At 41.1% G+C, this 279,774-nt stretch overlaps 4 protein-coding genes and 1 long non-coding RNA gene across 23 annotated transcripts in view; 4 read left to right on the top strand and 1 right to left on the bottom strand.

Moving 5' to 3' along the window:
* Positions 1-36,365: 36,365 nt before the first annotated feature.
* LOC124864127 (mucin-5AC-like) lies at positions 36,366-156,236 on the top strand. 7 transcript variants are annotated; one of them, XM_047358797.1, is made up of 13 exons: positions 36,366-36,499; positions 92,506-92,563; positions 97,908-97,973; positions 125,238-125,285; positions 125,406-125,501; positions 125,605-125,704; positions 131,261-131,275; positions 131,455-131,502; positions 133,415-134,467; positions 135,984-136,007; positions 136,226-136,243; positions 136,361-136,464; positions 152,819-156,236. In XM_047358797.1, exons 2-13 carry the CDS (start codon positions 92,534-92,536, stop codon positions 152,909-152,911), a joined length of 1,695 nt encoding a protein of 564 aa, XP_047214753.1. In that variant the 5' UTR covers positions 36,366-36,499; positions 92,506-92,533; the 3' UTR covers positions 152,912-156,236. The 7 variants fall into 7 exon arrangements, with proteins under 7 accessions (XP_047214753.1, XP_047214755.1, XP_047214754.1 ...); XM_047358796.1 differs by lacking the exon at positions 36,366-36,499 and adding an exon at positions 84,882-85,515; XM_047358799.1 differs by lacking the exon at positions 97,908-97,973.
* A 63,411-nt stretch (positions 156,237-219,647) lies between these two features.
* On the top strand, positions 219,648-238,935 carry LOC124863730 (PIH1 domain-containing protein 1-like). 2 transcript variants are annotated; one of them, XM_047358188.1, is made up of 11 exons: positions 219,648-219,791; positions 222,772-222,866; positions 229,493-229,550; positions 230,826-231,014; positions 234,083-234,144; positions 234,291-234,372; positions 234,454-234,550; positions 235,465-235,491; positions 235,578-235,656; positions 237,234-237,377; positions 238,820-238,935. In XM_047358188.1, exons 2-11 carry the CDS (start codon positions 222,789-222,791, stop codon positions 238,868-238,870), a joined length of 867 nt encoding a protein of 288 aa, XP_047214144.1. In that variant the 5' UTR covers positions 219,648-219,791; positions 222,772-222,788; the 3' UTR covers positions 238,871-238,935. The 2 variants fall into 2 exon arrangements, with proteins under 2 accessions (XP_047214144.1, XP_047214142.1); XM_047358186.1 differs by lacking the exons at positions 219,648-219,791; positions 222,772-222,866 and adding an exon at positions 225,582-225,726.
* A 1,922-nt stretch (positions 238,936-240,857) lies between these two features.
* On the top strand, positions 240,858-263,187 carry LOC124864069 (troponin T, slow skeletal muscle-like). 7 transcript variants are annotated; one of them, XM_047358689.1, is made up of 16 exons: positions 240,893-240,959; positions 248,056-248,165; positions 248,258-248,308; positions 250,864-250,891; positions 250,988-251,001; positions 251,084-251,158; positions 251,293-251,310; positions 254,672-254,693; positions 254,775-254,835; positions 259,044-259,160; positions 259,261-259,338; positions 259,980-260,093; positions 260,183-260,292; positions 261,254-261,344; positions 262,904-262,944; positions 263,036-263,187. In XM_047358689.1, exons 4-16 carry the CDS (start codon positions 250,866-250,868, stop codon positions 263,079-263,081), a joined length of 813 nt encoding a protein of 270 aa, XP_047214645.1. In that variant the 5' UTR covers positions 240,893-240,959; positions 248,056-248,165; positions 248,258-248,308; positions 250,864-250,865; the 3' UTR covers positions 263,082-263,187. The 7 variants fall into 7 exon arrangements, with proteins under 7 accessions (XP_047214647.1, XP_047214642.1, XP_047214648.1 ...); XM_047358690.1 differs by having other exon boundaries at positions 240,898-240,959; positions 248,051-248,165; positions 251,087-251,158; XM_047358688.1 differs by having other exon boundaries at positions 240,899-240,959; positions 248,051-248,165.
* A 5,750-nt stretch (positions 263,188-268,937) lies between these two features.
* Positions 268,938-271,295, top strand: LOC124864723. The gene is made up of 5 exons (XR_007037349.1): positions 268,938-269,151; positions 269,298-269,379; positions 269,461-269,531; positions 270,460-270,486; positions 270,573-271,295. It is a non-coding gene; the product is annotated as an uncharacterized LOC124864723 (long non-coding RNA).
* A 5,282-nt stretch (positions 271,296-276,577) lies between these two features.
* Positions 276,578-279,774, bottom strand: part of LOC124863871 (synaptotagmin-1-like) — a 23,050-nt gene continuing 19,853 nt past the window's right edge. For all 6 annotated transcript variants that reach the window (XM_047358403.1, XM_047358405.1, XM_047358404.1 and 3 more), the window contains 2 exons: positions 279,756-279,774; positions 276,578-277,858 (listed from right to left, as the gene is read on the bottom strand). The exon at positions 279,756-279,774 is cut by the window's right edge and continues 115 nt beyond it. In XM_047358403.1, the coding sequence (XP_047214359.1) occupies positions 277,649-277,858; positions 279,756-279,774 (229 nt within the window). In that variant the 3' untranslated portion in view covers positions 276,578-277,648. The remainder of the gene's footprint in view (positions 277,859-279,755) is intronic.

The following is a 279,774-nucleotide window of genomic DNA, read 5'->3' as shown; positions in this document are numbered from 1 at the left end:
AGTTGGTAAAACTGTGTAAAGTATGCAAACGGATATACGTTATTCCAATCAGTAAACCGAATAAACCCACACGTGTTAATGTAAAATGCAGTATTTGCGGTGAAAATGTACCTCCCAGCCTAGACATTACATGCGATGATCATAAGTGTTACATTTCTGCCTTGCAGTGCATTAATCAGCTTGATGATAAACTGATTTTTTATGATTTCGAATGCCTCGTCAAAGAGAGCGGCGTGCATACCCCCTTTCTGGTCTGTGCTAAAACGTTGAAAGGTGATAAATGGTACGCTTATGGACTGAATTGCACCCAAAAATCTCTCCTGCATTTCAGGAGGCCGAAGTACAGAGGCTTCACCTTAATAGCGCACAATGCGCGTGGGTACGACGGTTACCTGATTCTCAATGCAATGCTGCAGTTAGGCATTAAACCTCATCTCGTCATGGTAGGAAGTAAACTTCTCTGTTTAACCGACCCTGATTACAGGTTAAAATACATTGATAGCCTGTCCTTCATGTGCATAAAGCTTAGCGCCATGCCGAAAGCGTTAGGCTTTACCGATCAAAGCAAGGGTTTTTTTCCCCACCTATTTTCCTCTGAACAACGTCTCCAGTATGTGGGGCCTTTTCCTCCTCCATCCTGCTACGCTGTAGAACGCATGAGTCTTCAAGAACAACAGGTGTTTAGCAGCTGGTACAGAGAAGCGAGCAAAGAGGTCTTTGACTTTAAGAAAGAAGCTATTCGTTATTGTAAAAATGACGTTGAAATTCTTTCTCAAGGATGCTTAAAATTCAGAGACGAGTTCTTTAAGGAGACAAGTGTGGATTCGTTTAAAAGTATCACAATAGCATCAGCCTGCATGAAGGTTTTTGTAACCAATTTCCTTCCTCCTCAAACCTTAGCCATTCCATCACCTCTGGACTACAGACGTAGCAGTAAAACGTTCTCCAGCGCGTCCATTCAATGGCTCGGCTGGATTGCAGACAGCAGAGCCATATTTATCGAGCATGCATTAAATAGGGGTGAAAAGAAAATCAGCCCATATTCTGTGGATGGGTATGCAGAGATTAACGGTGTCAAAGTTGCGTTTGAATTTTACGGCTGTTTTTTCCACGGCTGTAAAAAGTGTTACATGCCTCATGACAAATGTCCGTTGAGAGGGGTCGCATTTGAACAGTTTTACGCTGCGACTGTTGAGAGAAGCAAGGTGTTACAAACTGTGTACGGCCTTCGTCTCGAAGTCATATGGGAGCATGAGTGGATTGAAATGAAAAAATCAGACCCAGGGGTGATCAGCTTTCTTGAGAAAGTTAATGCACCCGAACCGCTATCCCCCCGGGATGCGCTGTATGGTGGACGCACCTGTCCTATGAGGTTGAGGTACACAGCGGGAGCGGATGAAACTGTACACTATGTGGATTACACATCTCTGTACCCTTATGTAAACGCCAACTGCGTTTTTCCACTCGGACACCCCACCATCATTTACAAAGATTTTGATGACCCCAGCAGCTACTTCGGTATAATCAAAGCTGTGGTCTACCCACCACGTAACCTGTTGTTCCCTGTTTTACCTTACAGAACATCCCAAGGTAAACTTGTGTTCACTCTCTGCCGCACATGCGCTGAATTAAATAACCAGTCAGGTCCCTGCATGCATAATGATGAGGACAGAGCTCTGACGGGTGTATGGGTGAGTGTAGAGCTATGTAAAGCTTTGGAGTGTAGTTATCGTCTTGCTAAAATCACAGAGGTGTGGCATTTTGAAAAAAGAAGTGATACAATCTTTAAAGGTTACATTCATTGCTTTTTAAAGGGTAAGCAGGAGGCTTCAGGCTATCCGTCTGAAGCAGTGGATCAGGAGAGTAAGTCAAAGTATATAAGCGACTACAAACTGCATCAGGGCATCCAATTAGACCCTGAGAAAATCGAGGTGAATCCTGCCAAAAAGCAGGTTGCAAAATTGTGTTTAAACAGTTTTTGGGGGAAATTTGCACAAAGACGTGATCTGTCTCAGACCACAGTCATCACTAACCCTGAAGACTTTTTCAGCTTCATGTTCTCGAGTAAATACAGGGTTAACTATTTTCATTTTTTCAACCCTGAAATGTGTGTAGTGCAGTGGAACTACAGCAAACGTGTCATATATCCACCAAGTAAGACAAATAATGTGTTTATAGCAGCATTCACCACCGCTTATGCACGTTTAAAACTTCTCAGCAGCATGGAGAAGTTACAGGACAGATTGATTTATATTGACACGGACAGTTTGATTTATGTGACAAAAAGTGGTGAAACTCCTCTGGAATTGGGGAATTATCTGGGTGATCTTACTGATGAGTTAGATGGTGACAGCATTTCGGAGTTTGCATCGACAGGACCCAAGAGTTATGCATACCAAACTAAAAACCGTAAAAAAGTAGTGATACGTGCTAAAGGCATCACTCAGACGCATGAATGCAGCGAGAGGGTTAATTTTGACAGCATCAAAGGGCTGGTCGAGGGCTACTTACAGGGGTCAAGTGAGGGTGTCATTGAAATCCCTCAACACACTTTCCGTTTGACAAACGCGACATTTCTTAAAAAGTTTCGACTGGTGTATGATAAGAGACGTCTTTTTTCTGACGGGACAACTCTGCCTTTTGGTTATTAGAGTTGAAGAAGAAATAAAATAAAAAGTCACATGGATTTACAGGAGATTGATTTTGATCGTAGATTTAGAGCGCCTTTCTCATGTATGATAGTTGGACCCAGCGGCTGCGGGAAAACTTTCTTTGTAAAAAGTATTTTGCAAAACTGTAATCATGTCATGGATATTGTTCCAGAAAATATTGTATGGATTTACACATCTTTTCAACCCATGTATGCTGAATTGCAGAAGATGAATAAAAATATTACCTTTGTGGAAGGATTGCCTCATTCTTTTGAAGATGAAAACCTGTTTCCTCCTGATCAGAATCATCTGATTATTCTAGACGATGTTATTGCTCAAGCCTCAGATGATGAAAACGTGATGAAGGTCTTTACCCAGTTTCGTCACCATCGTAATATGAGTGTTATGATGTTGACTCAGAATGTTTTTCATCAGGGAAAGTTCAGTCGCACTATTAGTTTGAACTGTAATTATATGGTGTTGTTTAAGAACCCGAGAGATAAGCTGCAGCTGAATATACTGGCCCGTCAAATGTTTCCATCTCAAAAGGGTCTCTTCTTGGAGAGTTTTGAAGATGCAACGAGAGAAGCTCATGGATATTTAATCATCGATTTTATGCCTACCTGCCCAGAACATTTCAGACTGAGAACGGGGATACTTCCTCAGCAGTGGCCTGCTGTGTACGTACCCAGAACAAAGTAAGTCATCATGTCTGCGCGTATAAAAAGGAATTTACCATTATTCAGAGCATTGTACCAGGCTACTCCGCAGAAGCGCAAAGATATTCTCGCACACTGCTCTCCCGACTTTATTCAGGCTCTGTGCGAGATTGCACTGAATATCCTAAAAGGTAACATTAAACTATCACCCTCTCAACACCGACAATTGAAGAAACAAAGAAATATCATCAGATTGTTGGGTGATAAAAGAACCGGGATAAAAACTAAACAGTTGGCTCTCAAAAAGCAACGAGGTGGTTTTATCCTTCCCATCTTAACGGCTCTTGCTCCCTTGATTGGTGATCTAGTGGGTGGAATCATCAGGAGATAATGTCTCTCAGAACATCGCAGAAGATGTTTCTCATTTCACCTCATCAATTCAAGCGTCTGACCCAGTCAGACACGTCCATCAGACAGACGGCGGAGGAGAATTTGGATGCTGAAATGAGAGCGATATTAAACAAGCCGGGTTTGACTTCTTATGAAAAAATCAAGAGATACGATGCTCTTCTCCAGAGGTATCTGACTTTACTTAAGCAAGGTGTCAAAGAAGAAAAACAGCGGGTAAGTTTAACGCTGCAGCGTGACACAGAGGTTCCTGAACATGAGCGGTCCCAAGAAAACAAGGCCCAGGGCAGGACGAGGCCCCTAAGGATCAGGTTCTTACGGAAGTACTGAAAAGCCTACCTAAACACAACCGTAAAAATGCCGAGTACATTTTGAAGAAATTATCCGAAAGAAGTGAGAGTTGGACTTCGCAAGGTGAATTTGTATTTAAAGGAAATGTTATAAAAGGGTCCCACATGATTGACTTGTTGAAAAATCTCATGCTTCCGTTTAAAAAATCTGGAGCATCACAAACCCGAGGATGGTCCGACTTTCTACACACCTTGTCAGAGGTAAACATCCCTATATCGTCAGTCATTAACCCTTATGCTCGTGAAGAATATAGACGTTTCAAAACAGAGGGTACATCGATTGAAAATGGGGGTACACCCCCCAGCGTTAAGCAGAGTAGAAAAAGAAGAAGAAGGCAGATAACTCATTCTCCCTACTGGTCGAGATCTGAGCTGGAAGATCCAAAAAATGCTGATGGGAGATCAAAAAGGTCTCTTCGTAAGACGACACTACCACCCCGATGGATTACATTTTCACCATAAACCGTTATAAGAAAATGAAACATGTAGCCTATTTCTTTTATTCAATAAAATATTTATTGATTATATTTTTCAAGTCTAACTTCGTTCTCTACTTCACACACTAACATATGATATCATTACACAAATATTAAATCATAAGAAAAAAAAAAAAAACAAACAATGAAAAAAAAAATAAGACAATTTAAATTCCATAACAATCCATAAATATCTCCAAAGAGCATGTTCCGTGAGTATAAAATGTACAACTTTGATTAATGACACATTTCTGATATTTTTTCACAAAGTTAGATACCATTAAATCATTCTTAATCACATCTCCGGTGTATTTCGACAACACTTGCTGCATTGATAATCCGCACGCTCTATGACATAGATAAAAAATGCAATGGTGACCGCACACAGTGGACAGAGTGTTTTGAAGCTGATTATTATGATACAATATTTTTGAGGATCTGTCTTCTAAAAATGTTACGATGCTTGACGGGTAGAACTCGAAATCCGGAGAGAATCCATAAGAGTAAAAAAAAGCTGGATTGACCATTCTCATCCAATGTCAGAGCTAGCCAGTGTTCTCCCGGCATGTGTGAAGGATGTGTTCACAATAAAGTAGCCCGGCCCTGGGAATTTGTCAGCTAGCAGCGGCAGCTGGTCGCACGGCCACACACCGCAAAACAAATCTCCCAGCAGATGATGCATCAGGCTCTCAATTTCATGATTATTCATGTCTGATTAGATTAATAATATTCCACCAGCACACGCCTCTTTGAATCAATCTCTAAAATAGAGTCATAACAAGCGTAGATGATCAGCATGGTGGTATGAGGCAACGGGTTTCTGAAGCGCATTTCCAATCTTAAATTTCCACTGGAAACTGGAGATAGAGCATCTGTGTCCTCGACCGGGTTAAGATTAAATGTGAATAGAGAGTATCCTTGATTAAATTCCTGACGTGTTATACTCAGCGGAAGATCTTTTAGATGTCGTCCTGTAGCCGTAAACAAGTTGTAATACTCTCTCACTGAATTACCTTGGTTAAAATTTGGCTGGAAGGCTTTAGCAGGAATTTGTCTGCCATCCTTACACAAAGCTAAATATTCCATATCAAAATGATTAAAGTCAAACGGATTGAGATTGCGTGTTCCTGTAAAAGCGTCATGATCCAGTAACGCAATCACCACATACTTGGGAAAGATGCCTAAGAAAAGATTCTCTTGGTTGCACAGCCTTGAATTTTCAGGGATGGAATATGTTTTTACATTCACACGTGAAAGTGGATACAGAGCATTTGCCTTCATTAAAGCTGAAGCGTGCCCCAGTCGTACAGCTGGAGAGACAGTAACTTTTTTGATAAAAAGAGATGCTCCTAATATCCTGAGTTTGTAAGTGGAGTCTCTTGCTGCCATGAGACAAAAGGCATCGTTGGCTCTTGTAAGTTTAATTTTGAGGTCAACAGAGTTTAGAAGAAGTCTTTCACAGAAAAATATGTCTGCATGCAGGGGGCCTAGGAGATGTACCTCCCTGGAATTTGCTGTAAAGCCTGCTCTGCTGTTAAGACCTTGGTTAGGGCCGTTAGTTGTAACAATAGAGTTCAGAGCACCTGCAGTGTCTTTATAAAAAAGACCAGAGCTAAACTGGGTTTTTAAAGAATCCTCAGAAAAGTTTAACAATGTCTCAATCATGGCTCTATATGGATGTGTAGCGCTGGATTGTGAAATCAATGGATCTCCGAAAGTGACATCACACTGACTGAAGATGGTGTTTAACGGGTAGTTGATGAGCCCTACAGGTGCATCGTCTGGCAGGTTTGTTCCATCCTCGTTAGTAATTTTCACTCTGAGATGCAACAGCGTATCGTTGAGATCTAGATACTTTTCTCCATCTCCTGGAATGAAAAACTCGATCGGCCCTCCATCAGTGATTGCTGATAAAGGCTGGATCTCGGTGTAAATTTTATCTTCGATCGATAGCTGCGTCATCGGGGCAGAAAATAAGTCCAACTCTGCCAGCGTGCACTCTGATGATTTGTTATGTAAAAGAGCCATTATTTAAATATATCAAAACTTGCGGATGACTTCCTTCCTCTTCGTTTGTCTGCTCCGACTGATCTCCTTTTTCGCGTTTGTCGTTGTTTTTTAACCGTCCTTAAACGATCACCAGGGGGTCTTGTTCTGGGTCTTTTGGATAAAACCATAATTCCTGAACCTTCTTGACCGTCGGTGTGTGTAGAACCACTCATTTTACTCACGGCTCTACCGATGACATCCGAAGCGATATTTGATGCAGCCGTTTTAAGATGGGGTTTTGCAATTGCAAATCCTTTTTTAACCAGAGGGGATACGAAGCGGAATAATTTTGAAAATAATGATCCAATTCCGCATCCGTACATGACCGGGGCCCATAAAACCCTGGCAGATTACCGCCTGATTGACTTACATAGTAATTTACAAAGCGATTTGGATCACGTCTCAGACTTAGCTGTGCCATGTTCTCTCTTGCCTGCTTGATGCAGTGTTGAATGACCAGCGTAATATGAATGATAACCAATCAGTCTTAGAGGTTATATACATATCTCTGGAATAGTTTATACAAATAAAATTTATCTCAGGCTACGTTGTGATATCACCGGTCTGAAGTGTAGTCTTATGACGGTCTTTCCATAGACAAAATTTACAGGAACGTTTTGGTCCGATTTAATTTCTATAATGATATTTTCAATATGTCTTCTGGAGACTGGAAGGTAGTGGGCGGGGTTAAACGTCTGAGTAATCATATCACTGAATTTGCCTTGTACTTTGACGATCCGCAGTAAAGGTGCAAAAGTGTCGCCTACTATTTGTGGGCTGACCACGTCGCTGTAACAGTATAGGTGATAGAAACCAGCCTTTATATCTGCCGGAAAAGGAGCCAGTTTTGGTTCAGAAACATGAATCCATTCCCCTGGTTTCACGCCCATCATATAAGCTAGAGTGCTGAAGAAGCGTATTTCATACGGACTGTTTGCTTGAAATGCAAATCTCTTTTGAACTTTGCTGAATTTAATGCGTAAACCCGATTTCAATTTTTTGAAAAACATTTCCATCTCTGTCTCAAGTTGAATAACGCTCTAATAGTAGCCACTTCTGATCCTTTGCGTATTGATCTCCACATCACCAACCTTCCTCCATTCAAAGTAGGCATCATAATCCGGTAAATTATGCCATGTATGAGGGTATGAAATCTCTGCTAATGCAACCATCCATTGGCCTTCTAAATCAATATGTTGAGCTAAATTTACACGGAAACTTGAACTGGTATTATTTTTAAACACTTCCATGCTAGCATTAGATGGAAGAGTAACGTAAAAGCCATCATCCTCTACCTGATGGTTCATGATGCTGTGTCAACTGTGAGGTTTAGTGCAAACCTTTTTTATACGTTTCGAAGTTCATCAAACTTGATCCAACTGTTGAATTTCTCAGGCCAGTTTTTCCAGCTTACAAAAACCTGTTTGACTCCCTTGACCGTACGTCATTTTAATATTTTTTCCGCTTGATACATCTTGTCGTTAAATATTTTTACTTTTTGAAGTTCCTCAGCGCAAAAGGAACCCTCGATAGGTTCTCCATCCAAATTTTTGAGTTTGTATACAGGAGGAGATCGGGGTATCCGCTCATACACTGTAAACACTTCATCCGTAAAACTCTGTTCGTATTTTTTGTCAAACACTCCACGGATCTTGGATATTCTGACAAGATCCCCTTGTTTAAACGTTGTCACTGAGTCCTTGCAATATCTGTTGGACTTGACATCATACAGATTCTGAAACACTTGAAAGGCATTTTCTGGGGTCACTTCCATAGGGCTCATTTTAATGCTGGAGTGGTAGGAATGGTTGTAGCTTCTAGCTAGGTTTTGCAGTACATCAACGTACCGCCGGGTATTGTTAGCTGTAAAATAACTCCCCATCCTTGTTTTTAATGTGCGGTTAAATCTCTCGACCACTGAAGCTTTTGCTTCACTCGCTGTGGCAAAATGTTCAATACCGTGTTTCTCCATTAAAACCTTAAATTTCTTGTTAAAAAATTCTTTACCGGCATCAGTCTGAAGTTTTTTGGGGATCTGACTTTCTGTAAAAACTGATTCAAATGCCTTTACCACCTTAGCGGCTGTTTTCCTCTTCAAAACTCGTACATACGCCCTTTTTGAAAAGATGTTAATGACTGTTAATAAATAATTATAACCATCATTTTCCATGGCCAGAGCTTGCATGTCACAGAGATCAGCCTGGAACTGCCTCAATGGTCTGGTGACAAAAACTCTGTTTCTCGGGAACTTTATTCTTGCAGGTTTATGTAGAGTATAGGTATTTTCTCCTGATAAAAAATCTTTAACTTTTTCAACCGCAACCTTCTTTCGCGTTTCATCTTGCATAACCCTCCTCAGCCTATCTACACCCCCAAAACTTCCCGGATTTGAAGGGCTATAATATACTTTCTTCATCAGCCGTCTTCCTGCCATCTCTGCCTTATGCTCACTCTGCCGATTACTTGTTAAATAATGAGAAAAAACACACAGGAGGGTAGATTTATCCTTATTTTTTTTATTTTTGTATTTAATATAAAAAGAAACAACCAAAAAACAAAATCAGATAAAATGCAGATTAATGCAGATGAATTCAAACACTACTAGCTTTTAAACAACACTTTTGGGAAAGGTTACTATGTTCCTACTTTAATTGTATTTAATAGTAAAAAGAAAAAAGAAGAAAAATCATATAATGCAGATTAATTAAAGTACTGGAACACTAAAAAAAAAAATGATACAACAAGTCATCAAACATGTGAGATCAGTTTGTCAGTCCATAGCACTCTGAAACAGAGTTAAGTTGTTTGAGATGTTTCTCATCGACCATGCGATCATAAACGTGCGCTATTGCACTGTGGATGCCTTGTACCGATTTCAGTTCATATAAAACCGTCTTGGCAATCGTCTTCACTCTGAAGTCATCCGCTGCGTATGCGTCGAAGTACCAGAAGATTCTGAATAGCAGGAACGAGTTTGGGGGTTACGAGTCGTCGTACGATGCGTTGAAAGTTGACTTGGTAATAATCCTCCCCCAATACCTCCAGGCAATGGTGTTGACGCTGGCTCGGGTGGTTCGTTATACATCCATAGCAGGTTTCTCTGAGATAGTTCAAAGAGGTTATGTTGAATAAATGAAGTATCGCTGTTTTCACCGTATTGATGAGGGTGGTTGAGAACCAACCGTCAATTTCGTCCTCCTGGTTACTCTCATCCTCTGCTGAAGGCTGAGGGTCCTCCATCATTTCCAGGGTTTGTGTAGGGGCTTCGGTAGAGGGTGAGTAGCCGGTGGCTACCTCCTCCTCCACGACCACCTTCATGTCTTCAGTCAGGACATTCGCGTCTACAGACTCAGCCATGAATAGCGGTGATGATGAGCAGAGGTCTGGAGAAAGCGGTAGATATTTCATGTTGTTACCTGTAGGTGATGCAGGACTGAAGTGGTTCTCTGAAAATGAGGATGTTGAGGTGGATGGTGAGAAGAGGTCAGGGGAAGGTAGATGATATGGTCCAATGTTGAAGCTTTCATCGTGCTCAGGAGAGAAGTGGATCTCTGCTCGGTGGTTGTAGAGATCCCTGTATGGTGTCGGTCCACTCATTCTCATGATACGATTCTCAGTGTCTGTGAGCTTGCAGTTATCCCCCGTATATATATCATAGGAAGGGGCGTGTCCTCAGAAGAGGGTTCATTCTAAACGTAAAACAGGAAACGTCAGGGTTTTTTTCACTGACATGACATCGACCCAACTTCGTGACTTGTGGAAAAGGTCGGAAAGACGATGTCCAATTTCACTCATCTTCTCTGCCCAAGCTTCAAACGGCAGAGCCAGCATTGTCTTGAATACGCCGCAGTCCTGATTGAAAGCCTCCAACACAAACAGATCTGAGGGACTTGTCCGGTTGTTCCTGCGTCTGCTTGCCCGAAAAGACCAGCGGCCATTTGCTGTGGTTTTTGACCCCCACACTGCGCTAAAGAGAGGTTCTCTCTCAGCTATTTCAACATCGGATGGTATATGAAACATTTTCGCCCGTTTTACAGGTCGAGGAGACAGTTCATTTTCTTCTTCTTCTTCCTCCCTCTCCTGCTTTGAGTTTCAGGGCTATCATTAAGGTGCGGGATTGCAAGCCTTAACACAGCCCAGTCGCTGTGGGTGAGAGTACACAGAGCCAGTGATCCATTAAATACCTCATCTTGATCCAATTGATACAGGCAAAGCTCTCCTATTTCATACATGAAAATATAACCCCAGCTGCCAACCAGGCCATATGGCTCCAAAGACCATTCTTCCTGCAGAGTGTCGAACGGGGGTCTTTGTACCCTGCAGATGTAGTATGTTGATTTCTTAGGAGCATTCAATTCACGGGATGAATGCTGGTAGACGGTCACTGGGGTTTCGCACAGAACTGACATACCTCTTGGCCGACCCGAGGTCTGATTTTCAACCATGGTTGTTGAAGTTGATGTTGGATCCTCATCATCGGTAGAGTATGTCACGATGGGAATTCCGATAGATATCTCAGTTGAGGAAGTATATGATGCAGTTGCTTGTTCATCATCATCTTGGCACGCGTTGCGTTTCTCCTCCGCTTGACGATAAACTCTCTTAACTCTAGCCATTGTTGAACGGGTGTTCTTTTCCAACGAATGCTGCATGTAAAGTGCAGAGTTTTATCTCTGTATTTAAAGTAAACACTAAAGCACGCCCTATTGTTTTCATTGGATTATTCAAGGTTTAACGATGCATACAAAACACACCCCCTCTATTTTTAATTGGTGCTGATGCCAAACAGTTTCCGATAACACCATATTTGTCTTGTTCTATTTATAACAAACACACCCCTGTGTTTTAATTGACCCATTTAAGGTATCGCCCCTAATGACGACAACCAATCAGCATCCACGGTTACGCCCCCTTGGACACACCACCTGCTTGACCACGTGACCTCCCGCCCACATGGCGCCCACATGGCGCCAACCGGAAGTCCCGCCCTCACCGGAAGTCCCGCCCACCGGTCAAAAAGTTTGATGAAAGGGTGTACTTAAATTCTCTCTGCTGTAATTGATCAATTTTGTTATGACAATCTTCAGGATCCTTTTTAAGATGAGTGCACAAACTATTTAGAAGCACAGCAACAGTTTTCTCTTAAATGAATCCAAATTCACTGATGCTGAAACCTTTTGTTAATTCTTTGTACTGTAACTCTATAATAATAACTACAATCCCGAGAGTTTTTGTTATAATTCTCTTTTTGTTTGACTCAATTGATCGCAGCTGTATTGCAGAATTTCAGGTAAATGCAAAGAAGTATTTTTAATTTAATTCAATTCAAATTCAAAGATACTTTATTGATCCCTGAGGGGAAATTAGAAAAGTCGGCGTTGACATTTTTATGGTATACCCAAACTAAACAAAACTGCAGTGTTTAACTTAATCAGAAATTAAGATAAGAAGCTTCACTCCAAACTGGACTTTTTCCCACATAGTGTTTCAAAAAGAACAAACATCATTTTCTTTAATTTGGCTATTTAAATTTTGAGAGTTGGGAGAACTTATTACTAGAACCCCTCTTTTACAATCCAAATGCTGATAAATGTTCCAATATTTTATCTCTTAGTAATCTGAAATCACCTTGTGTACCTTTCTACTCCTATGTATTCTTTTAATCTTTAAACCTTAAGAAATCAAACAAGGAGACTGGAGTTTGAGCCGACCATCCTCTTTATTGTTGAGAGCCTTTATTTATTTTCTTTTCCTAAAATGAAGGATTTTACTTGTCTTGATTCTGTTATAAAAATCATAACCTTGGTTCCAAAACAAAACTCTTCAACCCCAATCTGTGTTCCCCAAAGTAGAAATTTTGAGTATTATTGCATTTCAAAGCCACCAAATGACTGGAACTCATCATTGGCTTAGATCTATTTTAATAGATAATCGGTCTACCTTTAATTAAATATTATAATTTTATGGACCCCAAAATCTATGGCTTACGGGCTTCAGGAGTAGAACCACAAGTTGAGTACTATTGCATTGAACAATGGTGTTAACTTTCTGCAGAGATTGAAGGATTGGCTAAATATATTATTTCTGCTTGGACAATAATCAGATTTAAAATTATTAGTTCACAGCTCCTAATTTACCTCAGATCATATTTGCTTCTAACACAGTTCATAAGAAGCGTCAGACAAACATTATGCTAAAAAGCCAAAAACAAAACAAACAAAAACACAGATCTGTTTTAAAATAAAGAAAAAGCATGCTTAAAAAACTTGTCACTGTGGTGGAAAATAACTCCATGGTTCTGAAGGCCTTTTCATGCAGAGTCTTTTAGGAAACATGAGATTAGTTTAATTTTTGTGTGGTACCACTGTCCAATCAGATTCTTTCTAAATAATCCCATTTTTCATTCTCATTTTAAAGGTTTGTTTTACCAAGGGAAATGTGTTTAACAAAACCAATTACTCTCAAAGTTTTAAAAGTTTTTAGCTGGTGATATCTTAGAACACAACAAGTGTTTTAATATTTCTATGCAACACAGAACTGATCAGGTGTCCTTTCCTTCTCCAAAGGGAGAAAAAAGAACCTGCAGAACCAAACCTTTCATAGTTTTTGTCAGGACCTAATATAAGGTACAGTGTAAATCAACACGCTGCACGAATCACAAGAGGGAAGAAAAAACCTAATATAACCTCATCCCAGCAGCTGCTGTGAAAAACAATGAATTTGTACTTTCCATAAGCGTCAGTTAACACTTGCGGACAAAAACTGCACCAAACTGTAAATACTGTGTCAGAGACTGTATGAAGACCATCTGCAGTAGAACTAAGCCTGTTTTAATGAGGTCTCTACCCATTAGATTTATGGGATACAAACTCTGACAACAGAAAATTATACCTGAAGGAGAAACCCATCAGGTTTTACGCATGAGGTGGGTTTTAAAAAAAATGCTCCTTCACGAGATCTGTCCTGAGAATAACATAGAAACACATGGTTACTGCTGAGTTTTGGAGATGTTGTAACTTCCTCTGCTTTTTAATAACTTTTAATAACTAGAATAATTGACCCTGAATATTCCACGACGAAAGAGAACTTGCTTCTCTAAAAGAATTAACCGGAAAGTATCAAATGAGCTAAGTTATCACCCTTTTAAAGATACTTTTCTAACCCTAAAATAATATTTTAACCCACTATATCTGTCAACGTCAAGCAAGCGTGTCACATGAGCAGCGGTTAATAAGCGTTCTTCGTTGCAGAAAATAGGAAAAGATTTATGCAAATGTGTGTGTGTTTGTACGTTACCCCCATCAGTTTCTAAATCGCTCCAGAGTCAGACTGTCATGGCACACAGTCCTCTATCAGTCCAAAAAAAACCCAGGCCCTTACCAGGTCTGTTGGTGAGACATTCAATCATTCTTTGTCCACTTTAACTTCTCCAGGAGGGAGAAAGAAGAAACTTTGCTCCAGCCTGTTTCTCTTCTGCCCGCATAAGATGCTTTCAATATAAATCCAGTGCATTCACTCTTCTGGCTCTTGCAAACAGCATGGATCTTTGTCCATCTCAGTGGGGCCAGACTTCTTCTGAGTTTCGTTTTTGGTGGAAACTCACACTGTGATTTTCAACAAGCAGGCAGACAGGAAGGCAGATCTCTCTCTTTCAGGCTGTGCTGGAGAAGCGTCTCTGGTGTAATAGCCATGGAGAAGGGCAGGTTTCTAAAATCCAGACTCAAAAACGCAGATGTTGAACTCAAATCCCATATACAGGGGTTGGACAATGAAACTGAAACACCTGTCATTTTAGTGTGGGAGGTTTCATGGCTAAATTGGACCAGCCTGGTAGCCATTATGCGTGACATACCAGAGTTCAAAAGAGGACAAATTGTTGGTGCACGTCTTGCTGGCGCATCTGTGACCAAGACAGCAAGTCTTTGTGATGTATCAAGAGCCATTGTATCCAGGGTAATGTCAGCATACAACCAAGAAGGACGAACCACATCCAACAATATTAACTGTGGACGCAAGAGGAAGCTGTCTGAAAGGGATGTTCGGGTGCTAACCCGGATTGTATCCAAAAAACATAAAACCACGGCAAGTCCACCTTTACTGTTTTCCCCACATCCGGGAGAGTTACGGTGTGGAGAAGCCCCAAAGAAGCGTACCACCCAGACTGTTGCATGCCCAGAGTGAAGCATGGGGGTGGATCAGCGATGGTTTGGGCTGCCATATCATGGCATTCCCTTGGCCCAATACTTGTGCTAGATGGGCGCGTGCGTCACTGCCAAGGACTACCGAACCATTCTTGAGAACCATGTGCATCCAATGGTTCAAACATTGTATCCTGAAGGCACCATGTATCAGGATGACAATGCACCAATGCACACAGCAAGACTGGTGAAAGATTGGTTTGATGAACATGAAAGTGAAGTTGAACATCTGCCATGGCCTGCACAGTCACCAGATCTAAATATTATTGAGCCACTTTGGGGTGTTTTGGAGGAGTGAGTCAGGAAACGTTTTCCTCCACCAGTATCATGTAGTGACCTGGCCACTATCCTGCAAGAAGAATGGCTTAAAATCCCTCTGACCACTGTGCAGGACTTGTATATGTCATTCCCAAGACGAATTGACGCTGTATTGGCCGCAAAAGGAGGCCCTACACCATACTAATAAATTACTGTGGTCTAAAACCAGGTGTTTCAGTTTCATTGTCCAACCCCTGTATATATATATATATATATATATATATATATATACACACCCACCACCAGAACATGACTACTGTATGCAGGCAAGTATAATATTATAGATGTGATTAATGTTTGAGGGGTATAACTAATTGTAATATTTTGTAAGCACCATCTTCTAATTCTGCATATTCCTGATTACATGTAAGTGATTACATCACTTACATGTAATCTAAGTGATTACACCACTGAAAGATTCTGTGCCGGTACGCAGTACCGGGGAAGAGGGAAGAACGGCTGTCTGCTATGATGCTGTCATCCAGAACCAGTTACAATTGCAAAAATTCACGAGCACACAAAGATCAGATCCGCTACCAAAAGCCAGTCTAAAACATAAATATAGTTATTTTCTCCTCATTCCTAATAGTTTTTGAACTGTTCTGCTATGCTGGAGCCTCAATGCTCCTGATTTGCTTCTCTCCCCTCTGAGCTCGAGGTTTTTGTGAACGGCCGGCCTTTAAAACGAGCACCGCTACGTTTAATGTCTGTCTGTTCGCTGCTAAATATCCCAGTTAAAAGCACATGGAGAGTAACTAGTTGTGTTTCATGTTATTTTGCAGAATTACAACAACACAGTACAGCTCGAAAACACCGCTTACGACCAGAGATTTCACATACACTACACGAGAGCACATGCGCACTTACCTCCTAACAGAGCGGTTGCCAAGGAGATCGGTGCGTTCGATTTAATGGACTGGGACATTTTACACAGGTGGTGCACAGACATAAAAAACCACCGCTTGCATTAAGACAGGACGAACAATAAATCACTTACCATCTACAGAATCCAACCGAACTGTCAAATTTTTTATTTAAATGAAATCAAAACTTGACCAAAAAGCAGAGAACAATAACTTCTTTGTTCAAAAGAAAAGACGGAAACTGAAGATGAAAATTTATGCATCAGAAAATGGTTTATCATTGTTTCATACATGGCAGTTCTTTAACAATTTATATATATATATATATATATATATATATATATATATATATATATATATATATGTATATTACATTGTCAAGTGATTCTAATTTCTGCCTTATACAGACAGCCTACAGTAAAGTAAAATATTGATACATTTTAATTTGTTTGAGTTTGGACTTTGCTGAGAGAGAGAGATCTCGAGGGGGGCACAGATGAGAGTAACAAAATAAATCACACGGAGACAGCTGTATGCTATTCAAATACCTGGACCCAGGGGAAGAGCTCACACCGAGATGTCTTGTGAGCTTCTCACTGGGCTCATTGCTTTTATTAAAACACACATGAAAATGGGCAGCGCCCTTGATTACAATATTTTCTCACATGTAGTCATGTACACACTTTTCCGGCTTTACCATATTTAGACAGTCATTGTCCTGCACCTGCACCCTGTTTTCTACTGATATGAGAAGGGAGTAAGTCAGTCAGTTGTATTATCTCTAATTTTCACACACTCCTGCAGTTCTTCAGTAATTTTCCACTTCACCTCTCCTGAGAGAAATACTTTTGCAGACCACACAATACACAATGTCTTATACTAACACATGTTACACATTTTATTTCCCACACTGGTTATGAACATAGTAATAATAATGATTCACACACATACTATATGTCCACAATTTCCCCCTTTTGAAGTCTCCTAAGACTTCACCATTACTTGAAGATGCTTCATAAAAGAGTTGAACAATCAATACAACCTGTGGAGCAGAAGGAAATGTTTGTCATCATGCTTTTTGACCCTGCCTCCAATGCCATGCCCTGTGCCCAGGCACTATTGCCTGTCCGGCCTTTGTAGTCCCAAGGATGCTTACAACCTTCTAAGTCTTGACAGGGAGTATTGACCCCTCTAACTGGAGGGTGTCTATCCGTGGTTTATTCCATAGTCTGTCCAAATATGCCAATGTAATATTCTACCATCCTTCTGCTCCCTAGACAGTAATACACATCAGACGCCCTGTCAATTAGTCTTACGGGTTAATCTTCGTCCTCCTCCTCGTTAGCATCAACCGCAAGCAAAGGCATCATATGGGAAGGAAGAGATGCGGTTTTCCCTTCAATGGTTGTAGTAATAAAGCGAACAATCAAAGATCTTATACATGGTACACAGCAACATCCATAGGTAACCATAATAGCTACAAAAACAGCAATGGATATAAACAATGACATCATCAACCCTTTCCAGTGTCCAAACATGCCCGTCATCCAGTCTTCTAACGGATTGTCTATTCCTGAGTGCTCATGCATGGTCGCGGAAAGTGTTTTTAACCCTTTTAAAGCTTTTGAGACGGAACCATCAGGTGCAGTGTTGTTGGGAATAAACGTGCAACACATATCCCCAAACATCGAACAGACGCCCCCTTTTTCTGCTAACAACATATCTAATGCCATTCGGTTGCACAGCCATGAGGGAGGTTGGTGCCAATTGTTCGGACAGGCCTTCTACTGCATCCCTGGTTAGGTTAGCTAGACGTAAAACATTGTAATGGATGTAGTTGATGCGGTCTACGTTTTTATTTGGGGTCACCGGAAAAAAGGCTGCAATTATTGGGATATTTTCAAAACCTGCTGAGATTTGATCCGCGATTTTATATTCATTTGGCACTCCCCGAGGTACTCCTATGGCATCAATGTAAGTGGGGGAGCCCTGACTCAGGTCAAAGGTTCCTGCGCTCCTTTTCATGACGTGCCTTCTTCTTCTACGTGTTAACGCCCTGGTCTTATCATGAGTGGTAGTGGCAGATGTTATATTAGGTCCTATCAGGACCAGTGGTGCCTGTAGCCTAACCATGGCACACAATCCTACAGTGTCTTGTGGGATATTAGTGAGCAGTCTATGGTCTCCGCAATAATAGTAGAGTCCTGATCTTGCCCAACGTCCAATGCCTGAAGTGGTCCTATTACACCAATCTAAGGGGATCTGTCCCAAATTGATTTTAGGGTTCTGAGCAGTAAAATTAAAACAAGTATAAGTACCACTCCCTTTTTGAGGGGTAAATGGTCCTGTTTTGGTGTTATTGGGAATGGGAGGAAAAATGCTGGCTAGTGTGGCGCAGTTAGCTGGTGTGGCCTCCTTAGTTAGTTGTATCATACAATTGTAACCCCACATGTCCTCTGGATACAGAGGGGCGGGATCGGTGGTAAGATGTGGTTGGGCCGAGGCACAGGCCACACACTCAGCTTTGCTTTGTTCTTTTGCTGTTTGTGTTATCCACTGAAGCCAAAGGTTATCTTCGGTATATCCTGTGGCCATTTGGATTACCTCTATAGGTTTCAATTTGGAGTAATCAAGTTCCATCACCTGGGGTTTATTTTTTGGCCTGACTGTCGGTGGGACGGTAATTGTGTTGTCCTGGTGCACAGACGGTGTTTGAAAATTAACTTTTATTGGTCCCCATGTGTCTGTTCCTGACTGCCATACTGCAAGAGTAAAATACTCTACAGAGGGTCGAGTGCAGTTAACATTCATGGAGAGCATAAGGGGGTTACGTCCGTTGGTAATGGCTCCACCTGGCGTGCCGCGCTGGATGCTGATAATTGTCAAATTACCGGGTACTGCCTTTTTATCAGGAGTCCATCCCGAGCCCGTCCAACTAGTCACCCCGCTCCAAGAGCCACATGGTAGGGGTATGGGCCAGGAGTCCCCCCATTGTTTACAGTGCCTAGACCATCTTTCGTCCATGCATAAATAAATGGCATAACCTTCCCACCCGGTTCCGCCATTCCCGCAATTCACTACCAGACAGAGGTCAAAAGAAAAGGTGGTGGTGGCCCCACAAACATAATTGAGCTCTATCCCCTCGTATTTAGCCAGGCACCAGTCCGCTTTTCCCTTATTGGTTGCGCGTTTGAACATTTGCTCAGTTTGGCAGCTGTCAGAGCATGTCTGGAATGGAAGTTCACAATACAAACCTAGAATCAATGTGACAATGAAAAATGCTAAAACACCTATACCTCCCGTGACCCAACCCTTAAGGGGCCTGGGTCCTAGATTTTTACCTCCCATTCTTTTCAAAGGTACCTGCAAAGGAAGATAAGGATTAACAATATGGTGAAACACAAAAGACCTCCTTTTTTTTTTTTTTTTTTTTTAAAGTTCAGTGTTCAGTTCAGTTCTTCGGTGGGAGAGCAGCTACGACCACCAGTGAAAGAGAGGAAAGCTCAATCACATCCGCCTCTTCTGTGTGATGTCCTGGTCTTCACTCACAGGTGTAGACTGACCTGGAGCTAAGTGGTCTCACCAGGGGATTATTCTGCCCCTATTGGTGGGACCACTGATCTGACGGTGCACCTAAGGTGTAGACTAACCTTTAGGTGTAAATGAACGCTTTCTCACCCTAGGGGATTATTCTGCCCCTTGAATTGGATGAGAAGGGTCTTCTGGTGTGCTGGTGTTGTCCCTCAGGTTCTGCTGGACCTCTGACAGCGATCTCTGTGGTGCCTCTGCTGCTGCACACTGGCTCCAATGATACCACGTGTCTCCTTTGCCCTTGACCCTCACCGCATGTGAGGTTCTCTCTGTGACCTGGAATGGACCCGTCCACCTGGGCTCTGACCACTTCTGTTTGATGACTTTCAGAAGGATCCACTCCGCGTCTGAGGTGGTGGCTCGAGCCTCGGATGGTTGGGCGGCCACCTGTTTTGAGAATGCTGCAACCAAGCTGTGGAGAGATCTATAGTAATCACGGTGAGACATAGATTGTTCACATTCAGTTAGAAATGGCAACCTGGTTTTTGGGCCTGGAAAAGGTCTTCCAGTCTGTAGTTCATGGGGCGTCAACCCATGTGTCTGGCTCACTGAGCTTCTTACTGACATCAAGGCTAAAGGTAATGCTGTGACCCAATTCATTTTGGTTTGTGCACAGATTTTAGCCAATTTAGTTTTGATTGTCTGGTTCATCCTTTCCACCTTCCCTTGGGATTGGGGATGGTACACTGTTCCAAAGGAATGTCTCAGTCCCAGGAACTTTTCAACCTCTCTAAGTTCTTCATTTTTGAAGTGTGTGCCGTTATCTGACCTGATTTTCGCAGGAAAACCGTGCCTGGGGATGTAGTGATTAATCAGACACTTCACCACTGTTTTGCTGTCTTCCTTTTTTGCTGGCCAGGCCTCTGGCCAACCGGTGAACGCATCCACGCACACCAAAAGATATCTGAACCCATTCACTCTTTCAGTCATGTCTGTGTAGTCTATGATGATTTCCTTACCTGCTACCGGGTCCACAGGGAACTTACCTGGTGCAGGCTTCAGAGTGGGTCCCACATTGAATTGTTGGCAGGTGCTACACGAGCTTATCCAATGACCTACCGTCTGTTTCAGGTATGGATGCCACCAGTGCTCAAGACTCTTCATCATTTGTGCAGTTCCTGCATGTCCCGGTCCATGTGCTTCTTCCAGCGCTGCTGTGGTCAACCCGGGGGGTAGGATGGGACGTCCGTCTGGACTTCTCCATAGTTCATCCTGGTCTTTTCTTCCCCCTCTTGCCTTCCAGACTGATTTCTCTTCCAGTGAGGCCCCCTTTTGCAGTCTACTCACCTCCTCCAGAGTCGGTTCTGGTGTCCATTCAACTTCAGAGTTCATCAAGATGTGTATGAGCAGATATCCAGCTTTGGTTTTGGCTGCTTGGTCTGCAGCTTGATTTCCTTGAGCCACCCTAGTGTAGCTGTTATCATGTCCTTTGCATTTTATGACCGCTACTTTTTGGGGAAGTAGTAGGGCCTCAGCTAATCTTCTCATTTCTTGCTCATGTTTAATGGGTTTTTGTCCTACTGTTCTAAACCCTGTTCTCATCCATTGCTTTCGTCTGTGTAGATGTTCACTTTTTGTCCTTCCCCTAGTTCTAGGGCTGCTATTACTGCTAGCACCTCTGCTCTCTGTGCTGATTGGGTGTCTGTCAGCCATTCTGCCTTAAGAGTCACAAAGTTCGTTCCTGTGTCTTCCACCACCGCATAGGCTGCTTTCAGAACCTCTGTGTCATGTCTAAAACAACAGCCATCTGCGTACAGGTTTCTTGCTTCTGTCAGTGGTTCTCCTTGTAGGTCTGGTCTGATTTTCTCACTTACCTCAACTTTTTCGGCGCATACATAGGGCTCTCCTTCTGTCATTCTGTCTGCCATGTTGATCCCTTCATGGCTGTAGATGATATTTGGCGCCTCCAGCACCTTACTCAATCTCTGTTGTCTCAATGGTGAGAGTGTGAAAGTTTTTGAATTGACAAATGCCACTACTCCATGTGATGTTAAAATGTGTAGTGGATGTCCCATCACCACATGTGCTGTTTTTCAAATTATTTTTGCCAACCCTGCTGCATGTCTGGTACATTCATGGTGTCTTTGTTCCATGTTGTCAAGCATCATGCTAATATTACTTACACAAAATCTTTGTATTAATTTTGTGGAGGTTTAGTTTTTTATTCGGTCGTAACTTGTGACGTCATTTCCTCCTTCAGTCCGTTCATGGCTGTTATGGAGGAAGGTGAGTTTTCCACAGAGCCTTTATTGATTTGTGGTCTAAACGTTGCTGTAGGAGATAAAATGCTCTAAAATCTTTTAGCTAACACGTTCGTAAGATGTTTTGTGTATGTAGTTCAGCAAAGAATGGAATAAGTTGTTGAAAATTAAGGCTTACTGTTGTAGCACATGTGTGAGCGTGCCGACTTTTTTCTTCCCACGTGGTGCTGCGTGGGGGGGGTTTGCTTATGTGGTTCCTTTGTCATGGGCAGGTGAACTGATGTTGGCTGGGTGTTTATTTCGTGCTACTGAACTGTCTGATTCCATTCTGTGCAGAATAAACATGCCACCAGTTAGGCTGATCCAGAACTCCTGAGTTGTCGTCATTACACAACGCAGCGTCTTATTGGTGATTTGAATGGTGTGACCTGGCAGCAGCAAAGCCGGTTACAAGAGCACCACAGCCGTGACCTCCAAGTATTCAAAAACAGTTAGTGTCGCCAAAAGAATGTCATCCACATATTGAATCAATGTGGTGTTCGGTGGGAGGGGCAGTTTTGGATGTAGTCCTTAAGGACCTGATTAAATATCCCGGGTGACAGAGCGAAACCCTGCGGCAAACGAGTGTAGCGGTACCTGTCTGACTTATAAGTGAATGCAAAAATATCTCTGCACTCCTCAGCTAGAGGCAGGCAGAAGAAAGCGTTGGCCAGATCGATGCAGGTGAACCATGCATGTTCGGGGTTTAGATTGGTAAGAGCAACATAAGGATTGGGCACTGGAACTGTAGGAGTGGAAAGTGCTGCATTTACAGCTCTCAAGTCGTGGGCCATTCTCCATTTCCCAGTGCCCTTCTTTTCTACTGGTAAGATGGGTGTGTTCCAAGAAGAGCCGTCAGCTGGTTCCAGCACCCCAGCGTTCCACAGCCCTTTTATGGTGTCAGAAAGTTTCGGCTGCTGGTTTGTGAGGGTACTGGGATTTCCAAATGGGTCGGTCAGTGTTAAGCTGGAAAGTGATGGGAGAACACTGAATGAGTCCCACGTCCGTGGGGCCCTCAGCCCAAAGTGAAGATGGCATGCTCTGAACTACAGCTGCAGCCATTGGATGATCTGTTTTTTCTCTCCCATGATGTCTTTCAAGTTGCACATGTTCCAAGGTGCCAACGTCTGTGAACATATTAGTAATGCGGTAGGTGTTACATGAGGGGGAATAAGATAGATTGGGTGTGGATGAAGAATGCCAGTCAGTGAGAGCTAGGGAGCGTTTTAACACTCCTCCCAGCTCGCGGGCTTCGTGAGCAGGGTGGAGCGCCAGTGAAACATGGGGTACACCATCAGACCACGTTTTAAACCAGTTCTCCTGTTCTGTAGACAGCTGCACAGAGGCTACGACACCTTCAGGGGCTACATAAATGTCTACGGTGGCGATCTCCCAGGAAGTCCCCTCCAGCTCCTCAGCAAAGCTTTCCTGATAACACTCACAGTTATTCCTGTCATAGAAGAGGGTGACATGTGGTGGGTCAGGGGGAGAGACGTAGGGCACCAGGGTCGAGATCCAGGATTTCCACCGAAGGAAGGACGAGAGGATGCCTCCGCCCGCTGTGGTTTCTGGATGCAGGAGGACCCAATATATGTCAGCCATAGGGTCAGCCAAGGGTTGTATGAGATACTGTCCATGAGAGAGGCGGGAATTGTTGCCACAGGCTAGTTAAGTTCCATTGGGCAGATGCGCAGACAGTCCATCAGGTCCACATAAAATGGTGGCACCCATTTTAATCAACATGTCTCTGCCCAATAAGTTGACAGGGGTGTCCGCTGACACCAAATAGCTGTGGTTCAAAGTCTGTCCCCCTATCTTGGTTTTTAGGGGTGTGGTGTAAGGTAGGACCTGTTTAGCCCCAGAAAACCCCATGACAGTGGTAGTCCCCTGGTTACAGGGTATGCTGTTCTCAATGCATCACCTAGCCAGTGGACATGCTGGGTGAAGAGGTCAGAATCCGGGGCTCCTGAGGTGAAAGCAGCAGTCTCAATCTCTCTACATGTGTGGTGTGGCATGCACCGTCCTGCCACTGCTCTATAATATCCCAATGCTAGCGTGGTGCCTGCTGTCAGGGTGTCTAAAGTTTGGAGCCACACTGCTTCTCCTTCAGTTATGGGGGGCAACTTGTCACAGAGAGCCGTAATGTCGCCCAGAGAGAAACGTTTATACCTACAGGGGGCTCCAGAGCCTTGTTGCTGTAAAAGGGGATAATTGGTTTTTGGGGCATAACTAAAGCCTTCTGGTTTAGCTGCAGCTTTGCGGGTTAAATGTTCGCTTAACTGTCCAACTGTCTGACTGCGTATTGGGGATCCGTCCTCAGGATGGTTATGCTGTGGATCTGCTCTGTCTTCTCCATCTTCCTATGGTATGCTGTGGCTGTTTTTCTGCACCTCTACAGCTGGGGTAGAGGTGTAACAAGGTGTGGGTGTGAGAAAAGAATTGGGACACAAAACCCTATCTGGCCTCCAGGATCCACTTAGCAGTAAAGCCAGTGATCCTTCCGGATCAGTCCCTGCTCCTTGTAAGCCAGAGCCTGGCCCCTGTGCCCCAGTCCCTGAAATTAGACATGATTCTCGTGGGGGTGAGCGAAAGGGATTGTCTTGCTCAGGCTTCTTTGATGTTGTTCTTGTCTTTCTCTTACCTCTCTGTCCTGAAAGGCTGCTTTTTCTGTGTCCAGAAATGATCCAGCAGATGCTGACATAGATAATCCGGAACTTCCACTGACAGATTCAGTCCCCCGTTCTGGAATCTCTAATCCATGCAGTACAAGTGTTCCATTTTCTACTTCCAATATGGGGTACAATCCACCAGGGGGCGGTGTGGTCGCACTAGTGAGGGAGCTGTACTTCGAGGAGGGTGCATACGGAGGAGGCATGTCTGGGCCCATCCCCTGAGCTGATTTTGACCCCTCCTTGTTGTCTCCTTTTCCAGTTTTTTTCCACTGCATTGTGTGAATTCCTCTTTGGTAAATCAAGAGTATGTCTCCCCAGAAACGCTCTTCTTTTTCATATTTATGTATGTTTGTGTTGTGCTTACTTTTGGACCAGACAGAAGCGTCATTCAACTTACCTTGTGCGTCCAGTCTGTTTTTCTTCGCTGTGTTCAGTTTGTTTCTAAACCAATCACCTAAATTCCACTTGTCCGTCAAATTAATTCCATCCGCCTTCATTGTTTGTCTTACCTTTTTTTCGATCTTATTTTTAATCTTATCAGCTTCCTCCTTACCTCTCATTTGGAGAACCAGTGCTTGCATATTATTAACTTGTGTGTTTAAATCTAACCATACTGGTTTTTCAAAAAATTCCTGTTCCATGTTGTTTAAAATCCTGTGAAATAAATGTTCAATTAACATTTCACAATATGCATATAAAATCCGCTTATCACTGTATTGTCCTTGTCAACCCGCCAGGTTGACCAGACAATACAGTGTATTTAATAAACAGCGATGGTGTGGCAGCTCTCTGCTGCTTAACTCAGTCTCACACACATTCAGTGCTTGTCACAGTCTCGTTTAATATCAACAAAAACAGTTAACATTCACATTTCTTCTATAATCCGCACCACAGATACTTATATCTAGTACTTTGTCTTTTATTTTACCCCTGAGATTTGCCTGTGTCCTTTGTTCTACCTATTGTTCTCATATAAGTGAGAACAATAGGTAGAGCTTTCACAACACTTGGCTAATTTTCAATTCAAAGTCCCATTCTCAAACCTAAGTGCTTAACTACATGAACTTCATCAAAACATCCAACAAAATCCAAAGAATTGATCTTTTGACTTCACCTGATATACTAGCAGTGACCATCAGCTAAATATTCTGAATATCAAAAATGTGACATGATGTTTGTGGAAGGTCTGATTACAGGTCAACATTTCATAGTTTCAGAAAACCCAAAAAGAATTTCAAAAATGGTCTAATCTGCAGAGATGTAAACTTTCACAAAACAATCAACACCATAATTTCAGAGAGGTTTTCAGAATGTGGTCTTAGGGAGCTATGCACCATTTATATAAACAAAGTACAATGTCTCTCTCGCATTGTCACTAAGTCCTCACTGGAGGTATGAGCTACCCTTTTTCCCATGAGTGCTAAAACTTTTGGAACCCCATATTACTTTATTCTGACATTCCCCTCTTCTGGCGCAGGGTCCAACTCATGCGACAATCCAGCAAAAAGTTTGAACAAAAATGTTCTAGTAACCAAGATCACATTACCTAGAACCAAAGAAATGAATTCTGACATAACTATGTGTCACTATGAATTTAATGAAAGCAACATAAAGAAAAGCCAGATGTTTTTAACTGCAATTCAGTTCCATTAACAACTAAACACAAACTTTAATTATTCAGTTCATCAATGTCTCACTTAGAAATTAGTCACATATCATCCTGATTTGTCTTGTATGAAGATGAGTATTAGATTAATATAAATCTAATGTAATTTTGATGCATACACTCTACAAATTTAATCTAATAAATAATTCCTGTCAAATATGAAATCATAACTCTGATTCTTTATCAAAAATACATTCCTTACTTTTGGCATATCTTGAACTGTCAGCTAGCTTAATGGCACCAGGGAAAACTTTCAATCTAATAAATCACCAATGATCCTGTATGTAAAACTAATTCTTCAAACTAGTTTAAACTATTTCATTAACCTTTTAATAGTAAAACACATAAATCTAAAAGTCATCCTACATAAAAAAAAAACATGTTTTTAAGGCAACAATCACTACAAGCATTTTGATTCTATTGTCTCTTAAACAGTGTTAAAACTCAGGAAGGGAGGTGCTGAGCGTCACCATGACAACAAAGGCATGAACCAACCTAGTAGGTGGGCGGAGTCAGGCAGAACTAACCTCTGATTGACAGCCTATGGGCGGAACCACAGTTTCTTCATTCCAACCCATCTTAGTGAACCTTAAACTGCAAAACTGTTAACATGCACCTACCTCAGAAACAAGCTGCTTCTTAACTCTCCTGAAAACTCAAAGTTTTATTCAATCTGGGATTTAGAAACATTATTCTAAACATGGATTATTGTTTCATGCAACATATAAACAAACATTCATTCCATCAAAACAAAGACAAAACATCAAAGACAGACAAATGGCCAAATTTGAAGCTTCAAGAATTAAAAGAAATTTTTAACAATCTCTTTTCAAAATATGTTTTCTCAGCCATATCTTTTAATGCTATAATTGATCAATTTTGTGATGACAATCTTCAGGATCCTTTTTTTAAAAATCAGTGCACATAGTCCAAAAAATCTCAAAGTATTTAGAAGCACAGCAACAGTTTTCTCTTAAATGAATCCAAATTCACTGATGCTGAACCCCTTTGCTAATTCTTTGTACTGTAACTCTATAATAATAACTACAATCCTGAGAGTTATTGTTATAATTTTCTTTTTGTTTGGCTCAATTTGATTGCAGCTGTATTGCAGAATTTCTCTGCTCAGGTTAAATGCAAAGAAGTATTTTAATTCAATTCAATTCAAATTCAAAGATACTTTATTGATCCCTGAGGGGAAAATAGAAAAGTGCAGTGTTTGACTTAATCAGAAATTAAGATAAGAAGCTTGACTCCAAACTGGACTTTTTCCCACATAGTGTTTCAAAAAGAACAAACATCATTTTCTTTAATTCGGCTATTTAAATTTTGAGAGTTGGGAGAACTTATTACTAGAACCCCTCTTTTACAATCCAAATGCTGATAAATGTTCCAATATTTTATCTCTTAGTAATCTGAAATCACCTTGTGTACCTTTCTACTCCTATGTATTCTTTTAATCTTTAAACCCTAAGAAATCAAACAAGGAGACTGGAGTTTGAGCCGACCATCCTCTTACTGTTAAGAGGGCCTTTATTTCTTTTCTTTTCCTAAAATGAAGGATTTTACTTGTCTTGATTCTGTTATAAAAATCATAACCTTGGTTCCAAAACTAAACTCTTCAACCCCAATCTGTGTTCCCCAGAGTAGACATTTTGAGTATTATTGCATTTCAAAGCCACCAAATGACTGGAACTCATCATTGGCTTAGATCTATTTTAATAAGTAATCGGTCTACCTTTAATTAAATATTATAATTTTATGGACCCCAAAATCTATGGCTTACGGGCTTCAGGAGTCCAGGAACCACAAGTTGAGTACTACTGCATTGAACAATGGTGTTAACTTTCTGCAGAGATTGAAGGATTGGCTAAATATATTATTTCTGCTTGGACAATAATCAGATTTAAAATCACTAGTTCATAGCTCCTAATTTACCTCAGATCATATTTGCTTCTAACACAGTTCATAAGAAGCGTCAGACAAACATTATGCTAAAAAGCCAAAAACAAAACAAACAAAAACCAGATGTTTTAAAATAAAGAAAAAGCATGCTTAAAAAACTTGGTACTGTGGTGGAAAATAACTACACGGTTCTGAAGGCCTTTTCATGCAGAGTCTTTTAGGAAACATGAGATTAGTTTAATTTTTGTGTGGTACCACTGTCCAATCAGATTCTTTCTAAATAATCCCATTTTTCATTCTCATTTTAAAGGTTTGTTTTACCAAGGGAAATGTGTTTAACAAAACCAATTACTCTCAAAAGTTTTAAAAGTTTTTAGCTGGTGATATCTTAGAAAACAACAAGTGTTTTAATATTTCTGTGCAGCACAGAACTGATTAGGTGTCCTTTCCTTCTCCAAAGGGAGAAAAAAGAACCTGCAGAACCAAACCTTTCATAGTTTTTGTCAGGACCTAATATAAGGTACAGTGTAAATCAACACGCTGCATGAATCAGAAGAGGGAAGAAAAAACCTAATATAACCTCTTCCCAGCAGCTGCTGTGAAAAACAATGAATTTGTACTTTCCATAAGCGTCAGTTAGCACTTGCGGACAAAAACTGCACCAAACTGTAAATACTGTGTCAGAGACTGTATGAAGACCATCTGCAGTAGAACTAAGCCTGTTTTAATGAGGTCTCTACCCATTAGATTTATGGGATACAAAATCTGACAACAGAAAATTATACCTGAAGGAGAAACCCATCAGGTTTTACGCATGCGCTGGGTTTTAAAAATACTCCTTCGTGAGATCTGTCCTGAGAATAACATAGAAACACTTGGTTACTGCTGAGTTTTGGAGATGTTGTAACTATCTCTGCTTTTTAATAACTTTTAATAACTATAATAATTGACCCTGAATATTCCACGACGAAAGCGAACTTGTTTCTCTAAAAGAATTAACTGGAAAGTATCAAATGAGTTAAGTTATCACCCTTTTAAAGATACTTTTCTAACCCTAAAATAATATTTTAAACCGCTATATCTGTCAACGTCAAGCAAGCGTCACATGAGCAGCGGTTAATAAGCGTTCTTCATTGCAGAAAATAGGAAAAGATTTATGCAAATGTATGTGTGTGTTGGACGTTACCCCCCTCAGTTTCTAAATCGCTCCAGAGTCAGACTGTCATGGCACACAGTCCTCTATCAGTCCAAAAAACAACCAGGCCCTTCCCCGGTCTGTTGGTGAGACATTCACTCATTCTTTGTCCACTTTAACTTCTCCAGGAGGGAGAAAGAAGAAACTTTGCTCCGGTTTCTCTTCTGCCCGCATAAGATGCTTTCAATATAAATCCAGTGTATCACTCTTCTGGCTCTTGCAAACAGCATGGATCGTTGTCCATCTCAGTGGGTCCAGACTTCTTCTGAGTTTTGTTTTTTTTTTCTTGTAGAAAGTCACACTGTGATTTTCAACAAGCAGGAAGGCAGATCTCTCTCTTTCAGGCCGTGCTGGAGAAGCGTCTCTGGTGGAGTAGCCATGGAGAAGGGCAGGTTTCTAAAATCCAGACTCAAAAACGCAGATGTTGAACTCAAATCCCATATATGTGTGTATTTGTGTGTGAGAGAGGCAGAAGAAAAGTTTAGTATAGGTTCAGATTTTGCACACAGAAATATTATCAGTCAGTCAGTCAGTTGTCCCCCTGCCTGTCACTTCCTTCCACAACATGAACTATACTCCTTACTAAAACAACTTTCTTTTCGCATCTCTAATGTCCCTTTTCACTTTTACCTTCTTTTCCGACTGATCGCAATATTTAAGACAAACGAAACTTCCTTCAGGAAAGTTTTAACTCTTTAACCCCTTAATTGATGCACTCTGTGCTTTTTAATCTTTTCCTTATGTTTTTTTTATTTTTCCATCAACTGTTTTACTTGAAACTATTTAAACTATTTAACTTATTTACACTCAAACTTCCACGCTGTGAAAAACCAAACTTATCTTCCAAATTAAAGCACATTTAACACAATCATCCCCACTTTTTCCTTTCATTATTTTATAAATCAGAGTCTGAAGAAGGAGACACCCCTGATGCCTCAAGGTTCCGGAACCATTTTTTTTTACCTGTTCAGCGGCACGTCTGCCCACTGGCTTTTCTCCTTTATGAGGTGTAGAAAATTGCTAAAAACCACCCGCAAAACCCTGTGTTTTGCTTTATCCCATTGTTACCAATGAGAACCTCCCTGCCATTCCTTTTGCAGGGTAACTGGGCCCTCAGCTGATGTCCTCCCTCTCGCAACTCTGGAACCTAATTAATTAGTTAGGAGATGATGGTTAATGTGTAATAAAAATAATAATATACATTATATCCTACAGAGCAACTTCTCACCCAGATATATTTGACGACAAATAGTTCGGATCTAATCAGCCAGAAGCCGCAGGCGGACACCCTCCCCCCTCCTGCGGTCTCCTCTGGCACGTTAGATCCTGTTCGTGACGCTAAAATTGTTGTGGAATTTTCTTATCAAAGTGGGTAGAAGTTGACTCATAACAAGAGAAAATCCGGACTTTGTCTTTATAAGTTTTATTCAAAGGCATTCAGCGTTTGAATGACTCTGTCACCAAGCAAGTCAGTTGAACAGAGCCCCGAATGCTATTTTCACACAGTATTTATACCAGAACAAGACAATGTTATCTCAACTGCAAAGAGTCCATGTTCATGACCCCAACCCTTCTTCAGTTCAACAGTGACAAGGTTATCTAGGAACAGACCTAACTGCCCTTCCTGACATTGTCCTAAAGATAGGTCTGAACCATCAAACTTCTGATAATGGCTTTTACAGCTTCTTCCTCTAACACAGATGTTCTGAGGAGTAAAAAAGGTTATACACTGTGAAATGCTTACTGCAAGAATTTCCATTACAGTCCTGTATGGGCTGCCCATGTGGGCTCCCCATGTGGGGACCATATAACTAAATCTATATGGGCCCCATATAATGTTACCCAGTTCTAGCCCATGCCTATTGAACCCATATAGGCTCCATGTAGGTCCTGTATGGGCTGCCCATGTGGGCTCCCCATGTGGGGACCATATAACTAAATCTATATGGGCCCCATATGATGTAACCCAGTTGTGGCCCTTGCCTATTGAACCCCCATAGGCTCCATGTAGGTCTTGTAGGGCTGCCCATGTGGGCTTCCCATGTGGGGCTCATATAACCAAACATATACGGGTCCTGTGTAATTCTGCCCAGTTGTAACATGTGCCCATACAACCTTGCACAGTAAAGTTTCAGTTTTGACATCCCCCCCCCAACACCACCACCATGCATTTTCCACATCTGTAAATCAAAGACAAAGTTTTGTTCTAATGATCTTTTAAAATCTTATTCAGATATATATACAACTTCATTATACATAGAATTTCTTGACTTTGGTGAAAATCATGTTTTCATTTTTTAATATTGTACTGGTCTAGAGGAGTTTAATTTATCACACTTACGCTTGATGATGGAAGGATCTACAGTTAGTTTTGTGACACCGAGGTATGAAGGGATCTGTACTGTGGCAGGTGTGGTCACAGGGGCTGTTAATGTTCCTGTCAGAGTCAGAGTCTGTATGTGTGTGTGTGTGTGTTTGGTGTACCTGTCTACATAACCATTCAGTGTTTCAGTTGGTGCTGGAGATCTCAGGTGCGCTGGATAACAGGTGTCTTCTATCTGCTGATTGCTCGGAGGAGTACTATAAGTGGGAGGCTGCCTGCACTTTGATGCCAGAGTGTTTGCCTTAGTGGTAACAAGCTCAGCCTCTACTGATCTTTTGCTTCTCCTCAACTACTGAGTTAAGGATCTATCTTCCTGTGGATTTCCTTCTTGTGCAGTTGGTGTTTCCAGTCCTCATCCCATTACTTTGCTGACAATAAAATCTGTAAAACTTTCTCTTCTGAGTGTTCTTTGTATGTGGGTCAGATCTATACCGAAAATAATAGTTCCTGAGGTCAGAGGAGTGAAGGGTGTTTCTGTGCTCCAAGAGGAGGTAGTCGTGGTGGTCAGTGGGGCGGTAGTTAAGTTTTGATTTTCGTGGCACTCTTGGTAGCTCTTCTGTGTAAACCCTAAGGTGATCAACATTGATTTTTGGTGTGATCCCACCTTGATTGTCTTGCAGATCCACACTCTTTCTACTACTGCTTATAATAGTGTAGTTTCCTAGGTGGTTTGGGTCTAACTTTCCCCGTTTCCTCTGCCGGCTTCTGACAATCAATCGCCACACTTTCATACCCACATGAAAATTAGCTGTTGCTTTTCCCTTGCTTTTGGTTGTCTTTTGTTGTTCGGAGGTGATTACAGACTGAATAGATTCATCATGCCGTATTGTCTTCAACAGTGCTGTCCACCTTTGAATTAAATTTAAGATTATTACTTAACATATTTGTTATAACAAAACAATACAAGTTAATTATTTCAACATGTTAAGAACTAAAACTCACATTGTAATCTTCAGGTATTTCAGTTGGATATCTCGCTTCTCTTCCAAACATCAGAAAATATGGTGAGAATTTAGTAGTTACTTGGCGTTTTGCCCTTAGGCCAAATAGTACAGCATCCAAATGTTTTGCACCAGTTTGGAAAGTGTTGTGGAAATATAGTTGACAAGCTGATCACAACCATATAATGAAAATTACGATCAGATGGAAGCACACCCTAAAACAACTAAATAAATTCTCATGTTAAAAACATACCTCTGTATGGTAGCATTCATTCGTTCTACCAAACCATTTGTCTGTGGGTGGTATGGGGCACAGAGATCCCCAGCATCTCACTGACTTTTTTTATTGATCTGTATAAAAAAGACGATAAAAAAACATTGTTTTACAAAGTATTTCAAAATGTATACATTGCTATACTATAGTTACTTATAAATATTGAACACATTATCCTGTTATATTTATGTCTGACATATAAACCAATATAATTTCCTATACGTACTTCATTGACGAACTCCCTTCCTTGATCAGTAAGAACTCGCTTTGGTGCTTCAAACTGATAGACAAACTTGAGAAGACATTGGGTCACCTCCTCTGCACTCTTTGTCTTTAAACCATAGGCTTATGGCCACTTTGTCAAGTACTCTATCATAACACATATATACTGATTGCCACTTGCAGTAGTTTTTAGTTTTCCAATCAAATCCATGCAAAGTAGCTCGAAAGGCTGGGTCACCTTTAGAAAAGTAGTAACAAATTGTAAATCAAAAAAATACTTCCATCCATTTATATTTTTCTTTGCTATTTCCTCTAAAATAGAAAGATTACATACTATTCACTAAAGTGTAAGGTTACCTTTATTGGTGTATACTCCACCTCCTGTTTTATGATTACCTTACTGGCCTGGCATGCCGCACACTGACTAACCTCACAAGAAAAATATGCACATTACTTTTAGTAAAAATGAAATTTCAAAGGCTGTGAAATTGACGCTAACTTATAATTTTTATTTAGTTGTATCATGGTGATATTAGTTATCTTTGCATAATGAAGCAACTAACAATTCCACATTTTTATGAATAAGCAAAATCTAAAACTGCATACTGACTGACAAATTGATGTCTGACATTCCTGGCCAGTAAAACCTTTAAGAGATTGCCTCTCTGTTATATTTTCTGTCCACAATGAGAACCTTGGCTTCTGGCATGGCAGTCCAGAAAAGCCTCATTAGCCTCTTTTTGGCCACATAAAACCTTTACCTGGAACGAATGAGGTGTGCCTCCATGTCGACAATAGAATAACTTGCCATCTGAGGTAGATGAGAGAAATTAATGATTTATTTCATTATCAGTGAGTGTGAGGTATTAATGAATTGTATAGTATTCAAAATTACTATGCATAACACAATAAGAAGCATATTTCATGCAGAGGTTGAAATGACTATTTATTTAAAACCTAATATTTGGAAAAACATGAACAACATAATTAATTATCAATCAATGTTTAATTTGGTGTGATCAGAAAGAGAAAAGACACAGTTGACACTGTTGAGGTAACATAATGCTATCACTGATATCCTTGCAGCCTCAGCCTCACCCAGTCCGGATGTCGTGAGAAAGAACAGATGAAGAGCAGGAAATTAAGATTAACACAAGTTTAATTCGGAAAATGAGTGCAATGATTTCCAATGCAAAATGAATACACAAAGAAAGAAAATTACGTAAGGCCTTACGGAGAGATCGTAGGTTTCAGCAAAGTATGGCTGTCTCTATCCAGATGTCTACCTCATTACAAATGGCAGCCCATCTTATACTCTCAACTTCAAAGCTTACTGACTGTGCCTTCCCCTTATGCAGTCTAGTGATGTAAATCAGCCAAGCTCCCTTGTAGTATCTATACCATGCCCAAAAGTTGACTGTGAGGTACCGAGCCGGTCAAGCATGAGGACACAGTAATAATTTTCAAAGAACATGGGTTTTATTTCCCCAAACTAACAAAATTCAAATAACTGTTACAGTGTCCTTAAAAGAGGTCCAATAAAGAAGTTAAACTCAAGACAAAAAAAAACAGGGTTAAACATAACAAAAAAACAGGGTTAAACATAACAAAACCTCAAACTAACTGCTCAAACAAACAAACTGACCTCCTACACAACAAACAAAGGGGACCTAAATACTGGCTGATCAGACCAGACTAACACACTGAGGAAAAGGGAAGGAAAACATATACAGAAATTTAACTAACAAAAATAACTAAACACAGTTAGCTTAAAAATGTACTTGAATGACTAATAACTAAACAAAATAAGCAAATCACAAAAACTAAGAGAACTTATGCAAAAAGTAGAATAAAGACTCCATGGTCTTCCCCCATGGTGGAACTCCAGATGGTATCACCCAATCAGTCAATCTGGAATTGGAGTGTGTCAGCCAGAGTCCATTGCTTCAGTTCAAGGTACTCCCCCACAGCACCAGCAAAGAAAACACAGAAAATGTTAAATATTTGACAAAATTAAATATACAAAAGTTAACCAAATGTGCGCGCTAGAATTAGAACTAATGTATTTCAATATTGTCAAATGAAAATATAAACAGAAACCCATGTATTTTTGCTGCAGTGAATGTGTATATGAAAACTCAAAATGAAAAAGTGTTTGTGTGTGGGGTTACCGACTGTGTGGCTGCAGGTGTGGCCATCACACACACCCCCCTCTTTGAAACTGCCACTAGGACAGCGAGAGAGAAAGTCAGCTGTCACATTCTCTTTCCCAGGGATGTGCTGGACCTTAAACCGATAAGGTTGCATAGCCAGGTACCACCGCGTGATTCTTCCATTAGTGTCTTTCATGCAGCTCAGCCATTGAAGTGCCTTGTGGTCAGTCTGCAAGATAAACTCTCTCCCAAGAAGGTAGTATTTGAAGGAATCGAGTGCCCATTTGATAGCCAAAGCTTCCTTCTCCACTGTGGCATAGCGCTCTTCTCGGGGTAGTAGCTTGCGACTGATGTAGGCTATGGGATGCTGGTCCTCTAGTGAGCCCTGTAGAAGTACTGCAGAAACAAAAGACAAAACAACCCCAAATCATAACATAGATTTCTGGCTATTTTAGCAATTTTATAAGTGCACAGGGAGCATTCAGAGAGTCAGAAATTACATTTGATTGGTCAGGACATATTGCCTATAATAATTGTTTTGCAGAGAAAAACACAGATTTTTGGCCAGTTGGGACTTCATGCCGTCAGTGAGATCTGTAAATATATTTCCTCTGAGTGAAATACAGTTTATAATTTTATAATTTATAAGTTTTCATTGGGCACTACCTGTTCTAATTTGTTTTTAAAAATAAATGAATAATAACCCCCTTGAAAAACAATATGTCAACAAACGTTTTACTTTTATTTTATTTTGTCATTTATTGAGTTACATACATCTCAGTACAGTTGCGTGACAGAATGCTTCTAAATCTAAGCAAGGTTAGTGCAGATTAATGATCAAAAGTTTCTTTTTACTGCTATAGTTAAAAATGTAAATTTGCTGATATTTATGACAAACGACGAAAGCGTGAAACCGACACTTTCACGGTGAGAACGTCGCAAGTTTTATAAGAAGAAAAGGATAAACGAGACACGCCTTTGCTGTAACATTGACCACACAGATATAACTGTTTTATTTGTCTGTTTTCAAGAGTTAAACCACCGAGAAAGAACTCTTTCACCGCTGGGTGCCTCCTGCAGCAAGCTGCTCCTCCTGTCGATGCTCGCTCCTCCTTCCCCGATCAGTTTTTTGGGAGACCATCACTTTATGGCACAACACTAACCCACTTCGGAAATTCCAGGATGAAATCAGCTCTTCAAAAGCAGGGGGTATTCACATCGAAACTGAAAGTAAATATTCTGTCATTATAGCGACGTAGACGCTAGGACAGGACGGCGCAGCACGGTAGGTTTAATGGATTTATTAACCTTTCTCTGAACTATAATTCGTCAGCAAATTTGAAACGAGTGAAACCCAGAGATTAAATATTTTCTTTCTTTGCGGTGGAAACTTTTTAGATTTTTGTTAGATGTTTGTTAGGCAGCGAGCAGAGTGGACCATAACTAAACATGTTTTTAGAAACTTCTATTTAAGATACGTATTGGTCATTTCCATCAACTTAATATGTCCTGTGAGCACGAAGTAGGTGACATTGTTGCCAGGCAGTTTTATGTAAAGGACGTGGCTGTGATCATTTGGAGGCTCTTATGCTTTTAAAAATGCAAATCATTGTTCATCATTCTACGCAGTTCGACCGTATGTTTTGGTTAGTGAAACAATAATTAGAAAACATTATAAAAACTAATGTATGTAAAAAAAAAAAGAAATACATCGTACTGACTCCCAATGTGCCGTGGACTAAACGGAAGGTTTGCCTTCATCTGCTCTGCACTTCGGTAAAGTTAGAAAGATATTCACAGATTCAGCTTTTCCGGCTCAATAACTCATTAGCGGAACATTGCCTCTAGAAAACTAACACCTCTCTGCAACCACAGCAAGGCAGACAGGGAGCTACAATCGTATTTTCCTCAAAACGAGCCTAACACCGAGCTGGGAGACTTGCATTGGCTTCTATGCAGAAATCGCTGCTCCTCAAATATTGCACGCCCCACTTTTCAGTTTTTTATTTGTTAAAATTTCATTCAACTTCACGATTGTGTCCCACTTGTTGATTCTTCACAAAAAATTAGAATGTTATATCTTTATGTTGGAAGGCTGAAATGTGGCAAGAGGTTGAAAAGTTCAAGGGGGGCAAATACTTTCGCAAGGCACAGTATCTGTTACTGCTTGTTTGCTCCTCAAAACATAACAAATAACACATTGTTAATTTATTTATTAATGTATTATGAATCTACTATGCATAAAATCATAGTAAAATATGTCATTCCAGTTAAACTTGTCTTTTGTCAGTGAGCAAGTTGAAGTGCAGTGGAGCCTGCAAGCAATTCCCACTGCAGTCTCCCTCATAATGCAAGAAACAAGACAAAAAATGGTTTTCAGGTGAACAGGATTTTGTGTGCAGCTGTAAGGGCTTCTTTAATATTGGGATTTTTATTATTCATCGTGATTTTATTTTATGTCATATTGCATGAACAAGACTTTTTTGTGTGTAATGGCGTCAGATCTCAGGTTGTGACACACTGCAAACAGTAAAGGAAATTTTAATATTATTTGGTTGTAATACAGAGTTATTATCAGTATAAGCAAGTCTGCATCAATAAAGGCAATGTTATGTTTATTCAAAAGATTCAAGATGAGGTACTCTATGTGTGCTATGAGTTTAATGGCACTACAATATGCTACAGTGACGTTATTGACCATTTTATACTTATTTTAATGGTAAAAAAATTTCAAAAAATATATTTAAGCACATTTTCTCCAAGTAAGAGTTGTAGTATGATCAGGATGAGGTGATCTATGTGTGCCATGAGTTTGATGGCACTACAACATGCTATAGTGAAGTTATTGACCATTTAATGCCTATTTTACTGAATATTTTGGCTATTTAGGCTATAGTCTTTGGGAAATTCCATTTTTTTAAGTATTAATTTCCAATCCAAGAAATGTAGTATGAAAAATGTGAAATCACATACACATACAATGATTTTAATGACAATACACCTCTCCTTCCGTGTCGGAGGGAAGTCGTCCATGTGGATGCTTCCTCCAAATATTTTGAAGCTCATTCAAAAGACGTGGAGCAAAACCGAAAAAAAAAGATTAAAAAAGTTTTTTTGCTAGAGCTGGTGTGGTAAATACTAATGTGATATGACAAAATGTTTGAAACGTGGTACCATGGTACAATGATGGGTCAATGACCAATATTTATTGAAGAGCTGTTGTCAGATTATTTATGCTGAGTGAATCGCTGCTTCTTAAAAAAACTAAATGATCTTAAGGCTTGGTACACTGAATGCAGATTAGGGTGCATAATTAGTTTAACACTGTTGAGGTAGGAAAACGTTACTGGCCGTCAGTTAATTCTTACATTACTCCTCACCTCTCCCCGACTCTTTTATTTGGCACCCAAAGGACAATCCTCAGTCAGAGATCAGTTGTACGTTTCCACAAGTTTATAAAAAACCAATCTGAATTCAGAGAGGGGACACACACTCCGTTTTGGAGGGGCTACAATACCTTTATATACCCCTCGCTGCTATGCAGTACACATACACAATCATCCTGTCTGTAAATATCTCCCCAGCAACCATATAACCTCATATCCAAATAAGGAGTACTTCTGGTTCTTCTCTTATAACAAATTTATCCTGCCTTGTCTCCTTCCCCAATTTATGACCTTGCCCTCTCTGTGCGCTGTTCTCCCCTGTCTTCTTCTGCCCCATCAGTGATTCCTTGTCCTTCACTAATTTATGACTTTGGACTCTCTACTTCCCTCCCCAAGGACCTTGCACTTTCTATGCTTCACTCCCTAAGCTTGACCCCCCCTATGCTCTATGTACACATGCCAGTTACACACAGAGATGGTTTACAGGTCCTTCTCAAAATATTAGCATATTGTGATAAAGTTCATTATTTTCCATAATGTCATGATGAAAATTTAACATTCATATATTTTAGATTCATTGCACACTAACTGAAATATTTCAGGTCTTTTATTGTCTTAATACAGATGATTTTGGCATACAGCTCATGAAAACCCAAAATTCCTATCTCACAAAATTAGCATATTTCATCCGACCAATAAAAGAAAAGTGTTTTTAATACAAAAAACGTCAACCTTCAAATAATCATGTACAGTTATGCACTCAATAGTTGGTCGGAAATCCTTTGGCAGAAATGACTGCTTCAATGCGGCGTGGCATGGAGGCAATCAGCCTGTGGCACTGCTGAGGTCTTATGGAGGCCCAGGATGCTTCGATAGCGGCCTTTAGCTCATCCAGAGTGTTGGGTCTTGAGTCTCTCAACGTTCTCTTCACAATATCCCACAGATTCTCTATGGGGTTCAGGTCAGGAGAGTTGGCAGGCCAATTGAGCACAGTGATACCATGGTCAGTAATTTTGGGTTTTCATGAGCTGTATGCCAAAATCATCCGTATTAAGACAATAAAAGACCTGAAATATTTCAGTTAGTGTGCAATGAATCTAAAATATATGAATGTTACATTTTCATCATGACATTATGGAAAATAATGAACTTTATCACAATATGCTAATATTTTCAGAAGGACCTGTATATTACACACATAAATAGTTTATATTCTACAACAGTCAACATGATCTGCCAAAAACTCCCCCTGTGGTTGGCCTGTGTTTATCTCTTCAGAATTTAGATCAGTGTCTTATAAATGTATACACAAATTTTCTTAATCTAGAAGTTTTGCCACTGTTCTAAGCTAATGTTCTATTCTACTTTTTTATTTTTTGCATTTATTTGTCTTTAGGGTTAATTGTGTGTGAGTCAGTATGTGACTAAAGAAATATTACGACTACTACTACTCATAATAATACTGATGTTGAAAGGAGTTATGGTGCAGGAACACTGATTCATGCTAATTTTAGCTCATTTTGATATTTTAAAATAGCAAAACCATGATATTGATAACCATGATGAATTTGAACATGATAATTATGACACAAACATTTCATACCCTAAGAAACAAATTTAGATTTTTGTGATAAAAAAAAAACAAAAAAAAACGTGTTAAAGAATAGTAAATGCTAATGCTGTTAGATAAGAAATTGCCTTTTAAGATAAAACTGAAAAAGATAATCACACAACTTGTGGTAATATGATTTATTCTTGTTCTCTCTAATGCAGTGGAATTATAAAGTTAAAGATAAAACCTTGTTTCATTTTCCGTTAGTACGACACTGAGTCAGGGAACCTGTCCTGCCATTAGAAATGACCAGATACATTCCTTTGGGGTGAATTCTCTAAACAGACACCATGCCATGTCAAGCCCAATTACACACAGTCGACTTCATCATACAATGAACTTCAATTGAAATGCATCATATTTAAACAAAATGTTGATTGGTTCTGCTACTTTATCACAGTTCTGAGTTACTATAAACAAACTCCAAACTAAAATGCAGTCAGTGCGTGGGATGCTTTGTCAATTCCATTGTTTTGGTAATTTGCAATTATTTGCTTCCTTCCTCTCAACTACCCTTTCCCTTCCTGACTAGGAATAGTGAAATTACAGAAAATGAAATTTCAAATTTTTAGGGCAACATACTGTATTTGTCAGTTTAAACTTAGCAGGGGCAGGTATGAATTTCTACATCTAAACCCTTCTTCAACATATATAGAATGTATATTTGTACTAGAAATTTCAACTCAGTTTGGCTAAACCAGGAAAATACTCGCCAAGGCTCCTGAGTGGAAAAGTAAACTTGGCCATGGAAATGGAGGAAACAAATGGCCTGGCATAAATATTAAATGCTCATGCTGGTGCTAATAATTTGTCTGAGAGATCAGAAGGTTGCACAGTGTTTTTCAGTCTATTAGGTGTTGTTTGTACAGGTCTTCGGAAAAGCTGGACCATTTTCTAGAAGCCAGCTGAATATCTTAATCCAATGTATGTGTTTGTGTCAAACACTGGTGAATCAAAGATCAATAGCCTACTCAGAAATAGAAAGGGAAAGAACCTTACCATTTATACCAGCATTTCTGTCAATGTTGCTTTCTGTTTCAAACTGAGATTTGATTTGATTTGATATATCTTTAGGAGACAGTTGTAGCAGACAGTCTCAGCTAGCGCTTACAAATTCTTTGTGTAGGAAGTGAAGCTGGAGGCCACAAAGGCCACAGAATCTCTGGCCCCTACGGATACAACACTAACGCCATTGTAATGTCGCCATTACACTTAAACGCGCCGGGTTTTTCACTCTCCCATTTTTCTTTCTGATTTTGTCGAATTTTTGGTTTATTAGATCACTTCAAAGTTCCAGTACTGACCTTTTCATCAGTGATGCTCATATATTTAGTTTATTTATGTAGAGCCAATTCACAACACATGTCGTCTCAAGGCACTTTACAAAGTCAATTCAATCAAATCATACAGATTTCAAGGCAAGTACAGAAATTCTAATTAATCCCAGTTATCAAACAATGCAGTCAAATTCAGTATGTTATTCAAATTGAATAAAGGTTTTTTTAAGGAAACCCAACAGATTGAACAGTCAGTCAGAGACTGTTCCTTTCATAGAGTGACTGCCAGTTTTTGTGTGAAAGTTGATCTCTGGTTTCCCCTTGAGTAAATCTTAGTCCACCAGATTCTAGTTTTGGAACTAAGAAACTTGCTAAGAACATGTGATAATAATTGTCATGGTTGTGTCACGGTACTGTCACGGTTTACTTGGAAATGGACCCAGAATGCAGACAAGCAGGCAGCGTGATGGTAAGTGAAAAAGATTTAATAACGAAAACCCACTCACTACAGGAGGCAGAAACAAAACAAACGGGCAGGCAAGACAGGCATGGCATGATCAAAAAATAAGACATGAGCATTGAACTTGACATGAGCATGAGAGTGAAATATGTTTCCGCGAAGACAAACAGAGCGGGTGTGAATATATCGAGTGAAAACCAGGTGGAGCAAGGGGACAGATTAATTTGGACAGGTGAGCCGAATAAACTTAATTGACAGAACAAAACGTGGCTGCGGCAAAAACAGAGACTCTAATAAACAAACTAGAAAAACATGAAGCTAAAGCATAACCAGATCCGAAAACCAAACTTGACAAAACATGAACAAGACGGCAAAACTAAAGCATGACCAGGAAAATAACAGAAGCATGATTCAAAATCTAAGAAGAATAATAACAAAAGAACGAGTCAAAAACTTAATTGTGAAAAACATAAGAAGAAACCCGAAACCAAAAACCAAACAACCCTACATCATGACAGGTTGTCTAGTTTCTTTTTTGAAGCATTGCGATAAAACAAAAGAAAGTGTAATATCCTTGCTGCACACCCCTGAAACTAATATTTTGTTTAAGCATTTCTTGATTCCATTTCAGTATTCTTTGGTTGGAGTCGTTCAGCATCCCACATCTTGATTTATATTCTCCCAATCTCCTTTGCATAACCTCTGTTAATCTTTCAGATTGTGAAGACATCTTATCCATAGTCCTCTTCAATTGAACCCAGAGATTTTCTGTTAGCTCTGGACTTGTGGACCAGCCCAAAACTTTAATTTCCCTCTCATAAAGTACTTCTTTGTTGATTTGAATATATGTTTGGATTCACTGCATTGCTGAAAAATGAATTCTTTCCTCACCGTCAGCTTTCTAGGTGACACCTAAAGGGTTGGACTCAAAACTGAGTAATATTTGAAACTGTTCATATTTTCATCCAACTTGACAAAAACCCCAGCTTCACCTGAAGAAGATCAACACCAGATCATGATGCTGCCACTACCATGTTTCACCGTTGGTATAGGTTCTTTTGGTGATGTGCAGCATTGTTTTTGTGCCAAACATATATCTTTTGAAACTGGAGATCTTAGCCTGGCATATTCTTTCAGATAAATATGTCTTCTTGGTCGTGACATATGAAGAAAACTTGTAGAAAACAGGCACTGCTTGGCAGAAATCCCTTTGAATACTTTGGTGTTGACATTTACCATTATCTGTCTTGTTTTTTCATCCATTTTGGAGAAACTTCAATTTTTAGCAATGTTGCGGTGGTCCAATATTTTCTGTAATTACTGAGTGTCTTTACTATGCCATGGTATGTATGTAATGCTGTGGAACTATTTGTATCCTTTTCCAAACTGATACCTTCGTATGGTGAGATCCACTGGACCCTTTGACACCTCTCTGCAAACCATATTTTTGGATAAAAGGTGTACATTTCCAAATGTTAGGAAGATTCTAGTTGGAAACTTTGGAACTTTATTCACAGTAATAAGATTTGTGATCAGGTATTTTAACAAAGTCATAGTTAAATGGGGTGCACATATTTGCAATTACATTGTTGCACCTTTTATAGTTTTTTACATTTCTTTTCAGTTGAATTGTATAGGATAAATTACTTTTCATGTTCTAAGTTTTGTGAGCTGTCTATTCTCAAGCTCATGGGGTTGAGATCAGAATTCATTTGGGGGTTGGGACTGTTTCAAGTGATTGTGTGTGCCTGTTTTTTGTGTCATGTTGGGTCTTGGGCTGCAACCTCTCCTGGATTAGTTTAGGCCCCCCTTAAAATGTGGGGCCTATTTCCTCCCCGCCACACTACCAGCAGGTGGTTCCTTTTTGCCCCACCTCTCTCTTTTGTGCTTCTTATATTTTTTCTATTTCATTTCCATCTCCGTAACAATTGAAATAATCCGAAAACAGTATAAATATCAAGCAGAGCATTACAGCCAGTAATGCTTTACTTGTGAAAGTAAATCTGTTGGGCTTCTTCTTGGCACTCAGACAACAGTTCTGAGTCCTACTCTGACAGACAGGACAGGGTTTAAAAAAAAAAACCAATCACAGGAAATAATTGATTAAAACTCTAACATTATTGATAGATTTGTGTTTTTCTTAAACAATTAAATTCCAAATTGAAGCTTATTAAAATGTTTCCTTGTCCTTTTCTTTATTTATAGGATTTAATATAATGTAGTTTCACCCTTTGCTGCACTGTTTGCATTGGCATGCAGTCATGTTGGAACAGTAAGGGGCCATTCCCAAGCTGCTCCCACAAAGTTTGGAGCATGGAACTGTGTAAAATGGCTTAGTTTACAAACAGCCCACAATTTGCAGCAAACTTCACACTGTACACAGCAATAGTCAGGGAAGTAGCATTTTCTGGGCAACTGCCAAACCTGAATCATGTATTTAGTGATCCGACAGAGGCCCTGTCCACACTGAGACGAGCTTAGGTCTACATAGGTATTGTCGTTTATGCTCACACAGATCCAGCGTTTTAGGAGACAATCATTTTTGAAATGAGTCCCAGAGTGGAAAGATTTAAAAATGTCGGTTGTGTTTACGTGTACTGTTGGGATTATGAATCTGAGAATATTATTTAATATTAATATTTTAATATTTTATCGAATAATATTTCGGTCTGTTAAGGGTTGTCCTGTGAATACCAGCCCAGTAAGGCGATGGTATTAGGACAAAATAGAAAGGTGTGAGACGAGCTCTGACATTATTGAACAGCATAAACTCTGCACATATATGGAATGAATTCACACAATTTCTTAAAATACAAGAATTTATTAACAAAAATAAGTCAACTTAAAGTCAAACATATTTCAATCCAACTAAATTACCAAGCAGAATTAAAGAATAACAAAGATTAATGGGCTATGTACAATATAAACAAGTTGATGAAAGATGATTGGAAATCATGACCAAAAGAGTGATGCAACATTACCATGCAATGTTTATGTTTGAGAACCAAGGATTATCTTGAAGAATCTGGAAGTGAAATTATGTTAGTCTTGGAACTAACTCAGAAAATGATCAGCAACATTTAGACAACCAATCACAATGCAAGATCAGATAAAATATTATTTTAATAAAATAATGTTTTAAATAATGATCTGCTGAATAAAACCAACCTTCTTGATGACCTTTTCTCAACGGTGTCTAATTAGCTGCCTTTACTTATTAAAATAATATTTAAAGAAATATTATTAAGGGAAATGGTAAAATATTTACGGAAATATTTAGGAAAAGAGCCAAATCTGGCTGGAGAAATGGGGCTTAATGGTGTTTACTTAGTTATCAAATTTAGTAAAATGATGTTAGTGACACATTATTTACTGGATTGAAAACTAAACCTTTCTGGGTAAATATTATTTAGCACCAAGCACATGTCCTTAGCTGTTAGCAGTTGAAGCTAACAAAATGGGCTGATAGCTTAGCACCAGATTCAAACACACACCTTTAAAATACCAGGGTTAATAAAAGAGTTAAAACGCATTAGCGCGGACGGCGCGTTATGATCAATCTTCTGTTTAAAATCACCTTTCAAGTAAAGTTTGTCTTAACTTTAAAAACATACAAACAAAGAACACAACCTGAGCACGTGTGCTGCAGATATTCTGCTAGTACCAAGATAGCTGAGTTCAACACAAACAAAACCAAACTTCATAAAATGAAAAACGTTTAGATCATTTCAATCTAAATCCTTCTATTTCTCTTCTGTTCTGTCCAAACCTAACCTTATGAACTGTGGTGAGGAACGTTGCACGGGTGACGACGAAGTTTGAAGAAAGTATTCACAGTGAACAATGGTTTGCTAAAGCTAACCTCCTTAGCTGTGGGGGGGTTGAAGGTGCGGTCGCTGTGTGGACAAAAGGGTTAGCTTCCAGCTAACCTCCGTAACTGTGGATGAAAGACGGCTCATTGTGTCCGCCAACCACACTGCACATTACCGTAACCACGGTGATGCGGTCTCTGCTGTCTTCCTTCCAGACTGGGAGACCGCTCTGCTCGGCTTCGTAGAGACCGCTTCTCTGTAGGGAACTTCTGTGGGACAGTTTGCTTCTGCAGGCCTCAGAGAGAAAGTAAGCAACTCTTACACCTTCATTTCCCCGTTCATGAATGAAAATACCAGATACACAGAAGGTATTTCATTCATACTTAACTTTGCATATAATCGATGATCATATGACATCCTTGGATCCAGTTGAAGAGTTTATGTCTGTTTGCCAGCAAAGAGACATCAGCGCGCTTGTCTCCCCTATCCGGTCCCTCTGTTTATGTTGTGTTTCTGTTGCAGTCTCATAGTGCCACCAATTGGCCCAGCTTACTACATGCTACAACGTTTTCAGTGGTGCTGGGTGCACTCGTGTGGAGGCACATATTTTCTAAATAGTTTTTGTTTTTGTGTGGACAGCGAGGCATGATTCGTCAGTGCAACACATTTCCACTAATCTGGACCCTAGTAGGGTATGCTTTACAACACACTTCATCCAACGCTTTGCATTGCGGTTGCTGATAAAAGGCGTGAATGCAGCTGCGCAGTCAAAAAAATCCAGTCCATGTAGCTGTCTAAACACCTTTTAAGAACTAAACTGTCTGAAGGTCACATTAAGCTATTTACACTAAAGAAAATGTACTACCTCTGTTCATTATGTGCCTCAGTATCCGCTGTACCTGAGCTGTGATTTTACGGGGGCTACCCGGGGTGGAGAACATTTATGTCTGAACGTTTTGGACAGTGTGCAAGTATAAGTCCATGAAGCACTGTCACAGAGGCCATTGTCCTTGATGGTTCGTTGGAATGTACATCAACCGGTGTCAAAACCTCCCAGTGTGTGTGGGCGCAAATCAAGCTATTCAGTCGTCTCTGGGTCATTGTTGATCTTAAATATATCTTGATACGAAGAAGGGACGACAAACATGTCTCAGCCCTGACAGTGGACTCAAGGATGCTGTAGAATAACTTTAACAGTTTGTGCTCCACTGGGAGTAGATTTTTTGTTAATTCACTGCCGACACTACTGAGCACTGAGGCTATTGTTGGGCCACCCTCAGTCCCAGAAGTCTGAATCATTCCCAGCTGCGCACGGAGAGTGTCACCGTCAAAATCACTCTTGTAGAGATCCATTATTAGAGAAGGAAAAGATGCAGTCTCCTTTTTAGCGGCGGAAATAATCATGTGCTCCAGAGCAGCTGCAACATGCAAGCCGCTCCTATTCACCATCAGGTCGACCCAGGACCTCAACGTATATTACCCTATAATAAGCTGCTGGGTTCTGGAATGTGTGTGCAGACTCTCTTCCTAAATCTAGTCTAACAAGGCATTTCTGTTGCCGGGTCAACACTGGGGCATCTGTGAGATCTCGCGAGTGTTCCAAAACGTTTTTGTAAAACTCCTCAAAAACGTGATCTGACGTCTTTCTCTGAATAAAGCTTCTTGTCAAAGCTACAGTCTTTTGTTCATCCTGTAATGATATGTTTACAGTCTGTAAGGTCCTAGACAGCTGCTCAGTTGGAGAAAAGCACATATGTGCCAGAGGCAGGCCAAAAAATTTGATAATTTATCCATTGCAGCCAAAATTCCCCCAGCTTTCCTACCAGCATTGCTGTATGATTCTTAATTTATTTCAGTCATCAGTGTGGAAAGTAAAGCATAGTTGTCAAGGACAGATTTCACTGCGCCTGTGTGCACTGTCCATCTCATTCGGCAAAGATTGCACTGGTTACTATTACCGGGGGCCATTTGATCTTTTAAGACTTGAAACTTGTTCTGTTTTGGGGATTGCTTCACAAAATGTGCAACTTCTTGCACAAAATCCAGTGCATCTCTTATAACTTTTTTCCCAGTTTCTTGCATTGTGCATTGCGTACAATGCGCAATGCACATAAATAGCTGCTGGATTGTCCCGTTTAAAGCTTGCTGCTACTCCATTCCAATGTCCACACATACCTGCTGCCACATCATATGCTTGTCCACGGCATATATTGGGCAAAATGTTGCAGCGGACAAGAACGTCGCTAAGCGCAGTGTTGATGGTGGAGGTGTCAGCCTGCGGCAAGTCGAATAGGCCAATAATGTCCGCGAGGGACTGCCGTCAACCTAGAGGAAAGGAACCACTAACTGCTCTTTGGTTCCAGTGTCTCTAGTTTCATCTGCTAATATCAATTCAGTTCAGTTCAATTCAATTCAGTTTTATTTATATAGCACCAATTCACAACACATGTTGTCTCAAGGCACTTCACAACAGTCAGGTACATACAGGTCCTTCTCAAAATATTAGCATATTGTGATAAAGTTAATTATTTTCCATAATGTAATGATGAAAATTTAACATTCATATATTTTAGATTCATTGCACACTAACTGAAATATTTCAGGTCTTTTATTGTCTTAATACGGATGATTTTGGCAAACAGCTCATGAAAACCCAAAATTCCTATCTCACAAAATTAGCATATTTCATCCGACCAAAAAAAGAAAAGTGTTTTTAATGCAAAAAACGTCAACCTTCAAATAATCATGTACAGTTATGCACTCAATACTTGGTCGGGAATCCTTTGGCAGAAATGACTGCTTCAATGCGGCGTGGCATGGAGGCAATCAGCCTGTGGCACTGCTGAGGTCTTATGGAGGCCCAGGATGCTTCGATAGCGGCCTTTAGCTCATCCAGAGTGTTGGGTCTTGAGTCTCTCAACGTTCTCTTCACAATATCCCACAGATTCTCTATGGGGTTCAGGTCAGGAGAGTTGGCAGGCCAATTGAGCACAGTGATACCATGGTCAGTAAACCATTTACCAGTGGTTTTGGCACTGTGAGCAGGTGCCAGGTCGGGCTGAAAAATGAAATCTTCATCTCCATAAAGCTTTTCAGCAGATGGAAGCATGAAGTGCTCCAAAATCTCCTGATAGCTAGCTGCATTGACCCTGCCCTTGATAAAACACAGTGGACCAACACCAGCAGCTGACACGGCACCCCAGACCATCACTGACTGTGGGTACTTGACACTGGACTTCTGGCATTTTGGCATTTCCTTCTCCCCAGTCTTCCTCCAGACTCTGGCACCTTGATTTCCGAATGACATGCAGAATTTGCTTTCATCCGAAAAAAGTACTTTGGACCACTGAGCAACAGTCCAGTGCTGCTTCTCTGTAGCCCAGGTCTGGGGAATGCGGCACCTGTAGCCCATTTCCTGCACACGCCTGTGCACGGTGGCTCTGGATGTTTCTACTCCAGACTCAGTTCACTGCTTCCGCAGGTCCCCCAAGGTCTGGAATCGGCCCTTCTCCACAATCTTCCTCAGGGTCCGGTCACCTCTTCTCGTTGTGCAGCGTTTTCTGCCACACTTTTTCTTTCCCACAGACTTCCCACTGAGGTGCCTTGATACAGCACTCTGGGAACAACCTATTTGTTCAGAAATTTCTTTCTGTGTCTTACCCTCTTGCTTGAGGGTGTCAATAGTGGCCTTCTGGACAGCAGTCAGGTCGGCAGTCTTACCCATGATTGGGGTTTTGAGTGATAAACCAGGCTGGGAGTTTTAAAGGCCTCAGGAATCTTTTGCAGGTGTTTAGAGTTAACTCGTTGATTCAGATGATTAGGTTCATAGCTCGTTTAGAGACCCTTTTAATAATATGCTAATTTTGTGAGATAGGAATTTTGGGTTTTCATGAGCTGTAGGACCTGTAGTGTCATGGCTGAAGTGAGTGGCACCATTGAGTGGGGGTGTTGAGTACAATGTATGCCACTGTTGTATTCTTTTGAGTTGGCACTACTTTGTAGAGTGGAAGGTTACACACTATTGTAAAAGGTAATAAAGGCGGAGCCTCCCCGCGTTCGAGTGTCAGTGCGTGTTCGAACCAGAATGGGGCAGTGTGGCTACCATTTCAACAACAGAAAATGTCTCCTGTGTCTTATGTATCGGAGTAAGTTAGACACCTGAGAAGATGTCTACACAAGCTGCAGATGATGGGGAAGACTCTGTAGCTCCAAGGGTGAATAATGAGAGACCCGCTGCAAGAGAGTCAACATTATGTCCTCCAGCAGCCTAAGCCTATAGCAGCATAACTACACAGATAGTTTCAGTTCAGATTATTTTGTTAAATGGCGCTTATTTACAACAATGTCGTCTCAAGGCACCCCACCAAGGGTCCCACTGATTGTCATTGTTATACTAACAATATCCAGTGACTGTTGCATGGATCGCATGACCCTCCCCACGAATTGTTGACATAATCTGGCACAATACTGAATGAGAAACTGAATTAATCAGTTCATTTATTATGTCATGGCTCATATAGATCTGTCTGCCAACCACTGGTAAATTTCAGGAGAATCCTGTGTAATTCCAATGGCTTGTAAAGGTTGTTTGTTGGATCATCTCCTTAGCTAGCATGTCGCATCTGTGCTGTTGTTTAACTGAGCTGGGCGTCAAGCTGGGACAAAATAGTCTGCTCTTAGGATAATAAATGTTGTAATAAGCGACTGTCTCTATGTTATTTTCTGCTTTCATGTTTTCGAAAAGAGCACACAGCTTTTTTCCAGTTTTGTAATCCAAGCACAGAGAAAGCGTTTTCATTAGTTTTGCTTGATCCTGAACCCAGTCCCTTAATTGTCCAAAGGCAACACTGAGGGCAGAATATTTGACACAGTTTTAGCCACAATGTTAGCCACTTGAAATCTTTAAACCACTGTGGTTGAAAAGACTGGCTTTTCTGTGTTACACCATGTACACATCTTGTCTCAGAGAGAATTGCTGGGTCGTCTGGTTGGTGAGACTTTGTCAGATCCATGCAACAGTTACTGGAGCAGTGAACTTCTGTCTGGCTTGTAGAAGAAGATGTGGAAGCGGGGAGCTCTGAAGCAATTGGTGATTCTACAGTTGGGCTAGAAGGCGGCAAACATTTTTCTGGAGGAGCAGCTATCACAGCGACAAAACAGAGTGACCAAATTAACAAAGGCAGATAGATTGACATGTGCTGTAGATTAAATTGCTCGCTAGATGACACCCACCAGATATATGGAAAGCTTAGCCACACCCAGGGTGATCCATGTCTGCTGTAGCGCCATACAAGCAAGGGGGAGCAGCAGACCCATCTGCTGAAGCATCCCCACAGGTTAAAGTACAGTCAGCCACAGGAGGACTATCTGCACCAGAAATTCTCTTCAATTTCGGTGGCATTGTGCCAAAAAAAATCTGTTATTTTACATTTCATCGTTGGTAAACAATAAAAGTGGCTGCTAACGAGGATATCATACTGATACCGATCAGAAGCACTGCCAGCTAGCTAGCGTTTGTATGGGAAAAGTTTTGTTTACATCACATGACACAAGCAGCCAATAAATGTTTACATAGAATTATTTATCACTCTCTCATTGCCTGATCTTTATTTTAAAAAGCCTATCTATTGAAGAGTTCCATTTTATTTATACAACTTTTTCTCTTTATTTTACATCTTTGATGACCAAAAGTCATCGGTTCCGCGGTCCTTGTCTCGAGTTGTTGTTAGGACATAATGCGGTATATAAACCAATTGATTTAACTAACTGTGAATCCATAAAAGCATCTGCAAACTCTTCAGCTGTAGCAGAGGTGAGGATGCGACATTGACAGGCCGCTTCTGGCTGGAGAGGGAGCTGCAAATTAAAAAATGATGGATAAATGATCTGAGAGAGCAGCCTCGGAGATTTCACAGCAAGTGATAGACAGTCCGTGTGTGAAAACAAGATCCAGGGTGTGCCCAAGATGATGATAGCGCCGAACAGAGGTGCCAACACCAAGTGTGGAGGAGGAGGTGTCTTAAAATGTCCATTAAGTCTGTGAGCTGGTAGTTTTTCTATTACCGCACGTATATTTAAATGGAACTGGTGATCACAAACCAGTAGAGATGACACATTCCAGATAAAACAAAAAAACAAAACAACATAATAAACAACAGTCTAAGCAGAAGTAGACGGCAAGGCATGCACAACGGCGCCATCTTGACCCGAGTCAAAAACGTTTATGGAAAAAGTTGGTATAAAATAGATAAAAGTCAGAGGTATTCAGAGAGGAGAGTTATGTTTCCTGGTGCTGTGGTGGAAATTAAACCTTCAAATAATCTGGTGAGACAAGCAGTTGGGTATAGTAAGAGATATTTATTGTTGCAGCAGAACAGTATCAGACCAGGCCAGGCTTTACAATGACCCTCTGAAGGGCAGCTAACATTAAGAGTTTTTTATACTCATTACAGGATTCCCCCCTCCGGCAACCCACACATACACAAAGTTACACACCATGGAAATGTGATAACTTTCTGAACTCCAGCATCTGTTTACTCAGGTCCTGTTTAACAGACTCACATTCCTGCTTAAAGGGGGCATATCATGCAAATTCTACCTTTTTAGGTCTTAAACACATTGTTTGTTTATTGGGAGTCTCTTAAAGTCTAGAAAGTTTGAATTTAGTCACTCCAGATCCTACAATGATATATTTAGATGCTTTTTGGGTTACATTTGGTCAGTCTGTTCAGATTTTTCCATTTTCTATTACGTTTTGCTCTCTATTACATCACAGTATTTTCTGTGGAACTTCTAGAGATGGTCGTGGACTTCCGGCTAACAAACCCAGCAAATCCACCATTTTGTTTCTCGTAGTGTTCTTGTAGTTCAAGTTGAAGGATGCCGAAGCAGCAAGCGGAAAAATCTAAATGTTCTGTTGTCGGCTGTATTAACTCCCACCAGTTATTACATTGTCCCCCAGGATCAGAACCTCTTTGGAGTGCCTGGGTAAATTTTATTCTTCATGGAAACATGCTGACATCAGTGGGGAAAATCCTCTTCGTTTGCGCGAAGCACTTCAGGGAGGGATGTTTCCGCAACCTCGGCCAGTATGAAGGAGGATTAGCCAAAAGACTCGTCTGTCTTAGGGGTCAGTTTCTGTCTATGGAAGCGACAGACAGAGCAAAGAGGTAGCTGCAGATAACAGTGAAATGACAGCAAGCTTGATTGTTGAGGGGTTGATATAACTTAGCTTCGTGCCTCCTGCTAATGTTAGCACTGTGCACTCCCTTTTAGCTCCTTAATGACATCACCTTATTGTGTATTTTGAATAACAATATTAAACAAACAGTTTTGCAATCTGTGTGGTTGCTCTTTTTGCCTTGGGAAATACATGATCCAAATGCATTCAGTGATGTTCTTGATGCTAGCGTTAGCTAACTCGTTAACTATGTTGGGGTCTTGTTTAAAAGAAGCAGGATTTTTAAAAGGAAATCCAGCTCTCACTCTCTTTGTCGTTTGCATTCTAAAAACATGTGCATCGGGAGAAAGTGAATACATCAACTCAAACTGTTAATCAGAGACTCTCAATGTTCAGACATTGTCCTTTATCCATGTGATGTGGTTCCTTCTTCAGATGTTTATTTAAACATTGGATTAACTATTAAAAGTACAAAGTACCAACATATACAGATAAAAAATAATAAAACTAAAATAAAAAGTTAAGGATTTATAGACCGTTGTGCAATTAGTAAAACACCAGGCGTGCAATCTAAGCATATTGTGCTTATTTTAAAATGTTCTATTTGTGCATAATGCTATTTGCACGGATACAGAAAGAATACAGGAAGATTATTGTAAAAGATGTCAAAAAAAGGGTGACTTTATTCATTTAGTTTGTTGGGAGGAGCAGCTGTTGCAAAGTCTTAAGAGCTGCTGGAAGGAACCACCTAAGACACTATTGCATTGTGCAGTACCTGCACGGTGGGAGAGATTATCTTGAAGATAATCCTGCTAGACAGGAAAGTGCTAGAATTCTGCCTCCACCTACACTGGTTGAAGGATCACACACCTGAAAGAGGAGAGATACTGAGTTATTTTATCTGGTGCTAAAATATTTATTTTGTTATCTTCAGATGACCATTCAGTGGCGCCGCATTCATTTTAGAGTTGGGGGGGCAACTGATAGTAATAATCCAGGGGGGGAGCGGGGCAACTGGATAGTAATAATCCAGAGGAGAAGAACAGAACAGAAGGAAAGAAATCAGCACCTGGATCTTGCATAATGAAGCAGCGCAGTTCTGATGGAGATGGAGCCAAACCTGAAGACGCACATCGGTGCAGAAGCGACCATACCTGCTATCTGTGCACAGTGCTGTTGAGATTCGCGGCTGTTTTTGGGACACGCAAAACACTGACAAACAATAAGGGTAGGGCAATGGCCCCTAAGCCACCCCTATCCTGGCACCATTATGTGCATTCCAGCATTTCCTCCAACCATTACTCAGGGAATTCAGCTCTCACCAGCTGTTGTTAATAAGATCACAAGACAAAGGTATAAAGCAGTAAGTGCAAGAAACTGTAACAATCACATATACTTTTAAAACACTGTATGAACAAGACGTTGATGAAGAAAATTAACCTAGCATTGAAATGTTGTTTGCAGGTTGGAATAAAGTTATCAAAACTCAAGCTCAGTTTTGCTTCAATCAAATCAAATCAAAAGTAAAAAATATATAAAAATACTGCCCTGCTACTCAGACAGGAGATAGACATAAACAAATAACGTTCTGAGATTAAATAATACAGGCAACACTGCGCAGTTTTTTAGAGTATTAGTGCAACTAACCAAACCAAATGCTCTGCCTCACAAAGTCTGAAAAACATTAGTGAAAACAAGCCTACATTTGTCTTTTTTTGCAACAAAGTATTTGACAAAATCGCAGAAGTTCACTTTTCACACTACAGACCCACATAAAGCTTCGCCTACATACATTTCATTTGGTAGAATCTTCAGAAAGCACTCCAGAGGGTGTTCTTCAGGTCACACACACAGTATCTTAGGTTGAATATGAATTAATTAACACTTGCAACATCTGGCTTAAAGTTAACAGGTATTTTGATGTTTTTTGGCCATTTTAACTTAACTTTAATTGAATATTTCAAATAAAACACAATCATCCATCAGTTGAATAAATTCTAATGTTTCAGAGGAAAGATATCAGAATCAGCTTTATTGGCAGGTTTGTTCACACAAACCAAGAATTTGACTCTGGTTCCCCTTGTCTCTCAGTGAAGATTTTGTTTTCAATTTAAATGGAAATAAGATTATGTGAGATTAGTTCAAATATGCATTGTGTTGTTCTGGATCTCTAACTGTCAAATATTCATCAGAGAAAGCCTGGGGAAAGAAACTGTCTCTGTGGCAGCAGGTTTTAGCAGACACCGCTCTGTAGCGCCACCTGAAGGTAAAAGCCTAAACAGCTTCTGTGCAGGGTGTGTGGGGTCTGCTGAGATTTTAGCTGCCCTTTTCCTGACCCTAGACTTGTAGAAGTCCTGCATTGAGGGAAGGTCAGCCCTGATGATTCTCTCTGCAGACCTGATTGTTCGTTGCAGTCTGGACCTGTCCTGTTTTGTGGATGAGCCAAACCACACTGAGATGGACAAAGACAGGACAGACTGAATTATGGCAGTGTAGAAGATGACCAGCAGCTCCTGTGGAAGGTTGTGCTTCTAGTTGCCTCAGGAAGTACAGTCTCTGCTGGGCCTTCTTCTGAACATTGTCTATGCGTGAGGACCATCTCAGGTTTCAAGAAATGGTGATTCCTAGGAATTGGAATTGGTCTACAGTAGATACAGTGTTGTTGAGTATGGTAAGGGGGGTATGTGGTGGTGGTGTTCTTCAAAAGTCCACCATCATCTCCACAGTCTTAAGTGGCTTAAGTTCCACGTGGTTATGACCACAGTAGCTGATCCACTTCCTGTCTGTATGCAGACTGATCACTGTCCAATAACAGGGGTGTCATCTGCAAACTTCAACAGTTTCACAGACAGGTACACTGAGGTGCAGTCATTTGTGTAGAGGGAGAAGAGGAGTGTAGAGAGAACACAACACTGGGGGGCGCCAGTGCTTATTGATCTTGTGTGGGAGAAGATGCTCCCCAGTCTTACCTGCTGCTACCGGTCCTTCAGGAAGCTGGTGATCCACTGACAGGTGGAGACTGGGACTTTGAGCTGGATCAGCATCTGGTGGAGGATGTCTCGGATGATGGTGTTGAAGGCCGAGCTGAAGTCCACAAACACACACAGTATATGAAGGTGTACGTTCAACTGCGTTGCAATTAAAGGTGGGTAGAGTGGCCAAAATCTGTACTCAAGTAAAAGTATCATTACTTTCACACATATTTACTCAAGTAGAATTAAAAAGTCATTCCAAAAAATGACTTAAGTAACAGCCAGTCTCCTCTCTGCCAAATACTCGACAAAAGACTCAACTCTTCTCAAACTTTAGCCCAACATACAAACTCAGATTCAGTTTGTTTTTGTAGTTCTGTGTCTATCCTTCCACCGGTGTAAGCAAGGCTAAAATTTTGAGAAGGGGAGAAGAACAATGATCCTGCTCCATGAGATAATTTTCTCATGGTCTTTCTAGTCTAAAACTGTGGTATCTTTTAAGGATGCCACAGTTTCAACATAGTCTTTGTAACATACTGACTTATACCCCTGCCTGTAGTTGGGGTTAGCCCCACCTGCATCTTTGTATCTAGCATGAGCAGGGTTGAACTCCCTCATGCTCTGGAGTTGTCGAGAGCCCTCGGAGGCCTGGGTGCACGTATTATTATAATTCTAGTTGAGTGCCTAAATGTTGGAACTGTTCGCATTAACAGAGTAGCTTGCATATTGTTGCCCCATGACAAAGGATCTAAGGGTCAGGCATTTTGTAATCAGGCAGAACAGTTTAGACTTAAAGTGTCTTTGGTGTCTCTAGGTGGTGTTTTGGATAAGATGCTTCCAGGGGGATTGATTGTTCTTCTAGAAGGCTTTAAAAGGATAGTTCACATTTTCCAAACATTGAGTGATCAAAGCACTTGTTTAACATTTTGCTGCACTCCTCTAAAGTTGCTTTGGTTAATCATTTCTTTGTTTGCAACGCTTTCATAGGATTTGACATGCAACAACAGGAAGGCATCTAAGCATTTCAGCCTCAGGCATTGAGAGGATGTCCTAAGATGAACCGTTTGTTCAGGTTGGCAGTTAAGCTATCAGTTTCCCACTTATGTCCACAAAAAAACAACACGTCTGACAACTGAAATGTTAAGGCCTTATCACGTTGCGAGAAAAGAGACAACAGTAAAAGACGATATACTTGATAGCTTGTGCACTGTAGCTTTCTTCTCAGTTTCATAGGCAAGTATAAACAAATATCAAAAGGATATTTAAGAAGTATTTAAGTAAGGTTCTGTGAAGTTATTGTCTGTAATAATGACATTACCAGGTAGCAGGTCGATGTGAAATTGTTCAGTTTGTCACTTTGTTTTCAGTCCACTAATAATGTAGTAACCTTTTTAGGTTTCAGGGCTGGTAGTCTTTTGTGCAACACATCAAAGTCATCAAAGACCTGTCCTGTATTTTTCCAGGTCACGTAGGTGTATGGAACCTACAGAATGACTGCCAGTTCTGCCGACACAACTTCACGTAGTAATATGGATGCCATTTGGCTATGGAAACAGCAGCTACATTAACAATGGCCTCTTGTGAAAATGTGCGAGGTTGTTATGGATTAAATTGTGTTGTATCGCATGGATTTGACAATTTTCAGTTCGAGTGGTTTTAAATAGCAAAACCAACTAAAGTGAAGTTTTTATGGCTACATTTTTACCACACTGAGAATTTCTATAGCTTTTTACAAACTCACTGAAAGATGACATCTCTCTGTTACAAGTAAGGGAACTATTGCTGATAATATCTTTACAAAATCTCACCCTGAAAAGTCTGAACTATAACCAGAAAAATATTGATGTCTGACTGACTCAGTGTCTGTTAACAATATTCATGTTTGATATATAAACCATTGCTATTTTTTAACTATTAATTAATTACCTGAAAGTTGTAAAGATGTATGCAGATGAAGCCATCATATACAGCATGTTGCTTCAAAGATTCCATAGCAGGCCAGAGTTGTTGAACAGGCGAATGATGGGAGTCTTGCAGTGGTTTTTCTGTCCTAAAACTACCAAAACTTGTCTCAACATGTCTCCCAATGTGGCAAAAAGTCAGTAATTGTATTGTGCTTATCAATAACAAAGAAATCCAAAAAGGTGATTTCAAAACTTTTGGTTTTGATTTGGATTGGGGACTTAAATTTGAAGCTCATATTTAGAAAGTTTCTAAAACTGTAAAAGATCATCTTATTCCGTACATGCTGATAAATTACATTTGCATGCTTTAATTTTGCCATACTTTTCTTTTGTTTAACTCTCTGGGGCCAAACTAGCCAATCAGCTTTAAAGCCTGTGATGTCCTTGTGCAAACAAGCATTGAAAGTTTTGGATCAAAAGCCAATGAAGTGGCATCATTGTAAAATCCACAGAAAGTATAATCTCTTAAATTTAATACATTTGTCTTTTATAAAACCAACTTTTAAATGTGTTACTTTGTCCCTCAAGGCCTAGTTATAGTTGCGTTTCAGGGTGGCGCGCAGGACTTCGCTGACGGTGCGCAAGCCTGAACAAGCGCTGATGTTGCTTCAGTATTCTCCGAAAACACAGGGGGCAGTATGATAGGTAACCAGTGGAAATAAGTAGTAAAAGACAGAAGACGTGCTTCACCTTACACCAAAAATGGCTGTGTGCACTATTGAAAGCGTTTCATATCAGAGTGATTCAATTTCTTGCAAAGTTTCAGATTCATGAGAGTAAAACAATGAAGAGGAAACCACTTTTTGACCTCTTGTAAAGGATCTAAAACTGTACCTCCATACAATTTCAAACTCTTAACAATAAGAAAGCTATAAAAACGTTAAACACGGCTTTTGCATAAAACCTAACATTGTATCTCGCATTTCTCTTGCCTTGCCTTGTTTTGTGTTTTGTTTTTCTGTCATGTTACTCTCTTCCTTCTGTTCATGAAAAGTGGTTTATTTTTGCGTAAAATGTTTGAACCTTCACCTTCACTCATTCTGAATGGACAGTGGCATGTGTGGTCCGCGCCAGGTTAGAAAAATCATGAGGTGCACGACCAGGCGTTGCAACAGCGTGCGGGACCCTCACACAGGAGCGGGGCTGTCGCAATTGGGTTACTTTTGATGCGCGCACCCTCGTGAAGTATAAACCTAACTTCAGGGAGCTGTAAATAGAGATTGCAAGTCTGTAAGTTGAAGAACATAGTTTGGAGAATCATCTTTCTAATTTAGAGGAACCCAGAATTGAAATAGTTTGCCACCAGTTTGCCAGCAGTTGACTAGCAATAGAACATTTACATCTCATGTGATGGAATGGCTCAAACAGAGAAAAATATGTGAACAAATAACTTAAACCTTGAAATAACTTACACTTTCACACCATAGCAGTAGGAAGTTCTGAGAAAACAGGACAGGAGGAACCAGCCAAGAACAATGAAAACCAGAGAGGTTATAAACAGAGGGAAGTGGAGTATGGACCAATGAGACTGAGAGGCAGGAAATCAGAGAAGATAGGAATCAGGTGTGGACCAGGCTGCAGAGAACTGAGGGAATATGAATAGTTGCTATGGTGACCAGACTAACATAACCAACAGGAAACTGACTATAAAAACAAACTATGAGTAAGGACTGAATAACAAAACTCAGGGAAACAGAACTAAACGAAACTATGGACAGAGATAAATAACTAAAAGAAACATAAGAACCTTGAATAATAATTAACTAAAGTAAACAGAGAAACTAGAGGGAACAAAAGAACACCACAACCAAAGAAACCATAAGGAAACCCTAAGTAGAAAAGTAAACAAAACTAAACCAAACTGATTGAAGTAACTGGAAAGGAAACAGAGAACGTGAGAACTAGAATATGTGCAAACCAAAAGTAAACAATAACTAAAGCTAACCTATAAGGGAGGCTGGAACTATAGAAACTAAACCGAGGAATTAAAGTGGAAAAGAGAACAAGTACCTAGCATAATAAAACACCGAGATACTAAGTGAGAAACTAAACAAGAGAATCCAGGGAAGACAAATAACTATAATTATAATAATAATAATAATAAGAAGAAGAAAACCACACAAAGTAATAAGAAAGCAACCACCAAGAAACTAAGAACGAGAGGAGAGAAAACAACACACACTAGGATGCAATAGAGAGAACAAAGTTGTCAGGGATAAAAGGAAATAAACAATGACTACGAAACCCAAACTAGATGGAAAAGTAAACAAACACAGAACCAAAAAAAAAGTCCAAAATGTCGCACCCCGACACATATTGCTTATCTTTAGCGTGTCACCGTGTGCTTCCATTTGCCTGTCAGTTTGTTGTTGATCCAAATAAGTGTTACTACTGAGGGACACCTAAAGGATTCTATACTTTTGACACGATTCTACCAAATCAACTACAAAACTTTTGTTGAATATACATCAACTAAGTTCCTCCTCCTGCTGTCTCGATATTTTACCCACAGCTTTCTTCAAGAAAGTTTTGCCTGTCATAGCATCTGCTTTGATTCAAATAGTAAACTCATCCCTTTTGTCAGGTGTCTTCTCCCAGGTCTTAAAAACAGCAAGTATTGCTATCACTGTTAAAAAAGAATAATCAGCACAAGCTGCAATTACAGGCCCATCTCAAATCTCTCATTCATCAGTGAGGTTATTGAAAAAGCTGTGTTTAACAGATAAATACAGTACAGACCAAAGGTTTGGACACACCTTCTCATTCAAAGAGTTTTCTTTATTTTCATGACTATGAATATTGTAGCTTCATGCTGAAGGCATCAAAACTATGAATTAACACATGTGGAATTATATACTGAACAGAAAAGTGTGAAACAACTGAAAATATGTCTTATATTCTAGGTTCTTCAAAGTAGCCACCTTTTGCTTTGATTACTGCTCCGTACACTCTTGGCATTCTGTTGATGAGCTTCAAGAGGTAGTCACCTGAAATGGTTTTCCAACAGTCTTGAAGGAGTTCCCAGAGATGCTTAGCACTTGTTGGCCCTTATGCCTTCACTCCGCGGTCCAGCTCACCCCAAACCATCTCGATTGGGTTCAGGTCCGGTGACTGTGGAGGCCAGGTCATCTGGCGCAGCACCCCATCACTCTCCTTCTTGGTCAAATAGCCCTTGAACAGCCTGGAGGTGTGTTTGGGGTCATTGTCCTGTTGAAAAATAAATGAAGGTCCAACTAATCGCAAACTGGATGGAATAGCATGCCGCTGCAAGATGCTGTGGTAGCCATGCTGGTTCAGTATGCCTTCAATTTTGAATAAATCCCCAACAGATTCACCAGCAAAGCACTCCCACACCATCACACCTCCTCCTCCATGCTTCACGGTGGGAACCAGGCATGTAGAGTCCATCCGTTCACCTCTTCTGCACCACACAAAGACACGGTGGTTGGAACCAAAGATCTCAAACTTGGACTCATCAGACCAAAGCACAGATTTCCACTGGTCAAATGTCCATTCCTTGTGTTCTTTAGCCCAAACAAGTCTCTTCCGCTTATTGGCTGTCCTCAGCAGTGGTTTCCTAGCAGCTATTTTACCATGAAGGCCTGATTCACACAGTCTCCTCTTAACAGTTGTTCTAGAGATGTGTCTGCTGCTAGAACTCTGTGCGGCATTGACTTGTTCTCTAATCTGAGCTGCTGTTAACCTGCGATTTCTGAGGCTGGTGACTCGGATGAACTTATTGTCCGCAGCAGAGGTGACTCTTGGTCTTCCTTTCCTGGGGCGGTCCTCATGTGAGCCAGTTTCTTTGTAGCACTTGATGGTTTTTGCGACTGCACTTGGGGACACTTTCAAAGTTTTCCCAATTGTTCGGACTGACTGACCTTCATTTCTTAAAGTAATGATGGCCACTCGTTTTTCTTTACTTAGCAGCTTTTTTCTTGCCATAATACAAATTCTAACAGTCTATTCAGTAGGACTATGAGCTGTGTACTGTATTCACCTCCTGCACAACACAACTGATGGTCCCAACCCCATTTATAAGACTTGAAATCCCACTTATTAAACCTGACAGGGCACACCTGTGAATTGAAAACCATTTCAGGTGACTACCTCTTGAGGCTCATCAACAGAATGCCAAGAGTGTGCGGAGCAGTAATCAAAGCAAAAGGTGGCTACTTTGAAGAACCTAGAATATAAGACATATTTTCAGTTGTTTCACACTTTTTTGTTCAGTATATAATTCCACATGTGCTAATTCATAGTTTTGATGCCTTCAGTGTGAAGCTGCAATATTCAGTCATGAAAATAAAGACAACTCTTTGAATGAGAAGGTGTGTCCAAACCTTTGGTCTGCACTGTACCTTTTTTGACAATGACCAGCTGCTTTGACGTCTTCCAGTCAGGTTTCCGTGCTCATCACTGTACCCAAACTTCTGCATAATTACAGACTGTGGAAGAACCACAGTTCTGGTATTATTGGACCTCAGCTCAGCATTCGACACTGTTGCCCAAGGTACTGTATATTACTGGAGTGACTGGAGAACTGGATCTGTCTTTCTGGTTCAGCAATTGGCTGGTTGGAGTCTTACTTGAAGGATAGGGCCCACTCTATTACAAACAAGCCTCACATTTTAAATAACTTGTGTGGAGCTACACTTTATGTTTACTATTAAACTATGTGGATCATCATTCTCAGAGACTTTAATATTCATGTCAAAGACTCATCAAATAGTACCACCAAGGAGTTACTCAGCATCATGGATTTTTTTTACTTTGCTCAGCATGTATCTGGCCTTACTAGATGATGTCCTACCCAGTCGAAACCCTTATCTATGCTGCCAGAGTATAAGTGCTGTCTAAAAGCGTACAATTCAGCCAGAGCAATTACAGAATCAGGGGTGAAAGGCACAATAACATCCATGATGCTTGTCCTATGCCTTAGACTGTGTCCCAGTACGATTTTGGCACAGGTCGAGCCTCCACCGAGAGATCGTCTCCACACTCCTTAAATTTTCCTCCACACAACTTCATGTGCATAGGTGTTGTATTCGTTATCATAGTGGGATTGGCATAATTCAGTCCAGCCTGTGAGCTCTTGGCAGGGTCTGTGGGCAAGGCCTATGGTGCACTGAGTATAGTCAGTGTTACATTCCATACGCCAGGGTCTTGGGTGAACAAATCTTTCCGGCCAATAGAAGGGTTGCAGCCAAATGTCTCGCTCTTTAGAGTAAATCGTTGCCAAATATTGGTATTGGACCCAGTAGTTATCAGTCTGAGACAAACAAGGAATAACCCATTCTTTAATTTCAGATTCCTGCAGTCCCCACCAGGTTCGGGACAAATCTCTGCTACATCCTTCCGCCCAGGCCTGCAGGAACATCTTTGCTGTTTTGATTGTAGTCAGGACGGAGCAGTCATATCGCCCATGTGGACATGACCGAAATGTCGGCTTGCCACAGATCACATCGAGGGGAAGCTCCATTGTTTGACCACACAGAGTTAAGACTGTCAAAAACTTGTTGTGCCACACACTGGTCAATCTTATGAAAATCTCCTGCTGTCACATTCAGTAGTTCATCTGGCTTAGGTAATTTCTGGACATACATATCCGCATAATAAGGTCCTTTCAAACCCTCATGTGTTCAGCTTACACCCTCTGGGAAGTCTCCTTTGAAGTGAGGAACACCATAAGCCTTCCAAACCCAGGGAAATGTTGTATTCAGCCATTCTTCATGTTCGGTCCAAATGGTTTTCGACCAGGAGGTTAAGAAGGAGAGGTAGACTCGATGAGTGTAAAGAGGGGCTAAGGGCAGATAGTTCTGAGTGCGGCATCGAGTGAATCTGTTCCAAAGACAGCTGCGCAGATGTCTGAGCTTGGTAGTAATACATTCCTGCAGAGATTTTCGATTCCGGAAAGCCAACGGGAAACTTGTATGGTTTCTGGTTGATGAAGTTTCTTCAGGCCGAGGAGTATTAGGAAGGCGGGTGCGATTCGGAGCTGTGGTGTTGGACCCTCTTGCGGGGATGGGAAGGCCCCAGTTGGTGTGGTTGCTGGTGTATTGGGTCGCGCCTGGTTTAGTGGACACATTCTCGTCACAACTCAACTGGTATTTTCCCCAAAATTCACAACGGGGAAACCAGGCTGGGCAGGTCACAGCTCTTGAAGGAGCCTTGTGGATAACTTCAGGCTCCCAGTAACCATGGCCTTTAAACTGTACTAAGGGCCAACAGGCCCAGTCGCAGTGCCACTCCGGGACCCCTCGATCAGGGTGAATCCAATTGCAGTGAATTGTACGGCGGATGAGTCGGTGCAGGATTCTCACCCATATTATTACCCCTTCATCAGTGAGTTCAAGGTTGGAGATTGACCAGGTGCGGTTGACAAGCTGTTGGGTCGTGGAGTCATTTATCCATGTTGGGTTTCTCTGTACAATCTTCTGTAGTCTGGTGAAATTGGTTCCTTTGCTTTCATGAAAGAACACTGACTGGTTCCTCAGGGGAGGGTATTCTGTCCAAGGCAAAAAGACGCTCAGAGAGGTTGTGTTCCAGCAAGTTTGGTTGGCATATTTTGAAGGACCATGAGCGACCTTGACATGGGTTAAGTTCCATGGTCCCACTCCAGCTTGGTAGAGTACAATCAACAAAAGAATGATGCCTATAAGCAAAGCAAAAAGCCTAAGAAAAGTCTTTAAACAAGACGCTTTATCCGTAATCCTTATCCGTTTCCATAGCTTGGGTCGAGTAGAGGGACTTGTGTGGTCAGGGTCGTCAGGAGGTTCTTTATTTTGGGAGTTAAAGGTAGCTGAATGACTGAGAGGAATCATGTTCGAATGAGTCTCTGGCATGATTGTCCTCGGGAATAGCCTGCTAATTCCAGTTGATCTGCTTCTTCAGTTCTGTCCACTCGTCCTTTGAGCAGGGTTTGATAAACAGATGATGGGTATGGCAATCCAGGTTCCAACCCCTTCCACACCCACGTCCACTGGTATACCATCCAGTAGTCAGGTTGTGCCTGTGGCCCTGCAAGGTTATATCCTTTTATGGCCCGCCTTTGTCTGTAGATGTCGTAAGCCAACCCTACTTCTGACAGGATACAGATAGACGTGTACAGCGGGTGGCTGTGTATCCTGAGTTCGACCCGACGGCTCGGCCGAGCCGGTATGGTACAGTGTGGATGTGGAGGGTTAGGGTAGACCGTACTTTCCCTCACCGAAATGGGTAATTGGGTGTTGTTGAAGACATATCTGCCAGGTTGGCGCTCTCTTCTTTTGACCTCTTCTGACATAGAAGGTGACGTGGCCCAAATTACAGCTCCGGCCATTGACACTTCGTAATACATGCCTTGTAATGGTTCTTGATAATGTGGTCCCCATCTTATTCCCAGCACAGCTCCCTTCACTTCAAGGTGGACTGTATTGAATATCCATGGCAGGTTTTCAGGCCCTTCTGGTGAGAGTATAACTTGAGTGTCAAGCGTGTAACGTCCTTTGTTGCCAGGCCAGGACATGGTACGATATGAGAGGAAAAAGTTACTGACATCCCATGGCAAGGTGTGGCCCTTTGTTGCATGCTTAGGCTTTTGCAGATCTGTTGCTTTATGGTACTCTACAGGTCCTTCTCAAAATATTAGCATATTGTGATAAAGTTCATTATTTTCCATAATGTCATGATGAAAATTTAACATTCATATATTTTAGATTCATTGCACACTAACTGAAATATTTCAGGTCTTTTATTGTCTTAATACGGATGATTTTGGCATACAGCTCATGAAAACCCAAAATTCCTATCTCACAAAATTAGCATATTTCATCCGACCAAAAAAAAAAAAGTGTTTTTAATAACAAAAACGTCAACCTTCAAATAATCATGTACAGTTATGCACTCAATACTTGGTCGGGAATCCTTTTGCAGAAATGACTGCTTCAATGCGGCGTGGCATGGAGGCAATCAGCCTGTGGCACTGCTGAGGTCTTATGGAGGCCCAGGATGCTTCGATAGCGGCCTTTAGCTCATCCAGAGTGTTGGGTCTTGAGTGTCTCAAAGTTCTCTTCACAATATCCCACAGATTCTCTATGGGGTTCAGGTCAGGAGAGTTGGCAAGCCATTTGAGCACAGTGATACCATGGTCAGTAAACCATTTACCAGTGGTTTTGGCACTGTGAGCAGGTGCCAGGTCGTGCTGAAAAATGAAATCTTCATCTCCATAAAGCTTTTCAGCAGATGGAAGCATGAAGTGCTCCAAAATCTCCTGATAGCTCGCTGCATTGACCCTGCCCTTGATAAAACACAGTGGACCAACACCAGCAGCTGACACGGCACCCCAGACCATCACTGACTGTGGGTACTTGACACCGGACTTCTGGCATTTTGGCATTTCCTTCTCCCACTTTATCCCACTTCTCGATCCCGACAAAGACAACTTTTCTCTGTTGAACATAGCGATCCACCTCATCGTTTCCACGCCAGTGAGACCCTTCTCGGGTATGAGCCCTCTGGTGTTCTACTTCCAGTTCCAGGCTCATTCTCAACTCGGCGATCTTCTTCCACAGGTCGTGATGGGCCACTAACTTTCCTTTCGCGCTTTGAAATCCATTCTCTTCCCAAATGGATAAGTCTTCGTTCAAGGCTTGAGCACAGTAGTGGCTGTATGTGATTATCTTTGCTGTCTTGATTCTTCTCTTCATCAACTCCAACATTCCTTCCAGCACTGCTGTTACTTCTCCCGTCTGTGCACTACTGGGAGTTTTACCTTTCTGTCTGCACCTCTCTTGACCGTGCTGTTTGAGAATAAACGCCCAATAGGCCATCTGATCCAGTCCTTTATTCGACCCATCAGTGTATAGGACCCATTCTGGCGGCCTTTCTGTCACGGACGGTTTTAAGGGTGTTTTCTTGTTGGCTGGCTGTGCTGGGCCAATCTCAAGGTCGGGATCCAGCAGGATGTCTTCCCATCTTCCCCACCTCGTATTGGTTGCTCTTGTGCTTTCCACCGTCCCTTTCCTGAGGTACTTGTGGACTTGGCTCTGAGTGTTGACTTTAATCTGCTGTCCTTGTGCTAGGTCTTTTAAGGTGCTCCAGTATCTAGCAAGCACTGCTAACTCTTTTTCTTCTTGGGGGAATTTCTTCTCTACAGATGACAAAGTGTAACTTCACAACGTTACTAACCCCCCATTTTCATTGCTTATTTTCAGCATGGAGTCCTCATCTTCACAGCTGATCTCGGCCACCAACTTTTCAGTCAAGCTCCTCGGTTGCAACCTGACGGCTTCTTGGATTGCTCTTTTGAGCTTATCCGGGTCGTTCTGGTTTGACGCAGTCCATGTCCAGTTTTTCAGTAATTTTTTCTTCTCCTTCTCGCTTCTTTAGACAGGTATATAATGGCTTAGCATATCTTTAATAATTGGGAACATGATCTCTTATATAATTGCAGAGTCTCAAAATCTTTTGTAAATTATTTTCAGATTCAGTTGGCTTGATTTGTGCCAGCTTTTCTCAATATCCTTCTGAGAGTCCCAAATCTGTTGTCACTTGGAACCCTAGGTAGTTCACCTGAAACTGTCCAAACTGGCATTTCTTGAGATTTAGCTTCAAACCTGCTGCTGTGATTCTCTCCACCACTGTTTGCAGTCTCTCTAGGTGCTCCTCTTCGGTTTCGTCTGCGATGAACACATCATCTATGTACACTGTTGCTCTAGGTCACCCCAAACTTCAATCACAGCTGACTGGAACACATTAGGGGAGTTCTTGTACCCTTGAGGTAATCTTTGCCACACATAACTCTTGCCTTTGTGTGTAAACGCTGTCTTGCCTTGTGATTGCTTTGCGAGCCTGAGGGAGAAAAATCCATTTGCTAAGTCAATGCAGGATTTATATTTCTTGACTCTTAGCGTCTTCAATGCTCCTTGGGGATTGATTAGGCTGGCTTGGTTTGCTATGGTTCTTCGATTGAGGGCTTTGAAGTTGATTACTGGCCTCCAACCTCCTCCTGCTGACTCTGGTTTGTTTACTGCTTGAATGGGACTGTTAGTGATTGGATTTAGCTCCTCTCTGATGATTCCTAGAGCACTTAATTCTTTTACTATTTTATCCATTTCTTCAACAGCACCTGGGTTCAGGGGGTACTGTTGAACAGGTGGATGCATTCCCCCTTCTATGAGGTGTACATACTTCGGTCCCAAATCTCCACAGTCGTTCTTGAACCGAGCCACATTAGCTGAGGTGATGATCTTCTGTAACTTGTCTTTCCCAGCCGGGGAGAAGTCGCTTTCTTTCAGCTTCTGTTCAGTTACTTCTGGAACATCTACTGCTTTGTACCACTCTGGAGCCCCGGTTCTACTCTGAGTCGATCCTACTTTTACTAACCTTGACCGTAGCTGGCTCAGCCTTTGAGATAGAGAGCTGCGCTTTCCCCATGGTTTGTTGAGTTCTTTCAAGTCTGTGACGGTAATGAGGTTGTATGGACCCTTTACCCCAAATGATTCCTTGCCAAGTTCCATACAGCATCTCTTCTACGGTCCCGTTAGCAAATTGGACCGTAAGGTATCCCATCGTCTTTAGGCCTCTGCGAGTCATGGATACCTCAGCCCCGGTGTCCACTAGATAGGGTTCTTTTCCCACTTCTGTGTAGATTTCTTCCCCCTTCCAGTAGGCATTTTCCAGGGTGACTCGCGGCCGTGTCATCATTACTTGGCAGGCCCTCCGGTCCCTGATCTACGGGACTCAAAGAGGGCTTTCTTTTCTTCAGAGGACAGCTTTTCGTACTCTTCCCTAGGGAGGAAGGTGTCTTTCTTTTGTGGTTCTTCTCTTCTCTGAAGCGGTGGTCTGTTAGGAGGGTTGGCAGGAGCTTTGACACTGGCCTTAGTTGGTGGTTTGGCCCCTTGTCCTGTCTCTTTTTTCCTTCTTTCTTCATAAAACTGCTGCTCTAGATCGTAAGAAACTACTGCCTGGTCCATTTGTGGAACTGTTGTACCCTGCATTGGCATCTTGGCAAAAGCGATCTCTCCTCTCCTCCCTTGGGTTACTTCTCGGAGGGCCTTCACATATCTGGCTGGTGAGATTGTTTGTTTAAGCACATGCCACACCGGTGCAAGGCGCTGACCTCCATCCATGCGCAGTCTAGCCCTTCTGATCTGGGAGTCTTCATCATCCATGTCTTCCAACACCAACCTCCTATAATGGCTTTCAGCTGTTCCTTGCTTGTCTAAGGGATGGGCTGTTACAACTTTTTAGCTTTGTCACTTTCAGTAGCATTAGTAATCATCGGCCACACATCTTTGATGTAATCTTCAATACTTTCTTCTGATCTTTTCTATCTAACTAAGGTCTTGATCTTTTTGTACTCACAAAAAACATCAGCTTCAGGGCCGGATGCCGTGTGTTGTTCAGACGTTTTCCTTGTAGACTGGTTTGTGGAGCGCGGTGCTGTTGGCAGTGGAGGTTCTTCTTCTTCTTCCTCAGTTGACAGCTCATCAACCTGTCGTTCGATCTCCTGTGCATACTTCTATGCTGCTTTCTTTAATCTTCTTAACATCACATCGTGCACAACTCCAACATAAGCAGATCTGAACTTGCTGGTCAGGGGCTGATGGGTTGCTAGGGTGTGGTAGGATGGCATCATTAGGATGTTGGCCCATTCTCCAATTGTTGCTTTCACCCTGAGTTCGACTATGTCTTCCAGCCGGTCAGCCCATACATGTGATAGTCTCTCTGTCCAGCTTCTGGTATGTACGCTCGACGGCCATCATTCACTTGAACCGGCCCCCATGTCAGGTCTCTGGCCATTCTCTCTGAGACCCGGTAGATGTGGAACACTTACACTGCTTTCTTTTCCCCTTTTCTCTGTCCTACTTTGAGTGGCTTGTGAGGGGTTACCGGCTGCACTGGGATTGAAAACATGCTTTCACTGTCATCACCTTCAGCCCCCGGGGTCTCTTGTTCCAACGGTTCCTCTTCCTCAGAGCCACTGACTTCACTGTCTTCTCTTTCTGGGTTCAAAGGCTCCATTCTAATTGGACTCAGGAACTCTTCTTGGGCTAGACTTTGTCTTATCTTCTTCTTTGCTTTTAAACCTTTTGTTGGAACTGGCTCTGCTTCCTCTAGATCTTCCAGGCTGCAACTGGCTAGACTTCGTTCCACAGCCAGCACGGAGGTCGAAGGGGCGGCTGCGTCCCTCTTTGCTGGTCTTGGTCTTTTCTCCAGGCGGGACTCTTGGTTGGTCTCACTCTTATGCAGGTAGCGGTTTCCATCGGGGTGTGGCTTGATTTCACTCCCTTGTTTAACTCTTACCATCTCTAATTGAGGAGGATCTTTCGGCCTCTTCTCATCCATCCTCTCTACTAACGCCTGCTCTCTCTTCCTCCGACTTTCATGCTGGTTAAGGGAAGTGACGATGATTATTTCGTTCAGTGAGGCACCTGTCAGCAGATTCTTGACTACATGGTGTGCTGTTGCAACGGCTACTTTTTCTGCCGACTCCCAGGGCAGGTTATGCGATCTCAGTCCATCTAGGCATATTGTTACCCTTCTGAGGCCGTGGTTGATGGCAGCATTCAGTCCTTCTTCCAGGGCTAACCACATTTTCTCTCTGTAGTCTTTCAAGTCTTCATCCTTTTTGTAAGCAGCAGTGGGAGAGTGGATTACAGCATAATAAGCGAGGTTGGCCCCACTAGTCAGATGCACTTTGGTTGCTTTGTTCTGGCTCACTTGTTTCCTCAGCTCTCGAACCTCTTGTTTGTAATCTTCCCCTGCCTGGGCTCTTAACCTCTTTCTGAATTTGGCATTGTGGATCTTAAAGTTATCATTTGTGAAAACTAACAGTCTGTCTCCCTCTATGCCCCAAGGGTCTCCGATAACTTGGTAGAGTCAAGTCCCGTTTTGCAGGGAAATTCGTTTTGCATCTGATGGCATCGGGTCTAGTACTTTCCTCATCATGACTCTGTCTGACTTCTGACTATGTCCTCTAGTCTTAAAACGGGTGTAAGGGACATTAAGAAGATTCTGATCCAATGACCTTAGCCTTCGAGAAGGGATATACGGACACAACAGGGCTCTAATGTATCGGGGAGCCTGACCATGGAGAGCTCTAAAAGTCAGAACCAGGATTTTGAAATTAAAGCGAAAAACCACTGGAAGCCAATGGAGAGATTTTAAAATTGGGGTAATATGAGCCTTCTGTTGGTGCGAGTCAGCACCCTAGCTGCCGTATTTTGGACCTGCTGCAGACGAGACAGCTCCTTTTTGTTAAGACAAGAAAAAAGGCTATTACAATAGTCTAAACGAGAAGACACAAAAGCATGAATGATCAGCTCAAGATTATCTTTGGAAATGTCACGGTTTACTCACGGTTAACTTGATATTGGACCTTAGAATGCAGACGAGTAGGCAGCGTGATGGTAAGTGAAGAAAAGGTTTAATTACAAAAACTCACTCAGCAGGAGGCAGGAACAAAACAAACAGGCAGGCAAGACAGGCATGGCATGATCAAAAAAAAGACAAGACTTGGTTAGAGAGCTAGACATGAGCATGAGAGTGAAAGATGTTTCCGCGAAGACTAACAGAACACGTGTCAATATATGGCATGAAAACCAGGTGGAGTAAGGAGACAGATTAACTTGAAGCAGGTGAACTGAATAAACTTAATTAACAGAACAAAACGTGACTGGAGCAAAACAGAGACTCTTGAACACAAACTAGAAAAACATGATGCAAAAGCATAACCAGATAGGAAAACCAAACTTGACAAAACATGAACAAGACGACAAAACAAAAGGATGACCAGGAAAATAAACAGAAACATGATTCAAAACTTGAACAGTGAAAAACATAAGGAAAAACCCCGAAACCAAAAACCAAACAACCCTACATCATGACAGAACCCCCCCATTAAGGGCAGATACCAGACGCCCACAACAGTCCAAACAAAAAGAAAACAATCCAACCAGGACGGACGGTGGGGGCCTTGGTAGGAGGGCCAAAAACAGAGTTCAGGCGGGCGACCAGGAGGTCGTCACGAGCAGGCACAGAGCTCAGGCGGGCGACCAGGAGGTCGTCCCGAGCAGGCACAGAGTTCAGGCGGGCGACCAGGAGGTCATCCCGAGCAGGCACAGAGTTCAGGCGGGCGACCAGGAGGTCGTCCCGAGCAGGCACAGAGTTCAGGCGGGTGACCAGGAGGTCGTCCCGAGCAGGCACAGAGTTCAGGCGGGCGACCAGGCCTGCACCAAAGACGTAGAGGCCGACTGAGCAGAGTAGAGGACTTCCTCTGTGGAACTCCAGAGGCGTGGAGCCTGGCGAACCCTCACAGGCTGAAGCAGAGCCTGGCGAACCCTCAGAGCCTGAAGCAGAGCCTGGCAAACCCTAAGCTCTGGGTTCAAAAGCCAGAACGAGGACAAAACGTTCCTTAAACTCCTGCAGACTAGGAACAAGAGCTGAGGCGTCGACCGGACCCTCCGTGACGTGAGCAGCAGCTGAGGCGTCGACCGGACTGTCCGTGATGTGAGCAGGAGCTGAGGCGTCGACCAGACCCTCCGTGATGTGAGCAGGAGCTGAGGCGTCGGCCGGACCCTGAGTGGCGTGAGCAGGAGCTGAGGCGTCGGCCGGACCCTGAGTGGCGTGAGCAGAGGCGTCGCCGGGGCCCCCGATGACTTGAGCCAGGGCGTCCCTCTTACGACGCCTTCTGCACCGTGTGGAGGGGGTTGTGGCTGACTTAGGGTCAGGCTGAGGCTGTGGTGTGTCTGGCCTGGAGTCAGGTTGAGGCTGTGGTGTGTCTGGCCTGGAGTCAGGCTGAGGCTGTGGTGTGTCAGGCTGAGGCTGTGGTGTGTCAGGCTGTGGACCTGACGTGGGCTGCTCTGCAGCAGCAGCAGCTCCCCGGAGTCCTGGCGTGGGCTGCTCTGCAGCAGCTTCCTGGAGACTTGACATGGATGATGGAGGATGGCGAGTAAAACAACCTTACTGCCACTTCATACTCCATCTCAGTCTGCCTTATCCTCTCCATCAGCTCAGAAGAGGAATAAAGGAGACCAGTCGTCCTGAGGATCTTTATTTGGCTTGCAGTGAACCTCAAGCGCTGCTCCAGCTCGGCAGGTGTTGCCCCAGAACACCGGGCTGGAGCGAGCGTAGACAGCATGGGCAGAGGAGCAGCGAGCCTGGGAGACAGTGCTGTGGCAGACGAAGATGCAGGCTCACTTGCTGCAGCGAGCCTGGCAGACAGTGCTGTGGCAGACGAAGATGCGGGCTCACTTGCTGCAGCCCTCACGTCAGCTGGCAGGGAAACCACCTCCTCGCCAGGCGACCGGCTGGGAATCCCTGCATGACGTGATTCTTGCGGCGGGAGGAAGACGACGGCTTTGTTGCCGGTATGGAAGCAGGTGAGGAACGTCAGAGCTGAGGCGGAGGGACAGAACAGCCCTCCCGAACTCTCTGGCGCTGGGCCGCCTCATGCTCCATCTGTTCCAGCAGCAGAGGAGACGGCAGAACCTCCAAATCAGTCGGCAGAAGTCTCATTGCCTCCTTCCTCTGCTGCTTAACCCAGCAATCCCTGCGCTCTCCTTCCTACTGTCCGCGAGGTCCATGTTTGGCGGAAACATACTGTCACGGTTTACTCACGTTTAACTTGATATTGGACCTCAGAATGCAGACGAGTAGGCAGCATGATGGTAAGTGAAGAAAAGGTTTAATTACAAAAACTCACTCAGCAGGAGGCAGGAACAAAACAAACGGGCAGGTAAGACAGGCATGGCATGATCAAAAAAAAGACAAAACTTAGTTAGAGAGCTAGACATGAGCATGAGAGTGAAAGATGTTTCCGCGAAGACTAACAGAACACGTGTCAATATATGGCATGAAAACCAGGTGGAGTAAGGAGACAGATTAACTTGAAGCAGGTGAACTGAATAAACTTAATTAACAGAACAAAACGTGACTGGAGCAAAACAGAGACTCTTGAACACAAACTAGAAAAACATGAAGCAAAAGCATAACCAGATCCGAAAACCAAACTTGACAAAACATGAACAAGACGACAAAACAAAAGGATGACCAGGAAAATAAACAGAAACATGATTCAAAACTTGAACAGTGAAAAACAAGAAAAAACCCCGAAACCAAAAACCAAACAACCCTACATCATGACAGGAAACAAATCCTCTTAGTTTCGAAATATTCCTGAGCTGGAAAAAACAGTTCCTAGTGAGCTGCTTTGAATGATGCTCAAGTGACAACTCTCTATCAAAAATCACGCCCAGATTTCTTAGTCTTGGTTTAGCAGACGAGCTCAAGTCACCCAAATACTGGTTGATTCCAGGAACGACATCGTCTGGAGCAATCACCAGCACCTGAGTCTTATCGGAGTTTAACTGCAGAGAGTTATCGCCAAGCCACTGTTTAATTTTCACAAGGCAGTTCTTTAAAGAGTCCAGTTTATGAATCTCAGTGGGCTTAAAGGAGCAATATAGCTGGATATCATCTGCATAAAGATGATAGGAGAAGAACATATAACAAAAATAGAATAGGTCCCAACACAGAACCCTGGGGCACTCCACACACCAAATTTAGTAGCTCGGCACGAGCCCCAAGGGCGCTGTTTTAACAAGCTTGACTAAGGCAACCTATAAAAACCTCCTAAAATATCTTAGAACCAGGCGACAAGACTTTTTACCACCAATGAAAAACCAACAATACGGTGACTCAAATAATTGAATGTCCACGAATTAACTAGAATTTTATATGCTTTCTTTAATTAGTAATGCTTTTGCAGGGGTCAGTAACAGCTTAAATTCGGCAACACAAAATAATTTTCAATAATAGACATAAATCAATCAACTCAACCTGTCTTTCCCTGATGCTGAAACCAGTGGGTTTGAAGAGGCTTTGAAGACGGAGGCTCATCCATGCACATGATGGAGAAGAATTCTTCTGGTAACAACGAGTGGTTTCTTGAAGGGAATACAACTTAATCTTCAGTCTTCTTCCTATAAGTGGAAGGCACTGATGCTCCAGGCTTTGATGGTTAAACAGGATGTTGGTTGTTATATGTCTCCGAAGACAGTAATTTCCAGAGGCTGAGAGTTGAAGGAAACTCGGAGGCATATATGAGGTTGATTCAGGACTTCCAGAAGCCTGAGACTTAGAGCAATCAGCTGTTCACCGATCAAGTTCACTTCTGTTGTCTGGATAAAAAGGCTTTAGATGAAATCGGATTCTCAATTTTGAGGCACAGTCCTTTCCAGGCTTATGGGTTGATCCTCTGTTAATGCAGTCGAGCAGTTGGGCTGTGTCTCTGTTCCTTTTTCATCCAAGCTTAGTTTCTCTGTCTGAACTTGTTTACTGGTCTTCTGCGAGAAAACAACCGCGGTTTCTGCTCTCATCGTTGTTTTTATAGTGCTCAATGCCTGCCCCGGTTTATGCCTTTATTAGGCTTCTTAGTTTTTGCTCAATATGTCAGTCATGGTACTGCTTCTCAGCCCTGGAGACACCCAAACATGGCCATGCTGGTCTGTAATCGCATCTTCCCGTTGTTATCAGCATGCAGCTGGCTCATCTCCCCGTTGTTATCAGCATGCAGCTGGCTCATCTTTCCGTTATTATCAGCACGCAGCTGGCTCATCTCCCTGTTGTTATCAGCATGCAGCTGGCTCTCGTCACTCCTTCTCATCCTCAGTTCTTTTCCCTAATCTGCTCAGTTCTAAACTTTATTTCATTCTCCAGCTTGCAGCATTCTCTTTAAAAACACTGTTGTAAAACTATCAGTGGTCATTATGTCCTCCAGTAGTCTAAGCCTAGAGCAGCATAACTACGGAGATAGCTGAGGATAACCTAAGCCACTGTAACTATGAGCTTTATCAAAAAGGAAAGTTTTAAGCCTAGCCTTAAAAGTAGACAGGGTGTCTGCCTCATGGACTAAAACTGGGAGCTGGTTCCACTGGAGAGGAGCCTGATAACTAAAGGATCACTTCATTCTTTTTATTCATGCTTTACAAATGATTGTTAAATTTCCTTCATATATAGCTGGCTGAGAATGTCAACCACATTTCAAACATACATCTTTTAACTTGCTAATCATAGACTTTTAATTTCATTTAATACCTGTAAAGGAAGGCTGCATGGTGGTGCAGTTGGTAGCACTGTTGCCTTGCAGCAAGAAGGTCCTGGGTTCAATTCCCAGCCAGGGGTCTTTCTGCATGGAGTTTGCATGTTCTCCCTGTGCATGTGTGGGTTCTCACCAGTTACACTGGCTTCCTCCCACAGTCCAAAGACATGCCTGTTAGGTTAATTGGTAACTCTAAATTGCCCTCAGGTGTATGAATGAGTGTGTGCATGGTTGTTTGTGTATTGCCCTGTGATGGGCTGGCAACCTATCCAGGGTGTACCCTGCCTCTTGCCCATAGACTGCTGTAGATAGGCACCAGCTTCCCCATGACCCACTATAGAATAAGCAGTAGAAAATGACTGACTGACCTATAAAGGAATATTAAATAATCATTTCATTGAATATTCTTGTTTATATTTCTACTATCGATAAGACAGATAACATGTGGCTTCCCACAGGCCTCTCCAGTCTCTCAGCTCCAGAATGAGATCATGCTTGTTTCACTCCTCACCGTCTCAACTGCGTGTTCTAATCATCATTGCCTGGGTTACACATAAGGATCTAAGGATATTTATTGTAACTGTTACGGAGTTAATTGTGAGCAGTTACTATAGGTTGCATGGATTACATGGAAAGATCTCACCTTATTTTGACAGGGTGCAGAAAAGTTGAATTTAGTCTCTCCAGGTGTTGCAGAGATATCTTTATATTCTTTTTTGGTTATATTTCAATCCGATTAGTTTTCTCTTTTCTTTATGACCTTTTTTAAATTATTACATCACAGTATTTGATGCGGAACTACTAAATAAGATCATGGACTTCTGTCTACGAATTTTGCGTATGCGCTTTTTTTCTTTCTGGCTAAGTCTAAATGTTTGGTTGTTGGGAGTATTAACCCACACAGTTCATTACACAGTTCCACACTTCGAAGTGGCTGATTAAATCTTTTTTTCATGGAAGTGTTCCCAAATCAGTGGGAAACTTCCTATTTTGCCACTTCAAGGACAAGTGCCTTCACCAACCTTCATCAATCAAGGATTTGCTGAAAGACTTAATCTGATAAGGGGGTCAGTTCCTTCTGTCAATGGAAACGACAGACACAGCAAAGCAGTAAGCTGCAAATAACACTAAAACAACAAACTTTATTTTAGACATGAATTTATTGTGTTTATATGAAGTACTGGCCATTATTTGAGAGCAGTAGCACCGTGCCTTCTGCTTATGTAAGTGCTGTGTGCTGTTTTTATTCCTTGAAGATATAACCGTACTGCGTGTTTTGAATAGTATTATTATATAAACAGTTTTGCCGTTTTTATCCTGTTTGTGCGCTGCAAGATAATTGTATCTCTGCTATCAAACTACAAAAATGGATGAACGGGTTAAAGCGTTATGCTCTTTGACCTTGAAGGGGTGTGAAGTACCTCTATAACATTTAAAGAGACTACTCTCAGACGCTCCTCAGAACAGGGGTAAAAGAAGAGCCAATTCAGACTAAATCATTGCAGTTCCACTTTATATAGATCACAACTGAATGATTTAGTGTTAAAAGGAGGGATTTAAAAGCATGATATGTCTACTTTAGTTAGTTGTCACTCATTCTTTTTCTCAAGTTTGTTTTAAGTGGCATTTAATACAGGCCCTTCATTGATGATTCTGTTATTTCCCAGTTTTCTGAGGAGTTTCTTCCCTTATGTCGATTATCCTTGGTGCCAGGAGTCACCTACTTGTTTTTCAACAATTACACTTAATGACCTGGGTACATTTATTGCCAAAATAAAACCCTCATAATGCTCCTTAAAAATGTTATGTCCTTCCCTCTTGTCTGGGAATCTCACTAGCAGTGGGCTTCATTGTTGTCAAACATTAACAGTTCACTGAGGCAAGAATGCATTCCATCCTATCTCAAACATGCTGAGGAAACTCAAATACTAAAGAAACTCAATCTTGATGGCAGCCTTTTTGGTAATTATCACCCAATTTCAAAACTGTCTTTTATTTGTAGATTTTTTAAAAATAAGTTGCAGAAAGTACGTTTAGAGCTCTACAGTGCAAGTTACAGATTTTTTACCCTTTTCAGTCTGGCTTTAAAAAACTGCACTCGAGTCTTTTTAAGGTCCATAATGATCTTTTTAATTCAATTCAATTCAGTTTTATTTATATAGCCCCAATTCACAACACATGTCGTCTCAAGGCTCTTCACATAGGGTTTGGAATGGTGCGGGGTTGTTTGGGAGGTTAGAATAAACTACTGAGTATTAGAGTTTGACTATTGTAGAATGGGGTATGTGTAGAGGAACTAAGTAAAATAATAAACTGATAAAGTTTGACCATCTAGGTGGGTAACTTTAAAATGGGCCACTTCAAGTCAATTCATTCGAATCATGCAAATTTCAAGTCAGGTACATGGCTTCCAATTAATCCTAACTATCGAACAGTGCAGTCAAATTCAGTTACTTATTCTAATTGGTTAAAAAGTTTTTTCTATCTAAGGAAACCCAGCAGATTGCATTGAGTCAGAGACTTGTAGCATTCACTCCTCCTGGATGAGCATGTATTGACAGTGGACAGTCACTGGTGGTGACGTTGCAGCAATCCCTCATACTGAGCATGTGTGTAGCGACAGTGGAGAGGAAAAACTCCCTGTTAACAGAAAGAAACCTCCAGCAGAGCCAGGCTCAGTGTGAGCGGCCATCTGCCACGACCAATTGGGGGTTTCAGCGAACAGAGCAGAGACAAAAAAAGAACACACAAGCACTGATCCAGGAGTACTTTCTCTGGGAAGGAAAAGTGAATGTAGCTCTTTTAGTTGTTTCATTTAGAAAGAAAAAGAGATCAATTCTAAGACCAGTTTTCAAGTTTAGAGTATGAGATAGAGCACATGCAGTTAGTCACAGTAAAAGCTTAGTCAGTAGCTATGTCTAGGAGAAAAATAGGGTTAAACACTGAAAGACAGGGCCAAGTGTATCATCAGTAGAAGGTGAGCTCTAAGTTGTTGGCAGCCGAAGCTTGGAGGATGCGCCCCTTCAAGAAGGTGTCACTGAAAGATATAGAGTCAGGCCAGGTGTAGCTTCTAGGAAGAGAAAATAGAGAGAGCATAAAGTTAAAAGCTGAAATAACAGCAAATAATGCAAAATTGGAGAGTAGTATGAGAATGTAGCAAAGAGAGTAAAAGTGGTCATTATGTCCTCCAGTAGTCTAAGCCTAGAGCAGCATAACTACGGAGATAGCTGAGGATAACCTAAGCCACTGTAACTATGAGCTTTATCAAAAAGGAAAGTTTTAAGCCTAGCCTTAAAAGTAGACAGGGTGTCTGCCTCATGGACTAAAACTGGGAGCTGGTTCCACTGGAGAGGAGCCTGATAACTAAAGGATCACTTCATTCTTTTTATTCATGCTTTACAAATGATTGTTAAATTTCCTTCATATATAGCTGGCTGAGAATGTCAACCACATTTCAATCATACATCTTTTAACTTGCTAATCATAGACTTTTAATTTCATTTAATACCTGTAAAGGAAGGCTGCATGGTGGCACAGTTGGTAGCACTGTTGCCTTGCAGCAAGAAGGTCCTGGGTTCAATTCCCAGCCAGGGGTCTTTCTGCATGGAGTTTGCATGTTCTCCCTGTGCATGTGTGGGTTCTCACCAGTTACTCCAGCTTCCTCCCACAGTCCAAAGACATGCCTGTTAGGTTAATTGGTAACTCTAAACTGCCCTCAGGTGTATGAATTAGTGTGTGCATGGTTGTTTGTGTATTGCCCTGTGATGGGCTGGCAACCTATCCAGGGTGTACCCTGCCTCTTGCCCATAGACTGCTGTAGATAGGCACCAGCTTCCCCATGACCCACTATAGAATAAGCAGTAGAAAATGACTGACTGACCTATAAAGGAATATTAAATAATCATTTCATTGAATATTCTTGTTTATATTTCTACTATCGATAAGACAGATAACATGTGGCTTCCCACAGGCCTCTCCAGTCTCTCAGCTCCAGAATGAGATCATGCTTGTTTCACTCCTCACCGTCTCAACTGCGTGTTCTAATCATCATTGCCTGGGTTACACATAAGGATCTAAGGATATTTATTGTAACTGTTACGGAGTTAATTGTGAGCAGTTACTATAGGTTGCATGGATTACATGGAAAGATCTCACCTTATTTTGACAGGGTGCAGAAAAGTTGAATTTAGTCTCTCCAGGTGTTGCAGAGATATCTTTATATTCTTTTTTGGTTATATTTCAATCCGATTAGTTTTCTCTTTTCTTTATGACCTTTTTTAAATTATTACATCACAGTATTTGATGCGGAACTACTAAATAAGATCATGGACTTCTGTCTACGAATTTTGCGTATGCGCTTTTTTTCTTTCTGGCTAAGTCTAAATGTTTGGTTGTTGGGAGTATTAACCCACACAGTTCATTACACAGTTCCACACTTCGAAGTGGCTGATTAAATCTTTTTTTCATGGAAGTGTTCCCAAATCAGTGGGAAACTTCCTATTTTGCCACTTCAAGGACAAGTGCCTTCACCAACCTTCATCAATCAAGGATTTGCTGAAAGACTTAATCTGATAAGGGGGTCAGTTCCTTCTGTCAATGGAAACGACAGACACAGCAAAGCAGTAAGCTGCAAATAACACTAAAACAACAAACTTTATTTTAGACATGAATTTATTGTGTTTATATGAAGTACTGGCCATTATTTGAGAGCAGTAGCACCGTGCCTTCTGCTTATGTAAGTGCTGTGTGCTGTTTTTATTCCTTGAAGATATAACCGTACTGCGTGTTTTGAATAGTATTATTATATAAACAGTTTTGCCGTTTTTATCCTGTTTGTGCGCTGCAAGATAATTGTATCTCTGCTATCAAACTACAAAAATGGATGAACGGGTTAAAGCGTTATGCTCTTTGACCTTGAAGGGGTGTGAAGTACCTCTATAACATTTAAAGAGACTACTCTCAGACGCTCCTCAGAACAGGGGTAAAAGAAGAGCCAATTCAGACTAAATCATTGCAGTTCCACTTTATATAGATCACAACTGAATGATTTAGTGTTAAAAGGAGGGATTTAAAAGCATGATATGTCTACTTTAGTTAGTTGTCACTCATTCTTTTTCTCAAGTTTGTTTTAAGTGGCATTTAATACAGGCCCTTCATTGATGATTCTGTTATTTCCCAGTTTTCTGAGGAGTTTCTTCCCTTATGTCGATTATCCTTGGTGCCAGGAGTCACCTACTTGTTTTTCAACAATTACACTTAATGACCTGGGTACATTTATTGCCAAAATAAAACCCTCATAATGCTCCTTAAAAATGTTATGTCCTTCCCTCTTGTCTGGGAATCTCACTAGCAGTGGGCTTCATTGTTGTCAAACATTAACAGTTCACTGAGGCAAGAATGCATTCCATCCTATCTCAAACATGCTGAGGAAACTCAAATACTAAAGAAACTCAATCTTGATGGCAGCCTTTTTGGTAATTATCACCCAATTTCAAAACTGTCTTTTCTTTGTAGATTTTAAAAAAATAAGTTGCAGAAAGTAAGTTTAGAGCTCTACAGTGCAAGTTACAGATTTTTTACCCTTTTCAGTCTGGCTTTAAAAAACTGCACTCGAGTCTTTTTAAGGTCCATAATGATCTTTTTAATTCAATTCAATTCAGTTTTATTTATATAGCCCCAATTCACAACACATGTCGTCTCAAGGCTCTTCACATAGGGTTTGGAATGGTGCGGGGTTGTTTGGGAGGTTAGAATAAACTACTGAGTTTTAGAGTTTGACTATTGTAGAATGGGGTATGTGTAGAGGAACTAAGTAAAATAATAAACTGATAAAGTTTGACCATCTAGGTGGGTAACTTTAAAATGGGCCACTTCAAGTTAATTCATTCGAATCATGCAAATTTCAAGTCAGGTACATGGCTTCCAATTAATCCTAACTATCGAACAGTGCAGTCAAATTCAGTTACTTATTCTAATTGGTTAAAAAGTTTTTTCTATCTAAGGAAACCCAGCAGATTGCATTGAGTCAGAGACTTGTAGCATTCACACCTCCTGGATGAGCATGTATTGACAGTGGACAGTCACTGGTGGTGACGTTGCAGCAATCCCTCATACTGAGCATGTGTGTAGCGACAGTGGAGAGGAAAAACTCCCTGTTAACAGAAAGAAACCTCCAGCAGAGCCAGGCTCAGTGTGAGCGGCCATCTGCCACGACCAATTGGGGGTTTCAGCGAACAGAGCAGAGACAAAAAAAGAACACACAAGCACTGATCCAGGAGTACTTTCTCTGGGAAGGAAAAGTGAATGTAGCTCTTTTAGTTGTTTCATTTAGAAAGAAAAAGAGATCAATTCTAAGACCAGTTTTCAAGTTTAGAGTATGAGATAGAGCACATGCAGTTAGTCACAGTAAAAGCTTAGTCAGTAGCTATGTCTAGGAGAAAAATAGGGTTAAACACTGAAAGACAGGGCCAAGTGTATCATCAGTAGAAGGTGAGCTCTAAGTTGTTGGCAGCCGAAGCTTGGAGGATGCGCCCCTTCAAGAAGGTGTCACTGAAAGATATAGAGTCAGGCCAGGTGTAGCTTCTAGGAAGAGAAAATAGAGAGAGCATAAAGTTAAAAGCTGAAATAACAGCAGATAATGCAAAATTGGAGAGTAGTATGAGAATGTAGCAAAGAGAGTAAAAGTGGTCATTATGTCCTCCAGTAGTCTAAGCCTAGAGCAGCATAACTACGGAGATAGCTGAGGATAACCTAAGCCACTCTAACTATGAGCTTTATCAAAAAGGAAAGTTTTAAGCCTAGCCTTAAAAGTAGTCTGCCTCATGGACTAAAACTGGGAGCTGGTTCCACTGGAGAAAGGATCTGCCTCCCATTCTACATTTAGAGACGCAAGGAACCGAAATTAAACCTGCAGTCTGAGAACGAAGTGTTCTGTTAGGAACATATGGAACAATCATATCTCTGATGTATGATGGAGCTAAATCATTAAGGGCTTTATATGTGAGGAGGAGAATTTTAATTTCTATTCTGGATTTAACAGGGAGACAATGAAGGGAAGCTAAAATAGGAGAAATATGATCTCTCTTTTTAATTTTCATCAGAACTCTTGCTGCAGCATTTTGAATCAGCTGAAGGCTTTTAACTGTATTTTGTGGACATCCTGATAGTGAAGAATTACAATGGTCCAGCCTTGAAGTAACAAATGCATGGACTAGTTTTTCAGCGTCACTCCTGGATAGGATATTTCTAATTTTGTCAATGTTCTGGAGATGAAAGAAGGAAATCCTAGAAACCTGTTTAATATGGGATTTAAATGACATGTCCTGGTCAAAAATAACACCAAGGTTTTTTACTTTATAATCAGAGGTCAATTTAATGCCATCCAACTAGAAGGCATTTGGCTTGTTTACGTGGGCAGCTGCAAATTACAGTCAGACCTGAAGGAGCTAATATTAGAGGACTGACTTCTTTCTTTGGTGTTTCCCTCTCAAAAACGTAAACGTAAAACGTACTTCTTGGTGGACAGTGACCCTCTATTCCAGCAGTTTTTCATTCATGGCAGGTTTCAACCTTACTGTTTCAGAGGTTGTTTCTGAAAAACCTTTGCATCTGAGGAGGATAGACTGAGTTGTTTGCCAGATGTTGGCCAAGAGATGAAAAATTTGAAAAACTTGTACTTACAATCATGCATTGAAACCTTTTTTTCCTAGAAAAGAGAAAATACTAGCTTAGTCAATGATGAATGGCAATAGGATGCTAATCCGTCCTAGGCAGAGGATTTCCAAGCAGCAGCTTATTTTGCTTCTGACTCAGGCTGGATCTGTCAAGGGATTCCTACACTAACAAAACTGAAGAATCTGAATAAAAGAATGTATAGTGTTTGTTTTGAAGAGAGGAAGGGGAAAAAGGTTAAAAAAACATAAGATAAAAGCACGCAAAGAAACCAGTTTCAATATCTTTGAAAAACCTTAATTGAGTGCTGATTGCAGTGGTTCTGGTGTTTGAGCTTACACAGGCAAGGCAAGAAATCCTCCCAGTACTTTCAAGCACAATGAAACTGTCCTAAACTGCAAATAAGTTTAATTAGTGTTTGTCACACATTCATGCATACTGTATGCAAAGACACCTTAAAAGCAACAGCGATATGTCAGGATGGCTGAGCGGTCTAAGGTGCTACATTCAGGTTGCTGTCTGCCCTTGAAGTGAGGTTTCGAATCCTTCTGACAGAAATTACTGTATTTAAGCGGATTGTGGAAGTGAAATATTTTAATACAGGCATACTACGCTTTAACAGATCATTATGAAATACAATTGGAAACTCTTTAAAAGCAGCACAAGAGACCTGCCAGCTCTGCCAACAAAATCCTTCGTAGACATTTCAGGGATGTTGGTAGTTGTAATAAAAAGTTTACCTGTACTTGAGCTTATATGCTTACACAAATGCTATAGTACCTCAACAAACCCGGATTAGCACACTTTCTTTGAAAATGAATGACTCGATTCTCTTTATCCAGGTGTTCAGGTCACAGTCTCCTTTAGAGGCTTAGGTTTGAATCCCACTTCTGATAACGTCCCATTGTTTTCCAGTACATACTGTACGATCTGAGTTGGCATTTCAGAACTTTCCAATATCTCTGTCATCAGAAATTAAGGCAGTTGAGGAAGAGGATTAATAGCTCAACCAAAAAACATTTGCAAAGCGTGTGACTGCAATCAGCCATCAGCATTCTGGTATGAGGCTGTCTTGACATCTTCTGGTGGATTTAAGAGCCACAATGTGTTAAGTGAGGCTTATTTTTAAAATTCCACTGAGCTCCTTCTCAGCATCTGGCTTCCCCGCCTTAGCAGCTTCAGCACCTCGGACAGGGAAGCTCTCTATAGGCTTGCAATCCAGCGGCGGGCCAATGACTGCAACGACGCGACTGTGCAGCAGCATCAGCAGTATCCAGGAAGCAGCCAATCAGAGACCGCCGCTTCCCGTCCCACATCCAACCCGAATAACTGCAGATGCCCGCAACCAAGCAACGACTGTCTGTCTTTGCTTCCACCTCTCTAGCTTCCACCTCTCTATCTCTCTCTTCCTCTGGCAGGTGCACTGAGATAATATCTGCCCTCTATTTTTGGATTTCGTCGAACCCCCTCAACCTTTTCAGCTTTTGTTGTGATTTAAGTTTTCAAATCCAAACCTGTTGTCTCGTTTATGTTTGATAACGGTCAAACAGCTCTTAGGCAACAGCCTCAACCGACCAGATTATCACTTCTTAATGGAAGACATTTTCTCTCTCGCTCCGGGGCGCTTTTTCGCATCTATTTTGGGTCCGTATTTCCATCGACGAAGGAGGGACCCTCAGTGAATGAAACGGGGGCAGAAAGCGCGTCAGGCTCTGTTTATATAGGTTATCAGCGGGAACGGAAGCCGCTTTAACCGCTTCTGGTGCCACAGTGGATGCCGATAGTGGGTAGTTTTTTTTAAATTCTGAATCAGCGATCCTTCAAGAAGGAAAGTCGATACATGGATACATGGATCCCAGAAGAATAGTGGATTAATTAGACGGTAGGAAAACACAGAGATGTATGTTTTTTTCTCCTGCAAGACAGTCCAAAAAGAGGGCTAAAGAACAGGCACTTAGTGGTTCAGTATGAGCTGGCGTAATCATTCTGATTAATTGCATAAAAAAACAGAACACAACTCAGCTTATTGTTTTTTTTAATATGTTTGTACACCATGGGTTGGAGCAGGCGCAACGCGCAGGGGCTGATGTCTGGTGGTGGGGGTAGATTCAAGGCTTCCATTTTGAAGCTAAGATGGATGCCTGCGCACATTTCTTTTTTACTGCCTCTGCATGTGGCCTTTTCTTGATTCTTATATAATGCCAATGATGCCAGCTGCCTGTGTCATGGCAACAAAAAGGGCAACGCGCCTCCAACCACAGTGGCTTGTTGACATGACCTGTGCAATGAAATGTGTATTTTCATTATTTATCACTCTAACATCTAGGCCTGCATTGCACAACATTTTCATTTACAGTAATGTGCTAATGTACATTACATTATTGAAACACGGTACTGCAAAAATCTGATTAAACACCCTTGTAACACCTTTCCTATTTTATAACTTTCAGCACTTATACATGATAAAGCCTACAGCTATTCAACCCTTCTTAATTCATATTTGCAGTTAATAACACTGTTCATTGGATGCCTCGCGAAGGTGTTCACACCCCTTGAATTTTTCCACATTTGGTCACATTACAACTGCAAACCTTGATGTATTTTATTGCAAATTTATGTGAAAGACCATTTTTACACAAAAGAAAAAAAAAATTGTAGATGGTTATCAAAAAATTGTAGATGGTTATCAAACAGTCAGTCAAACAGTCAGTCAGTCATTTTCTACCGCTGCTTCCATAGTGGGTTGCGGAGAAGCTGGTGCCTATCTCCAGCAGTCTATGAGCGGGAGGCGGGGTACACCCTGGACAGGTTGCCATTCCATCGCAGGGTTATCAAACATTTTATAAATAAATGAAAATCTTAAACTGTGGCATGCATTTGTATTCAGTGAATGGTTTGTTGAACAACCTTTTGACATTGCAGTTACCGTAGCAAGTATTGTATGTTTAGGGTGGTTTTCTTGCTGAAAGGTAAAGCTCCCCAGTCTCAAGTCTTCTAATAGGTTTCCTTTCAATATTACCCTATCTGTAGTCCTACCCATCTTCCCATTAGCTCTGACCAGCTTTCCTGCTCTGCTGAAAAAATTATAAACACACTATGATGCTGCCACCACCATGTTTCAAATGGTGGTGTTCAGAGTGCTGCACAGCGTTTGCTTTTCCACAAGTAATGTCTTGTACATAGGCAAAAAACTTGTGCTGTGTCTCCTACATGTTCTGTGGCAAACTACAGGTCCTTCTCAAAATATTAGCATATTGTGATAAAGTTCATTATTTTCCATAATGTCATGATAAAAATTTAACCTTCATATATTTTAGATTCATTGCACACTAACTGAAATATTTCAGGTCTTTTATTGTCTTAATACGGATGATTTTGGCATACAGCTCATGAAAACCCAAAATTCCTATCTCACAGTGGACCAACACCAGCAGCTGACACGACACCCCAGACCATCACTGACTGTGGGTACTTGACACTGGACTTCTGGCATTTTGGCATTTCCTTCTCCCCAGTCTTCCTCCAGACTCTGGCACCTTGATTTCCGAATGACATGCAGAATTTGCTTTCATCCGAAAAAAGTACTTTGGACCACTGAGCAACAGTGCAGTGCTGCTTCTCTGTAGCCCAGGTCAGGCGCTTCTGCCGCTGTTTCTGGTTCAAAAGTGGCTTGACCTGGGGAATGCGGCACCTGTAGCCCATTTCCTGCACACGCCTGTGCACGGTGGCTCTGGATGTTTCTACTCCAGACTCAGTCCACTGCTTCCGCAGGTCCCCCAAGGTCTGGAATCGGCCCTTCTCCACAATCTTCCTCAGGGTCCGGTCACCTCTTCTCGTTGTGCAGCGTTTTCTGCCACACTTTTTCCTTCCCACAGACTTCCCACTGAGGTGCCTTGATACAGCACTCTGGGAACAGCCTATTCGTTCAGAAATTTATTTCTGTGTCTTACCCTCTTGCTTGAGGGTGTCAATAGTGGCCTTCTGGACAGCAGTCAGGTCGGCAGTCTTACCCATGATTGAGGTTTTGAGTGATGAACCAGGCTGGGAGTTTTAAAGGCCTCAGGAATCTTTTGCAGGTGTTTAGAGTTAACTCGTTGATTCAGATGATTAGGTTCATAGCTCGTTTAGAGACCCTTTTAATGATATGCTAATTTTGTGAGATAGGAATTTTGGGTTTTCATGAGCTGTATGCCAAAATCATCCGTATTAAGACAATAAAAGACCTGAAATATTTCAGTTAGTGTGCAATGAATCTAAAATATATGAATGTTAAATTTTCATCATGACATTATGGAAAATAATGAACTTTATCTCAATATGCTAATATTTTGAGAAGGACCTGTACAGTACTTCCTAAGGTTTAAGGTTTTTTTTGTAAGGTAACTAATCGCACTGGATTTTATGTAGGGGTTTCAGAGTAAAGGAAGCTGAATACAAATGCATGCCCCATTTTCTTTCACTTGTGAAAATTTTAAAACCTTGTTTCAATTTTCTTTTATAACAATTAGACGCTTTGTGATGGTTCAGGAGAAAAATGGCCATATCATACAACCATAGATACAACAGACTTGTTTTGATCAAACCATATTCAGATGATACATTGGCCCAGTTCAAATCTAGAGCTAAATCAAATTTAAAATCTGTGGAAAGACTTTTATGTTGCTGTTTACAGATGTTTTTCATCCAATCAGACTGAGCTTGAGCCATCTTGTGAAGAAGAATGGGCAAACATTATTTAGACATGCAAAGCATATAGAGACAAACACCAAAGGATTTACAGCTGTAACTGCAGCAAAAGTTGGTTGTACAGTGTGTTGACTCGTGATAGACCTACATAAAGTCCCAATAAAATAAATTAATGTCCTTGTTTGTGATGTGGCAAATGTCAAAACATTCAAGGGACATGAAGGCTTTTGCAAGGCATTTTGCCTATTATAGTAGTCCCTGTTTCTGTGTTTTTTGACTTGGTTTTATGCCAGAACATCATCTTTTATTTTTCAAGACAATAAGTCATCAGAAAAGGTTCCCAGACATCTTCCAGGAAATGTCTAAAGACTCAAGTGTGAGGGTTTATCCTTAACTGTTGAGATTATAGTCACTATTGTGTACCAGTCTTTTTAGTAACACCAGAAGACACTGTCACAAGAAAAGCATGTTACTACATTCAATTCAATTTAGTTTGTTTATATAGTGCCAAATCACAAAACATGCCTTCTCAAAGCACTTTACAAAAAAGTCAATTCAGTCAAATTATACAGATTCCAAATCAAGTAGATCCATTCCAATTAACCCTAGTTAACAACAAATGCAGTCAAGTTTATTTTTTAATTAGGTTGAAAATATTTCTCTCTAAGGAAACCCAGCAGATTGAATCGAGTCAGTGAAGAAACCTCCAGTAGAACTAGACTCATCTGCTAGGGGGTTGGAGAAGACTCAGCACACACACACTAAAGCACAGATGATACAGGAATACTTTCTATGATAAAGAAAAGTAAAAAGTTAATTGCAATAGCAGTTCCTTTAGTGGCTTCATATACAGGTCCTTCTCAAAATATTAGCATATTGTGATAAAGTTCATTATTTTCCATAATGTCATGATGAAAATTTAACATTCATATATTTTAGATTCATTGCACACTAACTGAAATATTTCAGGTCTTTTATTGTCTTAATACGGATGATTTTGGCATACAGCTCATGAAAACCCAAAATTCCTATCTCACAAAATTAGCATATCATTAAAAGGGTCTCTAAACGAGCTATGAACCTAATCATCTGAATCAACGAGTTAACTCTAAACACCTGCAAAAGATTACTGAGGCCTTTAAAACTCCCAGCCTGGTTCATCACTCAAAACCCCAATCATGGGTAAGACTGCCGACCTGACTGCTGTCCAGAAGGCCACTATTGACACCCTCAAGCAAGAGGGTAAGACACAGAAAGACATTCTGAACGAATAGGCTGTTCCCAGAGTGCTGTATCAAGGCACCTCAGTGGGAAGTCTGTGGGAAGGAAAAAGTGTGGCAGAAAACGCTGCACAACGAGAAGAGGTGACCGGACCCTGAGGAAGATTGTGGAGAAGGGCCGATTCCAGACCTTGGGGGACCTGCGGAAGCAGTGGACTGAGTCTGGAGTAGAAACACCCAGAGCCACCGTGCACAGGCGTGTGCAGGAAATGGGCTACAGGTGCCGCATTCCCCAGGTCAAGCCACTTTTGAACCAGAAACAGCGGCAGAAGCGCCTGACCTGGGCTACATAGAAGCAGCACTGGACTGTTGCTCAGTGGTCCAAAGTACTTTTTTCGGATGAAAGCAAATTCTGCATGTCATTCGGAAATCAAGGTGCCAGAGTCTGGAGGAAGACTGGGGAGAAGGAAATGCCAAAATGCCAGAAGTCCAGTGTCAAGTACCCACAGTCAGTGATGGTCTGGGGTGCCGTGTCAGCTGCTGGTGTTGGTCCACTGTGTTTTATCAAGGGCAGGGTCAATGCAGCTAGCTATCAGGGGATTTTGGAGCACTTCATGCTTCCATCTGCTGAAAAGCTTTATGGAGATGAAGATTTCATTTTTCAGCACGACCTGGCACCTGCTCACAGTGCCAAAACCACTGGTAAATGGTTTACTGACCATGGTATCACTGTGCTCAATTGGCCTGCCAACTCTCCTGACCTGAACCCCATAGAGAATCTGTGGGATATTGTGAAGAGAACGTTGAGAGACTCAAGACCCAACACTCTGGATGAGCTAAAGGCCGCTATCGAAGCATCCTGGGCCTCCATAAGACCTCAGCAGTGCCACAAGCTGATTGCCTCCATGCCACGCCACATTGAAGCAGTCATTTCTGCAAAAGGATTCCCGACCAAGTATTGAGTGCATAACTGTACATGATTATTTGAAGGTTGACGTTTTTTGTATTAAAAACACTTTTTTTTTATTGGTCGGATTAAATATGCTAATTTTGTGAGATAGGAATTTTGGGTTTTCATGAGCTGTATGCCACAATCATCCGTATTAAGACAAAAAAAGACCTGAAATATTTCAGTTAGTGTGCAATGAATCTAAAATATATGAATGTTAAATTTTCATCATGACATTATGGAAAATAATGAACTTTATCACAATATGCTAATATTTTCAGAAGGACCTGTAATGTGATTTTACTACTTTCCATAATTGTTCACATTTTAATTCATTTTACTCACTCAAATACATCACATATACTATACACACATTCACACCTGCTCTGTTTGTCTTCGCGGAAACATCTTTCACTCTCATGCTCATGTCAAGTTCAATGCTCATGTCTTATTTTTTGATCATGCCATGCCTGCCTTGCCTGCCCGTTGGTTTTGTTTCTGCCTCCTGTAGTGAGTGGGTTTTCGTTATTAAATCTTTTTCACTTACCATCACGCTGCCTGCTCGTCTGCAGTCTGGGTCCATTTCCAAGTAAACCGTGACAGTACCGTGACACAACCATGACAATTATTATCACATGTTCTTAGCAAGTTTCTTAGTTCCAAAACTAGAATCTGGTGGCCAGGGGCCAAGATCCAAGGGAACCCAAGCGATCCCGAGAGAGGTGAAACGCCAGCCCCAGCACCAGGCAAGACCCGACCCCCAACCCCAGCCCAGAGGGCCCACTCCCTCTCCCGGCCCCCGACCACAGATGGGAAATAGAGAACGGGGGAGTGAAAACACCCCAAGCCTGCCTCCGTCAGCTCAAATGTGGTGTTGATGCGTGTTGTTGTAGTGTGCATTTAAAAAGAAAAAAACAGTGGGGAAGAGGGTCTGCTAGCCCCCCCGGTGGTGACCTGTGGGCTGGGATCCAGGACTATACTTTCTACGTACCGTCACCCAGCTGGCCTGAGGCCCCGGCTGCGCGGGCTCTGCTGAAGGACTGCTACAGGGAGCTACCCTTGGTGGCTCTGCGGTCACTAAGGGGCTTTGGCTATCTGCTGATTTTTCAACAGCGCAAAGCCAGGCCTCCAATTCCGACACCCGAATTGGAGTGTTATGACGTACCATTGTGACTAAAGGAGGCAGAGGAGTAACTGAACTTCTGACACAGGGAGCACGAAAGAGGAGGAGACTCAGAGAGAGAAACAGCAGAACGGGTAACCATGGTGGGGCTAACGCTAAGCTATCGCCCCTTACCACTATGAGAACAACTGTGTAGGACACGGAGGGTCCCCAAACATTAAATGCAGCAACAGAAAATATGTGTTTTAACGTGCTTATATATTAGAACAAGTCAGAGATATCACAGTAAAGACAGAGCCTTCACACACCAAACAATCCACCGAGTGCAACAGGGAAAACAGGAAGTGATGAATACGCCTCACGCGTAAAAGATTACAGTTGTCTTGGTCTCTCTTTTAATGGCTTCTGATGCAGGGAATTGTTCTATAAATATAATTGTTCTTGTTGCTGAAACGTGCTATATAATAAACTTGCCTTGCCTTGCATAATACGTGTTTACTATGTCAGATAAATCATCCCTTTCTTGCCTCCAAGCCATACAAAATGCTGCAGCCAGACTAATTACACACTCAAGGTTGTGAGCTCACTTTACCCCCATTTTATGCTCTTTACATTGGCTACCAATAGATTTTAGGATTTGTTTGAAAATTCTCACATTTTATTGGTTTTCTGTACAGCGCTTTGTGATAATGTTGCCTGTGAAAGGTGTTTAACAAATAAACTTTACATACTTACTGCTTCATTTTGTCTCACCCAAGAACTTCTCATCTCATCCTGTGCCACCCTACTCCACATTTCACAGTTCAAATTCCAAAGTAATATTTTTGTCATGATGGCTTCATATTGTTCCACTTTATAATTGCTTCTGATGTGTCTCATATTCTCTCATCACAGAGTAAACCTGGATTATCACTGTAACATAATGGCATCCCAAAGTCAGCTCTTTCTCCTTGTAAGTATTACTCAGTCACACAACCCGTATTATTTTTAAAGATGACCTGAGATGTATAGGTAAATTAAAGAAAGTGTGTCATTTTACCTTATCACAATTATTGGTTTTAAGTGTTTTTGATGGGCGATATCACAGTAAGGATTATAAATTGCTGATCTTTCAGAGCTATTGTAGCATTGTCCATACAGCGCAATCTGACCATTGCTGTTCTGCTGTTTCACTAATGTAACAGTTTTGCATTCCTCCTTTTCCTTAAGTTTTATTAGCTATATATTTGTATTTTGTAGTTTTTTTTCCCATCTGGGAAAACAGTCTCAGATGATTTTGTTTTAGGTGCAGATGCATGTCTGTTTCTTTGATGGCAGTGGTGCCGTTAACTGAATATTTTCCGTTTTTGACAAATTTTTTTCAACAGTGATGGAAAAACCTGAAGGCCATCTGTCATGTGTTGTGAATTGGCGCTATATAAATAAATTGAATTGAATTGAATTTTAACAGACTGCAATTCACACCACTGACCTCTTGGTGGCGAGTTAGCATATTAATTAGCTGTTTTCTCACTTAATGCATGACCTTGTATGCTTCACTCTGTAAAATGTCAGGGCAGCTGAGTGTGCAAAGTTTCTTCAAAAAGCTCAATAATGACGATGGTGTTGATAAAAGAGGCACTGTGGCATTGGAAGATGAAGAACGAACAAGTAATCAGCCATGGGCACCTACGGAGTGATGAAAGTAGCAGATAGGAGGTTAGGCTGGACTACAGAGTGCAGTGGGAGCAAGGGTTCTTCTGGCTGAGGTGGGAGGATGAAAAAATGTTCTACGATGTGTAAAAATGTCAATGGATTTGTCCAAGGATGCACGATCATGCAGAAATGTAAAAGAAAAAACAAAATGCTATTAAATGCTTAATTATTATCATTTTAAAATACTGTAACCTCAAGTGGGTCAATTCAATAATGACACTCTAAATTGAGCAATAGAACAAACTTTAATGCAACACAACAGAGGTCCATACAACAGCCTTCCATCTCACTCACAGTGCACCCAAGCTACAGATCCCACCTTTAAGCACCATGGGAAATACCCCGGAAGATCACTCCAGCAACCGCTACAATACATAAAAACAATGATGGGTAAAACTAGATTATGAATGGATTTTTTTTACCCTGTCATTCAAAATGACAGCAAAACAAGTCTAGCAATATCTGATTGACACGTTTAGTTGTTACTGTTTTACAAACAAATGCGAAATACCGTTTCCCATTGGTTAGGTGGTTCACCACGGTCATTTGGTTTGAATTTAACATCCTCCCGCACTGCAGCTTTTGCGTTCATCTTTAAAAGCAATTCTACCTCTGCTTTTCCAAAACTCAACTAGCATTTCTCGGGCTTGCTACTCCTGACGGGGCTCTCATGTTACACTTTGAGGTACGTAACGAGACAGTGCACCTGGCACGTACCTGACACAGGGGTTCTCCTCCCTATGTTAATAGAGAAGGGGAGTGTTGAATCAAGAAATAAGAACCTATCTGCCACACTGTTATACCCCCGTCACAAGCTGTTGATAGAAGGCAGGTTGGATGGATGCTTTCATCTTGGTTATGGCAAATACTGCGGTTGCAATCTGAATGTGGCAGCTGAAATTCAGACTTGTTGGACAAGGCAGCATTTTTCAATCTTCTATTCAAGTTTCATGGGGCTGTTTGAATTGTAGTGTCAGGTTTTTGTTGCTGGGGGACAGGTAGGCAAATATCTGGATAGTTTATTTCCAGACCATTCACTAAGAAATTATTGTGTCTGATAATTCAAGTAGGCCAGCATGCCTGGCACCAGCAACCATGTCGCATTTGAAGTCACTTGCATCCCCTTACCTACTCATTCTGCTGCCAGCTTTGAACATCCAGATGCAGTCACCCTGTTGATTAAGCATGTTGTTTTCACAAAGTCTAGAAACCTAAATGCATGAAGTTGCTGCTATGCTATTGGCTGATTCAGAATATGTGTTACCCAGGAAATGGACAGCTGTACCTAATAAAGTGGATGGTGAATGTATATAATGAAGGGTGGCAACTGGATGGAAAACATGTAATGGTTAAATGAGCTGCCAGTCATGTGGGAGCAGGAACTGAGGCACAGAAGGAAGTAATGGGGATTGAATGGCAAAACAAAATACATCTAATGAAAATAGACAGATCAGTGAAAATCCAAACACAAAAATACCTGAAATATAAAACCTGAAGTGATGTCAACGTCATGACAGAATAATCTTAGAGAGGTGTTGAGCATTAAAAAGAAGAAGAGGGTCGATGGTTATGCAACTCTTAATGATTTCAGGTTGCTTTTCGAACTGATTAAAAGGAAATGAACTTGCATAGCAACTGAAGAAATATTTTCAATAAGAACAAACTTATCTACATGTTGAGAATCTGAACAAAGATAAGGAGAATGCCTAGATTTCATGTCCACATCCATTACAACTAGGGATGGGTACCATTCACATTTGAACCGATATGGTACTGATACCCAGTACCTGGGAATTGGTACCGGTACTCAAAGGTACCAATTTTCGGTACTTTGTGTGTTTATGTCAAGTCAAGTCAAGTTTATTTATATAGTGCTTTTCAGCAACAAGGCACTCAAAACATAACAATGATACAAAAAATCAAACAACAAAGGTAATTAAAAAAAGAAAATTAAATAAAATAAAGAAATAGAATGATGGATAAGAAAATGAAAGGAAAATTGGACTGAAAATGTAACTAATAATGTTTAGATGGCACAGTCAAAGGCCATTCTAAACCAATAGGTTTTTAATCTCGATTTAAAGCAACTTAGGGTTTCAGTGCTTTTACAGTTTTCTGGGAGTTTATTCCAGATTAGTGGAGCATAAGAACTAAAAGTTGCTTCTCCATGTTTGGTTCTGGTTCTGGATATGCAGAGTAGATTTGCGCCAGAAGACCTGAGAGGTCTGGGTGGTTGATACACTGACAGCAGGTCTGTAATGAATTTTGGTACTAAGCCATTCAATGATTTATAGACTAACATAAGTATTTTAAACTCTATTCTCTGAGCTACAGGGAGCCAGTGTAGGGACTTTAGAACCGGGGTGATGTGCTCCACTTTCTTAGTTCTAGTGAGGACGCGAGCAGCAGCGTTCTGGATCAACTGCAGCTGTCTGATCGACTTTTTAGGCAGACCTGTGAAGACACTGTTGCAGTAATCAATTCTACTAAAGATGAACGCATGAATTAGTTTTTCAAGGTCCTGCTGAAACATAAGTCCTTTAATCCTGGAGATGTTCTTTAGGTGATAGAAGGCTGACCTTGTTACTGTCTTTATGTGCCTCTGAAGGATCAGGTCTGAGTCCATCACTACACCCAGGGTCCAAGCCTGACTGGTGGTTTCTAGCTTTATTAACTGAAGCTGTGTGCTAACTTTTAAACGCTCTTCCTTTGGTCCAAAGATTATTACTTCAGTTTTGTTTTGATTCAGCTGAAGAACATTTTGGCACATCCATGCTTTGATTTCTTCTAAGCATTTACCCAGCGCTTGAATGGGTTCATAGTCACCTGGTGACATCGTAACGTATAGCTGTGTGTCGTCTGCATAGTTATGATAACTTATGTTGTTGTTTTTTTAAAATCTGAGTTAGGGGGAGCATGTAGATGTTGAATAGGAGGGCCCTAAGATGGACCCTAGGGGAACGCCACATGTGATTTTTGTGGTCTCTGATATAAAGTTACCTACTGAAACAAAAATGTCCCTGTCCTTCAAGTAGGATTTAAACCAATTGAGTGCTGTACCAGAAAGACCGACCCAGTTTTCCAGGCGCTCTAATAAAATAGAGTGATCAACAGTGTCGAATTACAACTGTTGTGTATTATGTGGTAATAGATGTTAATTTGTTTAATAATAAAATAGCATTTATTTCTCAATAACAAATATATCAAAGCAACATTTAACTGTTAACTGTTTCAAACATTTCTTCTCCCATGTTGCTGGCTGCAGACGATGAGTCGCTAACGGATGCAGGCGTGCTAACGGTGCCAAATGCAGGAGTTGTAGCCATAGATTTGAGGATGAGGAAAATGGTGCACTCTTCAGCCTTGAGAAAAATCTGGTGCTTAAACAGGTGCTACCACAGATTAGAAGTATTTCCAATGCTGGCCTTGCACTTCATGTCACAAAAATTGTAGCGAGCGTAATCTGCATCGTATTTTGCGAAGTGGAGCTGTACTTTCGAGCGCTTTGTTGACAGTACCAGTAGCTACTGACATCATTATGCTGTTGTGCATGCAATGCTATGTACATGTCCGGCATGGAAAATCGCCCACTCTTTCACTCCCTCAGTGCCACAATGATTTGTTAAGGTACCGAAACATGGTACCATTTGATTTTATGTGAATTGGTACTCTGTAGTACAGATGAAATTGAATCGGTACCTATAAAAGTTCAGAATTCTGTACCCATCCCTAATTATAATGCTCATTGTATGCCATTAGGTGCATAAGCATGTTGCCAAAACAAAGAAGTACCAACTTGTTTACATGTTAGCATTATCGTGCATTTCTTTTGTACTTGGAAGTTGGAATTTCCGACCTCAAAGTAGGAAATTTCAACTGGAATGCCCCCAAAAGTCGGAATTACGAGCTGGAAAGTCGAGGTAACATGACCATACCCGACTTCCACACTCAAGATGGTTGCTACTCACATCACTAGTAGTAAAATGTTCTCACTTTGACTGTTTTTATCAGTTCTTTATTATTTACGTAACATTTGGTCAGTCGTACACATACTACTTTTAAGTGTTTATAAGACAAGATGATTCAACGCTGTTTATATGCACGGAAAACCACGTGGAACATTGTTTACCGTCATTCTTATTGTTGTAAGACTCCTGTAATAGTTGCTAGCAATACGTATAAATGAAAGGAGGAAACTGGAGCAGTACCACTCGGAGATGACGTAAACTCAGAGTTCCCAGTTCCGTCTTCCCAGGTTAATGGAATGCAGCATTAAATGATACGATGTGGTAAGGATTCTGACAGTGGGAAAATCAATATTAAGGCAAACAGAAATAAAAAGAAATACTATTTTGATGAGTGAGGTACAAAGGATGGTGGCCATCTTGAAAAATGGCAGCATTCTTGGATTGTTAATTGGCCAGTTAGGCAAATTTGAAAAGGATCTCAGAAAGGAATAACATGTCATATTTTGGGCTTATATCACAGTTATCAAATTTTTTTATTATTATTGTTTGACATTTTCCGGGAAATAAAAGAAACTAATAATGATAACAATGATAATGATATTAATAATGATAATGCGTTTACCTTTTTTCCAGGTTTTTTTAAGTCTCATTGACTTGTCAAAGCAGGGCTGTAAAGAATATTTCGAACCAAAGAAATGGGTATGTAAACATCAATTTAATTTTTTTACCCAAATGCCATCAATTGAAGCAAACATTGAGAATGTTTCCTTTATGTAATATGTATGTGAAGGTCTTGCCTTTGTACACGTGTAAAAGATGTTTTTTAAATGATTCAAATTGTCACGATGTGGTTTTGGATCGGACCAAAGTGCAGACAAGAGCTCGACAGGATCATCTTTGTAATTCAAGGATTTAGTTACAAGGTCAAAAAACTTTGCAAAATCACTGCAGGTTTCCCAAGGCAAGACATGGCAAAAAACAAAGCATAATCATGGACGAGAACGAGGAGTGACGAACACAAGGAACCAGCACTGAACAAAGAGACCAAACCAACTTATTTACTGTGAGATAACAAAGGCAGATAATCAACGGAACAGGGAACAGGTGTGACAAGGAGGCAGGGAAGCAGAAGGAACAGGTGAAACAAATACAAAGGCTGAGGATGGGCAAAGTAACTAATAAACAATAAACAGAAACACAGACATGCCAGTACATGTCTTTTCCACAGTTTTTTTTAATATAAAAACAGTCTCTGACCACAAGAGATTGTGGTCAGAGACTGTTTACTATAAAAACAATCTCTGGCCACAAATGTGGTGTTGATGTGGTTTTGGGTTGGACCAAAGTGCAGACAAGAGCTTTGCAGCAGCATCATAGTAATTCTTTGGTTTATTTTAAAAAAACGTAACAAAAACACTGCAGGAACGAACCAGAGACAAGATAAAAAATTTACATAAGCACTGCAGGTTCTCATGGAAAAAAGTAGCATAGTTTTCAAAAAGGAACCATAAACAAAGCAGTCATGTTAGGGAATGGGGTTGTGATGAAGAGGAACCAGCAACACACAATGACACAAAATCAACTAATATACTGAGGGATAACAAAGGGCAGGTAATCAAAGAAACAGGGAACAGGTGTGACAAGGAGGCAGGAACGCAGAAGGAACAGGTGAAACAAATACAAAGACTGAGCATGGGTGAAAAGACTAATAAACAATAAGCAGAAAACACTGACCAAGCAAAACTATAAGCAAGATAATTAATCAAATGAAGCATAAGGAAGCCCCTCCTTGAACCGTCACCTTAACGTGGTGGAGGCGTTTGAGTGCTCAAATGATCCTAGAGGCTATGTTGTCTGGGGCCTAAATGCCCCTGGTAGGGTCTCCCATGGCAAACAGGCTCTAGGTGATGGGTCAGACAAAGAATGGTTCAAGAACCCCTCATGAAGAACAAAATATCGAGGCACGTGACGTCGCCCGGTACGGCGGAGCCGGGGTCCCACCCTGGAGCCAGGCCTGGGGTCGGGACTCGTCGGAGAGCGCCTGGTGGCCGGGTTGCTCCTTGCGGGACCCGGCCGGGCCAAGCCCGAACGCGAGACGCGAGGCCATCCCCCAGTGGGCCCACCACCTGCAGGGGGAACCGTGAGGGACCGGTGCAAAGAGGATTGGGTGGCGGACGAAGGTGGAGACCTCAGCGGCCCGATCCCCGTAGGCTTAGGCTGGCTCTAGGGACGTGGAATGTCACCTCGCTGGGGGGGAAGGAGCCTGAGCTTGTGCGGGAGGTCGAGAGATATCGACTAGAAATAGTCGGGCTCGCCTCCACGCACAGCATGGGTTCTGGAACCCATCTCCTCGAGAGGGGCTGGACTCCTCTCTTCTACTCTGGAGTGGCCCACGGGGAGAGGCGGCGGGCTGGTGTGGGTTTGCTTGTTGCCCCCCAGCTCAGCCGTCTCGTGTTGGGGTTTACCCCAGTGGATGAGAGGGTCGTATCCCTGCACCTTCGGGTTGGGGACAGGTCTCTGACTATCATTTCAGCCTACGGGCCGAGTGGTAGTGCAGAGTACCCGGCCTTCTTGGCGTCCCTGTCGGGGGTGCTGGATAGTTCAACGCCCACGTGGGGAATGACAGTGACACCTGGAGAGGCGTGATCGGGAGGAATGGCCTCCCCGATCTGAATCCGAGTGGTGTTTTGTTATTGGACTTCTGTGCTAGTCACGGATTGTCCATAACGAACACCATGTTCAAACATAAGGGTGTCCATCAGTGCACTTGGCACCAGGACACCCTAGGCAGGAGGTCGATGATCGACTTTGTTGTCGTATCATCAGACCTTCGGCCGCATGTTTTGGACACTCGGGTGAAGAGAGGGGCTGAGCTGTCCACTGATCATCACCTGGTGGTGAGTTGGATCCGCTGGAGGAGGAGAAAGCCAGACAGACTTGGCAGGCCCAAGCGCATAGTGAGGGTCTGCTGGGAACGCCTGGCGGAGCCCTCGGCCAGGGATGTATTCAACTCCCACCTCCGGTAGAGCTTCGACCAGATCCCGGGGGATGTTGGAGACATAGAGTCCGAGTGGACCATGTTCTCCGCATCTATTGTCGATGCTGCTGCCCATAGCTGCGGCCGTAAGGTCTGCGGTGCCTGTCGTGGCGGCAATCCCAGAACCCGGTGGTGGACACCGGCAGTAAGGGATGCTGTTAAGCTGAAGAAGGAGTTCTATCGGCTGTGGTTGGCTTGTGGGACTCCTGAGGCGGCTGACGGGTATCGTGAGGCCAAGCGTGCTGCGGCCCGGGCTGTGGCAGAGGCAAAAACTCGGGCCTGGGAAGAGTTCGGTGAGGCCATGGAGAAGGACTACCGGTTGGCCTCGAAGCGATTCTGGCAAACCGTCTGGTGCCTCAGGAGGGGGAAACAGTGCTTTGCCAACACTGTTTATAGTGGGGGCAGGAGACTGCTGACCTCGACTGAGGACATATTATCGGGCGGTGGAAGGAGTACTTCGAGGATCTCCTCAATCCTGCCATCACGCATTCCATGGTGGAAACAGAGGCTGGGGACTTGGGGTTGGACTCTTTCATCACCCAGGCTGAAGTCACCAAGGTGGTTAAAAAGCTCCACGGTGGCAAGGCTTCGGGGGTGGATGAGATCCGCCCTGAGTACCTCAAGTCTCTGGATGTTGTAGGGCTGTCATGGTTGACACGCCTCTTCAACATTGCGTGGCGGTCTGGGACAGTGCCTCTGGACTGGCAAACTGGGGTGGTGGTCCCCCTTTATAAGAAGGGGGACCGGAGGGTGTGTTCCAACTACAGGGGGATCACACTCCTCAGCCTCCCTGGTAAGGCCTACGCCAGGGTATTGGAGAGGAGAATCCGACCGATAGTCGAACCTCGGCTTCAGGAGGAACAGTGTGGTTTTCGTCCCAGCCGTGGAACACTGGACCAGCTCTATACCCTCTACAGGGTGCTCGAGGGTTCATGGGAGTTTGCCCAACCGGTTCACATGTGTTTTTTGGACCTGGAGAAGGCATTCGACTGTGTCCCTCATGATGCCCTCCAGGAGTATGGAATCGGGGGCCCTTTATTAGGGGCCATCCGGTCCCTGTACGAGCGGAGCAGGAGTTTGGTCCGCATTGCCGGCACTAAGTCGGACCTGTTCCCGGTGCATGTTGGACTCCGGCAGGGCTGCCCTTTGTCGCCGGTCCTGTTCATAACTTTTATGGACAGGATTTCTAGACGCAGCCAAGGGCCGGAGGGGTTCTGGTTTGGGGACCAGTGGATTTCGTCTCTTCTTTTTGCGGATGACGTGGTCCTGCTGGCCCCCTCTAGCCAAGACCTACAGCATGCGCTGTGGCGGTTCGCAGCCGAGTGTGAAGCGGCTGGGATGAGGATCAGCTCCTCCAAGTCCGAGGCCATGGTACTCGACCGGAAAAGGGTGGCTTGTCCTCTTCAGGTTGGAGGGGAGTTCCTGCCTCAAGTGGAGGAGTTTAAGTATCTCAGGGTCTTGTTCACGAGTGAGGGAAGAATGGAGCGGGAGATCGACAGACGGATCGGTGCGGCTGCCACAGTAATGGGGGCGCTGTGCCGGTCCATTGTGGTGAAGAGAGAGCTGAGCCGAAAATCAAAGCTCTCAATTTACTGGTCGGTCTACGTTCCTACCCTCACCTATGGCCATGAACTTTGGGTCATGACCGAAAGAACGAGATCACGGATACAAGCGGCTGAAATGAGCTTCCTCCGTAGGGTGGCCGGGCACTCCCTTAGAGATAGGGTGAGGAGCTCGGCCATCCGGGAGGGGCTCGGAGTAGAGCCGCTGCTCCTCCACATCGAGAGGAGCCAGTTGAGGTGGCTCGGGCATCTATACCGGATGCCTCCTGGACGCCTTCCTCGGGAGGTGTTCCAGGCACGTCCCACCGGGAGGAGGCCCAGGGGACGGCCCAGGACACGCTGGAGGGACTATGTCTCTCGGCTGGCCTGGGAACGCCTTGGGCTCCCCCTGGAGGAACTGGAGGAGGTGTCTGGAGAGAGGGACGTCTGGGCGTCTCTGCTGAGTCTGCTGCCCCCGCGACCCGGTCCTGGATAAGCGGAAGACGACGAACGAACGAGCATAAGGAAACTAGAATAACCATGAAGTAAAGTAAACAGAGAAACTAGAGGGAAGCATAGGAACACCAACAACAACAACCTAAGAACAAACAAAGAGTCCATTAGGAGAACCTGATTTACAAAAGTAAACAATCCAAACATAAACAATAACTAAAGCTAAGGAAGACCTGGAAAGAGAACAAATACCTAACCATAAATAAACACAGAGATACTTAATGAGAATCCAAGGAAGACAAAGAACTATAATAATAATAATACCACGCAAAGTAATAAAAAAGCAACCACGAAAGGAACTAAGAAGAAAACAACACACACTAGGAGGCGGTAGAGGGAGGAAAATAACTAATAAACATGATACAAAAATAAAAATAGAAACATCTAAGAAAAAGTTAAAACACAAAGCCACAAAACAAAGTCCAAAATGTCACATCCTGACAAGGGGTGTCAAACTCATTTTCACCGAGGGCCACATCAGTATAACGGTTCCCCTCAAAGGGCCACATGTAAGACCATATAAATGTAACTAAAGATCAAACTCAGTCTTTAACCGGCTCAGTTTAGCAGCTAACTGAGCACATGAAAAAGGCCCGGGAAATGAGGCTGACACATCCACATCCAGCGCACATCCATAGGTCTAGTTTACGCTGGAAAGCCGTGATCATGTCGGACACCTGCGTAATGACTTGTTTGTGTTCCTGCAGCTTCTGATTCAGTTGGGCGCGATGCTTGGTTATGTCACACAACACAACAAAGTCACACAGCCACTCTGGATCTGACAGTTCAGACAAGTGTTTTCCTTTACTCTGCATAAAAAGAGCAATGTCTTCCCTGAGCTCAAAAAATCACTGGAGGACTTTGCTCCTACTCAGCCACCGCACTTCTGTATGGTATGGCAGATCCTTGTGCTCCGAGACCATCTCCTGCAAAAACAGCTGGAACTGATGGTGATTCAGGCCACGCGCCCGAATGAAGTTCACTGTTTTCATGACCGTGGTCACTATGTCATCCATCTCCAGCACCTTCCCACACAAAGCTTCTTGATGGATAATGCAATGATACGTTATTAGAGGCGTGTGACAGTTAATTTTTTGCATTTTCCCCTTCATTGGTCCAACCACCGTCTGTAGTTAATCCCACCAAGTTTTCCCAGGGCAATGCATTTTTACTCACGGATTTTTCCACCGCATCAAAAATGTCCTGTCCCGTTGTAGTTCCATGCATAGTGTGGGAGAAGAAAGTTACTAATTTAAAAATGATGAAGAGACAACTGGTTTCCTCTCAAGAGCCGAAGCAGGGGACCTTTTATTCAGAAAACATCTCTGAATACAGGTCCTTCTCAAAATATTAGCATATTGTGATAAAGTTCATTATTTTCCATAATGTCATGATGAAAATTTAACATTCATATATTTTAGATTCATTGCACACTAACTGAAATATTTCAGGTCTTTTATTGTCTTAATATGGATGATTTTGGCATACAGCTCATGAAAAGCCAAAATTCCTATCTCACAAAATTAGCATATCATTAAAAGGGTCTCTAAACGAGCTATGAACCTAATCATCTGAATCAACGAGTTAACTCTAAACACCTGCAAAAGATTCCTGAGGCCTTTAAAACTCCCAGCCTGGTTCATCACTCAAAACCTCAATCATGGGTAAGACTGCCGACCTGACTGCTGTCCAGAAGGCCACTATTGACACCCTCAAGCAAGAGGGTAAGACACAGAAATAAATTTCTGAACGAATAGGCTGTTCCCAGAGTGCTGTATCAAGGCACCTCAGTGGGAAGTCTGTGGGAAGGAAAAAGTGTGGCAGAAAACGCTGCACAACGAGAAGAGGTGACCGGACCCTGAGGAAGATTGTGGAGAAGGGCCTATTCCAGACCTTGGGGGACCTGCGGAAGCAGTGGACTGAGTCTGGAGTAGAAACATCCAGAGCCACCGTGCACAGGCGTGTGCAGGAAATGGGCTACAGGTGCCACATTCCCCAGGTCAAGCCACTTTTGAACCAGAAACAGCGGCAGAAGCGCCTGACCTGGGCTACAGAGAAGCAGCACTGGACTGTTGCTCAGTGGTCCAAAGTACTTTTTTCGGATGAAAGCAAATTCTGCATGTCATTCGGAAATCAAGGTGCCAGAGTCTGGAGGAAGACTGGGGAGAAGGAAATGCCAAAATGCCAGAAGTCCAGTGTCAAGTACCCACAGTCAGTGATGGTCTGGGGTGCCGTGTCAGCTGCTGGTGTTGGTCCACTGTGTTTTATCAAGGGCAGGGTCAATGCAGCTAGCTATCAGGAGATTTTGGAGCACTTCATGCTTCCATCTGCTGAAAAGCTTTATGGAGATGAAGATTTCATTTTTCAGCACGACCTGGCACCTGCTCACACTGCCAAAACCACTGGTAAATAGTTTACTGACCATGGTATCACTGTGCTCAATTGGCCTGGCAACTCTCCTGACCTGAACCCCATAGAGAATCTGTGGGATATTGTGAAGAAAGCGTTGAGAGACTCAAGACCCATCACTCTGGATGAGCTAAAGGCCGCTATCGAAGCATCCTGGGCCTCCATAAGACCTCAGCAGTGCCACAGGCTGATTGCCTCCATGCCGCATTGAAGCAGTCATTTCTGCAAAAGGATTCCCGACCAAGTATTGATTGCATAACTGTACATGATTATTTGAAGGTTGACGTTTTTTGTATTAAAAACACTTTTCTTTTATTGGTCGGATGAAATATGCTAATTTTGTGAGATAGGAATTTTGGGTTTTCATGAGCTGTAAGCCAAAATCATCCGTATTAAGACAATAAAAGACCTGAAATATTTCAGTTAGTGTGCAATGAATCTAAAATATATGAATGTTAAATTTTCATCATGACATTATGGAAAATAATGAACTTTATCACAATATGCTAATATTTTGAGAAGGACCTGTATATCTTCATTCAAAATCCCAAAGAATCCCAGCCCTCAGTTCCTACAGGTCGTTTGTTATACAGATACAAAACATTGATGTGTATTGGGGTCCTCTTGACCAATTGAAATCATCATACATTTTACGTAAAACTTCTTGACACCTATAACATTGCTTTTCTCTACTTTTCCGGGAATACACTCCTGCCAGACAACTGGAAAACATCAAGTTGTCTGGCAGTCTTCATTAACATTCTCATAATTTTGATCAACTCCTCATTCCTGAGCTAAACTGGACTGAATTGATGTCATGCTGACCTGGCAGAGGTCAGTGTATCACAAGATTTTCTGGCTGGACTGCAACAACAGACCCATTAATCATTTCTCACGCCAATAACTTTTCCCCAATGTAATCTATTATCAGAAGGCTTGCATGTTTACTCAGAGTGAACAATTCTTTACAGAATTCATCTTATAATGGTAAAAACAATAAAAAATTTTAATCTAATCAAACAAAGGTTTATGCCTCCACATTCCCCCCCTTTAATTAGGTTTTCAATCTAATTAACAGCTGAGAGTGGTTTTATATTCATATTGTAAATATGCTGTGAGTATATGTGATGTATTTGAGTGAGTAAAATGAATTAAAATGTGAACAATTATGGAAAGTAGTAAAATTACATTACAGGTCCTTCTCAAAATATTAGCATATTGTGATAAAGTTAATTATTTTCCATAATGTAATGATGAAAATTTAACATTCATATATTTTAGATTCATTGCACACTAACTGAAATATTTCAGGTCTTTTATTGTCTTAATACGGATGATTTTGGCATACAGCTCATGAAAACCCAAAATTCCTATCTCACAAAATTAGCATATTTCATCCGACCAATAAAAGAAAAGTGTTTTTAATACAAAAAACATCAACCTTCAAATAATCATGTACAGTTATGCACTCAATACATGGTCGGGAATCCCTTTGCAGAAATGACTGCTTCAATGCGGCGTGGCATGGAGGCAATCAGCCTGTGGCACTGCTGAGGTCTTATGGAGGCCCAGGATGCTTCGATAGCAGCCTTTAGCTCATCCAGTGTTGGGTCTTGAGTCTCTCAACGTTCTCTTCACAATATCCCACAGATTCTCTATGGGGTTCAGGTCAGGAGAGTTGGCAGGCCAATTGAGCACAGTGATACCATGGTCAGTAAACCATTTACCAGTGGTTTTGGCACTGTGAGCAGGTGCTAGGTCGTGCTGAAAAATGAAATCTTCATCTCCATAAAGCTTTTCAGCAGATGGAAGCATGACGTGCTCCAAAATCTCCTGATAGCTAGCTGCATTGACCCTGCCCTTGATAAAACACAGTGGACCAACACCAGCAGCTGACACAGCACCCCAGACCATCACTGATTGTGGGTACTTGACACTGGACTTCTGGCATTTTGGCATTTCCTTCTCCCCAGTCTTCCTCCAGACTCTGGCACCTTGATTTCCGAATGACATGCAAAATTTGCTTTCATCCGAAAAACAGTCCAGTGCTGCTTCTCTGTAGCTCAGGTCAGCCGCTTCTGCCGCTGTTTCTGGTTCAAAAGTGGCTTGACCTGGGGAATGCGGCACCTGTAGCCCATTTCCTGCACACGCCTGTGCACGGTGGCTCTGGATGTTTCTACTCCAGACTCAGTCCACTGCTTCCGCAGGTCCCCCAAGGTCTGGAATCGGCCCTTCTCCACAATCTTCCTCAGGGTCCGGTCACCTCTTCTCGTTGTGCAGCGTTTTCTGCCACACTTTTTCCTTCGCACAGACTTCCCACTGAGGTGCCTTGATACAGCACTCTGGGAACAGCCTATTTGTTCAGAAATGTCTTTCTGTGTCTTACCCTCTTGCTTGAGGGTGTCAATAGTGGCCTTCTGGACAGCAGTCAGGTCGGCAGTCTTACCCATGATTGGGGTTTTGAGTGATGAACCAGGCTGGGAGTTTTAAAGACCTCAGGAATCTTTTGCAGGTGTTTAGAGTTAACTCGTTGATTCAGATGATTAGGTTCATAGCTCGTTTAGAGACCCTTTTAATTATATGCTAATTTTGTGAGATAGGAATTTTGGCTTTTCATGAGCTGTATGCCAAAATCATCTGTATTAAGACAATAAAAGACCTGAAATATTTCAGTTAGTGTGCAATGAATCTAAAATATATGAATGTTAAATTTTCATCATTACATTATGGAAAATAATGAACTTTATCACAATATGCTAATATTTTGAGAAGGACCTGTATATACAAAATTAAGCAACCCTAAATGATTGCTGTTATTTAGGTCTGACATTTTGGGTTCAACTAATTACTTAAGATCCTATTTAGGGTTCCTATGTGCACATTATTTTATCTGTGTTAGACTATGATAAACTAAACCTATTCACTAATTAGATCAAATCTGTCTACTCTGTAGCTCTTCCCAAAAATCTCCTTCAGGAACACATCTCATCAACTCACCCATGGAAACATCCATGTCTGTCAAACTCACAAACTATGTGTCGATGAAGGGAACATTCAGGTCAGCTTAGGACCTCCAGTCGAAAAACCTACCCGTCCTAAAAGGCAGGAAAAAACATCTGGAGGCAATAGAGAAAACTCATTCTTGGCCAATCTGAACAAGAGATCTCTTTTGAATCTAATAACTATCATTATCATCTATTTTAAGGCCCTTCCATGCCAATCAGGTCCTGGTTCATTATTCCTATTCACCACAATATGTAACAGAAGACACTGACCATGTTGAAACTCTGGAGCTGAAAATCACAAGAATGGATGCTCCCATTCTATCAGAGTGCATAAACAGCTTGAATCAATTCAGAACATTAAAATGATATAAAGACAAGCTTGAAGTTATAACAGAAAATAGAAAAACATCAGTTAAATTCTCAGCAGCAAAACATTGTTGTTCAGTCTCAGTCCTTGGTCTTCCTGGAACATTCTTTAGTCTCTTAGATTGGTTCTTTTCAACTTTACTGTTCTGGCATCCCATTTATCCCGGCTCAGGGTCCCACGAAGTCTTCATGTGTCCATAGGTCTCTGAGTCCAATCCTCAAAAAGGTTACTTGTACAACCAGATTGGTGTCCTTCTGAGAAGACAGAGAATACTGACCAGTATCGTGTTAACCCATGACATTAAAGTACCACATGTCTAATTAAACATCCTTTCTTGATGTCTCCACAGTCCGATTACTGTTTGTCTACTTTCATGTCCATTTAACTGCTCTACATATTCCTCTCTAAACCATACAAAACTCTAAACAATTAAAGAATATGAAACCAACTAATGTATCTAGTATCAAAACTTAAGTTGTGCAAAAAGGAGATTGTTGTACCTTCAGGGTCAACTCAGGCCAAAATAACAATCAAAACAGATCTGCCTTTTATGGATAAAACTTAGCTGATAAAAGAAATTGAAACCAAATACATTCATCTTACCTTCCTAAATTAACAGAAACAGGAGAAAATGTTGTTCAACAAAAATGGCAGTTAAACCCTTACTAATCTCCTCTTAGTTACTACATCATACATGTTATCCAAGCATCAGACGTCAGGGAACTTGTTCAGATCATAGTTGTAACAGAAGTATAACATTTAAATTGGGTGTCGTTACATCGTTAGCATCACCTTTTCTGTATTTCCTCAGTGTCCTTTTTCCTGTATTTCCTCCACGTCCTCCTTTATCATAGTCCAATGCGATGATGACATGAAAAGGGGTGTGATGACTTTCACAGCAGTGCTCAAACTCCAGCCCCGAGTACATAGGAATCTCAGAAAACAAAATAATTATGAGCAGAAATGAACCTTTGAAACCAAATTTAACAATGAAAATCTTCTAGATTAGAATTGTGCTGCAGCAAATATACAATACATAAGGTTCTTAAGAAATAAAGTAAATGGTCAAACCATTTTCCATTCAAAAAGAACTTTCTTCTAAAAGGTCTCTGAACGACAACCCAGGTCCAGCCTCCACATCAACGAAGGGTAACGTTCTGTAGGTCAATTTGGTTCCCTCTCATCACCTGTAAAAAGGCTACTGATAGAGAGAAATGAAGTGCTCCTTTTAGCAGTGGTAATCAATTATATTCACTCAGGGTTTTCATGCAAAAGAAAGAAACAGAAGTTAACAAGGATAGTTTAAGCAATCACCATTTCCCCTGGAAGCATGCTTAGTGTCATTCTATCTCACCCTATCAGCACAGATATTGTTCTAAACTATGTATTTCTCAGACATTATCCTGAAAAGAGATAGATTGACATTGCTAACTACTGTGTTTTTGTACAGTAAGTCAAAATCAGGTGAACAGTCTTAAATTTTATCCAGTGCCTGAAAATAGCATGTCTGGTGTGCATTTTATTATCATTCAGAAATTAGTCATCTTATAAAACCTTTTGTGACCTCACCTCATGTGTTATTCTATTCTTAAATCGATCTTATAAACCTCTGACTTAACCCCCCTTTGATCAGAAAGATACATAAGAACATTTAGATGTGTTGCTCAGGCTTCACAGATAAGCTCAGGTTTCCCCTCTTATTTGACTTAAGTTATGAGCCTTGTCACTTTTGTACTTCAAATGGTCCTCTTCCTCACAGTTAAATAATTTTTCTTTTTTGATATTACATGCTGTTTTTTAAATGAAAGATGCATGTTTTAGATGATGCATCCCAGTTTAATCAATGGTGAAGAAGATCTGTAGTTTTCAACTATTTTCCACTAAACTGTCACTGTGGGGCTGCGGAATTAAATTTGGAGGATAGAGAATGGTGGCCGAAGTCAGTCTACCTCTATCTCACACCATATCTGTCTCCTCTCTCTCTAGTTCTTTAGGCAATTTAAGTTTGTTTCTTGTCTTTTTTCAGCTTTTAGTTGTGAATTGGGGCCTGCAATGCAAAGCATGCAGGCACCTATTGTTATTCACCTGATCAAAACCTATCCACTTTAATGCGGCCCGAACCGCAGCGCGCACCCCCACTATATATATCAAAACGTCCGGCTCGGTCCCGGGAGGTGTGCTATTACTTTTCTTGGCGTTTGGAGTTACCATGGCAACGTAATTAACGAAAAACCACCCCCCCAAAATCCCATAGGAATGAATGGAGTCAGGGGAGGAAGAAATCCTCAAAATTCACTGTTTTTGAGGCTTTGCTGTATCGCCATACTTTCACCTAGAAACACAGTTTAACTTTCAGTTTGTAGAGAAATCCGCCGGCTTTTCAGAAGTGAAAACGGTTTGTTAATAACTGCTATGGTTTCTCTACAATTACACTCCAAGCGACACAAAGTTTGAGAGAAAATCCCACTCCTACAGTGGAGATGGCAATTAACTAGTGTAGAAAGCAGGGTTTATTTGCAGGAAAAATTATTTTTAACTCGCCGTCACGGCCACAAATTTCGCTCTAAATTCACCATTTTCCGTCAGTTTGTAGGGCCGGGCCTCTGCTTTCACACAATATCTTTAAAATTGTTCTAGGTCTCACGGTTTTCTGTTGAACACCCCTCAATCGCCAAGAGTCAGTAGAATTCTGTAGGCTTTCTCCCATGTATTTTCTATGAGTTTGACCAGTAATTCATGAGTCACACCATTTCTTTCCATCCTCCTATTTTATATTGTGAATGACGTAGAGCTATGAAAATCTCCATGATTGGGGACGAGGGATAGCTGTCGCCCACAGTTTAAAAATTATTCAAATACCATGTACGATTTCCAAGATATTAGACTTTGTTCGGGGGCTTGTTCAGGCATTTTGGTCTTTTTCTCCATTTTTCCTCTCTTTTCACCTAGTGTTGTGCCTTTATTGTTATATTTTCAACAAAGACGTGTTAATATTCTCTTTCCCCTGTCCCTTCTGAGAAAAACGGTCCAAGAATGACTTCGATAGTTGTTAGGTATTATTTAGTCAACTCAGAGGTAAGAACGATACAGTCAGAGTTACTTGTGACAAGGGTAGCCCACTTTGCAGTGAAACTACAAAGTTTTGACACCCTATCTCTTTATTTATATACACAGTTCAACAGACAGTTCAGACAGGGTGTATGTGTGTGAGACGGAAAGGAGGCTGGTTCACACAGAGATAACAATGATCTCACACACACAGGGAGGAAGGCATAGTGCAGGTGCCTTGCAACCCAAGGTTTTTACATGAGTGATAACAAGTCCTCACACCCATCCAACAGTCCCTCCTTTTATCACAAGTAAAAACATTTAATATAAAAACGAGTAAGAAAAATACTTTGTATGAGCGAAAACCCACGGACGGTAAACAGATTATATTTTGTGGGAAATACTCATACGGCCCCGCCGCCCTCGGCGACCATTAAAAGTTAAATGTTGATTAATACTTGAAATCATAAAAATAAAATAATGATACTTGAAATCATAAAAATAAAATAATGATACTTGAAATCATAAAAATAAAAGAATGATACTTGAAATCATAAAAATAAAAGAATAATACTTGAAATCATAAAAATAAAAGAATAATACTTGAAATCATAAAAATAAAAGAATAATACTTGAAATCATAAAAATAAAAGAATAATACTTGAAATCATAAAAATAAAAGAATTAAAAAATCTGCCCTGTTTATGTCATCATTGTACTTTTTCTCATTTCACTTAAGCAACAACTTCTTCCGATTTTCTGCTGTAAGGTTATTTTATGAAATACAATGTATGAGTACACTCAGGCTTTTGATGTGATTTATTTACAACATGTCATCATAATCGTCCCCTTCATTTTCGTGCATTTCTACCTGGTTCAGTATTGCATATGCCACCATGAACAATACCAGAAATTCTGTAGGAATGGATGTGCGTCATGTTCTTCCGTCAGTGTTCTGAGATGGGTCCCGTCTGATGTCCATCTCTTCTGGTTCGGTATCACCTCCTGTGGATCCTGCTTTAGATAGAGAAAGAGTCCTGCTACCAGAATTAAGCTCAGGCTTATCAGTCCTGTCCACATGTTACAGAGAGCCATTTTATAATTGGGCGCAGATCAGCTGTTTTCTTCACCGGTTTGAGACGCTGGGCCATCTTTGAACCCGGACTTCCTCTGCTACCCCGTCGGTTGGTTTGGCTCCTGTAACGGCAAAACTGGCTTACAGTGGCTTTTATGGATCCAGGAAGGCCTCTCTGCTATTTTCAGAACTGTGGGCGTTGTCAGGAGTATTTGAAACGGCCCTTTCCACCAAGGAGTGCTCCAATCCTTCCGGTGGAGTGTCTTAATCAGGACCAGGTCTCCAGGCCTCATTCTGTGGGATAGGAGCAGAGATTATCGGCAGACCACTGGACATTTGTTCTTCTTTTGTCTGCAACATTTTATTCATCCACTCAGCTAATGAAGGTTCCTGTTGTGCTTTCTCTATTTCATTCATGTCAGAGGGCAGAGAAAACGGTCTGCCATGTACCATTTCTTTGAGAATACAAATTCACATCAGCAACTTGGTGTCATGTGATCTCAGGCTCAGAACACAGTGGGTGGAGTTATACAATGATGTACAGTAGGTGGCAAATGGAGTAAGACCAGTTTGATTTGGAGTTATTCTCATCCATAATTTAACCAGGGATAGGCATCCGGGCCATGGCCTCCCTGTTTCTTCCATTGTTTTCCTTAATCTTTAACTGAAACCCTAATGCATTAGAACTTAGATCTATTAATTTATTTACAAAATGAGTTCCATTATCTGACCTTATAATCTGTGGGATACCATATGTGGGGAAGAAATGTGTCACTAGGTTCATCTATTACAACTAGGCAATATTTCTTCCCCCGTGTTTGCAACAAATTATGCATGATCTGCAAAAATGATTTGCATAGTCAGAAATATTTATAGTGTAGCATTAATGCTTTACCAGATGTGACATATTCCCCCCTTGACACGTGGATCTTCCCAATGTGTCACTGTAGCCGCTGTGTTGTATAAATATTTTGGGAGGATTGGTTTATCTTCTATCTGATTGATGTCATCTTTTCTCTGTGCTCCTCTCTTTAGCCAGGCCTTTATTTCTGTCTTGGTTGCTGACTGTTGGGCGTCTTTCAGCACGTCTGTGTCTATAAATAGCAGATCTGACATTTTCTCTTTAATAGGTTGAAATGAGTTAGTTCTGTCCCTGATGATGTTTTAAAACCTCTATTTTGCCAAATCTTAGCATGGTGATGTACTGATCCGAAAACGTATTGGCTGTCTGTGTATATAGTAAGTATTTGTCCCTCATGTAATTCACATGCTCTTACTACAGCATATAATTCTGCTGTTTGGGCTGAGCATGTATTGGGTAGAGATTTAGCTTCTATTATCCTATCGGTGGTTGTTACTGCATAACCAACTCTATTCTTTCCATATTCATCTTTAGATGATGAGCCATCTACAAACACAACACATGAATCTGGTATAAGGGTTTGAGAAATGTCTTGTCTGGGTTTGGTGTCTTCTTCAACTTTTGCTTTATAAGAATGTGGTTTTCCATCTTCTGCAGTAGGTATTAGAGTACTTGGATTTAAAGGGCACATCTTTTAGAGTTATGTTTGGCTGTGATAATAATAGCGATGTCAGTGTGATATGTCTTGCATGTAGCGTCAGGTGCTTCTTTTAATATTCCTGACTTCAACATATCTTGTATTACTGGCTTAGTACCTTCTTCAGCTTCTGGCTTTAAGGGGTATTGACGGACTGATTGCCTTTTTTCAGATATTAGTTTAACCTTGTATGGTGGGAACCCCTTTATAAGCCCTACATCAGTTGATGATTGGGACCACAGTTCAGGTGGGACAGCAGCTAGGGCAGGATGCATGTTGCTCTCAGCTAAGCCCTGTATTTGTCCCTCTGCCTCATCTAAATGTGTCCTTGGATGGACTTTGACTGTCCACGCCAGAATGAGCTTCCAGATTCCTGTATTAGGATCTACCTTTGACAGTGTCAGTGCTGTTCCTGCAGAGGTTTAAAGCCTCTGTTTTTCCAAATTCTTATTATTCTTTTTATCATATATTATAAAGTAAGTCCTTATTACATTTAAAAATGAGATCACTATTTTGGTAATTGCTATTATTATAAATAATGCTTGGTTTAGTTCTTATTAAAAATAAAAATAAAAACTCACTCACTGATGAACACAAAAAATGAAGGGCATATTATATCTTATAATCTTAGTTTGTTTACCCTGTTTTATAGATACAACATACAGTTTCAGTCAGCTTTGTATTTAGTTCAAGTAACTAAAGTTTGTTTCAATTAACTCAAGTTTTCTCTATTTCAGTCCAGTTCAGTAATTCTGTTAAGGTTAATTTAATCTTATGTTAAGTTTGAGTCTAATTCAATCATTTTGAACCTGACTGGAAAAAGTCTAAACATCTGTTAAAATCTTTTTGTTTTACCATAGAGAACTGACCTAATATTATTATGGTAATGTTGAGGACTCTAATTTTTACATAACATGAAACAGACATTTATTTCACAAAAACAGAAAGTCAAACACAGACATTTGGCCACATGAAAGTTTAAATAACCTGTTTGTAAAAGAATTAGGAAAAATTCAAGACGGGTCTATGAACTTTCCTATGGTTATCAGTATTTTCAGTAGAGGTAGAACCTTTGCCATCTTTAAATGATTTTTTGAAAAATATTCTGGAAACCTTATTAAGATATAAATTTGGCAAAGATCATCAGAACATCAGACCTTTATTAGCGCTTTTAATGTCCCTCAAAGATGCATTACAATGAAATCAGTCATTCCCATTCACACACATTCACACACTACTTACTTATTTTTCTGTCAGAGTAATTTTTATTTGCAAAAATTTGAACATAATTTGACTTCTATTATTCTTAAAATGCACATTGTTTCCTCATAACCCCTTTTGTTTCCACAAGGTCTGTTTTGAACGCTTCAATTCTTTTTTTTATTCACCAAGAATCAATAAGGTGTTCTTAGTGGGTCCACCTTAAAGGTGTTATCTGTTGGGTGTCATGTTATTGTCAGGTCAGTGAGGTTCATAAGTCAGTCAGAACCTTGGTCATTTGTTCTGTGCACATAATGTTTCATAGATTCAGCCTATGATTAGTCAGCAAAACTTCCACCTATAGGAGAAAAATTGATTGTTAATGAATGAGCTGCATTTCCTAGGAACACTGTCTTCCTCCTGGATGAGCATCACCTGTTGAAAAACTTTCATCATTGTTTGTTTCACATATTCAATCAGATCTTTATATTATATCAGTAGGTGAAGTTGTTAGTATCTCATGTAGACTGACATATACTGTTGCATTTGGAGAAGATCTCAGATTAAATAAACTTAGTTAGAGCGTCAATCCAGGTTCATTTTGTGTCTGCAGACTTTAGCCAATTTTTCTTTTCTTTCTTTTTTTTTATACATAAAGAGCAAGATTCAAAACATTTTCAAAAGGCAGATTGTGGCAGAATGTAGACAAAACTGCTTATTGATTGACAAAATAACATTCAAGCACACAATCACCATATTAAAAGGCTCTACTTCTAGAGAATCACTAAACTTTTGGGGTCCGGTTTTGGCCCGCGGACCTTGAGTTTGACACATGCAGGGTAGAGTTACAATTTTTTTTTTTTTTTTTTCAGACCTTTCAGCAGAGACAGGCTTCTGCTGTTTGCAGAAGTTTTATCTTTGTTTTCAGGCAGCTGTATCTCTTTGTCAAGGTCGTTTCACAGAGCTGAAATTTAACTTCTCTCAAAGAGGAAAAATCAAGAATGCACACAATCTGAGCCAAATATGGAATTATTTCCCTGTAAAATGAATCTTTTGCATTTTATCATGATATTGTTGGTAGTATAACACCATAGAATGATTTTTAAAGCACCTGTTTCTCACTAATGCTTGCCTACAAAATCTTTTACTCTCAGATTACTTCTTTAACAACATTCTGTTCTCTCTTCTCTAGTCATTGTTCACTGGGTTGTCCAGTTGGACAGTTTCCATGTTGTCCACATTGTCACCTCCTCTTTTAACTTCTTTTACCACGTCCTCTAAAACCACCTCTTAGTCTTTATAATTTGGGGCTACCTTGGTATTCTAAACTGGGATGGGTGGCAGTCCGCCCCCCCCTTTATTTGTTTTCAGTTAAGCTGAAAGTTTTTTCCTGTGCTTTTCTTAAGGCCTCAGTATTATGGCTATGTCAGTTAAAAGCTGCTCTTATTGTTGTTCTTTTAATTAAACTTTTTGTTTTAATCTGTTTATCAACTGTGTGCACTCAGGGACTGAAAAGTCCCCTTTGAAATTATAACCTGGCAAGGTTTTTTATTGTCTCTTGAATCTTTTGAATGCATAATCTCCAGTTTAAGATCCCCGTGTAGTTTTAGGATTTCAGTGATAATTAAGTTACCTGAAAATCCGTATTTTTATGCCATCGTGCACATATTTCTGTTAAATCAGAGCTTTTTCTCTGTTCTTCCCCCATTGTTCTTTGTTATTTTTCTCTTTTTAGTTTTCATTATTGCTAATTTTAGATCCCCTTGTAATTTTAAGACATCCTTTGTATCTAATTTGCCCAAAAACCCATGTTTTTTATTTTTTATTCCATCTATGACAGATCATACCTGCTCCTTTTACATAGTTCTCCATAAACTTTACCTCCCCTTCTAAGTCAATTAGTTTACTTTGTTTCTTCCCCATTATGTTTTATGTTAGTTTAATTATAGTATAAATGTCCCAGATAAAAGGTCACTGGCATGAGACTTTAAGGAGAGGACATTAACACGCCCTTCTACTGCGACTAATTCGCAGCGGTGTTAATTTTCTGGAATGAAATCCGACCTGAATCTCCAAAGTCACCAGTACGTAGTTTTAATCTGGGCAAAAGAAAACACAGGACTAGCAGAATCCTGCTATGATTCTATTAAAATGCTTAGTCCTCCATACACACACAACACAGTCACACAGTTAGTTTCAGGTACCTTGTAATTTTTCTAAGTTAACTTGGTGTTATTTTATGAGCTCAATTTACTCCGTTCTTTTTACTTTTATAGCGCTTATTCTATTCCCTCGCAGGGGAATAACCCTTAGTCGTTTTATTTGGCCCCCTTCTTGGCGGGGCCCTACCTTAATTTGTCACTATTCCTTTCACGGTGGAATAAAACCATCCCAATGCAGCGTCTTTACCGGCGACGCACTACCAACGACTTTTAAGTACTTTTCTTCTTTTATTTATATAGCGCTTACTCTATTCCCTCTCAGGAGAATAATCCTCAGTCGTTTTCTTTAATCCCCTTCACGGCGGGATTGTACCAAATTTGTCACTATTCCTTTCACGGTGGAATAAAACCATCCTAATGCAGCGTCCTTACCGGCGACGCACTACCAACGACTGTTAAGTACTTTTCCTATGAACTGTATTTTAAAACTGTCTCACCTCGGAGTTGACTTCTTGGTGACTCTTTGGACCCTGTGACAGTCACCCCGCGCAGAGGAAGGCAATAACCCACTGGCCAGGTGTGAATTCACACACACCGGGACTTTCAGCCACTCCGGCTAAAGGAGGCTGTGCAGCGGTGCTTCGCTCGACGTCAGGCTTCCCCCACGGATCCCAGAGTCACTGTTAAAGCAAAGAGAAATAAGGTTATTGAATTAATCCGGCTTCGAAGGACCAATAAATGTTAGGTATTATTTAGTCAACTCAGAGGTAAGAACGATACAGTCAGAGTTACTTGTGACAAGGGTAGCCCACTTTGCAGTGAAACTACAAAGTTTTGACACCCTATCTCTTTATTTATATACACAGTTCAACAGACAGTTCAGACAGGGTGTATGTGTGTGAGACGGAAAGGAGGCTGGTTCACACAGAGATAACAATGATCTCACACACACAGGGAGGAAGGCATAGTGCAGGTGCCTTGCAACCCAAGGTTTTTACATGAGTGATAACAAGTCCTCACACCCATCCAACAATAGTCAACACGGTTTCCGAGTTATGGGCATTTGTTCGGGAGCATGTCTCACCATGTTATAATGCCTAGACCAGGGGAGACACAGAGTGAGGTGCTGCGTGAGTGAGAAACAGCAGGTGTCAAGTTACACTGACGCTCTTTGCTGATTGGCTGATTCATTCCTCACTGTTCTATTTATAGCTCTGTGTATCTCCTACTGTATATGTCTGGATGTGATTCTGTCTTTCTTTCTGCCTCTCTGTGTCTCACACACACACCCACACACACACACAGACACACACCCACACACACACACACACACACCCACACACACACCCACACACACACACACACACACACACACACACACCCCCACACACACACACACACACCCCCACACACACACACACACACACACCCACACACACATCCATGGATTACTATCTTTGTGAGGAATTCCCTTTATTCTCTTCATGTCTATGGCTTAAACATGACCCTACCACTAACTCATTTCCAGCGGGACACACACACACACCCACACACACACACACAGACAAGCACACACACCCACACACACACCCACACACACACACAGACACACACCCACACACACACACACACACACACCCACACACACACCCACACACACACACCCACACACACACACACACACACACACCCCCACACACACACACACACACACACCCACACACACATTCATGGATTACTATCTTTGTGAGGAATTCCCTTTATTCTCTTCATGTCTATGGCTTAAACATGACCCTACCACTAACTCATTTCCAGCGGGACACACACACACACCCACACACACACACACAGACAAGCACACACACACACACACACACCCACCCACACACACACAGACAAGCACACACACACACACATCCATCTATCTTTTTAAGGACTTTCATTGACTTCCATTGATTTTCATTCATTTCTATGGCTTAAACATGACCCGACCCCTAACCCTTTGACCATCTTCATAGAAGGCAACTACATGGCGGCCATTTTGTGCATCTACTGCTGTTTCAACACCCAGACAACTGTGATTAACCCTAAAGGTCAATTTCTTTCATCACCCTTCCATGCTTACTAATGATTTCTGAAAGCTGATAATAGCATACACAATGATTTCAGAAGAGCACTAAAACTTTCAAAATAAAAGCCTCAACCTTCCATAATTATTATTGATTTTTTTGAGCTGATAACAGTATACACAATGATTTTGGAATAGCAAGCAGGTTCTATATAACTAATAGAAATAACCCAGATCTGAAAGGACAACCATGCTTGATTTTCAAAATAAGACAAAACATGCTCTACAAAATAAAAGCCTTTAAACAATAGATGATTGCAGGAGTGGGCTTCACACTACTGTTGGAGCTCCCCCAGTGATGGGAATGGGACTATGCTGGTCCTTTGAAACAGGCTTACTGAAACTTCCAAAATAAAAGCACACACCTTCCATAGTTACTATGGATTTTGTGAGCTCACAAGTGCATAGAAAATGATTTTTAAATAGCAAGCGGGTTCTATTTAACTAATGGAACTAACCCAGACCTGGAGGGACAACCATGCTGGACTTTCAAAATAAGACAAAACATGCTCTACAAAATAAAAGCCCTTACATTTTAAACTATAGATTCATTGAAGGACTGGTCTTTACAGTATTTTTGAAGCTCATCAAGTGTTGGAAATGGGACTATGTTGGCCCTTTTAAAATAAGGCTTACTGAAACTTTCAAAATAAAAGCCTCAGTCTTCCAGAGTTACTGTGCAAGCGGGTTCTATTTAACTAATGGAACTAACCCAGACCTGAAAGTACAACCATGCTGGACTTTCAAAATAAGACAAAACATGCTCTACAAAATAAAAGCCTTTGCATTTTAAACAATAGATCATTTCAGGACTGGGTTTCACACTAATGTTGGAGCTCACCCAGTGTTGGCTTTTTAAAAGAAGGCTTACTGAAAATTTCAAAATAAAAGCCTCAGTCTTCCAGAGTTACTAGTAATTTTTAAAGCTGATAATAGCATAGACAATGAATTTCAATAAAAATAGCAAGCTCTGGTCCGAGAAGCAGGCACCAACAGGCAGGCCCCGTCTAAATTTCTTCCGAAATTTTCTAGTTCTTCCTTGTTGCTTTGCAATTCATGCCATTTTTATTTCAACAAATATTAGCTTCGACTTCAGCTTCTTTAGGTTATATTTTCTTCAGTTTGCTCCAGTATCATCTAGCTCAGCTGGTCGTCTTTTTATGTTTTGTCCGTACCTGCATTTCAATAACTGTTTCAACAAGTTATATTGAGGTAACTTCAGCTAGTTAAGCTATTTTCCACATAGTCAGGAGCTAATGTTTCTGCTATTTTGTTAATTTATCAGATTTCAGCTGATATTCTATAGTCAACTTCATCTTGTTTTTGCAAGCTTTCAGCTGGTGAAGTCGGCTTACAGCATTCAAAGTTTTCTAGTTTATTTGCATTCTGTGCCATTGGATGTTTGAATAATATTGTATCTTCAAGATACTAACTTAATTTAACCACTGATTCTATACTAATATTCAAATTCTATGATACTTCTTCTCTCCTACCTGTATTGTCAGTTTTCTTTCAGTTAACAGCTGGCATCCAGTACCAGAGATCAAAGCTCCGTTAGGTTTTGTTCCTCCACACATTCTCTTATCTGAAAGATTAGTTTTAACTTCTATGGCAAGTGTTTAGCCCTTATTCGTCTGTATTCGGGGTGCGAATACTTAATGGAGTCTGCAATTTTGTGCTTTGTGCATGGAATGTGATGTTTGGCGTTGGAGAGACAACGCCTGGAAATTCTCAAAACAGAAGATAACGAGTGACAAAGGAGGCAGTTCATTCCTCCCTCCTAGTTTGCTGACAGTTTGAGACTTTGTTTTATAGCCACCTCAAACACCGTTGTTGTTTTTCACTAACAAAGATTAAATTCATTTATAATTGTCCGTACACAGAGTCAAAGGGTTCACCATATAGCTATTGAGAGACATCCACATCACATTGTACTTTCTCTATTTGCGAAAGAGATGTCAAAGCTATATTCCAGATTTCTAGAAATATTGTTCTGTTGTCATTATGAAGCAAATAAGGTTGTTTCCTATGTAACAGTATTAAAGAGTTCTGATTCCTTGACATATTTCATGCTTCCTGTCCTACAACACATGATATTGAGCCAAATGCTGTCTGCTTCCAGTTGTTGTTGGACGACTTTTATCACAAGAATGTTCAGGATTCCTCAGAGTTCTGATTGTCTCTCTCTGTAGTTGGTATAACAGGGATCAATCTGCATAATAATCCCTGAATGCACCACGATTGCATCTCTGTTTTAACCTAACACCTTTGTAATGATCACTACCCTTGAAGAAGACTTATAATCACTAACCGTTTGTTTGATTTTGTGCATAAATCATCATTCGTTCAGCTTTTTCCCAGTTCATTCATTTCTCAAAATAAGTTGCATGTTAATCATATTGATTTTTGTCGAGGTAGGAAAACTTACAGGCCGTCCGTTAACTCTTACATTACTCCTCACCTCTCATCGACTCTTTTTATTTGGCACCCCAAAGGACAATCCTCAGTCAGAGATCAGTTGTAGTTTCCACAAGTTTATTAAAACCAATCTGAATTCAGAGATTGAGACGTCACACTTACACTGCTATACCTTGTAAACCCGTGTGTGTTGTCTAACTGGGGCTGTGTTTCATTACATTTTATACCCCACGCTGCTGTCCAGCAACTTTTTTCAGTTACATACACAATCATTCTGTCTGTGGATGTCTCCCCAGCAACAGTATCAAAGAAACAGAGATACATTTAATCATTTAATTAAAGAATTGTTTCCCACACATCTTCAGGAATCTTCAGGGAGAGGAGTACCATGCCTCCCTAATACACTGCCGGCTTCTCACGATAAAAACAGAAAACACCTGCAAGCTTTAACCTTGAATAATAAACACTCATTGTGTAAAAACTGGACTCTATAATACTAGAGGCTACTGTTATGTTTCCTCTAACTATCATAACTAAAAACTCCTAATAAAAATCAATCTATAAACATCGAAAGTCCCACATATATCTTAGTCTTAGCTACTAATAATAAGGCATTTATATTTCCACATTTTGCAGTTAGTTCCAGGTGGTGGTTTATAAGTAAAGGATTTGTTGTGAAAAATTATTTTTAATGCTCTGAACTTCCCGTACCTCTCTCCCCTCTGACCTCTGTGTTTTGTTACCCTGGAGGAGTTGGTCTGTAAAACCATTATCAGAAGTGTAATGGTTAAAACACATCCTGGAGGGTTGTGTCTCTGGAAGAGCAGATGGTGCGCTCATAAATGACTTTGTTATCTCTGACCCGAGGAGGGTCTAGGGCCATAAAGCACAAACTCTTTGAAGTTGAGGTAACACCCACATACTCTTTAAATACTGTGTGTAAATGTTGATCGGGGCTCTGCTTCACTGACTAAGCTCATTGAGAGGGTCTTCAAACGCTGAATGCCTTTGAATAAAACTTATAAAGACCAAGTCCGGATTTTCTCTTGTTGTGAGTCAACTTCTCTCCCACTTTGATAAGAAAATTCCACTACAGATTCTAAAATCCATTTACGCATTATATCTCAAAATACTCAGTCTCTTGAAGATCAAATTTCAAGGTTAAATTTGTGACAACGATAAAGAGCCAAATTCCTTTCCTAGCAATCCTCAACAAAAACAAATAAATGAATACTCCTTTGACCAAAGACTCAGAACTGCCAGATCTGTCGTTTGAAAAAAAAAATTTTTTATGTTGAATTTGATCCACTAAAACATAATTCTACGCAAGTCACCTCCAGTCTAACATCATAAACAACTATCTGAAGTTGTGAAATGTTGCTCAATTCTCTTCCTCATCATATTTTTTGATGCCTCTAATCCTTAGGAAAACTAATGTTTGCCAACACTGATGCCTTTCAGCAATTTTACATTCAGCACAAATACTTAAAAGGAAGAAAAAGGAAGAATATTCAAAAGTATAATTCTTTGAAGCAACTTAGTAAACTGCTTACAATAAGTCAAATATTTCAAGCGATCCATGCCTAGTTTGCTATTTAGTCTGCTTAGTGACTGAAAATAGTTTGTAAATGTCCCTTCATTCACTTGTTGTCCTAAGTATGTGAATGCTTTACTTTTCAAAGGTAGTCGACACATGGATTGTATTGTAGGAATGACTCACTGGTATCCCTATGGTCACCTCCAGTTTCAATTAGATAAATCATGAGCCAACATGGTGAATGTTTCTGTACCTTACCTTCCCCTATGTAACAGAGCATTTGATAACATTTGTCTTCCATCGGAACAAGGTGGGTAGAATGCGAGAGATTAGCAGCTTCTGAAAAAAGAGAAAACGTAAAGCAATACAGTAAGTTATTTGTTAGTCAGATTATAAATGCAACTCATGCGATCAAACCCTGGGCCTGTTTGTGTCACTTAATAGTGAGGCTGAATCTGTTCCACCATGAAACATCTCTGGTCCCATAATGTTCATCTGTGTCGCTGCACATAGTTCATAGTTGACAGTTTCAAAGAAGATCATGGTAACGTTGGACATGTACCTGTTTCTTATGCAGAAAGAACAAAGTAAAGAAATTAATTAACAACGAAGCTTTGCAGAAATTCACATTTTTTTTTATATTCAAATAAGATTCCCATAAATTTAAAAAAATTAAACAAAGGATTCAAATTTAAATGAAGATAGTAGTTTAAAATTGAATGCAAAGATATATATGAAAGTTCCAACCAACAGCTAATCTGTTTCTGATCCTGTATGGTTACTTCTTTGATTATTGTCACAGAGTTTCCCTAGTCTGATCACTAAATCTGCTTCTGAACTCATAGAGACTGTTCTAATATCAGTTCTTCAGCTTTTTAAGCATGTCTCCTCGGCCAGCTGTGTTGCAAAATTTTCTGTTAGTTCTTTAACTCGGTCTGCGATGGTGTTTCTTGATTAGCTGACATTTTTAAAAGTCTGTATCTGGTCGGGACACACCTGCTCACAGACCTTAAGCATGCACTGGTTCAAAAACGCTCCCTCTAAAAAGTATTTGAAGTGTGGGCGATTTCTTCAGCCACAATAAAGCTGGCTTTCACTGCCGCATTGTTTTTGCCTGTGACTTTCACAAACATATTCTGCTGCGACTGCAGTTTGCCTTTTAATTCTTGTACAATTTGTTGCTTTTCTTGAAGGCTAGCTCTGCCATACTTAGCTCCGTGTTTGGTGTCAAAATGCCAGCGTAGATTGTAGTCTTTGACCACCGACACCGCCTCATGACACAAGATATACCGGTCTTTCTTGAAGCACAAACATGTATTTGCCTTCCCATCTTTCTTGAAACAGCCTTCCATCTGCATCAACTTTTCTCTTCTTGGACATCTTTGGATCGTTATTTGTATTTCTCAATTCCACTTGTTGGCAGTCTGGAAACACTGGCGTGTAGTGGCGGCACACTGTCACTTCGCGGGTAACGCAATTGACATTTATTGTTGGAAATGTAGTTTTTGGTCAAAGCACCTTTTTAACCTATTTATTTTTGAACACTCAGAACTTTTAAGCTCTTGCCCCATTAAACGACGTGGCGGGCCACATTTGGCCCGCGGGCTTTGAGTTTGACACATATGGTCTAAAGGATTTGGGATGTTAAGGCCAGATGCAATGTCATCTGTGTTTTAAAAGAGAGGAAAAAACATCTGCTTATTAATATAGGTGTCTCTGTCTGGTCTTGAAGGAGGCAAAAATTCTTCATACTTTCAAAGGTTTTATCCCTGTCGTATATTTGCATCAATCCTTTTTATGAGAAAAATATTAACATTGTTGAAACTATCTGTATGCTTTTTTTGAACATAATAGCACATTGCTCACAGTTATTTTTATTATAATTTGTAATGTGTATGGAATGTCATAGAAAGGATTGACTGCAAATCTCTTCATTTTGTCATATTTTGTGCTTCATTTTGCAGGCAAACCTGACTGAGAATATAACCCTAATAAGTGCTGGCAGTCACAAGGTAAATTAGTTATGCAATAGTTAAGTTTGAGAATCTGGAAATAAACCTTCTATTTATTCCGATAAGTTGGACATTTACATGTATTTGAGAAAATGTGCATTAATATTTTCCTTTCTGCAGGATGACATATTATGCACTTTATGGAATCTGGGCCAAAACAACAACTGCAGTGATAAAAAACCTTTTTCTTGCATCCTCAATCACTGCCACAGCAAAGTAAATGAGTAAATGCCTTATGGCATGTCCAAATCTTACAGGCAGTGGTTTTCTTCCCTTGTTTTTCAACAGTTTGCAATAAAATGCTTCTCTTTGTTTTTAGACTGAGCTGGATGCAAGGTGTAGTCAGAAAACTAAAGGGAATGACACCATCTATTTGTTCCACTTCTGGTGTTTTCTGGCTCATCTGTCCAATAAAACAGGTAAGACAACGGTGATACATCCTGATTATGCCTTTTGTTTGAGGGACATATTGAAACTATGATAAAAACAGAGAATATTCAGTTTGTGACAATAACACATGTTCATGTGAATCACCTACAGTGGTAAGAATTTGATACACTGCCAATTTTGCATGTTTTCCCTCTTGCAAAGCATGTAGAAGTCTTTAATTTTTGTCATAGGTACTCTTCAACTGTGAGTGATAGAATCTAATACAAAAATCCAGAAAATCCCATTGTGTGAATTTTAACCCTCCTGTTATGTTATGGGTCAAATGGACCCATTTTAAAGTTTGAAGATCTAGGAAAAATAGTTAAAAGTATTTTTTCAGTATGAAACTTCTTCTGCTTGCCTTAATTAATGTAATCAACATATAATTTGAAAATGGTTAATCTCACATATTTGCAACCACTCCCTGCCTGTTTATATCGCATAAATACTATTCGGGTCAATTTGACCCAGCAGTCAAACTGGAGGTAATCAGAAATGTCAGAGTATTTCTTTCTTTGCAACGGTGAGAGATATTTCACACCAATCACACACACACACACACACACACACACACAAAGGTGCAGGTGTTATGAGTTTTGACGGAAACATTTATGTTCTCGCGAGAAAACTCCACCCACATTCAGTGGACACTCAACAGAGGAGGGCCGAAACATAACATTCTCTGCACAGGAATCCTACCAACTTTACATTACAATCCAGGAGACTCTGGAAGTCATCATTGATCATGACAGGGAAATACAGGTCCTTCTCAAAATATTAGCATATTGTGATAAAGTTCATTATTTTCCATAATGTCATGATGAAAATTTAACATTCATATATTTTAGATTCATTGCACATTAACTGAAATATTTCAGGTCTTTTAGTGTCTTAATACGGATGATTTTGGCATACAGCTCATGAAAACCCAAAATTCCTATCTCACAAAATTAGCATATTTCATCCGACCAATAAAAGAAAAGTGTTTTTAATACAAAAAACGTCAACCTTCAAATAATCATGTACAGTTATGCACTCAATACTTGGTCGGGAATCCTTTTGCAGAAATGACTGGTTCAATGCGGCGTGGCATGGAGGCAATCAGCCTGTGGCACTGCTGAGGTCTTATGGAGGCCCAGGATGCTTCGATAGCGGCCTTTAGCTCATCCAGAGTGTTGGGTCTTGAGTCTCTCAACGTTCTCTTCACAATATTCCACAGATTGTCTATGGGGTTCAGGTCAGGAGAGTTGGCAGGCCAATTGAGCACAGTGATACCATGGTCAGTAAACCATTTACCAGTGGTTTTGGCAGTGTGAGCAGGTGCCAGGTCGTGCTGAAAAATGAAATCTTCATCTCAATAAAGCTTTTCAGCAGATGGAAGCATGAAGTGCTCCAAAATCTCCTGATAGCTAGCTGCATTGACCCTGCCCTTGATAAAACACAGTGGACCAACACCAGCAGCTGACACGGCACCCCAGACCATCACTGACTGTGGGTACTTGACACTGGACTTCTGGCATTTTGGCATTTCCTTCTCCCCAGTCTTCCTCCAGACTCTGGCACCTTGATTTCCGAATGACATGCAGAATTTGCTTTTATCCGAAAAAAGTACTTTGGACCACTGAGCAACAGTCCAGTGCTGCTTCTCTGTAGCCCAGGTCAGGCGCTTCTGCTGCTGTTTCTGGTTCAAAAGTGGCTTGACCTGGGGAATGCGGCACCTGTAGCCCATTTCCTGCACACGCCTGCGCACGGTGGCTCTGGATGTTTCTACTCCAGACTCAGTCCACTGCTTCCGCAGGTCCCCCAAGGTCTGGAATCGGCCCTTCTCCACAATCTTCCTCAGGGTCCGGTCACCTCTTCTTGTTGTGCAGCGTTTTCTGCCACACTTTTTCCTTCCCACAGACTTCCCACTGAGGTGCCTTGATACAGCACTCTGGGAACAGCCTATTCGTTCAGAAATTTCTTTCTGTTTCTTACCCTCTTGCTTGAGGGTGTCAATAGTGGCCTTCTGGACAGCAGTCAGGTCGGCAGTCTTACCCATGATTGGGGTTTTGAGTGATGAACCAGGCTGGGAGTTTTAAAGGCCTCAGGAATCTTTTGCAGGTGTTTAGAGTTAACTCGTTAATTCAGATGATTAGGTTCATAGCTCGTTTAGAGACCCTTTTAAAGATATGCTAATTTTGTGAGATAGGAATTTTGGGTTTTCATGAGCTGTATGCCAAAATCATCTGTATTAAGACAATAAAAGACCTGAAATATTTCAGTTAGTGTGCAATGAATCTAAAATATATGAATGTTACATTTTCATCATGACATTATGGAAAATAATGAACTTTATCACAATATGCTAATATTTTGAGATGAACCTGTAGAGGATGTGTCTGAAGACAAACTATCTTGAACTAAATTCTGATTCTAATGATTATGATTTTAAACCAGATGAGGGAATTGCTATTCCTATTCCACCAAGCAAGACATTCTGTCATAATGTTGATGGCCGACTTGTCCCACATGCAGAAAAATACGAAGAAACAGAGAAACGTTTAGTAAAACTTTTATTAGGAAATCTGGTGCAGGAAACCACAGTAGCAGGGAGACTGAAAAAGAGAATGAACGCTGGTGAACAACCCACAACTGAAATTCTCAAATATGTTCTATGGAGAAAGCTTACATTGGGTAGAGTTAAGTCCGCAAGGGAGAGAGGTTGTGATCCTGGTAAGAGGTGGCTATGCAGCACTGCCGTAGCAGATGAGTCCTGAGAGGCTTGGAGGAGGGTGGACAGGGTTCGCATGAAGCTGTGAGAACAATCTCTAATCTAGTTGCCAGTGGAACAAAAACAAGAATCCAGATTCCAAAAAGCTATTGGAAAGTTCCTTCAGATATCTCACATGAGCGAGGCTTGGTCAACCTGAGACAAAAACAAAACATTAGTCAAGGAACAAGAATTAGAATCTTCTCAGACAAGCAATAATCAAAACCATGATTTGGCCAGGTAAAATACCACGAAGAGGCAAAACACTCAGGCGTCGAAGTACTGGCTCGCCTCCTTCTTATAGTCCTCCAGCTGATGACAATCATGCGAAACATCTGACGACCAGCTCCTCAGCTCTTAACGCCCCTACTGGTGGAAGAGGGTTAGTAGCAGGCAAAAAATGACCAGGATCTGACACATTCATGTAAAAAAATAGTGAAATACAGTTGTTTCTTCCCCAAATGTGCATCAGGCAAAACTGTCTGCAGAAAACATAATAAAGACAGTGCCAGGGCCCACTAGGATGGCACTGTGTCGTGTGACTGACATCAAGTCAGCTTTTGAGCTGGTCATGCCAGATTCAGTACAGAAAATCATTCTGGAAATGACTAATCTAGAAGAGAGATGTGTTTTTGTGGAGAAGGGCTGGTTGATGGAAGAGAGACTAGCTGGCAGCTATTAGGACAGTGTGGGACCGGTGGGTAGAGCAGCTTCCACTACTCCCAGGCCGTGCGATCACTGTAGATAGAATGCTGGTGGCATTCAGAAGTCGCTGCCCATTTAGGCAATACATGCCTTCCAAACCAGCTAATATGGGATAAACATCTGGGCAGCATGTAAAGCAAACACCAGCTATACACTGAACATGCAGGTTAACACTGGAAAGACGGTTGAAGGAGCCCAAGAGAAAAATCAGGGCACAAGGGTCGTGCTCGACATGGCACAGTGTCTCAGAGGGCACAACTAAACCTTTGACAATTTTTTCACAGACTGCAATTTGGGTTAGGAGCTTCTAAAGAGAAAGCTCACAATGGTCGGAACTGTCCAAAAGAACAGGGCTGAAATCGCAGCTGAGCGGCTGGTAATCAAGAACAGGGCCACTCTATCTTCCATGTTTGCCTTCACCGACACCTGGTGTCTTACTACCCCAAAAAGGGAAAAAATGTGCTCATGAGTACTCTGCACAGAAACGCTGAAATCAACACAAGAGAGGACCAGCAACCAAGCAGGATCCTTGATTACAATGCCACCAACTTGGACACAGTAACAGGGTCCTACAGCACCAAACGAATAACTGTGCGCTGGCCTTTGGTCATCTTTTATAACATGATAGATGTATCAGCCTACAATGAATTTGTCATCTGGACTGAGATCTTTCCTGACTGGAATGTGTCAAATCTGCACAAGAGGCACATCTTTCTTGAGGAGGTGGGGAAGGTGCTTGTGACACCGCACATCCAACGGAGGCAGCACCTGCCAAAGCCCCAACCGCTGTAGTCACGGTGAGGGAGATCCAGTGGGGTGGGTGTGTGAGCATGTGTGTGTATAAGTGTATGAGAGTGTGTTGTGTGTGTCTTGGTATCAGCAAAAATATATCATAGTAAAGTAATCATGGTCATCTTGTTTCTAGGTTGCTGCTGAGCAAAAAAGGAAAGAGGAAGAGGTGCCAGGTCTACAGGTTATAGCCTGAGTTATAGTGGAATGGTTTAGATTTCTGGACCTAAATCCAATTACAAATTTCCACCTGGACATGAAAATTTTTTTCTCAAATGTTTTCCATCCAGTCCTACTGAGCTTTTGTAGTAGTAGCGGTTTATCATCATCATTAATCTGAAAGGAACAATGGTGGAGAAAGAAAGGAAAGACATGCAGTAAATGGCCTGGGGTAGGGAATCAAACCTGGGACAACTGCATCAAGAACTATGGCCTCCGTATATGGTGTGCCTAGTCTACCACTGAGTCACATGGTGCACTTGAGTATACAAAACGAAATGGGCAGAAGGTTTTACATCTAGATGTCAAAAGCGGGTAGAGGCTTTCGTGCTTCTTAGTTCTTTCCTTTTCGTTTCTGTCTCCGTGTCCGTAACAATTGAAATAATCCCAAAGCAGTTTCTAACATAGTTTAGGCAGCAGCACAACTTTAAAGCGTTAGCTGTAATGCTCCACTTGTAAAGGTAAATTTGTTGGGCTTCTTCTTGGCACTCAGACAACAATTCTGAGTGCTACTCTGCCGGACAGGACACAATAAAAATAAAAAATAAAACACGGTAGCGGTATCGCCAACAGACTTGCAACTTTAACAGTAGTGAAAGGTGGTACTGTAAAGTTTTGGCTATAAATACATAAAAGTCTGTTCATATAATAAGAATGACAAATAGACCCGCTTGGTCCTAAGCAGGAGATTAATTTCAAGGGAATAGATACTTCTAGAGATACAGTCCGAAACCCAAAAAATTAGGATTATTAGGATTATTTTAACTAATTCATCAACAGTTTTGATCAAACGCTTATGCAGAGACACAAATTCTGTTTTTGCCAGAAAATTGCTGCAGTAAATAGCCTCCCCCAACATATTTTTTTGCTAAGAGTGTTTACAAAACAATGCTGTAAATTTGACTGATTATCTGATTAAGGAACAAACGCATGTTGCATGTTCTGATAATGTGACGATCACAAACAGTGCATAGAACACTGCAATTTTTATTAAAAAATGAACACTTTCAATATAAATATATACTTTTTAATCACAATACAAATCACTAATGTGTATATTTCTGTCTTTCTGTCCTTTCAGAGTGTACAAACTTTGGTGAGTATACGATTGTGGTATCTGTGAACCGCAGTGCATATTCAAGCTTTTATAGCTTCCATTAGTATGAACATTTGAGCACCTGTATTGTCTTCTGTTCTTTGACAATTTTAAAAATATTTTCATTGTGTAGCTTTTGTCATTGAGTGAACCTGCTGTAATGCATATGTATACACTAGGTACTGTAATCAAAACCATAGAAAGGATATGGAACGCTTTGAATCCTGGTAAGTTTTAGCTTTTCAATTTATTTCAGTGTTTGACTTTCTGTATTTGACAACAAATTGTTTACAATTGCATAAGTAAAAAGAAAGCACAATTTCAGCTTACAACCTCTTCATTCAGAGAACCATAAATACTTTATTAACTTTAGCTCCCCACTTAAAAAAAAGGTATTTTAAAATTTGTTATGACACATCCTTTTCTGCAACCCCACTAAGCAAGTGGCATCAAACCATGAAGACCAAGGAGCTCTCCAAACAATTTTGTTGATGGTCCCCTGGAGCATCATCGAATCCATCATCTTTAAATTGAAAGCACATGGTACCACAACAAACCTGCCAAGAGAGGGCCGTCCAGAGATGCAGAGTTCTACAGCAGAGACTGGAGTATCTGTCCATAGGACCTCAATAAGCCATACACTCCATAGAACTTGGCTTTATGGAAGAGTGGCCAGAAAAAAAAAAGCATTGCTTAGTTTAAAAAATAAGAAGAGCCATTTTGAGTTTGCCAAAAGGCATGTGGATGACTCACCAAATGTATGCAGGAAGGTGCTTTGGCAAGATGAGACTAAAATAAAATTTTTCAACCACCATGGAAAACACTATGTCTGGGGCAAACCCAGCACATCCCATCACCCCGAGAACACCATCCCCACAGTCAAACATGGTGGTGGCAGCATCATGCTGTGGGGATGTTTTTTTAGCAGCAGGGACTGGAAAACCGGTCGGAGTTGAGGGAAAGATGGATGGAGCTAAATATAGGGATGTTCTTCAGCAAAACCCTTGTCAGTCGGCCTGTGATTTGAGATGGAGGTTCAGCTTCCAGCAGGACAATGACCCGTATCATACTGCAACACTCAAGTGGTTTAAGGGAAAACATTAAGATGTGTTGGAATGGCCTAGCCAAATGCCATTTTTCCATTAGTACCTCTACACAGTTTGGTTCGTTTCCATTACAGTTGTTTACCATCTCATTGTGGGCGGTATTGTCAATAGCAAGGCCGCCCCACAGTTTGAAAAAGTAACATGATCTGATTTGTAGTGAGACAAACACTGCAACAATGGAGGACCTGCTGCTCAGTCTGCTGAAAAAAGAGAAGGCTGTGGCCAGCAAGACGAAACACTCTGGATAAGTACAGTTCATGAGAGAGTGGGAAGCCATGGAGCCATACAAGCTAAGCCTTAGAGTGTGGGGAACAAGGAGCAGGCTCTGGTGCTCTGAGGCAAAGAGAAGCTGGCCTGGGCCATGATAGAGGCCTGAGACGAGGCCTGGACTGTTGTCAGAAGCCTTGGGGCAGGAGCAGAGGCATCAACTAGATTCTTCAGTAGTGGCGGTGTTGGCTTGACCTTTTGGGACTGGAGTTGAGGCATCTTGATGAAAAGGAAAAATTGGAAATACTGAATCAATTCATTCAACAAACATGATCTTTCCAAACCTGGCTTTCATGTGGTTAATTGTACCTGTATAGAACGCTGCAGCCTGCGTCCTCACTAAAGGTCTACTCTGCATCCCCACAATCAAAACCAAACATGGAGAAGCAACATTCAGTTCTTATGTTCCACTAATGTGGAACAAACCTCAAGAAAATTGCAAAAAATGCTGAATCTCTGAGTTCTTTTTAAGGTTACAACCCTTTTTATAGCTGCTTTTGATTGTTCTATTAATTACAACTTATTAATTTCAGTTTGCAGTCCAACTTTTCTTTACTTTCCTTCTTCATGCCACTGCTATGTAATTTTCTATGGTTTTTGTCATCAAGTAAAGCCCTTTGAATTGCTTTGTTGCTGAAATACGCTATACAAATAAATTTGCCTTGCCTTTCCTTACTTTTTGGACAGTTTTTTTTATTTGTAACTTTATTAGTTACTGCCTCCTAAGACCAAATCTTAGAACTTACTGAAATGTTTGTGATTTTAGATCAAGCAACTGCAGAAACAACAAAATCATCTCCAACAGCTACATCAACAATATCTTCAACAACCACATGGACAATATCTCCAGCAGCCACATCGGCAATATTTCCAGCAGCCACATCGACAATATCTCCAACAGCCACATCAACAATATCTTCAGCAGCCACATCAACAATATCTTCAGCAGCCACATCAACAATATCTTCAGCAGCCACATCAACAATATCTTCAGCAGCCACATCAACAATATCTTCAGCAGCCACATCGACAATATCTCCAACAGCTACATCGACAATATCTTCAGCTGCCACATCGACAATATCTCCAACAGCTACATCGACAATATCTTCAGCTGCCACATCGACAATATCTCCAACAGCTACATCGACAATATCTTCAGCAGCCACATCGACAATATCTCCACCAGTTACATCATCTCCACTAGTTACACTGACAACATCTCCGACAACTCCATCGACAATATCTCCAACAACTAAATTAACAATATCTCTGACAACTAAATCAACAATATCTATGACAGCTACATCAACAATATCTCCACCAGTTACACTGACATCATCTCCGACAACAAAATCGACAATATCTCCGACAACTAAATTGACAATATCTCCAATGGTTACATCGACAATATCTCCACCAGTTACACTGACATCATCTCCGACAACAAAATCGACAATATCTCCGACAACTAAATTGACAATATCTCCAATGGTTTCATCGACAATATCTCCACCAGTTACACTGACATCATCTCCGACAACAAAATCGACAATATCTCCGACAACTAAATTGACAATATCTCCAATGGTTTCATCGACAATATCTCCACCAGTTACACTGATATCATCTCCAACAACTACATCGACAAAATTTCCACCCAATTCATTAACAACATTTTCACCAGCTACATTGGCATCATCCTCCTCAACACAGTCAACAGCTGCAGTAATAAAAACATTGCCAAGTAACCCAGGACAAACAACAGAACTGCAAACAACGGATGTTATCACTTGTTCAGCTTGCACTGGCGATAAGGGTAAGATAAAGCACTTTAGTTTCAGTGAGGATTTTTAAAAAGTGAAATTCTGCTTGCAAAGTCTGCCAGAAATGTTGCTTTCACCGATTACACAGTACTTTGTGACTAGCATATGCTTGCTGACTGGTTTTATGGCTATGCAGCCTCATATGCAGCAAGCTGAGATGCACTGTGTATTCTGATACCTTTTTTAAAAGAACGTCCCAATGTAAAGTAGCATGACAAATCAATAATAAATATTATTCACTTCACCTGTACATGGTCATAATGTTATGCCTGATCACCAATTCAGTCAAATTCCTAAAGGGTTATCTACAATTTTAGATCTGATATCACAGTAACCATCACGTGAACAACTATTCTCAACAACCTCTCAAGCAACTGTAAGAACAAAAAAAATGGTCATGTAATGATTGTTATGTAAATATTGTCTATATTATATTTTTTGTGCATTTGACTAATATTATTATTACAATTTAGGAATAAGATAATATTGTTTTAGGGTTATTTTAGATTGGTTTATGGTCTCATGCTTCAAAGTATGCTACAATTAATCCAACATTGATAACATCTTGACTTTAATGAAGCACAACTTTAATTACAATTGTAAATTACTATAAATTAAAACAAACAAACAAACAAAAAAAAACACCTGAGCTGTTATATGGGTGATAACTGATTCCTCTGATTCTCTGAGATCTTGACTCATGGAGCAGCTGGGTGCATTGTGATGCACGTGAGGAACCAAACACACAGGCTCTCAGATGTGCAAAAGCTTTCCTTTTAATAAATGAGCTGTGACCCTTCGGTTTGCGCAGTTAATTTTTAAGTAAGGCATATGGCTATCCTACAAAGACTTACTAACTCAGCAGTGTCTAAAAACCTGACTGCACAGTTTTCAAAATAGAGCTACTTCCTGCTCATAAACATATATACAGTATCATGAGCCTCAGTTTATAGAAGCGGTTTAAACACTAAAAAAAGTTTATATAGTCACTTTCACGAAGTGACTATAGAACTACAAGACAGCCTATGTGCCACATCTTTGTTATCGCTTTTGTCACTTCAGAACATGGGTTCCATCATTTTATAATAAAATGTGACTATAGCAACAATGACAAAATGTCAGCGTTGCATTAAAAGCATTTATAATATTAAATTTAGAGCATAGAAAAAAAAAACACATTCCAAATACTGTGTTTTGTTTATTAGAAAACTGTGAGCAGATATATGAAAATATGGTTCTCTAATGATGAAACAAGATTTGTTTATATTAATCACACATAGTGGAGTTTTGCCTTGCACCATATTTGTTGTGAAATTCCACATAATTATAGTGCAAATCCCTAGTTCATCAGATTATTAATATTATTTTCTCTCTGCTCCTTTTTCCTGTGATTAAACCTGCATGTCCTCGTCAGTGAAACATCTCATACACGCTCTATAAATTCCATAAATGTATAAAGCATGTTTAAAACTCTAACATTTTTATTGTTTTCTGTTTGTCTTTTCGAAGCTTCTCCAATCCATGGGAAACTGGGTAAGTTCTACTTTTAATAAAGTCTTTTGGAAAGAAAATAAAAACAAAATTAATCATTGTTACTAAAACTGCTAGTGATTTTTTTTTCTCCTTTTTGGTGACTTTTATTTTGAAAGGTATTGCATGTTTTGTTTCCAGGGAAAGTCAAACGATTGTTGATCTGTGAATTCCTACATAGTTTGTAGTTATGCTCATGTTGCCAAATTTTGCCTCCACAGAATCAGCAACAGGAACATGTAAGCATTAACTATTGTAATTTTTTGTTTTGTTTTGCTACATTAAATTGGCAGATCTGAGTTGATTTGTATCTTAAATCCTTCATAATAAGTACTCTCTGATCTTTCTCAAACCAGGGGAAACCAACACAACCATCATTTCCTTAGTGCTTTCCATCTTCATTAACATTGTACTGGGAATCAGCTATTTCCTACATAGGAGGAGACACAAGACGCAGTCTGTAAGCCTTAGCAGTAATGTATGAGTTGATAACCTCTGTAACTCGCTGATTTGACCAAGAAAAGGTAAAATCTTTGCAACACAGTTGTGTTATTATGATTAACCTATTTTATTTATTTCATTTTTTAAGTAAATTGTACCTTTTTTACTGTTCTCATAAATATTTTCTCTACTGATAACAAACTTAAATAGAACAGTACACAGCCCCTGGGCATCGAATGGGATTTGAACTATGTGTTTTGTCTCTGGTTACACAGCTCATGTGCATTGACAAAAAGGAAACAAATCAGTAATAATTTCAATTCTATGCAATATAATTTCTATGCACATCTCATTTCAATTTTTTTGTTTCACAACACCTCCACTATGGAGGCTCTCCATACTCCACTACATAAGTCGGTCAGATATCGGCAAGCAGTAACTATATTTGGAGTAACCATCATAGTGATGGATATTTGTGCAGCTAACAAGGCGCAAATACTGGCAATAACTCTCTCCACAGAAATTCAAATATGAGCAATTTTCGTTGTTTTCCCCACATTTCTGATAACTGTCCTTTGGTTAATACTGGGCTCCTAAAATCAGCACGCAGAAATCTTAAACTTTATCGGAGGTCAAAGCCTGAATCTGCTACTGTCCTACACAGTACGAGTGGCTTGCAGACTATTCTGTGTTGCCATTCCTTATTTTTACTTAATAAGTATCTCAAGTCTAATTTTTTTTTCTTTTTGTATAGTTGCAGAAATAGTCGGGCTCACCTCCACGCACAGCGTAGGCTCTGGAACCCATCTCCTTGAAGGGGGCTGGACTCTCTTCTACTCTGGAGTGGCTCACAGGCAGATGCGGCGGGCTGGGGCGGGTTTGCTTGTTGCCCCCCAGGTAAGCCGTCTCATGTTGGGGTTTACCCCGGTGGATGAGAGGATCGCCTCCCTGCGCCTTCGGGTTGGGGACAGGTCTCTGACTGTCGTTTCGGCCTACGGGCCGAGCGGTAGTGTGGAGTACTCGGCCTTCTTGCTATTCTGGCAAACCGTCCGCCGCCTCAGGAGGTGGAAGCAGTGTTTCGCCAACACTGTTTATAGTGGGGGTGGGAGGCTGCTAACCTCGACTGAGGACATTATCGGGCGGTGGAAGGAGTACTTTGAGGATCACCTCAATCCTGCCATCACGCATTCCCTGGTGAAAACAGAGGCTGGGGACTCGGGGTTGGACTCTTTCATCACCCAGGCTGAAGTCACCGAGGTGGTTAAAAAGCTTCGCGGTGGCAGGGCTTCGGGGGTGGATGAGATGTGCCCTGAGTACCTCAAGTGTCTGGATGTTGTAGGGCTGTCATGGTTGACACGCCTCTTCAACATTGCATGGCGGTCGGGGACAGTGCCTCTGGACTGGCAGACTGGGGTGGTGGTCCCCCTTCATAAGAAGGGTGACCGGAGGGTGTGTTCCAACTACAGGGGGATCACACTCCTCAGCCTCCCTGGTAAGGCCTACGCCAGGGTATTGGAGAGGAGAGTCCGGCCAATAGTCGAACCTCGGCTTCAGGAGGAACAGTGTGTTTTTCGTCCCTGCCGTGGAACACTGGTCCAGCTAGAGGGTTCATGGGAGTTTGCCCAACCTACATGTGTTTTGTGGACCTGGAGGAAGCATTCGACTCTGTCCCTCGTGATGCCCTGAGGGGGGTGCTCCAGGAGTATGGAGTCGGGGGCCCTTTATTAGGGGCCATCCGGTCTCTGTACGAGCGGAGAAGGAGTTTGGTCCGCATTGCCGGCACTAAGTCGGACCTGTTCCCGGTGCATGTTGGACTCTGGCAAGGTTGCCCTTTGTCACCGGTCCTGTTCATAACATTTATGGACAGGATTTCTAGGCGCAGCCAAGGGCTGGAGGGGGTCTGGTTTGGGGACCAGAGAATTTCGTCTCTTCTTTTTGCAGATGACGTGGTTCTGCTGGCCCCCTCTAGCCAAGACCTACAGCATGCGGTGGTTCGCAGCCAAGTGTGAAGCGGCTGGGATGAAGATCAGCTCCTCCAAGTCAGAGGCCATGGTTCTCGACCGGAAAAGGGTGGCTTGTCCTCTTCAGGTTGGAGGGGAGTTCCTGCCTCAAGTGGATGTGTTTAAATATCTTGGGGTCTTGTACATGAGTGAGGGAAGAATGGAGCGGGAGATCAACAGATGGATTGGTGTGGCTGCCGCAGTAATGGGGGCGCTATGCCAGTCCGTTGTGGTGAAGAGAGAGCTGAGCCAAAAAGCGAAGCTCTCAATTTACCGGTCGGTCTACGTTCCTACCCTCACCTATGGCCATGAACTTTGGGTCATGACTGAAAGAATGAGATCCCGGATACAAGCGGCTGAAATGAGCTTCCTCCGTAGGGTGGCCGGGCACTCCCTTAGCGATAGGGTGAGGAGCTCGGCCATCCGGGAGGGGTTCGGAGTAGAGCCGCTGCTCCTCCACATCGAGAGGAGCCAGTTGAGATGGCTCAAGAATCTGTACCGGATGCCTCCTGGACACCTTCCTTGGGAGGTGTTCCAGGCAGGTCCCACCGGGAGGAGGCCCAGGGGACGACCCAGGACACGCTGGAGGGACTATGTCTCTTGGCTAGCCTGGGAACGCCTTGGGCTCCCCCCAGAGGATCTGGAGGAGGTGTCTGGGGAGAGGGACGTCTGGGCGTCTCTGCTGAGTCTGCTGCCCCCACGACCCGGTCCCGGATAAGCGGAAAACGACGAGTACGAGTACGAGTAGTTGCAGAAATGACTAAATAAAATATGAAATAGTTCTACTATAAGTTGATTCTCTAATTCAAATTCTTTAAAATGGCTCTTTCACATTACTTTTTAAGAACAGATTAACTTCTATGATCCTCATCAGATTCTAACTTAAAAAACTAAAACTTTGGTATTGTTATTATTAACTAATAATGTTTTTTTACCTGGTATTAATTAAAAATTTTAATTTTGCAAAAATGACAAGGTGTCAAACATTCAGCAAAAGTGCTATTGTGGAATGCAAATAAAGACATTGTTTTGGTCATTTATTCAATAAAAAACAGCACTGAAAACAAATTAATGAATAGATGATTACAACTTTTAAAACTCTAAAGTTACTAGAAAGCTTCTAGTTTTCGAAAAGAGGTGCTTCTAGAGCCTTTTCTCAGGCTACATCACTTGGATTGTCTGTCAGTAAGAGTTGGCTGTTAGTAAAAGCGTGGGACGATTGACCCAAGTGCAGAAGGTAAAGGTTGCTGTTTAACTACCTCCAGGCCTATTGGGTCAACTGTATTCATAACAAATAAAATACTAACAGGAAGATAATGTAAAATAAGGGGGAAAAGTTAACTAGTTAATGTGCTACTTAATTGGTAGAGGATTAAATTAAAGAATTACAGGATAACAAAGTAAATCTCCCTGCTTTACTTCTAGTCTTGCTCTACCTCCTCTAACTGTACTGTCAGAGACACATACAGGGTTGTAATTAGCCCTAGAGATCCATACTTTTAGAGATCTCAACCTTGCAAACTACTCTATCAGGTACATGCTGCTGGAACTAACTGCATACTTGTTTATTCTTTTGTTTTAGTCCAACATATTGCTGGATTATGCATACTGAAGACTCAGAGTTTAAACCTAGGAGTGTAAAGCCTTTTTCCAGAGCAAGTCAGTCTCAATAATATTTTCATACGTTAACTGAGCACCTCACAAAGCTGGCTGATTACCTGAGCCTTAAGATAACATCTACAGGATTTTTTTACCCTGTCAGTTTATTTACTGAAAGGTAAATTGTTTGGCTGCCTGACAACTCCATTTCCTGACCACCTGGTTGGAGCATTAAACACATAATGAAAGGGGTCTTAAGTTCTGGCAAGGTCTACAATACACACTTCACTGAATCATAACCTAAGAGGTATGGGTTGGAATGCTGGATCAAAATAAAGTCTGTATATTCTGCTGGGACATGCAAAAAACCTCTAAAAGTATATATGTGCCTTGTGGCTAAAACACCAGGCAGGGTACTGTTGAGAAATGTACAACAGGACTACTAATACTTTGTCCAATGTACATTAGCAAGTTGCAGGAAAAATATCAGTCACAATTCTGGCTGGAAATTTGAATAGTCATTATCAGAAAGAGTTCATTTAAGATCACTGGTTTCCTGGTACAGACCTGGTTTTCCAGCGTTGTCTGTATATTTTCAGAGTTGATATTGGGCATAGTCCAGGGTACTCTGTTTAATTTGGATGGGAAAGCAGAATAATTTCACGCTTTTATTTTCTTTGGTTCACATTTAGTTCACTTTTGAGAGCAGAAGAAAAACACTACCTGAGCAATATCATGCAATCAGAGACTCACTTGAGGCCTTTTCAAGAAGCTACCCAGTTTAGCAAGTGATTATGGCAAGCAATTCTACAATTTAATAAGAAATCCACATATCTCTAATATCCATTTGAATTATAGATGTCTGAAATGAATGGTTTTTTTTTTTTTCTGGTAAGAATTCAGATTTAGCTATTCACAATGTTTATTGTAGCTATTCAGCTTGGATCAGATGGTTTAAACTTGGACACTGTTGAATATTCCAAAACGATAATGATCCCACAGAACTATAATAGAATGAATACAGATGGCTTAAAACATGCTTCTGAAATGGCTCCTACTTCATCTCTAATGAAAATGTATGGACCATATTAGGAGACCAAGACTGAACCAAAACCAATTAGACCAAGTACAACCATTCACATTCCATCTACCATACTATACCAAGAAGGGTAGTCAATTAATTAGCCAGAATTGTCTGTTTAACTTTCTGATGAACATTTAATCAAATGTATGTATGTGTAAATATGAGTCTATATACAGTGAGGAACTGTATATAGTTTATTATATATATACTTTATGCATGCCCACTTTGAGAGACATTTTTCACAAAAACAATCCAGAAATCACAGTGTGATTTTTTAATCATTTATTTGTGTGTTACTGCTACAAATAAGTATTTGAACACCTGCCAAACAGCAAAAAGGTCGTTAGCTGCATAAAGACACTTGTCCACCCCATCAGTAAGACTAACTACTAACACAGCTAAGACCAAAGAGCTGTCCAAAGACACCAGAGACAAAATTGTAAACCTCCACAAGGCTGGAAAGGGCTACAGAGCAATTGCCAAGCAGCTTCATGAAAAAAGATCAACTGTTGGAGCAATTATTAGAAAATGGAAGAAGCTAAACATAACTGTCAATCTCCCTCGGACTGGGGCTCCATGCAAGGTCTCACCTCGTGGCGTATCAATGATCCTAAGAAAGGTGAGGAATCAGCCCAGAACTACATGGGAGGAGCTGGTCAATGACCTGAAGGGAGCTGGCACCACTGTTTCCAAGGTTACTGTGGGTAATACACTAAGACGTCATAGTTTAAAATCATGCATGTCACGGAGGGTTCCCCTGCTTAAATCAGCACACGTCCAGGCCCGTCTTAAGTTTGCCCATGACCATTTGGATGATCCAGAGGAGTCATGGGAGAAAGTTCTGTTGTCAGATGAGACCAAAATAGAACTTTTTGGTCTTAATTCCACTCGCTGTGTTTGGAAGACGAAGAATGATGTGTACCATCCCAAAAACACCATCCCGACTGTGAAGCATGGTGGTGAAAGCATCATGCTTTGGGGGTGTTTTTCTGCACATGGGACAAGAAGAAGCATATCAAGATTCTGGAGTGGCCAAGCCAGTCCAGAACCTGGATATCCAGGTTCTGGACTGGACCTAAACACTGTAGAAAATCTTTCACGGAGTTCAAACTCTGTGTTTCTCAGCGACAGCCAAGAAACCTAGCTGATCTGGAGAAGATCTGTGTGGATGAATGGGCCAAAATCCCTGCTGCAGTTTGTGCAAACCTGGTGAAAGACTACAGGAAATGTTTGACCTCTGTAACTGCAAACAAAGGCTACTGTACCAAATATTAACATTGATTTTCACAGGTGTTCAAATACTTATTTGCAGCAGTAAAACACAAATTATTAAAAAGTCATATATTGTATTCTGGATTTTTTTTTTTTTAGATTATGTCTCACTGTGGACTTGCACCTAAGATGAAAATTTCAGACCCCTCCATGATTTCTAAGTGGGAGAACTCGGAAAGTCGCAGTGTGATCAAATACTTACTTTTCCTCACTGCATATAATTCTGACTATGTGGATTAGAGAAAAGTCTAAGATAATTTTAAACTTGTGCTTACATTTTTCTTTCTGGAATAATTTACAAAAAACACTTTTAATCCCAAATTATCAAACATTCCTGTTAAATATAAATAAATAAACCAATCATTTGTGTCTCCTGGCAATGCAATAAGGCTACATTTATTTATATTCTTAAGCAAAAATAGTTTATGCAGATGCTGTGGCAAAATGGTCATCAAGACAGGGAAATTACTCTGAGTTTTATATTGAGCGGTAAAGGTTCCGAATGTCTTCCCTTATAGCCTGACAGCTCAATGTGCTTCTAGATAATGTGCCAGGAGACAGCCTTGAGAGTTGCCAAGCCCTGACCTGAGAGCTGGCATGGTCTGAATTACTGTTCATTGTGCTGCATATAATAGAGAGACATTCTCAGAACCATGTTTCCAGAACATTCACGAGAACAATCCTATCTTAGGTGTGAGCAGATGCCACCCACAAATTTTGTGGCGGAAAACTAATTGTGCACATTTCAGCCTGCCATGCTATGAGAGATTGCGTGGTAATTTTGCCTGCACGGGGTATGTGTCTAGTTTGCTTTATAATGTGTCAGTTTAGCAAACTGCCATCTTATTGAAACACATCCAAATCTGTAGATTGGCTGGTGCAGGTTGCATGTGTGCTTGGTAGATTTCTTAACTAAAAACCCACTTTTATGTTTCAAAGTGAAGAAGGGGCTTAGAGGTTCAACAATCATCTATGCTTGATGGCCTCTGGACAAACAAGCCACAGTCTTAGACCAATGGTTTAAAATGTTTGCCTTATCGGACTATTGAAAGCTCAACTCATAAATGTGTGATCAGTGTGTAGAAGGGAAGTGACTTGTGTGTTTAATTTGATATTACCCCTTTGAATCCTCTCAAACCTGTATGGTTCCAACCTGAACACAGAGAGATTTGTGTAGTGATCTGGGAACATGTTTAAAATGCTAAGTCTCAAGAGTGCTATGATCTAGTGCCATTCAGATTGATTAAAGAGCAAGTTTTGGCAATAAACTTAGACAGCTGAAACCTACTATGGGCATGCAGAAATAAATTATTGTAGACTGGTTTGACCTTATTTGGCTCATATGTCTCATAAGAGTACGCAAAATGTGTTGGGATAACAATTTATATTAAATTAATATTTATATCAAACAAATTCAAAGGAAAACAAAACATGGTTTTGTATTTTTTAAATTCAGGAATTGATGAGGATGGTAGATTAGCAGCGAATAAGATAGCTGTTCCAGTGTGTCACATACTATATCTAAGTTGGGCACAAGGAATCTTTCTCCAGGCATGGAAATCTGCCAAAATAATTCCTCTCCTCAACAATAAAAGTCATGCCTTCTCAGCAGTAAATAGTAGGCCAATTAGTATCCTTCCCATCCTGAGCAACTAATAGAAAAATAGGTTTTCGTACAGATTTTCAAATATTTAAATGTAAATAAATTACATTTTGAATCACAGCATGGATATAAGGAAAATCACTCAACTCGTACTGCATTGAGAAAGATGATTGATCGATGGCTAACCAATGTTGACAACAGAATGATGGTGGGTGCAGTTTTTCTAGATTTTAGTGCTGCTTTTGACTTAGATTATGACCTGTTACTAGAGAAGCTATCTGCATATAGTTTCTCTTACACACCACTAAACTGGATAAGAAGTTACCTAACCTGTAGATGCCAATCTGTATTTTGCAATGGGAGTTCTTCTCCTAAATATTTACAGTGTGGTGTGCCACAGGACAGCTACTTTTCTCACTTTTTTTTAAATGACATGCCACATGTCTTTAAAAAGTATAGTACAACTCTTTATGCAGATGGCACTACAGTCTATTATGCTGCAAGGAATATGGCAGAGCTGAGACTTACACTGCAGTCTGATCTACAGCTGCAACAAGGCTGGATAAATGAGAACAAGTTTATTTTGAATGTATCGAAAACAAGGAGTATGCTATTTAAATCTAGACATCAGCCCAGTGATGAACTTCATATTATGTTTAAGGGGATGGAAATTGAGCAAGTGCAGGACGTGAAACCCCTCGGAGTAATAGTTGATGAACAGCTGTCATGGAAGAAGCACATCAGTTCAACTGTAAAGAAAATGGGTAGAAATATGTCTTGTATAAAGAGATGTAGCTCACTTCTGACCCCTGCTTCCATAGTGCTGGTGGTTCAGTTTTTGGTATTATCCCACCTGGATTACTGTTCTGTGATGTGGTCTGGGGCATCCAAAAAACACCTGTTTAAACTTCAGACTAGAATAAAGTTGCTAGATTGGCACTGGGTTGTTATCTATTTGACTGTAGACAGAGCTCTGTTGCTCTTCATGAACGTCTGTCATGGCTCAGGGTAGAAGAAAGACTTAAGTATAATTTTTTATGCTTCTTTAGAAATATATGCCATAGCGGACAACCTGCTTATTTACATGGGTGCTTATGTTATGTGAGAGATCAACACAATTATTCCACCAGACAAGCCTGTCATTGTCATTTCGTCTATCCAAGACCCAGGACTGAAGCCGTTTGTAGATCAATTTTCTTTAGAGCTGTAACTATATGGAATAAATTACCCCTGGCAGTTATTGAAGCATCTGGAAAAGTCTCTTTTAAGAAACTCTTGAGAAGGTTTTTGTTTTCTGAGTCATAGGCGATGTTTATAAAATGTTTGTTTTCTGGTTTAATCAATTTTAATAAATTTTTTTGTTTTTGTTTTAACATGCAAACGTATTGATATTGTATTACAGAGGTTGAACAATTAAATTGAAACACCTGTCATTTTAGTGTGGGAGGTTTCATGGCTAAATTGGACCAGCCTGGTAGCCAGTCTTCATTGATTGCATATTGCACCAGTAAGAGCAGAGTGTGAAGGTTCAATTAGCAGGGTAAGAGCACAGTTTTGCTCAAAATATTGAAATGAACACAACATTATGGGTGACATACCAGAGTTCAAAAGAGGACAAATTGTTGGTGCACGTCTTGCTGGCGCATATGTGACCAAGACAGCAAGTCTTTGTGATGTATCAAGAGCCACGGTATCCATGGTAATGTCAGCATACCACCAAGAAGGACGAACCACATCTAACAGGATTAACTGTGAACGCAAGAGGAAGCTGTCTGAAAGGGATGTTCGGGTGCTAACCCGGATTGTATCCAAAAAACATAAAACCACGGCTGCCCAAATCACGGCAGAATTAAATGTGCACCTCAACTCTCCTGTTTCCACCAGAACTGTCCGTCGGGAGCTCCACAGGGTCAATATACACGGCCGGGCTGCTATAGCCAAACCTTTGGTCACTCATGCCAATGACAAACGTCGGTTTCAATGGTGCAAGGAGCGCAAATCTTGGGCTGTGGACAATGTGAAACATGTATTGTTCTCTGATGAGTCCACCTTTACTGTTTTCCCCACATCCAGGAGAGTTACGGTGTGGAGAAGCCCCAAAGAAGCGTACCACCCAGACTGTTGCATGCCCAGAGTGAAGCATGGGGGTGGATCAGTGATGGTTTGGGCTGCCATATCATGGCATTCCGTTGGCCCAATACTTGTGCTAGATGGGCGCGTCACTGCCAAGGACTACCGAACCATTCTTGAGGACCATGTCCATCCAATGGTTCAAACATTGTATCCTGAAGGCGGTGCCGCGTATCAGGATGATAATGCGCCCACACAGCAAGACTGGTGGGCGCACAGTCTTGCGCACACAGCAAGACACAGCAAGACTGGTGGGCGCACAGTCTTGCGCACACAGCAAGACACAGCAAGACTGGTGAAAGATTGGTTTGATGAACATGAAAGTGAAATAGAACATCTCCCATGGCCTGCACAGTTACCAGATCTAAATATTATTGAGCCACTTTGGGGTGTTTTGGAGGAGCGAGTCAGGAAACGTTTTCCTCCACCAGTATCACGTAGTGACCTGGCCACTATCCTGCAAGACGAATGGCTTAAAATCCCTCTGATCACTGTGCAGGACTTGTATATGTCATTCCCAAGATGATTTGATGCTGTATTGGCCGGAAAAGGAGGCCCTACACCATACTAATAAATTCATTCGTTCGTTCGTCGTCTTCCGCTTATCCAGGACCGGGTCGCGGGGGCAGCAGACTCAGCAGAGACGCCCAGACGTCCCTCTCTCCAGACACCTCCTCCAGCTCCTCCAGGGGGAGCCCAAGGCGTTCCCAGGCCAGCCGAGAGACATAGTCCCTCCAGCGTGTCCTGGGCCGTCCCCTGGGCCTCCTCCCGGTGGGACGTGCCTGGAACACCTCCCGAGGAAGGCGTCCAGGAGGCATCCGGTATAGATGCCCGAGCCACCTCAACTGGCTCCTCTCAATGTGGAGGAGCAGCGGCTCTACTCCGAGCTCCTCCCGGATGGCCGAGCTCCTCACCCTATCTCTAAGGGAGTGCCCGGCCACCCTACGGAGGAAGCTCATTTCAGCCGCTTGTATCCGTGATCTCGTTCTTTCAGTCATGACCCAAAGTTCATGGCCATAGGTGAGGGTAGGAACGTAGACCGACCAGTAAATTGAGAGCTTTGCTTTTCGGCTCAGCTCTCTCTTCACCACAATGGACCGGCACAGCGCCCCCATTACTGTGGCAGCTGCACCGATCCGTCTGTCGATCTCCCGCTCCATTCTTCCCTCACTCGTGAACAAAACCCCGAGATACTTAAACTCCTCCACTTGAGGCAGGAACTCCCCTCCAACCTGAAGAGGACAAGCCACCCTTTTCCGGTCGAGTACCATGGCCTCGGACTTGGAGGAGCTGATCCTCATCCCAGCCGCTTCACAATCGGCTGCGAACCGCCACAGCGCATGCTGTAGGTCTTGGCTAGAGGGGGCCAGCAGGACCACGTCATCCGCAAAAAGAAGAGACGAAATCCACTGGTCCCCAAACCAGACCCCCTCCGGCCCTTGGCTGCGTCTAGAAATCCTGTCCATAAAAGTTATGAACAGGACCGGCGACAAAGGGCAGCCCTGCCGGAGTCCAACATGCACTGGGAACAGGTCCGACTTAGTGCCGGCAATGCGGACCAAACTCCTGCTCCGCTCGTACAGGGACCGGATGGCCCCTAATAAAGGGCCCCCGATTCCATACTCCTGGAGCACCCCCCACAGGGCATCACGAGGAACACAGTCGAATGCCTTCTCCAGGTCCACAAAACACATGTGAACCAGTTGGGCAAACTCCCATGAACCCTCGAGCACCCTGTAGAGGGTATAGAGCTGGTCCAGTGTTCCACGGCTGGGACGAAAACCACACTGTTCCTCCTGAAGCCGAGGTTCGACTATCGGTCGGACTCTCCTCTCCAATACCCTGGCGTAGGCCTTACCAGGGAGGCTGAGGAGTGTGATCCCCCTGTAGTTGGAACACACCCTCCGGTCCCCCTTCTTATAAATGGGGACCACCACCCCAGTCTGCCAGTCCAGAGGCACTGTCCCCGACCGCCACGCAATGTTGAAGAGGCGTGTCAACCATGACAGCCCTACAACATCCAGACACTTGAGGTACTCAGGGCAGATCTCATCCACCCCCGAAGCCTTGCCACCGCGGAGCTTTTTAACCACCTCGGTGACTTCAGCCTGGGTGATGAAAGAATCCAACCCCGAGTTCCCAGCCTCTGTTTCCACCACGAAATGCGTGATGGCAGGATTGAGGAGATCCTCGAAGTACTCCTTCCACCGCCCGATAATGTCCTCTGTCGAGGTCAGCAGTCTCCCGCCCCCACTATAAACAGTGTTGGCAAAGCACTGCTTCCCCCTCCTGAGGCGCCGGACGGTTTGCCAGAATCGCTTCGAGGCCAACCGGTAGTCCTTCTCCATGGCCTCACCGAACTCTTCCCAGGCCCGAGTTTTTGCCTCTGCCACAGCCCGGGCCGCAGCACGCTTGGCCTCACGGTACCCGTCAGCCGCCTCAGGAGTCCCACAAGCCAACCACAGCCGATAGGACTCCTTCTTCAGCTTAACAGCATCCCTTACTGCCGGTGTCCACCACCGGGTTCTGGGATTGCCGCCACGACAGGCACCGCAGACCTTACGGCCGCAGCTATGGGCAGCAGCATCGACAATAGATGCAGAGAACATGGTCCACTCGGACTCTATGTCTCCAACATCCCACGGGATCTGGTCGAAGCTCTCCCGGAGGTGGGAGTTGAATACATCCCTGGCCGAGGGCTCCGCCAGGCGTTCCCAGCAGACCCTCACTATGCGCTTGGGCCTGCCGAGTCTGTCCGGCTTTCTCCTCCTCCAGCGGATCCAACTCACCACCAGGTGATGATCAGTGGACAGCTCAGCCCCTCTCTTCACCCGAGTGTCCAAAACATGCGGCCGAAGGTCTGATGATACGACAACAAAGTCGATCATCAACCTCCTGCCTAGGGTGTCCTGGTGCCAAGTGCACTGATGGACACCCTTAAGTTTGAACATGGTGTTCGTTATGGACAATCCGTGACTAGCACAGAAGTCCAATAACAAAACACCACTCGGATTCAGATCGGGGAGGCCATTCCTCCCGATCACGCCTCTCCAGGTGTCACTGTCGTTCCCCACGTGGGCGTTGAAGTCCCCCAGCAGAATAATGGAGTCCCCGGGAGGGGCGCTATCCAGCACCCCCGACAGGGACGCCAAGAAGGCAGGGTACTCTGCACTACCACTCGGCCCGTAAGCTGAAATGATAGTCAGAGACCTCTCCCCAACCCGAAGGCGCAGGGATACAACCCTCTCATCCACTGGGGTAAACCCCAACACGAGACGGCTGAGCTGGGGGGCAACAAGCAAACCCACACCAGCCCGCCGCCTCTCCCCGTGGGCCACTCCAGAGTAGAAGAGAGTCCAACCCCTCTCAAGGAGATGGGTTCCAGAGCCCACGCTGTGCGTGGAGGCGAGCCCGACTATTTCTAGTCGATATCTCTCGACCTCCCGCACAAGCTCAGGCTCCTTCCCCCCCAGCGAGGTGACATTCCACGTCCCTAGAGCCAGCCTAAGCATCCGGGGATCGGGCCGTTGAGGTCTCCACCTTCGTCCGCCACCCAATCCTCTTTGCACCGGTCCCTCACGGTTCCCCCTGCAGGTGGTGGGCCCACTGGGGGATGGCCTCGCGTCTCTCGTTCGGGCTTGGCCCGGCCGGGTCCCGCGAGGAGCAACCCGGCCACCAGGCGCTCTCCGACGAGTCCCGACCCCAGGCCTGGCTCCAGGGTGGGACCCCGGCATTTAGGCCCCAGACACCATAGCCTCTAGGATCATTTGAGCACTCAAACCCCTCCACCACGTTAAGGTGACGGTTCATAAATTATTGTGGTCTAAAACCAGGTGTTTCAGTTTCATTGTCCAACCCCTGTATGTAAATTGTCTGTAGAAAGTAGCTCTCAAGCTTATGAAATCTAATAGGGATCTAAATAAATTAATCAATTAATAAATAAATGGTAATTCTGGAGGCGCTGCAGAGTTCAGCAGCTCAGGTTGAAAAATTTGTTAACAAGACAACTATTAATTATGCACTCTAAAAATCGGACCTTTATCAGAACCTGAAACTGAAAACCAATTGTAAAAATTGAGAAGTTCTGTCACAGAATGTGGTTTTTGGTGTGGACCCCAAGTGCAGACATCCAAGAGCAGCTTGTTGAGTACAGATGGTTTAATAAGAACCAAAAACTTACAGCTTGGCATTGGCAAACAGACAAGAACATGAACAGGCTTGGCAAACAGTATTCTCCTGCAAGAAGTAAACAGAATGGATGAATATAAATAGAGCACAGGTGAAAGCAGTGAGACTGATTACATGAAGCAGGTGAGCTGAATGAGACTGATTGCAATGCCAGAAAGTAAAATCAAACCATGACTGGAACTAAACAGAAATACAAGGACACAATTTAACCTAAGAAAATATCTTACAGATAAACAAGAACTCAAGAGTTACACCATAAACAAAATACAACAATAAACAAGAAACTAAACCTAAGGAAAGAACTAATAAAGCACCACCTGGAGTAAAGAAGAAACAATCATTAGCAAGATCCAAAACAAAACTCAAAACCTACAAATCATGACAACCTCTCTTGAAAACTATGTATCCATTTCCCCACCAGCCGGCACAGATATCAATGGGTATAGACGATGGATGCATGACAGTATTCTTTTCCATCTACTTCACAGTTATGCAAAACTTTGTGTTGGTTATCACATCAAACATACTCAAGTCTGTGGCTGTAGCAAATTGTGAAGAGTTATAAATGAATATTTTTTAACAGCACTGTATATAAATATACACTGCTCAAAAAAATAAAGGGAATACTCAACAACAGAATATAACTCCAAGTAAATCAAACGTCTGTGAAATCAAACTGTCCACTTAGGAAGCAACACTGATCAATCAACTTCACATGCTGTTGTACAAATGAAATAGACAACAGGGGGAAATCTTTGGTGATTAGCAAGACACACTCAATAAAGGAGTGGTTCTGCAGGTGGGGACCACAGACCACTTCTCAGTACCTATGCTTTCTGGCTGATGTTTTGGTCACTTTTGAATGTTGGTGGTGCTTTCACACTCGTGGTAGCATGAGACGGACTCAACAACCCACACAAGTGGTTCAGGTAGTGCAGCTCATCCAGGATGGCACATCAATGCGAGCTGTGGCAAGAAGGTTTGCTGTGTCTGTCAGCGTAGTGTCCAGAGCCTGGAGGCGCTACCAGGAGACAGGCCAGTACACCAGGAGACGTGGAGGAGGCTGTAGGAGGGCAACAACCCAGCAGCAGGACCAGTGCCTCCGCCTTTGTGCAAGGAGGGACAGGAAGAGCACTGCCAGAGCCCTGCAAAATGACCTCCAGCAGGCCACAAATGTGCATGTGTCTGCACAAACGGTTAGAAACCGACTCCATGAGGATGGTATGAGGGCCCGACGTCCACAAATGGGGGTTGTGCTCACAGCCCAACACCATGCAGGACGCTTGGCATTTGCCAGAGAACACCAGGATTGGCAAATTGGCCACTGGCGCCCTGTGCTCTTCACAGATGAAAGCAGGTTCACACTGAGCACATGTGACAGATGTGACAGAGTCTGGAGACACCATGGAGAGCGATCTGCTGCCTGCAACATCCTTCAGCATGACTGGTTTGGCAGTGGGTCAGTAATGGTGTGGGGTGGCATTTCTTTGGAGGGCCGCATGGCCCTCCATGTCCTCGCCAGAGGTAGCCTGACTGCCATTAGGTACTGAGATGAGATCCTCAGACCCCTTGTGAGACCATATGCTGGTGCGGTTGGCCCTGGGTTGCTCCTAATGCAGGACAATGTTAGACCTCATGTGGCTGGAGTGTGTCAGCAGTTCCTGCAAGATGAAGACATTGAAGCTATGGACTGGCCCGCCCGTTCCCCAGACATGAATCCGATTGAGCACATCTGGGACATCATGTCTCGCTCCATCCACCAACGTCACGTTGCACCACAGACTGTCCAGGAGTTGGCGGATGCTTTAGTCCAGGTCTGGGAGGAGATCCCTCAGGAGACCATGCACCGTCTCATCAGGAGCATGCCCAGGCATCGTAGGGAGGTCATACAGACACATGGAGGCCACACACAATACTGGGCCTCATTTTGACTTGTTTTAAGGACATTACATCAAAGTTGGATCAGCCTGTAGTGTGTTTTTCCACTTTAATTTTGTGTGTGACTCCAAATCCAGGCCTCCATTGGTTAATACGTTTAATTTCCATTGATGATTTTTGTGTGATTTTGTTGTCCGCACATTCAACTTTGTACAAAAACAACCATCAATGAGAATATTTCATTCATTGAGATCTAGGATGTGTTATTTGAGTGTTCCCTTTATTTTTTGAGTAGTGTATTATAAAGAAAACGTAGTGAAAATTCAAAATGAAATTTACTGTGAAACAAATGGAATACATGTTACTCACAATAAAGAATAACTGTAGGTAACATTATTAATGTCGAAAGATGTACAACATTTATTCTGTAAAAATAAAATCCTTTAAAGACGTAGTTTTTTTGAAAAAAACGTCCATCTTTTAGAAAAGTAAAAACGTTATTCCTTTATTATATTCCTGTTGTATAAATCAAAAATGCTTGTATATGTACACATGGTAGGAATGCCGTTGTTTTAATATACTGACACTTACACACTGACATCTTTTTCTTCCTTTGCAGAATCTGGAATGCATCATCCTAAATTCATCTACAGCAGCTACCGAAAAATGCCCTGAGCAGTGCTTACAACCCTTGAATGAAGGTCTGCTTTAAGAACCAAAAATATGACCTCATTTGTTCATAGTCTTCACTCACTGGTGGGAAACAATTGATTTCCTGTATGGAAGCATCATCTATTAAGTGTTTTTAACAGAAGGGAAAAATAAGCTTCAAAAGTACTTTGTCCAAAGAAAACAGAAAATGAAAAAATGGTGCAGAAAACAGCATTTTGTCACAAAGTCCGAAGAAGCCTCTAAAATCAAGTATGGCAGCACTCCAGTATCTTGTCCCAGCAAGATGATGGGTAACAGAAGTTATATCACTCCATTTTACTAACACTGAGGCATGTGTGTCTTTTGCTCCTCCTGTGATACTTTTAAGGTTACTCTAAGCTTAGTGATGTGATGTGAAAAGTTGCTGGAATGGTTACAGGAAGAAGAACCATATACTAAATGTAATGTTTGAGTACAAACTCGGGTGCACTGAACTGTATTGGATTCACCGTATAGTACCTGGCTGAACTATTCATACCTGTTGAACTTTTTCCAATACTGTCATGTTGCAACCACAAACCATATATATTATTTAATGTTTAAAGTTGTCACGGTCTGATCCACATGGGGCAAAAACCCGTTGCGACTGCTTCAGCTGCTACACAGGATGGCTGGTCGGCACACAGGCGTGCAGAGCTGCGGTTCAGGCCGTGGGGAAAACTGCTTCAATTAGGGCTGCCTCTGGAGGCCTCAGAAGAAACGTCAAGCCACGCTTGTCTCATTACTCACTTTGAATGAATAAATGCTGGATTATTTGAGCAGCAGATCAAATACTTAACTTTTTATTGTTTCGATTGGTCAATGTTTGATCGAAGGTTTGTTGTTACTTTGCATCCAAGGATTCTTTGAAGGTAGGCCTTAGGCTTGCCGGTGAGTTTAAGACCTACAGCTGACGCGTGGATTCTCTCCTGTACGACCTCGGTTGAGAGCCGCGTGGATTAAGACCACCATGTTGCAACACTGCATTTTTTGTTCAAACAGTGACGTCACGGAGAGTCAGCTATGACTCCTCCTCTTCTTGGGCTGGGTTAGACGGAAGTTAGCGTGACACTGAAAAGTGTAGAAAAGTTCAAACTGGCCTTCGATTAAGTGTACAGTTCAGAGTCCATGTTCATCCATGTTGTAATCCATGGCTGTGGTCCCAACAACACCTACACAGAGAAGCATGCAATTGTAAAAGTGTAAATAAAATGATTCCCATAATAAGATACTGCTATATATATATATTTCATGTTCAGGAGGGTGCATTCAGGATGATGTACATTGGTTATCAGCCGGATATTGCATTTTCCATGTAGTTGAATTTTGGTCTTATTTGACCAAAGCACCTTCTACCAGTTTGCTGTGTCCTCCACATGGCTAAAAATTGCCTTTTCAACAAAGGCTTTCTTATTTTCAGTCTTCCTAAAAGGCCAGATCTGTATAGTGCGCATTTTGTAGTTCTGACTCTTAAAACTGAGCTATGAATCTCCGCAGCTCCTTCAATGTTACCATGGACCTCTTCGCTGCTTCTCTGAGTTATCCTCTTGTTGACCAAAACATTTTCAGCCATGCCATATTCTTTCCATTTTCAGATGATAGATTGAACAGTGTTCTGGAAGATGGTCAAAGCTTGGGACAACTTTCACCCCAACTTGTCTGCTGTTATACTTGGTCCTTATGATGCTGTTTGTTTAAGGATGTTCACCAATAAAGGGCTTCACCGAGCAGCTTAAATTCTACTTTGCCTAAAATATACACAGGTGGACTTATACTTTTTTTGTTGCAAATACATCAAAAACCATCCTTCACAATGATGCACTAGTGTGTGTTACTCTGTTGCATAAAAAAACCTTTCAGAAAACATTGATATTTGTGGTGTAAAGAATTTCAAAGGGTATGAATACTTTTGCCAGGTACTGTGAACATTCTACAAAGAAAACTTAAAACATCTAAGTTAACTGAAGAGTTGTGGATTTAGAAAAAGCTCTGGGTGTGACAAGATCCCACAATATCAGTATGCCATGGTGATCCCTGTAAGTGTAAAGTCTGTCTTGTGAAGCACTATCCATTTGTTGTCAGGATGTGTCTTGATCTGTTGATATAAATGTAAGCTGTTATTACAGGCCCCAGACAGACCTGACACACTATATCCTGTGTTTTAGACTCCTATTGGTATTGACCTAAATGCTATTTGAAACTGTAAAATGCCTCAACTGATCAACCCAGAACAGAATTTTCCTGTGCTCTCGTAAAGCCTTTATTTTGTTTTTTAGAGTCATCACTTTTTGAGTAGCACATAGTTATAAGGACATAAACACAATATATGGATTGGTCAATATTGAAATTGGATATTCCACAATGATAGCAGATTCTTTAGAAACACAGTTTGTGATTTCTGAAGGCTTTACTAGATTTATGAAAACAAAACAAAAGGAGAGCAACCAGTACTCTGCATCATTTTGTGACCTGGATATATTGTTACACCTCTAGAAAGAGCTGAAGCTTATTTAGTCGAATTCACGTGAGTGTGTTTACTATTGGTTGAGGGTGTGGATGTCAAATACAGCACCTGGTGATCTTAAAGCATTGTGGAAGACGTTTGTAAATCTGTATATAGTATTTAAAGTTACAGCGTATTAAAAACACATTATTTCATTTATAAAGCATATACTATGTCAAATCTATACCTTTTCAAAATTATGCATATAAAAACTATACACTGTATATTTCGATTATTTTCTGTTTTTTTATTTTTTATTTCATCTGATGCGTTTGGCTTTGAAGATTTATGTAAGCAAAGAAGAAATAGTTTGAGAAATACATTTACATGTAGGCGGCTACACAAGCTTTCTCTGCTGCTTCTCAACTTGTTATGTCACATTTTATCTCACCTGTGATATAAAATCCTAGAAATTTCAGCATGGCTGGCTGTGATATGGTCAAATCTGTAGGAAAAGCAAATATTTATATATATTACCTTATTTATTGTTTTTCACAAATAAAGATATAGGCTGATGCCTGTATATGGAGATGCAGTTTGAGACATGCAGCTAGTTTTAATGGTGTATTCCAAAGTTGGAAGCCTAACTTAATTGTCTTTCAGTTGCAAGTCAGACAATTAGGGAGATTACTAATGAGGTTTTGCTAATTAATCAGATTACATACTATTAGCACTATTATTAAAAGCTACAACCAAAAGCTTTCTTGTCTTTTATCTGGATTAAAATGTGATGGACCAACCCAAATTGGAGCATAACTGTAAAGTGAAAAGACAATAAGAGATGGTTATTCATTTAGTTTTACAAATAAAGGTGTAATAGGTAAGCATTTGTTGTCAGTTAAGTGAATGCCTTGTAGAACTACATTTTGCTGCAATTACAGCTGCAAGTCTTTTGAGGTCTGTCTCTGCCAGCTTTGCACATGTTAAGAAATTTCTGCAAATGTGTGTTTAGCAAAATAGCTCAAGCTCGGTCAGACTGGATGGAAATATGTAAATATAAATTTTCAAGATCAGATTTAGGACCTGATCTTAAAAGATTTGCGTGTACATAACCGCATGTAAACTTGTTTGCGTCAGCAAAGCTGATCTGCAAACGAGGAGGTAATCAGATTGCGTGTGCAAAATCAGCGGAACTGCGGGCGCAAACTTTTTAGCGTGTCTCCCTTCATGAATATGCAAAACATATGATAACCCAATCGTGCAAATTGATTGGAGGACGATATGAAAAATGTCATCCCTTACCACCCGCAATGCAATTTTCAAAGCATGAAACTGTTTGCGGGCACAATTTTTGCATGTGGATTTAGTACGTTTGAAATGCAGGTGCTAGATGTGAATAGAGGATTCTATGTACTATTATCTAAGCTCTGATTTGGAGCCAAATGTGGATGTTGGGCCCTCATACCATCCTCATGGAGTCGGTTTCTAACCGTTTGTGCAGACACATGCACATTTGTGGCCTGCTGGAGGTCATTTTGCAGGGCTCTGGCAGTGCTCCTCCTGTTCCTCCTTGCACAAAGGTGGAGGTAGCGGTCCTGCTGCTGGGTTGTTGCCCTCCTATGGCCTCCTCCACGTCTCCTGGTGTACTGGCCTGTCTCCTGGTAGCGCCTCCAGGCTCTGGACACTACGGAGACACACAGCAAACCTTCTTGCCACAGCTCACATTGATGTGCCATCCTGGATGAGCTGCACTACCTGAGCCACTTGTGTGGGTTGTAGAGTCCGTCTCATGCTACCAGGAGTGTGAAAGCACCACCAACATTCAAAAGTGACCAAAACATCAGCCAGAAAGCAAAGGTACTGAGAAGTGGTCTGTGGTCCCCACCTGCAGAACCACTCCTTTATTGAGTGTGTCTTGATAGTCGCCAAAGATTTCCCCCTGTTGTCTATTCCATTTGTACAACATCATGTGAAATTAATTGTCAATCGGTGTTGCTTCCCAAGTGGACAGTTTAATTTCACAGAAGTTTGATTTACTTGGAGTTATATTGTATTGTTTAAGTGTTCCCTTTATTTTTTTGAGCAGTGTATTGAAGGTTATTGGTGTAAAGGGGACTGAATACAAATGCACACCAAACTTTTCAGGTTTTTATTTGTTAAAACCTTTTGAAAACCATCTGTGATTTTACTTTTACTACTACTACTACTGTTGGTCTTTTGCATAATATCCCAATAAAATACATGGGTATTTGTGTTTGTGAATACTATTGCAAAACACTGCACTCCTCACCTGAACTACAGAGAGGCATCTTATTTGTGCAGCTTTTACAATGTTTATTTGTTTTGTAGATTTAAAACTTCAGGGGCTGTTGTAAATTGATGTTTCTGACTTGGAAAGTGGAAATACTGACTTCCGGCTATGCTTAAAGCTAATGACCAGAAAATACTAAGCTACTATGTTTAAGATGAGCTAAATGTCGGCTATGACAGAAACATTTATTAAGTCTGTCAATTGTACAGTGCTACTTGCGACGCTTCATGAAATAAAATTATAGCTGCAATGTGAAGCTATCAAATGTTTTGTTTCATAAACTGACATCTATGAACCTTGTTATATACGAAACCAGAGCAACTAGGCTTTCTGGGGGGCAGTATTGTGTGATTTAACCGCCGTTTGTTTTTTGTATTGTCTAAACAAAAAATGTGAAATGTTTCTACAAATAAAGAGTTTTGTGTTCCTTTAAAATACAGAAACTCACCAAGCACACCATGTGTTGCCTGTCTGTTTAATGTCTCAGTTTGGACAGTATGTTGCCCTTTTAGCTTGTTGCCAGTTTTTGGGATTTTCTGGGCATTTGAAGACTTTCAGAACAGAAGCACATGTTTTCAAATCTTATCATAGCAGCTCAGACATCTTTTACTACCATATCATGAACCTGCATGCAGTTCAAGAGTGTAATGATGTGAGGAGCATCTGGAAGGTATTTACAGTGCTTTAGTTTTTGCACAGTTTTTGTTTCTCTCTTATTCCAAAATTAAGTACGTTTTTTCCCTTAAATTTCCACACACTTATTTAACTGTAGTATTCACTATCTCTGCTTATTATTTTGTTAAAGCACCTTTGGAAGCAATGAAAGCCTTAGGTCTACTTTGAAATAGCCCACCCAGGTCTAAGGTTCAGAGCAATCTACAGGGGGCTTCCTTAAAGAACCTCTCTCATATTTGGCTAAGGTCATCTAGCACTCTGGACTTGTCACCCAGTTCCTGCCACAGAAAAACATCTCCAATGTTTGGTGCTGCCACCACCATGATTCACAGTAGGGATAGTGTTAGCCAGGTGCTGAACAGTGATCACCTGGCAGTGATCCTAACGCAGTAGCTGCCCTTTGCTGTAATGACTGAAATATTAACCTCTGGCCGCCTCTCAATGAACCTCTGGGAAGTTCTTTCACAACTCTTTGGAAAATAATTTCAGGTGACCACCTCATGAAGTATAGGGTAGCTCCTTTGTAAAAATCTGAAATATAAAAATGTTTAGAGTTATTTTACACTTTTTGTTTACCACATAATTCCATGTGTGTTCATTCACAGGTTTTTTGTCTCTGGTGACAATCTACAGTTTAAATAGTCATGAAAATAATGAGACCCATGAAGTGAGAAAGGCATTCTAAAACGTTTGACCGTTAATGTACAGTGCCTTGTGAAAGTACTTGGCCCCCTTGAACTGGTCAACCTCTTGCCACATTTCAGGCTTCAAACATAAAGATATAAAATTCTAATGTTTTGTGAAGAATCAACAAGTGGGACACAATCGTGAAATGGAATGAAATTTATTGGATGTGTCAAACGTTTTTAATAAATAAAAAACTGAAAAGTGAGGCGTGCAATATTATGCGGCCCCTTTACTTTCAGTGCAGCAAACTCACTCCAGAAGTCCAGTGAGGATCTCTGAATGATCCAATGTTGTCCCAAATGACTGATGATGATACATAGAATCCACCTGTGTGTAATCAAGTCTCCGTATAAATGTACCTGCTCTGTGATAGTCTCAGGGTTCTGTTCAAAGCACAGAGAGTATCATGAAGCCCAAGGAACACACCAGGCAGGTCCGAGATACTGTTGTGGAGACGTTTAAAGCCGGATTTGGATACAAAAAGATTTCCCAAGCTTTAAACATCCCAAGGAGCACTGTGCAAGCAGTCATATTGAAATGGAAGGAGTATCAGGCAGAACCCAGCCCCACCTGCCCCCATCACCCTCTGTGACTCCACAATTGACACTGTGGAATCTTTCCGCTTCCTGGGAACCATCATCTCCCAGGATCTCAAGTGGGAGCCAAACATCAGCTCCCTCATCAAGAAAGCCCAGCAGAGGATGTTCTTCCTGCGGCAGCTGAAGAAATTCAACCTGCCAAAGACTATGATGGTGCACTTCTACACAGCCATCATTGAGTCCATCCTCACCTCCTCCATCACCATCTGGTACGCTGCTGCTACAGCCAAGGATAAGGGCAGGCTGCAGCGTGTCATTCGGTCTGCTGAGAAGGTGATTGGCTGCAGTCTACTGTCGCTCCAGGAACTGTACACCTCCAGGACCCTGAAGCGGGCAGGGAAGATTCTGGCTGATCCCTCCCACCCCGGTCACAGACTCTTTGAGACCTCACGCCACAAGAACAGTTTTTTCCCATCTGCCACCAGCCTGGTTAACAAAGCCCGGAAACCACCCTGACACTCTCCCTTTCCCCCACACCCCCCCCCCCCCCTTTTTTTTGCTGACAGGACACTTGTAACTTGTAACTCTATGCGTTACATTAACGCTCAGCATGGACTCCTTCTTTACTTGCACAATGATCACCTGCACTGTTGTATTGCTCTTGCATCTTATACTGCTCTATATTTACTCTCACTCACTTAAAACTGTGCACATATATTTATATTATATTGTAGATATGTTCATACTGTTTAATTTGTATTGTATTGCACCGACTACGCCAAAACAAATTCCTTGTATGTCCAAAAACGTACTTGGCAATAAAGCTTTTCTGATTCTGATTCTGATCAGACCACTGCAAATCTACTAAGACCCGGCCGTCCCTCTAAACTTTCATCTCGAACAAGGAGAAGACTGATCAGAGATGCAGCCAAGAGGTCCATGATCACTCTGGATGAACTGCAGAGATCTACAGCTGAGGTGGGAAAGTCTGTCCATAGGACAACAATCAGTCGTACACTGCATAAATCTGGCCTTTATGGAAGAGTGGCAAGAAGAAAGCCATTTCTCTAAGATATCCATAAAAAGTCTTGTTTAAAGTTTGCCACAAGCCACCTGGGAGACACACCAAACATGTGGAAGAAGGTGCTCTGGTCAGATGAAACCAAAATCAAACTGTTTGGCCACAATGCGAAACGATATGTTTGGCGTAAAAGCAACACAGCTCATCACCCTGAACACACCATCCCCACTGTCAAACATGGTGGTGGCAGCATCATGGTTTGGGCCTGCTTTTCGTCAGCAGGGACAGGGAAGATGGTCAATATTGATGGGAAGATGGATGGGGCCAAATACAGGACCATTCTGGAAGAAAACCTGTTGGGAGTCTGCAAGAGACCTGAGACTGGGATGGAGATTTATCTTCCAACAAGACAATGATCCAAAACATAAAGCCAAATCTACAATGGAATGGTTCACAAATAAACGTATCCAGGTGTTGGAATGGCCAAGTCAAAGTCCAGACCTGAATCCAATCGAGAATCTGTGGAAAGAGCTGAAGACTGCTGTTCACGAACGCTCTCCATCCAACCTCACTGAACTTGAGCTGTTTTGCAAGGAAGAATGGGCAAGAATTTCAGTCTCTCGATGTGCAAAACTGATAGAGATATACCCCAAGCGACCTGCAGCTGTAATTGCAGCAAAGGGTGGCGCTACAAAGTATTAACGCAAAGGGGCCGAATAATATTGCACGCCCCACTTTTCAGTTTTTTATTTGTTAAAAAGTTTGACATCCAGTAAATTTCATTCCACTTCACGATTGTGTCCCACTTGTTGTTGATTCTTCACAAAAAAGTTGAATTTTATATCTTTATGTTTGAAGCCTGAAATGTGGCAAGAGGTTGAAAAGTTCAAGGGGGCCGAGTACTTTCGCAAGGCACTGTATGTATACACAAGTAAATTTACAGAAGACATAATGTGAGATCAGTCCAAGTATGCGCACTATTGTTCTGGAACTCTGGAAGAAACTGTCTCTGTAGCGGCTGGTTTTAGCAGACAGAGCTCTGTAATGCTGACCTGAAGGTAAAGTCTAAACACTTTGTGTGTGGGGTCTTCAGAGATTTTAGCGGCCCTTTTCCTGACCCTGCATGTAGGGAAGGTCAGCCCTGATGATTCTCACTGCAGGGCGGATTGTTCATTACAATATGGACCTCATCTTGTTTGTGGATGAGCCAAACCGCACTGAAATGCAATAAATTTTCACTTTGTAAAAAAAACATTTTTTTGTTGTATTTTCACCTTTGTGTGTAATGATCAGGTAACTTAATTCAGTAGGGTCATTTTATCAGACCTGTGAACTTAATCACGTTATCAACATAATTAGCAGACTAATAAAGTAGCAGCATATAGAATGCTACTGTACTGCACCTTGCAAAATATTTCATTGTGCTTTTAAAATTTTCTTACATTACAACCAAAACAATCCAGATCAGTTGACTAACAACCAGTAGTGCTTAACTATGAAAGCGGATGAAAAGTAGTCTTGTTCTTCAAAAACTTTAAAAACAAAAATTATATTTGACATGCATTTCTATTGACCAACCAGATAAATCACTTGGCAGAAAAACCTTTTGCTATGATTATAGCTGCCATTTTAGCTATTTGACTCCATCCATCTTTAAAACTTGCATTCTCGTGTGATGGAAATTCTTGCAGTAAGCATTCCACAGTGTATGACCTTTGGTTTACCTCACTCCAGTGAACATCTGTGTTAGAGGAGGAAGCTGTAAAAGCCATTATCAGAAGTTTAATGGTTAAGGGCATTTGTTAGGGTGATGCCTCAGGGAGAGTAGATGGTTGTTCCTAGGTAACCTAGTCACCTCTGAACCCGAGAAGGGTCTGGGGTCATAAAACACAGACTCTTTGAAGTGTTGAGATAACACTGTCATGTTCTGGTATAAATACTGCGTGTAAATGTTGATCGGGGCTCTGTTTCACTGACTAATCTCAGTGTCAGGGTCTTCAAACGCTGAATGCCTTTGAATAAAACTTATAAAGACAAAGTCTGGATTTTCTCTTGTTATGAGTCAACTTCTACCCACTTTGATAAGAAAATTCCACAACAATTTTAGCGTCACGACCAGGATCTAACGTGCCAGAGGAGACCGCAGGACAGGGACACGGACGCCTGGCCAGCCTGAGAGTTGTTCTCAGTCCACTTCCATTTTACGGAGGGGAGTTCTGGTGCCCACCTGCGGCTTCTGGACGATTAGATCCAAACTATTTGTCTTCAAATATATCTGGGTGAGAAGTTGCTCTGTAGGATATAATGTATATTATTATTTTTATTACACATTAACCATCATCTCCTAACTAATTAATTAGGTTCCAGAGTTGCGAGAGGGAGGACATCAGCTGAGGGCCCAGTTACCCTGCAAAGAAATGGCAGGGAGGTTCTCATTGGTAACAATGGGATAAAGCAAAACACAGGGTTTTGCGGGTGGTTTTTAGCAATTTTCTACACCTCATAAAGGAGAAAAGCCAGTGGGCAGACGTGCCGCTGAACAGGTAAAAAAAAAAAATGGTTCCGGAACCTTGAGGCATCAGGGGTGTCTCCTTCTTCATACTCTGATTTATAAAATAATGAAAGGAAAAAGTGGGGATGATTGTGTTAAACGTGCTTTAATTTGGAAGATAAGTTTGGTTTTTTACAGTGTGGAAGTTTGAGTGTAAATAAGTTAAATAGTTTAAAACGTTTCAAGTAAAACAGTTGATGGAAAAATAAAAAAAACATAAGAAAAGATTACCGGTAAAAAGCACAGAGTGCATCAATTAAGGGGTTAAAGAGTTAAAACTTTCCTGAAGGAAGTTTTGTTGGTCTTAAATATTGCGATCAGTCGGGAAAGAAGGTAAAATTGAAAAGGGACATTAGAGATGCGAAAAGAAAGTTGTCTTAGAAAGGAGTATAGTTTATGTTGTGGAAGGAAGTGACAGGCAGGGGGACAACTGACTGACTGACTGATAATATTTCTTTGTGCAAAATCCGAACCTATACTAAACTTTTCTTCTGTCTCTCTCACACACAAATACACACATATATGGGATTTGAGTTCAACATCTGCGTTTTTGAGTCTGGATTTTAGAAACCTGCCCTTCTCCATGGCTACTCCGCCAAAGACGCTTCTCCAGCACGGCCTGAAAGAGAGAGATCTGCCTTCCTGCTTGTTGAAAATCACAGTGTGACTTTCTACAAGAAAAAAAAAAAAAAAAAAAACTCAGAAGAAGTCTGGACCCACTGAGATGGACAAAGATCCATGCTGTTTGCAAGAGCCAGAAGAGGGGAATGTCAGAATAAAGTAACATGGGGTTCCAAAAGTTTTAGCACTCATGGGAAAAAGGGTAGCTCATACCTCCAGTGAGGACTTAGTGACAATGCGAGAGAGACGTTGTACTTTGTTTATATAAAAGGTGCATAGCTCCCTAAGACCACATTATGAAAACTTCTCTGAAATTATGGTGTTGATTTTTTGTGAAATTTTATATCTCCACAGATTAGACCATTTTTGAAATTATTTGTGGGTATTCTGAAACTATGAAATGTTGACCTGTAATCAGACCTTCCTCAAACATCAGGTCACATTCTTGATATTCAGAATATTTAGCTGATGGTCACTGCTAGTATATCAGGTGAAGTCAGAAGATCAATTATTTTGATTTTGTTGGATGTTTTGATGAAGTTCATGTAGTTAAGCACTTAGGTTTGAGAATGGGACTTTGAATTGAAAATTAGCCAAGTGTTGTGAAGGCCCTACCTATTGTTCTCACTTATATAAGATTGAGACAAAGGACACAGGCAAATCTCTGCTTCTCCTGCCACACCCCCCTGAGATCAGAACCCCTGAGCCTTATTTTATAAGTTCTGGCTGGGCTGTGGTCCAGATAATTATCCTAGCGGACATAAAAAACATAAATAAGACATTCTTGCATATACATTAATGCAAACGTTTTTAGTATTTAGTTTATTTATGTTTTTATTTTATATTAATTGTTCATGCAGATTATTTTAATGTGACAATGTTATGCAGTAGGGCTAACAGTAGCACAGCGCACTACACTCATGGCTGGGGGCGGGGCTTCAGCCACCATAGTTTTGGCCCTCGGCGGGTCAGTGGAAACAACTGATACCATACCGAGTAGAGCGAAGTCGAGTTGGGCGGAGCCGCGCCGTCCACAACGAGCCAGTGGAAAAGGGGCATAAATATGTTTTACAGCAGCAGGGACTGAGAAACTGGTCCAGGTCGAGGGAAAGATGGATGGTGACAAAGAAATAGTTGGGCTTACCTCCATGCACAGCGTTGGCTCTGAAACCCAGCTTCTTGAGAGCAACTGGGCTCTATTCTATTCCTGAATGGCCCGTGAGGAAAGGCCGTGGGCTGGAGTGGTTTTCCTTGTCGGCCCCTAGCTTAGTTGTCTCATTTTGGGGTGTACCCTGGTGGACGTAAGGGTCACATCCCTGCGCATTTGGGTTGGGGAGAGGTCTCTCACTGAAGTTTTGGCCTCTGTGTCATGATGCGCACGTGTCGTATTTCTGTTGATTGCACTCACTTGTTGTCGTCAGTTCTTTCATCCTCAGTTGTATTTAAGTCTGTGTCTTCCGTTTCCTCATTGTCTGGTCATCTTGTTTATCCACCTGTTTGTCCAGCCGTTGTCCAATTCTCAGTCCCGGTTCCTGTGTTTCTCTTTGTGTCCTGTAAGTTTAGTTCTGTCCATTAAAATGTATCAACCCACAATGGGTCTGCTGATGTCCTGCTGCCGCTTTCGTCCTTCACCACCGCAAAACATAACACCCTGGCATCTTGGGTAGGGTGCTAAACATTGCCCCTCTCCGGGACTCCGTCATTCTGGTGGAGGACTTCCCGCCCACATTGGAAATGAATGCGAAACCTGGAGGGGTGTGATTGAAAGGAATGGCTTCTTTTGTAAAGGGGCCCTTCACCATGTCTGCCTTAATATACCAGTTGGCCCTGGGGGCCACCACAGTTTTCATTCTGGAATACTGGAAACCAGACAGTTGCAAATTCCTACTTTAAAAGGACACAAATACAGTATTTGTGTATTATTAAATTAGGAATTTGCTGCATTTTCTACTCCATTACTGTACACTATTTACATAGCAGGTTACATATTTCAAGCTCTTCCTGCTCGGTGGAAAACATGTACCCCCAAAATGATAATTTAATGCCAATATTTGTGATAAACTAAAAAACGTTTTCCTTTTAAAGAGATGACTTCTTAAGCCAAAACTCTTCAAAAAAATCGTCTTGGGCAAGCTAGGAAATGCATCATGACAAGGTTAAAAACAGACTGCATGTCACAGGGAAGACTAGTGAAAAATAATGTGCATTTCCTGCGAAAATGCAGTGTGAATGCTGTAAGCTGAATTTTTTTAGCTGAAAGCTGTCAGAAACAAGCTGAAACTGACAGTAGATAATCTGCTGAAATTTAATGAATTAGAAGAAAACAGAAATGCTAAACTCCTGTTGAAAGCTGGCAGAAAGTGGCTAAGGTTGACAGTAGAATATCAGCTGAAATCTGATAAATTAGTAGAAATAGCAGAAACAGCAAAGAAAGACTGTCTTAAGCAGGACGACTATCAGCTATAAAACAGCGTAACAAGGTGAAGTTACCTCAAAACTACTTGTTGAAATAGTTGTTGAAATGCAAGAACTGGCAAAATGCTAAAATATATAAAAAATGGCAGAAAATTAAGAAAAACGAATGAGCTAACAACAAATATGCTGAAGAAACACAAAAACAAACAAACAATTGCCCAAAAAAGGCAAATATGTTCTTCAGCTAAGAGAAATGAGAGGAGAAAGAGAAACTAAAATGCTAACATTAGCATATCAGCTATCACTAGCATGAAGGCTGATATTAATTTACCCCATGCAAAAACAATGTATAAGCTAAAATTAGCTAAAAGAGGGGGTTCCTCCTGGAACTGATGAAGATTTGGACCTGGTTCTGATAGAGTTTGGACCTGTTTCTGATGGTGTACATAGTTCTGGTGTAGATTTGTTCAAGGATCTTATGGAGATTTTGCCAGGTTCTGGTGGAGTCGGGACCTGGTTTTGATTAAGGTTTCTTCCTGGTTCTGATAGAGTTTGGACCTAGATCTGATAGAGGTTTATACCTGACTCTGATGAAAAGTTTTAGAAGGTTCTTAAACAGATTTTATTTCTGGTTCTGATGGAGCTTTTTGCCAGGTTCTGATGGAGTTTGGACCCGGTTCTTATAGAGGTTTCTTCCTGGTTCTGATGGAGTTTGGATGTGGTTCTGATGGAGATCTGTATCTGCTTCTGGTGGATGTCTGTACCTGGTTCTGATGGATGTTTCTCCTTGGCTCGGATAAAGTTTGGACTTGGTTCTGATACAGGTTTGTAGCTGGTTCTGATACATGTTTGTACTTGGTTCTGATGGAGCTTTTTGCCAGGTTCTGATGGAGTTTGGACCTGGTTCTGATAGAAGGTTCCTCCTGGTTCTGAAGGCGATTTGGACCTGGTTCTGGTGGAGGCTCCCTAACTAGTTTTGATGGAGATTTCATCCTGGTTCTGATGGAGTTTGGGTCCAGTTCTGATGGAGATTTGTTCCAGGTTCTGATGTATCTTGGAACTGGTTCTGATAGAAGTTTCTTTCTGGTTCTGACTGAGTTTGGACCTCGTTCTGATAGTGGGATCCTAACCGGTCTTGATAGAGAATTCCTCTTGGCTCTGATGGAGTTTGGACCTGGTTCTGATGGGGGGTTTCTTACTGGTTCTGGTGAAGAATTTCACTTGGTTCTGATTAATTTTGGTTCTGGTTCTGATGAATGTTTGACCTGGTTCTGATAAAAGGTTCCTCCTGATTCTGAAGGAGATTTGGACCAGGTTCTGGTGGAGTTTTCTTCCTGGTTCGGATAAGTTTGACCTGGTTCTGATAGTCGTTGGACCTGGTTCAGATGGAGGTTTGTACATGGTTCTGATGAAGATTTGTGCCAGGTTCTGATGGAGTTTGGACCTTGTTCTTATAGAGGTTTCTTCCTGGTTCTGATAGAGTTTGGATCTGGTTCTGATGGATGTTCCTCCTTTGCTCTGATAGAATTTGGACCTGGTTCTGATACAGGTTTTTACGTGGTTCTGATGGAGGTTTTTTCCTGATACTGATGGAGCTTTTTGCCAGGTTCTAATGGAGTTTGGACCTGGTTCTGATAGAAGATTTCTCCTGGTTCTGAAGGCGATTTGGACCTGGTTATGGTGGAGGGTCCCTAACTGGTTCTGATGGAGATTTCATCCTGGTTCTGTTATGATTTGGGGTTGTTTGGTTTTTGGTTTCGGGTTTTTTCCTTATATGCTTTTCACTGCTCAAGTTTTGAATCATGGTTCTGTTTATTATTTTTCTGGTCATGTTTTAGTCTTGTTCATGTTTTGTCAAGTTTGGTTTTGTTTGTATATTAGAATCTCTGTTTTTGCCGCAGCCACGTTTTGTTCTGTCTGTCAATTAAGTTTAAAAAGTTAAAAAGAGAAAAATAACAAAGAACAATGGAGAAGGCACAGAGAAAAAGCTCTGATTTAACAGAAATATGTACACGATGGCATAAAAATACGGATTTTCAGGTAACTTAATTATCACTGAAATCTTAAAACTACACGGGGATCTTAAACTGGAGATTATGCATTCAAAAGATTCAAGAGACAATAAAAAACCTTGCCAGATTATAATTTCAAAGCGGACCTTTCAGTCCCTGAGTGCACACAGTTGATAAACAGATTAAAACAAAAAGATGAATAAAAAAAAAAACACAACAAGAGCAGCATTTAACTGACATAGCCATGATTTTTCCTCTTTGAGAGAAGTTAAATTTCAGCTCTGTGAAACGACCTTGACAAAGAGATGCAGCTGCCTGAAAACAAAGATAAAACTTCTGCAAACAGCAGAAGCCTGTCTCTGCTGAAAGGTCTGATAAAGATTGTAACTCTACCCTGCATGTGTCAAACTCAAGGTCCGCGGGCCAAAACCGGACCCCAGACGTTTAGTGATTCTCTAGAAGTAGAGCCTTTTAATATGGTGATTGTGTGCTTGAATGTTATTTTGTCAATCAATAAGCAGTTTTGTTTACATTCTGCCACAATCTGCCTTTTGAAAATGTTTTGAATCTTGCTCTTTATGTATAAAAAAAAAAAAAAATAATTGGTTAAAGTCTGCAGACACAAAATGAACTTGGATTGAAGCTCTAACTAAGTTTATTTAATCTGAGATCCTCTCCAAATGAAACAGTATATGTCAGTCTACATGAGATACTAACAACTTCACCTACTGGTATAATATAAATATCTGAATGAATATGTGAAACAAACAATGATGAAAGTTTTTCAACAGGTGATGTTCATCCAGGAGGAAGACAGTGTTCCTAGGAAATGCAGCTCATTCATTAACAATCAATTTTTCTCCTATAGGTGGAAGCTTTGCTGACTAATCATAGGCTAGATCTATGAAACATTATGAGCACAGACCAAATGACCAAGGTTCTGACTGACTTATGAACCTCACTGACCTGACAATGATAACATGACACCCAACAGACAACACCTTTAAGGTGGACCCACTAAGACCACCTTATTGATTCTTGGTGAATAAAAAAAGAATTGAAGCGTTCAAAACAGACCTAGTGGAAACAAAAGGGGTTATGAGGAAACAATGTGCATTTTAAGAATAATAGAAGTCAAATTATGTTCAAATTTTTGCAAATAAAATGACTCTGACAGAGAAATAAGTAAGTAGTGTGTGAATGTGTGTGAATGGGAATGACTGATTTCATTGTAATGCATCTTTGAGGGACCTTAAAAGCACTAATAAAGGTCTGATGTTCTGATGATCTTTGCCAAACTTATATCTTAATAAGGTTTCCAGAATCTTTTCCGAAAAATCATATAAAGATGGCAAAGGTTCTACCTGTATTGAAAATACTGATAACCATAAGAAAGCTCATAGACCCGTCTTCAATTTTTCATAATTCTTTTACAAACAGGTTATTTAAACTTTCATGTGGCCAAATGTCTGTGTTTGACTTTCTGTTTTTGTGAAATAAATGTCTGTTTCATGTTATGTAAAAATTAGAGTCCTCAACATTACCATAATAATATTAGGTCAGTTCTCTATGGTAAAACAAAAAGATTTTAACAGACGTTTAGACTTTTTCCAGTCAGGTTCAAAATGATCGAATTAGACTCAAACTTAACATAAGATGAAATGAACCTTAACAGAATTACTGGGCTGGACTGAAATAGAGAAAACTTGAGTTAATTGAAACAAACTTTAGTTACTTGAACTAAATACAAAGCTGACTGAAACTGTAAGTTGTATCTATAAAACTGGGTAAGACAAACTAAGATTATAAGATATAATATGCCCTTCATTTTTTGTGTTCATCAGTGAGTGAGTTTTTATTTTTATTTTTAATAAGAACTAAACCAAGCATTATTTAAAATAATAGCAACTACCAAAAATATTGATCTCATTTTTGAATGTAATAAGGACTTACTTTATAAAATATGATAAAAAAGAATAATAAGAATTTGGAAAAACAGAGGCTTTAAACCTCTGCAGGAACAGCACTGACACTGTCGACAATAGATCCTAATACAGGAATCTGGAAGCTCACTCTAGGATGGACAGTCAAAGTCCATCCAAGGATACATTTAGATGAGGCAGAGGGACAAATACAGGACTTAGCTAAGAGCAAAGAGAGCAACATGCATCCTGTCCTAGCTGCTGTCCCACCTGAACTGTGGTCCCAATCATCAACTGATGTAGGACTTATAAAGGGGTTCCCACCATACAAGGTTAAAACTAATATCTGAAAAAAGGCTATCAGTCCGCCAATACCCCTTCAAGCCAGAAGCTGAAGAAGGTACTAAGTCAGTAATACAAGATATGTTGAAGTCAGGAATATTAAGAGAAGCACCTGACGCTACATGCAAGGCATATCACACTGACATCGCTATTATTATCACAGCAAAACATAACTCTAAAAAGATGTGCCCTTTAAATCCAAGTACTCTAATACCTACTGCAGAAGATGGAAAACCACATTCTTATAAAGCAAAAGTTGAAGAAGACACCAAACCCAGACAAGACATTTCTCAAACCCTTATACCAGATTCATGTGTTGTGTTTGTAGATGGCTCAGCATCTAAAGATGAATATGGAAAGAATAGAGTTGGTTATGCAGTAACAACCATCGATAGGATAATATAAGCTAAATCTCTACCCAATACATGCTCAGCCCAAACAGCAGAATGATATGCTGTAGTAAGAGCATGCGAATTACATGAGGGACAAATACTTACTATATACACAGACAGCCAATACGTTTTCGGATCAATACATCACCATGCTAAGATTTGGCAAAATAGAGGTTTTAAAACATCATCAGGAACAGAATTAACTCATTTCAACCTATTAAAGAGAAAATGTCAGATCTGCTATTTATAGACACAGATGTGCTGAAAGACGCCCAACAGTCAGCACCCAAGACAGAAATAAAGGCCTGGCTAAAGAGAGGAGCACAGAAAAAAGATGACATCTATCAGATAGAAGATAAACCAATCCTCCCAAGAAATTTATACAACACAGCGGCTACAGTGACACATTGGGAAGACCCACGTGTCAAAGGGGGAATATGTCACATCTGGTAAAGCATCAATTAAATTTTTGCAGATCATGCATAATATGCTGCAAACACGGGGGAAGAAATATTGCCTAGTTGCAATAGATGAACCTAGTGACACATTTCTTCCCCACATATGGTATCCCACAGATTATAAGGTCAGATAATGGAACTCATTTTGTAAATAAATTAATAGAACTAAGTTCTAATGCATTAGGGTTTCAGTTAAAGATTAAGGAAAACAATGGAAGAAACAGGGAGGCCATGACCCGAATGCCTAACCCTGGTTAAATTATGGATGAGAATAACTCCAAATCAAACTGGTCTTACTCCATTTGCTACCTACTGTACATCATTGTATAACTCCACCCACTATATTCTGAGCCTGAGATCACGTGACACCAAGTTGCTGATGTAAATTTGTATTCTCAAAGAAATAGTACATGGCAGACCGTTTTCTCTACCCTCTGACATGAATGAAATAGAGAAAGCACAACAGGAAACTTCATTAGCTGAGTGGATGGATAAAATGTTGCAGACAAAAGAAGAACAAATGTCCAGTGGTCTGCCGATAATCTCTGCTCCTATCCCACAGAACGACCTGAGGCCTGGAGACCTGGTCCTGATTAAGACACTCCACAGGAAGGATTGGAGCACTCCTCGGTGGGAAAGGGCCGTTTGAAGTACTCCTGACAACGCCCACAGCTCTGAAAATAGCAGAGAGGTCTTCCTGGATCCATAAAAGCCACTGTAAGCCAGTTTTGCCGTTACAGGAGCCAAACCAACCGACGGGGTAGCAGAAGGAAGTCCGGGTTCAAAGGAGTTGGAGGACCCATATGACCCAGCGTCTCAAATTGGTGAAGAAAACAGCTGATCTGCATGAAATGGCTCTCTGTAACATGTGGACAGGACTGATAAGCCTGAGCTTAATTCTGGTAGCAGGACTCTTTCTCTATCTAAAGCAGGATCCACAGGAGGTGATACCGAACCAGAAGAGATGGACATCAGACGGGACCCATCTCAGACCACTGACGGAAGGACATGACACAAACCCATTTCTGCAAAATTTCTGGTATCGTTATGTGTATGACACAGCTAAAACTCAAAATAAAACTGATTGTTATGTGTGTTCTATAATGCCCGTGCATTCCCAAGGCCCCACCATATATGTCAAAGCTATGAACCTCACCGAGTCAAGTTGCACCATATCAATGGGCCTAATAGGATATACAAATAAAAAGTTCTTTCTTATGCCAGACCAATCTTTCAGTAACCAGAGATTAAATTATAGTTGTGACCCAGAAAACTGCACTTGCGACAGAGAACAATGGCAACCTCTCAACATTACAGGGAAATCAGAACCATTCAAAGCATATGTAACAGACCCCGGAAACCATTGACACTGCATAAGACAAAATATTACAGGGAATCATACTCATTTTGTAGGGAATACTACGAAATGTGACTACTTCTACACTTACAGGAATAATCCCGGAAACGGCACATACTGGATAGAAGGGGTGGCATGGTTATGTGATAATAACGCTTATAATGTACTTCCACCCAGTTGGTATGGTGTATGTGCCCCAGTTTTCACATCAGATCACACTGTGGTACTTAGTAAGCAGACTATAGTTATACCACATAGGAGATCAAAAAGGGAAATAGATGTTAAACCACATGACCCCATTTGGGGAACAAATGTCCCAGATAAATTTAAACTTTGGTCTAAAGATGATAAAACATTATTATCTCTCTTACCCTGGTTAGGTGTGGACAAATTAATGCTGCGCGTGGAAACTTTAAGTTATCGATTTGGATTGTTACTAAATAACTCCATAATAGTAGAAGAGGGTCAAAACACAGAAATGAGCGCTATGCGAGCCATGATAATTCAGAACCGCATGGCTTTGGATATTCTAACAGCATCAACGGGGGGCGTTTGTGTTCTATTGAATAACACCGGTTGCACATATAACCCAGATAATATACACTCTGCAAACATAACGGGAGCATTAAACAACCTACGGAATCTGCAAAATGTCATGACACATGACCACCCAAATCCTAACTCTTCTTGGTTAGATTGGATGCTCACAGGGAGATGGATAAATCTTTTTAAGGTTCTCTTAGTTGCAGTAATAGCATGCATGGGCCTTCTGTGTCTCCTGTCAATATGTATTATCCCATGTTGCAAATGCATGGTACAAAGAATAGTAACTCAGTCAGTCACGGTGGCATATGCAACACTGAACCAGGTGGAAATGCACGAAAATGAAGGGGACGATTATGATGACATGTTGTAAATAAATCACATCGAAAGCCTGAGTGTACTCATACATTGTATTTCATAAAATGACCTTACAGCAGAAAATCGAAAGAAGTTGTTGCTTAAGTGAAATGAGAAAAAGTACAATGATGACATAAACAGGGCAGATTTTTAAATTCCTTTATTATGTTTCACTGTTTTCATTAAGTATTATTCTTTTATTTTTATGATTTCAAGTATCATTCTTTTATTTTTATGATTTCAAGTATTAACATTTAACTTTTCATGGTCGCCGAGGGCGGCGGGACCGTATGAGTATTTCCCACAAAATATAATCTGTTTACCGTCCGTGGGTTTCTGCTCATACAGAGTATTTTTCTTATTCGTTTTTATATTAAATGTTTTTACTTGTGATAAAAGGAGGGACTGTTGGATGGGTGCGAAAACTTGTTATCACTCATGTAAAAACTTTGTGTTGCAAGGCAGCCGCACTATGCCTTCCTCCCTGTGTGTGTGAATTATTGTTATCTCTGTGTGAACCAGCCTCCTTTCTGTCTCACACACACCCTGTCTGAACTGTCTGTTGAATTGTGTATATAAATAAAGAGATAGGGTGTCCAAACTTTGTAGTTGCACTGCAAAGTGGGCTACCCTTGCTGCAAGTAACTCTGACTGTATCGTTCTTACCTCTGAGTTGACTAAATAATACCTAACATTCTACTTCAAAGCTTACTGACTGAGCCTCCCCCTTATGCAGTCTGACGCTGTAAATCAGCCAAGCCCCCCTTGTGGGTAGTTTATTATCTATACCATGCCCAAAAGTCGACATTTATTGCTTTACTGCCCATACAGCCAGCACTCACTGCTTGCAGCTGCTGAGAACCTCCTAACCTCTGTTTCACCCTTGTTCCAACCTGAATCCTGCTGTGACCCTGTGACTTATCTCCTCAAGGCTCACACATGTTAAATCTCAGTTTTATGTTCCCACATGCAAATTAAACACATATGAAACTAAATGATTTTAATTCTCAACAGCAGAGTGAAAATTGAGCAAGTGAGGAGAGTTTGTTCGTTCTTTCTCAGGTTATTCAAAAACCTGGAGTGTAAACTCTAGCAACACAAGCTTTCCTTCATTGGATTATATTATAAAACTAAAAATCTGAAAAAGTTGATAAAAAGTGTGAATCAAAATTGTAGAAAAACTGTAAAAGATATCAAATAGTTGAATTAAACACTAATAGCCTTCAGCATTCACACAATAATAATAATAAAGAATAAAGAGAAACAGGATTTTACTGGCAACACCAAAGAGGTTTTTCAGATTGACTACTACTAAATCTCTTGGTTAGATTGGATGCTCACAGGGGGATGGATAAATCTGTTGAAGGTTCTCTTAGTTGCAGTAATATGACATAATATGGTTAGATAAATTTAATGAAGCTCCCATTCTGATAGAGGCGATGCCTCCGAACTACAATTTTCTTTGTGAGAGCAGACAGCAAAGAAAAGGTGGAGGGGTGGCCACTTTGTTTAAAGATTTATTAGAGTGTAAAAAAGTATTTCTGGGCAAATTTGACTCTTTTGAATATTTGGCTCTCCAGGTAAAGAGCCCGGTCCGAACCATGTTCTTGAATATTTATAGGTCTCCTAAGTCCAAAACAAACTTTGACATTTATAGTGACTTTTATATTATACTTCAACATTTATATTGACAATCCTGAAGACAGAAGTGCAATAGAACTATGTGATACTCATAGAAATGTTGGTTTGACAGCAAATCCACAAACAGGGACATATTTTGGACTTGATCATCACTAAGGGTCCATTTCCAAGGTGTCTGTAACTGATGTTCCCCTATTTGACCACTTTTCTGGTATTTTTTAAAGAATCATCTCCAATGACTCAGTTAGCCAAAGACATGACATGTGTTGCAGAACAGCACCTCCAGAGCCTTAGAAGGAGATTTGAAAAGAACTTTCACTACAAAGATGAATACACTGCATGTGTAAACACCGTGCTGCAACAAGGATATGCTGAAGCTGTACCAGCAGATGAGCTACTGAAAGATGATGGAAAAGTCTGGTACATTCTTCCTCATGGAGTGCATCATCCCACAAAAGGCAAGTTGAGAGTTGTATTTGATTGTGGATCAACTTACAAAGGAGCATGTCTTATATTCTAGGTTCTTCATTTTGTGGCTGCATCTTTTTAATACTTCTAAATTTCTTCTATCAAGAAGTCCGGGGCTATTCAGAAAACATCCGGGGCTTCTGCCCCGGAAGCCCAGGTCTAACTACGCGCCTGACTATGAAGAAAGAAAATCTGACTCCAGAAGACTTGGCTAAGGCAGAACAAGCTATTATTCAGTATGTACAGCAGCAGAAATTTACAACTGAAATAATTTTAATCACTAGTGGCCTCAAAGCAGTCTCCAAGAGAAGCTCTCTATACAAACTTGACCCAGTATTGGATGCTGGTGTCCCCCAAGTGGGTGACAGACTGAATAAAACAACCATGCCTGTAGAAGCAAAGAATCCTGCCATTTTGACAAAGGATATGTATGTGTCTACATTGATTTTACATCATATTCATCAACAGTTCGGGCATGCAGGAGGAGCTCACATGCTGTCACAACTAAGACAAAAATACTGGATAATAAATGCAAACTCAGCTGCTAGGAAAGTCATCTCTCACTGTATTACTTGCAGATGCAACAGAGGATTGTTAGTTGAACAAAAGATGGCAGATCTCCCAGAAGAAAGAGTCCTGCCAGACACTGCTCCCTTCACAAATGTTGGAGTGGATTACTTTGGTCCTATAAGGGTCAAAAGAGGACAAAGTCTTCTTAAAAGAACATAAGAGTTCTTTTTACTTGTTTCACCAGCCGTGCAGTCCATCTGGAAATTGCATCCACTCTCGATACAGATTCCTGTAAAAATGCAGTCCGGAGGTTCATCTGTAGAAGAAATCCAGTTTCTACCATCAGATCTTATAATGCCACAAATTTTGTTGGTGCAAGTCGAGAGCTGAAAGAGAGTTTGGCTGAGCTGAACCATGCTAAAATTCAAAGTGCTTTAGTTCAGGATGGACTCAAATGGAACTTTAACATCCCAGCAGCCTCTCACCAAGGTGGAGTTTGGGAGCGTCTGATTCGTTCCATAAGAATTATTTTAGTCTCAGTTCTTAAAGAGCAAGTTTTGGATGATGAAGGACTTCAAACAGTCTTTTGTGAAGTCGAAGCCATATTAAACAACAGACCCATTACCAAAGTTTCAGATGACTCAAATGATCTTGAAGCACTCACACCCAACCATTTGTTGTTGTTAAAGAAAAAAACATTTTTGCCACAATGACTGTTCGATCAAAATGATCTTCATGTTAGAAAAAGGTGGGAAAAAGTACAGTATATTTTGCAGCGGTGTTCTGGAAAAGATGGCTTTCTGAGTACTTACCTCTGATGCAGGAAAGACAAAAATGGACAAAAACTAAAAGATGTCTCATTCCTGGAGAATGTCGTCTTAATTGCAGACTTTACAGCTCCAAGAGGATCATGGATGATGGCTAAAGTCTTAAATGTAAACCAGGATGCAAAAGGCTTGGCACGTTCTGTGAGACTACAAACAAAGATCAGTATTTTGGAAAGACCTGTGACTAAACTTATTTTGTTATTGGAAGCATCAACTATCCGGCATATCAGTAGAGGGAAGCAGTGTTTCACCAACCCTATTTATAGTGGGGGTGGGTAGCTGCTAATCTCTGGAGGCTGGCGGCGAAGGAGCTCAGAGGTGCGGTGCGGATACCGCTGGAACCCAGGCGAGCGGTGCAGAGACCGCTGGGACCAACGATGAGGAGCTGAAGACCGGTGATGCAGTCCAACAGACCTGCGATGGGGTCGCCAAGGCACAGCCGATGGGAGCTGCGCATCCTCACACACCTCTCAGACATGCACCCAATCAAGCAGTGGAGGCAGCTCAACCTGGAGCTCCTCCACAAAAGGAACAGGACCAGGCGGTGGAGGCAGGTCGTCTACCGACCTTCCCAGAAGAGGACCGGTAACAGGAGCATGAAGCGGCCCCGAGCTGCTCACGGACAGGAACAGATGGTGAGATTGCGACTCAGCTTGGGACCCCTCCGGAAAAGAACCAGGAACAGGATCGGGGTGTGAAGGCGGTTCATCCATGAACCCCTCGGGAACAGGACCAGGAACGGGAAGTGAAAGCAGTCCGTCCTCGAACCCCTCATGGACAGGAACAGTTTGTGACGGTAGTTTGCTTACGGACCCCTCCGGAACAGGATCAGGAACAGGATCGGGGGTCGGCAGCAGTGACGGAAACCAATCAGGGGTGTAGCCAGGAGCTGATGCGTGGCGCCGACCAAGAAGGGAGCCCACACATTTGTGGGACAATTTCCTCCAGAGCTCTTTGTCGCTCAGCTTCGATGGAGAGGTGAGTCCAGGTATTCTGGGGAAAAAGGCAACCCCATCCCTCCAACCAGTCCTGTTAGCTGCCTCTAAACTCCGCCATGAAGAGCTGGGTGAATTTAGGAGGAGTATAAACAGTTTAGTAATAATTTCACGTCTCTTGAACTCCCTCTCAAGTCCTGTTGGCTGGTTCCTTCTGTCGTAATGCAGTTTTGTGGTCGGACCAAAGTGCAGAGAAGAACTCCTTTTGCAGGTAAGCAACATCTTTAATGGTCACGCCAGGACACAGACAGGGTAGTAAGCGTACACACACACACTAGGTACCAGCGGGGAACAAAGTAAACAAACAGGCTTAAGTACAGAACTAAACTGCAAGGGGAACCAATGACACACAATACTAGACAATCAGGAGAAAGCACAGAACAGGTGTGGGCTTGGGGGTGCAGGGAGACAGAAAAAGGACTAGACCACGTAATTAAACAAAAACACAAACTCAAGAACTGAAAATACAAGCTTGCATAACGAGGAGTTTATGAATAATAAAAGTCAATATTTAAAAACACGTGTAAACACTTTGTGTTTACCAGTTAGTCTTATAAACCTCTGAAATGTATTACATTTCAGTCAACTATACAACTTAAACAAAAAAGAAATCTAAAAACTGACAAAATAACAATCTAAAAATAATTTTAACTTTTTCACATTACCAATTTAGTTTTATGGATTCCTTTTTTTTCTGAGCACTGTGCAAGCTCCAATCCCAATGGCATTTACCCCTAGGTTATGTCTATAAACACTTCCTGAAAGCCATCTGTTTGGTTTTTTTCTGATATCCATGACATCTGCCCCTATTGGAGGATTGCCATTCTGATTATGGGAAGTGTTTCTCAGGCTTGCTCTAGGCAGCAAAGATGAAAGGGGTCAGAAATTGTAAAAAATCAAAAGGGTCCCACTGTACGTCACACTATTCACTGGACATATTGCTAACTGCTGCGGGCAAGTGTCTAAGTGAAGGGAGGCTTTCAAATGTATTCAAACATGACACGAAAATTTTAAAAGAAATGTCATTTAATCTTTTCTGTAAATGTGCACCACATTTACAGAATGAAAACAACTCAGTTAGGGCTTAAGCCTGGGTAGGATATCAACATTTCAGAATTTTAGGCACTTGCCAATAGCTCCAAATAATGCCACTATGTTATTCACTATCTTTTGAGTTAAAAGCCACAGTCAAAATATGACTTTTTAAAAGAGATGTAAATTCATTAATAGTTCTGGCAGACCTCACAGAAAGAGGAAGACTGATACAGAGTTTAGGAGATGCAGCTGAAAAGGCTGTCTCCTGTAGTCTGAAGTTGAGTCATAGGGACCATCTACAGCATTTGATCTTTGATCCAGTTAATTTTAGAGCACCTGGAGACAGCTGAAGAGAGACTGTCAATCCCACTATGGAGGTTGCATTGTTCAGTCTAGAAAAGATAAAAGTATGAATGACACTTTCAAGGGGATCGTGGAAAGATAAGACTTGACTTTTGCTAATTAGCCTCAGATAATTGCTAATTAGCCTCAGATAATAACAATTAGACTGGGCTACTGCACTGACCTGTTTGTCAAATTTGAAGTTATTTAAAAAAAAGAATCCCAAGCTTCCTAATAAAAGGACAGTCAGATGAGTCCAAAGAGCCAACAGTACAGCAACATCATATCTGCAGGTCAGTTTTCTCAAACCCAGAAAGCTCTGATTTATTTTCATTTAAGCACCCTTCCAGCGGGTGTGAAAGTGTTTGCTTGTTAAATTTTGACTTGGAAGAGAAGAAGAAGAAACTGTTTCGCTCCATCCAAGTTTAAACATCTTGTAAATACAAAATGGACAAAGAAAATAAAACAAGGCCTAAAAACGAGCCTTGAGGTACCCCACGCTTAAGTGGGGCCCCTGTGTGTCATTATCTGCACATGTTGTGTTTTCTGATAATTGCACCCACCTGTTTTTCATGTAGTTCTGTTAATCCTCTGTCGTATTTACGTCCGTGTTTTCCTTTCCCTCATTGTCGGGTCGTCTGTTTGTCCAGCTACTTTGCTGCTTTTCTTATTATTCTTGGTTTCTGTGTTTTCCTTCATATCCTGTAAGTTTTAGTTTGTTTGATTAAAATGTCCATCCACCATGCGCATGCTGATGTCCTGCAGCCACATTGGTCCTTCACCACCTCATATCATGACTGTACGACCCGACAAGCAGAAGGACCAGGTAGCAGGCGAGGAGATGACTCTGAGTACCTCAGTTAGCAGGAGGGAAGAGCTTGTGCTGGGCCAAGAAGGAGAAGCAGGGATCGCCGCTCTGGGGCTCAAGGCTGGTGATCCCTTTTCCGGGAACTGCTCCCTGTCGCAGAGTGATGTTACGGCAGAGAGAACACCGGGGTAAACTGCATGCTTTGCCGCACTCCTTCCGCGATTCAGTGAAGCATCCTGCTCGTTTGGCTGTACAGCCAGCTCCCGCCTCCACTGAGGGTCTCCTCAACGCCTCAACTTCAGCTTCTCATTCCACTGAGGGTCCGCTTGACGCTTCAGCCTCTGCTTCCACTGAGGGTCTGCCGGACTCCTCAACTTCTGCCTCCTCTGGTCAGCGAGACACTTGGCGGGGGGGGAAGGAGGTTGGGGGTGTGGACTTGGGGGCATTTTGCTTGGTATTTTGTATAATTGTTCTAGCCTAGGGTTTTTTTCATATAAATTGTTATTTTGAAGGAGGAATTCTTGTGAATTTACTTCATACATGTGCAGAGTTTGCTGTTTTGAGAATGCCAGTGCTTGAATCACTCTTTCACCTATTGTTCCAATGCCACTGCTAGATTGGGATGGGATTTAGAGGACAATATTTGACATTAAACATTAAATAACGTAAATATGTTACAGTGGCCATTTTGAGACTCAAAATTGACACTTTGGAAAACGCAAGGACGTACACACAGCAAAACCTCATTAGAATATTCATTGTTATTTTTCTTTGGCTATTATCAAAATGCCTCATATGATTTCTGAGTCCATATATGTAGCCCTCTATGTACAGTTACATAAAAACAAACAGAAGAATTCCAGGTGAGAGAAAATAAGTTAAATTTCAGTATATTTCTCAGTCCAACTTCAGTAACTATAAAATAGTTCCAGTTACAATAGGTTTGACTGCGCAGGGTAAATATTCAGTGTTACCAACAGAGGCAATGTGATGCTTTGAGCAACGTTTTTTTTTATGATCCCTTGGGTAATGCCATTGATGTGGATGTTACTTTGGCATGCTCTGCCTACCTAAGCACTGATGAAGACCATGTACACCCCCTCATTGAAACAATATCCCTTGATGGCTCTAGCCTTTTTGTAGGCTATTGCATCTTGCCAAATGGTAAAGATTGTTCAGAACTGGTTGGAGGAGCACGCAAACAAGAACTCTGTCTCCAGTTTCTGCAGATTTCAGTCCAATGAAACTTCTGAGAAGTTTTGGCTAAACAAGTCAAATACTTGATAATTAAAATGCTGCTTCTGTGGTTCGTATTGTGGTGTTCATGAAAAACTAATATTGCAAATGTTAACACTGTTAAATCTGTGAGCTCTTAAATCTCTTTTATTAGTTTGTGTAGTATTGTGCAAAGTGTGCTTGTTTTGTGCTCTCATTCAGTCTACAGCTGCAGCTGTCATGTTTTAGGTACCTGTGACTCTTGATCAGGCCACTATTTACAGACACAGCAGTGACACTTTGAAAAAGGGTTTACTGAGTAATATGTACAAAGATGAGGTTTTGCTAATTACAGGACCAGAATGGCACTAAAAGGAGAGGTAGGTGATTAGTAAGAGTTCTAGAGATGATAAATAATTATCTGATTTAAAGGAGAGCAGGATCTTGCTGGTGCTGAGGAGATCATAGGGTTCTGTTCGTAAAGTAATGTTTCCCTTTTTCTTTTCAGATAGGTTGTGAGGAGTGTTGGAGAGTGGACAGGCAGGTGAGTGAAGCAAGGATGGTGATAGGAATCCAGATAGCTCTTACCAGAGGAGAGGAAAGAAAAAGAATATGGTTAGGTTTCCTCCAAACAGACACTAGGAACAAGGAAGTAAACCAGTGGAGCCCACAACTTGGACAGCAAAGGTAGGATCTGCTCAGGAGAGATGAGAGGTAAGTGTCAGCACTTCGAGGAGCAAAGAACTCACCAAGATGAGGCCTGATTTTCACTCAAGTGAGCAAAACAATCTGCCATCTGTCAAGAGAGAGCCCGATAAATGATGGTTGTGAATGCAAGTGTGACAATGAAGGTGTTAAAAGCTCTGTTGGCAATTATATTACTTGTCTTTCATTTGCAAAATCTTACAAGTTGTACAAAGAGAAAGAACAAGTCCACAAAGGAGCGATGTAGCCAAGTTAGGACAAGTAGGATCAGGTCTTCTAAAACCAGCCACCACAGAGACAGTTTCTTCCCCCAGGCTCTTTGATGAACACTTGACAGTCAGAGTTCCAGAACAACACCATGCATACTTGGACTGATCTCACATTATATTTTATTGTAAAGTCAATTGTGTGTATATATACACATTTAAAAAAGATATTCTTCATCATTGAGAGCAAAGTGTACCGGAATCAAATTCTTTGTTTTTCTACACAAACTTGATTCTGTACAAAGCTGATTCTGTCATTGTATTCGAAATAGCTCTGACCCACATACAGAGAACACTCAGGAGAAGTAAAATAAAGACTGTTTTTAAAAAAAAACATAAGCAGGAATGAAACTGACAAGAATCTCACTGTAGGGAGAGAAGTGAAGAGAATGGATGAGTTCAGGTAACAAAAGGGATAATGAAACTAAGAATAAATTCTTAACAAGATGCAGAGATCAGCTTGCTGGGTAATGGTGGTCAGGTCACCAGGGGGAATAAGATTCAAGATCCAGGTCTTAGGCAGGAATATCCATAGAGAGTTCACTTGGTGCTGTTCAGTATGAGCTTGGAGCAAAGGTATTAGTTTTGATGTGCGGTGGCTTACGCTGGAGGGTGGACAGGGTACACTTGTGGCTTGGCTCAGGAGAGGTAGAGAGCAGGAAAGCTGCCAGCTTGATGCGAATCCAAGCGAAGACAGAAGATAGGATATGCAATCCTCAAAGTGTAGACAGGCTTGATAATCCAGAATAGCATCCAAAAAAATCAGAAACTCAGTGACATAGATCCAAAGCATAGGCTTTCAAAATCTGCAGAAGAGCAAAAACAAAGTTAATCGAAGCACCAAGCATAGACTTAGAGTGTGGCTCAAGTTTGTACCACTGGTGGCAAAACACCATCACATTGAAGTGCTGGCAGCCTCCTGCTAAAGTACTCCTCATGGTAATCAGTGGAACAAGTCGCACCTGTCACCCAGCACACCTGAGAGCTCCAGCACCACCTGAGAATGAGCACATGTAGCAAAAAACAAACACACACAAACCCAGATCCTGACAGATTCTGTCTATAATAAAGCTGATAGTCTATATTACAGAGATTATAGCAAACATTTATTTGACATATTGTGTATGTTGTTTCTAAAACATCTTAAAACCAATATAAACTTATTTTGTCAAAAAAGCAATAATTGTTTTGATATTCAGAGTCCATGTTCGTTTGGTTCCTGCTTATTCAAGTAGCCTAAAAAACTGTAGGCATGAAAAGAACAAGTCCCAACATATTGACAGCTCTAAGTTGTGAGAAATGCAATGGGAACAATTATTCTAAATATAATAATCTAAAACTGGCTAGGGTCTGACAACCTGGGCAACCATTACTAGATACAGATGACAGTTAATAACAGCCCATCATTACTGTACAGGTCCTTCTCAAAATATTAGCATATTGTGATAAAGTTCATTATTTTCCATAATGTCATGATGAAAATTTAACATTCATATATTTTAGATTCATTGCACACTAACTGAAATATTTCAGGTCTTTTATTGTCTTAAAACGGATGATTTTGGCATACAGCTCATGAAAACCCAAAATTCCTATCTCACAAAATTAGCATATCATTAAAATGGTCTCTAAACGAGCTATGAACCTAATCATCTGAATCAACGAGTTAACTCTAAACACCTGCAAAAGATTCCTGAGGCCTTTAAAACTCCCAGCCTGGTTCATCACTCAAAACCCCAATCATGGGTAAGACTGCCGACCTGACTGCTGTCCAGAAGGCCACTATTGACACCCTCAAGCAAGAGGGTAAGACACAGAAATAAATTTCTGAACAAATAGGCTGTTCCCAGAGTGCTGTATCAAGGCACCTTAGTGGGAAGTCTGTGGGAAGGAAAAAGTGTGGCAGAAAACGCTGCACAATGAGAAGAGGTGACCGGACCCTGAGGAAGATTTTGGAGAAGGGCCGATTCCAGACCTTGGTGGACCTGCGGAAGCAGTGGACTGAGTCTGGAGTAGAAACATCTAGAGCCACCGTGCACAGGTGTGAGCAGGAAATGGGCTACAGGTGCCGCATTCCCCAGACCTGGGCTACAGAGAAGCAGCACTGGACTGTTGCTCAGTGGTCCAAAGTACTTTTTTTGGATGAAAGCAAATTCTGCATGTCATTCGGAAATCAAGGTGCCAGAGTCTGGAGGAAGACTGGGGAGAAGGAAATGCCAAAATGCCAGAAGTCCAGTGTCAAGTACCCACAGACAGTGATGGTCTGGGGTGCCGTGTCAGCTGCTGGTGTTGGTCCACTGTGTTTTATCAAGGGCAGGGTCAATGCAGCTAGCTATCAGGAGATTTTGGAGCACTTCATGCTTCCATCTGCTGAAAAGCTTTATGGAGATGAAGATTTCATTTTTCAGCATGACCTGGCACCTGCTCACAGTGCCAAAACCACTGGTAAATGGTTTACTGACCATGGTATCACTGTGCTCAATTGGCCTGCCAACTCTCCTGACCTGAACCCCATAGAGAATCTGTGGGATATTGTGAAGAGAACGTTGAGAGACTCAAGACCCAACACTCTGGATGAGCTAAAGGCCGCTATCGAAGCATCCTGGGCCTCCATAAGACCTCAGCAGTGCCACAGGCTGATTGCCTCCATGCCACGCCGCATTGAAGCAGTCATTTCTGCAAAAGGATTCCCGACTAACTATTGAGTGCATAACTGTACATGATTATTTGAAGGTTGACGTTTTTTGTATTAAAAACACTTTTCTTTTATTAGTCGGATGAAATATGCTAATTTTGTGAGATAGGAATTTTGGGTTTTCATGAGCTGTATGCCAAAATCATCCGTATTAAGACAATAAAAGACCTGAAATATTTCAGTTAGTGTGCAATGAATCTAAAATATATGAATGTTAAATTTTCATCATGACATTATGGAAAATAATGAACTTTATCACAATATGCTAATATTTTGAGAAGGACCTGTATTTGCCTGCCTAATCATGCTGAAAGTCATAAAGGTCTGTCTCCAGCTTTTATGGGGCAAAAGTTCTCACGAGTGGTAATCCGATTTGGCCCTAAATTCAGTGCAGCGGCAGCAGTAAACATGAGAATCCAAGCAGAAACAGGGAAAACCACTGGGGGGCAAAGAATATGTGAGTAATTATTATTACCAGGTTGAATCTGTGAGGGAGCCAAAAAGCTGAGAACTTAGAAAGACTGGATGGGGAAATGGCATGAGGAGAATACAGCAAACATCAGTTACACAACGATACACATGAGTAAGAGAAACAACAAAACAGAAAACACACAGCTCCAGGAGTGTTGGGCATGAACAAGTTGAGATTTCATTTATAGAACTTTGACATGAACAAAGCTGTTATTTTCATGTCAATCCTGATGTAATTTAATGGCACCCAACATCAAGAATAAATATATATAACTAGAGCGCTGGCTGGCACGGACTACGGAAATGATTATGGGCCTGACATAAATGATGATGTTATCTATTGCAAAGAGAAGGATGGCAGCAATAGAGACCAAAGGGGATTCAGATAAGTTGTCCCTCCATTTTCAGTGCACAATTCCATTAACACACCTAGATGCCCAGTTGAAACCAATTAAAAATTATTCTGTTGGTGTTTCTTACAAGCAGATATTTTCTTGTTGTCATTATTATTATGAATATATTATATAATATTTAATACGATCGGCGTAATCATAACCACTTTTGGATCAAAGGATTTTTTCAAAAGAATTTTCAGCCTTACTCGCCATCAAGTTTCAAGGTCTTTTGCTGATGCATGTTCTGCTCCCTCTATTAGCCACTGTCCGTAGCCAGAGTGAGATCAAGCGGAGATTGTCGGTGTGTTAGGAATAGGTTTGTGTTATGGTGAAAGATGCAGAGATTCATACAGGCCTTTTTGTGCAGTTTAGAGTCCAGAGTGCAGCTGAACTTGGTGGTAAAGTTACAAAGGGACAGAAATTAATGTGTAAATGAAAAAAGAGAACTTATGTTTCATAAATAATGTAAACACATCATTTAGTGTATTGTATGAAGGGAGGCTTAATGCTTGACCTCCATTTAAGAAAGATACATTTCATGTCAACAGCACAAAAACTCAGTTGTCAACATGACAGGCCAATATTTGGTGTAAAAAAATCTTTACAAATATAGTTCAGAATCTCATCAGAATCTGTAACTAACTTGATATTTGATGTGCCAGATTGTAAAATTATTTATTCCTGTCATGATCCACAGTTGTTTGTGTTTTGGTTCTCACTTTTGTTTGTATTTAGTGTGACTCAACAAGAAAATCACTTTTTTTCAAAATAAACAAACAGCTAACTAGAACACTCACTAAACTACTAAAAGCCACACTGAACAGCAGTAAGAATGTATCCCCATAGGTGAGGGTGTCGGACCAGCAAGTTAGCTCCTGGCTGCTATCAGCTGATGGCTGTTTCAAACAAAGGGCAATAAAACTCGTGCGGGAAACCAGTGGAAAGAACATAGACAATAAAACATGATGACAATCATACTTTATCCTGCCCAGACTACGAGAAAAGTAACAAAAAAAATGAGGAAGGAAGAAGTTAGTGTCTCCTGCAAGTTTATTGATCCTTCGGGGAAGTTACTCCCACTGCGCTTTCCTTGTGAGGGAATGCGCTTTGCTAGTTAGGACTTACAGGCCCTGTCCCAAAACCCACACTACACCCTACACTCCTCTATAAAGTGTGTACTTTGTAATGGTGCACGTATGGGTTAAAGGTTACAAGCATGCAAAATTAGAGAATTGGGACAGTAGGGGTTAAGTCATCGACTTGCACCTCTGTGCCGCAACTGCGACATCAAAATCGAAGGGGACCCATTGCTGTTTTCGCAGTCGTGCTGCTAAAAAAAAAAAATGTAGAACTGCAACTAGCAATTGTTTGGAGGAGAAGAAAGTGCAGGAGGCGAAGGAGGCTTATACACCAGACATTCGCCATGGCATCAAAGGTAATTGAAATGTTATGGGCTACTGACTGCCCAGAGTCAGCCTGAAGCCAGTGGCATCTTACAGTGTTGAGCCTGGAAAACCAGTAAAGAATTATATTTGTCGGCTTGCTGTCTAAAGTTTACACAGTTCTTATTATTCTGATTTGATGGTTGATTACATTGACGGTTGCAATTGGTTTTTGCACAAAACGTCACCTGCAGCAGTGAATTGTGGGTAATATACTTTGGCGTAGTGCGCTAAGATGCACGCTCTGCCGAGGTGTGATTAAGGTTATAAAGGGGGCGGGGCTAAAGATTTGCTACAATTACACCTTTTCCTGGACTGTGCCGTTATTATATATAAGTTAAAGAGGAGTTTTAATGCTAAAAAATCCTAGCTTTTATTTTTGTGACAGGAGTTTCTCCCACTTGGCAGCTAAGCAAGACATATGCAGTCGGAAGAGTTAACCACACAGCCCTGTTGTCTTGACCCCACAAAAATGGCTAGGCTATACATGTTCTGGGTCTCATAGTCGAAATGCACCTTAACACCACTGAACTGTAGTACAACTTTATGTACCAAAATGTGTTTTTGTTGTTGCTGTATAGATGCAGAGTTTTGTTTTATTACAATTATGTAATAAATTGATTTGTTAAGGACTTTAGGAATGGTGAATCGTCTGCACTTGTATAGCACTTCGTCTAGTCCAAGGACCAAAATGCTTTACACGACAATCAGTCACTGACAGTGGTAGACTAAATCATAGCTATAGCTGCTGGGGCAGACTGACAGAAGCAGGGTTACAATCGGTACCACCGAACCCTCTGACCATCAGCAGGCAAGGCGAGTAAAGTGTCTTGCCAGAAGACACAATGACTAAGACAGATGGAGCGGGGGTTAGAACTGGCAACCCACCAAACCTCAAAACAAACCTCTACCACCTGAGCCACCATCACCCAAGTCATACATGTGCAGAGTTTGCTGTTTTGAGAATGCCAGTGCTTGAATCACCCTTTCATCTATTGTTCTAATGCCACTGCTAGATTGGGATGGGATTTAGAGGACAATATTTGACATTAAACATTAAATAACGAAAACATGTTACGAAAACATGTTGGAAAACGCAAGGACGTACACACAGCAAAACCTCATTAGAATATTCATTGTTATTTTTCTTTGGCTATTATCAAAATGCCTCATATGATTTCTGAGTCCATATATGTAGCCCTCCATGTACAGTTACATAAAAACAGAAGAATTCCAGGTGAGAGAAAATAAGTTAAATTTCTCAGTCCAACTTCAGTAACTATAAAATAGTTCCAGTGTCATGATTCCAGCCCTTCAGCTCACCTTGACTGCTGATTACTCATTGCCTTCACCTGCACTGGGCTGCTCCTATTTAATCAGCTGCTCGTCACCAGCTCAGTGCGAGATCGTCTGTTGCCTCTGTCACAGCTTTCAAGCCTTGATTCATGTTTCAAGAGAGTTTTTTCTGGTTATCTGATCCTGCCTGTTTTTTGACCACAGATTTCTGCCTTGTCCTTCTGCTGTTCGGAAAAGTCCTGACCTCACGTTGCTGAAACCTGCCTGTCTCTGACTCTGTCTCTGGATTACTGGACTATCCCTGCCTGAAACCCTCCAGTGCTTTACCTTGGATTGTCTCCCGCTTCTGCATCTGGTTGGTGGAAATATTCTCTGTCTCCTGTTTGTTCCTGGAACCCCCAAGACCGCCTGTTGTCCACTTCCCCTTCTTCCCCGGCTGGATTTCAATTCCCCGATAAACCTCCATTCCTGTCCTTCCTGTCTGACCGCTTCAGTGGAACCTCTTCTACCCAATTATTATTATTATTTTTTATATTAAAACTTTTGGTTATCCATTCTCTTGTCTGGCTGTGTTTTGGGTTCTGGTTGAGTTGCATCATCGTTACAGTACAATCTCGCCAGTATGAACCTACAGCCGAATCCCGATTGGTGTTCTAAAGTAGAGGGGGCTATTACTGGCCTAGAAAGAAATGTCCAGGAGCTTTTACGGGGACTTTCTTCTCTTAAAATCACCCAGGTCCAAGCTAGTTCCTCAGTTGCTCAACCACTCCCCTCTACTGTTACTCCGACGGCTAACGTAAACAACAAGCCTAAGCTCCCCCCCCCCTGAGCGTTTTAATGGGGATCCTGAACAATGCAGACCTTTTTTGACCCAGTGTTCCCTGCTATTTGAACTCCAGCCCACTGCCTTTCCTTCGGAACTTGCCAAGGTGGCCTATACAATCTCTCTACTGTCTGGTAAAGCTAAGCTTTGGGGAACTTCTGAGTGGGAGAATGATGCTGACTGCTGTGACTCATTTATAGAGTTTTCTGATGAGATGAAGAGTGTTTTTGATCCTATTCGACCTGAGAGAGAGGCTGCCAGGAGACTGTTCTCTCTCAGACAGGGCTCTCGACCTGTTACTGACTACATTATCAATTTCCATGCCTTGAAGTCTAGTTGTTTTTGGAATAATGAAGCCCTGTTTGACGTTTTTTACCAGGGTCTGTCAGATGATATCAAGGATGAAATTGCTACCCGTGACCCTCCCAAGACCCACGAGGCCTTAGAAAGGCTGGCCACACGGATTGACCAACGCCTTCGTGAACGTAAGAGGGAGAGGTCATCATCTAACTATCAAAGACGAGTCTCAACCGTCCAGGTCAGTTCAAGCACTATGCCCCAAGTCTTCACTCCTCCTCCTGTTAACACTGAGGAGCCCATGCAACTGGGCAGGACCCGACTCTCCACTGAAGAGAGGGATAGGAGATTCAGGAATCAACTATGTTTTTATTGTGGAGAGAGGAATCATTGGGCCTTTAACTGTCCGTTAAAAGGGCAGGCTCAGTAAAGTTCGGGAGGTCTTTGCTGAGCCCTATCCTCAGGTCTCAGAACCCTCCCCATAATCGGTGCACCATCAGATTTCCTGACTCTCCTGAAAATAAGGAGGTACCTGTTTTCATTGACTCTGGGGCTGATGCTAACTTTATTGATGTCAGCCTAGCTCACAAGCTTGCACTGGAGTTGGAACTTCTAGAGAGACCACGTGAGATTTTTGCTATTGATGGGCATCTCATTGATCAAGCAACTTGCTGCACTAAGCCTGTTTCTGTACTCATTTCAGGAAACCACCACGACAGGATCATGTTTCTGCTAACCAGGTCTCCAGAGATTCCTGTGATTCTGGGACGCCCCTGGCTCATCAAACACAGTCCAGTCATCAACTGGTTCACTGGTGAGGTTCAGTCTTGGGGGCCATCATGCTCTACTAATTGTTTGCGGGAAGCCGCTATCTTGACATCTCCCTGTGAGATCAACCTTGTTTATCCAGACTTGTCTAAGGTCCCTAAGATTTATCATGATTTGTGTGAGGTATTTAACAAATCTAAGGCCACTTCTCTACCACCCCATAGAGAGTACGACTGTGCCATTGACCTTCTCCCTGGTACTACCCCTCCTCGAGGCAGAATCTATTCCATTACAGGTCCTGAGAGAGAGGCAATGGAGGAATACATTTCTGACGCCCTCAAGGCAGGACTTATCAGAAAGTCTTCTTCTCCTGCAGGTGCAGGATTCTTCTTTGTTGGCAAGAAGGATGGTTCACTTAGACCATGCATCGATTATCGAGGTCTAAACGAAATTACAGTCAAGAACAGATACCCTCTACCTCTCATGACTTCTGCTTTTGAGCTCCTTCAAGGTAGTACTGTCTTCACCAAACTGGATCTGCGTAATGCCTACCATCTGGTCCGCATAAGAGAAGAAGACGAATGGAAGACAGCTTTTAACACCCCTTCAGGTCATTATGAATACTTGGTCATGCCTTTCGGGCTCACCAATGCCCCAGCCGTCTTCCAGGCATTGATTAATGATGTTTTAAGGGACATGCTAAACAGATTTGTTTTTGTATACCTTGATGACATCTTAATTTTTTCAAAGGATCTTTCTACCCATATCAAACATGTTCGTGAGGTTCTTCTCAGGCTTCTCCAAAATAAACTATTTGTTAAGGCCGAGAAATGTTCATTCCATCAATCATCTGTATCCTTTCTGGGCTTTGTCATAGCTCCTGGCAGAATTCACATGGATCCCTCAAAGGTGGCTGCAGTCCTGGAGTGGCCTGACCCATCCAGTTTGAAGGAACTTCAACGTTTTCTTGGGTTTGCCAATTTTTACCGCCGTTTTATCAAGGGTTATAGTTCTGTGGCCGCCCCTCTTTATCAACTCACTTCTATAAAGACTCAGTTCAAATGGTCCTCAGAAGCCAAACAGGCCTTTGACAAACTAAAACGTCTCTTTACCTAAGCTCCTATTCTGCGTTTTCCAGATTCATCGAACCCTTTTGTTGTGGAGGTTGATGCCTCGGAGACTGGGGTTGGCGCTGTCCTGTCGCAAAGGTTTTCAGACGATGCTAGGTTACATCCTTGTGCTTTTTTTTCTCGCCGGCTTTCGACCTCCGAGAGAAACTATGATGTTGGGAACAGAGAATGATTGGCTATCAAACTAGCGTTAGAGGAATGGAGGCACTGGCTTGAGGGATCCACACATCCTTTTACTGTGTGGACAGACCATAAGAACCTGGAATATCTCAAATCTGCCAAGAGACTTAACCCACGCCAGGCTAGATGGTCACTATTTTTTAGTAGATTTAACTTCACCCTAGCCTATCGACCTGGCAGCAAGAACATCAAGCCTGATGCACTTTCTAGACTTCATCAGTTTTCTGTCTGTCCTTCTGATTCTGTTGATCACGACTACATCCTTTCCCCCAAGACCAGGCTAGCTCTTACCAGTATCGAAAGCCTGCTCAAGAGGAGTCATCAGAGAGAACCACCTCCTGTTCAGTGTCCTAAGGGACTTCTGTATGTTCCTGAGGAAATGGTGTCTAAAGTCCTTCAGTTCTGTCATGGCTCTAAACTTTTCTGTCACCCAGGTATTACTAGGACCCTGGCAGTGGTCCAGTCAGGTTTCTGGTGGCCCACACTCAGAAAGGACACGCGAGAGTTTGTGTCAGCATGTACCACCTGCTCCAGAGTTAAGCCCTCAAGACGCCCTCCAGCCGGTCTACTAAGGCCTCTTCCTATTCCACACCGACCATGGTCCCACATCTCTATGGATTTTGTCACCGGCCTACCTCCTTCTCATGGTAACACTGTACTCCTCACTGTGGTTGACAGATTTTCCAAGATGACCCACCTCATTCCTCTCCGCAAGTTACCCTCAGCTCTTGAGGGTAACAGCAACCACAGACTGGCTCAGAACTCTATATTGTGATTATGTGTACAGTCACCATGCGGGTTAGATATTAATAATAAGCAACCTTAGTAGATGTATATTTCTTGGAGGACAGCCCCTCTGGTGGAAAACAAATTGTTTGACTGGCAGCAGATTAATTGAAGTTGGTCTAACTCAAAGATGTTTGAGTTTTTTTAAAGGAGTTCATATGCTAAAGCAAATGGTTTCATTTGAAAGAGAATTAAAATACATTTCAAGGCATTTAAACCTGCATTCATGAACTTCACCAAGATCATGGCATGTCGGTTTAAAAGCTGCAATTCAGAATCCAAAATAAAGAAAACACAGCATACAAAATGTTGTGAACGCAAACAGAATATTCATCAGAACAGTTGGCATACATTTTCTAACTTTTTTTTTTTTTTTTTATTATCGTGGAAGCTTTAGGCATTGTGATCAGCTCTAGAGTAAGAAAAAAAATATATTTTAAGACAGTTACCCAGGCGTGATCAAAGAATTGATCTATTAAAAACAAGGAAAACCCCATTTAAATTACATTACTAATAGCTTGACTTGAGAGGTGTTTAGACTTCATGGCATTCCCCGTAACATCGTTTCAGATAGAGGACCTCAGTTCACTTCCTGTTTCTGGGGTGAGTTTTGCACCCTTCTTGGCATTGACGTCAGCCTTTCTTCAGGTTTCCATCCTCAGACGGACGGCCAGACAGAAAGGATGAATCAGGAAGTTGAGACCAAATTACGCATCCTATGCATGGATGCTCCCAGTCGCTGGTCACAGAATTTACCATGGGTGGAGTACGCCATCAATGGATTACCATCAAGTGCCACAAGTCTGTCACCATTTCATGTTGTTTATGGCTATCAACCGCCTATTCTCTCTGTTCAGGAAGGGGTTACCCAGGTTCCTGCTGCCCATTTAACAGCACGTCGTTGTCTCAGAGTCTGGAGAAAGACAAGAGCATCTCTCTGCAAGACCTCAGCTGTCTATGCCCGTAATGCCAACCGTCACAGATCCCAAGCTCCAAGATACCTGGTGGGTCAGAAGGTCTGGTTATCCACTAAGGATTTACCCATCAAGGTAGAGAATCGCAAGTTGGCACCCCGTTTTGTGGGTCCTTTTCCTATTGCCAAGGTCATTAACCCACTAGCTGTGCGTCTCAGTCTACCTTCTTCATTACGTGTGCACCCCACTTTTCATGTCTCCAAGGTCAAACCTGTAAGGTCATCCAGGTTTTGAAACCCTCCAGTGCTTTACCTTGGATTGTCTCCCGCTTCTGCATCTGGTTGGTGGAAATATTCTCTGTCTCCTGTTTGTTCCTGGAACCCCCAAGACCTCCTGTTGTCCACCTCCCCTTCCTCCCCAGCTGGATTTCAATTCCCTGATAAACCTCCATTCCTGTCCTTCCTGTCTGACCGCTTCAGTGGAACCTCTTCTACCCAATTATTATTATTATTTTTTATATTAAAACTTTTGGTTAACCATTCTCTTGTCTGGCTGCGTTTTGGGTTCTGGTTGAGTTGCATCATCGTTACATCCAGTTATAATAGGTTTGACTGCGCAGGGTAAATATTCAGTGTTATCAACAGAGGCAATGTGATGCTTTGAGCAACGTTTTTTTATGATCCCTTGGGTAATGCCATTGATGCGGATGTTACTTTGGCATGCTCTGCCTACCTAAGCACTGATGAAGACCATGTACACCCCCTCATTGAAACAATATCCCTTGATGGCTCTAGCCTTTTTGTAGGCTATTGCATCTTGCCAAATGGCCAAATTGCTTATCTGCTGAAGAACATCTGAAGAACATCTTCTCCAATTTCAATATTATGCTTTGAAAGACCTCTTTGAGGACTGCAGATGTATAACATTTGGAGGAGGCCAAAATTTCATTTCATTCTTCTATAATTGTCTGTATTGCATGTTTAGACACATGTAACAGGAATTGCATATGAAGAAAAAGGGATGCTAAATGATGATGATTTAGTGTCCACAAAGACTAATTAGTCTTCCTCAAACCTAGCAACAATGTTTAGATTTTGTACATCAATAATTTCTGAGCAAAATATTTCGTAGTCCTCCTTTTTTTCAAAAACAAAAGTTAAAAGTTCAACTGGAGAGCTGTCATTGTATTCATCCTCCCAGTTCTTTATGGCCTTGAGGGTTTCAGTTTGTTCAGGGTTGTCCATGTCAAGTACTTTTGGAAGTGTGACTCTACCCCCAAATGTTGTTTTTTGGCAGTTTGTTGAGGGTATTGAGTATGTGGATGCTGTTACTTCTTAATATTGTTACAGTATTGCAAATTAGCCTATATTTGTATACTATCATATATGCTTTACATAATCAAAGCTCTATCAATCCCATATTATTGGATACCTGTGCCATTTAATAACAGTCAAAACTTTAGTGAAACTATGTACACACAAATGCCTATGAGTTACTAAAGAAACAGTAGGTGGTTCCATCAAGTGGCTGCTGTTGAAAAAATGTTTAACCTTTTCTGTGCCTTTGGCTTCTGTTGTCATTTCCTCATCTCTGAAAGCAAAATAACAATCAGTAAATGAGCCAGTATTGCACTCTATCCTGACTGGTGTATACATAGGTCTTCATCCTCAAATGTTAGTCACCCGTCATTTTCCTTGACAGACTTGGTCTTCATAAGCACAGTTTCTGCTTAATATCGGCACATGTTGCTTCTTTGCAACCACTGTATCACAACCTACAAAAACACATTTTGACAACAGCTATATTAAAATTACAGGTTCAACAGCATTTTTAAATTCAGTTTTTTTAATTCTTTTTCTCTGATGCAGTACCTGCAGGAGACAGACATTTTCAATACACTTAACCAATGGATTTATTAATGCTATAGGTTATACCATGAAAAGGAAGTTTTCTAAGCACTGAATGAAATTATTTGGTGAGTACTTTAGATTTTTTCTTTCAGCAAATTACTGCTTGATGATCTGGATTACCATGGAGACTTGAATGTTTTGCTGCAAAAAAACTACCTACCATGTATGTCTTGTAAATGCTTTATGAAGTTCAAGGACCGTGTGATTACAAGAGAGTTGGACATTGGGCAATGGTAGTGACTCCTGAATGCTTGTCTGCCTTCCTTACAGAAGCAGGCCACCACAAATTTCTCTTAAAAACAGATACAGAATTGTTAAAAAAGCACTGCATACTCTACACGACAACAATAACATCCCATAAGAGACTTAAATAGCATTCAATAAAATCATACCTTGACTGTTGTCAGAAAAATAAATTGCTTCTCTCAGGTGCTTTCTTAAAAGGTGACCACTGTAGAGACTAAATGTACATCCTTCAATCAAACGAGGTGTGAAAATTTTGACAGGTGTGCGGGACTTCCGGTGGCTGGGCCTTCCTGTGACATAACCGGATATCATCATTAATCGGATGTTGTCATTAATCGGATGTTGTCATTAACCGGATGGTGTCATTAGCCGGATGTTGTCATTACAAGGAAGCGAATCTTTCTAATTGTATGTTTTTAGATGTTTTTTACATCTAAAAACAAAACATGTAGTTTATCCACTTTAAAAGGTCACTCAGGTTGATGCAGGCACGTCACACAAAATTCTGATAAAAAGAGAGAACCTGACAGAATTGTAAATTCATTTTGTTTTAACACAGGGGTTATTTAGATGTTATTTAGAAAAGAAGGATGAATTGGCTTCTGTTGTAGAGATGATCTAAAAAACAGTGAAATAAATGAACTGAAAAAATAAAAAATAAAGGTTATAAAATCCTCAGTCACTGTTTATTGAATTAAGGCAGACATCTTGTGTATTGTCTCAGGCAGTCTTCACACCAACTGTAGTCAAAAGTAATTAAGAGGAAAGTGCTATTTTCCTGGCTATAAGTCTGGCTATAAGGAGCATTGTCTGACAATACACATCCACTGTTTAATGAATAGATGACCAGACCTCAGACATCCGCAGGTGTTTCTTGTGTATTGTCTCAGACAGTCTTCACACCAACTGTAGTCAAAAGTAATTAAGAGGAAAGTGCTATTTTCCTGGCTATAAGTCTGGAGCATTGTCTGACAATTCCCATCCCCTCTTTATTGAATTAACGCGTCTGCGCTGTTGCTGAGGTGTCTCGGGGGGGGTGTGGCCAAGGTGCGTAACTAAGCGCGCTGAAGGTGGCGTAGTCAGTCATCCCTGGTTCTATCGAGAGATACAACGCAATCTTTACTGGGAGATCGGCTTCAAATCTGGTAGCTAAAAGTTTATTTTTAACCAATTACACTGAAATATTTTTAGAACACTTGTAAGGAGAAGCTGAAAAAAAAAATGTAGGAAAATATTTCAGGAAACGAAGAAGGTGGTGAACATTCTGGTTCTATCGAAAGATACAACGCAATCTTCAGTAGTAAGTATTTGTCTTTAAGAATTCTTTAAGTGCTTGTGAAAGCTCGTTGGATAATAATAATGTTTAACTTATATTCTTTAGAACCCACGAGTGATGAGCTGGATGGTATCGTTTTTACACAGTCTGACTATGGTAATTATTAACTGCAACAACAACATCTAGTTTAGTCAACTGGTGAATGCTATTTTGTGATTTAAAAAATAAATGAGATAAATTCTACTTACAGATTTAACAAGAGACGTATTCCTGAACGTTGGAGAGGTCAGCGTTTGTAACCGTCTGCCTCCGAAAAAATCAAAGTTGAGACGGAAACTTGTCTTTAAAAAAGACAATCCGATCCCAGCTAAACATGAAATAGAGGGTGAAGCCATTCATGCGCCACAGTCACCTGACCGTGCGCCGGAAAAATTAACAGCTCCGGAAGAGGAGAGTAAGTAAAAAAAATAAATATATACATATATATATTTCTAAGCATATGTTTTCACAGGTCTATGCGATATTGCAGACTTGTTTTAACCCCTGATAAAATATTTTACAGATATATCGGATGATTTAAACCAGAATCCAAGCATCGATAACATTCAGCAGAACTGTACCAGTTCAGTGCATGAAGAGCTGGAACCGCCCGGAACCGTTCAAATACCCCGTGGAGTAAGTTATAGTTATATTCAAATTCTGTTCTATCCAAATCTTCACAGAAACAAGATTTTTTTTTTCAAAAGACCTGCATTGTAAGGTAACTTTATTTTGTTTCACAGAATATCTTAAATTGAGGAAAAGACAGCGACTCTGTGCTCTGTATACCAGGGCGAGGCTTGTTAGAGGTTTATTGAATGGTAAGTTTAATTCTTCTTATACTCATTTACCTACTGAATTAATTCGCATATTTCATTAATTTATTTTTTTCTTTATCTTTCCAGAGGCAACGTTGATGGTGGAGCGGATTTCATCGAGACCTGGACAGCAACAGCGCAGACAGAGAGCTCCCCTATCCTTACGTGACCGTTGTAGTAAAGCATCATGTTTAACGCTTCTGGCAGCATGTCAGACATTGTTAGTGAAACATTGCGCTGATATCAAGGTAATTTAAACTGATCCCTGGGTCTTCTTCTTCTTCTGATACTCATGTTAATATGGAAAGCCAGATCACACATGCGCTGAATGAGATAAGGAATGTTGTTGCTCATCTTAATGAAATTCCTGTTAATGCTGATGTAGCAGATAACATCGGGTTAAATGCATCTCCTGCTAACAGTGAAAATGTAATAAATCAAAATCTGTACGGTGACTTTTTTAGCTCATTAGAACCTGCTGTTGAAGATTTAAATAGAGCACCATCCAGCCGTCAGCAAAATGAATCAGCTGACTTACAAATTCCTTCAACGTCACACGCCGCTGATCATACTGGGCAGCATGGTGGCAATTTCAATCCAGAGGTTGCAGTCAACCCTGATCAGATTGAGGGAGATCCTCCTGTGACTGTTGAACGTGAACGTTTTAATAACATTGAAATAAGAAGACCTTTTACCATCCCGCCTCCCTGCCCTGGTCATGTTCCTGATCTTGCTACAATCTATATAAACATCATGCATATTCTCACTGAATTAGCCGATACTGCAAGATCTTTAGCCAGACGTAACGATGTTGTGCAGCTAGAATTAGTCGGGGAAAATCTGAACCGTAACGTCACGTTTACCATTAACGATGATGGGAATATGATTCTGCCTGCTTTTGAGGATTTTCTGGATGAGTTAGTACAGTCCAACGCTGAAATGCCTGCAGATAATAACCTGGAAGTTGTTCTACAGGTAGTTAATGACCCTGCAGGAGGGTCAAAACGTAAGGTTAAAGGAACGTTAGACTGTGAACTGATTAATAAGAAAAAATGTCACCTGTATATTGTAGATAATATCGGTAATCAGTTATGCTTTGCCATAAGTCTTGCACACGTCTCTGACTCTAACCTTACTGATAATCAGGCTTTAGAGCTGGGGAGGGAGTGGCAACACAGGGCTGGTTTAGATGATCAGACAGCAGTAACTTTCAGCGACATTGGTAAATTTGAAAACATTCTAAAGAGAAAAATTGTAGTGTTTCACAGAACCGTTACAGACTCTGCAGCTCTGTGTAAATTTGAGACCAGTTTCCCTGATCGATCAAACCCTCTCTTTCTGCTGTTATTTCAAGGTCACTACTATGGGATAAAAAATCTCAAGGGTTTTATAGGATCGAGATACATCTGTGCATATTGTTACGGGGGCTATGAAAAGCCACACACACACCATTGTGAAGGCTATTGTCCGGTGTGTCACTCATACCAGTGTATGCGTGAAATTAACGAACCTGTCGCCTGTGCAGGTTGTCACAGAATCTGTCGTAACTCTTCTTGTTTCAGTAGACACAGGGAACCCCGCAAAAGACCTAGTGCTGACAGGCCCATGAGTGACTGTGAGTTGGTAAAACTGTGCAAGGTGTGCAAAAGGATATACGTTATTCCAATCAGCAAGCAGGATAAACCACACGTGTGTAATGTAAAATGCCGTATTTGCGGTGAGAATATACCTCCTGATTTAGATGTGACGTGCGATGGTCATCTGTGTTACATTCAAACAGCCCAAGCCTGTAATCAGTTAGATGATAAACTGTTTTTTTATGATTTTGAATGCTTCATTGACGAGAACGGTGTGCACATCCCCTATCTGGTCTGTGTTAAAACGCTGAAAGGTGAGGAATGGCATGCTTATGGATTGAATTGCACCCAAAAATTACTTCTCCATTTCAGGAGACCGATGTACAGAGGCTTTACCTTTTACCTTAATAGCTCATAATGCACGTGGGTATGATAGCTACCTGATTCTCACAGCTATGCTGCAGTTAGGCATTAAACCTCATCTCATCATGCAGGAAAGTAAAGTTCTCTGTTTGACCGACCCTGATTACAGGTTAAAATTCATTGATAGCCTGTCCTTCATGTGTATGAAGCTTAGTGCGATGCCGAAAGCATTAGGTTTTAGTGATAAGACCAAAGGTTTTTTCCCCCACCTATTCTCGTCTGAGCAACATCTCCAGTAAGTGGGGTCTTTTCCTCCTCCATCCTCCTACGCTATAGAACGCATGAGCCTTAAAGAACAGGTGTTTAGCAGCTGGTAAAGAGAAGCGAGCAAAGGGGTCTTTGACTTTGAGAAGGAATCTCTTCGTTATTGTAAAAATGATGTGGACTTTCTTTATCAAGGTTGTGTTAAATTCAGGGATGAGTTCTTTAAGGAGACAAGTGTGGATCCGCTTAAATGCGTCACGATAGCCTCAGCCTGCATGAAGGTTTTTGTAACCAATTTCCTTCCTCCTAAAACCTTGGCCATCCCCTCACCTCTGGACTACAGGCGTAGTAGTAAGACGTTTTCCAGCACGTCCATTCAATGGCTTGGCTGGATTTCAGACAGCAGAAAAATTGACATCGAACATGCATTAAACATGGGGGAAAAGAAAATTGGTCCATATTCAGTGGATGGGTATGCAGAGATTAACGGTGTCAAAGTTGCGTTCGAATTTTACGGCTGTTTTTTCCACGACTGTAAAAAGTGTTACATGCCTCATGACAAGTGTCCGTTGAGAGGGGTCGCATTTGAACAGTTTTACGCTGCGACTGTTGAGAGAAGCAAGGTGCTCCAAACTGTGTACGGCCTTCGTGTCGAGGTCATCTGGGAGCATGAGTGGACTGAAATGAAAAAATCAGACCCAGGGGTGATCAGCTTTCTTGAGAAAGTTAATGCACCCGAACCGCTATCACCCCGAGATGCTCTGTATGGTGGACGCACCTGTCCTATGAGGTTGAGGTATACAGCGGGGCCAGGTGAAACTGTACACTATGTGGATTACACATCTCTGTACCCCTATGTAAATGCTAGCTGCGTCTTTCCCCTCGGGCACCCCACCATCATTTACAAAGATTTTGATGACCCCAGCAGCTACTTTGGCCTCGTCAGAGCTGTGGTCTACCCCCCACGAGGCCTCTTTTTCCCTGTTTTGCCTTACAGAACATCCCAAGGTAAACTGGTGTTTACTCTCTGCCGCACATGTGCTGAAATAAATAACCAGTCAGGTCCTTGCAGGCATAATGATGAGGACAGAGCTCTGACAGGTGTGTGGGTGAGTGTAGAGTTTTGTAAAGCGCTGCAGTGTGGTTATCGCCTAGCTAAAATCACTGAAGTTTGGCATTTTGAGAAGACCAGCGACACAATCTTTAAAGGTTACATTCACTGCTTTTTAAAGGGTAAGCAGGAGGCTTCAGGCTACCCATCTGAAGCGGTGGATGAGGAGAGCAGGTCAAAGTATGTCGCAGACTACAAACTCCACCAGGGCATCCAATTAGACGCAGGCAAAATCGAGGTGAACCCTGCCAAAAGACAGGTAGCGAAACTGTGCTTAAACAGCTTTTGGGGAAAGTTTGCGCAGCGAAGTGATCTGTTTCAGACCACAGTCATCACTAACCCTGATGAGTTTTTCAGCTTCATGTTCTCGAGTAAATACAGGGTTAACTACTTCCATTTCTTCAACCCTGATTCAACCCTGAAATGTGGGTAGTGCAGTGGAACTACAGCAAACGTGTCATCTCTCCCCCAAGCAAGGTAAACAATGTGTTTATTGCAGCATTCACCACCGCTTATGCGCGTTTAAAACTTCTCAGCAGCATGGAGAAGTTACAGGACAGATTGATTTATATTGACACGGACAGTTTGATTTATGTGACAAAAAGTGGTGAAACTCCTCTGGAGTTTGGGAATTATCTGGGTGATCTTACTGACGAGCTCGCAGGAGACAGCATTTCGGAGTTTGCATGAACAGGACCCAAGAGTTATGCATATCAAACCAAAAGCCAGAAAAAGCTAGTGATACGTGCTAAAGGTATCACTCAGACGCATGAATGCAGCGAGAGGGTCAATTTGGACAGCATCAAAGGGCTGGTCCAGGGCTACTTACAGGGGTCAACTGAGGGTGTCATTGAAATCCCTCAGCACACAATTAGGAGGGATAAAAAGAGATTCCTCTTAAGAAATGCTGCATTTGTTAAAAGGTTTCGGTTGGTGTATGACAAGAGATGCCTTTTTTCTGACGGGACAACTCTGCCTTTTGGTTATTAGAGCATAAGAAGAAGAAGAAGAAAGATAAAATAAAAATGTTGCAATCTGCCAATTTACAGGAGGTTGATTTTGATCCTAGATTTAGAGCGCCTTTCTCATGTATGATAATAGGACCCAGTGGTTGTGGAAAAACCTTTTTTGTAAAAAGTGTTTTGCAGAACTGTAACCATGTCATGGATGTTGTTCCAGAAAATATTGTATGGATTTACACATCTTTTCAGCCGATGTATGCTGAATTGCAGAAGATGAATAAAAATATAAGATTTGTGGAAGGATTGCCTCATTCTTTTGAAGATGAAAACCTGTGCGAGATTGCTCTGAATATTTTAAAAGGTAACATTAAACTATCACCCTCTCAACACCGGAAATTGAAGAAGCAAAGAAAAATCATCAGATTGTTGGGTGATAAAAAAACCGGAATAAAAACTAAACAGCTGGCTCTCAAAAGGCAACGAGGTGGTTTTATTCTCCCCATCTTAACGGCTCTTGCTCCCTTGATCGGTGATCTAGTGGGTGGTATAATCAGGAGATAATGTCTCTCAGAACATCGCAGAAGATGCTTCTCATTTCCCCTCATCAATTCAAGCGTCTGACCCAGTCAGACACGTCCATCAGACAGACGGCGGAGGAGAATTTGGATGCTGAAATGAGAGCGATATTAAACGAGCCGGGTTTGACTTCTTATGAAAAAATCAAGAGATACGATGCGCTTTTGCAAAGGTATCTGACTCTACTCAAGCAAGGTGTGAAAGAAGAACAGCGGGTGAGTTTGACGCTGCAGCGTGACACAGAGGTTCCTGAGCATGAGCAGTCCCAAGAAAAACAAGGCCCGGGGCAGTACGAGGCCCCTAAGGATCAGGTTGTTACGGATGTACTGAAAAGCCTTCCGAAGCATAACCATAAAAATGCTGAGTACATTTTGATGAAATTATCCGAAAGAAGTGAGAGTTGGACTTCACGAGGTGAATTTGTATATAAAGGGAATGTTGTAAAGGGGTCCCACATGATTGACTCGTTGAAAAATCTCATCCTTCTGTTTAAAAAATCTGGAGCATGGCTACCCCAAGGGTGGTCAGACTTTCTACATACCTTGTCAGAGGTAAACATCCCCATATCTTCAGTCATTAACCCTTATGCTCGTGATGAATATAGACAGTTCAAAACAAGGGGTACATCTATTGAAAATGGGGGTACACCACCCAGCGTTAAGCAGAGAAGAACAAGAAGAAGAAGGCAGATAACTCATTCTCCCCATTGGTCGAGATCCGAGCTGGAAGATCCAAAAAATGCTGATGGGAGATCAAAAAGGTCTCTTCGTAAGACAACACTACCACCCCATGGATTACATTTTCACCATAAACCGTTATAAGAAAATGAAACATGTAGCCTATTTCTTTTATTCAATAACATATTTATTGATTATATTTTCAAGTCTAACTTCGTTCTCTACTTCACACACTAACATATGATGTCATTACGCAAATATTAAATCATAAGAAAAAACAAACAATGAAAAAATAAATAAGACAATTTAAATTCCATAACAATCCATAAATATCTCCAAAGAGCATGTTCCGTGAGTATAAAATGTACAACTTTGATTAACAACATATTTCTGATATTTTTTCACAAAGTTAGATACCATTAAATCATTCTTAATCACATCTCCGGTGTATTTCGACAACACTTGCTGCAGTGATAATCCGCACGCTCTATGACATAGATAAAAAATGCAATGGTGACCGCACACAGTGGACAGAGTGTTTTGAAGCTGATTATTATGATACAATATTTTTGAGGATCTGTCTTCTAAAAATGTTACGATGCTTGACGGGTAGAACTCGAAATCCGGAGAGAATCCATAAGAGTCAAAAAAGCTGGATTGACCATTCTCATCCAAAGTCAGAGCTAACCAGTGTTCTCCAGGCATGTGTGAAGGATGTGTGTTCACAATAAAGTAGGCCGGCCCTGGGAATTTGTCAGCTAGCAGCGGCAGCTGGTCGCACGGCCACACACCACAAAACAAATCTCCCAGCAGATGATGCAGCAGGTTCTCAATTTCATGATTATTCATGTCTGATTAGATTAATAATAATCCACCAGCACACGCCTCTTTGAGTCAATCTCTAAAATAGAGTCATAACAAGCGTAGATGATCAGCGTGGTGGTATGAGGCAACGGGTTTCTGAAGCGCATTTCCAATCTTAAATTTCCACTGGAAACTGGAGATAGAGCATCTGTGTCCTCGCCCGGGTTAAGATTAAATGTGAATAGAGAGTATCCTTGATTAAATTCCTGACGTGTTATACTCAGCGGAAGATCTTTTAGATGTCGTCCTGTAGCCGTAAACAAGTTGTAATACTCTCTCACTGAACTACCTTGGTTAAAATTGGGCTGGAAGGCCTTAGCTGGAATTTGTCTGCCATCCTTACACAAAGCTAAATATTCCATATCAAAATGATTAAAGTCAAACGGATTGAGATCTTGTGTTCCTGTAAAAGCGTCATGATCCAGTAATGCAATCACCACATACTTGGGAAAGACGCCTAAGAAAAGATTCTCTTGGTTGCATACCCTTGAATTTTCAGGGATGGAATATGTTTTTACATTCACACGTGAAAGTGGATAGAGAGCATTTGCTTTCATTAAAGCTGTAGTGTGACCCAGTCGTACAGCTGGAGAGACGGTAACTTTTTTGATGAAAAGAGATGCTCCTAATATCCTGAGTTTGTAAGTGGAGTCTCTTGCGGCCATGAGACAAAAGGCATCGTTGGCTCTTGTAAGTTTAATTTTGAGGTCAACAGAGTTTAAAAGAAGTCTCTCACAGAAAAATATGTCTGCATGCAGGAGGCCTAGGAGATGTACCTCCCTGGAATTTGCCGTAAAGCCTGCTCTGCTGTTAAGACCTTGGTTAGGGCCGTTAGTTGTAACAATAGAGTTCAGAGCACCTGCAGTGTCTTTATAAAAAAGACCAGAGCTAAACTGGCTTTTCAAAGAATCCTCAGAAAAGTTTAACAATGTCTCAATCATGGTTCTATATGGATGTGTAGCGCTGGATTGTGAAATCAATGGATCTCCGAGAGTGACATCACACTGGCTGAAGATGGTATTTAACGGGTAGTTGATGAGCCCTACAGGTGCATCATCCGGCAGGTTTGTTCCATCCTTGTTAGTAATTTTCACTCTGAGATGCAACAGCGTATCGTTGAGATCTAGATACTTTTCTCCATCTCCCGGAATGAAAAACTCGATCGGGCCTCCATCAGTGATTGCTGATAAAGGCTGGATCTCGGTGTAAATTTTATTTTCGATCGATAGCTGCGTCATCGGGGCAGAAAATAAGTCCAACTCTGCCAGCGTGCACTCTGATGATTTGTTATGTAAAAGAGCCATTATTTAAATATATCAAAACATGCGGATGACTTCCTTCCTCTTCGTTTGTCAGCTCCAACTAATCTCCTTTTTCGCGTTTGTCGTTTTTTAACCGTCCTTAAACGATCACCAGGGGGTCTTGTTCTGGGTCTTTTGGATAAAACCATAATTCCTGAACCTTCTTGACCTTTGGTGCGTGCAGAACCACTCATTTTACTCACGGCTCTACCGATGACATCCGAAGCGATATTTGATGCAGCCGTTTTAAGATGGGGTTTTGCAATAGCAAATCCTTTTTTAACCAGAGGGGATACGAAGCGGAATAATTTTGAAAATAATGATCCAATTCCGCGTCCGTACATGACCGGGGCCCATAAAACCCTGGCAGATTACCGCCTGATTGACTTACATAGTAATTTACAAAGCGATTTGGATCACATCTCAGACTTAGCTGTGCCATGTTCTCTCTTGCCTGCTTGATGCAGTGTTGAAGGACCAGGGTAATATGAATGATAATCAATCAGTCTTAGAGGTTATATATATCTCTGTTTATACAGATAGAATTTATCTCAGGCTACGTTGTGATATCACCGGTTTGAAGTGTAGTCTTACGATGGTCTTACCATAGACGAAATTTACAGGAACATTTTGGTCCGATTTAATTTCTTTATGGATATTTTCAATATGTCTTCTGGAGACTGGAAGGTAGTGGGCAGGGTTAAACGTCAGAGTAACCATATCACTGAAGTCGCCTTGTACTTTGACGGTCCGCAGTAAAGGCGCAAAAGTGTCGCCTACTATTTGCGGGCTGACCACGTCGCTGTAACAGTATAGGTGATAGAAACCAGCCTTTATATCTGCCGGAAAAGGAGCCAGTTTTGGTTCAGATACATGAATCCATTCCCCTGGTTTCACGCCCATCATATAAGCCAGAGTGTTGAAGAAGCATATTTCATACGGACCACTTGCTTGAAATGCAAATCTCTTTTGAACTTTGCTGAATTTAATGCGGATACCCGAGTTCATTTTTTTGAAAAACAGTTCCATCTCTGTCTCAAGTTGAATAACGCTGTTATAGTAGCCTCCTCTGATCCTTTGCGTATTGATCTCCACATTGCCAACCTTCCTCCATTCAAAGTAGGCATCATAATCCGGTAAATTATACCATGTATGAGGGTATGAAATCTCTGCTAATGCAACCATCCATTGGCCTTCTAAATCAATATGTTGAGCTAAATTTACACGGAAACTCGAACTGGTATTATTTTTAAACACTTCCATGCTAGCATTAGAGGGAAGGGTAATGTAAAAACCGTCATCCTCTGCCTTGCGTTCCATGATGCTGTATGAATCGTTAGGTTTTAGCACACACCTATTTTATACGTTTCGTAGTTTATCAAACTTGATACAACTGTTGAATTTCTCAGGCCAATTTTTCCAGCATACAAAAACCTGTTTGACACCCTTGACGGTGCGTTGATTTAATATTTTCTCCACTTGATACATCTTGTCCTTAAATATTTTTACTTTTTGAAGTTCCTCAGCGTAAAAAGAACCCTCAATAGGTTCTCCATCCAAATCTTTGAGTTTGTATACAGGAGGAGATCGGGGTATCTGCTCATACACTGTAAACACTTCATCTGTAAAACTCTATTTGTATTTTTTGTCAAACACTCCACGTACCTTGGATATTCTGACAAGATCCCCCTGTTTAAACATTGTCACTGAGGCCCTGCAATATCTGTTGGAGGTAACATCGTACAGATTCTGAAACACTTGAAAGGCATTGTCTGAGGTCACTTCCATTGGGCTCATCTTAATGCTGGTGTGGTAGCTGTGGTTGTAGCTTCTAGTTAAATTTTGCAGGACGTCAATGTACCGCCGGGTGTTGTTAGCAGTAAAATATAATGACCAGACGACCTCCTGGTCGCCCGCCTGAACTCTGTTTTTTGTTTCTGTGTTCTTTGTTCCCCGCTGGTTCCTCCGTCACTATTCCTCGTTCACTACCCTTGTTTATGCTCAGTTTTGCTACGTTACAGAACTATGTACACATGTACGTTTTTGGCTCGACTCATGTTTGTACTTGTTGGATTATGTTACGTTTTGGAGACCTTTAATTAAAGAAAAGTCTTCCTCTCATCATGCGGCTGCCAAGCTCTTATCTGCACTTTGGTCCGATCCAAACCAAGAACGTGATAGTCCCCAGTTGAGGTCAGCAGCTCCCCACCCCCACTGTAAACAGTGTTGGCGAAGCACTGCTTCCCCCTCCTGAGGCGCCGGACGGTTTGCCAGAATCGCTTCGGGGCCAACCGGTAGTCCTTCTCCATGGCCTCACCGAAGAGAGGTTTGCAGACATAAAATTTGATGGGTACAGATTAAATAGCTGTAGCACCAGCCTCTTCTAGATTAACACGTATTCAAAAGGTGTAAGCTATTAGCCCATAGCTCTATTCATACCTGCACACATAAAATGAAGACTGATAAACAATAATTCTGCATGCTACAATAATCTTTGGACATTTCATATTACATATTAAGAAGAACACATCCATATTACCCTGATTTTTATCTAAAAACAAGAGGAAAGCAAACCAATCACCAGGACGCAGACATTCGGTTGCAGTTATGATGCAATTTGCAGACATAAATAATATGAAAAATAGATTGTAATGCAGTGCTGTAAATTATCTTTACATAGAAAAATACTATGAGTTAAGTGACAGAAGTCTGTTGCAGTCAGTTGAAGCTTCTGTTGACAAACAGTTGGGGGACGTGGGCTATTTAAAGTTATTCAGATTAGCAGCTTTTGTCAACGCCCTGCTTTTAGGCAGAGAAAACAATGAATCTTTCAGTGCTGATTTCTCAGAAAAGAAGTCTGGTGAGTGCAGACATTCAGATGGTCATATCTTCTTCAATTCTTTTTCGATTTCCAAACGTTTGACATCATTGGAAAGCTTAGACTCCACTCTTTCAGGATCTGTAAATAACTCAAAACCACCCTGGTTTTGCCACGGCCAGTCACATATATATATATCCAATGACTCAGTTGGCCAAAGTCATGATAAGAAAACACATCTTTAAGGACGGTGCTGCTGAAACCTTTAACCAGATTTACTCTTCTACCTCCACTTTGCCCTGTAACACTGTAGATGAACTGGTAGATAACTTTCATTCTAAAATCACTATATTATCTATAAAGAGAGACTATACAGATATGACCTACCACTGAAAAATGAGATCATCAGCAAAAACATTAACAATGCTCGCGCATTATTTGCCACAGTCGACAGGTTAACAAACCCTCCTGTAACTGTAGCATCTGAACTCCACTCTACCAGGGCCTGCAATGAATTTGCTAAATTCTTTACTGAAAAACCCCAAAAGATCAGAGAGGCAGTCAGCACATCAACTCCACTACCAATGTTGTCTCCAACTAGAACCGATTTTGACAAAATTTCCCAATTTCACCAAATAAACTACTAAAACTTAGAAGAAAACCAACTAAGCTCTTCTTCCTGCTGTCTCAATCTTTTACCCACAGCTTTCCTTAAGAAAGCTTTGCCTGTAATAACATCTGATTTAACACAAATAATTAACACGTCCCTTTTGTCAGGTGTTTTCCCCCAGGCCCTAAAAACAGCAATTGTCAAACCTCTATTGAAAAAAAGCAACTTGGACAAGCTGCTACTGCAGAACCACAGGCCTATATCAAACCTCCCCTTCATCAGTAAGATCATTGAAAAAGCTGTGTTTCAGCAGTTAAACAACTTCCTAACAACGACCAACCGCTTATTAGTTAAGTACCATTTATAACTTCTATAATCCTGTCCTTTCCTTCCTCGTTTAGTCAAGCTAATGAGTGGGATCAGCACCACAGCTGTGGTTTTAGATTTCACACACACTTGAATACCATAAGTATAAAAAGTTTGTTTAGTGCACATAGTTAGGTTATCTTGCATTCCTTGATTTAGCGCTACTTGTTTCATGTGACTCATAACAGATGTTGTTACATTCTAATTCATCTTGACTGGTTTCCAGAAATACCAGAAAAATATAAGAAAAAATGTATATAACCACCCAGCATCGGAAAGCATTGTTCATCCATCTAGAAATCATTTTGGCTGAATTTGTTTACTCCTCTAAATGGTTCCAGTGTCTTAATTGTCTTCACTGAGTTTCGGGTCTCTCCAGACTCTAAATGTCTGGGTCCACCCTATTATCAGTCTATAAATCCCTTCCCTTGACGGAGCTTTCAACCAAAATGATCTTTTTACAATGTGTAAGGTGAATCCAGGTTGATCTCTCAGTTATTTTACTGCCCTTGCAGTGGTTAATAATACCTAATATGGATCCTCCCACTTAGGTGAATACCAATGCTTCTTCTTTACACTCCTTATTAACACCCAGTCTCCTGGTTTCACTAGTTAGTTTTCCTGCTGGGAAATAGAACATTTCTCATAGTTTAAATTTATTTCTGTTGCTTTCTAACATACTCCTCATATAATCAACTAGGTTAGCTTCTTTATCTAACTCCCACTTATTTTTGAACTGTGGTAATCTGTATGGTCTTCCAAATAACATTTCATAGGGTGTTAACTCTGAGGTGCTTGTAATGTTTAGTTGGAAATAGTTCTATCTGTTTAGAAAATGCATCTATAATGACTAAACAAAACTTTTTTCCTTCACTGTGGTTTAACTCAATAAAATCCATATGAATTGTTTGAAAAGGGTATCTTAGTTTTGAAAATTGTCCCCTTCGTTGTCTTAAATTCCCTTGTGGATAATGTTTTACACATGCTAAACATGTTTTACAAAATTTTTTTAATAAGACTTTTTAGAATTTAATCAATATGTTATATAATATTAATATATCTGTCCTACTATTCCCCCCTGTTGAGACATTATGAAAACACGATGGCTCAAATATTGCTTCCATTTATAGGTTCTTTGGTAGGACAGGTTTATTATCTGGTCAAATACAGGTCCTTCTCAAAATATTAGCATATTGTGATAAAGTTCATTATTTTCCATAATGTCATGATGAAAATTTAACATTCATATATTTTAGATTCATTGCACACTAACTGAAATATTTCAGGTCTTTTATTGTCTTAATACGGATGATTTTGGCATACAGCTCATGAAAACCCAAAATTCCTATCTCACAAAATTAGCATATCATTAAAAGGGTCTCTAAACGAGCTATGAACATAATCATCTGAATCAACGAGTTAACTCTAAACACCTGCAAAAGATTCCTGAGGCCTTTAAAACTCCCAGCCTGGTTCATCACTCAAAACACCAATCATCGGTAAGACTGCCGACCTGACTGCTGTCCAGAAGGCCACTATTGACACCCTCAAGCAAGAGGGTAAGACACAGAAATAAATTTATGAACAAATAGGCTGTTTCCAGAGTGCTGTATCAAGGCACCTCAGTGGGAAGTCTGTGGGAAGGAAAAAGTGTGGCAGAAAACGCTGCACAACGAGAAGAGGTGACCGGACCCTGAGGAAGATTGTGGAGAAGGGCCGATTCCAGACCTTGGGGGACCTGCGGAAGCAGTGGACTGAGTCTGGAGTAGAAACATCCCGAGCCACCGTGCACAGGCGTGTGCAGGAAATGGGCTACAGGTGCCGCATTCCCCAGGTCAAGCCACTTTTGAACCAGAAACAGCGGCAGAAGCGCCTGACCTGGGCTACAGAGAAGCAGCACTGGACTGTTGCTCAGTGGTCCAAAGTACTTTTTTCGGATGAAAGCAAATTCTGCATGTCATTCGGAAATCAAGGTGCCAGAGTCTGGAGGAAGACTGGGGAGAAGGAAATGCCAAAATGCCAGAAGTCCAGTGTCAAGTACCCACAGTCAGTGATGGTCTGGGGTGCCGTGTCAGCTGCTGGTGTTGGTCCACTGTGTTTTATCAAGGGCAGGGTCATTGCAGCTAGCTATCAGGAGATTTTGGAGCACTTCATGCTTCCATCTGCTGAAAAGCTTTATGGAGATGAAGATTTCATTTTTCAGCACGACCTGGCACCTGCTCACAGTGCCAAAACCACTGGTAAATGGTTTACTGACCATGGTATCACTGTGCTCAATTGGCCTGCCAACTCTCCTGACCTGAACCCCATAGAGAATCTGTGGGATATTGTGAAGAGAACGTTGAGAGACTCAAGACCCAACACTCTGGATGAGCTAAAGGCCGCTATCGAAGCATCCTGGGCCTCCATAAGACCTCAGCAGTGCCACAGGCTGATTGCGTCCATGCCACGCCGCATTGAAGCAGTCATTTCTGAAAAAGGATTCCCGACCAAGTATTGAGTGCATAACTGTACATGATTATTTGAAGGTTGACGTTTTTTGTATTAAAAACACTTGTCTTTTATTAGTCAGATGAAATATGCTAATTTTGTGAGATAGGAATTTTGGGTTTTCATGAGCTGTATGTCACAATCATCCGTATTAAGACAATAAAAGACCTGAAATATTTCAGTTAGTGCGCAATGAATCTAAAATATATGAATGTTAAATTTTCATCATGACATTATAGAAAATAATGAACTTTATCACAATATGCTAATATTTTGAGAAGGACCTGTATAGTTTTCATCTTTTAATTCAGCTCCATGTTTTTTCCACATTTCTATCTCCTGTAGTGAGCTTTGTTGTTGCATCTTTTCTAACACTATATCCATTGTCACCAATGCATATCCTGTTTGTGTCTTCTCCCTCTCATCTTTTTAGAGAAATCCTTCACATAAACTATTTCGTGATCCTGCAAATCACTTCAATTTTTTTTTTTTTTTTTTTCCTAATTCTGCAGTATTGATGTTGAAACTGCATGGGAAACTCTTAAGGTTAAAAGGTGAAACAACACTATTGCAGCACTGCAACTGTCATTTTAGGCTGCAATTACAGCTCTCACATAATATGGTTGCACACACGCAACACTATCTAGTTTTGAAAAGAAATAGGCTATTATTTTCATTTTATCTCCATGTTGTTGAACCAGAACTGAAGTCATAAAATGTCCCTTGCAATCTACCATCTGAACAAACAGTTTACTATAATCTGGTAATGCTAAAGCAGTACTGGAAACTAGAACTTGTTTTATGTTGGTAAATGCTTCTTCAACTTCTACACTCCATTTCAATTTAGACATCATTTTCAGCTCTTCCTCATACATTAATTTGTTTAATGGAGTTACTATTTCTGCATAATTTGGCACCCAGTTTCTACAATAATTAGTTTTTGTTACTGGTTTTAGAACTTGTAATATTGCAGTCTTTCTTTCTTCTACAATTGTGCGTCCCCCTGCGCTAAAATTATGACCTAAGTATTTAACCTCATTTTTACACAATTGAAGTTTCTTTTACTGACTTTGTGTTCTTCTTCTGCTAAATGTTTTAATAATGCTATTGTATCATTTTTACAAGTCTCCTCATCAGGAGAGGCTGGTAGCACATCATCAACATATAGTAAAACCTGACTACCTCCTGGAGGGTCAAACTTGGTCATACTTGCACTCATTTCCTGAAAGTATATAGTTGGACTTTCACAGTAGGCTTGAGGTAGTCTGGTATAAGTATATCTTTGTCCCTCAAAGGTGAATGCAAACCAGAACTGCCTATCTTTCCTGTTGATGGAGCTTTTTTTTTAACTGGAAAAATGGGGGTGTTACATGATGAAGCCTCACATTTTATTATCACCCCTGCAGTTATTAAATCCTTTATTACTGGTTTTATTCCTTCACGAGCATCATATTTCAAAAAGTATTATTTATTCTGGGCCTGTATTCTGTTTTTGCTCTAATTTGAACAGGTAACGCTCCTTTACTAAACCCACATCAGTAGGGTCTTTTGACCATAACTTATCAGGGACTTCATTCAAAAACTGTTCCTCCTGTTCAGTAAGGAATAGTTCTCATTGTTGTTTTGTATGCAAATGTATCCCTTCCTGCACTGTCACTGTCCATAATAATAATTTTCTAATTAATCTTGTGGATGCACTAGTTTCTGTATTCATTATTGTTACAAACCAGTCTGTGACATCTTTTCCCCTCTGCACTATTCTCCCCATATCATGCTACTTGAGTTCTTTATCCTTGAATAAAGATATGTGTGGAGTTGTCCACATTTTATAGAGCTTCCTAGTGTCTTCCTCTAACACTACTTCAGCAACTGACGTACTCTTCCTATCTGTATAAACATAAGTTACCATGACTTTTATAGGGGTTACTCTATTTAATACTTCATAAATTTTATCTTGTCCAGGAGTATTTTTATACCACATGGTAATATGTAGATCATCTGGTGTCATCTGATCTTGTAGTCGAGTAATGACATTTCTTCCTTCTGTTAGTAAAGCTGTCCCTACGTCTAGGGGTGGCTTATTCAGAACATCCAGTTAATAGTGGTAATAAGGTGGTCCTACTCCTTTTAACATCAACACCCTGATGTTATTTGTCTGTAATCTCCTCTGCTCACTCCTCTCTGACCCCTGCGGTTTTTGTCCTCTGCCTCTAAATTTTTCTCTACCTCTGTTGTTTTAATAATAAATCTGCTCTTCTTCTTCTTCTTGCTGAAACAAAAAGGTGTTGCCTATTTAATTATTTAATTATTTATTTATTTTTTATTATTTATTTTTTTATCTCCTTCATAACTTTTTCTGCATGGAGGGCATGATTAACATAGTCTTCTAGATTTGCTGTGGGGAACCCTATAAAATATCTCCTTACCCAGGTATTAATTGCATCCCTGGAACCAGCATGTAGTGCATTTGTTTAACTGCTGTTAATAAGCTCCTTGCTTATTGTAGACCACTATGTATTTTAAACACTTTTGTCAGTCTAATCCTATATTCTTCAAAAGGTTATTTCTCTTTTTGTTTCACTCTGGCTATTAAAAAGAGTAAAATATTTTCTAAGGTTACACAGAAAAAACCCATGTCATGCCATGAACCTCAGTGACACACTGTATCAACAGCCTTCAGCGTCTCAAAACAATAATAATAAAAAATAAACACAAATAAAACATACATGAGGTACAGCCATGGTGGGGATGGATTTATTCACCAAAGGGACTCATTTTAGCCCATCCAATCCTGTCAAACCTCATCAGATCTTTGGTACAAAACAAAAACTTTCCACCTGCTCTTTTACTCCCTTTCTTCTGTCCTGCTATTCCACTTTGCAAATCTATCAAAAATTACTTCTTAGCTTTCTGACCTTTTCTGCTTTCCACAAAAACGTCCATTCTTTTCTCCTGCATCACATCTCTCTTTTTTTAGTTACTTTTAAGCAATAATCTACATCCTCATCTTTGTCCATTTTTCTTAAATCACGTTTACTTTTAATGTACTTTTAATTATTGCATCCTATAGATCACCTAATTTTTTAGAGTTTAAACGACCATCATAATGATATGTGGTTATCCATTTATCTAAATATTTTAATTTGATCCTTTGCTTCCATAAATTTCCAATCTTTACATTATTATTCATTTTTAGTTTATTTAAATCACCCTTTTCCCATGTTTTGATTTAAATTTGGTCCAGCATATAAATACCTAGGGTATTCTAAATACTGGATTATTCTGCTCAGTAGGGTGACAGAAAAATCTCCTTTTGTGGTAATTCTCACTTCAACTCTTTCGAGTGGAGAATTCTTGCCTTTGCTTCCACAAAAGTTAGTCACTTACAATCCTACTGCTTTGGTATGAGGCAAAACCTAGTGGTTTAAATCCTCCATTCATTTTTCACATATACACATTTAAACGCGGATTTTTTCTTAGTATTTTTTGTTGTTTAAAATACTTAAACGCAGATTTTACTTAGTATTTTTTTGTTGTTTAAAATACTTAAACGCGGATTCCACCGTTCTGGAAACACGACATTTTAGTATTACTTTCTTAATACTTAAGAGGACTCTGTCGTCCCCTATAACCTCGGAATTTTCAGTATTTTTTTTACTAATACTTTAAGCAGAACTCCGGCGCACTGCTGTTACCTGTCAGTGCCTAGGTTCACAGGGTTTGTTTCCTTTACGCAATGACCCCCAGTCATTCGTCACACTTTTGTTTTAAATCCAGATTCAACTCACCACTTTGTCCTCTCTTCTCTCTCTCAGAGTTCCGTCAGCCGTCAGACTCCAGCGGGCGGGCTGAAATCCAGTCCCGGAAAGGGTCTGTGTGTCTTCCTGATGAAAACAGCCGTACGCACGGTCTTTTCCTGGAGTCTACCGACCCGCTGGAACCATCAGGCGTAGTTGGAATCCGGCTCTCGAAGGACCAAATTAATGTCAGGTTCAACCAACCTAACAATACTTATAACAACACAAAAAGAAAAGAGAGACAAAGTATTAGTTCCTTTTACTCGCTTTGCAAGGAGAAACAGTCAAGATTTGCTCAGTTACAGACCTCGCACCACTCTGAACAGCATCTGTCCACCTCCTCTTTTTATTGTCTTTCGGGGGTCCCTAGTTTACAAAAACATTGTTCTCTAAAGGATGGGGGAAAACAACAACTGCATCGTAAACAGGTCATAAACAGCTTTATCTTTTAACAACAAATTTCCCACAGTCTCCTCCAACTTGTAGGGTCAGTTGTGCCTTTTGTTGAGTGTAATCAGCCTTCATCTTTATGACCTCCTTCATCTTTATGACCTCCTTCGTCTTTATGACCTCCTTCATCTTTATGACCTCCTTCATCTTTATGACCTCCTCAACTGGACTGCTTCCTTCTCTGCTAGTTCAGCTCCATTTATTATCCTTGCCTGCAGACAAACTCATCACATCCTTTCTCACACATATATCATGAAATGTTATATAATTAAATAGTCAAGTTAATAAATAGGAGAAACTATAAGACAAATCTTTATTTAATTATTCCAACATAAATAAACTTGCCTTGCCTGTGAGAGTTGGATAATACAGGAAGGAAGCTGTTCGTCTGTGGTTAAGGGAATGAACTTTTATTGCTATTCTAGATATACATAAGTGTCAGAATCTCTCATAAGGGCACAAATTTCTGGGGCCATTAACAGTCCCTTTAAAATAAGTGAAACTGTTGCAATGATTGATTTATACTCCAAATTAAGTTGATCAGGGTTTTTAGGAACTTCTGTTTGTTTCCCTGGGGAATGAAAACCATGCAACACAGAGGCCCATTTCTTTTAGCCTGGCCAATTGAGGCTGCATGCATGGTTATCTTGCCACAACAAGTTGAAGAAGATGGTAAAGAAGGTAAAACATTTTGGGGGTCACCAAGTCTCCATAACAACAGCTCTCATCTACATTCCATTTCAAGTCAACAAGGTTTTCTAAACTCTTTGAGGACTTTAGCTGAAACTGCCAAAAAGCCCCTTATGCAGACTGTTAGGTACAGTGGAGGATATGTGATGCTGTGGGCCTGTTACTGTTCAAAAGGCTCTGGGAAATTCAGTGAACATCAAGTTATTATGAACTTTTAGAAATATAACGTGATTTTAAATATGTAAACTGGTATACTCTTCCAGAAAACCAAGTAATCATTGAGGTTTTCAGTAAAGAATGATCCCAAGCTATAACACAATCAGCAATTAAATAAAATAATTAATTTATTGGACTATTAAATTACACAATTACACAATTAAATAACTACACATAGGGTTTTCAGTCCATACAAAGGTAACGCAGATGCAAACAATCCTTCCAAACTGATCCTTAATCCAGCATCCGAAAACAAGCTCATCATTGCAGTTTTACAAGATGGTGCTTTTGTAACAACCTGGAAATGCTTTAGTTTGATGATTTTATTTTCTTAAGTGGTGGATAAAAACACTGTGAATGAACATTATTTCATTAATTTTATTTAATGTATTTTGTTTGCCTATGCAGTTTAGGTATTTAAAACATCCTGTAAAGTTATTTTTGTTCAGGCATAGAAGTTTCAGAAATCAGTTACATGCTACGTGCTGCGGGACAGAAGAAGAAGAAGAGCGGTGAAGTTGTTTTATAATGTGGCTGTAATGGTCTGTGGGTCCTCTCCCACAAAAAAAATTGATGCAGCGTGGGGCAAATAAAGTTGCCAAACAGAAGACGGTGTCCTGTCTGTTTCACGAGTGCAACACTTGATATGTTGATTTTCAAATAATTATTGGAATGACATTAACATAATTTCAGTTTATATTCATTTTTAAATAATGGTTTGTTTTTGTTTGCTCCTTATTAAATGGAAATACGTGTTGTATTACATTCAGTTTTAATTTGTAGAGGTTGTTTTATCCCAAGTAATGGTTTCCTCTAATTTAGGTTCATTTGTAAATAAATTCTCTCATCCATTGTTCATGCTGGTGTGATTTGTTGTAACACTGTTGGCCTGAGAACAAAAGAGAAACCGTCCACTGAACCCAGTTTGGGTTTGTGTTTATTGCTGCAGTTGGTGTTCCACGTCCATGTCTGCTCAACCAGAATGACAAGTGTGTAGTAACAGTATGTTCCAACCTTGTGTATACATAGTTTAGGAGAAGAATCTATGCTGTTAGTTATTGTAAGGTTGTTTTTTTTTTTTTCAAAGCATCTTTATCAGTGAAATAAAGAAATATACGTGTCTGTACTTCAGTAGTCTGAATATAGGCTGTAATTGAGAGGCTGAATCATTTTTGTAAATGCACACAAAAGTCTGCATGCTGAACAGCACAATAAAACCCAGTGTTGGGAGTTAAAGTAGAAATCTAAAGTATCCAGGCTTTTATAAAGATGACATTTAAATTCTTCATCTATCTATCTATCTATCTATCTATCTATCTATCTATCTATCTATCTATCTATCTATCTATCTATCTATCTATCTATCTATCTATCTATCTATCTATCTATCTATCTATCTATCTATCTATCTATCTATCTATCTATCTATCTATCTATCTATCTATCTATCTATCTATCTATCTATCTATCTATCTATCTATCTATCTATCTATCTATCTATCTATCTATCTATCTATCTATCTATCTATCTATCTATCTATCTATCTATCTATCTATCTATCTATCTATCTATCTATCTATCTATCTATCTATCTATCTATCTATCTATCTATCTATCTATCTATCTATCTTTTGTCCATAATCGCTCCAGGGTTGCAAGTGGCTGGTGCCTCTCTCCAGCGGTCTGTGAAAATATAAGAGTAGCTGGAGGGTACCACAGCTGACGTAACAAAATCTGTCAACAGGTCAGCTATTACTGCTACACTCCAACAATCTGCCCTTTATGAAAGAACTGTAAGAAAAAAGCCATTGCTGAAAGAAATATGTGTAGTATGCAACAAGCAGTGTAGGGGACATAGCTAATCAAAAGAAGGGGATCTAGTCAGATATGAGACCAAAGTGAAATACTGTGCAGAACACCGAATGTATGTACATATAATTAACAGATGACACTGAACATACCTTTCCACCTGTTAAACTTCTTGGTAGCAGCATCATGCTCTGAGGAAGATGTTTGTTATTAGGGACATGGAAACCTATTTGAGTTGATGGGAGAATGGATGGAGCTAAATTCAGGGAAGTCCTAGAAAAAATCTGCAAATGACTTGAGACTGAGGGTAGAGGTTCTCGTTTCAGCATGACAAAAACTAAACATCCAGCCAGAGCTATGACGAAATGGTTAGGTCAAAGTATATTTATGTGTTAGAATGACCTAGTCAAACTCTGCACCAAAGTCCAAAAATTTAAAATGTATGTTCACAGATGCTTTATATTTAATCTGACTGAGCTTATTTTATTTTGTGAAGAATGGGCAAAAAAAGTAAGTCTCCAGGTGTGCAAAGCTGGGAGAGAAAGAGATATACAGATGTACATTTTTGTTCCACTTCCACAGTTTGTTGTGCTTTGTGTCTGTCCTTATAAAGTACACTGAAGTTTGTGGTGGACACGTGATAAACTGTGAAAACCTTTAGGCAAAACTGTACTTTCAGATCTGTCTCTAAAAATGTGCGTCTCTTTTTTCTTTTTGCATGGAATACGAAAGGGGAAAAAAAGTGAAATGATTGGCCATAGTGGTATATGAAAGCAGACAGACCAATGTGATGTTACAATGGAGCTTCAACGTGTGGTTGCGCTTTAGTGTTAGGTTACTATTTTAAAAGAACCCATTAACCAGTAATCAAAAGGCCAAAAATCCAGTCCATCCCGTATCGGCGGGCTCTTGAATAATTTCTGATGCTTTTATTTTGAAAGGCTTGAAGCAGAAATTGTTGTTGCTAAGCGGAAGATAACACGGGTGCCTTCTGCTGTTTCTGCTGCGATTAAAGAGTAAGAAAATATTTATTTAAGTGTTTTTGAGATGTGCGACAGTATAAAAAAAAACTAAGAATACGCAGCAGAAAATTGTACCAGCTGCCAAAGACAACAGGAAGTTGTGTTCGGCGTGTGGGCTAACAAGCTCATGCTATGCTAACCTGGGATAACTGTCTTCCAATTTGATTACATAGAACGGTTTCGGTGATTTAAACTTGTAAACTGGTTGTTAATAATAATAATAATAATAATAATAAAACGCTTATCCTTTGGTACGGAGGCTGTAATGCATATTCGTGGATGATTGCTACATAAAACTTCAAATTTTGTGGTAAAAATAATCCTGACCACTATGTTTGGTATTTATACTTTGAGGTAAAATCTCTTTTATTTTGCAGATAAAAAGCTATAGAACGTCTGTAAAGACACTAAAGATTATTACAGCCTTAACGTAGTGTGTGTATGGATGTGTATAAATATATATATCTTTTTTTAAATTCCAGTTAACCCTTGAAACAGTTGTTGCCAACTTACTTTTCCTCATGGTTCAAACAATGAAATAAATGCAGCTTCCAGCTATTGTTAAGTAAACTTTCTGCAAGAAAGCATGAGCATGATCTAACGTTTTATCTCAAACAGAAAATCAACAGTGATATCTACAGCTGTAAAAATGCTTATTGCAGGTATAATAAATCTGTATCGATACTGTATTGAAGAATTGATAGTGTATTGTTGAATTTTCGACACATAAAGATAAGCAAAAATCAACAATAAACTCCAGCTAAATTTCACAGTAGATTTCAAGTAAATGTGCCTATTACACAAAACATTATATCGTTTGATTTTTCTGCTCTTTACAGTGTAACTTGGGTAGAAGATGATATTAGCTGGTTCTTTAGTTGGGCTATCTGTTCAGGTAGCCAGCCTGTTGCTGACAGACATGCTAGTTATGCCAGCTAACCGCTTTGCCTAAATAAGAGTGATGAGTGGCACTTCTTTACTTTCCACAATACACACTCTGTCTAATATTTTCTGACACTCAAGTAAGGAAAAAACGGTAGGAGCCTTCTTTCAGTCAGCTAACCAGCAGTGTGAAGCAACGGGAAGATGAGGCCAGGAAACCAGACACTGGTACTTTCTATAACATTTTAGTCAGAGAATTTTAAACCTTGAGGAGAGTTTTCACCGGAAATTTTAGCGATTGGCGGTTTAAGAAATAAATAGAAGAAAACAATGTTGTTTTATGTTTGTTAAAAAGTACCACTGTGAGTCTATCAAGCTAATATTATCTGCTACGGTAGACCCTGACTTCAACTGCTCAATGTCCTGCTGCTTGTAGATTGCCAATGGTACTTTCAAAACAGCATCACCCTCTTGATGGAGTCCCTAAACCACCTCAAAGATCCCAGCCAATCTAAGAGAGAACCTAACTTTGGCTGTTCATCTGAAATCTCAGTCCTACAATCATGTTTCTTATCTCATGACCATAGCGGAGGGTTGAAATACAGATGAACTGATAAATTGTGAGCTTTGCTTTTTGGTTCAGCTGCACCTCATCAATATCCAGAGTCCATTTCAATAGATGGTGCTAATAATAAAGTGACGTAGCAGAACATTTGCCCATTTTGAAACTTCTGTTATATATGAAACCACATATTTTATGGTTTTTATAACAGTTTTTGTTTGAAAATTGAAAGAAAAACTATCAGTGTGCTGTTTTTCGGTTTTTCTTTAAGGTCAGACGTCCTGATTCAGATTCTCTTTCTAAGTATTATAGCGTGTGTAAGGTCACTGCTCTGAACTTTATTTTAATTCAACAAATAATTCTTGATTTATTGCTTCTCTAGTTTTACCTGCATGTTGTCGTTTCATCCCTTTCTTCTATATCTTACCTGTAAACCAGCCATTTTGTAACTCAAATCTCATTTATGTTTTTGAATTTAATAGTATAATATTTTCTAAATACCTTGTATTAAACCCATTGTTTTTCATTGGTTATGGTTACAATCTCTGTTAAGGGCAGATTTAGGAAATTTGAGAGATTATGATCCTCAATGAAGCCAAAATGATGTCGAATTAATTTTGGCTTCCTGACATAGATATTATTAACAGTTACAACCACATCTTCCTATAATGATAGTGAAATACAGTGAAATCTTGCCCACTTTAACTCAAGGTTATATTTTGATGTCAAAGACACCATTTGAATAAATGCTATAGGTTCTGGGTTGCACAGTGGCGCAGTTGGTAGCACTGTTGCCTTGCAACAAGAAGGTCCTGGGTTCGATTTCTGTCCGGGGGGCTTTCTGCATGGAGTTTGCATGTTCTCCCCATGCATGCGTGGGTTCTCACCGGGTACTCCGGCTTCCTCCCACAGTCCAAAGACATGCTTGTTAGGTTAATTGGTCTCTCTAAATTGCCCTTAGGAGTATGAATGAGTGTGTTTGTGGTTGTTTGTGTGTTGCCCTGTGATGGATTGGCGACCTGTCCAGGGCGTACCCTGCCTCACGCCCATAGATAGGCACCAGCTTCCCTGCGACCCACTATGGAATAAGCGATAGAAAATGACTGACTGGCTATAGGTTCTATTGTGTCTGTTGATCTGATTATTCAGACTCACTTATCTTTAAATACTTTGTTAACCAAATAAAACAATAAAAGCGTTTAAAAAGAAGTAATGGTCAAATAATCTTAAAAAACTCACAAGAATCTATAATATGTTATTGCACATTGTTAATTTCGAAGACTTTCTAAGTGGAGATTGAACTCTGATATCTTCAGTGAGTGGTTAATTAAGGACATGTGGTGCAGATTTCAGTGACCATTAATTTAGAAACTGGTCCTCAACAAGTTGGATTATGTCAAAGTTACTACAATCGCAAGACCCTTTGAATAAATCTAGTTGACTGGTTTCACATTCTCTTTTCATAAGGAAGTTTGTAGAATTTTTTGTCGTATTGACAATGAGGAATATCTTGTGTTTTGTCTTTGGCAGCATTGAGCTCTCTGAGGATGACTGACTCCTCTCTTCTCAACTCTGAACTGGAGTTACAGCAACAGGAGGAGCTCTACCAGCAGCTACTGTTGCAGGTTATTATCCGTTTATTTTATCACCCCTGTCAAGCTGTCAGTATTCAGTGTACAAGTATTTCTGTACACTGTGAAATTTACATAGGTTGTCATGTTACAACTACAGACTTAAAGGTATTTTATTAGGATTTTTAAGATAGTTTAAGGCAATGTACATCACATGTCTGGAGTGGAAATAAACAGGTACATTTCAAAAAATTTGAATACCATGAAAAGGTATTTTGTGAAAGAGCATTTTTTGTCTTATTTCAGAAAGTGAAACTAATGAATTATATAGATTCATTACAAATAGAGGAAATATTTTTTGATGTCTTGCAGTTTTGATGAGGATGGCTTACAGATAACGAAAACCCAAAACGTAGTGTCTAAGACAATTAGAAAAGTGTGAAAAGTTCAAATTTGGAAAAACATGGTGTCATACTCTAGCTTACCTTAGTTTAGCTTATTTAATCAAAATACATGCAAAGGTTTCCTGAGCTGCTGATGCCCATTTTTTACATTAAATGTTCCAGCTCTGCAAGCCTCTGCTCCACTTGGTCTCGCGCTACTCGGTACGGTACCAGTTGTGTTTCCATGGACTCACTGATGGCTAAGGCTATGGCTTGAAGCCCCGCCTCCACCCATCAGTGTAATGCGCTGTGCTGCTATTAACATTACTGTGTAGGGATAGGTACCGAATTCAGTACTTTTATTGGTACCGACCAAATTCTGTCAGTATTACCGAGTACCTATCACGTAAAATCAAACGAAAGCATGTTTCGGTACCTAAACGCATCATTGTGACACTGAGGGAGTGGAAGAGTGGGTGATTTTCCATGCCAGACATGAACACAGCATTGCACGCACAAGAACGTAATGACCTCAGTAGCAGCAAGTACCATCAACAAAGCATGGCTGATAGAAAGTACTAGAAAGTATGGCTCCACTTTTCAAAATGCAATGCAGATTACAGGTCCTTCTCAAAATATTAGCATATTGTGATAAAGTTCATTATTTTCCATAATGTCGTGATAAAAATTTTATATTCATATATTTTAGATTCATTGCACACTAACTGAAATATTTCAGGTCTTTTATTGTCTTAATACGGATGATTTTGGCATACAGCTCATGAAAACCCAAAATTCCTATCTCACAAAATTAGCATATCATTAAAAGGGTCTCTAAACGAGCTATGAACCTAATCATCTGAATCAACGAGTTAACTCTAAACACCTGCAAAAGACTCCTGAGGCCTTTAAAACTCCCAGCCTGGTTCATCACTCAAATTCCCAATCATGGGTAAGACTGCCGACCTGACTGCTGTCCAGAAGGCCACTATTGACACCCTCAAGCAAGAGGGTAAGACACAGAAAGAAATTTCTGAACGAATAGGCTGTTCCCAGAGTGCTGTATCAAGGCACCTCAGTGGGAAGTCTGTGGGAAGGAAAAAGTGTGGCAGAAAACGCTGCACAACGAGAAGAAGTGACCGGACCCTGAGGAAGATTGTGGAGAAGGGCCAATTCCAGACCTTGGGGGACCTGTGGAAGCAGTGGACTGAGTCTGGAGTAGAAACATCCAGAGCCACCGTGCACAGGCGTGTGCAGGTAATGGGCTACAAGTGCCGCATTTCCCAGGTCAAGCCACTTTTGAACCAGAAACAGCGGCAGAAGTGCCTGACCTGGGCTACAGAGAAGCAGCACTGGACTCAGTGGTCCAAAGTACTTTTTTCGGATGAAAGCAAATTCTGCATGTCATTCGGAAATCAAGGTGCCAGAGTCTGGAGGAAGACTGGGGAGAAGGAAGTGCCAAAATGCCAGAAGTCCAGTGTCAAGTACCCACAGTCAGGGATAGTCTGGGGTGCCGTATCAGCTGCTGGTGTTGGTCCACTGTGTTTTATCAAGGGCAGGGTCAATGCAGCTAGCTATCAGGAGATTTTGGAGCACTTCATGCTTCCATCTGCTAAAAAGCTTTATGGAGATGAAGATTTCATTTTTCAGCACAACATGGCACCTGCTCACAGTGCCAAAACCACTGGTAAATGGTTTGCTGACCATGGTATCACTGTGCTCAATTGGCCTGCCAACTCTCCTGACCTGAACCCCATAGAGAATCTGTGGGATATTGTGAAGAGAACGTTGAGAGACTCAAGACCCAACACTCTGGATGAGCTAAAGGCCGCTCTCGAAGCATCCTGGGCCTCCATAAGACCTCAGCAGTGCCACAGGCTGATTGCCTCTATGCCACGCCGCATTGAAGCAGTCATTTCTGCCAAAGGATTCCTGACCAAGTATTGAGTGCATAACTGTACATGATTATTTGAAGGTTGACTTTTTTTTGTATTAAAAACAGTTTTCTTTTATTGGTCAGATGAAATATGCTAATTTTGTGAGATAGGAATTTTGGGTTTTCATGAGCTGTATGCCAAAATCATCTGTATTAATACAATAAAAGACCTGAAATATTTCAGTTAGTGTGCAATGAATCTAAAATACATGAATGTTAAATTTTCATCATGACAATATGGGAAATAATGAACTTTATCACAATTTGCTAATATTTTGAGAAGGACCTGTACATTCGCTGCAATACTTGTGACGTGAAGTGCAAGGTCAGCGGTGGGAATACCTCTAATCTGAGGAAGCACCTGGTTAAAAACAAGATTTTTCTCATCTGCCTTAGACCTACGGCTACAACTCCTGCATTCGGCACCGTTAGCACGCCTGCATCTGCTAGAGACTCATCGTCTGCAGCCAGCAACATGGAAGAAGAAATGTTTGAAGCAACTGAGATGTTACAATACAAACAGCTTGATTATGGGCGGCTGCTCTCTGCCTGCTTCCTCCTGCAGACGCTGGTTCTCTCAAAGACCGTGAATAAGGTTCAGAACCAAACATGTTGTTTGTTGGTGATATTGTTTTATGTGTTTTGGGGGAAATGTTTGTGTGTCTGAAAAGCTGATTTTATGTGTGATCAGCTGGTTTAGGATGTTATTAAATACAGCGGCCCCCTACCTGCATAATAGGTTACACAATCATGGGGATGACTGCCGACTGGACAGATGTCCCGAAGACGGTCATTGACACCCTCCACAAGATGTATGTGAGCCGCAAAAAGTCATTGCTAAAGGAGCTGGTTGTTCACAGAGTGTTGTATCCAAGTATACAGGTCCATCTCAAAATATTAGCATATTGTGATGAAGTTCATTATTTTCCATAATGTCATGATGAAAATTTAACATTCATATATTTTAGATTCATTGCACACTAACTGAAATATTTCAGGTCTTTTATTGTCTTAATACGGATGATTTTGGCATACAGCTCATGAAAATCCAAAATTCCTATCTCACAAAATTAGCATATTTCATCCGACCAATAAAAGAAAAGTGTTTTTAATACAAAAAACGTCAACCTTCAAATAATCATGTACAGTTATGCACTCAATACTTGGTCGGGAATCCTTTTGCAGAAATGACTGGTTCAATGCGGCGTGGCATGGAGGCAATCAGCCTGTGGCACTGCTGAGGTCTTATGGAGGCCCAGGATGCTTCGATAGCGGCCTTCAGCTCATCCAGAGTGTTGGGTCTTGAGTCTCTCAACGTTCTCTTCACAATATCCCACAGATTCTCTATGGGGTTCAGGTCAGGAGAGTTGGCAGGCCAATTGAGCACAGTGATACCATGGTCAGTAAACCATTTACCAGTGGTTTTGGCACTGTGAGCAGGTGCCAGGTCGTGCTGAAAAATGAAATCTTCATCTCCATAAAGCTTTTCAGCAGATGGAAGCATGAAGTGCTCCAAAATCTCCTGATAGCTAGCTGCATTGACCCTGCCCTTGATAAAACACAGTGGACCAACACCAGCAGCTGACACGGCACCCCAGACCATCACTGACTGTGGGTACTTGACACTGGACTTCTGGCATTTTGGCATTTCCTTCTCCCCAGTCTTCCTCCAGACTCTGGCACCTTGATTTCCGAATGACATGCAGAATTTGCTTTCATCCGAAAAAAGTACTTTGGACCACAACAGTCCAGTGCTGCTTCTCTGTAGCCCAGGTCAGGCGCTTCTGCCGCTGTTTCTGGTTCAAAAGTGGCTTGACCTGGGGAATGCGGCACCTGTAGCCCATTTCCTGCACACGCCTGTGCACGGTGGCTCTGGATGTTTCTACTCCAGACTCAGTCCACTGCTTCCGCAGGTCCCCCAAGGTCTGGAATCGGCCCTTCTCCACAATCTTCCTCAGGGTCCGGTCACCTCTTCTCGTTGTGCAGCGTTTTCTGCCACACTTTTTCCTTCCCACAGACTTCCCACTGAGGTGCCTTGATACAGCACTCTGGGAACAGCCTATTCGTTCAGAAATGTCTTTCTGTGTCTTACCCTCTTGCTTGAGGGTGTCAATAGTGGCCGTCTGGACAGCAGTCAGGTCGGCAGTCTTACCCATGATTGGGGTTTTGAGTGATGAACCAGGCTGGGAGTTTTAAAGGCCCCAGGAATCTTTTGCAGGTGTTTAGAGTTAACTCGTTGATTCAGATGATTAGGTTCATAGCTCGTTTAGAGACCCTTTTAATGATATGCTAATTTTGTGAGATAGGAATTTTGGGTTTTCATGAGCTGTATGCCAAAATCATCCGTATTAAGACAATAAAAGACCTGAAATATTTCAGTTAGTGTGCAATGAATCTAAAATATATGAATGTTAAATTTTCATCATGACATTATGGAAAATACTGAACTTTATCACAATATGCTAATATTTTGAGAAGGACCTGTATTCATAGAAAATTGAGGGGAAGGAAAGTGTGGTTGGAAAAGGTACACCAATGTACATACTGATTTCATTTTCCAGCAGAACTTGGTACTGGCCCACTATACCAAATGTACCAAAAGCTGGTTCAGTGACCATGGTGTTACTGTGCTTGATAAAGTCACCTGACCTGAACCCTATGGAGAATCTTTGTCAAGTTCTGTCAATAGGAAGATGAGGGACACCAGACCCAACGATGCAGATGACCCGAAGGTCACTACCAAAGCAATCTGGGCTTCCTGAATACATCAGCAGAACCACAGGCTGATCACCTCCATGTCACGGCACATTAATCCAGTAATCCATGCAAAAATGTACCGGAGTCAAATTCCTTGTTTATCTGTATAAACTTGGCAATAAAGCTAATTCTGATTCAGAGAAAGAGGTCCAATCAGGTATTGAGTACATATAAATAAACATAATTTTCAGAAGCCTGACATTTCTGTTAAATACATGTGTTTGATTGATATTATTTAATAATATAATTTTCTGTAACACTGATATTAGGTTTTCATTATCTGTAAGCCATAATCATTAAAGTTACAAGAAATAAAAGCTTGAAATATTTTGTTCTACATGTAATGAAACTATATGCGTTTAATTTTTTTTAAGATTAGTGACACGAAATATTGACATTTTCACATTATTCCAGTTTTTGAGATGTAGCTGTACATGGTTATGATTGTTTTACAAATAAAAATCGGAATCAGTGTTCAGCTCCCATTACACACAGTTATGTCCTTTCTTTCATCAGCCCAGGTAAGACACTTCTGATGATGCGTCTGGTTTACAAGTGGGTTGGCACAAGGAATGCAATCCTTAACATCTTAATCTGACTTTGTTTCATAGTCCTTAATGATGCTATCCCAGTTGCTTGTGCCCTTGCTCTACCACATGTCCTTCAACCCAACTTTCCATGAATACATTTGGATAGAGCAGCTACTTTACCAATAAGGTTTGTGGATCCTCCTCCTTATGGAGGATAGCATTGACTGTCTACTGGTCAACTATCAAGTTAGCAGTCTTCTCCATTATTGTGTTGGCCCTAACAGATGATTTCTATGTAAGAAAATAATTTTTAGTTTTTATTTGTCGCCATTAACAAGAACAACCCCCTTCCAGCCCTCCACACGAAGGTTCCCCTCTTCCTTTTCCACCTGCCCCTTTTTCCCATACACACATGCGCAGTTGGTTACATGCAACTTAACACTAATTTTCAAAAAAGTAGATTTTTAGGTGTACATTAGCTGTAAGCTATAATCATTAAAATGACCAAAATAAACACATGAAATATATCATTCTGCAAAGAATCTCACTATTATTTTCATTTTCTGAACAGAATTACTTGCTGCATTGTAAAATAGGCTTAATGAACTATATAATTTCAGGTTTGTATTTAAAGTATTTGCTTTCTGCAACCAAATAAAAAAAGTATTTGAAATACTTTTAATATAGTGGAAATTTATGGGTTCCTATTTGGGTGCTAATGCTTTTATGCTAAGCACCTGTTCTGTAAGAGTGGGTTATGTCAGAGTTACATAGAGCTTTGAGATAATCCTCTGTAGTCTCAGCATAGCAACTTTTTGAAGTCCATCCTGTTTCAACCTGGTGATGAAAAATGTTTTATTCCTAATGCATTTGTCGACTTCACAGGCAATTATGGAGTAACTGAAGTTTACAAGTTAAAGGCTCAGAGAAAATGTATTTTAGCTCTTCCTATTGAATGTAAAAGCAAATACCGGTAATTAAAGAGTTGTTCAAACATACAGATAATCTTTTTGGTCATACTTTTCCAAAGGTTTGCCCTTTGCTCTAATCTCACCCTAACTGTCATTTGTACAGACAATGGGAAAGCTGCAGACTGAAACTCAAGACTCCAAAGTTATCCGGCCTCAACCAGGTGAGCCTTACCAAACATATGGTGTAGTTGCGAAATTTTTTTTTTAATTTACCCCATCTGACAACGCTTAAAGTATGTGGTTCATATGTGCCACGGTGACATGGGGGTGGAGCAGGGTCTAGACCTGCACCTTCACTTTTAAAGCATGTCTTCCCCCTCTCTCCACTTAATTTCCTGTCAATTCACTTTTAAAATAAAGGCCACTAGTGCCACAAAATAAAAGTAAAAAGTATTTTCCTTAACATGTCTCAAAAGAGCATGTTAGCTAATCACTTGCTTTATTTGAATTGTAAAAAAGTGTGTGGAAAGCTAAATCTGTATGTACTGTGTACAAAGGAGTTAAGATGGTAAGATCAACCAGATGCTTTAAATCACCAGGATGTGGAGGGAGTTTCCAAAGCTGCCGACGTTCTTCATTTGAAGTATAAAGCAGATAAATTAGATTTTTGGGCCATAAAAGTTTCCGTTGCAATAAAACTACAAGGTGGGACAAAGCTGTTTCTCCATGTTCTCCCTCTTCCTGCTCCACGTGTGTGCTTCTGCACGGCGTAGCTTTACACCAAGCCTTAAATAGTCGCATTCCTCTGTTACAAGTCAGGAACAACCTATTTCCCACCAGCCGTGGTGAATTGGTAACATGAACACAAACAGAGAGTTTACTGGTCTGGTGGGGGGGATACTGGTCGGGGTAACACTGGAATTGATAAACTAAAGTACTACAACAGCATGCTTGATGGGTGAAAAAAGCAGAGGAAATGATGCTAAAATAAAGCAAATAATAGTTGTAATTCTACTAATGTTTCATTTACAGACTTCTGTTCATCATTTACATCCAACAGGACAGAAACATAGAAGCAAATCTAGAGTAGAGAAGGATGTGTGTGCCTGACTTCTCCAGCTAAAGTCCACATCTTGAACTAATGAATGCTTTGAAAAAAAAGTTAAATCTTCCAAATTCTCTTAACAATGTTCTTAGAAACTGATAAACAATAGAAGGAGATTGCATACATTCTGCTGATAAGGACGGTTCTACAAGCCTCATGTTATTTGGTGGATTAGATTATGTTTAATAAGTAATGACGGGCATAAACTGGAGGGATAATGCCTTGAAACCTTTTCACTGAAGTAGTTAGTTCTGTCTTTTTCTGAAACAGTACAAACATCTAGAAGAGTTATTTTCATTAATCCTAGGCTGGAATCCCTCTTAGGGTTTTTGGGGTTTTTTTTTTTACTCATTTTGCAAATCTCTTCTCTTTACTATCTTGCTCTACCCAGGCATCTGTGTGAAAACGTCCTCAGAGACAGGCAATGAGAAGGTTTTTATTAACATCTGCCAGTCAAACTCTGTCCCGCCCCCGCCTGAGCTCACCAGGGAGGAACTTGTGCAGCTGCTCCAGTCAGAGGATCCCAGCGGCTACAGGGTTCCAATGAGCCTGGGGGAGCCGCACACCGAGGTTGACAACAGTATGTAACTGAACAAAAAAGTGTGAAACAACTGAAAATATGTCTTATATTCTAGGTTCTTCAAAGTAGCCACCTTTTACTTTGATTACTGCTCCGCACACTCTTGGCATTCTGTTGATGAGCTTCAAGAGGTAGTCACCTGAAATGGTTTTCACTTCACATGTGTGCCCTGTCAGGTTTAATAAGTGGGATTTCAAGCCTTATAAATGGGGTTGGGACCATCAGTTGTGTTGTGCAGGAGATGAATACAGTACACAGCTGATAGTCCTACTGAATAGACTGTTAGTATTTGTATTATGGCAAGAAAAAAGCAGCTAAGTAAAGAAAAACGAGTGGCCATCATTACTTTAAGAAATGAAGGTCAGTCAGTCCGACACTTTAAAAGTGTCCCCAAGTGCAGTCGCAAAAACCATCAAGCGCTACAAAGAAACTGGCTCACATGAGGACCGCCCCGGGTCCTCATGTGAGCCAGTTTCTTTATAAAATAAATAAATGTACAATGTATTTAGTCAATACTTTATTAAACAATCAAATATACAATTTAATTATTAAATTCTGTATTTTTTATTTATTAAATAAGTACAGGTCCTTCTCAAAATATTAGCATATTGTGATAAAGTTCAGCCTGCAGCCTGCCCTTATCCTTGGATAAGGGCAGGCTGCAGCGTGTCATTCGTTCTGCTGAGAAGGTGATTGGCTGCAGTCTACTGTCGCTCCAGGAACTGTACACCTCCAGGGCCCTGAAGCGGGCAGGGAAGATTCTGGCTGATCCCTCCCACCCCGGTCACAGACTCTTTGAGACTCTCCCCTCTGGCAGGAGGCTGCGGTCCATCCGGACCAAAACCTCACGCCACAGGAACAGTTTTTTCCCATCTGCCACCAGCCTGGTTAATAAAGCCCGGAAACCACCCTGACACTCTCCCTTTCCCCCACACCCCCCTTTTTTTGCTGACAGGACACTTGTAACCTGTAACTCTATGTGTTACATTAACGCTCAGCATGGACTCCTGCTTTACTTGCACAATGATCACCTGCACTGTTGTATTGCTCTTGCATCTTATACTGCTCTACATTTACTCTCACTCACTTAAAACAGTGCACATATATTTATATTATATTGTAGATATGTTTATACTGTTTAATTTGTACTGTATTGCACCGACTACGCCAAAACAAATTCCTTGTATGTCCAAAAACGTACTTGGCAATAAAGCTTTTCTGATTCTGATTCTGATTCTGATTTTCCATAATGTCATGATGAAAATTTAACATTCATATATTTTAGATTCATTGCACACTAACTGAAATATTTCAGGTCTTTTATTGTCTTAATACGGATGATTTTGGCATACAGCTCATGAAAACCCAAAATTCCTATCTCACAAAATTAGCATATTTCATCCGACCAATAAAGGAAAAGTGTTTTTAATACAAAAAACGTCAACCTTCAAATAATCATGTACAGTTATGCACTCAATACTTGGTCGGGAATCCTTTTGCAGAAATGACTGCTTCAATGCGGCGTGGCATGGAGGCAATCAGCCTGTGGCACTGCTGAGGTCTTATGGAGGCCCAGGATGCTTCGATAGCGGCCTTTAGCTCATCCAGAGTGTTGGGTCTTGAGTCTCTCAACGTTCTCTTCACAATATCCCACAGATTCTCTATGGGGTTCAGGTCAGGAGAGTTGGCAGGCCAATTGAGCACAGTGATACCATGGTCAGTAAACCATTTACCAGTGGTTCTGGCACTGTGAGCAGGTGCCAGGTCGTGCTGAAAAATGAAATCTTCATCTCCATAAAGCTTTTCAGCAGATGGAAGCATGAAGTGCTCCAAAATCTCCTGATAGCTAGCTGCATTGACCCTGCCCTTGATAAAACACAGTGGACCAACACCAGCAGCTGACACGGCACCCCAGACCATCACTGACTGTGGGTACTTGACACTGGACTTCTGGCATTTCCGCATTTCCTTCTCCCCAGTCTTCCTCCAGACTCTGGCACCTTGATTTCCGAATGACATGCAGAATTTGCTTTCATCCGAAAAAAGTACTTTGGACCACTGAGCAACAGTCCAGTGCTGCTTCTCTGTAGCCCAGGTCAGGCGCTTCTGCCGCTGTTTCTGGTTCAAAAGTGGCTTGACCTGGGGAATGCGGCACCTGTAGCCCATTTCCTGCACACGCCTGTGCACGGTGGCTCTGGATGTTTCTACTCCAGACTCAGTCCACTGCTTCCGCAGGTCCCCCAAGGTCTGGAATCGGCCCTTCTCCACAATCTTCCTCAGGGTCCGGTCACCTCTTCTCGTTGTGGAGCATTTTCTGCCACACTTTTTCCTTCCCACAGACTTCCCACTGAGGTGCCTTGATACAGCACTCTGGGAACAGCCTATTCGTTCAGAAATTTCTTTCTGTGTCTTACCCTCTTGCTTGAGGGTGTCAATAGTGGCCTTCTGGACAGCAGTCAGGTCGGCAGTCTTACTCATGATTGGGGTTTTGAGTGATGAACCAGGCTGGGAGTTTTAAAGGCCTCAGGAATCTTTTGCAGGTGTTTAGAGTTAACTCGTTGATTCAGATGATTAGGTTCATAGCTCGTTTAGAGACCCTTTTAATGATATGCTAATTTTGTGAGATAGGAATTTTGGGTTTTCATGAGCTGTATGCCAAAATCATCCGTATTAAGACAATAAAAGACCTGAAATATTTCAGTTAGTGTGCAATGAATCTAAAATATATGAATGTTAAATTTTCATCATGACATTATGGAAAATAATGAACTTTATCACAATATGCTAATATTTTGAGAAGGACCTGTATAGAATGAAATAATTATATTTATTTTTAGGGGGCTGCCAGGTCGCCAATAGGGCATTGCCAGTCTCTGGTACTGTTATTTTGGGGTCACAGGCTGAAATCCTTGCTATAAGCTGCCAGAACATCTGTTTTAGGCTTTAACTTACTGAAAGGAAAAGCACTTCAATTCTTTTTATGTCTTCAGACCTACCGAGACTAAACCTGAGCAGCTGTCCACTGTTTTTTTTTTTTACCACACCATAATGTTGCTGGTGTCTTTCAGACTCTCAGGGATGCACAGTCTATGATGTTATCATCAACCAGGACTTCTTCCAGAGGTGTCAGGTGACTTGTCAGATTGCATATTTAACACATTATACTTTTGGTCTGTTAAACCATCTGAAAAGCTTATAACCATTTTATTTGTAATCATCTGTTGTAACTTTGCTATATACAGAGGAAATAAATGTGTGTGTGATGGTGTCTTGCAGAAGGATCCTTTATTCCAGCATTTTGTTATACTGGTGTCTTTGGAGGGACTGGAGAATAAATACAGTCTGGAACTAAATAGAGGTGAGTATCCGCTCATTTTGTTGTTTTCTTAACAATGCTAAACAATGCTGAGAGACTTCTGTAGATTTTATTTGTGTGCAGACTGGAAAGTTCTCAAAAACAGGAAATTCCTGGGCTCTGTTAGTGAGCAGAACATCCGGACGAAGAGCAGGCCGGTGATCCAAGAACTGCAGCCTAAGTAGGTCACTATATCTGGATTCAAAACAGGCCATCTCTGTCTTCCCAACATTTCTCAATGACTGTAGTGTTTAATCCCCCAGACTAAAGTAGTTGTAGATACACATATGGTCTGTTGAGGCATTTGCTCTTATTCAAATGAAGTGCTTTTCTTGTGCTTTCTTAAACTGGCAGTTTGGCCTATTTTCCTTGTTTAAACCTAATGATTCATATTTTTTGAGGGGCAGTTTTATTTACAGAAACTTCATAATCTATTTTATTTGTTTATGGTTGTCTTCCAGTGTTAAATGTACTTTCGAAATTAAAACGTATTGCTCTTTAAGAGGGTGTAGCTACTTGCATTATTATGCCATTATCATCATATTAGTTGAAAATTATCTCCAAACAACAATATTATTGTTTATCACAATAAATTCTGGGATAATTTATTATCCAGCAATAATTTGTCATCGTGACAGGCCTACTGGATTGTGTTCAGGAGTATAAAAGTAAATGGAGACTCGATACTTATGCACGCCATACTTTTCAGATTTTTATGTAACATAATAACCTTCCATTTCACAAATACAATTTGTTGTTATGCACAGTCTTCGTAAAACACGTGGCTCTAATTTGACAGACGGTGAAAAGCATATGAATAAAGAGGATATGAGTTTTGTTAGGCACTGTGCATACAGACCCTGTTGTAGGATCTTTGATACTTTAGTTGCAGATATTATTTACTCTTGGCAGGGGTTAACTTTAGGAGTTTTAATATTTGATAAATAATGAATGCCTTAGTTGTACACTCAAAAAGAGTTGTACAAGTTTCTAATATTCTAAATTATGAATGTGTGATGAATGTTTAAATTAGCAGGAGTTTTGTAAATTGAGTTTCTGGTGTTTTATCTCTCACCCTGCCCATATGTTCCTCAGGGAAATCTCCACAGCATGTGCTAAAAGGTGAGACAGCTCTTATTCTCTCCCTTTTATTCTAAGATAAAACAACACATTTGTTACATAAATGTCTGGATTTTCTCTGTGCTCAGACCAGAATTCTCACTGTTTTTGGAGCCTCCTACTGGACACCCAGAGTACCTCATTGCAGAGATAAAGCTCCCTGGAGTGGTAAGAGGGATGCCTTTGGTTCTTGTGGCTAAAATTAGGAATTACAGTCAATGGCCCTGCTGTGATGTAGTGATCTTGCACAAGCCAGTTCCAAAGGTCATAGGAGTTCATCATTCCATAGCGAGAGAGGTTTTTTACAAGAGGAAAATAGACACAGTTGCCACTGTTCCTCCTTAGGGCATACAATGAAAAGTTCACACATTCCAGGCTTCTGGCAGCACGTTTAATTTTGAACTTGTCGACAGGAGATTTACAAAAGAAAAAACAAGTTTGGCTTCTTTGGAACAGTTTTCTTGAGGTTCAGGTTTGAAAAGTTGCATGTAGGGATGGATACGTTTCACATTTGAACCGATAAGGTACTGGCACCCAGTATTATGTGGTAATAATAGTTACATTCGTTTAATATTAATAAAATCTCAACATTTTATTATTTATTTAATGTATTCATATCTCAATATATAAAATTTTATGACTATATCAAAACAACATCCAGCTGTTTGTTTGTAACGTCTCAGTTTCAAACATTTCTTCTCCCATGTTGCTGGCTGCAGACGAGTCGCTAACGGATGCAGACATGCTAATGGTGCTGAATGCAGCAGTTGTAGCCATAGATCTAAGGCTGATGAATATTGAGAAAAATCTTGTGTGCTTAACCAGGTCCTTCCTCAGAGTAAAAGTATTCCCACCGCTGGCCTTGCACTTCGCGTCACAAATATTGTAGCGAGCGTAATCTGCATCGCATTTTGAAAAGTGGAGCCATACTTTCTAGCACTTTCTATAAGCCATGCTTTGTTGACTGTACCAGCGGCTACTGAGATCATTACTTTCTTGTGTGTGCAATGCTGTGTTCATGTCCGGCATGGAAAATTGCCGACTCTTCCACTCTCTATGTCACAATGATGCGTTTATGTACCGAAACATAGGACCATTTGATTTTACGTGATAGGTAGTACAGACGAAACTTGGTACCTTTAAAAGTACCGGATTCATTACCCATCTCTAGTTGCATGTGGAACAATATTTAGACTAATGAGACCAAAGTAGATATATTTGGCTGTAATGCAAGGCCCCACGTTTGGTGAAAAGCAAACCCAGCATATCAACTCTCCAGCGTAGCGGTGCAGAGGTGCTGATTTGGGCTCGTTTTGCTGCTGCAGGAACTGGGCGTCTTGCAGTCGGGCTTTATGAACTGAAACTGGCTCCTGTCACAGCGATCCCTAACGCAGCAATAAATCTTCAGCAGAAAGATGCTGCAATGTCTCATTCAGAGTCTAAAACGTAGCCTCATTGGTCTGGTGGGATTGTAAGGGAGCGGTGCATAAACTCCTTTCCATTTGATGTTGAGACAAATAATTATTCCTACTGAGGGACAAATAAAGGATCTTTGTATACTAAATTAAATTGTTTCCAAACAATGATTATGGCAGCAAAAAAATGTTCTTTAATATAATTTCTTGGTATAATATTTTCTTTAGTGATCGACTATAGCAGCAGGATATGTTGCCGTGGGTTCCTACTTTATTTATTGTAGAGAGTTCTCAGTTTGTCTCAGGTAGGTGAACTTGTTTTTTGTGCAGTCATCATCTCGCTCTCTGGTTCTTGACGTTGGAGAGGACCAGCTGGTCTTAACAGCTCTACCATCGCTCTACCACCTTGACGTCTTCCACGCTTTCTTCATTGACCAGGAGAACAGTGTGGCGCAGTACAACAAGAGCACACAGGTATATAAAGCAAACATTTTAGGAAGGGAGACGATTCTCTTGCATGGTTTCCACATCTGCGCATAGCTGCCAGGTCCCTATTCCACATCGGCAGTCTTAACCACAAAGTTGCTCATTTCAGGATTTAAAAGGCCAGTTTGGCTCATGGTCCAACAGTATGGCAGCATGAATGGTTCCTTACAAATATTTGATGGTATGAAACATTCAAGGTTTCAGCCTCAGGAAAATATTTCCTGAGGCTTTGGAGGAATTAGAGTCACAAGTACTTGCCTGTATGAACACTGGCAGTAAGTAACTGGAACATTTAATGAGGGCCCTGGAGAAAGTTGACATTGGCTCTCAGGAATAAGTTAAACCTTCAGCTTGGATGAAGAGAAATGCTGACCCACAGAACACCACCTGCATAGGTACCCACAAAGAGGGAAAACATGTTGATTTTGTCATGTTTTTCTACCAAAGTTAGACATTGCTCATCTGTTTTTACCTGAAAAAACTTACTTTCTTGGAATTGCTGAGTTTTATACTGTATTTCAGAATTGTGCTGTAAAAGTGGCCACAGTGTGCAAGAGTTTATAGTAGGGAATGGACAGACTAGAGATAACTAATGTAACCTCATTTCAGAAACTCAAAACTATACCTAGAAAGAAACAACATTGTTTTACTCTGTAGCTTCTGTGTCTTCTTTTTTTTGGCAGTACTTTTTGAATGGCACTTTATTGGTGGCTCATGCTTGACTAAAAGTGTTATTTAAAAAGTGGTAGAGTCCCAATCTTGTAAAAGTCTATGATGTTTTATTTTGACCACACATGAACATTTAGAACCCACAATCCCTGTTGGACAGGAAGAATAGCTGAAACATAATAATATACTGAAGCTCCAGCATTACATCACAGCTCATTTTATACTGTATAAGGCCAATGATTTTTTTTTTTTGGCATGCTGAAAAAATGTCATGTTTTACATGTTGTGTATTTTGCACATGCACACCACTGCTACAGAATCAATAACCTGCACCTCAAATACTACCTCCAAAATGACCTAATAATAATGTTAATTAATTCCACACTACAGGATACTGTCTGCACTGAGTAAGAATAATTTACATAGCATGTTGATGGCTAGTTGTACTTCATAGTCCATTTAGCTAGGTGTTATAATTATTTGACAACTTGGGATCGTAACTAAACCCGTTGTCACATAGCAGAAAGCTGTGAATTCCACACTATGATCCCAGTAGCCTTCCCCAATCAAACCACAATTGTAACACATTTTTCGAGGTTGTGACAGGACTTGTTCCACAAAAATTCTTTTTATTTTCTTATGTTTCAACCTGCACAACATGCATTTTTCAATATGCCAGCATACGAACCAAGATACGAAACAGGTTTAGCTCTTCAGGTGTGCAGTGTGGAAAGCTTACCGTTTTTTGTTTTTTCTTACAGGTTCTCACTGTCACAATGCCTGTGGTCTCATCTGCTTCATCAAGCTACTGAAGAATGTCTACCTATGTATTTTTCTTACAAAATGCTGTGAATATTAAAGTTTTTTGTTAAAGTTATATCTGTTTCTGATATCATATTAATATAAAATCAACACTAGGTCATCAAAAAGCCAAGCCAAGTGAAATGATATCTGAAGCACTTTTCACATCTATTGGCACCCTTCATAAAGATGTGTAAAAAGCCTTAAATAAATTTATCTTAGCAACCATTAGATTTTATCTACCAGCATGTCCTACTACTACAAACGTCAACATGTGGAGTTTGCTGAACTCTGCTGGACAACCTTCGAGCTTTTCAACCACAAATATTCCAGGTGGGTTAATTAATGTTATGTGGTTATTGTTATCCATTCCAAACTAGTGTTGATATGTGTTGATGAGCATTATCCTGTTGCAACACCTACCCGTGTTAAAATGTTGTGCATCTTTATCCAGACTGTCACTCTGGAATAAACTGACACTAATAAGGACATTCAATAACAACCAGGAACCACCAAGGTTCAAGCCTATATTTAACTGGAAGGTGCTAGAACACCAGTGTGACCGTTAACAGTGGGGTGAATTTAACATTGACATGGATAATCAAATGCCTTCTGCAGAATAGTTTTATTTTGAGGCAAGACAAAGACTGAGCTGTTCAATTCAGTTTATTTATCGAGTGCTAGGTCTCAACAAATGTGATCTGACGGCACTTTACAATAATAGAAAAAGAATAGAACTATCCTTATCCCACAGTGGGGGATAAGGCAATGGAAGCATGTAGCTACACACAAAATGAAGTGTGCAACTGAGTAGGCTTATTTTGGAAATGTACAAAATGTGCATGTAAGGGAGACTGATCTACTTTATGTACAGAAATGTATAATCAAATAAATCCAAATTCAGTTATATTTCCTCCAATTTGATCCTAGGTATAATACAGTGCGATTTAATTTATGTTTCCAACAGCTAAACTGTTTTCTAAGGAAACCCATCCAGTTGCATCATGTCATTGACTTTGCTCATCCCTCATTCTGACCAAGCATTTGTGCAAGTCAGTTATTTGGCCTCACTGACATGAAATATGCTTTGAGAAGCTTTAAATCTAACAAAATCCTACCATTTGTCAAGCATGGTGCTGGTAGTACCATACTGAGGGTCTGTTTTGGTAGCAGCAGTAGTAGTGGTGCATTGAAGTGTCACTCTGACCTGAAGCACTTCACATTTTCTGTCCTCTGCCCATGTTTCATAAAGGAGGATTATTGCTGGAACATCACCTTTTACCCCATTTGCTGTGCCAATGATCATCAGCTTCTGTGTAAATAACCTCCCAATGCATCCGTGGCAATGTTTTGAAGCTAAATCAAATAGCATTCACATAAACCGTTGTGACATTTTGGAAACAGGAGTTGTATGATAGTGAAAGTCCACTTTGGTCTTGGCCCCCTGGTCTAGCTGTTAGTGTTAATTAATTTTGATTTATACTAACTGAATACAGCAAGAGTTTTATTAACAGCAGGTAAGATTTTAACTGCGTAGAGGCTTTTAACAAAACCTTTCTTCAAAAACTCAGAACTATCCCTTTAAATACACCCAACTTTAGAGTTGTAATAAAGAAAAACACCTACTGTCACATCACGGAAACTTTGTTTTTTAGTTTACAGTTAATTGCTGCCAGCTTTCACTCCCTCCATTCATCCATCAACCCCGCCCCTCCCTGCATTCCTTTCAGCCCCCTGCCCCGTGGCACCCTCCATTTGTCTAGTGATGTCATCCCTGTGTTCTCCCTAATCCTCAGAGGTGCTCATCTTTCTGCCTCGGCTTAATCCGCCCACGGACCCCAGCCCTGACCACACACACACACACATACATCTTCACATATGTGCAAGACTCACAGTTATTCTTGTATTGTATGCTCAGACCCACAGTAATTCCACTGCATGCATGCACACATTGTTATTCAGTCAGTTATATATATACACACTCATAATGCCGGTCCACCCCTTGGTATAAAATCTGTCAGTCTTTGTGCTTTGGATGTACTGTGTGTCCCTGTCCATCTGTGTGTCTCCTGTGTGTGCTGCTATCACCCTTTCATACAGGTATGTCCATCTTATCATATCTCATCACTTTTGTGATGAAATACAGCTAAATTGAAGGTGACTGATATGGTTTCTATTCACTTTACTAAAGCATTGCCATCGCTGCACCCTGTTGTATTTTTATTCAGTGAGTTTTAGTTCTTAGTACACTGTTTCTCTACGCTATAAAACTATATATTTTGTTTGAAAATCTGAGGCTATTCAGCTGTCATTTTGTTTGACTCCATTAAACCTAAGAATGTGTGCTGATGAATAATTTCTAAAAAACGTTTTTGCCACAAGACAAAAACATAAAACCTAATGCAACAATAGGCATTGCAAAAAAGGAAGTGGTGGTAATGTATTTTAGCTTTTAAAGAAAGAAACTGCCTAGTCATGGGAAAACAACACATACAAACAAAACAACACACCAACAGAGGTAATATTAAACTCTGTATGTCCTGATCAGTATGTTTTTGCACCCAATACCTATCAAGAGTGAATTTGTGTTTCACATAAATCAATGTCATGTATGTGCAACGCACTAACAGAATAGGTTTAATTAGTATGCTGCAGTCTCTATCTATTTTTTGTTGACAAAAGAGGTTTCTTCCAGCTGAAACGGAGTTTCCAGAGTACGGACTTTGGTTCAACTCGAATTTGCAAACAATAGAATCAACAAGTATGGGAGCGAAGATGAATAATGTACCATATAAACAATATTTATATGTTTGCGAAAACACACTAAACCCGTTAAATAACTACCCATTTCCATTAACACTTGCAGAAGCTGAACATATGCAAATGAAAACATCGTACATACCAGAGTTTTTGCATGGTGTCACCATCTCGTTTTATGTATTAACTATAGTTTATGGATGCTGTTTTTGCGTTAAAAGAAACATTTTGCACAGCTCAGCAAGCTCCACTGTCTCGCTACAGTCATCATGAATGTAATGCCCTCTGTTGATGACTCATGTTCCCAAAACTGCTGGAAATGCCCCTCGGTACTCAGCAAAAAACCAAAGTTCGAAGGCACGAGAAGCAAAACAGTTCAAGAACAAAAGTTCCTTGGGTGGAAAAACAGTAAATGTGCTACTCCGACATCAGTTAACTAAACAGCTACAATGTTCTGGCAAACCTGTCACCTGAAATCTAGAAAGCATTATCATTTGTTTCTAAAGACTTATCTAACTCGACAACTCAGCTACAGTCTCCAAAAAACACACCTTTCTCCCACTGACAATGTTTTCATATAAAGCATTTTGCTTTAGCGCTAGGCTAATGTTAGCATGTTTACTCTGTTTTGATATGAGTCATTGATCATTTCCCCCAGAATTTCAGTGCAGTTCTATTGAGTTGGGTAAAGACACAATGAACAACAAATAATTATTTGGCTTTGTTAACTTCAAAGCACTTTGGTTTGAACATCAGGAAATGTATCACTAACTTGTCAGCATCTTTGTGCACAGCTCTCCTGGAGACAGCTTCAGATATTTATGAAAAGCTCTAGGTACTTGATGCAGACAGACCAGAATCTAAGGCACCCAATAGATTCTCTCTTTCACTGTGAATGTCATTGTGAAGGTTAAAAAGCATTTAGATTGGTATGGAACCCTCTGATTTAGTAGACTGAGTGTGTGCATGGTTGTTTGTCCTGTGTGTGTCTGTGTTGCCCTGCAATGGACTGATGACCTGTCCAGGGTGTACCCTGCTTTCCGCTCATAGACTGCTGGAGATAGGCACCAGTTTCCCCACAATCCACTATGAAAGAAGTGGTAGAAAATGACTTACTGACTGCATCTAACATTGTTATAATACATAATAAGGACAGTATGTGTTGGAAATAAAATGTTTTTGTGTATTTTACTAATCCAAAGTAGTCAGAGTCAAGGCATAATCCTTTTATTTCGATGCACACTGTGTAGAACTGTCTTTCCTTAGTTACAGCTGTAGGAGTCTATAAGATTTAACTGTTGCTCAAAATCTTTATTTAAAATATTGTTTGATTTAGTGAGATATGTAAACTGATATTTTTTTATGTATGGAGGAATAATTAATTGACTACTGTGCAGTGCCTTTAGTAATCAGATCGGTTTGTGGAACGTACAAGAATTTAGAATCCAGGAGCAGAATCCTCTGAAGAAAATTGGCACAGGTTAAAAGAAACATGAAAGTTAAAACCATTAAGATAAGCTTAAAATGTCTGGTAAAGTGTTTGAAAAGAGAATAATAAGAACACAGACCACAACCATAATAAAGACAAACATCCCCAAGAAACCTTATTACAGGTCCTTCTCAAAATATTAGCATATTGTGATAAAGTTCATTATTTTCCATAATGTCATGATGAAAATTTAACATTAATATATTTTAGATTCATTGCACACTAACTGAAATATTTCAAGTCTTTTATTGTCTTAATACGGATGATTTTGGCATACAGCTCATGAAAACCCAAAAGTCCTATCTCACAAAATTAGCATATAATTAAAAGGGTCTCTAAACGAGCTATGAACCTAATCATCTGAATCAACAAGTTAACTCTAAACACCTGCAAAAGATTCCTGAGGCCTTTAAAACTCCCAGCCTGGTTCATCACTCAAAACCCCAATCATGGGTAAGACTGCCGACCTGACTGCTGTCCAGAAGGCCACTATTGACACCCTCAAGCAAGAGGGTAAGACACAGAAAGACATTTCTGAACGAATAGGCTGTTCCCAGAGTGCTGTATCAAGGCACCTCAGTGAGAAGTCTGTGGGAAGGAAAAAGTGTGGCAGAAAACGCTGCACAACGAGAAGAGGTGACCGGACCCTGAGGAAGATTGTGGAGAAGGGCCGATTCCAGACCTTGGGGGACCTGCGGAAGCAGTGGACTGAGTCTGGAGTAGAAACATCCAGAGCCACCGTGCACAGGCGTGTGCAGGAAATGGGCTACAGGTGCCGCATTCCCCAGGTCAAGCCACTATTGAACCAGAAACAGCGGGAGAAGCGCCTGACCTGGGCTACAGAGAAGCAGCACTGGACTGTTGCTCAGTGGTCCAAAGTACTTTTTTCGGATGAAAGCAAATTTTGCATGTCATTCGGAAATCAAGGTGCCAGAGTCTGGAGGAAGACTGGGGAGAAGGAAATGCCAGAAGTCCAGTGTCAAGTACCCACAGTCAGTGATGGTCTGGGGTGCCGTGTCAGCTGCTGGTGTTGGTCCACTGTGTTTTATCAAGGGCAGGGTCAATGCAGCTAGCTATCAGGAGATTTTGGAGCACTTCATGCTTCCATCTGCTGAAAAGCTTTATGGAGATGAAGATTTCATTTTTCAGCACGACCTGGCACCTGCTCACAGTGCCAAAACCACTGGTAAATGGTTGACTGACCATGGTATCACTGTGCTCAATTGGCCTGCCAACTCTCCTGACCTGAACCCCATAGAGAATCTGTGGAATATTGTGAAGAGAACGTTGAGAGACTCAAGACCCAACACTCTGGATGAGCTAAAGGCCGCTATCGAAGCATCCTGGGCCTCCTTAAGACCTCAGCAGTGCCACAGGCTGATTGCCTCCATGCCGCATTGAAGCAGTCATTTCTGCAAAAGGATTCCCGACCAAGTATTGAGTGCATAACTGTACATGATTATTTGAAGGTTGACGTTTTTTGTATTAAAAACACTTTTCTTTTATTGGTCGGATAAAATATGCTAATTTTGTGAGATAGGAATTTTGGGTTTTCATGAGCTGTATGCCAAAATCATCCGTATTAAGACAATAAAAGACCTGAAATATTTCAGTTAGTGTGCAATGAATCTAAAATATATGAATGTTAAATTTTCATCATGACATTATGGAAAATAATGAACTTTATCACAATATGCAAATTTTTTGAGAAGGACCTGTATTGACTTGGTACAAATTTCTGTCAGTGCAAAAGGTCACAAATAATCAGTGCTTTAGTACAGGTTGGGCAATTTATATTTCTATTCCTCATGAAAAGTTTGGAAATTCATAATTTTATTCTTTCATCCCCCAAGGACAATCTTTATGACGCATAACTAAATCCAGAAGAATCAGATAATTAAAAAAGTGAGCAAATAAATTCTACAGGTGATGATCTGCATCAGTGGTGGAAAAAAAGAACGAGCAGCAAATTTTCTCCTTGTTCACACTCATTCACTCTCAGACTGGCCACGTATTAATTAATCACATTCTAAATTTAAAAACATTTAAACTTCGATGGGCATCCCCTCCAACAGTGTTGTGTTTCTTTCCTCCAGCTGGCACACAGCTCCTCCTCTCAGTGACAGCTGAACATTAGCTGACATCCCCACTAGGGAACTGGCTGCAGTCCACAGCTTTAAACTAACTAAAAACTTTTGTTTTTATTACTTTAAAATATAATGCTTATTATCAAATTTCCCCACAGTTTTTTTTTCCCTTTTCTAGAGCCTGATGGTGGTTTCTCTTTTAACAGCCAGCTAGGGCTATAGTGGTGCCTGCTGTTGGACATTTATACCCACACAAACCTTTGTCCTTGACCACTAAGGCAGCCTGTCTCCCACTGGAACATGACGCTATCCCCAAATCCCCTGTTTTTTTCATCCCTTATCCCTTACCCAGTTTGGCTCCAAATAGGCAGCTTCCAATTGTTTCAACAGAGGTGTTGAAATGTGCACCTCTCATTCATCTTTCCAGCCTTTTTTTCACAATCTCCCTCCTCCCACTCTTGACGCCTTTATTCATAGATTCAAGAGAGTCTAGCTAAAGTATTTGTTCTCTGTCCCTTATAAAGAAAGGCTTTGCCAGTATCATGCTGCCATCACATTTAAGACTGGGGATTATGTTTTCTGTGTGATTTGCAGTGTTCATTTTCCTACCACACAGTAGGCTGCATGAAGGCTAAAAATGGTCGGTCTCATGTGGCCATACTACATTCTTCCAAATGTTTGTTGTGTTCCCAACATGGCTGAAGGCAATTTGTAAACTATACTTTTCATGGCTTTCTTCTTTCAGCTTTTCCATAAAGGCAAGAATTGGTAATTGTACAATTAACAGTTGTCCTGTCAACAAGACCTCCCACCTCCCTTCAGAGTCTCTGGGCCTTTTGGCTGCTTCTCTGATTAATGCTCGGTATGCCCATCCAATTAGGTTGGACAGCCATGTTCTGCCTTATTTATTCCATTTTTAGATGATGGATTGAACTGAGATGATCAAAGCTTTGGATATTGTTTTATACCCTAATCCCTCTTTAAACCTCTCCACAACTTTATCACTGATCTCCCTGATCAGTTTTCTTTTAATGGCATTCATTTCTATGAATGTTTCTTCAGGTCCCACAATATAATTTCAATCAATTTGAGGTCTGAACTTTGACTGGGTCATTGGAACACCTTAATTCTTTTATTTTGATCATTTTGTTGTAGATTTACAGCTGTGTGTTAATTCATTGTCCTATTAAATATAATATTATTTTATGGTCCACATTTAACACTGGAATTCTTAGGCATACAGTTCATGGTTGAATCAATGACTGTGAGGTGCCCAGGACCAGTGGATGCAAAACAATCCCAAATCATCGCTCTCCCACCACCATGCTTGATAGTTTGTATGAGGTGTTTGTGTTGAAATGCAGTTTGGTTTTCCTCAAATGTGACGCTGTGCACTATAACTAAACAAGGCTACTTTAGTGTCGTGTAAAAAGGAAGAATATCTTGTTCCTTGTGGGTGATTCACATGAAACTTTGAAAACTTGTTTCGAGCTCCCGTATTATTTTTTGAGAAAAGAGGTTTTCTGCGGGGAACCATTGCAAACAAGCCATTTCACATACATAGTTGCTTTCCCCCCCTGTGGCTTTGGTTTTGTTTAAGAAATTAGAAGCTATTGTGTTTCCATATGTTGGGTTCAAAGTTTTCTAAAAACTGATGAACACATTTTTTTAGCCACCACAAGGTAGTGTACATTAAAAACAAACAGGTCTAATTTATATCCAGTTTCATTCATTCAAACCAGTTCAATCACAATGCTGTCAGTTTTTATTGTTAATCCAATGCACTTTCAGTTTATTCCAGGTACAATACAATTGCATCCACTTGACCCTTCGATGGCAGTTAGTGGTAGGAATATTTAAGGAATCCAGCAGAACATCTCAAATATTCGCTTGGATACATCATTAAGAACAAGCATGAGGCGACAATAAAGAAGAACAACCACTTACTGACAGAGGGACACTTTCAGCAGAACCAGGCTCAGAATGGGTGGCCATCTGTCCCAAGCAGCTAGGAGTTTAGAGGACAGAAAAGTACTTTCTATGGAGGTTTTGGCCCAAGACAAAAACAACTGTAAAGGTCCTTAAATTGGTCCTAAAGACCAAAGTTACACCATAATTTTCTAGATAGTTTGTTACCAAGGAGTTCTGCTTCGAAGACAATGATTTCAGTTTTGCCTGAATTTTGAAGCAAATAAGTTTGGCTCTTAAATCTGTAAAACATACTTGTTTGTCATCAGCATAACCAATGAGTTACAACAAACAAATTTCAACTTTGTGGAAGCTGCAGCTGATTATTTTACAGACCTCCATTCCTTTGTACTCTCAAAAACTGATAACAGATCAGTAGCAGCACATGGGGTATTTGAGACTAACTGATGTGCTGCTGAAAGCAGTGTTATGCCAGGCTATTTAATCACGTATCACAGTTGGCACAGCAGCCAACGGTGGAAAGCCAGAGCAGAGCTGTCAGTAAAGCTTAATCTGACCTTTGGTTTTGGCTGCTTTAAGTTCTGCCTGAACACAACAACCAAATGAGTAGAGAGTGGACATGGCAACCTCAGCTTAAATGAATAGTCATTATTTAATTCATTCATTTTTAATTTTTATGGAAGAAATCCATAAAAATCATAGTTTTTGACATTTTGAGTCATCTAATTACAAGGTAAAAATATCTTTGGGTTTATTGTAGCGTAAAAATAACCTCTGACTTCTATTGCCAAACTCATTATAGATACTCTCAGTTTGTTAGCTGCTTGTCAGTGAATCAGTAATCATGTCCAGCTTTGAATCAGGTATTAATTCAAGTATCAGTTTAACTGAACTCTAATAGAAAATCTTATAATTTTGTTTTTTTTTAGTACAGATTCTTTTAGCAGAACGTTTTCCCCACAACTTGTCTAAAAACACAGCGGGGCAATGAGAACCAGTCTAAAAGAAAAGCATCGGATACAGAGAGCCAGCGCTGAGCTGAAGGTCTGAGAGGATGAACCAGGGTGGGTCGGGCGGGGCAGGGAAGTGACAGAAACACCATCATTTATGTTCTCTGTGTTTGACCCCTCTGTTAGATTCTCACCTGTTGACACCTCATCAATCTCCCAAGTCCTCCTGTCAGTAAGGTATCAGCTGCCCCACCTTGGGGGAATGTCTGTCTGTGTGAGGTTCTATGTCAGGACAGTGGCAGCCAAATCCGTCTCTGTGTGTGTCCCGCTTCAAAGTGATTAATCACAGGATAATGTAAAATATAGTGAGGATGACTCACTCCAGTTCCTAAGCTGACAGTAGACAGTATTATGTTACTACTGTCCTTTCATACAATACATGGCAGTGTGCAGTTAGATACATTATAATGAGGTTGCTCTTTCTATTGCTTCTTAATTTTGAAGGACATTGCATTCTAGGCATAATACTCTTTAAACATTTTGACATTTTTGTCAAATTACAACCACAAATTTCCGTATATTTCAATAGAAGGCGGTGCATAATTGTGAAGTGAAAGACAAGTGATACAGGGAGTCAAAAGATTTTCCAAAGGTGTCCTGGTCCGATGAGGTCATAACTGAATTCTTTGGCCTATGTGCAAAATGTGTGACAGAAAACTAAAACTTCACATTGCTCCAGTGACATCTTCCCCATAGTGAAACATGGTGCTGGCAGCATCATGCTGTGAGGATGGTTTGCTTCAGATGGGACAAGGAATCTGGTTGGATTTAATGCAAAATGCAGGGCAAACCCAGGCAGAAACTTGTTAGAGTAAAGAATTAGACTGATTTGTTGGTATATAAGAAAGGAAAACTGAACAGATGAGAAGAATGTTATCTGCTATGATGCTAAAAGTTGCAGTGAAAATGGAAAGAAAAACCTCCATCAGCTGCCATCAGTGATCTTGAACAGAACTGTTTCTATGCTGTAAGATTACATGAACCAGATTGAAGTTGTTCACAAAGCTTTTTACTGTTTAAGGGTTATCTTATCAGTTAGCAAGATATGGTGTTTTAACAAAGTCTGCATATGCACGTAAATTCAAAGAAAAAACTTTTTAGTCTGAATTTAGTCCCATGACTAATGACTCAGGAGCAACAAAGGTCACCTATTCACTGTATTTCACAATTTGTGGGAACATCGTGAATGGTATCGGGCCCCGGTGGTAGGAGTTCGTCGACATTTGACCTGAATTGCCTGCCTCTGGTGGTCAGAGGGCTTGGTGGCTGGAGGGCTGTGTATGGCAACCTCACCTCTGTCAGTGTGCCCCACTGGCTTATCCCTGTCAGTATATGAATGTGTGAATGACTGATTGTAGTGTAAAGTGCCTTGGGGTCTCAGGGGACTTTATAAAGCGCTACACAAGTTCAGCCCATTTACCATTAGTATCTAATGTATGTGCATCCATAAATCAGATGTTCTATAAGTATTGAAACAAATTGGCAACGTAACAAATTGTAACAGAAAAAAACAAAAGCATCTCTTGTACCCTGAACGATGTAAAAAAGTTTGAGCACCCAGAGAATGTGATCTGTAAATGCTGAGGCCAGCTGCGGGTTTGGAAATGACGTGATCTACAAAGAACTGCTACATATAGAAATGCTACTCCAGGGCAGAAGAGATCACATAACGAGAGGAGCCAATGCATTAAACAGAGTTTTTATGATTGTGCAACAGGGGGCCAATGCTGTAACTAGTGTGTGTGTGTGTTGGCATCCCCACACAACATGCCCTCATGCAGCAAGCTGTAAATCATATAGTGCCTTGCCAAAGTCACATTAACTTTTTCAAATTTTTGTCACGTTATGACCTCAAACCTTTCGGATATAATAGTGCGCAATTGTGAGGATGTAAAATTATAGTAGTTTTTAAAAGGCGGGATACATTTGCATTTTCTTTGGCGCTGGTCAGATAGAAGTAGAACTGAACTTCTTTGACTACAGTACATGTAAAACTCTGTATGCTGCATCAAATTTCTTTCACTTTTTACAATTTTGCAATACTTTGTGTTAAAAAATCCCTATAAAATACAGTGAAGTCTGTAGTTGTAATGTGACAAATGTTATTCAGCTCAAGGGACGTGAATACTTTTGCAAGGGACTGTATGCCTTGCAACATGGCGAGCAGTTGCATGAGGCAACCACCTGGCAATATGCATCCCTGAAATATGACCCCTATCAAACACTATAACTGCTGGCACTGTCTGATGTATGTCTGAGGTATTCTCTGGGTCTGGGGCCTTTACTCACTGTATATATTCTAGTTGCAATAACCCATTTTAAACTAAATCATTCCTTTACCTGCACTGTGGGGCAGCTGGTGGCACGGTTTCCTTGCAGCAGGAAGTCTCTGGGTTTGAATTCCAGCCTGGGGTCTTTCAGCATGGATTTTGCTTGTTCTTGTGCACGCGCGGGTTCTCTCTCGGTACTCTGGCTTTCTCCCACAGTGCAAAAACACAACATACCTACTGCCCTTAGGTATGAGTTTGTGCACGTTTGCTTGTTTGTGCTGTGTGTCTCTGTGATGCCCTATGCTGGACTGTTAATGAAGTCTAAGGCTGTAATGTTCACACACAATAGATTGTAGAAAGGAATCAAAGTTTCATATGCTTTATATGCGCTTTATAAGCTAAAAATGAAATGCCAATCAATGAGCTGGAAAAATCATTGTCATTTGTCTCTTTTTATTCCAGCCATGTCAGATGCTGAGGAGGAATATGGGTGAGTGGAAGGACTTTATCTATCTTCTTTCCAGTAAACTTATGAAGTGTAGTCACTCAATATGTTTCCCCCTCTTTTTTTAATACATCTCTGCAGGGAGCAGGCAGAAGGTAAGTTCCAGGTTACATGTATGTCTCTTGTTCTTTTACACCACAGATAAAACTGTTAACTTTGTGCTTTGTATCTGACTAGAAGTTGAGGAGGAGCAGGAGGCTGAGCCCGAAGAGGATGAAGAGGAGGCTGAACAGGCTGAGGATGATGGAGGAGGTATGTTTAATAAAAGAAAGGTTTACACTCCGTATCCTCTTTTTCTTTCTACTGAGTTAGTGTAATGCATTAACTTATCAACATATTTCTCCGGCTTTCTCATTGGGTGTTTCTGTGTTGATTCTGGCCAAAAGAACAGCAGGAGTACCAAGGTAAGATGAATTTCACCTTTCAACACAAACTTACTACAGCAGGAATCTCTTAAATGTTTTTTCCTCCAAAGCCTCAGGAAATATTTTCAGTGCCAGTTTAAAGGATAAAAAGAGAGTTTGGATCTTGTGAAGCAACATTATGGAAATAAAGTGTGACTTAGGGCTTTTAGATAGCAATGAGTAAGGAGAGAATCTGCCTAAATGTTCCAAAATGTTGAATAATTTAAGCCTGGTGCTTCTGATGAATAAATATTCAGTTGGTCATATAAACTGTGCAACTGCCTCTCCCTTATTTATTTTTGCTTTGTTTTTCTTGATATTTTTATCTCACATTATTTCACACTAATTTTATCTATTTTTATCTGTTATCTGTAACCAATTCGTACAATTCTACTTTTCTTTATTCTTATTCTCTTCTCACTTTACCCTTATGCTCACATTTTACCTATGTCAATGATTGTTGTGCCATTTCATTTGTTGCTTTGCTAACATCCTCGCATCCTTCACTGTGCTTTTCTTTGGCTGGGCCATCAGATCAAGATGCCCAGGAAGAATTTGAGAGCAAAATAAATGTGCAAGACAATTTTCCTAGACTTCCTAAAATAATTATCTAAAATATATAATCAAATCCAGCAGGACTCACTTCTTAACTTCCACCCTTTAAGTTTCGTTTGATTAAATGTACAAAAAATACTGCAGATTTTTCAGAAATGTACAGATAGGCAAAATCAGCATAAATGTTGCTTCAATGAGTTTTTGGACTGTTTTTTTTTTTCAGGGAGGACTGAGCTTTAATGAGTTTCAGTATAATGTGGATCTTGACCCAGGCTTAAATATATGCATAAATCCACCCCAATAGTTGGATAAATGCTCCTTAGCAAGTTGCAGAGGAAGCACATACTTTGTGTAACCATCAACAACATTCCAGTTTAATTCTGGCTTTATGTTTGACCTTACTTCCTAAAATATTTAAGCTCATGGAATTTGCTAGGTTTCTGAATACAGAAACAGCATAGCCATTATATATTAAGCTGGGTTGAGGTTGAAGAGGAGAATCCGACTGACAGTTTAACCTCAGCTTCAGAAGAAGCAGTGTGGTTTTTGTCTCGGCTGTGGAACACTGGACCAGCTCTACACGCTTTACAGGGTGCTCGAGGGTTCATGGGAGTTTGCCCAACTGGTCCACATGTGTTTTGTGGTCCTGGAGAAAGGGTTTCGCCATGTCCATCGTGGTGCCCTCAAGGGGTCGCTCCAGGAGTCAGGGGCCCTTTATTAAGGGCCATCCAGTCTCTGTACAAGCAGAGCATTGTCCACATTGCTGGCACTAAGTTGACTCCAGCAGGGCTGCGCTCTTGTCACCAGTCCTGTTCATAACTTTTATGGACTAGGCACAGACAGGGGCCAGAGGGGGGCTGGTTTGGGGACCAGTGAATTTTGTCTCTTCTTTTTGCAGAGGACGTGGCCCCTCTCGCCAAGACCTACAACGTGCACTGGGGCGGTTCGCAGCCGAGTGTGAAGCGGCTGGGATGAAGATCAGCTCCTCCAAGTCTGAGGCCATGGTTCTCGACCGTAAAAGGGTGGCTTGTCCTCTTCAGGTTGGAGAAGAGCTCATGCCTCAAGTGGAGGAGTTCAAGAATCTCGCGGTCTTGTTCACGAATGAGGGAAGAATGGAGCAGGAGATCGACAGACGGAACGGTGCGGCCGCCGGAGTAAAGGGACAATGTGCCAGTCTGTTGTGGTGAAGAGAGGGCTGAGCCAAGCAAAGCATTCGATTTACCCATCAGTATACATTCCTACACTCGCTTATGGGCATGAACCAAAATAAAAAGATTGGATACAGGCGGCTAATATAAACATCCTCCATAGGGTGGTCGGGCTCTCACTTAGAGATAGGGTGAGCAGCTTGCATGCGAGCCCCTGCTCCTCCACATCGAGAGAAGTCAGTTGTGGTGGCTCAGGCATCTGTGTCAAATGCCTCCTGGATGCCTCCCCCAGGAGTGTTCCAGGCACGTCCCACCAGAAGGAGGGACTATGTCTCTGCTTCCCCCGTAGGAGCTGAAAGAGGTGTCTGGAGAAAGGGAAGTCTTGGCATCTCTACTAAGTCTGCTGCCCCCGCAACCCCGTTTACTAGTATGAGTACAAAATCTTTGGGGATTTGAATGTTTGGGGATTTGTAATGACCCTCATGAAGGCCACAAGCTCAAACTAGTTGGTCAGTCAATAAAGTTGATTCCTCGTTACTACAGGTGGCACTGGAGTCTTCAACTCACCATAGAAAATAATAACAGTTTTTTTCTTTTGTTGCACATCTTACATTGACGTGTGTCACCATTAAGAAACACTGAAATTCATATGCTCGAATACCAGTATCAGCTTTTCTATTCATTTTTCATTACAAAGTTACATACTTTTCCAAATTAAAATTTTCTTGGGATTTTTTCCTGCATTTTATTTTAACTCTGGTGGTTTGAGTACAAAGTATAAACCTTGAAAATGAATGAACAGTAGTCAGGATTTTATTATTCTTAGCTTCCACATATAATGACACAACACAATGCTAAAATTTATGTTCAGTTTTCAGACACTGATACAGGAATATTTCACTGCCTCTTTGGCATCTGGACTAATTTGACTGTGTTGGAACACTGTAGTGTCACTGTCCACAGAGAAGTGACTTTTACATCAACATGGATTTAAAGGTTGTCAACAAAGAAAAAAGCTCCCTCAGAGCACTCCACTGATTTCAGTGAGCTCTCCCATTTCTAAAAATGAACAGTGGTAAAATAAACTAGAATCTAACTGATGGCTACAAAGGTTATGTTGTTTCTCTGCAACTTGCCAAAAGACATTTAAACAACTGTTAGTGGAAAAAGTACTGTATGGATATATTTTAAACTGTATTAGTAATTTTGACCCTTAGATCCACAATGATAAAACTTGTGCATGTCTTGTTTTTAAAGTTTAGATTTGTTGTATCATCAGATGATCCAGAAAAAAGAATGGTTCAAATTCATTTCTACAAATCCAAAATCTTTGTGACATTCATAATAAGTGTGCATTAACCTGAATCTGGTGCAATAAATCATTTCCTAAATACCCCCTGCTCAGACAATATATAATAATTTAAGATCATATCTGATCAAAATCTTTTTCTGATTGGTGGGTCTTAAGATTTAATGTAAAAAGTATGTTTTAGGATTTTTGTTTGAATGTAACTTGACAAAATGACATTTTGTGTCTTGTTAGCCCCTCAACTGTTCTTCATTTCAAAATGTGAATAATCATTTTCAATATCTTGAATCATTTTATACACCCATGGAATTAACTCTCAATTTTGTTCATTTTTGCATTTTCTCTACAGAAGAAGAGCGTCCCAAGCCTAAGTATGTCTCAGAGTGTTCATATCTGTCTTTCTGTGGTTTTCTTAACTTTCTTTGGCTAAACTTAGGTTTTTCCTTTCAAAGGCCACTTGTGCCCCAACTTGCTCCTCCAAAGATTCCAGAGGGTGAAAGAGTGGACTTTGATGTAAGTTAAGTAAACAAAGATTGAAACAGAGATAAAAGAGTCATTATGTTCACAGCTTCGGACGTTACAGTTTATGAGAAGGTATAGATTCATATCTCGCTTTGTGGCTATTCTGGTCCACCATCTGGCGTCTATGGTGGGTAGAGGTACACCACCAACAATGTTTCTCTTCGGTGGTAAGGCCGCGGGGGTGGATGAGATTCGCCCAGAGTACCTTAAGGCTCTGGATGTTGTAGGGTTGTGTTGGTTAACACGACTGCAGCATCGCGTTGACATCGGGGGCAGTTTCACTGGATTGGCAAACCGGGGTGGTGGTCCCCCTATTCAGAAAGGAGGCCGGTAGAGTGTGTTCCAACTACAGGGGAGTCATTAAGCCTCCCTGGTAAGGTCTATTCAGGGGTTCTGGAGAGGAGGGTCCATCGGATAGCCGAACCTCAGATTCAGGAAGAGCAGTGTGGTTTTCGCCCTGGCCGTGGAACACTGGACCAGCTCTACACCCTCAGTAGGGTCCTGGAAGGTACATGGGAGCTCGCCCAACCAGTCTACATGTGCTTTGTGTACTTGGAGAAGGCGTTCGACCGTGTCCCTCAGGGAATCTTGTGGCGGGTACTCCGGGAGTATGGGGTACCATGCCCTTTGATACAGGCTGTTAGGTCCCTGTACGACCGGTGTCAGAGCTTGGTCTGCATTGCTGGCAGTAAGTCGGACTCATTTCTGGTGACGGTTGGACTCTGTCAAGGTTACCCTTTGTCACCGATTCTGTTCATAACTTTTATAGACAGAATTTCTAGGCGCAGCCAAGGTGTTGAGGGGATCCATTTTGGTGGCCGTAGGATTGCGTCTCTGCTTTTTGCTGATGATGTGGTCCTATTGCCTTCATCAGCTCGTGATCTACAGCTCTCACTGGAGTGGTTTGCAGCCGAGTGTGAAGCGGCCAGGAAGAGAATCAGTGCCTCCAAGTCCGAGGCCATGGTCTTGAGCCGGAAAAGGGTAGAGTGCCTTCTCCGGGTCGGGGGGGGAGGTCCTGCCTCAAGTGGAGGACTTCAAGTGTCTTCGGGCCTTGTTCACGAATGAGGGAAAAATGATAGACGGATTGGTGCTGCATCAGCAGTGATGCGGGCGCTGCACCGGTCTGTCGTGGTAAAGAGAGAGCTGAGTCAAAAAGAGAAGCTCTCAATTTACCGGTCGATCTACATTCCTACTCTCATCTATGGTCATGAGCTTTGGGTCATGACCGAAAGAACGAGATCACGGATACAAGCAGCCTAAATGAGTTTCCTCCGCAGGGTGTCTGGGCTCTCCCTTAGAGATAGGGTGAGAAGCTCGGTCATCCGGGAGGGACTCAGAGTAGAGCCGCTGCTTCTCCATGTCGAGAGGAGCCAGTTGAGGTGGCTCTGGCATCTGGTTAGGATGCCTCCTGGATGCCTCCCTGCTGAGGTTTTCCGGGTACGTCCCACTGGGAGGAGGCCCAGAGGAAGACCCAGGACACGCTGGAGGGACTATGTTTCTCGGCTGGCCTGGGAATGTCTTGGGATTCCCCCAGACGAGCTGGCCCAAGTGGCTGGGAAGCGGGAAGTCTGGGTCTCTCTGCTTTGGCTGCTGCCCCCGTGACCCGACCCCGGATAAGCGGAAGACGATGGATGGATGGATAACTTTGTACAGTCAGGTGCTGCCTTTGACATTTTTGAGTATTTTCACACAGGATTATGGGAGCATTACAGTCTTTAACGTCGTGATAAAAATAAATTATTGAAGCAAGTAAACAAAGCTTGGTTATTTTGTGAGTTCAGTGCAAAGTGAAGCTTTTTTAACATGGAAAGGACACGTTCACTCACCTGCCACTTTATTAGGTGCACCTGTCCAACTGCTCGATAACGCAAATGTCTTATCAGCCAATCACATGGCAGAAACCCAATGTTTTTAAGCATGTAGGCATGGTCAAGACGATCTGCTGCAGTTCAAACCGAGCATCAGAATGCAGAAGAAAGGTGATTTAAGTGACTTTGAACGTGGCATGGTTGTTGGTGCCAGACGGGCTGGTCTGAGTATTTCAGAAACTGCGGATCTACTGTGATTTTCACACACTACCATCTCTAGGGTTTACAGAAAATGGTCCGAAAAAGAGAAAATATCCAGTGAGCGGCAGTTCTGTGGGCACAAAGCCTTGTTGGTGCCAGAGGTCAGAGGATAATGGCCAGACTGGTTCGAGCTGATACAAAGGCAACAGTAACTCAAATAACCACTCGTTACAACCAAGGCATGCAGAAGAGCATCTCTGAACGCACAACACGTCAAACCTTGAGGCGGATGGGCTTAAGCAGCAGAAGACCACACCAGGTGCCACTCCTGTCAGCTAAGAACAGGAAACTGAGGCTACAATTCACACAGGCTCACCAAAATTGGACAATAAAATTGGAAAAACATTGCCTGGTCTGATGAGTCTTGATTTCTGCTGCGACATTCAGATGGTAGGGTCAGAATTTGGCATCAACAACATGAAAGCATGGATCCATCCTGCCTTGTATCAACGGTTCAGGCTGGTGGTGGTGGTGTAATGGTGTGGGGGACATTTTCTTGGCACACTTTGGGCCCCTTAGTACCAATTGAGCAACGTGTCAACGCCACAGCCTACCTGACTGTTGTTGCTGACCATGTCCATCCCTTTATGACTACAGTGTACCCATCTTCTGATGGTTACTTCCAGCAGGATAACGCGCCATGTCATAAAGAACAATTCATCTCAGACTGGTTTCTTGAACATGACAATGTGTTCACTGGACTCAAATAGCCTCCACAGTCACCAGATCTCAATCCAATAGAGCACCTTTGGGATGTGGTGGAACGGGAGATTCACATCATGGATGTGCAGCCGACAAATCTGCAGCATCTGTGTGATGCTATCATGTCAATATGGACCAAACTCTGACGAATGTTTCCAGTATATTGTTGAATCTATGCCACGAAGGATTAAGGCAGCTCTGAAGGCAAAAAGGGGTCCAACCCGGTACTAGCAAGGTGTACCTAATAAAGTGGCCAATGAGTGTATGTAGGACACCTTATCACAGCTTGTCATCAAAGCACATGCTTTAGACTTGACCTACATGATGTGTTAAAGTGTAAATTTTGATTGTTTTTTTCCATGACATACAACAAACTGGGACTTGTTTGGTTCTGGCAGTAAATGAATGGCACCATCTCTGGGTTCAGGACAGACTGGGCCCCCTCCTCTATCTTTGAACCGTGACAACAGACCGGGTTAATTTGCCTCTTCACAAATTTGTACCCCTGCTTTGCTTTTCCGTTTGTCCTTACTTCAAATATGTACCCATAGGTAAACTGTATCAACCCATGTACTTAAACCATTGAGTATCAGTTTGTATTTCCTTGCAGTTACGTATTTTCAGGAATTGTGAACATAAGCTCACATAAGGAATGCTGAAATAATAAATGTAGCTTAATTTAGTTGTAGATTTTTTTCTAAATACATACAACTTCTGTATTTTGTTTCTGATCTCTTTTTAGTCCAGTAGACTAAAGAAATATGAATGATTAGGACCCCTGATCAAACCAAACTAATTATAACATAACTAAGCAACCTTGTACTGGTAGATGTTCTTTATTGGAGTCATATGTCAAAATTTATTTTCAGTAAACTCTCAGTAGACTGCAGTAAACTACTTTAAATCATTGGTTGTCAAGGTTGATAGGAAACATCACCCTGGCATCGATTAATTGATACATAGCCAGTACAAAAGGTCCTGTAGCAGAAAAGGTCTATGTTGTAACAACAAAAACCTCTAAAGGGCAAATTTACCAATGTCTCTAGACAAAATTACAGCATTATGTAGTTCATAATTTATTTCTGCTACAGAACCACATTGAAAATAATTAACTTGTCAATACTAGAAGGCCTTCAATTGCTTGAAACTAAAACTCAAGTCCAGTCCCATCATGTTTTCATTGTATACAAATTTGGAACTGGATGTAGTAACAACAGAAGGAAAACTGCTGGTTTAGTTTCAGTTGAACAATCTTATACAGGCCATTTTCTTGGTTAGATCTGGTCTTGGATCAGGTACAAACTGCACAGTGGAAGGTTTTCTGTCCACTTATTATAAGCAGTGGGTCCTGGTCTTTCTCTTTGTTATCAACCTTTCGATATCTGTTGACATGTTGAAAGATTGGTCTGCCTTTCATTACTTTGTCAGGACATCCATAGAAAGCGTATGGAAAAGGACTTATTGGAGCTGCACACCCTGATTGATGTTCACTTTGAGCAGAGGAAGAAGGATGAGGAGGAACTTATTGGTCTCAAAGAGCGCATTGTGAGATAACCTTAAGATTAATCTATGCTCTAAACCAAGAGAAATTGGTTTAGGACACAAATGACCCTGTAGGTATTCATTGCTAAATATTTTTCCACAGGAGAACCGTCGAGCAGAGAGGGCCGAGATCCAGAGGGTTAGAACGGAGAAGGAAAAGGACCGACAGCATAGGATTGCGGTAAAGACCTGCATGTCTTAATACAACTGCACTCTTGTTTAGAATATCTGTATACCTGTTTAGAACGACAAAAAACTCTATTTACCTGCCACTCACATTTTATATTTCATATTAGTGCCTTGCAAAAGTATTCATACAACTTTTTCACACTTTTTATTATAACAAAAAACTTCAATGTATTTAGGGGACCAAATACATTGACCAACACAAAGTGGTTTAGCTGCTATGTGGAAAGAAACTGATACATGGTTCTCTAAAATTTCTACCGATAAAAATCTTAAAATTGTGATGTGGCTATGGATACAGACTCTGATACCCCTATGTGTCACTTAATCTCTGTGTAAATTCAGAAAGACCTAAGAGCTTTGTTAGAGAACATTGGTGAAACAGAGCAGACAGGTCTGGGGAAAAGATGTGGAGAGGTTTATAGCAAAGTTAGGTTATACAAAAACATCTTAAGCTATAAACATTCCACAGAGATTTGTTCAATTCATCATCTGAAAATAGAAAATCTGTTGCCAGTGTTGATCCATTACACAAAACCATAATTACATACACTGGGCTTTGTGGTTCAAAACACCAATACATTTTCCAAGTAAGCATGTCATCACCACTTGGTCCCTTATAAATATGCTTTGCAGGAGGAGCGTCACAGAAAAGAAGAAGAGGAGGCCAAAAAGAAGGCAGATGATGACGCCAAGAAGAAGAAGGTGCTGTCTGGCATGGGAGCCAACTTTGGAGGCTTCCTGGCCAAGGTCAGTCACCTGTTGTTTATAGCTGAAGCTATGATGATGATAAGAGGATAATGCAGAGGGTGACTCTGTATTACTGAACTCTGTTGCAGGCTGAGTCGAGGAAGAGCAAGCGCCTAACAGGCAGGGAGGTCAAAAGGAAGACACTGGCTGATAGACGACAGGCTCTAGGCATCGAAAATATGAAGGAGGATGGTCTAAAGTGAGTGCCTACCAACTGTATTGTAATCAGCTAGTAATTTTGTCCAGTGACAGGTTTTTATTAGAGAGGTAAGGCTCCTCACCCAGGGCTCCATTTCATTAGGGAGTGGCACAAGCACCGGAAAAAATGGTAATGTCACTTGGCGTGCACTTGTAACCCAGTTTTGTATATATTCATATATAATCTCAATTCCTGTGAAGTTGGAACGTTGTGTAAAGTGTAGATAAAAACAGAATGCAATGATTTGCAAATACCATTCAACCTATATGCAGTTCAATCCACCACATGACAAAATATTTAATGTTCAAACTTATAAACTTTGTTTTCTGCAAATCTTCACTCATTTTGAATTTGATGCATGATTGCGTTAGTTCCAGGTGGTGGTTTGTAAGTAAATCCTCAACAAACCAAATAAATAACTACTCCTTTGACCAAAGACTCAGAAGTGCCAGTTCTGTCGTTTGACAGACTGTTCTTAAACTGTTGGACTATTTGCTGACGCAGCTGTTCACAAAGTGGTGAACCTTACCCCATCCTTCCTTGTGAACATCTGGGGCTTATTTTGTGATGTCTTTGATTTATTTATAAAAGAACTGCAACTTTTATAAACAGATGTTTTCTAGACCAGGTATTCTTAATGAGTAAGACGATACATGAAGAACAGCTTTCATTATTTCTCCCTTGTTTTGGTCCATAAATTCAGTCTTTCATCTGTCTTTGGAGGATTTTTTTAGGAAAGGAAAATAAAGCTCAGACATTTACAGTGCTGTAAATGGTAAACGGACTGAATTTATAGCACATTTCTAGTCATAAAGACTACTCACAGTGCTTTACACTAGAACCACATTCACACAGTCGCACTCACAAACACGCACAGATTCGCACAATGACACACATAAAACATATTTATAAAAATAACAACGTATAGTTTGGTTCTAAATTCTGTCTCTGCATTTCCCAGGAAACGGGCCCATGAGATGTGGAACTGGATCTACCAGCTGGAATCCGAGAAGTTCGACTACATTGAGCAAATGAAGCTCCAGAAATATGAGGTGGGCTTTACAACTTGTTCCTGCTTTAAACTTTTCTATGACATAAAAAGGTGGGTTCAGGAGCCTAAACAAGTATTGAGAAAAAGACATTTACTTACCCAACGGTGTTAAAGGTAAAGGACATCACTTGATGATTTTAAACCTTCAACATATTTATGCATAGCTGCTGCTTAATAAACATAGAATGTAAAAAGGTTTAGAAAGATCAAGTACCAACTGAAACTTCACCTATTTGTACATAGATAGCTGTCTGTGGCCCAAAGCTTATGACCAGTAGATGTAGACCCACACCGTTTTAGGCAGTGACATTTCCTAAAATACACCCAGATTATTATTTGTAGTAAATGTTTGCTTAATAAAATATTTTTAACTAATGACACTTATTTATAAATGGTTATGTGCATCTTTGCTATTCAATCTTTAGCGATAAAACATGTTTAAAAGCATAAGAATGCTAAGGGAGAGATTAACAATCTGTTGATAATGATCACTGCGGTAAGCATGTCCACCTTAAAGTACTCTTCAAAACTATTCTCATTAAACCTTTTCACGTATTGTCAAAGCCAAAGACTTTTTTGTATTTTGTTGGGATTTTAGGTGACAAACCAGCACAAAGTGGTGGATTGTGGGAAATCAATTAGAACATAATAGTGAAGCTAAAACAAATATCTGATTAGTGCGCTGTGTATTTGTGCTCAACTCCTATTACTTTTAAACCCCTAATTAAAATCGTATTCAACCAATTGCTTACAGAAAACCCATATTTAGTAAATAAAGTTCCTCTGTGTGTGATTTAACCTCAGTATAAATGTAGCAGTCTGTAAAGGACTCAGAGATTTGTTAGAGAACATTAGTGAAGAAACAGCATCATGAATACCAAGGGACATGGCAGACAGGTCAGTTTATTTATTTATTTTATATTATTATTGTATGGACCAGTCTGTCTAAAACGCCATGTAGGGGACACAGCAAACACGTAAGCTGGTCTAAGGTAATGGGAAGACAGATTCCACCTCCATGCTTCTACTATTTTATCCCTGATGTCCTTACACAGCTCCATAGTGGAGAGGTTGGAGTTTGTTTGACTGAGTGTGTGGACAGGTGTCAAGTTCAAAGAGGTAAAGTCAATACAGGTGATGAGTGGAGAACAGGAGGACTTCTTAAAGAAGAACTAACAGGCCTGTGAGAGCTGGTTCACTGGTTTTTAGGTGATCAAACATACATTAAAACATACAGCCAGATTAAAGCATACCCATGTGTTAGAATGGCCTAGTCAAATCCACACATACAAAAAAATAAAAACCATGTATAATCTTCCTTCCACTTCATACATATGTGTTATTTTATTTGTTGGCCCAAAAATTAAATACCAGTAGATACAATTAATCAAGTTTGTGGTTTTAACAAGACAAAATGTGTAAAGATTCAAGGGTCATGGATACTTTTGCAAGGCACTGTTTGCCGGTTGCATATGTCCCCACAATTGTACTAAATCAACTTTAATTAAACTCTAATAACAATCTGACATTATTATGAACAATTTTCTTTGCATCCCACAGATTATTGTGTTGCTGAACAGAATCCAACATGCTCAGAAATTGTGAGTAGATACAAAATGTTGCATTTTTCAGTTCTCCAGGTCTCGGCACTCTTCATTACTCATCTTTTTCTGTCCATTTTTTCTACCTCAGTAAAAAAAGCCATGGCAAGGGGAAGGTGGGCGGTCGCTGGAAGTAATGCCAGGAAAACAAAATACAAAGATGGAACCAATGTAACAGAGAAAATCGTAGCCAGAAGAGGGATGTTAACTGTCTAAAATAAAACTACATACACTAAGCTTGAATTGCGTCCTTGTGAGCTCCTTATGTTAAAGCTCTGGTTGTGGTTGCACTGTAGGAAAAAGACTGCAGCACATTATTATACACTGCTCAAAAAAAATTATAAAGGGAACACTCAAATAACACATCCTAGATCTGAATGAATGAAATATTATCATTGAATACTTTGTTCTGTAGAAAGTTGAATGTGCTGACAACAAAATCACACAAAAATCATCAATGGAAATCAAATTTATTAACCAATGGAGGCCTGGATTTGGAGTCACACACAAAATTAAAGTGGAAAAACACACTACAGGCTGATCCAACTTTGATGTAATGTCCTTAAAACAAGTTAAAATGAGGCTCACTATTGTGTGTGGCCTCCATGTGCCTGTATGACCTCCCTACAACCCCTGGGCATGCTCCTGATGAGACGGTGAATGGTCTCCCGAGGGATCTCCTCCCAGACCTGGACTAAAGCATCCACCAACTCCTGGACAGTCTGTGGTGCAACGTGACGTTGGTGGATGGAGCGAGACATGATGTCCCAGATGTGCTCAATCGGATTCAGGTCTGGGGAACGGGCGGGCCAGTTCATAGCTTCAATGTCTTCATCTTGCAGGAACTGCTGACACACTCCAGCCACATGAGGTCTAGCATTGTCCTGCATTAGGAGGAACCCAGGGCCAACCGCACCAGCATACGGTCTCACAAGGAGTCTGAGGATCTCATCTCGGTACCTAATGGCAGTCAGGCTACCTCTGGCGAGCACATGGACAGCCGTGCGACCCTCCAAAGAAATGCCACTCCACACCATTACTGACCCACTGCCAAACCGGTCATGCTGAAGGATGTTGCAGGCAGCAGATCGCTCTCCATGGTGTCTCCAGACTCTGTCACGTCTGTCACATGTCTCAGTGTGAACCTGCTTTCATCTGTGAAGAGCACAGGGCGCCAGTGGTAAATTTACCAATCCAGGTGTCCCATGCCAAATACGAAGCGTCCTGCACGGTGTTGGGCTGTGAGCACAACCCCCATTTGTGGACGTCAGGTTTCTAACCGTTTGTGCAGACACATGCACATTTGTGGCCTGCTGGAGGTCATTTTGCAGGGCTCTAGCAGTGCTCCTCCTGTTCCTCCTTGCACAAAAGCGGAGGTAGCGGTCCTGCTGCTGGGTTGTTGCCCTCCTACGGCCTCCTCCACGTCTCCTGGTGTACTGGCCTGTCTCCTGGTAGCGCCTCCAGGCTCTGGACACTACGCTGACAGACACAGCAAACCTTCTTGCCACAGCTCGCATTGATGTGCCATCCTGGATGAGCTGCACTACCTGAGCCACTTGTGTGGGTTGTAGAGTCCGTCTCATGCTACCACAAGTGTGAAAGCACCACCAACATTCAAAAGTGACCAAAACATCAGCCAGAAAGCATAGATACTGAGAAGTGGTCTGTGGTCCCACCTGCAGAATCACTCCTTTATTGAGTGTTTCTTGATAGTCGCCAAAGATTTCCCCCTGTTGTCTATTTCATTTGTACAACAGCATGAGAAATTGATTATCAATCAGTGTTGCTTCCTAAGAGGACAGTTTGATTTCACAGAAGTTTGATTTACTTGGAGTTATATTGTGTTGTTTAAGTGTTCCCTTTATTTTTTTGAGCAGAGTATTTCCTCGTCTCTTTTAATTGGACCACATTCTGACCTACTTTAGAAAACCCACTTCTGTCTACATCAACAGTGTATTGCAGTATTGCAGGGGTAAGTGACAAGGCCCAGAGGAAAAATCACATATGGTTTTAAATGTTTTTTAGAAATAAAAATTTTAAAACTGTAGTGGGCCATTGTGTGTAGTGTGTATTTGGTCCCATTTTACTCTGAGACCCATGAAAAAACCCAATGCAACTGGTTTCCTGTAAAAATTACCCGATAAGTATGTGGAGTCCACCAGTGTGTAATTTAATCTCAGAATACATCCAGCTGTTCTGTGAAGGCTTCAGATGTTTCTTAGAGAACATTAGGGAACATAAAGCATCACAAAGACCAAGGAACACAGCAGACAGGTCAGAGAGAATGTTGTGGAGTAGTTTAAAGCAGGATTAGGTTTCATAAAGAGATTTTTCATGCATTGTTTATCTCATAGAACTCTGCTCAATCTATCATCTGAAAATGAAAAGAGTATGGCACAACTGCAAACCTACTAAGACATGGCTATCTACTTAAACTGACAATTCAAGCAAAGAGAGCATTAATCAGAGAAGTAGCCAAGAAGCCCATGTGAACTCTGGAGGAGCTGCAGAGACCGCAGCTCAGGTAAGAGAATCTGTCGACCCGACAGCTATTAGTTGTGCATTCCACAATTCTGGCCTTTATGGAAGAGTGGCAGAAAGAATATCTTTGGATGTCAATAATGCCAGCATGCTCTGGTCAGAAGAGACCAAAAATTAACTTTTTAACTTACACGGAATGTAAGCTCCAAACTAAATATTTAACTGGAACCTAAATATTTAGCTCCAACTTAAACATTTAGTTAGCAAGTTTAATATTTAGCTCCAAATTAAATATTTAGGTATGAGCTAAATATTTAGCTTGCAAATTGATTATTTAGTTTGTAAACAAAAGATTTAACTTGCTTAATAAATATATTTAGTTTTGAGCTAAATATTTAGCCTACTAACTAAATAGTTAACTTGGAACTAAGTATTTAGTTTGGAACTGTGACATTTATAAATGCATGAATAACATGGAGAAAATATGACATTGAAAAATAACCCCCATTTTGTTTTCATACAACAGGTTAAATAGAAAATATTGCTGTGAAATTTTACAAACGTGTGGGGTTGGCAGGGTGCCCGGTCCTTGGTGTGCTGTGGTGGCCTTTCTCCAATACTTCCTTCTATGGCTCTTGCCCCTGACCGGGTGCCAGGTTGCAGTTGGCGGTCGGGTGGGGCGGTGGAGCATCTCTTTTGCCTGCACTTGGGCGGCTGGTGGGATGTGCTTTGCCTGGAGCAGTTGGCCTGCCCAGCCCTGTTACCCGGATGGTACATGTTTCCCTCTCACGAACTGATGGGCTAGGGCTGCTGGCGCTGGGCGAATGGTTGGGTGGGCTTGGCGGTGTGCATATTTTTATGGAGAAACCTTGTATGCACAAGCGCACTCACACTCAGACCCACAGGAGTTTAGATTCTGGTGTTAACAGATACACAAATGTTCTATATTGAGCCGCATTTACCACTAAATACATCTTGCAATGATAAGTACCATGCAATTTTTGGTAAAAAAGCTGGTATTCTAAACGTTTCTACAGGTGTAGAAGCAAGCAGGGTGTTATCTTGTATTCTCTTCATCCTTCTTTCTTTCCTCCATTCTTTTCTCTTTCTGTCCCCTTTTCCTTTTTACCCCACCTTTCTCTCTTTCGTGCTTCTTTTTTTCCTTTTCATTTCTGTCATGGAAGTCATGGTTTACTCCTTAAAAGTTCTTAGTCCTCTTCTTAAAGTCCTGTTACTAAGAGTTAGTGGGCTTCCACTGCTTACATAGTTCTTTCCAGTATGAGCATTTAGCTGCAGCAACGCAGTAATAATTTTTTTCTCTGGCATTTTGAGGGCCTGGATCCAAACCTTCAACATTCCTGGTGGGAAAAAGCACAAACAGGCATCATAATTACAGAAAGAATTTATAGGTCGGTGCTTTGGCTTGTTGAGGCACATAGTTGCTTTCAATCTTGAACATCTTGGTCATGTCCTGCGCTAGTACTCTGCCTTAGAATTCTATGAGAATTATGTCAAAATCCTTTTTCCTACCATCTGAAAGATGCTTGACTGCCACAGATTAAATTGTTATGGGAAAAGGGAGTCCTTCTCACATTGTTCTAAAAATCTCAGTCACTTCAGTTGGCTACAATCAGCCTATTGCATCAGCTTTTTTTTCACCACTCCTGTACTGACTGATGAAAACGGCCGTGCAGTGTGCAGTAGACTGTGTGGGAAACTACAAAACACTCATTTCACATGTCCAGTTTATGATAGTGTTTCGATTGTATCAGGGAGTGTACAGCTGCTGTTGTTAATAAGTCAAGCTTTCACTAATGCACCTTGACGAATGGAGAGATATGAGATAGGTAAGCTGAGATACAGGTCCTTCTCAAAAAATTAGCATATTGTGATAAAGTTCAATATTTTCTATAATGTAATGATGAAAATTTAACATTCATATATTTTAGATTCATTGCACACTAACTGAAATATTTCAGGTCTTTTATTGTCTTAATACGGATGATTGTGGCATACAGCTCATGAAAACCCAAAATTCCTATCTCACAAAATTAGCATATTTCATCCGACCAATAAAGAAAAAGTGTTTTTAATACAAAAAAACGTCAACCTTCAAATAATCATGTACAGTTATGCACTCAATACTTGGTCAGGAATCCTTTTGCAGAAATGACTTCTTCAATGCGGCGTGGCATGGAGGCAATCAGCCTGTGGCACTGCTGAGGTCTTATGGAGGCCCAGGATGCTTCGATAGCGGCCTTTAGCTCATCCAGAGTGTTGGGTCTTGAGTCTCTCAACGTTCTCTTCACAATATCCCACAGATTCTTTATGGGGTTCAGGTCAGGAGAGTTGGCAGGCCAATTGAACACAGTGATACCATGGTCAGTAAACCATTTACCAGTGGTTTTGGCACTGTGAGCAGGTGCCAGGTCGTGCTGAAAAATGAAATCTTCATCTCCATAAAGCTTTTCAGCAGATGGAAGCATGAAGTGCTCCAAAATCTCCTGATAGCTAGCTGCATTGACCCTGCCCTTGATAAAACACAGTGGACCAACACCAGCAGCTGACACGGCACCCCAGACCATCACTGACTGTGGGTACTTGACACTGGACTTCTGGCATTTCCGCATTTCCTTCTCCCCAGTCTTCCTCCAGACTCTGGCACCTTGATTTCCGAATGACATGCAGAATTTGCTTTCATCCGAAAAAAGTACTTTGGACCACTGAGCAACAGTCCAGTGCTGCTTCTCTGTAGCCCAGGTCAGGCGCTTCTGCCGCTGTTTCTGGTTCAAAAGTGGCTTGACCTGGGGAATGCGGCACCTGTAGCCCATTTCCTGCACACGCCTGTGCACGGTGGCTCTGGATGTTTCTACTCCAGACTCAGTCCACTGCTTCCGCAGGTCCCCCAAGGTCTGGAATCGGCCCTTCTCCACAATCTTCCTCAGGGTCCGGTCACCTCTTCTCGTTGTGCAGCGTTTTCTGCCACACTTTTTCCTTCCCACAGACTTCCCACTGAGGTGCCTTGATACAGCACTCTGGGAACAGCCTATTCGTTCAGAAATTTCTTTCTGTGTCTTACCCTCTTGCTTGAGGGTGTCAATAGTGGCCTTCTGGACAGCAGTCAGGTCGGCAGTCTTACCCATGATTGGGGTTTTGAGTGATGAACCAGGCTGGGAGTTTTAAAGGCCTCAGGAATCTTTTGCAGGTGTTTAGAGTTAACTTGTTGATTCAGATGATTAGGTTCATAGCTCGTTTAGAGACCCTTTTAATGATATGCTAATTTTGTGAGATAGGAATTTTGGGTTTTCATGAGCTGTATGCCAAAATCATCCGTATTAAGACAATAAAAGACCTGAAATCTTGAACTTTATCACAATATGCTAATATTTTGAGAAGGACCTGTATAGAATGAAATAATTATATTTATTTTTAGGGGGCTGCCAGGTCGCCAATAGGGCATTGCCAGTCTCTGGTACTGTTATTTTGGGGTCACAGGTTGAAATCCTTGCTATAAGCTGCCAGAACATCTGTTTTAGGCTTTAACTTACTGAAAGGAAAAGCACTTCAATTCTTTTTATGTCTTCAGACCTACCGAGACTAAACCTGAGCAGCTGTCCACTGTTTTTTTTTTTTACCACACCATAATGTTGCTGGTGTCTTTCAGACTCTCAGGGATGCACAGTCTATGATGTTATCATCAACCAGGACTTCTTCCAGAGGTGTCAGGTGACTTGTCAGATTGCATATTTAACACATTATACTTTTGGTCTGTTAAACCATCTGAAAAGCTTATAACCATTTTATTTGTAATCATCTGTTGTAACTTTGCTATATACAGAGGAAATAAATGTGTGTGTGATGGTGTCTTGCAGAAGGATCCTTTATTCCAGCATTTTGTTATACTGGTGTCTTTGGAGGGACTGGAGAATAAATACAGTCTGGAACTAAATAGAGGTGAGTATCCGCTCATTTTGTTGTTTTCTTAACAATGCTAAACAATGCTGAGAGACTTCTGTAGATTTTATTTGTGTGCAGACTGGAAAGTTCTCAAAAACAGGAAATTCCTGGGCGAAGAGCAGGCCGGTGATCCAAGAACTGCAGCCTAAGTAGGTCACTATATCTGGATTCAAAACAGGCCATCTCTGTCTTCCCAACATTTCTCAATGACTGTAGTGTTTAATCCCCCAGACTAAAGTAGTTGTAGATACACATATGGTCTGTTGAGGCATCTGCTCTTATTCAAATGAAGTGCTTTTCTTGTTAGTTTGCACTTTTTGTTTATAAAACTGGCAGTTTGGCCTATTTTCCTTGTTTAAACCTAATGATTCATATTTTTTGAGGGGCAGTTTTATTTACAGAAACTTCATAATCTATTTTATTTGTTTATGGTTGTCTTCCAGTGTTAAATGTACTTTCGAAATTAAAACGTATTGCTCTTTAAGAGGGTGTAGCTACTTGCATTATTATGCCATTATCATCATATTAGTTGAAAATTATCTCCAAACAACAATATTATTGTTTATCACAATAAATTCTGGGATAATTTATTATCCAGCAATAATTTGTCATCGTGACAGGCCTACTGAATTGTGTTCAGGAGTATAAAAGTAAATGGAGACTCGATACTTATGCACGCCATACTTTTCCGATTTTTATGTAACATAATAACCTTCCATTTCACAAATACAATTTGTTGTTATGCAGAGTCTTCGTAAAACACGTGGCTCTAATTTGACAGACGGTGAAAAGCATATGAATAAAGAGGATATGAGTTTTGTTAGGCACTGTGCATACAGACCCTGTTGTAGGATCTTTGATACTTTAGTTGCAGATATTATTTACTCTTGGCAGGGGTTAACTTTAGGAGTTTTAATATTTGATAAATAATGAATGCCTTAGTTGTACACTCAAAAAGAGTTGTACAAGTTTCTAATATTCTAAATTATGAATGTGTGATGAATGTTTAAATTAGCAGGAGTTTTGTAAATTGAGTTTCTGGTGTTTTATCTCTCACCCTGCCCATATGTTCCTCAGGGAAATCTCCACAGCATGTGCTAAAAGGTGAGACAGCTCTTATTCTCTCCCTTTTATTCTAAGATAAAACAACACATTTGTTACATAAATGTCTGGATTTTCTCTGTGCTCAGACCAGAATTCTCACTGTTTTTGGAGCCTCCTACTGGACACCCAGAGTACCTCATTGCAGAGATAAAGCTCCCTGGAGTGGTAAGAGGGATGCCTTTGGTTCTTGTGGCTAAAATTAGGAATTACAGTCAATGGCCCTGCTGTGATGTAGTGATCTTGCACAAGCCAGTTCCAAAGGTCATAGGAGTTCATCATTCCATAGCGAGAGAGGTTTTTTACAAGAGGAAAATAGACACAGTTGCCACTGTTCCTCCTTAGGGCATACAATGAAAAGTTCACACATTCCAGGCTTCTGGCAGCACGTTTAATTTTGAACTTGTCGACAGGAGATTTACAAAAGAAAAAACAAGTTTGGCTTCTTTGGAACAGTTTTCTTGAGGTTCAGGTTTGAAAAGTTGCATGTAGGGATGGATACGTTTCACATTTGAACCGATAAGGTACTGGCACCCAGTATTATGTGGTAATAATAGTTACATTCGTTTAATATTAATAAAATCTCAACATTTTATTATTTATTTAACGTATTCATATCTCAATATATAAAATTTTATGACTATATCAAAACAACATCCAGCTGTTTGTTTGTAACGTCTCAGTTTCAAACATTTCTTCTCCCATGTTGCTGGCTGCAGACGAGTCGCTAACGGATGCAGACATGCTAATGGTGCTGAATGCAGCAGTTGTAGCCATAGATCTAAGGCTGATGAATATTGAGAAAAATCTTGTGTGCTAAAGGCCACTATCGAAGCATCCTGGGCCTCCATAAGACCTCAGCAGTGCCACAGGCTGATTGCCTCCATGCCACGCCGCATTGAAGCAGTCATTTCTGCAAAAGGATTCCCGACCAAGTATTGAGTGCATAACTGTACATGATTATTTGAAGGTTGACGTTTTTTTGTATTAAAAACACTTTTTCTTTATTGGTCGGATGAAATATGCTAATTTTGTGAGATAGGAATTTTGGGTTTTCATGAGCTGTATGCCAAAATCATCCGTATTAAGACAATAAAAGACCTGAAATATTTCAGTTAGTGTGCAATGAATCTAAAATATATGAATGCTAAATTTTCATCATGACATTATGAAAAATAATGAACTTTATCACAATATGCTAATATTTTGAGAAGGACCTGTATAAGGGTAAAACACTGCTTTGCTAAAACAAAAGTAGAGTTCGCCCTCAGGTGGGGAAATAGTGGCATTGCATGTTGATGTTACAAAAACAAAAGCTGGATTAAGAAAGTCTGGAAGAAGCTCAATTCAAGCTACAATTATAGATACAGATAGACAGACAGTCATATGTGGACAGATGGATGGTATTGTTTTGTCAAAAATGTTCTGAAGCGAGGGGTGCTGCTTGACTCCCATCAGCTTCATAGCACTTTGTATAGGCTGGGTGAGCTGGGCCTTCTTTAGGACAGACAAGTTACCGAACCAGGCTGAAATGCTGTATCTGATCATGCTCACTATTACGGCATGGTAAAAGAGCAGCTTATCCTTCTTACTGACACCAAAGGTCCTCAGCCTGCAGAGGAAGTGCAGTCGCTGCTGGACCCTGGTGCAGAGATAGTCACCCTGAGCATGCCATGTGAGTTTTTTGTCTATTTGTATTCCCAGGTATTTATAAGAATCCACCTGGGCAATATGTGATGATGGATGAGCACTGGTGAGTGGTCTCCAACAGACTTTGGGTCAAAGATCATTTCCTGTGTTTTTTGGACATTAAGAATCAGGATGTGTACCTCGCACCACTGAACAAAACCTTGGATCTGCTGTTTGTATGTTTTTGAATCTGCTAGATCTGACATGAGACAGAGAATGGCTGTATCATCAGAGAACTTAAACATCTAGTTGCTGGGTGTATTACAAATGCAGTCATTGGTAAATAGGGTGAACACAACCAGTGAACTGACACACCCCTGGGGGGCGCCGGTGCTGATGATGAGGGGATCAGACAGAGTCCTGTTCACCCTGACCTGCTGGGAACGATTAATGAGGAATGAGTGAAACCATTTGATGATATATGGGCCAACACTCATCTGTTTCAAAGTTGTCAGAAGGACATGGGGCTGGACAGTATTAAAAGCTGAGCTAAAGTCGACAAAAAGCACTCTAGCATAGGTCCTGGGATTTTCTAGGTGTTTAGCCACTAGGTGCACTATGCCATTACAGGCATCATCAGTGCTTCTCTTGGTTTTGTAAGTGTACTGGTGAGGATCCAATTGTGGATCCACTTCCAGTTGCAGATAGCTTTCCACTAGTTTTTCGAGCCACTTATCACAATAGATGTTAAAGCAATGGGTCTAAAGTCTTTGTTCTCTTGTGGACGGCGCTTTTTAGCAACAGGTGTAATTGTTACTCTTTTCCACAGAGATGGTACTGTGTGATTGGCACTGTGGGAGTGTCAAGAGACTTCTGAAAAAGTGGCCCTCAAGCAGGTGTTAATTCATCTGCAAAGGTTCTAAATAGAAAAGCAGAGACCATCTGGACCTGTAGCCTTATTGACATTAACCTGTTTAAACTGCTTATTGACAGATATATTATCAAATTCAATCCTGTCACATTGATTTAGAACCAGATCATCAAGTACTATGTCATGTTCACCTGAGAAGTCATGATTATCAAACCGTCCATAGAAAGTATTCAATTCATTTGCTTTGGGCAATTCATCCACAGCATAGATATATTTTTGTGATGGTTCCACATTAGCAGCTATTTTCATAGAGTGCTAGAGTTCTTTTGAGTTCATAGATAGGAGACTATCCTCGATAACATTCTTGTGGTGTTCTTTTGCTTTTTGTAGATTCTGATTCAGCTCCTTTTGTACAGTTTTTAATTCTAGGCGATCAAAGCTTGTTTTTTCCGGTTGATGCAGTTTTTAATCTCCTTTATTATGTATGGCTTGTTATTGGGTTAAATCTTGATTTATTCTTTCGAGATCACAATGTCAACACAGAACATGTCAGGGTTTTGGAGAGGAGAGTCCGGCCGATAGTCGAACCTCGGCTTCAGGAGGAGCAGTGTGGTTTTCGTCCCGGCTGTGGAACACTGGACCAGCTCTATACCCTCTACAGGGTACTCGAGGGTTCATGGGAGTTTGCCCAACTGGTTCACATGTGTTTTGTGGACCTGGAGAAAGCATTCGACTGTGTCCCTCGTGATGCCCTGTCGGGGGTGCTCCAGGAGTATGGAATCGGGGGCCCTTTATTAGGGGCCATTGGGTCCCTGTACGAGCGGAGCAGGAGTTTGGTCCGCATTGCCGGCACTAAGTCGGACCTGTTCCCAGTGCATGTTGGACTCCGGCAGGGCTGCCCTTTGTCACCGGTCCTGTTCATAACTTTTATGGACAGGATTTCTAGACGCAGCCAAGGGCCGGAGGGGGTCTGGTTTGGGGACCAATGGATTTTGTCTCTTCTTTTTGCAGATGACGTGGTCCTGCTGGCCCCCTCTAGCCAAGACCTACAGCATGCGCTAGGGCGGTTAACAGCCAAGTGTGAAGCGGCTGGGATGAAAATCAGCTCCTCCAAGTCTGAGGCCATGGTTCTTGACTGGAAAAAGGTGGCTTGTCCTCTTCAGGTTGGAGGGGAGTTCCTGCCTCAAGTGGAGGAGTTTAAGTATCTCGGGATCTTTTTCAAGAGTGAAGGAAGAATGGAGCGGGAGATGGACAGACAGATCGGTGCGGCTGCGGCAGTAATGGGGGCACTGTGCCGGTCCGTTGTGGTGAAGAGAGAGCTGAGCCGAAAAGCAAAGCTCTCAATTTACTGGTCGGTCTACGTTCCTACCCTCACCTATGGCCATGAACTTTGGGTCATGACCGAAAGAACAAGATCCCAGATACAAGCGGCTAAAATGAGCTTCCTCCGTAGGGTGGCCGGGCACTCCCTTAGAGATAGGGTGAGGAGCTCGGCCATCCGGGAGGGGCTCGGAGTAGAGCCGCTGCTCCTCCACATCGAGAGGAGCCAGTTGAGGTGGCTCTGGCATCTATCCCGGATGCCTCCTGGACGGCTGCAGGGACTATGTCTCTCAGCTGGCCTGGGAACGCCATGGACTCCCGCCGGAGGAGCTGGAGGAGGTGTATGGGGAGAGGGACGTCTGGGCGTCTCTGTTGAGTCTACTGCCCCCGCGACCCGGTCCTGGATAAGCGGAAGACGACAAGTACGAGTTGGACAAATGTGGTTTCGCTATGGCTCTGTAGGCATGTTTATATTGCCATAGCTAGTGTGACTTTGCCTGGTGACACAGTAAATATACTGTTTAAATCCATGTAAAGCAATGTTTAAATTGCAGTGGTTGAAACCTCCCATTATGAGGATTGGAGTGTTTGGAGTGTGCTGCAGTTGTTCATGTACACAGTCTGTTATCAAGGCTGCAGCCAGAGAAGCACTGGCTCTGGGAGGAACATACGAAGAACAAATATTAATATTGCTGATCTCACGGGGAAGATAGAAGGGCCTGAAACTCACACACAGCAGTTCCACGTCTGGGTTGCATATCTGAGCTCTCACTGAGTAGGCTACTGCCTGCATCAACTGTCATTGACGTACAGGCAGACCCCCTCTGCTCTTCCCTGACAGTATATGTGATAATCCCTCTACTTCAACACAGCTGTCAGGGAATTTGGGGTGTAGCCAGGTTTCCGTGATCAGCTTGACACACGCCTCCTGGAACTCAAAGCATCCTTTCGTCAGAAGTCAGAATTCATTGAACTTGTTGCGAAGTGACCTCGCGTTACACATTATCATGGATGGTAGAGGCAGTCAGCTTCCTCTTCTCCGAAGACCCAGTCCGACGCCTACTCTCCGGCCTCTTTTCCTGAATCGTTGTTTACAAGCGACTCAATAAAGCCCACAGGTTTCTTTGTGAGGATCTGTCTCTCTCTCTCTCTCTCTCTCTCTCTATATATATATATATATATATATATGCGCATGCATTAATTTAATTATTTAATTATTCATAAGCTAGATTTGATTGTAAGAGCAATTAAGTCAACATTTGAAGTCTTGCTTAACAAAGTTACAATTATTAGGTGCAAAAAAATTAAAAATTAATAAAAGCACCTCACACTTAAAGTCTCTTGTGCGTTTACTGCTGACCAACATAGTCTGTGTTGCACAGCTAACATCTACTAAAATCTAGGAATAGAAGTGGCATCATTTGTGGGAAATTGAGTGTGATTCCAAATTTATATTTAATAAAACAAAGGACTGAAAATGAGCCTCCGGTTCCTTATATGATTCATATAAAAATAAAATAGCATTGTTAAATGTAGGAATATTTTTTTAATGAAGGCAGAAAAGAATATCTCATAGTGAAAGTTAAAAAAGAGATAAATAACAGCAGTAAAAATTTGTCACTTTTAATTCTTTTAGCTTCACCTCATTTCTTCTTATTGTGATTAGGATTTCTGCCCCTTCCCCCAGTTTAATTCCTGCCTCACATGTTTAGCTCACTGCAGGAGTCAAGGACTAATAAGGACACACCAATAATCCAGTGTTTCCCTGATCACAGTCAGTCTACAAACACGCAGATACACCCATAAAAGCATGAATGCTCCCTGTGATCAAATTAATTGTTTATGGCTGCCCTAACTTCAACATGTAAAACCTCACGTAAATAAGAAAAACAATACTTAAATTAAAATACTAAATTGGACTAGTGACACTATACAACATGCTGACTTAATCGTAAAAGCTTTAAAGGGATGGATTAATATTATAAAGCACATTTCCATTCAGAATTAGAATATTTCAAGAACCAGTGGCAAGAATTGCAGTCTGTGCAAGCAAACGCTTCTGCGGCCCCAACTGTTGTTTGATTATTTCTAGTGCTCTTGCCCCCCTTAGGCCATGACACCAAGGGCAGCGAGCCAAACTGAACATATGAAAAATAGCCACTGTTTTGAGCAGTTTCAAATAAAGTGTCATTGAAGCCTTGTAAAGTCTTTGTGTGAGCGTGACTGTCAGGTTGCATGCAACTGCAGGGATATGAAGGTATTAAAGCTCTTAGATGCAAATCCATCAATCCACCCAACCATCAGTCTCTTTTTATTTATTTGAGTATTTATTTACAATCACAATATAATAAATAGAAAGTGAAACCATAAATATATTTTCCTTTTTTTCAAAAGAAACAAACACACACATGCACGATAGGACCACTCACGAAATGGCTTCCCTCAAACACAGAACAAACATACAACTGACTACAGCACATTTAACTGGAACAACCTAGTTTAGATCCAGTACGTTAAATGACAAAGAAGAGGCGCCCTATAGGTTAACAGAGCAGGAAAAAACACATTTCAAGTAAGCAATGTTTTGGTGTCAGTCAGTTTTCCTCTTAGCAGACGGTACAGAATTTAGTGATATCTTCTAAGGAGATGATTAAAAGGATCTTAGGACTTTCAAGACATCCTTGCTAAATCCTAATCAGATGCTAAAAAGATAACACAGGATTTTTGAAGTAAGATTCTGTTAAAAAGACCACGTCAACGTTTGCTCTCTTAAACCAACTGCAAACTCTAAAACATCACAGCAGTTTATGCAAAAGCTTTAAACCATCCTCATATTCGCATTGGGGTAACCATTAACACTTAAGCCAAAGACTCTTAACGTGATAAATGGAGGTAGAAGCTGGTGCACAACCAATAATCTTCCTGTCTGAAACATCTATTAAGAACAGAATTTGTGAAGTGTTTTCATTCAGAGTATCTAAATCATATAAAGTAGGAGGGTTTATGGGAAATAGACTTTTTTTAGATTTTTATAAATAAATGTCCTGTCTCTTATTTCTCATTTAAAGCACATAATACAGTATTCTGAGGTTTGTAGACCATATGACAACATGGCACAATTTACTCTCATCAAAGAGGAAACAACAATATGGAACTGTGTGATTTCATTATTACTTACAGAGCCATTTAAAAGATTATTTTGTGATAATGTGCATCTTCACTAGTGAGAATGGATATACACTCATCTGTTGTTTAGTGCAAATGAATGTTATACACACACACATTAATTAATACAAAGAAGTGCCAAAGTAATGTACATATATACTCTACATGTAAGGGGTCATGTTAGCGGATGGGGGCCTTCAGAGCAGCATCAACCTCCTCCTCTGGCAACAGTGTGTGCCACTGTGCCACAGGACGTCTGGGATTGGCCAGCATGTCTGACCAGTGGCGCAGCCCGACACCTGAAGCGCCATATCCAATCCAGCACTTGCCGATGGGATCATTGCTGCCCAGTTTGTCGTAGTCGTACACTGTGATCAGCACCTGGATTTTCTGTGTGTGGAAACAGAGAAGGGTCAAATGTATTTCCTGGAAACGTCTTTCTCAGTTCTCCCTATTTAGATGCCATGTGATTTCCGCAGGTTACATTTAAACTACTTCGATCATAAAAGACATTGCATTTTTCCTCAAACTGACAAAAAAATGTAACAACATATAAAGTTGTTGGGTCATCCTGTTTTACTGTTTTACTATTGTATGAAAACTCTAACTTCCACTTCACATCAGATTGAAGAAGCACTATGACATTAAAATACTCAGAACACGATATTCTTTGCAGGGTCTTGAAGAGGTCAAGAGTGTAGCTCCCAAATATATGTGACTGAACAAAACTTTCACAAAACTTCTATAGGGACTGGCTCCTGCCTGATGTATGATATAATGCCTGACATCGGTACAAGGCCTATCCCTTTGGGAAGGTGGTGTCCACCACAGGATGGATCCGTAAGATCTTGTCACAGTCACTTTGGGGTGTCCGTAATTTAAGTAAGTTCTTGTTACGCTCTTGGTACCACAACTGCTCTGCATGTCTCCTCTGACCACTGCTCTGGCTTCAAGTGCAATGATCCAGGCTCCACAAACCAAAAAATACCAAATGCCCTTGCAAATAGAATTCAGTATGCAATGGGCTCCCCACTATAGTAGAGCGCACATCTCCAAATTGCACCCTGACTTGGCTGTGCTCCTTGCTTAGAGTACAAGGAAAATTGTTTGCAGTTCAAATGTAAACTATATCTATAAGGCAGTCAAAGTCCCTCCATCCTTAATGCTGTTGAGAAGGATGAGGAGGTTGAGGGAAAAAGCACAAACAGTGGTTCAAATGGTTTACAATATAATTTCAACAGTCACTGCTTATAAAAGTTAATTTAAGGCTCAGATGTTAGATTTTATGTGTGTGATTCTTTCTGATTCAACCTCCCAAGATATCCTGATAGAGTTTGGCACCAGAAAACGTCACTTTCATTTGCCCACTGCTGATAATCTATTCAGTACACTGACACCTGCGGTGGTAGCATCATGGTAGGAAGGCTTGGAACATAGCATTGTCATAATTATTTAATATGTTAGCAGGTGGTCCCATCTGGTGTGAAAGGGACCTTTAAGGAAAATGTAGATGTCTTATGGGCATCTGACTCCAAAAAACTAAACATGTTTTACAATTAATAACAAAAAGCTGTATTACTAAATATCCCTCTGCTAAAAAAGATCTTGTTTGCTGTGGTTTAGCTTACTGTGCTAGGAAGGAAAGATGAAGCCATTATGGTTGAAATGCTTTCGCCTTAAGATGGAAATGTTTCATTAAAGGAGACTTGAACATCAATATACAAAAACTGCATTCCATGTTATAAGCAGTTTTTTACACTGTCATACCTTGTGCTAATGTTTCACTAACCACTGCAAAGCAGACATTTGCATAGAAATCTGCAGTCTGGGGACTTGACATGTGGTAATGCAAACCTTCTGATTTAAGCTTTAAGTAGTTAGCATGATGTGATGAAATTAAAGTTTAAAGAACATTGGCCAAAATATATTCTCTAGATGACATAGTATTGTCTAATAATGGGTTTCTGTTTTCCTGCACAAGGCTGAGAAAGCCGTAGATTGTTACTATCCATTATTTGGATCTTTTGACCTGACTGAAAGACCAATGCGCTTTGGATAATTTACTGTCCCCCAGTGAATCAAAATCAAAGCAAACTGCAATAAATTGGTTTTCCCCTAAGCAATCAGGAACTGTAAATATACTTTTTAAAACCATTGACCAAAAATTCGTCTTCAAAGGTTTACTTATTTCCAAAGAAGAAAAAATTGGTTGTAGTAAGTTTATGCCCACAGCCAGCAGATCTAACTTCACATTGCAAATAGCATTTAAACTCGCACATGTACAAACCTGAATCTGAGAGAAGGGA

The sequence above is a fragment of the Girardinichthys multiradiatus genome, chromosome Y (genome assembly GCF_021462225.1).
Source record: "Girardinichthys multiradiatus isolate DD_20200921_A chromosome Y, DD_fGirMul_XY1, whole genome shotgun sequence".
Lineage (NCBI taxonomy): Eukaryota > Metazoa > Chordata > Actinopteri > Cyprinodontiformes > Goodeidae > Girardinichthys > Girardinichthys multiradiatus.
This window is presented reverse-complemented; position numbering and strand designations above follow the sequence as displayed.

Excerpts from the sequence above, each read along its gene's own strand:
- LOC124864127 (XM_047358797.1), top strand. The coding sequence starts at position 92,534 with ATGGCATCCCAAAGTCAGCTCTTTCTCCTT. Across the intron at positions 125,286-125,405 it reads TAAGTGCTGGCAGTCACAAG|GATGACATATTATGCACTTT; the intron begins GTAAATTAGTTA and ends TCCTTTCTGCAG. Across the intron at positions 125,502-125,604 it reads TCAATCACTGCCACAGCAAA|ACTGAGCTGGATGCAAGGTG; the intron begins GTAAATGAGTAA and ends CTTTGTTTTTAG.
- LOC124863730 (XM_047358186.1), top strand. The coding sequence starts at position 225,607 with ATGGAAGAAGAAATGTTTGAAGCAACTGAGATGTTACAATACAAACAG. Across the intron at positions 234,373-234,453 it reads CAGTCTGGAACTAAATAGAG|ACTGGAAAGTTCTCAAAAAC; the intron begins GTGAGTATCCGC and ends ATTTGTGTGCAG. Across the intron at positions 235,657-237,233 it reads AGATAAAGCTCCCTGGAGTG|TCATCATCTCGCTCTCTGGT; the intron begins GTAAGAGGGATG and ends TTTTTTGTGCAG.
- LOC124864069 (XM_047358686.1), top strand. The coding sequence starts at position 250,866 with ATGTCAGATGCTGAGGAGGAATATGG. Across the intron at positions 254,836-259,043 it reads GTGAAAGAGTGGACTTTGAT|GACATCCATAGAAAGCGTAT; the intron begins GTAAGTTAAGTA and ends TTACTTTGTCAG. Across the intron at positions 259,161-259,260 it reads TTGGTCTCAAAGAGCGCATT|GAGAACCGTCGAGCAGAGAG; the intron begins GTGAGATAACCT and ends ATTTTTCCACAG.